This window comes from Schistocerca gregaria, chromosome X, assembly GCF_023897955.1.
Source record: "Schistocerca gregaria isolate iqSchGreg1 chromosome X, iqSchGreg1.2, whole genome shotgun sequence".
Lineage (NCBI taxonomy): Eukaryota > Metazoa > Arthropoda > Insecta > Orthoptera > Acrididae > Schistocerca > Schistocerca gregaria.
This window is the reverse complement of record NC_064931.1, coordinates 72924033-73212390: the sequence shown is the minus strand read 5'-3', so window position 1 is coordinate 73212390 and position 288358 is coordinate 72924033. Positions and strand designations below refer to the sequence as shown.

General features: G+C 44.2%; 1 protein-coding gene across 1 annotated transcript; it reads left to right on the top strand.

The window, feature by feature from the left end:
• Positions 1–72048: 72048 nt before the first annotated feature.
• Positions 72049–282508, top strand: LOC126298634 (uncharacterized). Its single transcript, XM_049990041.1, has 6 exons — positions 72049–72126; positions 118293–118485; positions 152768–152993; positions 170706–170798; positions 263605–263669; positions 278183–282508. Exons 4-6 carry the CDS (start codon positions 170714–170716, stop codon positions 278636–278638), a joined length of 606 nt encoding a protein of 201 aa, XP_049845998.1. The 5' UTR covers positions 72049–72126; positions 118293–118485; positions 152768–152993; positions 170706–170713; the 3' UTR covers positions 278639–282508.
• The last annotated feature ends 5850 nt before the right edge of the window (positions 282509–288358 follow it).

Sequence of the window (288358 nt, the reverse complement as noted above, 5' to 3'; positions counted from 1 at the left end):
TGCTTCGATATGTTGTGGTATGCTAACATCTTCTGTCACAAGCGATTGAACACTTTCTGTCCCCCGAAGAAAAGGCATATCGCTTTCGTCTCCCTGATTTCCTTATTGCACGACATCGTTGCTGCTAACACCGTTCAACAGCAGCGCCTCCCTACATTCAAACTGTGCCTCCACCGTTTCATTGAGCTCTTCCTCCAGGACGGACGCTTTATTTTCCCGCTCCCAGTCTACTTGTCTGGCCGTACTTCTTGTTATCATTCAAATTCTCTATCAACAACAAACTGTTGTAGCGCATAAAATATCAGATGATTGTCTTGCGAGTTAGATAATACGGTTGTGCTCGAAATATTTGCCAACATACGCAGTACAATACAATAACGTCAAAAAATTTAGCAAAGCAGTATGCAGTCCAAGACTAAGACAGTAGTACACGAGATTCAGAATCAAAACATTGAAATACAAAGCAAATACAACAGTAAACATCACAAAAATAATACAACGCCGTTAACAACGACGGAAAAACTGTCGAAAAATGAGTCACTGACACAAATGCACTATAAACAAAAAATATAAACAATATATAAACAAGCAGAGAATTAAAAAGAGAAAATGGTTCATTAGTATGTTGTAGATACTTGTTTTTTATTTCATCATAATGAGGATCTGTTTTTCAAGGACGCTAAATGGCATCGTCACAGAAGTGCCAAGGACCTAGATCCTGGCAGCGGTTCGCGAGTGGCAAACTTCCTACTTTATTTTGTAATAAAGACTTTAACATTACCTTTGCCATTTTTATTAATCAGAACAGAGGGAGATGTTGTGATCTAAATAACAATAGATTTATTCATTATTAACATCACAAGACAAAAAGAGGCTAAAGAAACGTCACACAAGCATTTTTATTTGACAAACGCTTTCACTAATATGGGGTCTTCAAATGGCTCTGAGCACTATGGGACTTAACATCTGAGGCCATCAGTCCCCTAGAACTAAGAACTACTTAAAACTAACTAACCTAAGGACATCACACACATCCACATGCAGGGTTCGAACTTTCGACTGTAGCAGTCGCGCAGTTGCAGACCTGAAGCGTCTAGAACCGCTCGGACACACTATTACACCATTATGGCGTCTATGGTGGACAAAGTGATCAGCTGTGGATCGACATGCGACACTGACCAGAACACTGATCACTTTATCTGACTTCATACACGTGAATCAGTAGAATACAGATGATAGAGTTATGGCACAAAAACTACGCCACAATCAATTCCAAAACGAAAAATATGGTTCTAAAGAACGGGGTGGTGAGAAGCATATATTGGAGCCCTATGCCGTAGCAGCGAATACTTCACTCTTCTGCTCCTCAGGGCGGTACACCACGATGCGTTCGGCGACTGAAATCATGGACGGCAGCAATCTGTTATTAATGACACGCGCCCGATATTGCAAGTGTGCGGTCTCGCGTTCGGTTAATTCGGAACGTAGGTACTTCACTATGAGCCTCTGAAATCCCAGTGGATTCCAGTGTACAGGTGGACCCGTCTGCTGGTCTGCCAAACCAATTTGATTCCGTCCCATGACTATGTGTGACGGAATATGTCAAATGTTTAAATGGCCGATTCAAGACAAATAAGTATACCCACGCATCACTCGTTGTGTGCGTAATGCTACAAGCAATATTTCTGATGGTTCAGAAGGTGACTGGCACAAGACACAAGTCTCACCGTTTAGGTAGAGACCTGCAGTTCTTTACAAGCGAAGTGCCAATGCAAGAGTGTCTTCTCTTTCTCTCCACTTTTCTCTACAGTTCGGTGGCAAGGCATATTTACATCTTACACTACTCCCTCTTTAGCTCAAGCGAATCACGAGGTGAAGCAACGCATTCGAAGATGGGAGACTGCCCCTTGTTCTGCATACATAGACTTGACCACTTAGCAAAACGCGCAGGAAAGAGGCCGCGAAGCTGAATCTTTTTTCCTTTTCTCCCAATTAACTTTAAAGTCTCTAACAACATGCCCTGGATGGAACCACAGCCATCCATAAAAAGATCGTTATCTCCCCTGTTCCATACATTTCGAACTTTCCGAAGAATGGCCACGAACTCTCTCAAAGTCTCGTGCCTTCACAAATATGTTTTGTAACAGAGTCCGGACGTCTGGTCGCCAGTGACCTGTCCCCACAGAAATTCACAGAAAGCTCACAGTCGTCTCGTCGGCTTCCTGCCTAACAAGGGCCCGTCCTCAGCTGTACTGCCGTTCTTCAATGTGCTGCCCATTGCAGTGGCGACTTCCAACGTGACTACACAATAAGGCTGCAGAACCCGGCAGCCCGCAAATGTTTTCACCGAGGTTTCTCAGAAGAAACGCTCCTGTCGGCCCTCAGTCACCGTACGCTTTTACTGCAGTCGTTTAAATCGGCACCTTATTCCTTTTAAGGCAGGTAAAGCTTATCGCTATTCATTCACTAGAGCACACAAGCAAGAGCGTTAACCACTGCCCACCATTTCATTATGATGTATGAAGTCAGATAGTATCAAGGTATAGCAACCAAGTAATAAAGAGCAACTTCGCTAAGAACATTATGCAGTATCACACCATATTAGAAGTGAGACTGCCCTGTAATCTCTCAACCTTATAGCTATCCTGGCATATTTCTACATTGAAATTTCATAAAAGTTTTATAAAACACACAATAAATTGGATGTCGTTAACACATTATATGTAAAAAAACACGAAATGAGTGGGAGTTTTGTAGGATAAGCCACTCAAATGTACATCTTTTACTCTATTCGTGACGTCATCGCAGTTTGTAATCTCCACCTGCCCGCACCTTCACTAAAATATCGTTCCTCTCCATACAGCGTCTTTTTGCCCTTTCGCTTGGCGATATCCTTTCAGCAGAAAAGCGAACGGACAATTAGGTTATCCCAGGAAAGAATAGATGGAAAGAAAGAAAGAACGGCATCTGGTGTCAACCTGGGAATTGTGCCACGAACTGTTAGCGTAGAAACATCTACTCTTCTCATTTGATTTCCAGTAACTAAGTGTTTCTCAGCGAAACTCTTAGCACAAAGTACAGGGTTCTTCCTCGGCATGAAATTTGCGTGATAAATTGCTTACAACTGCTTAGCCTGAATGTTTGCATCTTTTGGATACTAAAATGTTCAAATATTTCTTTACTTATTCGTCCTGCAATTTCCTGTACAACCTGGTACACAAGAATTACAACCCATTTCGAACACGTACAAGGAGTACCAGACTGATATATCCTTTTCAACAGCAACAAAATCATGCTACTCACGATTAAGCAAAAACTGTCTGTACTTACCTGGTATTTTCGTCAGTTTTCTGTCTGTTCCCTAATATGAAGACACGCAAGTCTTGAAGAAAGTTCAACAAACTAAAAGCTCATATGTAGGCGATGGATCTCACACTATCGCTAAAAGCTTACTGAAACGACGAACCCCGCACTAGAAGCGTTAGGGATTACCTCGCTGCTCAACATTCACTTCGTGACGTCACGCGGGCTTCCTGCCAGATGTCGCAGGCTGTGTCCAGTAGGCTACGGCCTGACCTGTGCCGACGTTAAGTAACTGTCTTCTCTACACACACACACACTGCGTTTCTCACTAGAAATCTGACACTATGTCTATGCCAGCACCACATGATTTCGAACACGGTCACAGATCTCCTGGAAGGCTTTTTGTCTAAAGTTACCCTACATCGTAGGTTGGCCGAAGGATGCAGTATATTTCGGATCTTTTATTATTTTGACCGACATGTACTATCGTTTTTCAGTAGGCTGGTTGAATGATTGATTGTCATGTACTTTGGTTTTTAAACAGTTTTACTATCATGTACAGTTGTTTAAATCAGCCGTTTGAAATCTGCATACTGAAAATTTCCATACGCACTGTATTCCTATGCTCGATTCCAGCAGCCTGAAGCGCTGCACCTACGGTCTTCCTGGAAGAAACTTGTAAGTGCAATTAGTGGCCATTTTTAGTGCAACTGTAACAACAGAGCTCTATGTTACAATCGTTACTTGCTACTAGAACATAAATTGGCAGCGGTTCCTTGTAATCATAATAAAAATATTCCAGTCCCTTCCTTACAAATATATCTGTAAAAATAAAGCTTAAAATGTGGAAGTCTGATTTTGCCAATTAATACTACGTTCAACGTTTTAGTTGAAACTGATGTACTGAAATATTTCGATCTGTATTATTTCCTGTATCCAAACTTTAGCAGCTTTGGAATGTAGCAACTACAACTTCGCTAGCATAATGCGATACCTTTATCAGATATATGTATACAGTTAAATTATATACGTCCTTTTTTAAATAAGCGTTGTCATATAAAATTGGTGCTTGCTTGCGTAGGAATTGCTGTCACTAACGTTATATGCACCCAAAATTGTTTACCTCGTACCATGAGAGACCGCATATGTCAGTTCTGGCACTAGAGGTTTTACTGAATGGAATAGAAAACTGACAATATACTTTGCGCAGCAACGTACCTGTCAAAATCAATGCAGGAAACTGCGTTGTTTCAATGTTTTAATATATTTTCTTGCATTTTTGTTTCATAGCTCATATCTAATTGTATTTCGGGAGAACCCCATGATTAGAGATGATCAGTAAAGAAACTATTTTGGCGACCAAAACAAGTGTATCATTATTCAGTAGAAGTTTCAATAATATTTCTCGCATATCTACTAATAAAGAAAAAATGGATTAATGGTATTTTCTTATTTCTTGTACACTTATCAACCTCTAATATTGTTCATAAAATAGAGAAATATATAAAAACAGACGGGCCGTAATTTGCCTTTAGCGACTTTGAAAAATCAGCAATGAAACTAAAGTTGAATGGGCTGATGGGGTTATTGAACCCTACTATCACGGACTACGAATTAGGTGCCTTAGTCATCGCGCCACCTTCTTCGGGAATATAAACTGGGGTCACTGTGCTACCTTGTCATGAAAATATAAAGATCTTTTCTTATAGCAATTAGGACGTTTCATATTATCTTGTTTATTACACTTTCTCATCGGTTACTTGAAACTTTCTTGCATATTGTGATATAATTTTACTTATCTGCTAACATTATTAAATAAATGGCCGACAGCGAGTATGAGGTCAATAAGCAACCGAACCCTGCTGAATGGGAAGTCTTTGACTCATTACCTTAAAGTACGTAATATTTCAGTTAAATTTCTATTGTACATAATATTCAGTTCTGACAACACCCAAACTATGTCCGAAATTTTCTGAGATCTCTGACACCCGACACATTAAACAGATTCACACTTACCGGTATCTGTGAGCAAATGCAACGGATGCGTCTAGTTCTCTGATATGCGTACAACAACATGTTTTGAATGACAGGCATATACATAGTTCATAGAGACGTAATACTCCTTGTGTGAGAACTAGTGTATTAAGTTTCATTATCCAAGCTTATATGGCTTATTTCATATAAGTTGAGAAGGAGCACTTGTTGTGGTGTCACCACCAGACACCACACTTGCTAGGTGGTAGCCTTTAAATCGGCCGCGGTCCAATAGCATACGTCGGACCCGCGTGTCGCCACTATCAGTGATTGCAGACCGAGCGCCGCCACACGGCAGGTCTAGAGAGACTTCCTAGCACTCGCCCCAGTTATACAACTGACTTTGCTAGCAATGGTTCACTGACTTCTACGCTCTCATTTGCCGAGACGATAGTTAGCATAGCCTTCAGCTACGTTATTTGCTACGACCTAGCAATGCGCCAGTATCCGTACTATTGATATTGTGAATCATGCACCACAAAGAGCGACGTTCTCCATGAATGGATTAAAGTTAAGGATTCCACCAGCTACGTCCGTTTTTCTGAATTCTAATTCCCTTGTCATGTTCCAGACCTCACGCCAGCCTGCGTGAGCTGAGACGCGTGCATTTCGGCCTCCTTTAGCAATACGGTTGGCTCTCCTGCCAACCACATCCTTTGTTGTATGTCAACTCTATCAAAAAATCTGATGCCATTAAAAAGTAATTTGTGATATAATAGAAGTGTTAAGTTTTGGTTAACAAAGCCACAGTGAAACATTAATTGCTTCGTCATAGGAATTATGCAGTGTCAGTAATAATCTTTATCCACATAAATCTACCAAAATAATACTTAATAGAATTAAGAATTTTGGTCTTTTGTGAAAGTATTTATTTGGAATGTAGCCTTGAACGGATGTGAAATGTGGGCGGTAAGCAGTTCAGACAAGAAGAGAATAGAATGTGTCCTATCAACCGATCCGTTCTTTTAGTCAACTTGTGCCACAAAGCTCTAGTTTTCCCATTTCTATTCGGTGCCTCCTCATTAGTTACACGATATGTGAATCTAATCATCAGCATTATTCTGTAGCACATTTCAAAAGATTCTGACACATCCATGGATCATCAACTTAGTATTGTAGGGATTGTGGGAGGTAAAAATTGTAAAGGGCGACCAAGAGGTAAATACTGTATAAAGATTAAAATGAATGTCAGTTGCAGTACTTACTCGGAGATAATGAAGACTGCGCAGGACAGAGTAATGTGCAGAGTTGCACCAAACCAATCGTCAAACAAAAGACCTCAACCACTACAACAGCAAGAATTTTGGGAGAAGGACTTATTTTTATCTTTAGCTGTCAACCATATTACTATTCTTAACCGAGCGAGGTGGCGCAGTGGCTAGCACACTGGACTCGCATTCGGGAGGACAACTGTTCAATCCCGCGTCCGGCCATCCTGATTTAGGTTTTCCGTGATTTCCCTAAATCGTTCCAGGCACTTGCCGGGATGGTTCCCTCGAAAGGGCACGGCCGACGTCCTTCCCCGTCCTTCCCTAATCTGATGAGACCGATGACCTCGCTGTCTGGTCTTCCCCAAAAACAACCCAACCCTACTCTTCTTATAAACTCGGCCAAAAACAACTATAAATAGCGATTCTTTAGAAAGAAAGCTGGAATACTACGACACACGGAATTTAAAACTGCATTGTATTTACAAATCCCTCACCCAACAATAAAATTACTTAGAATATCTTATGGCTTAGACGTTTTGGGGTAGTGTGAGTTAATTTTGAATAAGAACGGCTTCAGCTGGGCGATTACCAGAGTCTGAGCTCCTGTACGAGAAAGATATGCATCTGCACTTTCGTCTGCTGTAGGACTTGTTCAACTATTTTAGCTTGGCTACAGGTCAGGTATGTTGGTTGTGCTGGAATGTAAGTATTAGTGGATGTGTCTGTTTATCTATTAAATAAACACGTAGTATCTGACCCTTCTTTTAAATTTAGTTTATGAATTACCATTCATCAGTTCGAGCCAGCAGCTCCCAAACAATGAACCTGCACATTTTTAACCCTGGACTACATAACGAGTACAAAAAAAATTATTTACAACTATTGTGCAGATGGACATACCAGTCCTTTACCTATGATACTAATCTCAATTGAAAAACTTTTCCACGATCAAGAGACGATTACACGGAATGCTCAGTGCTTAAAAATGTCTTCTACATGGAACTTTGCAATTTCCGGAGCGTCGGCAGTCGACACAGCTTTGGTGACAGCGTAGTGGGTAAGATTGTCAGTGCACACTATTATCCATTGATCCCATTCGTCGAATTTGGGAACCTACCCAAGAGGCCGTTTTATTTCGGTGAAATTTCGCTGCTACAGGCGGGATTAGTACATGCCTTGGAGGTTACCGATCTCTGAGACCCTCTGTGGTGCACTGTAGAGACCTAAAAAATGATACCTGCATTTTATTCTGTCTAGATTCTTCACAAATCCCAGATGACCAGATGTTGGGTTGTAGTGGAAAAACTGCAGGATAGCTAGTCATAGAGGAGCTGGGATGATGAGCAACCATTTACATCTCATTCGATCATAATTCCTCTTATAACGTGTTCTGTTTATTAACTAGAATTCTCCTATTGTTGGTTCCTCTTTCTCCAAGGCTTCTATGGTTTTCAGCAGTGCTGGATATTCTCTCCGTTAATTAGCAATGCCATTTAATACAGTGGTGAATGATGTTTTGTTCACATCCTCTGTTCTACCAAAAGATTCCTCGAAATGAAGTCAGAATCCTTGTATTTCCATTTGCCTTTAAGTACCACTCTGATGTCGTACTCCTGAAGCCTCAGTACCCATCTCGCCAGTTGACCTAATGGATCATTCAGGCTAATCAACCAGCATAGAGAATGCTGGTCCATCACAATGTTGAATGGTTTGCCACATAAATGCAGCCAGAACTTTTTGATTGCCCAAACAACTACAAGGCACCCTTTTTCCGTTGCATTGTAGCTCCTCTGGGACTTGATGGCTTATGCTTCCAGAGCACTCCCCATCTTTTCAGAAATTTCCCAATTTGTACTAGAACTGCTCCTATCGCATAACCGATAGTGTCAATGTGAAGTTCTGTCTCGGCATTTTGGTCATACAATGATAGGACTAGAGAAGGCGTAAGCGCCTCCTTAAGGAAAAGGAAACGTCAAATTTTCCTCGAACGAGGTGCAAGAAAGACATCTGCCTACAATAGTTGTTGCAAGAGACGAGCCTTGGTACAGAAGTCCTTTACGAACTGCCGGTATTACGAAAATATTCTGAAACAGCTTCCCATACTATGGATGTACCAAGGAATCGTAAAATCTGTGACTGCTCTTATTTTCTCTAGGTCAGGACAGACTCCATCTCTGTTTATTAGGTAGCACAAGAGTTTTGTTTCTTTTATGATGAAGAGGCACTATTTAGGATTCATGCGGAGGTGTGCATATCAAAACGGTTTTCAGTCGGCTCAGATGTTCTTTGTATGTCTTCGACAAAACGACAGTATCGTCCAGATGGCAAGAACAGGTTATGCATTTATGGTCTCTGGAAAGTTTGTCAGCATACGTTGCAAAACTCAACATTTGTTTCAAATGGTTATGCTGACTCAGAAAATTACTTACGAGCTGGATGCACCTTTAAGATCCAAGCTGAATTACTGTGCTTATGACTATAACTGTGGATCCTAATGTAGAGAAATGTGTAATATTAAACTGAGATTAATTGAAGGTGTTAACAGAAATAGAATTTAAATGAATACATTCATTTATTCGATTAGAAACACAAACATGAGACAACACAAACATGAGACACGTCTGTCTATCTAATAATCTCAGTTGATATTACAAAGCTGCGCTCTATGGATTAAACCAAGTGAACCTGCAGGTTCTCAGAGTTACTTGATAGTCTCGAAAATTTACCCTTTAGACACAACTTAAATTCTAAAAACGACCCACACACTTCAGATTAAACGAAAACAGTGACTTGTTCAGGATTTAATCAGATCATTGCAGTTTTCTGTCTCAAGTTCAGAGCACTGCTTTGATAGATGCAAGCATTTCTCAGAGTTGTCCAAAGTGCCGGAGCTGCTAATAATGATCACCATGAATGATCATCATCAGACGTGCAGAGCGATACCATCGTAATTATCTCTTTGCTCTTCTCCGTCCCCACACAAACGCTAAATTTTCCAACTGAATCGTACAGCTTGCTCTTCCCTTCCTGCCAAACAAGACATGACATGACATGACTGTGTAACAACACTCACACCACCAATGGTGTGTTTGATTCTTCTACAAAAATCCCCGTCAGAAAAATGCGTCACGTTGAAACTCCAATGACTTGATCCACCTTTCTTTTCCAAAAAAACTTCTCCCTATGATCCATCTTCCTGACACCACAAGCGTTCTTACCAGTTGCATGTTTTCATCTCAGCAGCTATCCTCGCACCAACAGTTCTCAGAAAATAGAAAACCGCACCCGATGCTAGGTTCTCATTCCGCCGCCTACGCTGTTTCCATAGGGCAGTGCGAGATTGTTATCTGCTGAAGGCACCCTTCAGAACAACGTGCAAGTGTTACGGAGACGCTTCAGGAATTCAAACGGGAATCCCTCGAGGGAAGGACCACGAAGGTAATATACGAGAAATTATGGCTCGTATGGAGGAATATAGGCAGTCATTTTATTTCCTGTTCCACCCGCAAATAGAACTGCTGAAAAACGACTAGTAGTGGTACTGGGTACCCTCCGCCACGTGCCGTAAGGTGGATTGCAGAATATCGATACGGCGAAGCGCGGGTCTCCAAGTGATAAAAATTCCTCCCCTCAGCACGGTTCGGCCATTAGGCTGGAGACAACTCATAAACGCACAACAGCACTGGTCCCCTGGGGCTCCCCAGGTGACGCAACTTTCACTCAGATAACACCTCACGTAACCTGCCCTGTTTCCTGCAATTGCCAGAGTCCTTCTGGCTGCTTGGGTCCGCTTTTTAGTTGTTCCCCCGCACTTTCAGAAAGCAAAGAAATGTTATAGCCTAACTATACTTAACATGCTGCAGGTTTTCCATTAGTTAGAAATCAGTATGTACAATTACTCCCACGCACTTCGATTTTATAAGCCATTATTGTAATATTTCGCCTCCTAATTGTCCTCTAATTGTAATATTCATACCAAACGAAAAGGGACAGTTGAATGGCTTGACGCTTTTCAACATTCGTAGATGGCTGGATCATCACTTAGTCCAAATAACACAACTTTGCCTTCATAACCCCTGATGGTCTCTATGAGTTCAGTCTTTTCTCAGTCAGCCTCATCAACCACAGTTTGCCAGAGGCCTGTATGGATGCCCACAGTTGAGAAATTCTTTGCTCCTTTCAAGCAGTCTAGGGTGTTATCAATGAGTGACAAAGAGTAGACATATTTCTTCTTGAGTTTGTTCAGTTGTCAGTAGCCGACACAGAAATGTCATGTGTCGTCTTTCTTCTTCACAAGGACCACAGCAGAAGACTAAGGACGCTCTGAAGATTCAGTAACGTCATACTGCGGAATCTTCTTCAGTTCCTCCCATTATCCGTTGTTCAGCCGGCGACCCCCTATGCAACTGCTGGCTAGTTGGAGGATGATGCGCTGTTTTACCATGGCCTACTTGGCCTGACTTTTCTCCACTCTGGATTTAAAAACAAGCGAAAGTTGACACAGAATAGCTGACGTTCACCGACGTTCTCCCTCTGTCAGGTCTGAATCTATTGGCAGTGCAATAGCATTGTCTGTTGTGACAACCGAACAAAATCTTGAATATAGATGTCTAGTCTTTGTCACTCATTGATGACATCCCAGAGTACTTGAAAGGAGCAAAGAATTTCTCAACAGTGACCATCCATACAGCCTACTGGCAAACCGGGGCTGACGAGACTGAACTCATACAGGCCATCAGGGGTTGTGAAGGCGGTCTTTTCCCAGTCAAAGTTGTGTTGTTTGGACTAAGTAATGTTCCAGCCATCTACGAATGTTGAAAAGCGGCAAGCCATTTGACTGTCCTTCTCGTTTGGTATGAGAATTACAATTACTGGACAATTAGGATTCGGGATATTAGAATAATGGCTTATAAAATCGAATTGCATGGGAATGACTGTTCATACTGACTTCGACCTAACGTTACATCCTAACGTTACATCCTAACTTTTTTCGATGACACTAAGCTGCCCATCCTTGACTGACTTGGCTGCCCCTACGCAAAAACCGTTAGGGATGAGTTGTAACTGCTTATGTCAGTTGGTAATTCAAAATTCTCCTCGATCACCTCCAATGCTTGACGTCGTCTCACAGCCTTCTCTGCGGTTTCGTTCCAACCCGACATGCCAGCGCTTGATGTTACGCCGGAACAGCCGGCTTCTATCACATTCGCACTCACAATGCGGCGTAGAGTCAAAACATTCTGTACGAAAGACTGTCGTTTCCGCATGACGTTGGGCACTGGGAAAGGAAAAAGGAACTTGGCAAGAACAAGTAAAGCTCCTGCTGCAGTTGTACACTACAAAAACTATTCTAAATTACTAGGACATGGTATTTAAAAATCGAGGAAACTGCACATTGTGTCAGAAATCAGTAATCCCGACAAGTGACTTAAGGCTGCACGGAATATTGTAAAATGAGAAACAGGACAAAAATCCACAGAACAGGATACTATCACTATTAATTTAAATGTATGGTCTATAAATGATCAGTCGCAGGTAGTAGACACACTTAACAATCATTTCTTAAGTACAGGGTGATTCAGCTGCCCCATTGATGTCTTTTTATGGAACCCACAGTATTATATCTGGCCTTCTAAAACACGTGCGAGATTTTCATATTCTCCCGGCCGCTATGCAAAATCTATTAGTCCTACAGGAAAAAATGAACAGGATCTTTGTGTAGGAAATTTACTGTAGTTGGATTTTGTATTGAAAACCGTGGTTTCTGGCAGAAACGTATCCCAAGATATTAGAAATCTGGCCTGGTGAGGGATGAGTGTGGGGTTGGAGGTGCGTTTGAAGGTCACTTTTGCACTTTTTTTTAATATGTTGTTTGTGGCACTCCTTCCTACCACTGTACAAAACTTTCTGAATATACGAATTATTTCCGATATTCGAACTTTTTTGGTCTCTACTGGTTGGGCTATTATGCTAGCAGCACAGACTGCTATTTCGTTAACATTATTAATTTAAAAGTGCCTGTGAGGGTAATGAAAGAGAAACTTCTTTTGTAAACGTTACATCGGTTTATTCATCAGGCCTTCTGACTACGATACTGCTGTGCTTGTAACGGTTAAGTCTGGACCGAACTGTCACCGTACTGTACCTATTTTTAGCGTAATTGTTTATTTTATACTGCTAAAATCTAAAAAATTATTAGGTAAAATTTAGACAAATGTCAATTTTACAACTTACAAGGGGTCGACTAAGCCGGTGGCGTGATACGGCCCATCAATGAAGAAAGGTGGAATGCGGAAAATAATTCATGCAGTCGCAAATTTTTGAGTAGTGGTAACAGGGAGTGCCATGAAGAACATACTATAAATCATCACTGTTTGTGGCTGAATGTGGGAGTAGGGTGCGTTTGAAGGTCACCTTTGTCCTTTTTCCTTGAACAACTCGAGAACGACTGCTTCTATCGAAAACGTATCTCAGTACAACATTTAACTACACACATCAAAAAAAGTTTTGCATCACCCCCGGTTCCTAGAACTCCTGAAGACAGACGTTGACTGTGGATATTGTACCAAAGGCACAGTCGCTCTGACTGTTCAGAGATGTCACTAAACCCATTCAAGGATGTAAACAGCCATGCATGAGCAGCGCCTGTTAGGCGGAGGGGGTCCGACAGCCGATCTGTTCCAGTCATTCCACCAGGAAGAAGGTACACGGCTCGTGTTGTCGTATTTCAACTATGACTAGACAGTCAATACCTCGGTTCGATCGCGTCCGCATTGTTACTTTGTGCCCGGAAGGGTTCTCAACACGGGAAGTGTCCAGGCGTCTCGGAGTGAACCAAAGCGATGTTGTTCGGACATGGAAGAGATACAGAGAGATACGAACTGTCGATGACATGTCTCGTTCAGGCCACCCAAGATCTACTACTGCAGTAGATGATGGCTACCTACGGATTATGGCTTAGAGGAACCCTGGCAGCAAGGCCACTATGTTGAACAATGATTTTCGTGCAGCCACAGTACGTCGTGTTATGACTCAAACTGTGCTCGATAGGCTGCATGATCCGCAATTTCACTCCCGACGTCCATGGCGAGGTTCATATTTGAAACTACGACACCATGGAGCACGTTAGAAATGGGCCCAACAACATGCCGAATGGACCGCTCAGGATTGGCATCATGTTCTCTTTACTGATGAGTATCGCATATGCTGTCAACCAGAAAATCGCGGAGATGTGTTTGGAGGCAATCCGGTCAGGCTGGACGTTTTAGACACGCTGTCCAGCGCCTGCAGCAAGGTGGAGGTTCTCTGCTGTTTTGGGTAGCATTATGTGGGGCCTACGTACGCCGCTGGTGGTATGGAAGGCGCCGTAACGGGTGTACGATACGTGAATGCCATCCTCCAACCGATACGGCAACCATTCCGGCAGCATATTGGCGACGCATTCGTCTTCACGGACGACAATTCGTGCCCCATCGTGCACATCGTCATCGCTCGACTAGAGTACCAGATATGAACCAGATCGAACATGCCTGTGATATATTGAAAAGAGCTGTTTATGGACGACGTGACCCACCAATCACTCTGAGGGATCTACGCCGAATCGCCGTTGGGGAGTGGGACAATCTGGACCAACAGTGCCTTGATGAAGTTGTGGATAGTATGACACGACGAATACAGGCATGCATCAATGCAAGAGGACGTGTTCTGGGTATTAGAGGTAAAGCAGTATGGACCACCACTTCTGAAGGTCTCGCTGTATGGTGGTACAACAGGCAATGTGTGGTTTTCAAGAGCAATAAAAAGGGCAGAAATGATGTTTATGTTGATCTCTGTTCCAATTTTCTGCACAGGTTCTGGAATTCTCGGAACCGAGGTCATGCAAAAACTTTTTTTAATGTGTGTACGTCAAATGCCCTACACAAAGCTCAAGTTCATTTTTTTTCTGTAAAAACTTTTAGCTTAACGAGGGAGAGAAAATGAAGGCTAGAGATAGCATTGTGGGCTGCATAAAATGACATCGGTAGAGGCAGCTGAATCACCGTGTATACAGTCACAGAGAAAAATAAAAGAGTATGTTGAGCAAGTAACTCAGACAAAAATCAAACACATATATGTCTCACCCCACGTCTCCTTCTGAAATTATGAAAATTATATATCCTCTGAAAAATAAAAGCTCATCCGGATTTCATGAGGTTTCCAACGGAGTTCTAAAGACTAGTAAACATTTAATAAGCAGTGAATTTTCTGAAGTATGTAATGCGTCGCTAACTCACGGCATTGTTCAAGAGAGACTGAAATATCCCATTGTCAAAACCCCTTTATGAGAAAAATGGTAGGAGATATGGCAATAACTGCCGACCCGTTTCAGTACTGACATCAGGTTTTGTATTCTAGAATACAAACACCTAATACTTTAGACTACACAAACATTACAAACATAAGAAATTTCGAGAACCTTCAGGAACTGATGAATAGTATACAACAAAAAATCGGTGACCTGTTGAAATCCGACCACAACCAAACGCCAGCTAGTGCACTGATCGGTACACTGCAAATGATATTGCTGGGAGCTGTGCTGCATAAGATGTAGACGATGTTTAGGGTAGATATCCGGGTAAAATTTGAACGTCGTCTTGAAGCCTGTTTTCAGCTCTCTTTTAAACTGAAGTGCCAAAGAAACTAGTACACTTACCTAATATCGTGTAGGGCTCCCGCGAGCACGCAGAAATGGCGCAATACAACGTGGCATGGACTCGACTAATGTCTGAAGTAGTGTTGGAGGGAACTGACACCGTGAATCCTACAGGGATTTCCATAAATCCGTAAGAGACGAGGGGGTGGGGATCTCTTCTGAACAGCACATTGCAAGGCAGTCCACATATGTTCAATAATGTTCATGTCTGGGGAATTTGGTGGCCAGCGGAAGTGTTTAAACGCACAAAAGTGTTCCTGAGCAACTCTGTAGCAATTCTGGACGTGTGGCTTGTTTGTCCTGCTGGAATTGTTCAAGTCCGTCGGAATTCACAATGTACATGAATGGATGCAAGTAATCTGACAGGATGCTCACGTACGTGTCACCTGTCGGAGTCGTATCTAGACGTATCAGGTGTCCCATATCACTCCAAGTGCACACGCCCCACACTATTACAGAGCCTTCACCAGCTTGAACAGTCACCTGCTGATATGCAGGGTCCATGGTTTATGAGGTTGTCTCCATACCTGTACACGTCTATCCGCTCGATTCAATTTGAAACGTGACTCGTCCGACTAGGCTGTATGTTTCCAGTCTATTACAGTCCAATGTCGGTGTTGACGGGTCCGGGCGACGCGTAAAGCTTCGTGGCGTGCAGTCATCAAGGGTACACAAGTGGGCCTTCGGCTCCGAAAGCCCATATCGATGATGTTTCGTTGAATGGTTCGCACGCATGACGTACACGCATGGCCCAGCATTGACATATGCAGCAACTTGCGGAAGGGTTGCATTCTGTCACGTTGAACGATTCTCTTCAGTCGTCGTTGGTTCCGTTGTTGCAGAATCTTTATCCGGTCGGAGATTTGATATTTTACCATATTCCTGATGTTCACGGTACACTCGTGAAATGGTCGTCCGGGAAAATTCCCACTTCATCGTTACCTCTTAGATGGTGGGCCCCATCGCTTGTGTAACGACAATAACACCACGTTCAAACTCAGTTAAATCTTGATAAACCGCCATTGTACCAGCAGTAACCGATCTAACAACTGCACTAGACACTTCTTGTATAGAGGCGTTGCCGACGCAGCCCCGTACTCTGCCTGTTTTATGTATCTCTGTATTTGAACGACCAGGCATACCAGTTTCTTGGGCGCTTCAGTGTAAAACAGCCACAGGTTCGTCAATAAATATACGTGCATCGCACTCCAGTCGAAAACAGACACCTGTGTATCATTACACTTCTTGCACTAGATGTATGTAACCTGGAAAAAAATACACTTGGTGATGAAAATAAATCTAATTTCTACAATTCAGACTATCGGTTGAGTGTGAAGCTTCGTGCCAATGAAGGAATTTAAAAAGTAACATTTGCCCATCACTCACGATAATTAATAACTTACATTTTTGTGAAGTCCGAGCTTTCCTTGCAGTCGACCTCACTAATATAGTACATTTTCCTTTGAATTCGCCCTTCTTGCTTTGGTTCCAAAGCTCTCTTTTAATTTCCACTATGTAGACTTTTTTTGTAATTTACGAAAAAGTTGAGAAGCTATTTAGGCCTACTCAGGTCTACGTTGGAGTATTATAATAAGCACTTCTCTGGCTGGCTGTCGCTGGTGATATCACATGACAATACACCGATAAAGGCAAGACCGACTCAGACAGATGCAGAACTAATTCATTCAGATGAACAGATACGTAGCACAAATCATATTTTTAAAAACAGAAATCTGTAATTTCTCATGAATGAATCCGGAAATCTGATCCTCTATATTGTTGACTGCCGCTGCTTTTTCTTTTCCATGCTTTGTTTTCATGTTCTGTTTATTTTTTTCCAACATTCACTTGGCTCTCTTCATTTGAATGAGTGCTGGCAAATAAATGTGTTACGCTGTAAAGCGAGCGCCGTCACGCCAGTCGGAGACGACAAAGAAGAGAAGGCTGTGAGAACACGTGAGCCAATCGCACGCTGACTGACCTCCCTCCCAGGAAGACAACACGACAGCAGTGGCCCTGTGTGAAGACAACATAAGCGGCGCGTCCGGCTGGTGGAGCCGACTTGGATAGCAGTGTCAATGTTAGGCACTTCGATAAGAAGCTTTAATGGTAGTCACTTCGATAACAGTTCAGGACAGACTTTTGTTAGTTAGAGATAATCAGTCTTTGCAGTGACTGCTCATTTCGTATGGCGCCCTTTGGCAGTTACACGGATGTGTCGCAGCCAAAGTATTGTGATTGCATAAATGAGTTTCATTAAAACAAAACAAATTGTTTGATTGTTTGTCTAGCGAACCGAGTAGGCACGATTCCTAGACACAACAACATTGGCGACGAGGCGAAGCCAGAGCAACCACCTGCCACAGATTTTGTTTTTGTCCTGTTTTTGCAGGTGTGTGTTTTATAGTGTTTTTTGTAATCACTGTTAAAATATGTAGAGACAGTGTTTTCAGGTGGGCGTTGCAGAAATTTTTTTTGCTTGTGTGCTTATTTTCCCTGGTTTCATTGTCTATTTCTTGCATTTGCCTATTCCAAAATGAGCAAGCCATCTCTCCCACCTCCTTTTCAGGCTGCTAACACAAATGTTTCAGATTCAGAGGCAGCAGATTGCAACCCTTCTCAATACGGTACAGCAGTTACTTGCAAACGAAGCAACGAACACTGCGCAGCATGCAACAACTGCAGCTCCGAGTACCATTCCGCCTTTTCGGCAGTTTAACGAAGAAGAAAAGGAATTGTTCGATGGGTTAAAACACTATGAAGCCCACAGCACTCACAAAATACCAGGTACTGTCAAACTACATTACTTTTTGTCACCGGTAGGAAGTACTGTCTTTCGCCTCATTCGGAATTTGTTCCCTAACGCCACGCCGAGTCAACTTCCCTATGATCAGGTTGTAGATTTGATAGTGGCAACTATTTATTTACAGGTCGTACAAAACAGATACGTGTTTCAAAGTTTTACTGACCTTCAAAGAAGTCACCAGCATTGCATATAACCTGTTGCCAGCGATGTGGAAGTCGTAGGCTACTCTTAGCAGTGCCAGTTGTGTTGACAGTTCGAGCGGTACGGTCTATTGCCCGACGAATTTGCAGCATGCTATTCATTTTTGGAACACATCCAACGACCAGCTTAGAGACAGAAGTGATGACACTTTCTGCATGACCTGCCCATCATTTTGCAGGACAATGCTCAGATCAGTAACAGCTTGCACTGTACGGCTTGTTTGACTGATGGGGCTGCTAAGTGCTTACCACCAACTGCACTCCCCTGACTTAAGCCCTCGTGAGTTCAACATGATTTCTAAACTGAAGGAAACACTTCACGGCATTCGCTTCAAAAATGCTACAAAGTTTCTGTCATACAGCAGCAGATTCTTGCGTTTTAGTTTTGGAGCAATTTGATCATCACAACCTGTTTCACGCAGGATATATCGCAGAACTTCGGACGTGGCATTGAAATAGACTGCGTTACAAGTGCTAGAGAAATATCTAGCCACATACCACGTTCCTTAACAAAATCACTTTCAAAATTCGGTGATCGACAGTGCTGTTACACGTCGCCGACGGTGTAAACTCGTAATACAGTCTGTTAACACACACTGGCGGTCACCGTCTGTACTCAATGCAGAGGTATTTTTGTGGAAAAACCACTTCATTCGGAGATAATGCCACACCTCGATTTATAAGGCTTGTATAGGTTTTAACACGGATATCGTTAGCGATACTTGTGAGCACCTGTACTATGAAGATCACATGTAACAGTAACATGTCAAAAACTGGATCACAAGGGCCAACTGGCGGCCTGTCGGAAGATTACGCCCCTCTTCCTAAGACACAGTGCTACCATGCACATGGAAAAAACTTATGAGACATCCACCCATCGCTGATTTTTGCTCAGTATTGTTTCGTATCGCCAGCATTCAGTTATTGGTGAAGTATTATACTTAGTAGTAGTAGGGGATGCATGATAGATTCGCCTTGAGCAGGAGGCTTATAAAGTATGTTGGTGTTCAGGCACGTGCAAAGAAAATGACTATGTCCTGTCGTAAGGGAACGTACGGATTTGACGTGGGAAACTGCGGTAGCCGTAAGGGGAATGAAAGTTTTTTTTTTAGACTTCTTATGAAGGAACAATACTGGACCCCTCTCGTATGATTACTAGTTTGCTGGATGTGGTCTCCCTCCAGTACAGACGACAAAATTTTGTGCAGTTCTGCGCAAAGGGCTTTGAGCACTGGCCTCCAGCTCCAATGGAGCGACACAGTATATGCAATATACTCAATGACAACATGCACACATTAGTTGTTTTTCGATATATCGGTAGGGAGGGACGCGGTAAAGTCTTATAAGAGGTTCTATTACAAGGAGTGCAATAACTGGCTAAAGTTTGGAAGCAGATAGTTCTCTCAAAACTACACTAATTTTGCTCATAAAACTAATAGGAATCGGCTGTCCCTATTCTCGTGGACTCATGGCTACTTTTATAAAATTATTTTTATCGTCAGGATAGCGTGTTTAAAAATAAGTTATTTCATACTTTATAACCTCTAATTATAATGAAGATATCACTTGAATTATAGCTCGTTGTAGAATCTAGAAATGATTGTAGTTTTTGTTCCAACTTGTGAGCACATTGCGTGAAACAGGTTGTGATGATCAAATTGCTCACAAAACTAGAACGCAAGAATCTGCTGCTGTATGACAGACACTTTACAGACATGTCGGTAGAGGTGAGTTATGCACCAAAAATGTCAAATGCACGCATGCAGACGGTAACTGATTTTGATGTAACGGGAGAGACGCGAGGCAAAATCTTAATGAGTATCTATTACAAGACAGACTCTCATGATTTCTTTTGTAAACGCCTGTATGATATAGCATCGCAATGGTAAAACGAGACCTGCCATGGTGTGCAAAACAGCTGCATCCTCTTGAATTATAACTTCTTGTTGTCCAACATAAAATGATTTTTTTCCGACATGTGAGCTAATGGCGTGAAAGACTGTATTCTCTAATGTCATTTCAAGTATCTGAAATGTTTGTAATACACACATGGTCATCTGAGATCGGCAGTGGTGCAGTTTGCTGGATGTCACAAACTAATGAGGTGCGAATTGTATCCTACAGTCGAACATAAAAACTATACCGATTTTGCTCATAAAATTAAAAGAAAATGGACTGTTTCTGTTTTCGTGGAAAGAGAACATTTATTACTGTTGCGACTGTGTTTTCCTTTTTTAATTGTTGGTTTACTATTGGAGTCGCCTTGATGTTAATACAAATACCGCAGTCCAGTACTCGGTATGGCATGGCGGCAGAGTTCCCTAATAGTTCACGTCTGTCCCTTGAGACAAACAACCCTCGGACGGGATAGCCCTCATTTATCAAGGTTTTGTTCGGAAGGATGCCAGTGTCACGCTCTAGTGTTTGCGTAATTTTTGTCACAGTCCATATCGCGGACCACCAAGGAGCGTGCTCGCCGAAAGACATTGAACGTGGTGTGAGGCTGTGGTCGCTTTAGACAGAAGGCTTCCTGTTTATCAAGCAGCTGACTTTTAAACGCCATCTGGAGCATTCTCTGGATTTCGTTGTCGCTCCAGACAGGTTCAATCTTTCCAAATACACGTTTAACAGATTGCAAGAAGAGTTGTGTTGACGTTAAATACAATTGTTCTCCATTGCAGAACGGCGGACTTATGGGGTGTATGCCTACTGGGGGTGGTCACCGGACAGATGTGCGCTCTGACTGGGGGTGGGGTGGGGTGGTGCTGCTCAAGTGACCGCAGAAGGTAGCGTAGGGCCTGGTGAGGCCAGTGATCACAGAGGGGTGGCAGTGGGGCCACAGCAAAACGGCAAAGGTTCTTTGCGGAGCAGCTAGCCATTTGAAAAAGGGATCTGGAACGTTCTACAGAATTTTATTGCTGTTCGAAAGGGGCGAGTCTTTCTCAGGAAATATTTTAACATAGTGCAAGAAAGATTTAGTTTGACGTTAAACAAAAGTGTTCATCACAGTTCGACAGGCCTATTGGAAATGGTGGGAGCGTCCCTAGTCTGTGGGTGATCGCCCCCCTGACTGTTGGGTCTGCAGGTTGGGGCGGGACTGCGTTGCTATATCTTAGAAGATCAAGTTGCACTTGGGGTGGTCGTCCATTTATCTCCTATAGTTTAATTGACTAAACATGTTACTACGTTGGCGAAAGAGTGTCGCCTCAAGGGGGTTAGCGACCGCACAGAGCATGGCTGGGCAGCAGGCCATTTGAAAAAACCTGTGTACTTCCTGTCGGTGGATGGATGGACGGATGGAGAATGGGAGGGTGGGAGGGTGGGAGGGTGGGAGTTTGTTCATCGATAGGCGTCCACAAACTGCTCACTCTTTCAGCTATCGCACCCTCTGCAGTCTTGGGGATGATTTTCCCCAGTACGTGTGTTGCATTATGACCCTTTCATTACGAATGCTGTTTTTTTTTTCTTGACAAGTTTGAAGTGTAATTACAACTATGATACATTTTTTCCTATCAGTTGTGGTAGCGTGTATTGGCTTGAATTACCAGGGCTGGAGGGTCGTTTTTGAGCAGGCATGTGTAGTGAACTCTGATGTCAAAGAATGATACATACTGTACTTAGCATATGGTTACAAGCAATACACTTTTTAAACTCCTTCTTTTCCAACACCAGCATTTCGTCAGTTGAACATATGTCCAACCAAAGAGAATAAAGGTAGTACCTTACAACCCTGCCTTTTTCCCGCCAGCTTGAAGGTGGAGGGTAGAGTTTGAGTGTTTCACTAGTTCGCAGTGGTATTGAGAAATTTTTTCCCAGCGGGATAACACCAGTTGTATAGTAGCATCAGTTTTTGAGTTGTTTTGCGATTTTAGGACGTCCTTGTGCAGCGCTACACATATAGTTCTGTAATTAGGCCAGATCTTTATGATTGATTAAGTAATTAGGACCTACCTTTACTTCATTTTTCCCGACCAAAATAAGTAAAGTACACTAATCTAATCCTCTCCTGCATCTAGACAATGCCCATGTGTTGGGGGAGCACTTGGGCTTTACGTCCTGAAGGACCAGGATTCGACTCTCAGAAAGGGCACAACCATTTTTAATTTCCCGGCAATCTGAAACGGCTTTGTTGGCATAATTGTGTTAGAGGGTGTACTTTGGCTTTCTGTCCAGGAGGACCAGGGTTCGAGTCCCATAAAGGGTGCTGCAATCTGTGACGTTTTCCAGAATTTCTTTGTTGTTCCAGAGGGGTCAGTCTTTCTGAGGCATACATTTAACAGTTGCAAGAAAGAGTTGCATTGACATGAAATAAAAGTGCTCTCAAGACACAGAATGACAGGCCTATTGGAAGCATTGTGAGTGTGCCTAGTCAGTGAGTGCTCGCCCCCTGACTACGGTGGCTTCGTGGGGGGTGGAGGGATGGGAAGTGGCGTGGCTGTGTCGCTATATTTTAGATGAACTAATTCTACATCTACATCCACATGGATACTCTGCATATCACATTTAAGTGCCTGGCAGAGGGTTCATCGAACCACCTTCCCAATTCTCTACTATTCCAATGTCATACAGCGCGCGGAAAGAACGGACACCTATATCTTTCCGTATGAGCTCTGATTTCCCTTACTTTATCGTGGTGATCGTTCCTCCCTATGTAGGTCGGTGTCAACAAAATATTTTCGCATTCGGAGGAGAAAGTTGGTGATTGGAATTTCGTGAGAAGATTCCGCCGCAACGAAAAACGCCTTTCTTTTAATGATTGTCACAGAAATGATACAGAATTTGAGCTGAAACTCTCTCCCACATTTCGCGATAATGCAAAACGTGCTGTCTTTCTTTGAACTTTTTCGATGTAATCCGTCAGTCCTATCTCGTAAGGATCCCACATCGCACAACAGTACTCTAACGAGTTCCTTTTAGCATTCATGTGGGTGACCTCACACTTTTCGTTATTTAGGGTCAACTGCCACTTTTAGCACCATTCAGATATCTTTTCTACATCGCTTTGCAGTTTGTTTTGATCTTCTGACTACTTTATTTGTCGATAAACAACAGCGTCATCTGCAAACAACCGAAGACGGTTGCTCAGATTGTCTCCCAAATTCCTTATATAGATAAGGAACAGCAAAGGGCCTGTAACACTAACTTGGGGAACGCCAGAAATCACTTCTGTTTTACCTGATGACTTTTCGTCAATTACTACGAACTGTGAGCTCTCTGACAGGAAATCACAAATCCAGTCACATAAATGAGATGATATTCCATAAGCACGCAATTGCACTACGAGCCGCTTGTGTGGTACAGTGTCCGGAAATCCAGACATACGGAATCGATCTGAAATCCCTTGTCAATAGCACTCAACACTTTATGTGAATAAAGAGCTAGTTGTGTTACACAGGAAAGATGTTTTCTAAGCTCATGTTGACTGTGTGTCAATAGACCGAACATTACGAATTACCTCGAAGAAAACGAACACAATATACACTCCTGGAAATTGAAATAAGAACACTGTGTCAATAAAGTTTCCCCTTCCTGGGACAATGAATTCACGTTCCTGGGGTCAGATACATCACATGATCACACTGACAGAACCACAGGCACATAGACACAGGCAACAGAGCATGCACAATGTCGGCACTAGCAGCCTGCATTGCTGCGAAAGGTGGATATACACTGTACTATTCTCCCATGGAGACGATCGTAGAGATGCTGGATGTAGTCCTGTGGAACGGCTTGCCATGCCATTTCCACCTGGCGCCTCAGTTGGACCAGCGTTCGTGCTGGACGTGCAGACCGCATGAGACAACGCTTCATCCAGTCCCAAAAATGCTCAATGGGGGACAGATTCGGAGATCTTGCTGGCCAGGGTACTTGACTTACACCTTCTAGAGCACGTTGGGTGGCACGGGATACATGCGGACGTGCATTGTCCTGTTGGAACAGCAAGTTCCCTTGCCGGTCTAGGAATGGTAGAACGATGGGTTCGATGACGGTTTGGATGTACCGTGCACTATTCAGTGTCCCCTCGACGATCACCAGAGGTGTACGGCCAGTGTAGGAGATCGCTCCACACACCATGATGCCGGGTGTTGGCCCTGTGTGCCTCGGTCGTATGCAGTCCTGATTGTGGCGCTCACCTGCACGGCGCCAAACACGCATACGACCATCATTGGCACCAAGGCAGAAGCGACTCTCATCGCTGAAGACGACACGTCTCCATTCGTCCCTCCATTGACGCCTGTCGCGACACCACTGGAGGCGGGCTGCACGATGTTGGGGCGTGAGCGGAAGACGGCCTAACGGTGTGCGGGACCGTAACCCAGCTTCATGGAGACGGTTGCGAATGGCCCTCGCCGATACCCCAGGAGCAACAGTGTCCCTAATTTGCTGGGAAGTGGCGGTGCGGTCCCCTACGGCACTGCGTAGGATCCTACGGTCTTGGCGTGCATCCGTGCGTCGCTGCGGTCCGGTCCCAGGTCGACGGGCACGTGCACCTTCCGCCGACCACTGGCGACAACATCGATGTACTGTGGAGACCTCACGCCCCACGTGTTGAGCAATTCGGCGGTACGTCCACCTGGCCTCCCGCATGCCCACTATACGCCCTCGCTCAAAGTCCGTCATCTGCACATACGGTTCACGTCCACGCTGTCGCGGCATGCTACCAGTGTTAAAGACTGCGATGGAGCTCCGTATGCCACGGCAAACTGGCTGACACTGACGGCGGCGGTGCACAAATGCTGCGCAGCTAGCGCCATTCGACGGCCAACACTGCGGTTCCTGGTGTGTCCGCTGTGCCGTGCGTGATATCATTGCTTGTACAGCCCTCTCGCAGTGTCCGGAGCAAGTATGGTGGGTCTGACACACCGGTGTGAATGTGTTCTTTTTTCCATTTCCAGGAGTGTATACTTCAAAATCTTGCTGTATATCCACGTTACCGATATGGGCCTGTAATTTAGTGGATTACTCCTACCACCTTTCTTGAATATTGGTGTGACCTGTGCAACTTTCAAGTCTTTGGGTACGGATTTTTCGTCGAGCGGACAGTTGTACATGATTATTAAGTATGGAGCTAATGCATCAGCGTACTCCGAAAGGAACCTAATTGGTATACAATCTGGACCAGAAGACATGTTTTTATTAAGTGATTTAAGTTGCTTCACTACTCCGAGGATATTTACTTCTACGTTACTCATGTTGGCAGCTGTTCTCGATTCGAATCCTGGAATATTTACTTCGTCATCTTTTGTGAAGGGATTTCGGAAGGCTGTATTTAGTAACTCTGCTTTGGCCGCACTGTCTTCGATAGTATCTCCATTGCTATCGCGCAGAGAAGGCATTGCTTGTTTCTTGCGGTTAACATACTTCGCATACGACCAGAATCTCTTTGGATTGCACTTGCGGTCGCTGACTTTTAATCTGCTATTGTTTAGTTGACTATACATGCTACTGTGTTGGCGAAGGAGCGTTACCTCAAGGCAGTTAGAGACCAGCACAGCGGTGCAGCTGACCATTTGAAAAAGTCTGTGTCCTGGGAGGGAGAAAGGGGGAGGCATGAGGGACGAGGGCTCAATTTTGAGCAGTTTGTGGACGCCTATTGATGATGGTTCAAATGGCTCTGAGCACTATGGGACTCATCTGCTGTGGTCATTAGTCCCCTAGAACTTAGAACTACTTAAACCTAACTAACCTAAGGACATCACACACATCCATGCCCGAGGCAGGATTCGAACCTGCGGCCGTAGCGGTCGCCCGGTTCCAGACTGTAGCGCCTAGAACCGCGAGACCACCGCGGTCGGCGCCTATTGATGAGAACGCACGTTCAACTACCGCCCCCTCTGCAGTCATTTCCCAGTACATGTGTTGCATTAACACCCGTTCATTACTAGTGCTGGTTTTTCCATGAAAAGTTTGAAGTGTAATTAGAACTGTGAAGTCAATACACGCTACCCCAACTGATGGAAAAATGCTTCAGTTACCTGGGCTGGAGTGTGGTCTTTGAGCAGGCGTCTGCAGCGATCTCTGATGTCAAACAATGATAGATACTGTACTTAGCAGCATGCTCACTGGTAATACACATTTAAACTCCTCTTTGTCCAGCACCAGTAACTCGTCTGTTGAACATATTTCCAGCTAAAAAGAATAAAGATAGTACGTTACACCCCTGCCTTTTTCCTGCCACCTTGTAGGTGAATGGTAGAGGGTTGGGGGGTTGTTTGGGGGAAGAGACCAAACAGCGAGGTCATCGGTCTCATCGGATTAGGGAAGGAAGTCGGCCGTGCCCTTTCAGAGGAATCATCCCAGTATTTGCCTGGAGCGATTTAGGGAAATCACGGAAAACCTAATTAGGATGGCCGGACGCGGGATTGAACCGTCGTCCTCCCGAATGCGAGTCCAGTGTGCTAGTGAATGGTAGAGTTTGAGCGTGTCTGTCACTAGTTTGGAGTGCTATTGCAAATTTTTCTCCCGGCAGGATAACACCAGTTGTATGATATCGTCAGTTTCGAGCTGTTTTGCGATTTTAGGTCGTCCTTCTGTAGCCCTACGCATATAGTTGTGTAATTAGGCCCAATCTTTATGATTATGTTAGTGTATTTACTTTGGTCGGGAGAATGAAGTGAAGATGGGTGCAAATTACATAATTAATCTACCTCCACTGCATCTAGACAGTTTCCATATGTTGGAGGGGAGCACTTGAGCTTTCCATCCAGAAGGATCAGGGTTAGAGTCCCAGAAAGGGCACCACCATTTTTAGTTTCCCGCTATTTCGGGGGTGGGGGTGTGGGGTAGGATGCCAGCAGAGCTCTGGGACAAAGAAATTCCCCCCAAAATTCGAAATTTCTAATTTTCACCTATAGCATGGGTGGTGGTGGGGGAAGGGGGAGGATGGAGAGGGTGGAGGGGGGGCTGGGCCCTCATGCGGGCTGAGAAAAGCACATGACATTATCTGAAGGTTTTGGGTGGGCGGAGTTGGAGTTGGAGTGGGGATGGGGATGGTTAGGGATGATTAATTAATCAATTTAATTAATTTGCGTATCAATTTGACATGAAAATTGCGCTGATGCTGCCACTACCCTAAAACTGATGACACGAGTTAGAGGTAGAGGTAAAAGATAGTATTACATCACAACTGTTCTTATTTTCCGAGAAAATCTAGTATGAAATCGAATGTGTGCGCTAGAATTGTGCAATGGATATCATGTTTGCCAGGAAGAATCCTACTGATGACATGAGAAAGACAGATGTTAAAGAACTTCAGAAAAATGTCTGAATAATCAGATTCTACATTTAATCACTGGAAACCTTTGTCAACAAAGTTAAAATATGTCAACAAAGTTAAAATATGTCAATGTAAGAGTACTAGTAAACTTGATGCCTGTAAAAACAGAAAAATCATTCACAGATGCTGATTAATTATTTTCTTAAAGTATACGAAGACCTTACTCGAGATTTCAGAAGTAAAGCACAGATTTGAAATGAAATTCAAAACTTTCTGTTATCTGCCAAACGTTCTCAAATGTTACCAGCCAAAACGGATACCATATTCATGTAAATAATTACTGAATTCTGTTTATCATTCTCACCGTTTTCTCGGACATGTCCGAAAGAAGAGATACCATCTTCGTATAGTTAAGGCTAACCGGCCACTGACCTTCGTCTGTTCTGGTTGCACACGAATTGCCCCAACTCTCATGGGGCTCGGTAAGATTGTCTGCCGCGAGTAATGAGTGTAATGGGGAGGGGCACTACGAATGTAGTGTGTGGATATTAAGTGGGGAATGTGGGTCTCACGGGGAGCGTGCAAGGGATAAGTCCCTGCAGTTGCACTATCCTCTGTGCACTCGGTGGCTCAGATGGAGAGAGCGTCTGCCATGTACGCAGGAGATCCTAGGTTCGAGTCCCATTCGGGGCCACATTTTCAACTGTCCTCGTTGATGTATATCAACGCCTGTCGATAGCTTAGGGTCTTGATTTAATTATCATTTCATTCAGCAATTATTAATCGCTGTGGATGACCCATTTGATACCAGTCACACGGCTTCATGTGTTACGCACTTCATCTGAATGTCCCGGAGAAAACTTGTAAATGACAGTCGCCACCCAGTGGCTAGAATCCTCGTCGAGTGTGTATAATGAATGCCACTCTCGAATGAATGGGGTTAAAAAACGTAACACACTCAGTTAAAAAGTCTCTGTTGTGTGAAGGAGTTACAGGAAAAAAATGATAGTACTGACAATTAAAATTTGCCAAAACCATTGTAGTAAGGACTCTTCAAAAAGTTGTGACCGATTGGAGTGCGATAACTTCAGAGAGGTGCTACCTTATACATATTACCACATTCTAGTAGAACTGTTCATAATTTTAGTTACGTCAATTTCGAATTTCACAGCTAATTTTCGGACTATAAAGTAGCATGAAAAATGTGTCTCGGAAATGGCAATGAATTCTAGGAGTTACAAACTACATTCAACACAATTGCTTGAGTGAGGACCTGACCTACGGACTGACAAGTAATATTTCAGCCAGGTGAAAGCACACATTCATAGGCTGACCATTTCTGCTGTTAACAACAAATCAGACACGATTCGAGAGTGCACCTATAGAACCGGTAAACCACAAGAAGTTGATTAAGAGAAGACAGAAAGGGAAGAATATCCACCAAAAAATATATAAGTAACAGAAGGACTGACGTATATGCGAAAGACTAATTGTGGACAGAGGTCTGTAGACTATGGCTATGAGGGGAATGAATCAAACTGATGTGTGTGAAGTCACCAGTACCAAAATTTCACTTAAGTTTTATATCGCGTAAATTATGACTTTGTCGCCGGCCGTTGTGGCCGAGCGGTTCTAGACGCTTCAGTCTGGAACCGCGCGACCGCTACTGTCGCAGGTTCGAATCCTGCCTCGGGCATGGATGTGTGTGATGTCCTAAGGTTAGTTAGGTTTAAGTAGTTCTAAGTTCTAGGGGACTGATGACCTCAGAAGTTTAGTCCCATAGGGCTCAGAGCCATTTGAACCATTCAATATTATGAGCCTTTTCTGTCATAGTTCTTAAATCTACAGCATGACGCACGTACCTAGCAAATTCTCGGAAGAATGTAATTGGTTTTTTTTTTCTGGATTACAGTTTCATGTACATTATGGTAAAGTGATGTACCAGGCACTAATGTAAACAAATTATTATTATTATTATTATTATTATTATTATTATTATAGTAAAACATTCAATATATTTTGTTGTTATCGTTACTAAAATCATAGACATCTGTTATGCGCTGAAAGTACGATTGAAACAAATTATATTGTGCGATAAAAAGTTTAACCAGTGGAACAGAAACTATTTTTCTTCAAACGAAATATTTACAAAGTGTTCTCGTATGACAGAGACCTGAGATTATTGAGATTTTAGAAAATATGGTCATATCCAATAATTACGTTTGAAACTTGGTTATTCAGTTTTTATTTTTGATGTGCTTCGAATTCTCTCTTTTCCCTGTAGCAGATGGGGTATACTTTGTTGTGAGGTGGTTGCATACATTTCATCTTTTTCAGATCCTCTTGGAAAATAAGAGAGGTTGGAATGAAATGTGAGTTGCAGATAAACACGAAAGATTTTCTCTATTCAGTGTAAACGCGTCAGAGCAAATGTATTATTTTTCTCAATCTTTTCTTCATGGAAGTTTTGAAAGGTAACGTAACAGCCTACACCGACCATAAATAAGAACATAAACAGACGTCCTCAAAAAATTTTGTTGCACGTTGTTTAAACAGGCACTGAAGGAGTAAAATAGTCATTTGACGTTATTTCGTAGCTAGGGAAAAAAAAAGAAAAAAAAAACGCAATGTGTGACCTGCCTTCTAATACTTTTCAGTTTGAAAGCATACATTTTTTTCTTGTGCAAATAAATTAATGTTGATAATCTGATGAATTATATAGTTTGTACAACTCTTCTATTATTCTTTCAGTTCCCAGTAATGTATAGAATTCATCACATGAGCTTTTCCAAGAATCTCCGTTATGCATTTTGTTTTGGTCATTAATATTTGCAATTATCATTCCATTCCTATACTGATGAAACTTTAAGACGGATGGTCTTCCATTACTTTCACCATTCAGTACTTTCCATTGCGACGTAACATGGTGATGAAGTTTCGTCTAGTGTGAACCAGCAAACATTCGACGAGATGCTCAAAAAAAAAAAAAAAAAAAAAAAAAAAAAAATTTCAAATGTGTGTGAAATCTTAGGGACTTATGACCTTACCAGTTAAGTCCTATAAGTTTACACACTACTTAACCTAAACTATCCTAAGGACAGACACACACACACCCGTGCCCGAGGGAGGACTCGAACCTCCGCCGGGACCAGCGGCACAGTCCATGACTGCAGCGCCCTAGACCGCTTGGCTAATCCCGCGCGGCTTTACATTCCATCACGTTTCTTTAACGTCTACCGTGGATACACCTCTATTATTAATATTACTTCCCACAATATTGAATTTTCTTTATTCCTAAAAATGTATTCATAGATCTCAAATATTTTCTTAATTGTTCTGCCGCACAGGATTGTTTCGTCCTGTATACAAGTGTGCCTGATATAAATACAAGTACCTTATTGTAGTAAATGTCGGAGACCTTCGAGGGCTGGACAGGAAATACTGTAACCTACTACGGACAATACAAAAAATTATAACCTGTGATTGTGTTAGAGGGTTCAGTAAAGGAAAGAGGTGTCTTAGGGAACAAATATTCTTAAGGCTCCCACGTAAGGACTGTAAAGATAAATCAAAACTAACGACAAACAACTCGTACAAATACACCAGTGTAAATTGGCGACGTGTCTGTTTTGTTCAAATCTAAGTTACAAGTCGTTATTAAATAAAATATTATTGAGTGATAGAGATAATGTTTGCGTGAGAGGAACGATTAGGCACGATTGCTTTTGAGAAGCTTTTTCAGGGTGTTTCAAAAATGACCGGTATATTTGAAACGGCAATAAAAACTAAACGAGTAGCGATAGAAATACACCGTTTGTTGCAATATGCTTGGGACAACAGTACATTTTCAGGCGGACAAACTTTCGAAATTACAGTAGTTCTATATCTTTCACATCACTTGCAGCGCCATCTGTTGTTGAAAATTGTAAGACAACGCAGTCTGTGGGTGCGCCATTCTGTACGTCGTCTTTCTGCTGTAAGCGTCTGCTGTTCACAACGTGCAAGTGTGCTGTGGACAACAGGGTTTATTCCTTAGAACAGAGGATTTTTCTGGTTTTGGAATTCCACCGCCTAGAACACAGTGTTGTTGCAACAAGACGAAGTTTTCAACGGAGGTTTAATGTAACCAAAGGACCGAAAAGCGATACAATAAAGGATCTATTTGCAAAATTTCAACGGACTGGGAACGTGACGGATGAACGTGCTGGAAAGGTAGGGCGACCGCGTACGGAAACCACAGAGGGCAACGTGCAGCTAGTGCAGCAGGTGATCCAACAGCGGCCTCGGGTTTCCGTTCGCCGTGTTGCAGCTGAGGTCCAAATGACGCCAACGTCTACGTATCGTCTCATGCGCCAGAGTTTACACCTCTATCCATACAAAATTCAAACGCGGCAACCCCTCAGCGCCGCTACCATTGCTATACGAGAGACATTCGCTAACGATATAGTGCACAGGATTGATGACAGCGATATGCATGTGGGCAGCATTTGGTTTACTGACGAAGCTTATTTTTACCTGGACGGCTTCGTCAATAAACAGAACTGGCGCATATGGGGAACCGAAAAGCCCCATGTTGCAGTCCCATCGTCCCTGCATCCTCAAAAAGTACTGTTCTGGGCCGCCATTTCTTCCAAAGGAATCATTGGCCCATTTTTCAGATCCGAAACGATTACTGCATCACGCTATCTGGACATTTTTCGTGAATTTGTGGCGGTACAAACTGCCTTAGACGACACTGCGAACACCTCGTGGTTTCTGCAGCATGGTGCCCGGCCACATCGCACGGCCGACGTCTTTAATTTCCTGAATGAATATTTCGATGATCGTGTGATTGTTTCGGATAGCCCAAAGCATACAGGAGGCGGCGTGGATTGGCCTCCCTAATCGCCAGACATGAACCCCTGTGACTTCTTTCTGTGGGGACACTTGAAAGACCAGGTGTACCGCCAGAATCCAGAAACAATTGAACAGCTGAAGCAGTACATCTCATCTGTATGTGAAGCCATTCCGCCAGACACGTTGTCAAAGGTTTCGGGTAATTTCATTCAGAGACTACGCCATATTATTGCTACCCATGGTGGATATGTGGAAAATATCGTACTATAGAGTTTCCCAGACCGCAGCGCCATCTGTTGTTGACAATTGTAACTACTGTAATTTCGAAGGTTTGTCTGCCTGAAAATGTACTGTTGTCCCAAGCATATTGCAACAAACGGTGTATTTCTATCGCTGCTCGTTTAGTTTGTATTGTCGTTTCAAATATACCGGTCATTTTTGAAACACCCTGTACTTTATCGCCATTTCCGGCTTGTGGCCGCTCTACCGGCCTTCGGATGTAATACGATTCTGGAGGTTTATGGTAAGGTTCAAAGAAGAAAGACATGTGTTGCGGCGAAACTGAATTTACATACAGTTTTCGGCGGTCGCTGTCAGGCTGCTAGCCGCAACAGGAGGTTATGCTGGCGGCAGACCTCTTCGACCACGCTGCTCTGCTGCTCATGTATCGACAGCAGTGTTGCGGTACGAGCGCTGCTCTGCTCTGGTTGCTGCCGTTATTGTGGCTGCTCTGAGTTAACTAAGTAAACAGTTTATTCACTTAGGCAATACTCTGTATAGACTTTGACGTCACGGTGTGTGTCCGCATTTTTTCATGGCTTGCCAGGCCAAATAGTACAACAAGATTTGCCTAATGTAAAAAGGCTTCTTTCTTTATTGAGTTATATTCGGGTACTGTGGCTGGCCGTATGGTATGGTGTCTCTTCGGGCCATCAGTTTGTATTGGAACACGTCGGGACGCTGTTAGATCATGGTGTTCAGTTTTCATGTGCAAGTTGATGTCCCGCTCAGTACCTTACACTTAAAAAATTATATGAATGTGCTGTTAAAAGAAGACGCTGAAGTCAGAAACAACCATAGTAATAAGTGCTATACTGAAAGGTAAAATTTTCGAGTAGAGAACGGAAAGATTTCCTTCGCACCACAACACCATACGACTAAGTAAATCGTCTCCTTAATGTACAGCAGTCCTCTGAACATTAACGTTTTACTCGAAACTAACAAATGATTTGCATATGGCACCAATTTAGTGGTTGTGAGCTGTTTCACAAACTGTAATTTTCTTTGTCAACGTTAGGGATATCTAAATCATAGGAGAAATATTATAAATTAGGTAACAAATTGTCCAAATGTGTGTGAAATCTTATGGGACTTAACTGCTAAGGTCATCAGTCCCTAAGCTTACACATTACTTAACCTAAATTATACTAAGGACAAACACACACACCCATGCCCGAGGGAGAGCTCGAACCTCCGCCGGGACCAGCCGCACAGTCCACAACTGCAGCGCTTAGACCTCTCGGCTAATCCCACGCGGCGTTGTCAAATGTTTGATCGCAAGAAATCTATACTATCTTTGCTGACATCATTTTTACGCATAAACATATTTATGAATTCCTTATGGGCTGATCTGTAGACAACAACTGTCAGTTTAAAAGAGGAAAAAAGTACAGACTCAGCGTTCATTGTGATAATTAATAAGCGCAAAGGGCACAAAACTGCCTAGCTAATGGAGTTGCGTACCTGACAACCGCAATGATGAACTAAAATGCTAGATTTTCTCCTGAAGATAGGACAAACGTGTTTACGAACTTTCGGTCTATCAGCACTAATATGTAAAACAGTTTGTGACTCGTTACAGAATTTGTGTGTTATTTTAACACCTTTTACGAATCTCTGCTCCTTCAATCGCAAATTACTTGATTTTAAATTATATGGAATGACAATCCGGACACAATAAATCCATCTTCATGTGCTCTCCAGTTTCCACAGCATTTGCATGTGTCCTTTTATGCGAGTTCCTGTGTCTCCTATAAATAGATTCATTTACAACATGCTCGGGAATTAGATTTTTCTGTACTGACTGTAGGCCTAACACTGATCGAGCAACGTCAGTTTTTATAACTGCCCACCTCCGTCGAGAATTCGAAATCTGATATCTGATATAAAAGATAAATGTTAATGCGACACTAACAAATTTGTCTTACATGGGTTCATAGAAGGAAATTAGCGAGTGAAGTGCCGCCTTTTGTTTATTTATTTATTTATTGAGTTCTACTACTTGATCATGGAACTCGTCAGTACAAATATTATATAATGCACTCAGCTGTTGTGAGGCAAACGGAGGAGCTACTCGACTGAAAAGTAGCGGCTCCAGTCTCGTGAACTGACATACGGCCGGGAGAGCGGTGTGCTGTCCACATGCCCCTCCATATCCGTATCCATTGACGCCTGTGGGCTGAGGATGACACGGCGGCCGGTCAGTACCGTTGAGCCTTCATTGCTGTTCAGAAGGAGTTTAGTTTCATAAAATTTATAAATAATATTATTAATAAAACATGAAAAATGTTGCGACAGAGGACACAAAAATATAGTATTGTATGTTAACCGGGGACCTAGAAACGACGGAGAGGCTCCGTCCCCGCCGCAGCCGCAGTGGTCCACAACCCCACGATGACTACCGCAGTCCACTTCACCCCTCCGCGGCCCCACACCGAACCCAGGGTTATTGTGCGGTTCGGCCTACGGTGGACCCCCCAGAGAACGTCTCACACCAGGCGAGTGTAACCCCTATGTTTGCGTGGTAGAGTAATGATGGTGTACGCGTACGTGGAAAACTTGTTTACGCAGCAATCGCCGACGTAGTGTAACTGGGGCGGAATAAGGGGAACCAGCCCGCATTCTCCGAGGCAGGTGGAAAGCCGCCTAAAAATCATCCACAGACTGGCCGGCTCACCGGACCACGACACAAATCCGTCTGGCAGATTCGTGCCGGGGACCAGGCGCTTCCTTTCTGCCCGGAAGGCCGTGCGTTAGACCGCACGGCCAATCGGGCGGGCACAGAAATAAACTTTACAGAGGAAAAGTCAAGTACTGCGAGAAACTACTCTACAAAATAGCAGTGTGCCACAAGGAAGCCTTTCAAATTAGATTTGAAAACTTGGGGTTCAGAACTCAAATTTTTCAGTTCCTCTGAAAACCTATTAAAAATAAAACCTGCTAGTAGTGCTCATCTTTCTGCAGAGTGTTTACGGAAGCGTTATCCAAATGAAAATCGTTTTCCGCGTTTATATTTTCTTATAAATAGAGACTGGAAGGAGCGATCTGTATTTGCTTCGCGGAAACTTAATAGCCAAGATCACACTCAGTATTATTTATTCATGATTATCAGTTTCAACTGTTAAGACTGTCGTCTTCTGATCTTCGAAAACTTGATGTTACGTAATGGAACAGTACGTACAACATGTGTAATACCGTCATAATGGAGCAAGTCATATCACAAGTTTTTTGAAAATAAAAAGATGAGTCTTTACTGTCGAATCCGGTCATGAGGAATAAATAGTGCTAGTTGAGCAGAGTAAAGAATTTGCATTCTATCCTGATGAGTCACTGATATATAATATAGTAAAGGATAATTGAGTAAATGCAAGTTTTTGTTAATAAAAGCTACTATATTTTGAATAGTGTTAATAATGATTAGTCTCACTGTAAAAAATCGATATCATTATATACTATGTGTTTAACTGTAAAACACAAAATTAATCTGACAAAGATAATATTTGCTTTTTATATTTTTTTAAACTTCTTTATTTTAAAAACTTCTCCGAAAACAATGTTAGCTCTTATAATGTGATCATTGTTTACTTGTTGGCTGTATGTGTCTTTAGTACAAACATAAATATCACTGAAACAAAACTCGTGAAAAAGCCACGTGTTCGGGTAAATGCAATGCTGTCCTTCGAATCGTCTCAACTTGTGCTTATTAACAACCACAGAGAAGGCACCTTTAATTGGACATTGCTCTTTTATCGTTTTCGCCGAGTACACAACGCTTGCTCAAAGTAAGTAAACAACTCAACTCCTACTGCGCATAAAAGAAAAACTAGCTTGTCTAAATTATTTACATCGACCGGTATGACCGAAATCGAGTATAGAATATACAGAATTGCAACAGCTGTCGTTCACGTTAGTTACACAGATTGTGAATAGATGTCACCTTTATATTGTTTTTATAAAAATGTTTTCAAAATAAAGTTTTAACGAAAATAATAACTTGAAACTATTTCCGTATTTTTCGTTATTAGTTGAAAACAAGATCTTGAACATTATGTCTCAGTCATTAATTTTGATTCAGTAATATGGGAGAAACGGCGTACCGACAGAAAAACAACGTAATAACCAAGATCACATTCAATCACATATATTATTTCTCAACAAGTTTTTAGTTTTTGTGTATGAATGCTGAATGAATGTTGCAGTTTCTTCTGAATGAATCAATATTGTAACAACAATGACTGAATACTAAGTACGTGCACAGTGCTAGGTATCGCGAGGCACCTTAACAGCGGTCTACAGGAAGTTCACGAACTGGCGATGCAGTTCTGCTCACCGTCCTTTTTGGAGCTAAGTTGCCATAGTATACCGTAGGAGATAATAAAGAGAAAGTAAACTAGCCTTCACGTTTCGGTGGCTGAAACACTGGACTTCATTCTTATCGTGAATATAGCAACATGCAGTTTCAGCTCAATATCTTGAACGTGATGCTTCTAAGAAAGTAGATGTATCACGTATTTTACTAAAAAAAAAAGGTTGGAATTCTGATTTTAGACACCCGATTAAGATTTTTCATACTTCCCTTAAACCTCTGCACAGAAAGAACTCTAGGCAAGACTGCCGAAGCAGATTCCCTCCCCGTCCCTTAGAAGCGTTGAGCTAGGAAGATTTGCCCCGTTATCTTGCCCTATCAGCTCACCTGGAATTCAGTCAGATGAAAACAGACATTTTTTACCGACGGAAGAAGAATCTTATTGGCTGGGACTGCAAATTACGTGTACATTATTCTAAAATGAAAACTGTCTCGAATATTGCAGTAAGCTTTTAACTGATATTTCCATAAACTACAAGCTACTCTTTGACAAAATTTTGGGAAATGATATCTCTCTCTCTCTCTCTCTCTCTCTCTCTCTCTCTCTCTCCTCTCTCCTCTCTCTCTCTCTCTCTCTCTCTCTCTCTCTCTCTCTCTCTCACACACACACACACACACACACACACACACACACATACACACACACGTGTACTCAATCTTTTCTAGTCATACTCAAAACTCAAAAGTACATATGAGGCTATTAGGCTATTTGAAATATTTGAAACGGTTTTCATTTAAGGAATATTTAAATAACGTTTTGGTTCCCCAAAGACACTAGTTTATACGGAAATTATTATATATTATCGTAACGAATGACGGAAGTACTAGAATATGTTGTTAGCATTCTTTCTCCTTTTGCCTCTCCCTCTCAACTCCTCTCTGCCTCTTACGCACGAAAAAATGCACACTTATGCATATAGAGATATTGTGCTACAAGCCATTCATTCAAAATTCGCTTGATGTTAGATTCCTGTAGAAACCTGTTTATTTCCCGGACTCTGTTGTTACATTAACAGATTCATTATGACATGGAATCTGATTATTACTGATGGAGGTTCTCTCTCTAACGTGTCGTACGTAAATGCCACTTGAATGACCTGTCAGAATGTTTAACTCCCAAAAGTAAAGAACAATCAGTTAATGCTTTGTGCCAGGTATTGAATGCCACTGTCTGACAACCATTGTGATTCAAATATCCTATCTGAAAAGCGTGTATAAAACTGTAGCGTAAAATAACTTTTCTTTGCTGTAATTAACGTGTATAACAGGGGAGATGTGAAACGCACATTGCGGAACTCCAGCCTGTCGGATAAATACGGTCGATCTGATGTGTTTAACGCGGACAATTGTGCGTCTGTTATATGGGTTATTTGCAATAAGTTTTCAGTTTTGTTTTTTTAATCCCACTGCCTACAGTACGTGTGAGGTCTTTTATCACTGTTTCACCACCAAAAGTTCTCGCCAAATATTTGGTCTGAGTTTTCAGGAGTGGTGAGACTGGCATTACCTCCGACAAATGCAAACGCCTTTATTACTGACATTGGTTCTGGTTCTCATCCATTTGTCTTTAACCTTTTTCTTCCGTTGTCACGCTCCATACTCTCCATACCTAGCTTTCCACCACCAGCACGGCGCACGTGTAGAAGATTGCTATGTTTCTTGTGCCCACCCTTCCCCAAAGCTTAACATAAACGAACTGGTCTTCATGACAGGTGCTTGAGGAAATAGATTATCTCGGAACACGTTTCTAGACGGGAACGTACGAGGAACGATTGACATTATGCTCAGCTGGACCTTCAATTCCGGCCAAAAGACGAACTTCCAAGCAAAGTCGTGTGTCTTCGGCGTAGAGATCTTCAGCGGGACTACCCACCCATAGCTGCTGTCAGAGTTTCGGAGAGTAAATCAACCACATTTCTTATAATTTCAAACGGCGATGTCCACTTCTAGATGAGGAAACTGGGGAAGATGAATCTTCCATTCATAATCGGGAAATACTGCCAGCGGTTTTTCCGTGTTAATGAGGAATGTTCATTAGTGTACTTAAGGCTGTGGTGATAGATTCCAAATCATACACTTCATGAAACATAGCATTCCTCTACAGACGTGGAAATTGCTAGTCTTGCGTGGAGACTAGATTTTTTGCTTACATATTAGTCACCCCGTGGCCTTTCTGTGCACTCTGCGAAGGTGTTTACATCTACTCGCCTTGTTACCGTAAATAAATATGGATGACTTCGAAGAGATTTTTTGAACAGGCCACTTTAAGGGCGATAAATGTCTACTGCTATGTTGATGATCCACTGGTCGTGTAGTCAGGTGGCGGAGACACTTTAAATGAGCTTTGCATTACCTGCACTTGCTCTACGCAGGCGCACAGTTCACCATGGAGACGGGACAAAACAGAGCCTTTCTAGCACGGTGTGCTACTGAGATGAAGAATTGACAGCACATTGAGACACACTGTGTACACAAAACCAACACGTCGTGCTAACAGATTCTTCCGTTGCCTCCAGGTAGAACAACTTTAAAAGTGCAAAACAGTGAATGTTGTGCAATATTACTTTATTTCGTCAACCTGTTTTCCGCTTGCAAGGTCATTTATCAGACTTTAACTGGCTATTGTCGTCGTCAAAGAGAATACAGTACTTGTTAACAAAGTTGAAAAAGACGTTACACTTCGAAAGTGAAGTGCAAACACAGAGTAAATGTTAGCTTTGTTAGTAAGTGGTAAACCAATATAAAATGTTAACAATAAATAATTATAAAGGAAACAAACTTGCTTGATGACGGCGTTGTAAGTCGAAAATTGCTCAACGAAATAAGTTAATACTTTGGTACAGTCACAATTTTATACTATTGATTTATACCTACATACACCGATCTATTTCTACATTTTACTGTAGGAAATACTGCAACCAGCCACAAGTTTTTTTAAACATTTTATAGTACCATCGTTTCGGGTCTGAGCCCATCGTCAGATGATAGCGTTGACTTCTTTGCAAGTTTTACATTTGTGTCCGAAAACAATGTTTCTGTGCCAGAATGAGATTTTTCACTCTGCAGCGGAGTGTGCGCTGATATGAAACTTCCTGGCAGATTAAAACTGTGTGCCCGACCGAGACTCGAACTCGGGACCTTTGCCTTTCGCGGGCAAGTGCTCTACCATCTGAGCTACCGAAGTGCTAGTTCTGAAAGGTTCGCAGGAGAGCTTCTGTAAAGTTTGGAAGGTAGGAGACGGATACTGGCAGAAGTAAAGCTGTGAGTACCGGGCGTGAGTCGTGCTTCGGTAGCTCAGATGGTAGAGCACTTGCCCGCGAAAGGCAAAGGTCCCGAGTTCGAGTTTCGGCCGGGCACACAGTTTTAATCTGCCAGGAAGTTTCAATGTTTCTGTGATTGAATACTTTGCAAAATATTTTACATTTGTGGCTAGTTGCAGTATTTCATGGAATGTAAACAGATTAATAAATTTAGCTATAAATGGAAATTACAGATGTAAAACCTTTTGTAAACTATGCAATCCCAAACACTTTGTAAATGTTACATTTGTGTCCTAAAATATAACAAAGAACTCAACGCTACCATCTGAGTTCAGACCTGAAATTAGTAATGGTACAGTAAAATCCTTTCAAAAAAGCTTGCGGTTGGTTTCAGTATTTCCTACAGAGTAATTTACGAAAACACTTGCGGTTTTCTCTAAGCAAAATATATAATACCGTCTCTACATGCATTCAGCTGCCATCAAATGTCGAATCGTAAAATGTAAAAGCAGTCTCCGATGTACAGAGCTGATAGCAATGCTGAAACATTTGCAGTTAACGTTCAAAGAAACACATGGAGCCACCAGCAAATATGTCGCACGTCCGGAAGACAAAGATGACAACTGGGGGACCGTCCCGCCCCCCCCCCCCCCCGCCCCCAAATACAACAACGTACAATACGTCCCGTTAGTGGCCAGCAGACATGCTGTCCTAGGCTCCGGCAAACACCTCTTCTACATACTGGACAAAGCTTGGCAATTTGGAAGCTGTATAATAAAATTCGAACAACAAGAATGTACATTCGCATTTCATGTACATTGTAGTTTATTTTCAAAGAAGCCAATACGAATTCAGAGTGTGGCCAAACATTCGAGAAACATTCCCCACACATAGCCGAAGTAATGTTATTTGGACATGGGTACAGAAACACTTTATTTCCATTTTAGATCTCATTTTCTACTTCTATTCATATCCACGTTGTTCATGCCAACAAACAGGAAAACAACGTATATGCACAGTATGAAATATTTCGCTACATTAACTGTTCAAAATGCCCACCATTAGCAAGGAAACATGCATGAGTCCACCGTCGCATTGAATCCTTGTTTGCGTATTGTTTCACAGAGTTCTGCAATACATTGCACGGGGTTTCTGTACATCTTGTATTGAGATTTCGTACACAAAAGCTTCAAATGCCTACACAAATAAAGGTCTGGTCGGTTTAGGTTCGGACAGTGTGGTGGCAATGGAACTGGTCCACTTCTACCTATCCATTTGTTATTTAGAAGCCTACGAATACTAACATTGAAATGAGCAGGAGCTCCTTCCTGCATGAAGTACATGTATTTTCGCATTCGTAAATGTGAATATTCTAGTGGGGGGCAGTTAGATTATTCTCTAAGAAAGCGCAGTAAGTTTCTCCTTTGAACCTGGGTGAAAGAACGTGAGACCCTAACAGTAGGGTAGTGGGGGCATCAGGACACACTATATCAAATTGATATGCAAATTAACTAAATTGATCAATTAATTTCCCCACCACCACGTCCATCCCTCCTCCACAGACCACACCCACACCCACTCCAGATGACATGTGTTTTTCTCACCATGCACATGGGCCACAGCCCTCCTCCCCCCTCTCCCTCCCCACCTTCCACCTCCCCCCTCTCCCTCCCCACCTTCCACCTCCCCCCTCTCCCTCCCCACCTTCCACCTCCCCCTCTCCCTCCCCACCTTCCACCTCACCCCCTCACCCCTCCACATCCCCCAACCCTCTCCCACGTACCCTATTGGGCAGGAATTTCGAATTCTGGTGGTAATTCCTTTGTCCCAGAGCTGTGATGATGTCCCACCCCACCCCACCCCCCCTCCCAACCCAGGAATTGGCGAGAAATTAAAAATAGCAGTACCCATCCTGGGTCTCGAACCCTGGTCCTTCTGGATGGAAAGCCCAAGTGCATCCTCCTAACACAATTACACCAACAAAGGCGCTTGGAATTGAAGGGAAATTAAAAATGGCGGTGCCCTTTCAGAGAATGGAAAGCCCAAGTGTCCCCCCCCCCCCCCCCAACTCATGGAAACTGTCCAGATGCAGGAGAGGAGGGTTAGGTTAGTGTACTTTATTTATTTTGGTTGGAAAAATCAAGTAAAGAAAGGTCCTAATTATGTAATCAATCATAAAGATTGGGCCCAATTACATAAATATAGCCGCGCAGTTAGAGGCGCCATGTCACTGACTGTGTGGCCCCTCCCGCCGGAAGTTACACACTACTTACAGTCCTCCCATGGGCATGGGTGTGTGTTAAGTTAGTTTAAGTCTAGGGACCGATGAGCTCTGCAGTTTGGTCCCTTAAGAACTCACATACATTTGAACATTTCAACATAACTATATGCATAGCGTTACACAAAGATGGCCTAAAATCGTAATACAACTCAAAAATTGGCGATATGATACAGCTGGTGTTATCCTGCTGGGAAAAAATTACGCAACACCATTCCAAACTAGTGACAGACGCACTCAAACTCTACCCTCCACCTACAAGCTGGCGGGAAAAAGGCAGAGATGTAAGGTACTACCTTTATTCTTTATGGCTAGAAATATGGTCAAGATGCTGCTGTTGGACAGAGAGGAGTTTAAAAAATGTATTACCTTTAAGCATACCGTATCAATAGTTGTTAAAGTCAGAGTTCGCTAGAAACGCATTTTTCCCATCAGTTGTGGTAGCGTGTATTGGCTTTGGTTACCTGGGCTGCAGGGTTGTTTCTGAACAGGCATCACATTTGTCGTGAAAAAACCAGCACTCGTAATGAACGGGTTATTATGAAACACATTATGAAACACATTGTGAAAGCCTCTCGATGAGAATGTACATTCATCTACTGCCCCCTCTGCAATCTTTTGGGACAAACTGCCGAAAATCCAGATCCTCTTACCTCTTCTCATGTCTCCTCTTCCTCGCTCCCTCCATTCATCTGCCTACAGGAAGGGCACAGGATTTTTTTTTTTTTCAAATTGGCAGCTACACCGCCATTGTTTGCATGGGTGCTAACAGCCTTGAGGCGGTCTCCTTCGCCAACACAATAACATGTACAGTCAACAAAACAACAGGAGATAAAAGGACAGCCACCTCAGGTGCGAATTCTTCGTCTAAAATATAGCGACACAGCCCCCACACTCCGTGGCTGTGTCCGGCGACCACCCATTGTAGAAAAGAACCCCTCGTCCTCGGCAGCCTGCGATTCTGCTATGGAGAACAACTGTATTTATCATCACTGTAACTCTTTCTTGCAATCTGTTAGATGTACACTCCTGGAAATGGAAAAAAGAACACATTGACACCGGTGTGTCAGACCCACCATACTTGCTCCGGACACTGCGAGAGGGCTGTACAAGCAATGATCACACGCACGGCACAGCGGACACACCAGGAACCGCGCTGTTGGCCGTCGAATGGCCTAGCTGCGCAGCATTTGTGCACCGCCGCCGTCAGTGTCAGCCAGTTTGCCGTGGCATACGGAGCTCCATCGCAGTCTTTAACACTGGTAGCATGCCGCGACAGCGTGGACGTGAACCGTATGTGCAGTTGACGGACTTTGAGCGAGGGCGTATAGTGGGCATGCGGGAGGCCGGGTGGACGTACCGCCGAATTGCTCAACACGTGGGGCGTGAGGTCTCCACAGTACATCGATATTGTCGCCAGTGGTCGGCGGAAGGTGCACGTACCCGTCGACCTGGGACCGGACCGCAGCGACGCACGGATGCACGCCAAGACCGTAGGATCCTACGCAGTGCCGTAGGGGACCGCACCGCCACTTCCCAGCAAATTAGGGACACTGTTGCTCCTGGGGTTTCGACGAGGACCATTCGCAACCGTCTCCATGAAGCTGGGCTACGGTCCCGCACACCGTTAGGCCGTCTTCCGCTCACGCCCCAACATCGTACAGCCCGCCTCCAGTGGTGTCGCGGCAGGTGTGAATGGAGGGACGAATGGAGACGTGTCGTCTTCAGCGATGAGAGTCGCTTCTGCCTTGGTGCCAATGATGGTCGTATGCTTGTTTGGCGCCGTGCAGGTGAGCGCCACAATCAGGACTGCATACGACCGAGGCACACAGGGCCAACACCCGGCATCATGGTGTGGGGAGTGATCTCCTACACTGGCCGTACACCTCTGGTGATCGTCGAGGGGACACTGAATAGTGCACGGTACATCCAAACCGTCATCGAACCCATCGTTTTACCATTCCTAGACCGGCAAGGGAACTTGCTGTTCCAACAGGACAATGCACGTCCGCATGTATCCCGTGCCACCCAACGTGCTGTAGAAGGTATAAGTCAACTACCCTGGCCAGCAAGATCTACGGATCTGTCCCCCATTGAGCATGTTTGGGACTGGATGAAGCGTCGTCTCACGCGGTCTGCACGTCCAGCACGAACGCTGGTCCAACTGAGGCGCCAGGTGGATATGGCATGGCAAGCCGTTCCACAGGACTACATCCAGCATCTCTACGATCGTCTCCATGGGAGAATAGCAGCCTGCATTGCTGCGAAAGGTGGATATACACTGTACTAGTGCCGACATTGTGCATGCTCTGTTGCCTGTGTCTATGTGCCTGTGGTTCTGTCAGTGTGATCATGTGATGTATCTGACCCCAGGAATGTGTCAATAAAGTTTCCCCTTCCTGGAACAATGAATTCACGGTATTCTTATTTCAATTTCCAGGAGTGTATTTCTCAGGGAGATTAGACCCCCAACAAAGAAGTTCCTGAGAACGCTCGTTTTTCGAAATGGCTAGTTGCTCCACCGAGCACTTTTTCTGTGGCCCACTGCCACCTCTCTGTGGTCACTGGTTTCATCACGCCCTCCGCTACCCTCCGCAATCGCTTGCGGCACACACCCTGCCTTGAAGTGATGTCTGTTCGCCAACACAAAAGGGAATTTAGCAGCACCGCCACACCCCTAGTCGGAGTGCGGCTGTGCCTGGCGGCCACCCACAGTAGACTCGCCCCAGCGCCCGTCGTTCTGCGATGGAGAATTGTATTTAACATCAACGCATCTCTTATAATCGACCATCTATTAAAAAAGAACACAATCGCGACTATAATAAATGCCCACTTTCCACAAAAATAGGTGGAGTCCATATTATTTCAGTTGTATCAGCAAAATCCGTATAGTATTTTACATTCAACTGTAGAATACACTTTTCATCTCTTTATTTTGTGGTATCCAACAAAGTGCACCGCCTCCGATCACAAATGATCAGCAGAGACACGTTCACCCTGAGTAAAATCAGGAAAAAAATTCTACCATTTTGCTGCAAAAATTACTGATCACTATAGAGTTTCCTCAGTATCTCGAAACCGTCATCAGAGTAAAGAAAAAGGGAGACTTTAAACTCAAAAAAAAAAGATATTAAGCAATTTCTTTCAGCTCGATGGATAAATTACACAACCTGAGATAGTCTCTCACGTTCAGTGTCTGTAATGCACATGTGCATGACAGTTATTTACAAACATGTCAGACACGTGAAATATCGTTAAGGAATATAATCTTTCACCACAGTGGCTCACATGTCGGAAAAAAATTTTATTTTATGTTCGACAACAAGAAACTATAATTCAAGAGGACGTAGCTGTTTTGTACACTGTTACCAGTGTGATGCTATATCATACCAGCATTTACGACACAAATCGTGAGAGTTTGTCTCGCCCTGTGTAGGTAAGAGATGGAAATTTCGTTAAAAGATATCGCTGCAACGAAAAAAATGCCTCTCAAGAATCATTTTGTGGGCCGTAGCCATTTGCTCCTCCCATCAAGTGGCACGTCATTGATATCAGTTTGACTCTCATGATCAATTTAATTACTTATCAGTTTGCATTGCGAATAATTTTTCTTTCAGTATTCGGATTACACTCACCAGGTAGTTCAAATGGGAGTGCCTAGAGAGAAGACGAGGTTCTTTTCGAGGAAAGCTATTGAGAACCGACATTTGAAACTGACCACAGAGGGATTCTACAACCCACACCATACTTTTTGCATACGAATGTGGTATTAAAAACATGATCGTAGCGAGTATGTTACCCTACATAAAAAGCAGTCTTGAGTCTGCAGGCACACACGAGTCACTGATAGCATTTCTACCAGAAAGTGTAATGCTATCTGCAATTTGGAGTCAAGTCTATGCATTCTATCACATAGTTGCATTGGAATCTGTAGAGACGCCTTTTAATGATTACAGCCACTGCTAAATCATATTCGTGCGACTGTCATATCGAGAAATGAGTCACCGTTTTCGAACTTACCTGCCAAGGATCCCATACAGCAAAAAATCCCAGAGCTGTTTTTTAGACAGTCCGTGGCATCTTCAGTCTCTGCCCCCGCCCTCTCCGTAGCTACTTCTATGTGGTCGTCCCAATTTAAGTCGGACCTGAACAGAAGAATTAGAGTGCTATATCTAAGACCTTCTGCATCTCATGGAGAAACAGGACAGGCTGAGTTGATGTGGCAGGAGCCTGTTTTGAGCACTCCATGGAAATAGGAAGATGATGTCATAGCTCCGCTAACGGTGTACAATGTGTAAGGCCAGCACAAAAGAAAGCTTTGCCATGCAACATGAGGTAGTAGAAAAGATAGTATGAGCAGTTACAGTGGTGTTTCTTGTTGGGAAAATTAGGAAGACTCCATATCATACAGGGCATGGAGGAAGGACGTGAATTTTGCTACTGCAATGCAACACATCTCCAAACTACATACAACCACAGCTGTCTGAAGGAGATGTGCATCTCTCATGGTGCATTCATGTCTATCACCCAAACATTTTCTCCCACCTTGGTATTTTGCACCATCTAACAGTGAATACCTACGAACTGTAAAACCTCCGCTAACGTCATCCATCAGAGAACTAGATAAGATATTACCCCATCCCTGTCTTCTGATGTATCTGAAACAAATACAGTCTGCGTTCCGGCATTGACCATATGTGGCAATCGCATTAAATATACATGTACTGGTTCATGGGAGCAGGTGGCTCATGATCGAAGTCACTTCCACAGACCAGCGCAAAGTTTCATCACCTCTACCGTAGGACTATATCCAGCAGGGTGAACATGTCTCTGCTGGTCATTTGTGATCGGAGGTGGTGCACTTTGTTGGATGTCACAAAATAAAGAGATGAAAACTGTATCCAACAGTTGAACGTAAAAAAACTATAGCGATTTTGCTGATAACACTGAAATAAAATGGACCGCATCTATTCTCGTGGAAAGAGGATATTTATCATCGTTCCAATAGTGTTCTCCTTTTTTAATAGATGGTCGATTGTAAGAGATGCATTGATGTTAAATACAATTGTTCTATATCGCAGAATGGGAGGGGGTGGTAAGTCTATTGTGTGTGGTTGCCGGACATAGCAGCACCGCCACGCCTCTAGTCGGAGCGCGACTAAGTTTCCCTTTTGTGTTGTTGAACAGCTGTCGTCTCGAGGCACGCCGCTTACTGCTAGCGACCGCGGAGGGGCCGATGTCCTTTTATCTCCTATTGTTTAGTTGACTACACATATTACTGCATTGGCGAAGGAGCGCCGCCTCAAGGCGGTTAGTGACCACACAAAGCATGGCAGAGCTGCCGGCCATTTGGGAAGCCTGTGTCCTCCCCATAGGTGAATGGATGGAGGGAGAGAGGGAGGCACGAGGGGAGGTAAGAGTTCCTCGATTTCTGGCAGTTTGTGAGAGTGGATCGATGAGAACACACTTTCAACTACCGTCCCTTCTGCAGCCTATTAGGACGACGATTTTCATCAGTACATGTGTTGCATTATGACCCATTCATTACGAGTGCTGGTTTTTGCATAGCAGTCTCGAAAAGTAATTGTAACTGTGAAGTATTTTTCGATCCGTTATGGCAGTGTGAACTGGCTTCGGTCACCTGGGCTACACGGTGGTTTTTGAGCAGGTGTCTGTAGTGAACTCTGACGTCAAACAACTATAGATACTGTATGCTTGCAGGTAATACACTTTTTAAACTCCACTCTGTACAGCACCATCGTCTCATCACTTGTCACATTTCTAGCCAAAAAGAATAAAGATAGTACCTTACATACCTAATTTTTTGCTGCCAGGTTGCAGGTGAAGGATAGAGACTGAGTGTGTCTGTCACTAGTTTGGAGTGGTAATGCGAAATTTTTCCTAGCAGCATAACACGAGTTGTATTGTATCGTCAGTTTTTGAGTTGTGTTGTGATTTTAGGCCGTCCTTGTGTAGTGCTATGCATATAGTTGTGTAATTAGGCCTGACCTTTATGATTATTTCGTTTACCGACCAAAATTAATAAATTACATAATTAAAGTACACTATCCGAACCTTCCTCTCCTGCATCTGGACAGTTTTCTTGTATTTGGGGGGTTCATTTGGGCTTTCCATCCAGTGTTTGAGTCCCAGAAAAGGCCCACCATTTTTAATTTCCCATCAGTTTCAAGCGCCTTTGTTGGTATAATCGTGTTAGGGGAATGCACTAGGGCTTTCCATCCAGATGGTACTCTTTCCGCGACTGGAATCCTGGTACGACATTTTAATGTACCGTCAATTCCTGGGTGGATGGTGGGGTTGGGCGTCAGCATAGCCTTGCGACAAAGAAATTCCCACCAAAATTCAAGATTCCCTCTGAAATTTGAAATTCCATCCAGTAGGGTATGTGAGAGAGGGGAGGGGGAGGGCGATAGTGCGGAGAGGGTGAGGGGTGTGGGGATCACGTGCGGGCTGAGAAAAACACATAACATCACCTGGGGGTGGGGGTGGGCCTGGTCTGGGGTGAGGTGGGCGTGAGTTGGGGAAATTGATAAATTTAATCAATTTTCATATCAATTTGTATGTTAGGAGCAGTAGGGTAGTGGCGACAGCAGGACACTTTTTGTATCAGTCACCAACAATGTCTTACAAGACATTGACAGAAAATTTTCGTTAATGACGTGATTGCACAATTTCGTTAGGTTTCGTGGTAAAAACTTAAAATCTGACCACGTTGATACGAAGTCTAATCCATGAATAGCACATTTGCACTTAAGTGAAGGTTCACATATTGTTGAAAGATGCGTGTATCCTTGCCAATGGATGGCATTTTGAACATATAATTTAGGAAAGTGTTTCATTCCATGCTGATAAGTCCTTTTGTCATGCTTCAAATCCACGTCCGGCCATCCAGATTTAGGTTTTCCGTGATTTCCCTAAATTGCTCTAGACAAATGCCAGATGGTTCCTTTCAAAGGGCATGGCCAATTCCCTTCCCCATCCTTGACACAGTTCGAGCTTGTGCTCCATCTCTAATGACCTCGATGTCGACGAGACGTTAAATCCAGTCTTTTATCTTTCCTTCTTTTCTTCCTTTCCCGTGTGTTTCTTGTGATCAATGTGATTATAAAGGGGAGTAGAAAATGAGGTGTAACATAAAAACGAGGCTTTTTCCTGCCAGTGTCCATATTAAGTATTTTCTTCCGCTACATATAGGAATGTTTTGTTACACTCTGTATACACTAATGAGCCAAAATATTACGACCAGCTTCATAATAACATATTAGTCCACCTCTGGAACGCAGTATAGCGGCGAGACGGTGTCGTATGGTCTCGATGGTCCTGTCTCTAAGATCAGATCAGGCGTTGGGAGCCACGATATCAACGTGACTTCATTATCATGGTCATGCAAACACTGTCCATACCGTAAGGCCAGAATGGCGCTGCACTTATCCTGTAGGGAGATGCTACCGCCGTCCGAAAACACGAAGCGTTAAGGAATACAGGTTGTCCGCAATAATGTTTATGCAGTCCACAGCTATCATAGTACTTTCGATTATCCCATAGGTCCCACAGAGGTCCAGGTGAATGTCCTTCAAGTCATAATATTGCCCCCAAGGACAAAACCCCGACCCCGAGTTCTGTGATGAGCGCGGACATGCAACGCCTTGCCTACTCGTGGTTTCGCCGTCCTTCAGCCACTTCCAATGGATAGACAGCAGCTTGAGAAGAGCCAACCATCTACGCTGTTTCTGAGATGCTCATTCCCACACGCCGGCTCATAACTGTCAATGTTGCTTGTTTATAATCTCATTTGTGTTCCATATCGTCGCTAAAATGATTTCGTATTCATCTCTGCCTTTCTCATATACACTGGTGTGCAAAACTTATGAACTAAAGTAACTTTTGGGTGATGTGTCACTGCCAAGTAGCGCGATGAAACTTGGCCCATACATAGGCGGAGCCGCTACAGTATAGTACGGAATGTAACTGAAAGTAATTATACCAAGTGCCAACTACCTTGCTGCAGTGCTATTTCTGTCATTTTTGATCGTCTCATTGCCTAACACCGGTTCCCGTCAGATCATCGAAAAAATAGTTCAAATGGCTCTGAGCACTATGGGACTTAACATCTATGGTCATCAGTCCCGTAGAACTTAGAACTACCTAAACCTAACTAACGTAAGGACATCACACAACACCCAGCCATCACGAGGCAGAGAAAATCCCTGACCCCGCCAGGAATCGAACCCGGGAACCCGGGCGTGGGATGCGAGAATGCTACCGCATGACCACGAGATGGCGGCCAGATCACCGAAGTTAAGTGCTGTTGGGCTGGGCTAGCACATGGATTGGTGACCATCCCGTCTGCAAGGCGCTGTTGGCTAGCGGGGTGAACTCAGCTGTTGTGAGGCAAACGGAGGAGCTACTCGACTGAAAAGTAGCGGCTCCAGTCTCGTGAACTGACATACGGCCGGGAGAGCGGTGTGCTCACCACATGCCCCTCCATATCCGCATCCAGTGACGCCTGTGAGCTGAGGATGACACGGCGGCCTGTCGGTCGCGTCGCGCCTTCATAGCGTGTTCGGGCTGATTTAAGATTTTAATTACAAGAAGTCACCGCGATTTATAATAGTCCCCTGGACATTACAAAAGGTGGGGCACGGTTCTTAATGGGATGTGTAATCACCACGGACGACAGTGCACGGTCTGCAGCTGGCCACAGTGTTTGTAAGGAGTTCCTGTGGTAGGACGTTGCATTCCTCAACCAGCCCGACGTACAACTGCTGCATGGTCGTTGATGAAAATCAGTCAGTTCGCTGAAATTCCCTTTGTTTCAGGAGCTCTTCCATTTGCGTCGTTTGATGCGGTCGTGCATTGTCGTCGGTAAAAATGAAGCCAGGGTCGAACGCATCCCTGAAAAGACACACAAGGGAAAGGAGTACACAAGAACGCTGACCGGTGGGTGTACCTGGTTCAAAGATTTCGATGTCAGTTCACCCTTGCTTGCGCACACAAACGCCTCGACCACCAAAAGTATCATGTTAGACAGTGTTCCTAGATGTATTACATAACCTCTGATGGCGAGAGGTGGGAACACTTCATATTGACGATAAATTATCATGGCACCGCGCGGTAAATATATTATACAAAAACGCTTAATTGGCGCAAACATACCTCTGCTGGTTAAAGGTGGGAACACTAGATAAAGTCCGGCCGGAGTGGGCGAGCGGTTCTAGGCGCTGCGGTCGCAGGTTCGAATCCTGCCTCGAGCATGAAGGTGTGTGCTGTCCTTAGGTTAGTTAGGTTTAAGTAGTTCTAAGTTCTAGGGGACTGATGACCTCAGATGTTAAGTCCCATGGTGCTCAGAGCCAACTAGATAAGGTACACACAATAACTGGTTCAAATGGTTCAAATGGCTCTGAGCACTATGCAGCTGAACTTCTGAGGTCATCAGTCGCCTATAACTTAGAACTAATTAAACCTAACTAACCTAAGGACATCACACACAGCCATGCCCGAGGCAGGATTCGAGCCTGCGACCGTAGCGGTCGCCAATAACTGGTGTACCGATACAGACGACAGGTCACCATGCCGCCGCCGTTGGATAAGTAGCTGCAGCAGCAAGTCGTATACTCCTAGCTCATTCATTTGTTACATATTTTAATTCTTAATTTCTTTGCGTGTTTTTGGTACTTGCATTGTTTAATTCATAAATTTCGGGCGTATTATAGTATTTGAGAGTTGTAGCATCGCGTTTTAGTACCTGAATGGTGTAAAATCGCGTAGTCTCCTTCCGCCGCCGAGCAGTGTCAGCAGTGCACAAGTAGCAGCATTACTGCATTTACTAGGCAATCTTGTATTTTAATAACCGTTTAAATTTTGTGTTGATTTGTTTGCGCTCTCTGTAGATTAGCTCAGACGTTCCTTGCACAACAGTTTTAGCATGGATAGGGACTGCAACTGCTGTGTTTGGATGCAGGCTGAGTTGGCATCCCTTCGCTCCCAGCTTCAGGCAGTGTTGGCTTCGGTCACACAGCTTGAGGCTGTTGCCAATGGGCATCACTGTGGGGGTCCGGATGGGGGTTTGTCGGGGACGGCCAGCTCGTCCCACGCATCCCCCGATCGGACTAAGACTGTGGTTGCCCGGGATACTGCCCACATTGAGGCTGATCCCTCACCTGTGGTGGAGTGGGAGGTCGTCTCAAGGTGTGGCAGGGGGCGAAAGACATTCCGGAGGGCTGAACGGAAGGCCTCTCCAGTTAGCCTGAGACAGAGCCTGAAACCGGTTCGTCAGACAGATACTGATCTTCGGCCTGACATGGCTGCTTGTCCTACTCCAGAGGTTGCCCCTCAGTCTGCAAGATCCGGGCGGTCGCAGAGGGTGGGCTTACTGGTAGTTGGGAGCTCCAACGTCAGGCGCGTAATGGAGCCCCTTAGGGATATGGCAGCAAAAGAGGGGAAGAAAACCAATGTGCACTCCGTGTGCATACCGGGGGGAGTCATTCCAAATCTGTGTAGGGTCATTCCAGATGCCATGAAGGGTACAGGGTGTACCCATCTGCAAGTGGTCGCTCACAATGATGTGTGTCGCTATGGATCGGAGGAAATCCTCTCTGGCTTCCGGCGGCTATCTGATTTGGTGAAGACTGCCAGTCTCGCTAGCGGGATGAAAGCAGAGCTCACCATCTGCAGCATCGTCGACAGGACTGACTGCGGACCTTTGGTACAGAGCCGAGTGGAGGGTCTGAATCAGAGGCTGAGACGGTTCTGCGACCATGTGGGCTGCAGATTCCTCGACTTGCGCCATAGTGTGGTGGGGTTTCGGGTTCCGCTGGATAGGTCAGGAGTCCACTACACGCAACAAGTGGCTACACGGGTAGCAGGGGTTGCGTGGCGTGGGCTGGGCGGTTTTTTAGGTTAGATGGCCTCGGACAAGTACAGAAAGGGCAACAGCCTCAATGGGTGTGGGGCAAAGTCAGGACATGCGAGGACCAAGCAGCAGTCGGTGCTGTAATTGTAAACTGTCGAAGCCGCGTTGATAAAGTACCGGAACTTCAAGCGCTGATAGAAAGCACCGAAGCTGAAATCGTTATAGGTACAGAAAGCTGGCTGAAGCCAGAGATAAATTCTGTCGAAATTTTTACAAAGGTACACACGGTGTTTAGAAAGGATAGATTGCATGCAACCGGTGGTGGAGTGTTCGTCGCTGTTAGTAGTAGTTTATCCTGTAGTGAAGTAGAAGTGGATAGTTCCTGTGAATTATTATGGGTGGAGGTTACACTCAACAACCGAGCTAGGTTAATAATGGGCTCCTTTTACCGACCTCCCGACTCAGCAGCATTAGTGGCAGAACAACTAAGAGAAAATTTGGAATACATTTCATATAAATTTTCTCAGCATGTTATAGTCTTAGGTGGAAATTTCAATTTACCAGATATAGACTGGGACACTCAGATGTTTAGGACGGGTGGTAGGGACAGAGCATCTAGTGACATTATACTGAGTGCACTATCCGAAAATTACCTCGAGCAATTAAACAGAGAACCGACTCGTGGAGATAACATCTTGGACCTACTGATAACAAACAGACCCGAACTTTTCGACTCTGTATGTGCAGAACAGGGAATCAGTGATCATAAGGCCGTTGCAGCTTCCCTGAATATGGAAGTTAATAGGAATATAAAAAAAAGGGAGGAAGGTTTATCTGTTTAGCAAGAGTAATACAAAGCAGATTTCAGACTACCTAACATATCTAAAACTCAACATTGTCAGTGTCGGAACAGAAATTTTCTGTTTATGGAAAAAGTTCAAGGCAATCGTAAAATGCGTTTTAGACAGGTACGTACCGAGTAAAACTGTGAGGGACGGGAAAAACCCACCGTGGTGCAACAACGAAGTTAGGAAACTACTGCGAAAGCAAAGAGAGCTTCACTCCAACTTTAAACGCATCCAAAACCTCTCAGACAAACAGAAGCTAAGCGATGTCAAAGTTAGCGGAAGGATGGCTATGCGTGAAGCATTCAGTGAATTCGAAAGTAAAATTCTATGTACCGACTTGACAGAAAATCCTAGAAAGTTCTGGTCTTACGTTAAATCAGTAAGTGGCTCGAAACAGCATATCCAGACACTCCGGGATGATGATGGCATTGAAACAGAGGATGACACGCGTAAAGCTGAAATACTAAACTCCTTTTTCCAAAGCTGTTTCACAGAGGAAGACCGCACTGCAGTTCCTTCTCTAAATCCTCGCACAAACGAAAAAATGGCTGACATCGAAATAAGTGTCCAAGGAATAGAAAAGCAACTGGAATCACTCAACAGAGGAAAGTCCACTGGACCTGACGGGATACCAATTCGATTCTACACAGAGTACGCGAAAGAACTTGCCCCCCTTCTAACAGCCGTGTACCGCAAGTCTCTAGAAGAACAGAAGGTTCCAAATGATTGTAAAAGAGCACACTCTTCAAGAAGGGTCATCGAGCAGATGCGCAAAACTATAGACCTATATCTGTGACATCGATCTGTTGTAGAATTTTAGAACATGTTTTTTGATCGCGTATAATGTCATTAGTGGAAACCCAGAATCTACTCTGTAGGAATCAACATGGATTCCGGAAACAGCGATCGTGTGAGACCCAACTCGCTTTATTTGTCCACGAGACCCAGAAAATATTAGATACAGGCTCCCAGGTAGATGCAATTTGACTTCCGGAAGGCGTTCGATACAGTTCCGCACTATCGCCTGATAAACAAAGTAAGAGCCTACGGAATATCAGACCAGCTGTGTGGCTGGATTGAAGAGTTTTTAGCAAACAGAACACAGCATGTTGTTATCAATGGAGAGACGTCTACAGACGTTAAAGTAACCTCTGGTGTGCCACAGGGGAGTGTTATGGGACCATTGCTTTTCACAATATATATAAATGACCTAGTAGATAGTGTCGGAAGTTCCATGCGGCTTTTCGCGGATGATGCTATAGTATATAGAGAAGTTGCAGCATTAGAAAATTGTAGCGAAACGCAGGAAGATTTGCAGCGCATAGGCACTTGGAGCAGGGAGTGGCAACTGACCCTTAACATAGACAAATGTAATGTATTGCGAATACATAGAAAGAAGGATCCTTTATTGTATGATTATCTGATAGCGGAACAAACACTGGTAGCAGTTACTTCTGTAAAATATCTGGGAGTATGAGTGCGGAACGATTTGAAGTGGAATGATCATATAAAATTAATTGTTGGTAAGGCGGGTACCAGGTTGAGATTCATTGGGAGAGTTCTTAGAAAATGTAGTCCATCAACAAAGGAGGTGGCTTACAAAACACTCGTTCGACCTATACTTGAGTATTGCTCATCAGTGTGGGATCCGTACCAGATCGGGTTGACGGAGGAGATAGAGAAGATCCAAAGAAGAGCAGCGCGTTTCGTCACAGGGTTATTTGGTAACCGTGATTGCCACTTGAGTTTGTTAAACATCTCCGTAACGCTATCTCTGCAAGAGAGGCGCTCTGCATCGCGGTTTAGCTTGCTCGCCAGGTTTCGAAAGGGTGCGTTTCTGGATGAGGTATCGAATATATTGCTTCCCCCTACTTATACCTCCCGAGGAGATCACGAATGTAAAATTAGAGAGATTAGAGCGCGCACGGAGGCTTTCAGACAGTCGTTCTTCTCGCGAACCATACGAGACTGGAACAGGAAAGAGAGGTAATGACAGTGGCACGTAAAGTGCCCTCCACCACACACCGTTGGGTGGCTTGCGGAGTATAAATGTAGATTTAGATGTAGAAAGTTGGAGTTTGGATTCATAGCAAGGTGAGTGGGACGTAGACTGCACGGCTTCTTCCGTGATATAAGGCACGTCTGATAATGAAACATGTCAAACCCAACCGCGGTATGGTACCTTTTTTGACTGGGCACGGACCATATTCCACGCACGTAAACTACATGAGTCTGAGACACACACCTAAATGCACATGCGGGAAAGAATGTTCCCCAGAACACGCTGCGGGAAATACGCGAACAACTGACATGTTTAGTTGTGCCCATTATTCTTCGTCTCTCACTAATGTGTATATATGTAAGTCTGTTTCCGTGTAGTCTAAGTGTAGAACATAACAGTATTTGAGAAATAACACATGAAGAGTACCTGCGGACACGACATAACATACATGCCTATATGCAGCATAACAACAAGCTCCCGAGGGTGGACAGCGACACCGACACTGAGAGCGAAAACAGTGACACAGAAGAGGAGGAGGAAATTAGAGTTTAACGTCCCGTCGACAACGAGGTCATTAGAGACGGAGCGCAAGCTCGGGTAAGGGAAGGAAATCGGCCGTGTCCTTTCAAAGGAACCATCCCGGCATTTGCCTAGAGCGATTTAGGGAAATCACGGAAAACCTAAATCAGGATGGCCGGAGACGGGATTGAACCGTCGTCCTCCCGAATGCGAGTCCAGTGTGCTAACCACTGCGCCACCTCGCTCGGTTCACAGAAGAGGAAGAGGAGGAAGAAAACGAAATGTGACAGTACATAAGACACCTAGAATTATGAATCAGACGTTACATGCCAAAATGCACTGACAAATTGTACATATCAGTCAAATAATAGTTACGGATAGCGAATACTAGAGTAAATGTAGTATAAGGTACCGGCGATCTAGCTAAGAAAGCACCCAATGTTGTATACAAATGGTTCAAATGGCTCTGAGCACTATGGGACTCAACTGCCGTGGTCATTAGTCCCCTAGAACTTAGAACTACTTAAACCTAACTAACCTAAGGACATCACACACATCCATGCCCGAGGCAGGATTCGAACCTGCGACCGTAGCAGTCGCACGGTTCCGGACTGCGCGCCTAGAACCGCGAGACCACCGCGGCCGGCTGTTGTATACAGATGAGCATCTAATGTTAATGCATAGTAGTAAAGAAATAGTATTGCTAACCCTAACTTAACTATTTTGTTGTGACTAGTGCTCAATAGCTCAAAGAAACAATCTGAGCTAATCACAGCTAGTCACAGTCGGTGATGGCACTGACAAATCTCTCCTATACCCTATCATCTTTTTATATTCTTCTTAATACAACAATTTTTTCACATTTCAGCCTAAAATTATTTTTATTTTAAAAAAAGTGTCATTCTTTGTTAAATGTTGCAGATAAAAACAAAACAAAAACCTACAAAAACGGTGATAAACGAAAATAGTAATATGTACGACCTACTTTAAAACATCAGGTAACAGGTCTTTATTTATTTGTTTATTTATTTCAATTTAAATATACCTCCTGTACGGATAAGCAGTTTTTGAAGCGAAGATACAAGCACTGTTACTGTTTTATGCTGCAATACAATCAGACTATTATTGTTACAGGTGCCTAAGTTTCGTTTCAGCAATAAGCACTACCCTAGAGAGAAAACATAATTGCCAGTAGAAAGCCATAAGGATCTGATTAAGAACTGAAATAAAATACGATGAAACAAAGGTTGGGAAGGTGGGTTCTTGTGAGGGTATTACTCTACAGCAGGAATGTCCAAGCCTCTAGCTTACCTGCGGCACAAGACAAGAAGACTAGTAATGTCTTTGGGCTGCACAAATAAAACATTTTAACAATAACAGTTGAGAAAAAAGATGTTTGACATTAAAAATATTCAATTTATCATAACTTTACACAAATGGAATTTTATGTAATTTTTTTTACCGACTCTGTGATACTTGCTCACTTCTCGGGCCGCACTGATACTTGCTTACTTCCTTTCGGGCGCATGAAGCTCGCGGGCCGCGGGCCGCGGTTTGCACATTTATCCTCTGCAGAGATTTCTTCCGCCAGACTAGCATTACTCTTACCTTCCACCACATTAAAAGCTGCACCATTGCTACTTTCCTTTTAATCAGGAACTGTATTTATTATACACAATGTATCGTTTCCAAGTACGGCATTACTGTACTACGTGTACCCGTATTGTAAATAAGAAACAAATATCGCCTTCACTGTTCTGTTATCTTACAATGATCAGCCAGTGCATTGGAAAAGAGCACAGGTAGTCCCAGTCTTCAAGAAGAGTCGTCGAGCAGATGCGCAAAACTATAGACCTATATCTCTGACGTCGATCTGTTGTAGAATTTTAGAACATGTTTTTTTTTTTCTCGAGTATCATGTCGTTTTTGAAAACCCAGAATCTACTCTGTAGGAATCAACATGGATTCCGGAAACAGCGATCTTGTGAGACCCAACTCGCTTTATTTGTTCGTGAGACCCAGAAAATATTAGATACAGGCTCCCAGTGCATTATGATCACCTACATAATAGACGGTACGTCCAGATTTGGCGCGGATAGCAGCGGTGGTGCGTCGTGGCATGGAAGCAATGAGAACTTGGAAGGTCACTGGACGGAGTTAGCACCATATCTGCACACACAATTCACTTCATTCAAATTGCGGGGAGGGGGCAACGGACTCTGATGCCACTTTCAATCACATCCCAGATGTTTTCTGTCGGATTCAGATCTGGCAACTTGGGGGGGGGGGGTGACAGAACGTCAATTAAACTCACCACTGTGTTCCTCGAACCACTCCACCACATTCTGCATTGTCTTGTTGAAGAACGGCATTGCGCCGGAAAACATGTTCGTCATGCAGAGCTGTAGGTGGTCTGCTATCAGTGTACGATTCTCCTTGGCCGTCTTGGTGCCTAGCTCGTGCTCCACTGGACCCATGGATGACCACGTGAATGTTGCCCAGAGCATGATGGTTCAAATGGCTCTGAGCACTATGGGACTTAACATCTATGGTCATCAGTCCCCTAGAACTTAGAACTACTTAAACCTAACTAACCTAAGGACATTACACAACACCCAGTCATCACGAGGCAGAGCAAATCCCTGACCCCGCCGGGAATCGAACCCGGGAAGAGCATGATGGAGCCGCCACCAGCTTGTCTCCGTCCCACAGTACAGGTGTTAAGGAGCTGTTCCCCTGGAAAAGGACGGGTTCGCGCTCTCCCATAGGCATGATGAAGAAGGTATCGGGATTCGTCAGACCATGCGTGGGAAATAGTGCGGGCGCTGATGACGCGCAGTTGAGCGCCCCACAAACCAAACATCATCATGTAACGCTCTGCCACTGCGCCAACGTCTATTGCCGATGGTGACGTGACCATTTCAGTCGTAGTCGTACTTGGTTCGCCGGCTGGAGTCAGTCCGCCTTTAGCCGCGGAGCAGCTCGGACTTGTTTACGTCCCGGCTGCGAACGTTCGCGGAAGAAGCGGTGTTTACACCGTCGTCACTCGCGTGTGTTACTGTTTGAATCGAACGCCATGGCACATAATTTCCGAAAACCACGATACAGTTCACGTTCTGTAACGAGTATGCACGACCAAAGGCTTTCGAAATCGAACGTTTCTTGAGGGACGAAGTGCAACTTAATTACACGGAGATTATTGGAATTCATTTATCAATCGTGAGCAGCACTCTTTACGTAAAGATGATTGAATCTCTCCAGCCATATGGCAGTGACCAATGATTCTGGTACCTCGAAAGGCAGCTCGAAGACTCGAATCGTACGCACGCCCAGGCCCGAATGAGCGACTAAAACTTCGCCAATATGACCATCGGAGTGTCGGAACTGGAATCCTCGTTTGGCGTCGTCAGAGTTATCAGTCATACGGCCGAACGTTGGGCAAGTTTTAGCACGTATCCAGTGTTCAATGGTGTCCGACAGGTGCGAATTGCCCTTTCGAAACATGTGCCATGGTACATCAACATCGGCGGCTGTCGAGCTATTTTCATCTATGATGGACAGCCCCGGACATGCTCCGGGTGTGGTGGTGAAGGACATCTTCGATCTGCGTGTATACAAAGGAGACTCGTGCAACTCCCCAGCGGAGACCTCCAGAATCCGACTACACCAACGTCACTACCGATGACTTACGTGGCGGCGCTTCGCGGGGAGGTGACGCCGAGGTCGGAACGCACTATCGAACCGACGCCGCAGTTGATTGAGGCGCCTTCGGACCCCACTGACGAAGGAATGGCTCCGACCAACCTCCAATCCCAGACATTACAGGTGGTGCAAAAAGAGGTTGACAGCATCACAACAGGCATGGAAGCTGAAGTGGACCGGCCCCAGGGCGTTGTGGCGACGGCGAGACTGCAGGAGACACAAGATTCACCGACACCAGAGGCCGAGGTGAGGGCCCGCAAACAACGCTCGCCAAAGCGCCGCAAGAAGCGCCGACTAAACTCTGCGGAGACGCTATCTTCTCTTCTTGGAAGCCCAGAGGAGACTAACACTATGGACCTGTCTGACTTGGAACCACAAGCTTCGGATGTCGCAGATCATATGAATTCGGACAGTGAAAAGATTTCATGTCGCTGAGACGACGCATCCGCTCAGGGGCCTGCTACCCCTTTTGCGGTGGAGTCTAAAGCTGCGAAAGAACAACAGCTGTCACTCATCATTGTGGTGCTCAAAATTTTCCTGTGCAGCATTGATATCAGCTGGTATCAGCAGGACGAAGAAATCACCGATGCGGACCATTCTACTGGTGGGGACTCGCATCCGTCCGCATCTCAAGAAACCTAATACCGCAGGGACACGTCCGTCGGGCGGCCCTCTGCGGATGTGCAAAGGGACTGTCGATACGGTGAAACTTTGTCATTTTAACATCATGTGGAGATGACAGCTACTCGACTCCAGGCATACAGAATAGGGACAGTGAATGTAAGTACCATTAGATCGCCCGTGAAACAGCAGTTGTTTAGGGACATGATATACGCGTCGGATGTGGATATACTGATGGTGCAGGAAATCTACATTCCTGAGTTCCAGGAAGTCCATGGCTACATCTCCTACACCTCGCCGCACTCGAACAACGACAGTGGAACAGCGATATTGGTCTGGGACGGGATTCCGGTTTGCGATCTGGCTTATCTGCCTTCGGCACGAGGACTGGCGATAACTGTTAATGGAATTCGCATTCTCAATGTTTATGCCCCTTCCGGCACCGACAACAGACGGGCGCGTGCGAGATATTATTCGGAAGAGATTGTGCCCTAATTTACCGGCAGATTCGATCATTTCATTATAGGTGGTGACTTCAATTGTGTTTTAGCCCAAAAAGACCAGACTCCACATTACAATACCTCTCGTGAATTGCATGTGCTATGCCGGGATCTGGAGTTAAGCGACACCTGGGACATGATTCATAGGAACCGTGAGGGATATACTTTTTATACCAGCGAGCAGACTCGATCGAATATATGTTTCGGTTGGCCTACAGGATAAGGTGATCGACGCGGAACGATGGCCTGCGGCATTTACTGATCATCTGGCTTACATTTGTACCATATCACTCCCTAGGCAAAGTGTGTGGAGAAGCCGCGGGACATGGAAGCTCAATTCGTCACTTTTGGCAGACCCCGAATGTCGTCAGAGAGTCGAGGAGGTATGGGCCACATGTCAACACCGTCTACCAACATATACCTTCGTGCTTCAATGGTGGCTCGAGTGTACTAAGCCGGCACTAAGGAGAGCGCTCATACAGTATGGTCGGGATAAGACGAGACGGCAAAGAGACACTCTCGATTATTATTACACCATGCTTCGTGAGCTGTCCTTCCAGGTGCCGTCTCCAGAACATCAAGCGGAAGTTCGCCGTGTCAAGGCACAAATCCTATCGATCACGCGACGACGACTGGGTGGCATCCCAATACGGGCACGATGTCTCGACACCATCACTGGGGAACGTCCCTCGATGCACCATGTGTCGCGGGAACATAAACGTTACCGCCGGGCATTGGTAACAGTGCTCCACGGTTTAGATGGCCGTCAACTGACAACACAACAGGACATTGCAAATGAATTTTTAGAGCATTTCCGCCACCTCTATGCCGGTACACCGACGGACCGTCTCGTGGGGGAAGAAATACTGCAACATCTGCAAACGACACTGACAGAGATGGATAAGGCAGCGCTAATGGAGCCACTCACAGAAGATGATATAAAGGTAGCACTCACAAAAGGAGCGGCCCATAAATCACCAGGGCCAGATGGGATTACGCTAGAGTTTCACCGAGAATTCGTAGACATGATGATGCCACAGTTGGTGTCGATGTACAATGAGGCGATGCGTCCGGACATGCGCCTACCGTCGGATTTTGTGACGGGCTTTCTTCTTCCCATCCCGAAGATGGCGGGGAGTCGCAATGTTAATCAATATCGGCCTCTCACTATGCTAAACACCGATTATAAAATCTTTGCAAGACTACTAGCGTCTCGTCTCAAGCTGGCGATATCCAGGACAATATCCCCTGATCAGGCTTGCCTAGGGGTGCGAAGCAACATCTCCTCGGCGTTAAGTGAATACCGTGACGTTATCGCCCTTGCGGAAACGTGTAAAATGCGAGCAGCGATGATATCTGTGGACTTCGTCGTGCTTTCGATAGGATAAACCATGACTTCTTGGCGTCAGTCATGAGCCGAATGGCGATTCCACCTGTTTTCATCTCCATCGTTATGAGGCTAATACGAGGGTCTACATCGAAGGTGGTTGTAAACGGCCGGGAAGCGGGCTCGATTCCCATTAACAGCTCAGTCCGACAAGGGTGCCCACTCTCCATGATGCTGTTTGCGATAGCGCTTGAGCCGCTGATGTGTGTTATGAGGCGCTCACTTATTGGGATAACGCTTAATGAGAACTCTTTCGTTTGCCGCGCATATGCGGACGACATGATCCTCCTTGTCAGATCAGGACATGAAGTGCGTCAGGCTGTTGAACATCTAGACTCTTACGGGACGGCGGCAGGCAGTGTCGTTAACATGACGAAATCGAAAATTATGCACATTGGACGGGGTCTGGAAGACGTACCGGGACTGTTTCAGACGGTGGAGATGTCTGGGGATTACATTTACCCGTTCACTACGGCGGTCAGCGGCGGCGAGTTCTCGGCGGCTTCTGCAGAATGTTCGTCTGACGATACGCAACAACTCACTGAGAGCCTTTGACATGATCCAACGTGTAGCATACACCAACGTTCACATAGCGTCACGACTGCCCCATTTAGCGCAGATCCTACCAATACCGAAGGGTATTGTAGATCGCCTCATGGCTGCCTTTGGTTACTATGTTAGTACTGGGATGTTACTTAAGATCAAGTATGATACGTTAACGCTACAGTTCCGGAACGGTGGCCTCAACCTCACAAACGTGAGAAACAAAGCTCTGGCGCTTTACATGCGAGCGATGATACGAAATTGGCAACAAAGAAAGCATACCATAACGTCAGCTCTGATAGAAGTTCTTGTTCCGCCTTCGTACGAACCCCCTATTGCGATGGGCAATATTTCGCGTTCTCTTGCACACATTGCCTCATTTCTTGTTGATTACAGTTATGTTCGTCTGAAAGTACCTTCGACGAGAATACCCACGACTCGGGAGATGCGGCCATGGTGATCCATCAAGCAATATAATCGAATTCAAATACCCGTCGAGAACGTCGAACCTCATTTGGTGTGCAGTGCATACTCCATTACTGTCAACAGCGGCGAGATCGATGTGGTATATTCTTATAAACCGTAAACTTGTGACCAGGAGTCGATTACATACAATTCATATGGTCGATTCTCCTCTTTGCACCAACTGTGGACTGTTAGCAACGGAAGAACATGGTTTAGTGTGTGGCGCAGCGAGGGACGTCTGAATGCCGACGCGTCGAATACTGGCCCTCCTTCAGCGCACTAACTACACAGAAATCACATCGGATGTACTTTTTCTACCGCACAAGACCTTTTTTCCCAAACTAAAGACATATGCGGTCAATTGGATCGCAGGACATGCGACGAAATATTTGTATTCGTACGATATTAAGTCCGTGATGAATTATTGGATGTATTTACAAGAACAACACGAGCTCATACGGAGTCATACGAAATACAGGACCTACTTTTCCAATTTTTTAGGAAGTGTTTTTCACAATCCTCCCGATAGCTGGGGTGTCCGCCCGTGACTAGGATTGTCATTTACTTTATTGCTGTTACAAGAAAAAAAAAAGAGGGCGGTCTTTGTGTTGATTTTTTGGTTTCCAAATTGTTTTTGCTGTCTCGATACTTTTCTTATCCCTAGGACAGCACAATTGTATGAATAAAGATTGTTTGTTTACCCTGCCTATAAAAAAAAGAGTGGTCGTGCAGTTCTAGGCGCTACAGTCTGGAGCCGAGCGACCGCTACGGTGGCAGGTTCGAATCCTGCCTCGGGCATGGATGTGTGTGATGTCCTTAGGTTAGTTAGGTTTAATTAGTTTTAAGTTCTAGGCGACTGATGACCTCAGAAGTTAAGTCGCATAGTGCTCAGAGCCATTTGAACCATTTTCGTTCAAATGGCTCTGAGCACTATGCGACTTAACTTCTGAGGTCATCAGTCGCCTAGAATTTAGAACTACTTAAACCTAACTAACCTAAGGACATCACACACATCCATGCCCGAGGCAGGATTCGAACCTGCGACCGTAGCAGTCGCTCGGCTCCCGACTGTAGCGCCTAGAACGGCACGGGCACTCCGGCCGGCGTCGTCGTAGTTGCTGATATTGTAACGAGCGAGATGACGCAATGGTTAGCACACTGGACTCGCTTTAGGGAGGACGTCGGTTCAAACCTGCGTCCGGGCATCCTCATTTAGGTTTCTCGTGATTTCCCCAAATCGCTTCAGGCAAATGCCGGGATGGTTTCTTTGAAACGGTATAGCCGACTTCCTTCCCCATTCTTCCCTAATCCGATACGACCGATGACCTCATTCTTTGGTCCCTTCCCTCAAATCAAACAACCAGCCGATATTGTGGTGTTGACATTGGCACATCCATGGGTCGTAGGCTGCGGATGTCCATCGTTAGGAGTGTTCGGTGTACTGTGTGTTCAGACACAATTGTTCTCCGCTCAACATTAAAGTCTGATTTGGTTCCTCCACATTCCCTGCCTGTCCTGTTTCACCAATCTGCCCAGCCTGCAACGTCCGACATCTGCAATGAGGGGTGTCCGCCCAACCCCACGACGTCTGGTCGTGGTTTGACCTTGGTTTCGCCAGTGTTGAAGACAATGAGCACAGCACTCCTCGAACTCCCGACAAGTCGTATGCTCGTGCCGAGCTTCCGGGCCGTCAGAATCTGCACTCGGTGAAATTCAGATTGATCGCGAGGATTGTCCATTCTATACGCGGACATGTACCGTGCGTGTGTCTGACTAGCAGTCATTCCTCGCCAGGTGACGCTGCTGTCTCCTGGACTGGTTTATATCTTTATGTCGGTGGTCATAATGTTCTGTCTGATCAATGTACATTCTCCATATATGAGTAGCACATCTACCTTCTGGTCGTTGGTGTACATTGTACTCGCTCAAACCTTCAACTGAACACAGCTCACAAATGACCGGTGCGCATTTTACTTGTGTATCCATTTGCTTTTACTACCAACTCTCCCTGGTTTCGGGCGGCTAGCGGAAATCGTAAAGACTGCCAGTCTTGCTTGCTAGATGAAGGTGGAACTCACCATCTGCAGTGTGGTCGATACAACCGACTGTGGTCCTTTGATGCAGAGCCGAGTGGAGGGTCTGAATCAGAGGCTCAGGTGGTTCTGTGACCGTTTACGCTGCAGATTCCATGACTTGCACCATCGGATGGTGGGTTTCCGGGTTCCGCTTAATGGGTAAGGAGTCCACCACACACAGGAAACGGTTACACGGGTTGCGGGAGCTGTGTGGAAAGGACTGGGCGCTTTTTTTAGGTTAAAGGGTCTCAAGAAACCAAAGAAAGGGCGTCTGTCTAAAAGGGGGCAGGTAAAACACATTAAGGTACTTGTAGCAACAATCGGTATTGTAGTACTAAATTATCGTAGCTGCGTTGGGAAAGAACCAGAACTCCAAGCCCTAATAGAAAGCACTGAAGCACTGAAGCACAAATAGTTATAGGTACGGAAAGCTGGCTAAAGCCGGAAATAAGTTCAGTGGAAAATTTTTCAAACGACCTAACAGTGTTCAGAAAGGATAAATTAAATACAGTTGGTGGTGGAGTATTTATTGCTGTCAGATGTAGTTTACCTTGTAGTGAAATTGGAGTAGGTTGTTCCTGTGAAACAGTATGGATATAGGTTATACTTGACAATCGGACTAAACTATTAATTGGATCGTTTTACCGACCCCCTCCCCCCCCCCCTCTACTCAGAATATATAGTTGCCGAACAGTTCAAAGAAAACTTGAGTCTCATTTGAAATAGGTACCCCACTCATACAATTACAGTCGGTGGTGACTTCAATCTACCCTCGATATGCTGGAAAAATTGTACGTTTAAGGCCGGCACCAGGCATAAAACGTCATCCGAAATCAGACTGAATGCTTTCTCAGAAAATTAATTTGAACAATTAGTTCATGAGCTCACACCAAGCGTAAATGGTTGCAACAGCATACTTAACCTCTTAGCAACAAATAATCCTGGACAAATAGGGAGTGTCATGGTGGATACAGGGATTAGAGACCACTAGGCAGTTGCTGCTAGGATTAATACCATAACACTCACAACCATCAAAAAGAAACGCAAAGTACAGCTATTTAAACATAATGGTAAAAATGCTCTTAACGCCTTTTTAAGAGACAGTCTCCGCTCCTTCCGATCTGACCATGTAAGCGTAGAAAAGATGTGGAATGATTTTAAAGAGATAGTATCGGCGGCAGTTGAGAAATATATACCACATAAATTAATAATTGATGGTACTCATCCTCCAATGTACACAATACCGGTCAGATCGCTGTTGCAGAAGCAACGAAAAAAAACGCCAAATTTAAAAGAAATAATAACCCTTAAGTTTGACAAATTCTAATTATAGCTCGTGCTTCAATGTGAGATGCTTTTAATAATTTCCACAATGAAACTCTGTCTCAGAATCTGGCAGAAAACCTACAGAGATTCTGATCAGACATACAGCACACCAGTGGCAAGACGCATCCAGTACCTTCACTGCGCTGTAACAACGGTAAAGTCACTGATGATAGTGCCACTAAAGTAGTTATTAAACACGGTTTTCTGAAAATCCTTCACCAAAGAAGAACAAGTAAATATTCCTAATTCCAATCAAGAACAACTGTCAAGATGAGATACATAAAAGTAGATATCCTCGGTGTAGCAATGCAGCCAAAATCACTTAATAAAGGCAATACCTCCAGTCCAGATTGTATACCAGTCAGGTTCTTTTCAGAGTATGCTGAAACAATAGCTCCATATTTATCAATTATATATAACCGCCTGCTCATAGAAAGCTCCTTACCTAAAGACTTGAAAATTGCTCAAGTCACGCCAATACCCAAAAAGAGAAATAGTGATATGGGCCTCTAATTCATCGGATTAGTCCTAACATCGATTTGCTGTAGGGTTTTGGATCATATACTGTGTTCGAACATTATGAATTACCCCGAAGAAAACGATTTGTTGACAAATAGTCAGCACGGATTCAGAAAATATTGTTCTTGTGAAACACAACTAGCTCTTTACATTCATGAAGTAATGAATGCAATCGACAGGGGACGCCAAATTGATTCCATATTTTTAGATAGATAATGTTGTGGTTAGAGCAAACCAAAGACTGCGATTCATTGGCAGAACACTTAGACAGTGCAACAGGTGTACTAAAGAGACTGCTTACACCACGCTTGTCAGCCCTATCCTGGAGTATTGCTGTGGTGTGAGATCCACATCAAGTGGAACTGACAGATGACATCGAAAAAGTTAAAAGTAGGGCAGCTCATTTTGTAATATCGCGAAATAGGGGAGATAGTGCCACCGACACGATACGTAAATTGGAGTGGCAATCATTAAAACAAAGGCGTTTTTCATTGCGACGGGATCTTCTCATGAAATTTCAATCACCAGTTTTCTCCTCCGATTGCGAAAACATGCTGTTGGCGCACTCCTACATAGGGAGAACTGATAATCACGATAAAAAGAAATCGGTGCTCGCACAGAAAAAATTAAGTGCTCGTTTTCCCGCGCTCCATTCGAGAGTGGAACGGTAGAGAAAAAGCTTGAAGGAGGTTTATTGAACCCTCTGCCAAGCACTTTATTGTGAATAGCAGAGTAGTCACGTAGATGTGGATTTAGACGAGTTACATTACCCCGGGTTCTGCACTGTGTGCTAGTGCAGTATAGTCAGTCATAGTTTTGTGTTGTGTTTTTAATGTCATGTTTACATGAATGTTATATTGTGGTACGTTTCGGAACATGTTTTGGGCAGAGGAAGTGGATTAAGGAATAAAACATACAGTGCTCTATTTAAAAAGACGCTCTGCTGTTCTCGTCTTCGTAACGAACAAAGGTAATCATTCAGTTAATGTCCGCCAGATAACTAAAAACATTTGTTTCATACATTTCTTATTTTGCTTATGGACAGAAAGCTATGTCGGATGATCAATGTAAATGGGACATCCTGTGTAGTGGCGTTTCGAAGAACTCCAGTGGTATAGGTATAGCATAAGGTAAGGAATGAGGAGGTTCTACGCAGAATCTGAGAGGAAAGGAATATGTGGAAAACACTGATAAGGAGAAGGGACAGGATGATAGGACATCTCCTAAGACATGAGGGAATGACTTCCATGGTACTAGAGGGAGCTGTAGAGGGCAAAAACTGTAGAGGAAGACAGAGATTGGAATACGTCAAGCAAATAATTGACGACGTAGGTTGCAAGTGTTACGCTGAGATGAAGAGGTTAGCACACGAAAGGAATTCGTGGCGGGCAGCATCAAACCAGTCAGTAGACTGATGACAAAAATGTATAGCATACTTCTATAGTGTGATATGACGGGAAAGAAGCTTAGTATTCAGGCAGCAGCATCCATTTTTACAGCTTAACTCAGAGCAATCTTGGACGAACTCCTTTACCGAAAAGGACTGTAGGAGAAAACGATTATAATGCTATAATATCGCTGTTCATATGAAAGCACCATAGTAACAAAACACAAGAAGCTATCTTTTGTATGTATTTTAGAAGAAGTACAGGAACTTTCAAATTTAATAAGACGATCATCATAAATAGGTTGAGTCGTGGCTTAATTAAGGGCAATGAAGAAGTAGATGCTTTGGCTAAGGAAGCAAAGAAATACTAAAAACTATCACCGTACGATTTCATCTGTCATACGGATGTTAATCAGCTGTGGTCCAAAAACAACCAAAACATATTTGATACAGAAAAAAACAATTGCAGCAGAAACTTACAAGTGACAATCTTGCGCCTGAAATTCGCTGACGGGAGGTTTCCCAAGTGCTTAACAACACCTCAACCGTATTTTATTTAGCTGTCCACAAAAGCAGCGTAAGACCACGACATTACTGTGGGAAATGGTGCCGTTGGGGAAAGTGTTACCGACGAACGCGGAAAACTTACTAGCGATGTACGAAAAACCTTGTTTCTTAGTTGAGAACCAAACAAAGATACAAACAAAGTTCCAGCTACATACATCAGCAAGTTCTGTAAGTTTATAGTTAAACCTTCGCTACTCGAGAGGGCCCCGTGGAAAACAAGTGATCGTAGAACAATGAAACTTTTTGATTTCCAACCGAGAAACTGAACACGAATTTACAAAGATTTACATTAAAAATGCTTTCACAATGAAGTATTTTCATATAACGTTCACCCCGTGTTTCACACACTTTGGGTTTCAGTTTCCAAAAGCAGTGAAATAGGTTTCTTTTTTATTTCTAACGGATAAGTCAAATATAGATTTTCATAGATTTAGCTTCAAACGTTGCATAATGAAATGTTTCCATAAAAAAAATTCTTTCCCTATCTAATCCCCTTATGAATTTAGCTCATCAGCTAGAAAAAAAGCGTTTTACTGTTTTCGGAAATTCATCCCATATTTTCATAGATGTAGTTTTAAAAATGCTTTTATAATGAAATTTTTCGTAAAACATTTGATGCCACGACTCACCCCCTCAAGGACTTAATTTCCAAAAACATCGAAACAGATATTTTTTTTATTTGTAACCGAGAAGTCAAATACCAATTTTCATAGGTGTAACTTTAAAAATACTTTAGTAGTTGTTTAATAATTTATTTATTAAAGAATTCCACCAACTATTTCTCAACCATAGGGTCTAAATTTCCAAAAATACTGGAACACGTATTTATTTGTGTCTGACTAAGAAACCAAATACAAATTTTCATAGGTCTGGTTACAAAATCGCCTTAATAGCGACACATTTTCAAAAAACTTTTCATCGCCTATTTTACCCCCTTAAGGGTGGAATTCCGAAAAATCCCTTCTTAAACAACGGCTACCGTATAAGATCAACAGTGTCTCCAAATTTCAAGTTTCTGTTATCATTGATCAGCCCAAACCGCTAATAATTCACTGAGTAAGTGAATCAGTCAGTCAGTCGAAACACTGCGTCAGAGATTTTGTTGTTCTACCAGAACTACATCTTTTCCGTTCACGGTAAATTTGTGACAGTTAAACTTTAAAAAGAAATGGTTCAAATGGCTCTGAGCACTATGACACTTAACTTCTGAGGTCATCAGTCCTCTAGAACTTAGTACTTAAACCTAACTAACCTAAGGACATCACACTCATCCATGCCCGAGGCAGGATTCGAACCTGCGACCGTAGCGGTCGCGCGGTTCCAGACTGTAGCGCCTAGAACCGCCGGCAAACTTTTAAACCTGCCATTTATGAAGTACCTACAACTATAACAAATTTAGATTCACATATACCGTGATCTAGTTTTGCTCATGTTGTCCTCATCTTCTTCTTAACCATCCTCGTTAACAAACACACGCACACACACACACACACACACACACACACACACACACACACACACACAAACTGTTTTCTCGATTTTATCGATGTTTTCTACCATGTACCCTTATATTAATTTACTGTTCAGCTGAAATGTTTTCATTACATTACAATTGCACTGTCAGTGATGTTATTTACACTGTTTCTGCGCATCATTCTCCAAGTGTAATATCTTTTTGAAATTGTTCACCATTACGATAGTCAGTTAAAGTCTCTCTAGATACATTAATATGTAGAACATACACAAGTTTGTACCTTCATTAATAAATTATTTCTCACTGAATGTGCATTCGGAGAGAATTTTTATAGTGATCATTCTGGAGTTTTTGTTCGAATTATGACAGTAAAATTAACTGAAAATTCGATATAAAATCTTTTTTTTTCATTTCCTTTAGTGCATTGGCTTTCGGGCATAAATCGCAACTAACGACAACGCGTTTTATCAAAGTATGCATGTACTACAGCCGCGCTCTTCATTTAAGGGGTTTTATGCCGGACAATCGACAGCTGAGATACGTGTGGCCTACACAACAAGAGCTGATAGAGTGTGACTCGTCCACACACTGGTTTATCGGAGGGAGAGGACGTTGTAAATAGCAACTCCATCTCTGAAAATCCGCGTTGCAGACCGAACTGCCGGCTGGAAGGAGGAAGGTATTGGCCCGCCGCGCGGAGGGGAAAGTGAGTGGGGGAAGAGACGGCTTGACAAGCAGGGAGCACCGGCGGCAGTGTGCTGGCAGCCGCCGACCTCGTCGGAAGTAGCAGCTCCGCACACACGTCGCAGGTGGTCCTCGCTAGCCCTAGCGCACCAGTGAGTACACCTGTCGCCACCCAGAGCTCACTGTTTCTGCCCCCTCCGATTTCAAATAAACAGTTGTCCACAATGCCGTCTCCTATGTCCTGTGGGCGTCTTTTACACATCTGCTCTCATCCTGCACGTGTTCACTATGTGACGAAGGGTGTGTGACTTAACAATTTCGAAAGTGCTTTATTTTCATTTATCGCATATATTATAGTATCTTAATAGTATGCCATGTAATTTCACGAAATGGCATTTTAACTGTCATTTTCGTAATTGTTTCAAAACCCCAGTTGCAAAGATACGCTGTGTTTCTTTCCCATCTACGTCGTGCAATCTCTTAATTCCCATTTTTTACACTCTGGTCAAATCCAGATGTAGTGTTACGTGTACTTGCTAGTATTCTCCCGCCCAATTACCTGTGACGTTACGTTTGTTTCAGTACATAACTTCTCACTGATCTTCAGGCGTGCATGCATACAGATTATAAGTTATGCGGAAACAACAGTTTCTTAAAAAATCTACAGTTGTAAGAGCTCGGAACATAAGCTGCGATGAAGGTTTAGCCGATACGGTGGCAAAGAAAAGATCGCTGGTTGTCATGTGTTACCACTGCCAAGTACGCTGTCTCCTTCTCTGATGATTTGCACAACACAGCATTTCTGAGACGCACATTGATATTTGCATCAGTTACTACAATCAAGATTCGTGTAGTACATTCTCTGTATTGTAGCTATTGATATGTTTCACATGTAAACAGTTGTCTGTAAGCATACTGGCATGAAGATACGAGAAAGAAGTTCTAACGCGTAACCGCCATGCATTGAAATAAACATACTTATTATATGATCCGCAGCGCTAAAAAGCAAATACATCGCATTAGTCACATTCTTCATATTTAGCCAATACACGTACAGCAGAACTCCAGTTATCCGGATGACTCGGGACCGGACCCGCTCCGGATATCAAATATCCGGATAATTGGATAAATCGTGAAAACAGGTCCTTTCTTAAAAAAACAGCCACATTTCTGTATACGTACTAGTGTAATATTAATTTAATGCCTACTAAACAATATTGTTTAGATTTTGTACGGTACTGTACTTCCATATAGTGTCAGTTCTTGAACATATCGGTCAGCGTCAGTTGTTTTGTCATCTTTAATTGTTTTCGTGCAGCCAAGTCTCGCATCAGCTTGACGGTGAGCGTAATTACATGGTTGCACTCGTGCCACCGCTCCAAACATGTTAGCGCAAGTGCCAAGACACGCAAACGTCACACTAGCAGACGATCGCGCACCTAGTTCAGTAACAATGTCCTCCTCCTAACTATGCCGCCTCTTGGAGCTCTTTTTGGTTTCTGTTGTTTTCATCGCTTTTATCGACGAACTCTCGTCTTCATTCTCAGGGACAGACACAAAGTTTGAAATTGAGAACTTGTTTTCCGAAATTAATGTTCCCCGCGAAACATCTAGGCGAATTACTTACCACTCTCGCCTTTGTCTTTCTGTTCCAGGACTTTTGTTTTGCCTGCCAAAGATAAGGCAACACGTTTCCTGTTAGAGGGCATATGAAACTCCGTCCGAACAGTCCTCGGAAGGACCAACCGTGTCATCCTCAGCCGATATGTGTCACCGGATGCGGCTATGGAGAAGCATACCGATCTCCCGGCCGTTGTCAGTTTTCGTGACCGGAACCGCTACTTCTCTGTGAAGTAGCTCCTCAATTGGCCTCACAAGAGCTGAGGGTACCCCCTAGCCAACAGCGCTCAGCCGACCCGGACGGTCACCCATCCAAGTGCTAGTTGAGCCCGAAAGCGCTTAATTTCGGTGATCAGACGGAAAGCGGTGTTACCACTGCGGCAAGGTCATTGTCAGAAGATATATGCCGCACAGTAAATTAAAATACACGCACAAAACAAAACAAAAAACACGGAAGACGGGATGTATAACGACGAATCAGTGTATTCGTTACGGTCACGATACAGACTGATATAGGCCGCAATGAATGACGGGCACTACATATAAAATAGGCGCATTGCGCATACAAAAATGCGCGTACTGTATTCATTGTTCACTGGAAGATTTTGTCTTTCAATACATTTGGTGCGGATTGATTGTAGAACGATAGAGAAACATACAGTGTACTGTATACCGTAATAACTATAGAACACAACCAACAATTTTTTGTCCTACAGTAAAATTTGTTTTTTCTCAAAGCGATCCGTATAATCGGTGACTCGAATAGTTGGAGTTTGGGTAATCGGAATTGTACTGTATACTGATTGGCTTTTAAGCTGTTCCAAAGGCATGTCGTTGTCCTACCGAAATAATAGGCACCAAATGTCGATTTTCCTAAAGTTTGTTTGTTACGTGAAGCACAAGAAAAAATGAAATCGGGACTTATACGGTAGCTTCCAGTTTTTGGTCAAAGAATGCTGTATATTTACAGTGATAATAAACCTTTCACTCACTTAGAACAGCGTTTCTGGACATCTAGGGATCTACCTTTGAACGTTGCTAGGAGAGGCTTGTTGGAATGTAATTGGAAACCTACAAAAATGTTTTCCAGCGTATATTTATTAGGGCATAGCTCTCATAATTATTCAATCAAAAAATACACTGGAAAGGTAATAAATATTTGTCGCCTGTCAGAAACAGATGACAGCGACCGATCCGTTGTAGATGATATGTATGTCCTGGCTTCAGCTTTTTGAGTTTCCCCTGGAAATAAACAGTACATCATCAGAGACTTCCCACCACACTCATATAAACACAATTAATAGTGCACAGGCAGCCCTTTGCGTTTTATTTCTAATTCTTTGTCCACTGTGCAATAAATTAACAGTTCAGCATATGAAATTTGTTGTTTGTTCCTATTCAGGCAATGATAAGTTTACGGGCAAGATTCGAAGCGAAGTATGTAAATGTCACTCATACTATAGAACTTAATAAGATTTTTCTGTGAAACAGTACACGATGGGTCCTAGGATCCTAAGCCTGAAGCCCTTCGTTAATGACAACATGGGAGCATCACAACAGTTGCACATTATTAGATTAAGCTTCGAACAAATGTGTGTACGGTTGTGCGTCACGATGGAGCCTGACTGAATAAATAGACACGTAGACCTTGATTAATTAATCTCAATGTTCGTAATTGTGATTGGAAATGAAAATAATACCCCTGGAAGGGAAAAATAGAACTGACGTGCTATGAAACATTAACATCTGGATTCATATACCTGACAATGGTAGGACACTTTTAGCCCTTGTAATTTCCCGAGACGGCACTAATTGTGTATCCACCCCGAAACTATGATGCTGCCACATAGGCGATCACTTTGCTGAATGTAGCTTCCTTGCTAAAAAGAAAATGGCTCTGAGCACTATGGGACTTAACTTCTTAGGTCATCAGTCGCTTAGAATTTAGAAGTACTTAAACCTAACTAACCTAAGGAGATCACACACATCTATGCCCGAGGCAGGATCCGAACCTGCGACCGTAGCGGTCATGCGGTTCCAAACTGAAGCGCCTAGAACCGCACGGCCACCCCGGCCGGCTTCCTTGCTACCCCTGACGATTTCGCTGTATTGATTACCACATTTAGGTCAAGGCTGATCACTATATTCCTGGAAACTGACCGTTTTGGCTGCAGTATGCAATAAAAACGTCGCAGACACCCTTGTAAAGCGAGGAAGCCTCAATGCTGAACCGTGCTTAGCAACAATGGAATAATTTGCCGCCGCACTACAAGGACTGAAAGATCCATCAGGTATGACGTAACTTAAGAAAGATGGTGCCTAACCCAACCGTCCAGCGGCTCTCTTCAGCAGTCTTGTACGCATCCATACTCTGGAAACCACAGTGAAGTGCGTGGCAGAGGGTACTTCCCATTGGACCAGTTCGGGGTTTCTCCCGTCCCATTCACGTATGCAGCGCAGGAAGAATAATTGCTTAAATGCTTGTGTGCGCGCTGTAATTAGCCTAATGTTTTCTTCATAATACATAGGATTTTCAGTTTATTCCTAGATTCACCACTTACAGCTGATTCTTAAAACATCGTAAGTAGGCTTTCGTGAGATAGATTGGTCTATCTTTCCGCGACTGCCCTTTGAGTTTTTTGAGTCTGTCACGTTGTCCGTGGGTCAAACCTGTTAGTTATGTGTTCCATAGATCATTTGAACGTTTCTTTTACCGAAATGAGTTTATGTAAGAGTAGTTGCATTTCCACATCAAGTCTTTTTCTACGTTGAATAACTCCTGTTAGTCCTATTTGGTATGTGCCATGCACACTTGAGGCATATTCTAAGACAGGTCGTAGAGTGTTTTACAACTAGACTAATTGCATTTCCCTAATTTTCCACCGATGTCTGCTACCTGCTTTACTACCACTGAGTTTATGTGATCGCTTCGTGTCATATCACTATAAATTTTTATACCCAGTTATTTGTATGAGTTGACCAATTCCAACGGTGACTCGCTGATATTACAGTCATAGGATACTACGTTCGTTTTAGTTTTGTGAGGTGATCAATTTCACAGTTTTGAATATTTAAAACAAGTTTTTCAGACAGTACTTCATTGTAGGTTACTGTATCAACTGCGAATAGTTTGATGTTACTGTCAATATCGTGTGCAAGGTCAGTAACATGAAACAGGAACAGAAAGTATCCCAACACAGTTTCCTGGGGGCACACCAGTTGTTACTTTTAGATGTGTCGATGACTTTCTATCCAAGGTAACATGCTGCTTCCTCTCTATCAATAAATCATCAATCCAGTCACAAACTTCGCTCGTTACCTCAATACGATTGCACTTTCGATGTTAAGAATATGCGTGATACTTAGTCAAATTCCTTTCGAAAGTCTGGCGCAGTGGTTAGCACACTGGACTCACATTCGGGAGGACGACGGTTCAATCCCGCGTCCTGCCATCCTAATTTAGGTTTTCCGTGATTTCCCTAGATCACTCCAGGAAAATGCCGGGATGGTTCCTTTAAAAGGGCACGGCCGCCTTCCTTCCTCATCCTTCACTAATCCGAGCTTGTGCTCCGTCTCTAATGACCTCGTTGTTTACGGGACGTTAAACACCAATATCCTCCTCCTCTTTTCGAAAGTCAAGAAATACCGCATCTACCTGACTACGTCGATCCATAGCTATCAGGATCTCATGCGAAATAAGAGCGAGTTGGGTTCCACATGATCGATTTTTTTCGGAATCCATGTTGGCTGACATGGAGGATGTTATGGAACTCTCTACAGTGTGATAATTATTGGACTATAGGAAAAAATAAAACGTAAATTAGTTACAAACCACGGCATGCACAATTTATTCGACATGTAAACATCACTAAAGATATTCGGATTTAGGTTATGACGTGTTCGCTGTGCATGCCATCATTGCCGATGATATGGCTAGACGAATAGCGAAATTATGCATGACCTGCTTGTGTCGGAACATCCAACCGAGGCCAATGTCAGTGGACTCTTGGCACCCCAGAGCCAGAATGTGTTGCCGAAAGTGATCCTCCAGGACATCACTCCCCTGCTTCGATGGGGTAGAGCTCCGTCTTGCATTAACCACATCTTGTCGAAATCTGGGTCACTTTGGATAATGGGGCTGAAATCATCTTCCAAAATTTTCACATATCGTTCGGTACTCACCGTGCCATCAAGGAATATCGCACAGATTGTGTGACGTGCAATGTCCAGTCATGGAATAGTCACCCTTTGAGGGTGAAGGTACTTCTCGGTCCCGAAATGCGGATTCTCAGTCCCCCAAATACACAAATTTTGCTTACTGACGAACCTATCCAAATGAAAGTGGGCTAATTCCCTTGCTGCCCAGCGATCAATTGTGCAATTTGAACGTCCTAACGCAAACCGTTCAGAAGTTGCGACGATTTTATTTCATATAGTTCAGTAATTGTCACCTTGTACATTACTCTTGTAATGTAGTCAACCAGTTGGAATATTCCGCACTAATTGTAACAGGGATAGTGGAGGCCGCATACTCGCTGCTTCTTACCACTGCGACAAATTTTATGGGGCACATTAGAGAGTACAGCTTTCCGTGACAATTCAACAAGGGATAAGCTTCAGTTGATGACCAGCCAAGCACGTACGTCAGATTCCGTTGCCACACAAAAGCAGGTGACGGTCAGTTTGCGAAATTTTTGTGCTGCACATAGAGCACATTTTGAATCGCTTTTGATGTCAGTTTGACTGCAGCATAAGTACAGGGTGTTTCAAAAATGACCGGTATATTTGAAACGGCAATAAAAAATAAACGAGCAGCGATAGAAATACACCGTTTGTTGCAATATGCTTGGGACAACAGTACATTTTCAGGCAGACAAACTTTCGAAATTACAGTAGTTACAATTGTCAACAACAGATGGTGCTGCGGTCTGGGAAACTCTATAGTACGATATTTTCCACATATCCACCATGTGTAGCAATAATATGGCGTAGTCTCTGAATGAAATTACCCGAAACCTTTGACAACGTGTCTGGCGGAATGGCTTCACATGCAGATGAGATGTACTGCTTCAGCTGTTCAATTGTTTCTGGATTCTGGCGGTACACCTGGTCTTTCAAGTGTCCCCACAGAAAGAAGTCACAGGGGTTCATGTCTGGCGAATAGGGAGGCCAATCCACGCCGCCTCCTGTATGCTTCGGATAGCCCAAAGCAATCACACGATCATCGAAATATTCATTCAGGAAATTAAAGACGTCGGCCGCGCGATGTGGACGGGCACCATCTTGCATAAACCACGAGGTGTTCGCAGTGTCGTCTAAGGCAGTTTGTACCGCCACAAATTCACGAAAAATGTCCAGATAGCGTGATGCAGTAATCGTTTCGGATCTGAAAAATGGGCCAATGATTCCTTTGGAAGAAATGGCGGCCCAGAACAGTACTTTTTGAGGATGCAGGGACGATGGGACTGCAACATGGGGCTTTTCGGTTCCCCATATGCGCCAGTTCTGTTTATTGACGAAGCCGTCCAGGTAAAAATAAGCTTCGTCAGTAAACCAAATGCTGCCCACATGCATATCGCTGTCATCAATCCTGTGCACTATATCGTTAGCGAATGTCTCTCGTGCAGCAATGGTAGCAGCGCTGAGGGGTTGCCGCGTTTGAATTTTGTATGGATAGAGGTGAAAAATCTGGCGCATGAGACGATACGTGGACGTTGGCGTCATTTGGACCGCAGCTGCAACACGGCGAACGGAAACCCGAAGCCGCTGTTGGATCACCTGCTGCACTAGCTGCGCGTTGCCCTCTGTGGTTTCCATACGCGGTCGCCCTACCTTTCCAGCACGTTCATCCGTCACGTTCCCAGTCCATTGAAATTTTTCAAACACATTCTTTATTGTATCGCTTTCGGTCCTTTGGTTACATTAAACCTCCGTTGAAAACTTCGTCTTGTTGCAATAACTCTGTGTTTTAGGCAGTGGAATTCCAACACCAGAAAAATCCTCTGTTCTAAGGAATAAACCCTGTTGTCCACAGCACACTTGCACGTTGTGAACAGCACACGCTTACAGCAGAAAGATGACGTACAGAATGGCGCACCCACAGACTGCGTTGTCTTCTATATCTTTCACATCACTTGCAGCGCCATCTGTTGTTGAAAATTGTAACTACTGTAATTTCGAAAGTTTGTCCGCCTGAAAATGTACTGTTGTCCCAAGCATATTGCAACAAACGGTGTATTTCTATCGATGCTCGTTTAGTTTTTATTGCCTTTCAAATATACCGGTCATTTTTGAAACACCCTGTAGATACGGCGTACTAGGTGTTATGAAATCTTTCTCGGACTCATATCACCGTATGTCGGCGGCATTGTATCTAGTTCAGGACAGTTAATATTTTAAAAAATTTCGGGAATCCGATATACTGATATTTAAAAAATAACATCATCGATCTTCGATGTATAGAGAAAGCTTGTCGACATATTGACGAAATAAATATCGACGCATTGGCCTATAAAATTGTCAGCTGCACATTCTAAATACACTGCCGGTTTTAGAGCTGTCTATTTAAGTATCGATTAATCATTAGATGCTGGCCGGGTGGCCGAGCGGTTCTAGGTGCTACAGTCTGGAACCGGGCGACCGCTGCGACCGCAGGTTCGAATCCTGCCTCGGGCATGGATGTGTGTGATGTCCTTAGGTTAGTTTGGTTTAAGTAGTTCCAAGTTCTAGGGGACTGCTGACCTCAGGTTTAAGTAGTTCTAAGTTCTAGGGGACTGATGACCTCAGAAGTTAAGTCCCATAGTGCTCAGAGCCATTTGAAACATTTGCTAACTAACCTAAGGACATCACACACATCCATGCCCGAGGCAGGATTCGAGCCTGCGACCGTATCGGTCGCGCGGTTCCACACTGTAGCGCCTAGAACCGCTCGGCTACTCTGGCCGACTGACCTCAGCAGTTAAATCCCATAGTGCTCAGAGCCATTTGAACCAATTATTAGATATTCTGTCTATCAACAACTCAGCAGCCGCTTACCCACCTTAGCGCAAGAACTGAAAGGAAAACGATACACGTTCACACTTGGAGATAACGACTTTGCTAACAGTGGTAACTGTATGTACACAAGGTCGACACTCGGCGCGGTGGTTGATGTGAGCGACTGTAAATGGGAAATGCATTTATAGTTGCTGCCATCAGCCACTGCGCCGAGAGTCAACTTTATTTGCACGTATAGTAAGTGGCACAAGAAAAGGTGTCAGATCGGTCCGTCGTTCGATTTTGTCATATATCGGATTTGTCCGAAGCACTTCATGTCGACTTCTCTCTTCCTTCATTTCTGGAAAGGCTCCAATTACGTCAGCATTTAACCCCTCACGTACCCTTCCAACGCGAAGACCAGTCTTGTCATTTAGATTTTTGTTCGCCATTTTCAGCAAAATTTTTGAAGAATGCCGATGTGAAGAAATAGCACACTAGTTGCGGTAAAGTTGTTGTTGTTTTTTTTTTTTTTAAACGCAGCTGATGTGCTGTTTCTTCACACAGTCAAAGAGAAGACTGGACTTGATGGAAGCTCAAAAAGCAGTAAATTATCTTCACACAATGAAAGTAAAATTATGTCCTACTATAATTTCAAAAGAACAATTTCAAATATTTACCGAAAATAACGAAATAAATATGATATAAAATAAAAATATCGGCACTCGATCTTGCCATTTCGATATCGGTATTAGAGCGGAAAAGATGTCGCCGGTAAATATCGATATCTTTGGAAAAAAATCTATAAATTACAGACAGACCTTGTCTGATTATCAGTATAGATGCCAATTGTTACTATCACTTATCGTCATAGCTCCCGTGTTACGTCTCTTCAAAGTAGGAAATCTTTTGTGAAACACTCCGAACAAATGCATAGAAAAGCCCTCATTCAGAGATTAATGATATGTCTACGATCTTGTCATAGTCCTCGTATGCGACGATTATAGGAAAAGACAGTTCGTGGCAGATTAAAACTGTGTAGTGGACTGGAACTCGGACTAGGGACCTTTCGTGGGTAAGTGCTCTAGCGACTGAGCTATCGTAAAACAACTCACGATTTAACTTCGCAGCTTTACTTCCACCTGTATCTCATCTCCTCCTTCTGAATACAGAAAAATTTTGGTAGACAATGCTCATTCCTTTCTGCAACTTTAGCAGCTCGCTGGAGACCTGTATGATCAGCACGACAGTGCAAGAATCGTTCATGTGACACCTGAATGAGAGGAGCGTACTTCGCTGACTATGATGATCTTGGAGCTCAGTCACATTCGGCACATCTTATCACAGAAATTAGAACCTGATTTTTTTAAAAAAATTTTATACGATTAAAATCGGTTGCGTCCGAGAAAAAAGTCTGCGCTACCTAAAGTGTCTGATGCACCAGCTGTGGCTTCTCGAATGTTGGTGTTTAAGTTAAGGCACTCACTGTTGCTTCCGAAATAATCAGTCCGAGAAATTACGAGACTGTATTAATAAACAAGAGCAAGAAGTGAAGATGGTGGTTTTAATGTTTCAAGGGTTCTACATAGTCCTTCGTTTCCACTTGAGTACAACGCACAGAATGTCACACATACCGAACCTGCCAGAAAACTATTGACTTGAATGTCGCTTTTGCTGTCAAAATCGTTGACCCTGCTTCTGAATTTCTGCACTGGTCGTTTTGTGGTAGGTTCATGCTAATAATATCAACACTTATCACCCGAGACTAGTCCTTTCAGAAAAGAATTGTCCGCGTTTTGAATTCCAAACAAGTCGCAGCAGGTGTATACGTTTAGTTGTTTTTGTTCGGGAGTCAAGGTGTGCGGGACAAACTTTGCACACAATTTTCTGCTCTTCAGAATATTCTGGAAAATTGTCTCGAACGCTTGATGTAAAGATGTTGCTCCAGCGTGATTTGTGACACTACAGTGGTGGCACACTTCGGCCGCTCGTCCACTACCTCACTGCTTGCTCACTCCTCACTAGTCGATTGCATATGTGCTGTTTACAGTTAGTTCAAGCCGCTGTCGTAGTTACTGCGCTGACGTCGCTTTTACGCCTGGAATGAAACCAGTCTCGGAACTTTTTGGACGGACGACGTATCATGAGGCTGATGGCATTCTGGACTTGTCTGTGGAAGACACTGCGCCACCCTCCAGCTCCTTGTTTCAGAAACGCTGTTCGGGTAGCAGAGAAACGGTATTAAAATAATGAATATAACAGACACCAACTGTGAACTAGTAGCAACAGTGCCAAGTGCAACTGTAATCATGTAAGCCAATCTCTACCATTCTCGTTTAAGCCTAGAGTTATGTATAGTGCGTGACATTAAAAGTGTGTGAATTACATAAAATAGAATTTAGTTCTGAAATCCCCAAAAAAATGTCACAAACCTGGAAATTAGATCTTTCGGCTGCTTAACCTGTCGACAATACCCAGTAGGCTCAGAAAACGTGTTGCAGCTGGGAGATATTTATGCCTTTCCTAACGGCATGTTCTGCTCCAGTGGGCTGTCAGTAACAAGTAGAGAAAACGGAGTGTTGAATTTCCTACAGTATCTTTCTCTTTTTGCTAATAATTGATCTTCGTCCAGTGGTGATAGTTTTCTGACCGGGGTTGCTTGATTAGGCGATGGAAAACGCATACGACAGTGAAAAGTATCAAGGGTAGATGCTCGACGTTTATTTTTTTAGAAGGTATTCGCATCAAACAATGATGTTCTTTGTTTTCATTATATTCGCTAACCGCACATTAAAAAAAGGGATTTACCTTCAGTCTTCTGTGTATAAGGAAGTTTCATCCCAAAATCTGAGTCAAGCTGAATGTGGAGCTGCCCAAGAGTGGTTTGAATCATAGTTGTAAATTATTGTCGAAAATAATGAGGCTGTAAGTTTCAGTAGATTTGATATTTCATCGAAATATGTCAACTTAATGTATCTATTCCATTTCATTGTGCTTTTCAATCATTAATCATCTCAGACAGGTTGCATAATTTTGTGTTGCACAAAAATATCCAGGGAGGGAATACATAAATTTATGTAAAAGAAAAGGTAATACCGTCACAACAGGCCTTGAAAGCCCAACGGTACCGACCACCCGCCGTGTCATCCTCAATCGTAGGCGTAACCGGATGCGGATACGGAGGGGCGTCTCGTCAGCACACCGCTCTCCAGGTCGTTGTCACTTTTCGTGACCAGTGTTGCTACTTCTCAGTCAAGTAGTTCCTCATTCAGCTTCACGCGAACTGAGTACACCCCGCTTGCCAGCAGCTCTCGGCAGACCCGGATTGTGATCCATCCAAATGCTAGCACTTAACTTCGGTGATCCGACGAGAGCCGGTGTTACTACTGCGGCAAGTCTATCGGCACATAATTTTTAAGCATTATGAATATCGCAGTCTAATGATGTGTACATGATTTCAAATCTATAGATCTGTGTTAAAATGCCAGCAGATAATACAATTACATGTTGGCTACGATTTTATGTCGACAGTGACAGAAATGCCATGAATGCAGCAACATGTGTTACCAACATGGCCAGCTTTCACCCATGCTGTGGAAACGCATGAATGTAGTGTGCTAATGGCGATAGAAACAGGGCCAAGCTGTGTAGTTCGTAGGACAATACAATCAGACTACACCGAAGAGCCAGAGAAACTGGTACACCTGGCTAATATCGTGTAGGGCCCCTGCGAGCACGCAGAAGTGCCGCAACATGACGTGCCATTGACTCGACTAATGTCTGAAGTAATGCTGCAGGGAACTGACACCGTGAATCGTGGTGGGCCGTCCACAAATCAGTAAGTGTACGAGGTGGTGGAGATCTCTTCTGAACAGCACGTTGCGAGGTATCCCAGATATGCTCAATAATGTTCATGTCTGGGGAGTTAGGTGGCCAGCGGAAGATGTTAAACTCAGAAGAGTATTCCTGGAGCCACTCTGTAGCAATTCTGGACGTGTGGGATGCCATATTGTCCTGCTGGAATTGCCGAAGTCCGTCGGAATGCACAATGGATATGAATGGATGCAGGTGATCAGACAGGATGCTTATATACGTGTCATGTGTCAGAGTCCTATCTACGCGTATCAGGGGTTCCATATCATTCCAACTACACACGCCCCACACCATTACAGAGCCTACACCAGCTTGAAAAGTACTCTCCTGACATGCAAGGTCCATGGATTCATGAGATTGTCTCTGTTAAACGAAGCTCGCCCGAGAGGCAACATGTTTCCAGTCATCAACAGTCCTATGTCGGTGTTGACGAGCCAAGGCGACGCGTAAAGCTTTGTGTCGTGTAGTCATCAAGGGTACACGAGTAAGCCTTTGGCTCTGAAAGCCCATATAGATGATGTTTCGTTGAATGGTTCGCACACTGACACTTGTTGATGGCCCAGCACTGAAATCTGCAGCAATTTTTGGAAGGGTTGCACTTCTGTCACGATGAATGATTCTCTTCAGTCGTCGTTGTTCCCGTTCGTGCAGGATCTTTTTCCGTCCGCAGCGATGTTGGAGATTTGATGTCTTAGCGGATTCCTGATATTCATGGTACATTCTTGAAATGATCGTGCTGGAAAATCCCCCTTAATCTTTACCTCAGACGTACTGTGTCCCATCGCTCGTGCGCCGATGTTCTATCACGTTCAAACTCACTTAAATTTTGATAACCTGTCATTGTAGCAGCAGTAACCGATCTAACAACTGCGCCAGACACTTGTTGTCTTATATAGGCGTTGCCGTCCGCAGCGCCGTATTCTGCCTGTCTACATCTCTCTGTACTTGAATATGCATGCCTATACCAGTTTCTTTGGCGCTTCAGTGTAGTAGCACGACGGACACCACGAACTGTACGGCTGTAACTGTCCAATTTATTTGCAGTGGTAAATATAACTTCCTTTACAAGTATTCAGCATATGTATCAAATCCAGAAGAGATGTGAAAAGATTTAAAAATGTAACGAAGTCTGAGCGTCAAGTGAAGAGTTCAGAATAAAGAACTCTGAAATGCTAAATATTTTATTCACAACGTACTATAAAGAATAAGAATATATGCTGTAAGATTGCAGTTTGATTCCTTGTGGTTAGGAAAGCTTTACCTTTTCGCTTTCTCAGTCTGTTAAGATGTAGACGCGAAGTAAATATTGTTTTCAAGCATAATTCCAGGAAGTGACTCTTGGTAAACTATGTACAAAATCCAATATTCCTTTCCTCCTCAGTTTGTCTCTTTCAGAGTGTCCTTGGCTAAGACAAGCCATACCTCAGTGAAGAGAACAGAAACAAAGCGTTTAATAGCTAAACACGTCGTAATCATAATCTAGCTGATATTGCCAAATCGCTGTTAAAAACAGCAGTAACGCTCGTCACACCTTCTACTTTACAGTAGCACCCCAATAAATAATACCGTGTCTTATTCAGAATAGAGGAGCTGTTGTTCTACTTTTAGTGAAGGAAAATCCAATCCGTGCATTTAACAAACACTTCCCGTTGATTATAACCTCAGAGTTTATGACCTCAAAGTTGATTCTCAATTGACATCCTCTCAGTTCGGAACTAGGATAGAAACCAGTAAAACAGGTAGAAGAATTCTCGGTCAGATATATGGTTGAGATTGATATTAATGAAGCTGTTTTAGTTATGTTAGTACTTTTCGCAGTAACGCAAGTACAGTGTCACCTTGATTTCCGAAGCAGTTTCCTTTAAATCGAATTGTAAAGTTGTCGTGTTGTGTATATTTCGATGTAATGGATAAAGTGCCAAAACTTTTTTTTTTGTTTGGAACAGCTCATTACCATCGGAAATCCACTCAGAGCTGGTGAAGGTTTATAAGGAATCTATCGCATAGCTTTCTAAAGCTGAGAAATGAGTAGTTAAATTCATGAGGTGGTAAATCTTCTTGGGAATGATTCACGTAGAAAAACCCTCAAAACTACAACAACTAATTTAAAAAATGAGCAATACACAGTGTGGTAATAGAGTATCGGCCGTTAAAGGGGAATGAAAAGCCATATCAGAAGAAACAGTTTGATACGTTTGGCAGGGACTAATTAACAATCATAGAGCTTTTTGCATCATTATTTTCGAGCGTTTGCCTTTGTCAGCGTCCATCAAATGTATCACCAATGTTTGTGCTCTTTAGAAGGAATGCAACGGATTTTGTGCAGCGATTTACTCATTTAGGTGACACTTTGATCGTCCACTTAAAGCCAGAAACGATACATCAATAAAAGCAGTGTGTGGAACCCAATGTCTTTGTATCAGTGAGTAGGATAGCAGTACAAATTCCAAATACAGTGGATGTTGCAGCTAAGATAAGAAAATCCGGTGTCAGGTTACCCGCTTGGGGTCCTCGGTGCCCCCCACACCCCTCTCTCCCAGAGAACCACTGGGAGTTGATCAAGATGATCAAGGGGACTCGTCCAGGCAATTGTGCTACTTAACTGGTCACGTGACATGAAAATGGCGGGGAACCCCTCTTCCCCTCTCTTCCCCCTCCCCCCTGGACCAATGAGGATCATGCACCCCCTCCACACCCTCATCTTTTATAACTGGGACACTTGTGTGGGAGATGTTACTGTGGAGGTGGAAAGCACATCGAAAGGATGTGTCTATCTGTTAATAACAATATTACATGACCCCAGCAGGGGCCACACATCGACAGATATGTAAGTACTCTCATTATTCTATAGTTTACTTTCGGCTGCCTAGTATCGACTAATTTTCCAGATCACCCACCTAGCCATTGATTTACAAGCAGACTACCCTGCCAATACTCCATAAACAGTCTGCTACTTACGATAATCTGCATATGTCTTTCCAGTGATTGTCTTGCAAAGCAGCAGAAAAGGGGTAGCTGGGTGACCTGGAAAAGTAGTCGAAACTAGGTAGCCAAAAGAATAGTAACCCACTGATTTCGGCCAGTATTCCAACACCTGACCAATCTCCAGTGCTGTTTACTGTAAAATCAGGTATTTTATATTCGCCAGTCGTAGCCAGCAATATGTCAGTCTTGCTTGCACACCTGCAATATTTTTTTTTCCAACAGCAGTTTATATTTTTCGTTTATGGCAGTTATTTTCGCCATATACATGAATGGTTCAAATGGTTCTAAGCACAGTGGGACTTAACACCTGAGGTCATCAGTCCCCTAGACTTAGAACTACTTAAACCTAACCAACCTAAGGGCATCACACACATCCATGCCCAAGGCAGGATTCGAAACTGCTGCTGCGCGGTTTCGGACTAAAGCACCTAGAACCGCTCGGCCACAGCGGCCGGATGCCATATACTCCAGCTTTCGTTTTTTGACTTCGGTGTCCTGCATTTCCAGTTTCCTTTTGCGTGTGCATATCGAATAACATGCACTTAAAATGGTAATTTCTTTAATAGCGAATAGTTTGTCTGTTCGATCCACTAGTTCTTTTCTTAAGACTTGTAGTATAAAATTGATTGTGTCAACCAGTCCTAAATCTACAATGTCAATATCTATCAGTATTGTGGAAAACTATGTCATATGCTGATAAAAATAAGTTTCTTCTGCTTTAACATAAAAGTTCTCTATAACACTTACATCGTCTTTGTTGCAATCAGTGTTAAGAATCCCCACATAGTTCATAGGTAGATAATTAAAGCTGTATAACATAACTTATAAGATTATCTCGGTCTTGAGTATCTGGAAGATTTACTTATACACCAGCCAATTTTCGGGTATTCGTATTACCCCAGTACACAAACTGCAGAACGTTGTTAAATACCACACAGCAGTTTTTCTGTAGATTATCAGTTAATTGACACCACACGCCAGCAGTTGGCACAGGGTACAGTGGAGCAAATTGTAAATACTGCTTGTTTGTGTCTATCACACTTAAACACTCTTGCAGAGAGTCAAACACATGATCCATTCTGTAATTGTATATTGTAGCCTCCGGCCTGGTAATACTACGTTCTCTAGACGAGGAAGACGTAAGATTTTCTTGTAGTCTATAAGGTAATTACCAATAACTTTGCTCACTTCCATGCTTGTGATCCAGCATACGAATTTGTTATATATCTTTACGCTACAATTAGAGGTCATTTATGTTAAGCAGTTAATCCCAGTTGTCTTCTCGTTGTTCACAATCACGTTGCTGTATCTTGGGTAGTTTCTTCCACACAGAAGCCGTAGTTTGATATTAGGTAGTTACACATCCCCTTTCTGTTAAAAATCCCAGCAAAATCCAAAAGTTAATATTCGTGTACACGAAGCGGTTGCAATATTCCAGGCAGCTCTTCCCTGAGATCACTTATTTTGAGGTCGGCTAATTCCACTTTGTAACGTATAGCCACAGGATTTTTATCTTTATTCGAAGTGGTTCCAGTGCTTCCTTTCCCATTTTCGTCTTTCTGTAACGCTGTCGTTGCCGTGTAGGAGAAATGGCAGCTTTGGCTTGAAACAATGTCTCTCAGTGACGAACTTGGTCATTTAACGATTATCTATGTAGTACATTCTCCAACATCTCCGTTAACATTACAGACCGTCCTTTCTCTAATCGTTCTTGACAGTCCACTTGATCATAGATTTTAACTGTCGAAATGTTGTCGCAGAACGGTTCTGTGGTAGGCGTGAGCACATTTACATTCTTCTTGCTAAGGAGTATACCATTTTTGGTGTAATTAATGTAGTCGGTGTCAGTACCAAGATTGTCCAGGTTCTCTGGTAATAACCAAAATTCAAAGTGTTCGTCTGTTGGTCTTGTCTTCCTTCCGAATTGCCGAGGGATGTTTAGCACTTTTGAGGTATCCAGGTTGACACTTTCAACTACCACAGAAGGCTGCTCGATTGTGGCCATCAAGCCTCCTTTAATAGTCTACGGATCCGAGATGAACATTATCAGTCAAGCGATCTTCCGGTCACACCTTCTAAATTTGGTTGTACTTGCAATGCAGTTGTAAACTCCTAGCCCAGTTGAGCTATTTTGTGTGCAAGGTGTCCGTAGAAGGGAGGGAGACTGTCTGACAACGTCCTGCAGCATTAGCCGTTGTTTTTTTCAGATCCGGGATCGAAGTAAGTGTTATCCGAGAGCAAATAATCGTTCTGTATAGTGCTCCCTTAGTGAATGCTGCAGTTGTCTCTGAATGAGTGGCTGTTACTAAACATGAGAAACACGAGTACGCATACATACGAAGTTGGCAGTGTTAGAATTCGAAACGCTTGAACAAGAGTTTGCACTTCAGCGGCGCGTTTGGCGTGTAGTCGAGAGAAGTACCAATAAGACGAAGCAGCCTAATGTCGCATATGTACGCACCGCTGTCGAAGCTGCATGCACGAATGTGGACAGCGCTGTTTTAAAGAGTACGTGCGATCGCTTCAGTGCAAGATTGGAGGCGGTCGTTACGGCTGAAGTGGGTTACACCAGTAATGTTAGTCTTGAAAGATATCATTACTTATATGTAAAAGGATTTTCATTTACATTTGTATTTTGTTTTAATAAATTTGCTTTCAAAAAAAGTTTCATTTTTCCGGATTTAAGCGCCAACCATGTACTTCACAAAATGGGAAATCTGACAGGAGTTAAAGATTCACAAAGTCAGACCTCGGTTGTGCATGACGTGTCATCATCATCTGAGTGTTTGTGCATCTTATGCTCTGCTAGCTTCTTGACGCTTCACTTCGCCTTAATCTTCGTCTTCTAATTTGATGATACCGATGTAGGGTGAGAAAAAGGGTTTTTTCAACCATTTCCCTTGCAATGGAGTATCTACGTCAGGTGTTGAAGCGCAGCTTATCAGAGAAGTTGGTTTGGTGACAGCAGCAATTTCATACAAAATTTTGCTTCCACAGCTGCATTTACAAGAGAATTTATTTGTGTCAGACTCTATCGACGAAGTCTCGGGTGGAAGCACTAATTTTTTACCGTGAGTGCAACGGCAAAAAGTTGTAGAAGTGGAGAGCTGAAGAGATTCGTAAATCCTGTTTGCTTTAGTGTATGGTATGCTTTATCGTATTCAATTTCTCGGTTCTCTTTTCTTCCCTGACAAATATGTACTGTCTGCTCCACGCTGGATGTGGACGTGAGCAATTGATGCAGACGTCAGGGGAGGTACAGATAGTGTTTTCAGCATGGGCAACCACACGTTACTTTCCACACGCATCTTTATATACCGTAGTGCTGTGCCCAAATTTCTGGCATGTGAAACACCTTATTGTGTTGGGAACCTGTGGTCTGAATTTTAGAGTAAGAAACCCAGCTTTAATATAACCCAGCTTCCAAGCAGACAAGCAGTCGGCGAATACGACCTAACAGGTGGCAACTTCCATGTAGCCGTAGAAAGATGATGGTTAGCTACGTCACAATGTAGTGTGAGGCCTACGGAAGAGCTCAGAGCTAGCGCACACGGCAGCTTTGCAGTCCTGAAAATCACTAGACTACCCAGAGAGCCGACCTGAACCAAATGCAACAATATTGGGATGAGTTAGAGCGCCGCCTTAGCTTCAGGCCCCAGCATCCAACACAGAACCTTCTCTGGTTTCAGCTACTGAGGGAGAATGAGCTGCCATTCCTCCGCAGAAATTGACACCTCATTGAAAGCATACCCAGAAGATTTCAAGCAGATTGAATGTCCACTAATCGGCGTCCGGATGCTTTTGGTTCGATAGTGTATATACGGATGACAATATCGGACTACGTAATATTTGAAGGGTAGAGGGGGGGGGGGGGGAGGAGAGGCTGTGAACATTTCCAAACTGAATTTACCATAGAAGAAACGGCTGAAAACTCAAATCTGGATTACCAGACACAGATTCCAACCCAGCTCTGAGAGGAGGAGGAGGAGGAGGAGGAGGAGGAGGAGGAGGAGGAAGAAGAGGAAGCAGTTAGAATTTAATGTCCCGGCGAATCAAGATCATAGCAAGTGGAAAACCCACAGCCTTACTGAAGAAACGTTTTTAAACTTTAGCAGACGCGATTTTGGAAAACAATAAAACTCTAAGTCGGAATGATTATAGGGAAATTTCAATCCCGTGCTTCCAATATGTGAGTTCAGAGCCTTAAGCTAACATGCTCGATTATGTGATTGTTGTTGTTGTGGTCTTCGGTCCAGAAAATGGTTCAAATGGCTGTGAGCACTATGGGACTTAACTTCTGAGGTCATCAGTCCCCTAGGACCTAGAACTACTTAAACCTAACTATCCTAAGGACATCACACACATCCATGTCCGAGGCAGGATTCGAACCTGCGACCGTTGCGGTCGCGCGATTCCAGACTGTAGCGCCTAGAACCACTCGGCCACTCAGGCCGGCTCTTCGGTCCAGAGACTGGTTTGATGCAGCTCTCCATGCTACTCTATCCTGTGCAGGCTGCTTCATCTCCCAGTACCTACCGCAACCTACATCCTTCTGAAACTGTTTAGTGTATTCATCTCTTGATCTCCCTCTACGATTTTTACCCTCCACGCTGCCCTCCAATACTAAATTGGTGATCCCTTCATACCTCAGAATATGCCCTACCAACCGATCCCTTCTTCTAGTCAAGTTGTGCCACAAATTTCTCTTCTCCCCAATTCTATTCAATACTCCTCATTAGTTATGTGATCTACCCATCTAATCTTCAGCATTCTTCTGTAGCACCACATTTCGAAATCTTCTATTCTCTTCGTGACCAAACTAATTATCGTCCACGTTTCACTTCCCTCCATGGCTACTCTCAATACAAATACTTTCAGAAACGACTTCCTAACACTTAAATCTGTACTCGATGTTTACAAATTTCTCTTCTTCAGAAACGCTTTCCTTGCCATTGCCAGTCTACATTTTACATCCTCTCTGCTTCGACCACCATCAATTATTTTGCTCCCCAAACAGCAAAACTCATTTACTACTTTAAGCCTCTCATTTCCTAATCTAAGTCCCGGAGCATCACCCAGTTTAATTCGACTACATTCCATTATTCTCGTTTTGCTTCTGTTGATGTTCATCTTATATCCTCCTTTCAAGACATTGCTCATTCCGTTCAACTGCTCTTCCAGGTCCTTTTGCTGTCTCCGACAGAATTACAATGTCATCGGCGAACCTCAAAGTTTTTATTTCTTCTCCATGGACTTTAATACCCACTCCGAATTTTTCTTTTGTTTCCTTTACTGCTTGCTCAATATACAGATTGAATAACATCGGGGATAGGCTACAACCCTGTCTCACTCCCTTACCAACCACTGCTGACCTTTCATGCCCCTTGACTCTTGTAACTGCCATCTGGTTTCTGTACAAATTGTAAATAGCCTTTCGTTCCCTGTATTTTACCCCTGCCACTTTCAGAATTTCAAAGGGAGTATTCCAGTCAAAACTGTCAAAAGCTTTCTGCAAGTCTACAAATGCTAGAAACGTAGGTTTGCCTTTCCTTAACCTATTTTCTAAGATAAGTCGTAGCGTCAGTGTTGCCTCACGTGTTCCAACATTTCTACGGGATCCAAACTGATTATTCCCGAGGTCGGCATCTACCAGTTTTTCCATTCGTCTGTAAAGAATTCGTGTTAGTATTTAGCAGCTGTGGCTTATTAAACTGATTGTTCGGTAATTTTCACATGTGTCAACACCTGCTTTCTTCGGGATTGGAATTATTATATTCTTCTTGAAGTCTGAGGGTATTTCGCCTGTGTCATACATCTTGCTCACTAGATGGTTGAGTTTTGTTAGGCCTGGCTCTCCCAAGGCTGTCATTATTTCTAATGGGATGTTGTCTACTCCCGAGCCCTTGTTTCGACTTAAATCTTTCAGTGCTCTGTCAAACTCTTCACGCAGTATCATATCATCTATTTCATCTTCATCTACATTCTCTTCCATTTCTATAATAATGACTTCAAGTACATCGCCCTTGTATAGACCCTCTGTATACTCCTTCCACCCTTCTGCTTTCCCTTCTTTGCTTATTACTGGATTTCCATCTGAGCTCTTGATATTCATGCAAGTCGTTCTCCTTTCTCCAAAGATCTCTTTAATCTTCCTGTTGACAGTATCTAGCTTGACCCGAGTGATATGCGCCTCTACATCCTCACATCCCTGCTTAGCCATTTTGCACTTCCTGTCGATCTCATTTTTGAGACGTTTGTATTCTTTTTTGCCTGCTTCATTTACTGCATTTTTGTATTTTCTCCTGCCATCAATTAAATTCAATATCTCTTCTATTACCCAAGGATTTCTAATAGCCCTCGTCTTTTTACCTACATGATCCTATGCTACCTTCACTATTTCATCTCTCAAAGCTACCCATTCTTCATCTACTGTACCATTCTTGTCAATCGTTCCCTAATGCTCTCCCTGAAGCTCTCTACAACCTCTGGTTCTGTCAGTTTATCCTGGTCCCATCTCCTCAATTTACCACCTTTTTGCAGTTTCATCAGTTTTAATCTACAGTTCATAACCAATAGATTGTGGTCAGAGTCCAAATCTGCCCCTGTAAATATCTTACAATTTAAAACCTGGTTCCTGAATCTCTCTTACTATTATATAATCTATCTGATACCTTCCAGTATCTCCAGGGTTCTTCCATGTATGCAACCTTCTTTTATGATTCTTGAACCAAGTGTTAGCTATGATTAAGTTATGCTCTGTGCAAAATTCTACCAGGCCGCTTCATCTTTCATTCCTTACTCCCATTCCATATTCACCTACTACGTTTCCTTCTCTTCCTTTTCCTACTGTCGACTTCCAGTCACCCATGACTATTAATTACATTTTCGTCTCCCTTCACTATCTGAATAATTTCTTTTATCTCATCATACATTTCATCAATCTCTTCGTCATCTGCGGAGCTAGTTGGCATATAAACCTGTACTACTGTGGTAGGCGTGGGCTTCGTATCTATCTTGGCCACAATAATGCGTTCACTGTGCTGTTTGTAGTAGCTTACCCGCATTCCTATTTTTTTTATTCATTATTAAACCTACTCCTGCATTACCCCTATTAGATTTTGTATTTATAACCCTTGTTTCTCCTGCCAACGTACTTCACTATTTTCCACTATATCTAACTTTAACCTATCCATATCTCTTTTTAAATTTTCTAACCTACCTGCCCGGTTAAGGGATCTGACATTCCACGCTCCGATCCGTAGAATGCCAGTTTTCTTTCTCCTGATAATTATGTTATTAGAGACAGTTAACTCGGAGATACCCTTAAAAATAGAAAGGGAATGGCAGAGTCTTTACTTGAAATGAAGTGTCGCGTTTAGATTGGGATGATTTAGGAAGGTAATGCACAGATTTTGTCGGAATGAACATTTGAATATTTGAAAGCGGTTTTCTCAATTACCTATCTGTTTTGGCGAAAGTAAAAGCAATAACATTTAATTAAAAGCTGTAGCATATAATAATGGGTATGAACCATTTACAGCAGCCAAAGTTTCGAAAATAATAGAAGAAACAGATGTACTACCTAGGCGACTGTAGAAATGGGAAAGATGAAAATGAAAGGGCCATTTCAGTGGCTTTTACACGCAATATATCTTTGAAATATGGGCTGTGGGGAATAGAAGAGAATCGAATCATTTGGGATGTGGTGCTACAGACGAATGTTTAAAATGCAAATCGGATAGGAAAGGAATAAATGGAATGAAGTGACAAGAAGTGGGGGACATCCGTTAAGACGTCAGGGAATAACTTCCCTGGTACTAAACGGAGCCGTAGAGGGACAAAAACTGTAGATGAAGGCTGTGATTGGAATACATCCAGCAAATAATTGAGGACTTAGGTTGCAAGTTGTCCTCTGAGATGAAGAGGTTGGCAAGGAGAGGAATTCGTGGCGAGCCGCATCAAACTAACCAGTCAGAAGATCGATAACTGAAAAAAATTACTTAAGGGATTAGACCGTCGTTGGTTAAAAAATATATTTACGAGGTAGCAGTCTCCACTGACAACATCTTAAAGGAAAGCTTAATTAATAATATTTAAATCGCAAACTACCCTTACGCAACTCAAGTGTTAACAAAATGACATGCAATTGACGTCTAGTGTTTTATCCAGACAAACTATAAGGGCATTTACTATTAGATATAAAGAACGTCTTTTAGGTAAAAAAGGTAATAATGTGCATAATTCTACATCCGCAGAACACTTGCTAACGCCATGTCATAACTCAAAAAGAACCCAAGGATCTGAAATCGTGCGTAAAGAAAAGAAAGGATGGATATTATACGTACTAGAAGAATTGGAGATTTTTAGATACACGACAAGAAAAGATTGTCTTCTTTTAAATGAACACTTGCAATTGAGAAACAGAGGTTTCTTTAACGGTTTAAAACCATTATTATTTACCTACTTTATTACTGCACCTTGGAGTGACAGCGCTTCGTTTTATCGTGATATTTCAAGCGAACGTGCTGAACCACGTGATAGTATATTCACAACTGTCTTGAAATCATTCACAATGCTACGTGTTTTCCTTAGCCACCACTGTACTTGTTTACTTGTGTAACGTGACCGCGTTTTCAGATAATGGCCACGGGACGCGAAGTGTCGTCGGATAATACTTGCGACCGTGCAAATATTTTGCCGCGGTTCCTTGTTTGTCAACATCACTTCCCTCGTTTTCCTTATATATTTCCTTTCATAATATTTTTCCATTAGTTTCAATAGATGGCATTACTCTTTGACTGACTAGTCTACCAAGAGGGTACTGTTATGTGTTATTGTCTGTAACAACGTATTCAAAGCATTAATTTCCTCAATAATTTTTCACTGAAGAAGCATGTGATATATTTTCTCCTCTAATGCAGTCTTTAGACTTAAGTATTATGGAAAAGTGTAGTAGTTAGTCCATTTAATACTATTTGGTACCTTTCTTAATTTTCATTTTTATTTGCCTGTTGTTACGACATCGCTGTTGCGTTGCTTTATACTGGTGCGACATATATTGTCGGTTCAGAAAAAATATAAGAATTACATTAGAGCTTTTTATTACATGAGATCGCAGCATGTCGGTAGTTTACATGTGCACTGTGGGTAGACGCTACGCGTTTTACTTTGCTGTTAGCCATTGTTCAACATAGTTTTACAGAACTTCCGAGCAGTAAAATCCAGATGTTAAAATGGGTAAAAGTGATGAAGATATAGCTGAATGATAGCTCGTTAATCCACTGCAGTTGTAACTGTGCGAGTGTACAAGGACTTCAGTAAATACAGCTATTGTGGATTAACGAGCTTCCATTCAGCTATAAGTTGATCACTTTTACCCATTTTAACATCTGTATTTTACTGCTTGAAAGCTCTGTAAACTATAAACTAGTATTTTATCTACGGTTGCTCTTAGCGTAATATTATCTGCTTTGTTCAACAGCCATATGTATTTTACCTTGCAACTTTAAATGGGCATTTAATTTTAATTACTGCATTTGACTTCAACTGCTTAGCCCGTGATTCGTGTAACAAGTTTTAATCAATGTTACCAAGTAAGTAATGGTTTCAGTTTCCAACTATGGAATTTAATTATCTTAAATCATAACTGGTAACCACGAATTACTGTTTGGCTTTTCATAGTTTTTTAGGTAATATGATGTACTTCTGAAGATACTCAGAGTAGTATCGAAACCTAGGTCAGTTTTAAATAAATCAACTTCCGGTAGTTGATTGGTTGTTTAGATTACTAATCGATAAAATTTTAATTTTCAAACACAAAGCTTAAAAATTTCTTAATGACTTTGCAGTTTAGGCAAAACAGACAGCGGACTGAAATCGTGAAAGACATCAACTCTTCGTGTTGAGTATTGACCGACGAGGCGTAATAAACATACGTGAGCACGTCTCAAGGATGAGTAGTGATACCTGTACTAATGGTGCAGCTCCCAGTGATACTGCTAACTCAGTGTCCTCGGAAGTTCTGTTAGGATGGATTTGCAAGATTTTAAAACCCTACCACTCGGAAGAGATTTGTCGCAAGCAGACTTCGTATGCTCAAAAATGAAAATTCGACATCCAGAATCTTTCAGCGACTGTTGCAATTTCTGTTCGTTTCTGGCATAATGTGTTGGACTCAAATCTGTTCCCCTGTAAGAAATTAGTTCACAAAATCAGTTAAATTCATTTTTAAATTGTCCAAACATTGGTTTTAGTATTTTTTACATCATTCAAAAAAAGCGCCACACATCTTGTACTAGCCTTATCATATAAAGTGTATCATACCCTTTCTTCTGTCTACGGCATTAGCTATTTCATTTAGCTTTTCTCCGGTGCTGTATTATCAACTTCTACTCGTTTCCTTGGGTGGCTGCTGTTTAATTAGTTAGTTAGTTAGTTACTTTCATGACCCATTGATCATTAGCACGATAAATCGTAATGATGTGCAACATTCACATTGGAAATTAATTTGTAGATAAGGCTGCATACTGAATATTATCTTTTAGGTGTTCGTTTTTCCCGCGCGCTGTTAGGGAGTGGAATGGTAGAGAGATAGTATGATTGTGGTTCGATGAACCCTCTGCCAAGCACTTAAATGTGAATTGCAGAGTAGTCATGTAGATGTAGATGTACATATGTGAGTGATTCCTATCGAACACCTTTTTCTACCCGTTACATTAATAGTAAATCTTCTATGGAATAGTCGGAGTCGTCAAGGAGAAATTGTTGCAGTTTATTGTCAAATTTTACTTTACTTTGCTGTTTGTCAGATATGTATCATTCGGTAAGTTACCACAACTCTTATTTGCGGCATTTTGCATCCCTTTTTGTGCTAAAGGCAACATAAATGTGAAGCAAGTAATGTACATAATTACAATACCACAAGCAAAACTGACATCATTGTTCCTTTTGAACTGCAGTGGATTATTTAAACAAACTTCATGAGGGAATAAATACACTGTGAAGCGGTAGTCAGAATGCACAAATCCTTAAATCGATGTCTACAAGGTGAAAGTGGGTGAGCACCACGCATTATTCTTACATCAAGTAGTAAATACTTTATTTTTTAAATATGATTTACCCCAGAACATTATTCTGTATGATATTATTAAATGAAAATACTCGAAATATGTCAGATTACTGATTTCTCTCCCCAAGATCTGAAACAATTCTAGGTGCAAATGTGGCTGAACTAAGCTTTTCTGTAAGTTCCAAAATGTGCTTTATCCAGTTTAAGTTCTCATTAATACGGGAACCTAAGAATTTTGAATTTTCCACCCTATGTATTATTTCCTCGTCATATATTATACTTATCACTAGTGTCGTACCCCTAGATGTGCATAACTGGAAACTTCGTGTATTTTTAAAATTGAGGGTGGGGCCATTGGCAGAAAAACCGTCAATGATACTTCTAAGAAGTTTGTTTATCATTTATTCTGTTGCTGTATGTATGCTTTGATTGCAATACTAGTGCCATCTTCAAAAAGAACTAATTCTGCTTGTTGTGTATTAGACAGAAGATCGTTTACATACACAGGGAACAATAGCGGACCTAAGATTGAGCCTTGGGGAACCCCGTACGTGATTTCTCCCCAATCAGAATGTTCCCGGATTACATTCTGCATTCTTTTGTTTAAATATGACATTATGCATTTGCTGACTGGACCTCAGTTCCATAAAACTTCAGTTTCTCTAGAAAAAATACTGTGAGTCACACATTGAAATGCCTTAGTTATGTCGCATAAAATACGAACCCGCGATATTTTGTTTTTTAATGCTTATAAAATTGGTGAGTGAACATGTAAATATTCTCGGTAGAGCAACTCTTCTGAAAACCAGATTTCGATTTGCAGAGGATATTATTGTTGCTGAGATGAAACACACTTTTAGAATACATCACCTTCTCCAAACTTGTGGAATATATGACCAGTAAAAGAGACCGGTAGTTATTGATACCACTCCCTCCACCTTTGTTAAATAAGGGTTCGACGACGGCAAATTCAGTCTCTCAGGAAAAATGCCTTGAGTTAGCGAAGCATTACATATTTCAGATAGGACAGGGCTTATTATATGGGAAGAAACCTTTAGTACTATATTGGAAACATCATGACAACCAGATGAGCTTTTACTTTTGTGGGAATATGTAATTTTCTTAATTTCTGAAGGAGAGTTTGCCTTTGAAACAAACTGCTGCGATTTTGGACTTGCACTCTTTGTCCGTGTACTTTCTACTTTATTTCAGAAATGATTATTTGCTAGCTATGGCTCATTATTGGCAGCTCTTACATTCAGTTCAGTAGTGATATTATTCTATTCTGTGATTGGATGTCCTCTCTCTCAATTCACTACATTCTATGCACGCTTAAGTCTGTTGTCGGAATTAACTGATTTCTGGCGTTAAGTACATGTTTCTCGGTTTTTAGAAATGTCCTCCATGGGGATTACCTTCAGGAGACACTACAGAGTCTGAATTCAGCCGCCTGTGTCTTAACTATTAAAAATGGAGGCGCAGGCTCCTCCTAAGAACTTCACCAACTGTGGATTCCCTACGCTATAAACCATAGTATAACAATTTTCCATTAAATCAGAAGATCCCCCCCCTCCCCCCCAAAAAAAACGAATAAAGCAAACTGCTGTGTACATGAAGTCGAAATCTGACTTAATGTTGTTGCACAACATGTGCCAACACAACAAAAGCAAAATTTCATCGACATCGTCGCCATCTCTATGCCAGTGCAAGAATTTCTCTCGCTGCCTTCGTACACAAAAATATGCGCTAATCCGTCCACTAAACGAGGAAGCCGCGTAGAGTGTTTCCTTTTGTCTCTGCGACGCAAGAAGACGCGGTAGCGCTTGCCTGCTGCAGGAAGCACGGCAGCAGAGCGTCCTCGCTCATCAGGGGCTTCACTACCACGCGCCTGCGGCACGTGCGGCGGAAATTTCGCCCACCTAGCCACGCGCAACGTGCCCGGATAAGCTGAACGGTAGAAATGTGGCCGGGGCTTTCCGTTTATAGACTCGCTGAATGTTGCCGCACGTGCGAATGGCGCACTGTCGGACAAGCATTTTTCACCGTTTAGGCGGTTAACAATTTGTTGCATAGCACTATCTTTTTCGAAAAGCATAAGGTATTTGCTCAAACATTCGGGTAAACTCCCATTAGATTTTTGTTTGTTTGATAAAACACTTAAGATACTGTTTTTTGGGGGAACGGACTTACTTTGTAAAAGGAGCTCTGTGTATTAATCCTAATCGATGGAATATCACAAATCACTTTCTCCTGGCAAACACGGTTACTCTACAGACGCGGTGTGCGTCTCACTATATTTAAGTACCTTAAGGGTGGCTATTACAAATGAAAATGGAAGCGGAAATATTAGTTCAACTGTTCAACTGTGTGTGAATTCCTAAGGGACCAAACTTCTGAGGTCATCGGTCTCTAAAAATAATAGTCATTATATACTATAAATTATTAGTGTCGTCCTCTCCCCCCACAAGTGAGGTCGTGCGACAGCAAGGAGATGCAAGATAAGGCGCAAACAATTTGATACATGAGACATACAACAATCGTGATGATAAAACACACAACAGAACATTGGCCTGCCTTGTGGCGGTCAGATTAAAAGAGGTAGATAACGAAGAGCAAGTATTTGTGGGTAAGTGAGGAGGCTGGGGCCGAGAAAGGGGAAGCAAGCGTCGGTATGAGACGACAGAAGATAGATATGACCCTAGGTGATTACCTTTATGTAGTGTGATACTGATTAGCGTTTAAAAACCACCCGAAGCGAGGTAGATGACCCTGAGACAAATGAAAAATGGAAATGATAGTGTAACATAGCTGGTCGGGAAGTCCAATCCGGGGAAGTTCGGCTGCCGGGTTGCGAGTCTTATTTCAGGCGACGCCACATTGGACGACTTGCGTGTCGGCGATGGTGATATGATGACGAGGACAACACAACGCCCAGTCCTCGAGCGGAGAAATATCTAACCCAGCCGGGAATCTAACCCGGGCTCGCTGCATGGCGAGCAAACGCTTAGCAGGTGGACGCTAAGATAAGTTACTTATTGCAAGACACACGGACAACAAATTTCGGAAAATAACTCAAAAAGCGAATGATTAATGTTGAATATGTGACGTCACCTGATGATGTACCCAACCTCACATGCGCCTGTGGAGCCTATGGGTCTGTCGCAGCTGACCATCCCAACCCAAGTCAAGTATTCGGCGTGGCTCCTACCCTTCACGAGTGACTTCAGCGCGTGGCGCTCGGGGTTCGAGTCATCCGTCTGGCAAGCAGTACTTTTTTGCATTGCGTTGGATAATTATGTTTTTACACTGAGGTAGTATTCATTATTTTATTTACCGATCTCGCGGTCTCCACTGGTTAACTGCAAAGTACTGTACAACAAAAACCTACCACACTGCGTCACAAGTAAATAAGTACCGGGCAAATGCTTCGAACTGCGTCGCTACCAGTAAATTGTCTACGTGTCCTTTACTAAATAACTGTAAGCAAGAATGAGGTACGAAAGGAAAGTAACACAAAATAAGAACAGCTTCTGCTTGGTTACAGTGAGGACAACAGTTTTGTAACATCAGCATTTACAACTCATGAGGTTTAATTTTTTTTTAATTTGTGGTAAGGATCTATAGGACCAAAGTGCTGAGGTCTTCGGTCCCTAGGCTTACACACTACTACTTAATCTAATTTAAATTAACTTACCCTAAAGACAACACACACACTCATGCCCGAGAGAGGACTCGAGCCTCCGACTGGGGGAGCCGCGCGAACCGTGACAGGACCCCCTAGACCGCGCGGCCACATGATATTTACAAAAGCTGTTGGGAAACACAGTCGGCTAGCGGTGCGATGTGTAGCACTGCCCTAAGGGAGAGTGTACAGTCGACAACCCCAATCGCTGTAAGTACGGCGAGGTACGTCATTTGATGTCACGTGCTCAACATTTGTCGTCCACTTTTGGGGTGTTTCTCGACATTTGCGGCGCCGTGCGTCTCATAATAAATTCCTTGTCTCAGCGTCATCTATGCCGCTTCGGGGGTCTTCATTCGGTAGTAAGAATCACCCTTTATGGTGGTGAGCATCGGTTGCTGGATAACGTGTTCCTTGAAGAATGTGAAGGGACCGGCGGATCTAGAGAGTGAAATGACTGATCCTTAAATTTTAAGTATTACCCGAAGACTAACCTCTCCAGAACTTCGTAATAGTTTTTTGGGACACCTTAGGAGGGTAAGGAGAAACGTTATGTTGGATCTTATCCTTCCTTCTAGTTATAGGATTTCTGAAATGTTGCGAGTTGCAATAAGCGTAATTTCAACACTCCTATTAGTAGAGCGTAACCTCTACTCGCGAATCGAAACGAGGCTGACCATCGCGATGCAGAAAAAAAAAAATCGTAAGTGTAAGAATGAATGGAGATGATCCGTGTGCGCCTAATTATGTTTCTTTCGTCGATATAGTGTAAATACCTACCACACAAATCTCATCTAGAGCGAGATTTTAAAATTTATTAACGTGATGTTTCTGTCACATATCCGAAGCTCGTATCTGGCCGTCAACTTTTTGCTACAGGAGTTTCTCTTATTACGTTGGCAACCGAAACAACCATTTAAAAGTTGCAACGAATTAACTCTTTTTCCACAGCGACACAGCTACGTTTATTCGTTCCAAGAATGACCAGCAGATATCAGTATTTTTACTGTTGTTTTTATCCCAAATTTTTTATTCTGTTTTCCAATAGTTTCTTCTTATTTAGATACCTCTGTAACCGCAAAATGAAACCGTATGTCCTACTGCCGATTCTGCGTATTTCTTGTTTTTCTTACTCTTTGCAGGCAAGCTCTCTCGTCTTGTTGCTGTATGAACTCCATAGTGACAATCATCGTATAACATCCAGTCCACACTCACCGTACGACTAAGGCCGTATCTCTCTGGAAATAATCGCGCATATCGTGTTGAACGTTTCAGTAGGCTGCATCCAAACTAAAGCGGTACAAGAGTTATATAGAGCTGGTCGAAACATTTCTTAGACAGTTCGTCCGATACTAAACTGCTCAAAACAGTTACTCCACCTGTACCTCTAGGAAAGTGTGTGGGTTCAGATATAGGGGGAGCAAATAATGCAAAATAAGCTTTATGAAACCATAAAGTAGCGTCACAGTGAAAAAAGTAAATAAAACAATACCCAAAATAAATGTGGTCCGTTCGAAAATGTAATTCTTTGCGTATCCATGAAACCGAAATCATGTAGCTCCACTGTGTGCTTTGTAATATGCTTGGATCCATGTTAACATCATGTGCACAAGTTGCTGGTGTGACCACTCTTCTTAGGCAATCCCTAGGTCAACCAGTGTGTGTGGAGGGCGTATGCGAGTTTCAGCTTCTCCCAACCGTACTGTCACTTTCATGCCACCAGATACCGCAGATCATTGTCGCTGCCTCCTGGAGGAACATGTTGTCACGATCGTGTATTATAGTCTTAAAAAAAAAAACCCCATCGACTGTAGGGTTGGACAATAAGTTGGAGGATCCTGTCCCAGTACTGTGTGACCTTCAAATTACCGTGGATAGCGATGGTAGCAATACGACATCCGTAAACGATACTTACCCAAAAACATGGCCGACCCATCTCCCTGCATGTTAGTGGCGTGCATTGGTACCTGGCCGCCTCCACACTTTCCTGTGACGGTCAACAAACGCCACACAGATCGTGCACTGTTGCATTGTTCGGTGACGAGGAGCCAGCGCCACTGACCTAGTTTCCATTCCAGGAGTTCTCATGCGCACCTTCTTCAGGAAGCACAGTGAACGGGAGAGGGGGGGGGGGGGGGGGGGAGGTACTGTTGCTCGTAATGGACGCGCAGACGCCAGACTGACAGCACGGAGGCTATAGTGCACTCTCAGGGTCGTCAGAGCCCTGCCAGTTGTTGTGTCCAAGATGGCAATGTGTAAGTCTGTTGCATTCTTCTCGGGATTCCTACTGGCCCTAATTTCTAGGTATCGGTCATCAGTGGGTGACGTTGACGGCGAGCAACGAATACGAGGCAGGTCTTCAAAGCTTTTTGTCTCACTGTACTGGTCGAATAGCTGAAGGAGGTCGTTGTGTTACACACGACTTCGGTGGAAAACGTGCTGTGCTGAAGATGAAGCTTGCCCCTCAAGGAATGATGACAAACTAATATTGTACTCAATCCACATTGCCCCATTACAATTACAGACACAGTGCTCTCTGCTGAACTGCACTGAGGACGCCTGTTTACTTGTACCTCCATTACACAGATGGCTGTAGGTAGTAACTTCCTGTGGTCAGAAGAATACTGGAAAAGAGGTATATGATAGCAAAAAGACAAACTGTGCAAGAAATTTTTCTGAGTAGTAGATTCACTATCTAATCAAATATATCCACACACGTTTTAGTAGATATTAATGTGTGTCCACTCTTCGCCTTTATGACGGCTTGAACTCTCTTGGAGCCACCCCCAGTGATGTCTGTGTAGGAATGGAAGCCCCCTGTTCTCCAAGAGCCGAAAGCAGGAGAGGAGTTGAATTTGGACGCTGAGATCTGGAGCTCGACCTTTTAAATCATCCCGAAGATGTTCCGCTGCGTTCAGGCCCCAACTGAGGGCAGGGCAGACCATTTCAGCAACGTTTCTATGCCTGAAAGACGTTGCTTTATGACAGGATGCAATGTTACTCTGACGTAGTCATAGTCTCCGTACTGTTCCTCTGCTGTACGCAGTACAATGCTGTGAAATATGTACACATCATTCTGCATCTAGCCGTTTCTTAAGCGCAATAAGGCGAACACATCACAACCCTGATAAACACTCCCGTACCGTAACATCAGCTCCCCCATACTTCACTGATGGCAGGTAAAGTTCTCCGGGCGTTCGCCAAACCCAAACCCTTCCGTCCGATTGCCACACGTTGTAGAGCGTTTCTTCACTCCAACCTTGCCAGTGGCGTCGCTCTATGCACCAGCTCAACTGTTGCTTAGCACTGACTACAGAAATGTGTGGGTTATGAGCTGATGGTCGACCATTGGACATTGTTCTTTTTAATTCCCTACGCGGAGTCATTGTGATGGTTGTAAAAGACAGCGTGAAATTAGCAGAAAGGTTACTCGTGAATTCCAAAGTGCTACCAGCAATCCAGCTATCTTCCGCAGTGCTCGACGGTCCTGTATATCAATAGATGATGTCTGCCCGGTTGGTTTAGCTGTGGCTATACCTTCGCCCTTACACTTTCTGAAGCTGCCAAGGCGACTGTTTGTGATGTGATGTAAACTTTGAAATGTCCTTGATGTATTGGTTACTCAGGCGACATCCAATGACCAACCCACGTTTGAAATGACTAAGCCCTCCTGTTACACCTTCTTTATGGCCAACACAATACTCGCCACCTCCTTCTATTCTGGGCGTCCGCCTCTCGTGACTTCTAGTGGTCTATTTCGCATTACATGCGGGTGTCCAGATACTTTTGCTGAGGTGGTGTATGTTGTTCCGATGGACTCTTACTTGGATAAAGAAAAGTAATGAATCGAGAACAGAAACATGCGGATATTTACGTTTTCATCGGCCAACTCAGATCCATATTGACTGTTTGTTGAGGCGTGAACACCTTCTACTTCATTTAATGTATTCGCAATTGCGAATGATGACAACCATGAGTTACAGAAGGTAATGATGACAATTAAAATTTGTGTCGGACCGAGATTCGAACGCGGATTTCCCTCTTATCGCAAGCGGCCGCGTTACCATTTGGCTATCCGTGATCGACTCACAGCCAGAGCAGACTTCCATATGTCGTCAACCGTGCGTCTACGTCCTGGACTCGTACTCCATTATATATATTCCCGTACAGGTCACGCATGTCCGAAGGAACTTTGCGTCGTAATCAGAGTAACACAGGCACAGCGATATCGTATTTCTCTGCCGACAACGGGCAAGTGACTTTCAAAGTATAACGTTTGAACTGTACGGGATTATAAATAATGTATGTACGAGTCCAGGTCGTAAACGCATGGGTGATGACGTATGGAAGTTTGGGTATGGCCGTGAGTCGTGGACGGATAGCCAAATGGTAGTCTGCCCTCGGCGGCCGTGGCGTGCGGAAGAGAGTCGTGTTTACATCCACACTGCTAGCGGCCGTAACTTAATAGGCCGGAGCAGATTGGACTTCCAATGGCAGAACCTGTAAGGATAGGCACTTTCAAGTTTGTTTAACAATAACTATGCAAGACCTAAATCGTTTGAAGTTGAGGACATTCTGGAAAAAGTAGTTAACAGCTGAGGATATAACTGGAATTCATCTGTCGATCAGAAGTAGTACCGTCTATTTTAAGTTAAATAATCCCGAAAAATGTGACCAAATTGTAGAATTATATGGGAACAACTTAAAGTTCAAACATTCCGATGGCAATGTCGGTAATGTTAAGTTACTCACGCCGGACTTGGAATCAGAAGTATTACATTACTTTTGAATACATTGTGGGAGTGAACAGTGATCAATGTTGTTACAAATATTTACTATCAAAAACAGTCATGATCACAAATTATTTATTCGGTGACCGGTTTCGACCACAACTGTGGTCATCTTCAGACCAATGAGTAAGAACATCCTTCTGGTGGTAAATCACTTACTCATTGGTCTGAAGATTACCACAGTTGTGGTCGAAACCGGTCATCGGAATAAATAATTTGTGATCAAGACTGTTTTTCATAGTAAAGAAGAAGTATTAGAGTTTTCGAACTACCGTCTGACGTAACATCAGAGCAGATTAATGCAGTGTTGAAGCCTTGTGGCGCAATTCTAAGCAACACTGCTGAGAAGTGGTCCGGTGCACATAAATTCCTGGTCTTAAATGGTGTGCGACATATTAAAATTAACATAATAAAGCATATACCCTCATATACTAACGTCTGTGGATATACGGCTATTGTTATTTATGAGGGGTAGCCAGGAACGTGCGCTGAATGTGATTCCACAGGATACGTACGCGCTCAGTGTCTGCAGCGCCGAGTGACGAAACTACCTACGGGGGAGGACCTGTTCCACCCCCTATGTCTCAGCTTGTGGAACGCCAGCTACGATATCAGAGGTAGTTATTGAGAATACTACGGGCCACGTCGAAGAGGACGTACGAATGGGAACGACCAGCACAGAAGAAACTCTAGAAGATACAGCTACAGCTCATCCCTGTGACACTAAACGAGGCAGCGGGGCAGACATTGTACACAACAGCTTAAACAACGATGGCACGACCGTAGCTTCGAATAATGAGAAATAGTCTTCAAACGAGATTGAAGCCCAGATCACAAACGACGAAACACGAGCAAGCTCCGCCAACGAAAACGAAAATAGGAAACGCAGGAGTGCCGATCACGAAGCTGAAAAAATTGCGCCCACCTTGAGAGAAAAAGCGAAGCAGGTATGACAAACTACATGACATGCCATGGGACAGCCAGGAAGAACATCAACAAATCTTGAAGAAATTACTAACGGCAGTAGGGGCCTACTGTCAGATCGAGGAACAGCAAAATTAGAGGAATCTACAAACACCATAATGATTCAAAAAGGTGCAGCAAACACGAACAACCAACCAACGGACGCACCGAAGGGAAAAAAAGAACCACGGAAAGCCACCTATCTAAGGGCATAGGAGAGGGATAAGGAAGCCGGTATTCAAAAGCAAGCAATTTCAGCAACATCTGAAGACCAGGCACGAAGAATCGGAGGAGAGAGACTCAACACGAGGCCCCACATCGCAAGCAGCAGACGCCACATCTACCGTCTCCGGAGAAACGATTCATAGCAGACCGCAACGCCAGGAATCCGCGTTTTTTGGTACAGAACATAGCGATAGTCGTACTGACAATCTCGCTCCTCACAGTATGGACGTGCCTGTAACACCATACGACAACACCTTAGCATTGAAGAAATGCAATAGTGTAATCCGCCAGCAACACATAGTGGTGGTCGCGATACATTGAGGCTCGGTGAGATTGATGCAGACATAGAAGACACTTCTATTAACACACAGCTGTGAATCGAAGCCTGACAGAAATGTGTAGTAGCAGTGATTTACAGACGTATAGCACAACTACAGTTAACATTAAAAGAATCACTAGTTTGACTAAAAGTGGATGCCTGCGTGGTTTTATGTATGCTTTCGATATAGACATAGCCATGTTGCAAGAAGTGTGTACTGACAGAGTGGAACATATCGCAGGATACAATGCTAACCTCAGTAGAGGCCGTGAAAGCGGCACTGCCCCGTTATTCAATGACGGGATTATATCTAGAGCTGTTAAAAATTAACGAGTGGAAGAGGAATTTATGTCGAAACAGACACAGCTCACCTTATTAATACACTCCTGGAAATGGAAAAAAGAACACATTGACATCGGTGTGTCAGGCCCACCATACTTGCTCCGGACACTGCGAGAGGGCTGTACAAGCAATGATCACAAGCACGGCACAGCGGACACACCAGGAACCGCGGTGTTGGCCGTCGAATGGCGCTAGCTGCGCAGCATTTGTGCACCGCCGCCGTCAGTGTCAGCCAGTTTGCCGTGGCATACGGAGCTCCATCGCAGTCTTTAACACTGGTAGCATGCCGCGACAGCGTGGACGTGAACCGTATGTGCAGTTGACGGACTTTGAGCGAGGGCGTATAGTGGGCATGCGGGAGGCAGGGTGGGCGTACCGCCGAATTGCTCAACACGTGGGGGCGTGAGGTCTCCACAGTACATCGATGTTGTCGCCAGTGGTCGGCGGAAGGTGCACGTACCCGTCGACCTGGGACCGGACCGCAGCGACGCACGGATGCACCCCAAGACCGTAGGATCCTACGCAGTGCCGTAGGGGACCGCACCGCCACTTCCCAGCAAATTAGGGACACTGTTGCTCCTGGGGTATCGGCGAGGACCATTCGCAACCGTCTCCATGAAGCTGGGCTACGGTCCCGCACACCGTTAGGCCGTCTTCCGCCCACGCCCCAACATCGTGCAGCCCGCCTCCAGTGGTGTCGCGACAGGCGTGAATGAAGGGACGAATGGAGACGTGTCGTCTTCAGCGATGAGAGTCGCTTCTGCCTTGGTGCCAATGATGGTCGTATGCGTGTTTGGCGCCGTGCAGGTGAGCGCCACAATCAGGACTGCATACGACCGAGGCACACAGGGCCAACACCCGGCATCATGGTGTGGGGAGCGATGTCCTACACTGGCCGTACACCTCTGGTGATCGTCGAGGGGACACTGAATAGTTCACGGTACATCCAAACCGTCATCGAACCCATCGTTCTACCATTCCCAGACCGGCAAGGGAGCTTGCTGTTCCAACAGGACAATGCACGTCCGCATGTATCCCGTGCCACCCAACGTGCTCTAGAAGGTGTAAGTCAACTACCCTGGCCAGCAAGATCTCCGGATCTGTCCCCCATTGAGCATGTTTGGGACTGGATGAAGCGTCGTCTCACGCGGTCTGCGCGTCCAGCACGAACGCTGGTCCAACTGAGGCGCCAGGTGGAAATGGCATGGCAAGCCGTTCCACAGGACTACATCCAGCATCTCTACGATCGTCTCCATGAGAGAATAGCTTCCTGCATTGCTGCGAAAGCTGGATATACACTGTACTAGTGCCGACATTGTGCATGCTCTGTTGCCTGTGTCTATGTGCCTGTGGTTCTGTCAGTGTGATCATGTGATGTATCTGATCCCAGGAATGTGTCAATAAAGGTTCCCCTTCCTGGGACAATGAATTCACGGTGTTATTAATTCAATTTCCAGGAGTGTATTTACGCTCCGTCCAGTTCGCAAGCCAGACTGGATAGATTAACCTTCTTTCAGGAAAGTACAGTGAAGTTAACCAATTCGGCGAACGACAACACCATCCTTGCTGGTAATTTCAACTGCGTTCTTTTCGCCGCTGACCAAACGCCAAATTCCAAAATATGCATGGAACTGGGAAACTTAGTGAAAGGATTGCACCTCATCGACATTTGGCACAGCCAGCCAAGAGTGAACCGAGGGTTCACTTACATTACTAGCCATTCCATGAGTAGGATACACTGAATCTACACCTCTCGTTGCCTAAAAAGTAGTGTTCTGAGCATCGAAACTTATCTAGTCAGTTTTTTTAACCATTTGGCTGTTGTGGCTATGATTAACATGCCCAGGCAAAAGACATTTAGGGGTAGGGGTGTCTGGCAATTCTGTACCTCAAGCCTGATGGGCACTGGGCTTGAGCACGAGTTAAAGCGAGGTTGGGAAATTGTGTTTAAGGAATATACGGCGCTACAGAACTAAAAGGGAATGGTAGGTAACGCATGCAAAACCTAAAAAACGAGCTTTACTCAAACGCACCGCTTTTGAAAAGAAACAGTGGGAAAGACACAAAGTGAAATTCTACTTCCAGTGCCTAAGGGAACAAAGCGCTGATACCGCCAGTGTACCACGTCACACGATGAGAATAAAAAGGTTCAAGGCCAAAATAATCGCTCTGAAACGCCAGAAAATAAAGGGAGTTAAAATAAGATCGATAGACATTAGCGGCATTGAGGCTGAAAAAACCTACGCTTTTCCACCTTCTGGTCTAATTGAATAGAGGACGTCGACTGCCGCGCGGAGTGGCCCTGCGGTTTGAGGCGCCATGTCACGGACTGCGCGGCACCTCCCGCCGGAGATTCTGGTCCTCCCTCGGGCAGGGGTGTGTGTGTTGCTCTTAACATACGTTAGTTTAAGTAGTGTGTAAGTCTAGGGACCGATGACCTTAGCAGTTTGGTCCCTTAGGAATTCACACACAGTTGACAGTTGGACGCCGACTGCACATAATTTCTCTCCAAAATGATGATCAAAGCCAACTTATACACCAACATGACATCAAAAAGTTTGCTCATGATTATTTCATGAGACTGTAAGCTGAAGGGGACACTAAGGGCAACGACAATTGTGAAGCCTTTTTAAACTGCGTTGACCCGACTGTGACGGATGCAGAAACGCAGAATGGAAGCCCATATCACTACAGAAGAACTGTACAAAGCGTTGAAAGGAAGCCAGAGGAACAAATCCCCTGGACGCTATGGGTTATCAGAGTTTTACCTAAAGTACTGGAATTTAATCGATAGTACGTTGACTGCAGCGCTCAACGAAATACGTACGTCTGCCACTATTCCCTGTAAGTTTTTAGAAGGGCTTATAGTGTTGATTCCTAAAAGAGGATGTACTAATGATTTGAAAACCATGTTTCCTAAACGCTGACTACAAGACAGTTGCTAGGGTATTGCTTCGTCGATTGAACGTCATTGCTGGCCGCCTCATCGGTCAACATCAGACAAAAAAGCGCTGGAGGAATACTGGGATTGAACGGCTGTTGCCTCGGCGTCCACCTGCAGAGTGGCCATCATGTTGTTAGACATAGACAAAGCATTTGACAGGCTCTGTCACAACTACCTGCTACGTGTCATGTAGAAAATGGGAATTAAGTCATCCTTTTTTTCAATATCTTAAGGAGATTATACACTCATGCAACTTCAAGAATTCTTGTCAATGGAAAAGGCACAGCAAGTATTCCCATCTTAGCGTCTATACGACAGGGCTGCTCCCTCTCGATGCTGCTGTTCTCGTTATCAATCTAGCCTCTTCGACGATCATTACTTGTCAAGCTCCCTGGTATTGAAATTGGAGGCAACAAATATGTCTGTATATGTTACGCTGATGACCTAGCCGTCTACGTGACTGATCCGACTGATGTTATGAAGATACAGTTCGTGATTCAGACATATAGATCTTGTTTTGGAGCTAAAATCAATGTAAGTAAATCTAGCATTTTACAGTTAGGCAGATGGATTGGGTTTAGCAAATGTCCTGTCAAGACAGCGGTCTAGAATTGGGAAATGACGCTCAAATGTTTCCGAGTGGTATTACGAGAGAATTCCACCCGTTCTATAAATATGATACAAAAAATCACGCCGATAAATGTTGCTAAACTTCCTAAGGTGTACTACCTCGCAAGTATTTTCCCTTTGCCTTCACTAATAGGGAAACGAATTGAAACAGCTGTAGTGTGGTTCATATGGAGAGGTAGAATCCGTAGGGTTGATTATAAAACTATGACTCTACCTGAAACGAGAGATGGTTTAGGTCTCACCAACGTTAGAGACAAATGCAGAGCTCTGATATCGGGGACGGCAAAGGCTCTAGCAGCAGGTGATGGAAATCTCACACCTTAACGTTGTGAACGCAATGTCTCCTCCAGAGCCGGCCGCTGTGGCCGAGTGGTTCTAGTCGCTTCAGTCCGGAACCGCGCTGCTTCTATGGTCACAGACTCGAATCCTGCCTCGGGCACTGATGTGTGTGATGTCCTAAGGGTAGTTAGGTTTAAGTAGTTCTACATATAGTGAACTGATGACCTCAGAAGTCCCATAGTGCTTAGAGCCATTTGAACCATCTCCTCCAGGGTGCCAGTCATGGTCTACATATAAATAATTCTAGGTTGTCGCATATTAAAACATAAATTATTGAGAACAGCTACATCAGACAAAGGGGAACTACACAAGCAAGGAAGTTTTTAAAGTACTTACTAAAGGTAAGTGTGTAAGCAAATTAGCGAAGACATTCTCCACAATCACTTGGAGTAGAGTTTGGCCAAACATTCATGTTACAACCTTACCGTCACATGTAAGAGCTACGTGGTATTGCGCTTTATACAACAACATAAGCACAAATGAGCGTCTCTTCAAGATCGGCTTATTACACTACTGGCCATTAAAATTGCTACACCACGAAGATGACGTGCTACAGACGCGAAATGTAACCCACAGGAAGAAGATGCTGTGATATACAAATGATTAGCTGTTCAGAGCATTCACACAAGCCTGGCGCCGGTGGCGACACCTACAACGTACTGACATGAGGAAAGTTTCCAACCGACTTCTCATAAACAAACAGCAGTTGACCGGCGTTGCCTGGTGAAACGTTGTTGTGATGCCTCGTGTATGGGTACCATCACGTTTCCGACTTTGATAAAGGTCGGACTGTAGCCTATCGCGATTGCGGTTTATCGTATCGCGCCATTGTGCTCGCAATGGTCGAGATCCAATGACTGTTAGCGGAATATGGAATTGTTGAGTTCAGGAGGATAATACGGAACGCGGTGCTGGATCCCAACGGCCTCGTATCACTAGCAGCCGAGATGACAGGCATCTTATCCGTGTGGCTGTAACGGATAGCGCAGCCACGTCTCGATCCCTGAGTCAACAGATGGGAACGTTTGCAAGACAACAACCACCTGCACGAACAGTTCGACGACGTTTGCAGCAGCATGGACTATCAGCTCGGAGACCATGGCTGTGGTTACCCTTGACGCTGCATCACACACAGGAGCGCCTGCGATGGTGTACTCAACGACGAACCTGGGTGCACGAATGGCAAAACGTCGTATTTTCGGATGAATCCAGGTTCTGTTTACAGCATCATGACGGTCGCATTCGTGTTTGGCGACATCACGGTGAACGCACATTGGAAGCGTGTATTCGTCATCGCCATACTGACGTATCACCCATCCTGATGGTATGGGGTGCCATTGGTTACACGTCTTGGTCACCTCCTCTTGTTCGCATTGACGGCACTTTGAACAGTGGACGTTACATTGCAGATGTGTTATGACCCGTGGTTCTAACCTTCATTCGATCCTTGCGAAACCCTACATTTCAGGAGGATAATGCACGACCGCATGTTGCAGGTCCTGTACGGGCCTTTCTAGATACAGAAAATGTTCGTTTGCTGCCCTGGCCAGCACGTCCTTCAGATCTCTCACCAAGTGAAAGTGTCTGGTCAATGGTGGACGAGCAACTGGCTCGTCACAATACGCCAGGCACTACTCTTGATGAACTGTGGTATCGTGTTGAAGCTGCATGGGCAGCTGTACTTGTACACGCTATCCAAGATGTGTTTGACTCAATGCCCAGGCGTATCAAGGCCGTCATTACGACCAGAGGTGTTTGTTCTGGGTACTGAGTTCCCAGGATCTATGCACCCAAATTGCGTGAAAATGTAATCACATGTCAGTTCCAGTATAATATATTTGTCCAATGAATATCCGCTTATCATCTGCATTTCTTCTTGGTGTAGCAATTTTAATGGCCAGTAGTGTAAATACCGACTGTCAGTAGACTGATACTCTACTTCTTCCCTTTACTTGTGGCGCTGCTAACGAGGTATGGCCATAATGAACTGCACGATTGATAACAATATAGCTCTGGAACAACTGCACGCTTGCACAAGATGGCCTTATCCAAATCAGAAACAACGACTTTCATCCTACTGGTTAATGGGTAAGTTCGTACAGTTCTGCTTGGCTAGGAAGAGCAAACCTCTATTCGAATTTCAATACGATCTCATGCAAGAGTACACGATAATTTCCCAGGAAAAAAAAAAAAAAAAAACAAGGTAGCCAAGATGAGTGACTGTTTGCCGGCAGTTTTGAACACAGCACAGACCGCCGTCTACGTATGTAGTCGTGTCCTGCTGCTTTTTCGCACTACAGAGAGGAATTAAGATATGCATTCTTATCCTAAAAGGAAGAGATGTATCCTCAAGATTCCTTATATTGACATAAGATTTTTGTTTCAATTTTCTGAAAATTTATTTATGAGTGCACGGTTAGTGCTTTTAGAATATGTTTTGTGTTTTGGGGAAATGTAAAGGCACATTTAGCTATAAGCCAACAGCCATGCCCGAAACCACCATTTCTGTTTGAGTTGAATTCTTCAAAAAACAAAAGAGAAGTAGGACAGAACCATCGTCATTGTACTGTATGGAGCAACGACGATGCAACGTCAAGAGTGCGTCGGGCGAGTGGGGCGCTCCAAGTTACAAGAAATTGAAATAGTAAACTAAATCTGGTAAAGAACGCAGAGGACAACCAGGACACGATTGTGGACTCAGTGAGATCCAGTTCCTCGAGAAGACAAACTTGAAGCCGTCACTAGGCTGCAATTGTTTCCGTGTAGCGAAGGACATCTTACAAAAATAAAAGGAAAAAAGGTGCTTACTCCCCTCCCTGATCGTAGCGCAGAGAGGGAAAATAAAAAAGGCAGTGTGGCTGGCCCCGGAGGAGGTTAGAGTCCTCTCTTGGGCATGGTTTGTGTGTTTGTCCTTAGGATAATTTAGGTTAAGTAGAGTGTAAGGTTAGGGACTGATGACCTTGGCAGTTAAGTCCCATAAGATTTCACACACATTTGAACAATAAAAAAGGCTTTCGATAAATATTTTTGCGTACATCTACATCGATCCTCTGCAGATCACATTTAAATGCCTGACAGAGGGTTCATCGAACCACCTTCACGATCCTCTATTATTCCAAACTCATATAGCGCTGATTTCCCTTATTTTATTGTGGTGATCGTTTCTCCCTATGTAGGTCGGTGCCAACGAAATATTTTCGCATTCGGAGGAGAAAGTTGGTAATTGGAACTTCGTGAGAAGATTCCGTCGCAACGAAAAACTCGTTTCTTTTAATGATGTCCAGCCCAAATCCTGTATCATTTCTGCGACACTCTGTCCCATATTTCGCGATAATACAAAATGTGCTGCCCTTCTTTGAACTTTGTCGATGTACTCCGCCAGTCCTATCTGGTAAGGATCCCACACCGCACAGCCGTATTCTAAAAGAGGACGGACAAGCGTAGTGTAGACAGTCTCCTTACTTGATCTGTTACATTTCCAAGTGTACTGGCAACAAGACGCAGTCTTTGGTTAGCTTCCCCACAACATTTTCTATGTGTTGGCTTCCAATTTAAGCTGTTCGTAAGTGTAATACCTTAGTATATAGTTGAATTTACGGCTTTTAGATTAGACTGACTTATGGTGTAAATAAAAAAAGGGTAAGGCGACCTCTTGCGATAAGCGGAAAATCAGGGTTCCATTCCCAGTCCGGCACAAATTTTCATTGTCTTCGCTCCATTCTACAGCTGATGCTTGTCATTCGCAATTGCGAATACATTTAATGTACTTCTTCTTGCTAAGTTCCTATGGGTCCAAACTGCAGAGGTCATTGGTCCCGAGACTTACACACTACTTAATCTAACTTTAACTCTGCGCGAACCGTGTCAAGGCGCCTCACACCCAGCGTCGTTAACGTATTTCATAACGGCTGCAGTCGCCACAGTGCCGGTTTCTTTGGACATGCATACACGTCCAAAGGAACTTTGCATCGTAATCAGAATAACACAGGCATTGCAATATCGTATGCCTCTACTTTCTGTTCTCAGATTATGGTAAGTAATGGCCTAATGAGCTCTCTTGTGTTTGATTGTCATTTCCGTCTGGTCAAAATACGCTGCGATACGTCTAAGTAACTGTTTAAATTAGATACAGACACAGTAGGTAGGCAATTACTAGCATTTTCCCCTTATAAAACCTTGCACGTTCGAACTTAAAACAATTTCAGCTGATCGAAAGCCACAGGTCCAGGTATCGTTAACTTTTTTTTTTGGGGGGGGGGGGAGGAAATTACTGTTTTCCACAGTCTCTCTCCCTCCTCCTCCTCCTCCCCCACCAAAAGAATAATTTTCCCTCACTTCGCATATTTAACGTGCCACCGATGCCTAAGATTTTAGCACAATGATAACAATGAAATATAGAGAAACAGGATCCCGCCCCTGCGTCGCATGGATTGCATTAACTATCTGTCGGACGACTTCTCTGGTGTACCTGAGTGATGAATCAGTCTATGTGTTAGTAAAACCGTATAAAAATCCCTACAATAATTTGTGATATAGGGTATTTCGTAATTCGTGTTACTCACTTCTAGACGTTGTATAGGGAACCGAGTAGATCAGGGTTTACGTAGGCACCCATGTCAATGTTATAGATGCCGGCGCCTGTAAATGTATCTATATACAGGGTGATTCCGTGATGATGTTACAAATTTTGAAGGATGATGGATATGGATAATTGTAAAATTTGAGGTAAGGGTCCCTCGTGCGTAAATGAATGAGTCGAATGTTGCAAGTGAAAATCATTCTGATACCTCTGATAATGGAATAGAATACATGTACTGCTACTGCTGTTGTTAAGAATTTTGGTATGCAACTTTCAGAGGTGGCAGTATCGACGAAGACAAGAAATTATGTTCAGTAAACATGGGCACGAAAATGCATACCTGAGCAGGTCTGAGCTCTTCATCTTCGTTAGTGTGAGACACATCTGCTCTCATGAAGTAGTATTCATAGTTCCTCAGATATGCTTTTTAGAACTCATGTTTACTAGATATTTTTTTCTTTGTTTGGTCCACACTACCACATCTGAATGTTGCCTACCTACAGTCTTAGCAACAACGCCACTGGCTGTCAGAGATATCAGAACGGTTTTCGCTTATAATTTAGACTCGTTCGTTTCCGGTATAGGGATCCTTACCTCAGATTGACACATTTATCCTCCGCAATCATCCTCGAAAGTTCGTATCATCGTAATGGAATCACCCTGTACGTACATTTATTTACAGTCGTTAGCGCCTATAGCTTTGACGCTCAATAGCGTCGTTGGATGTCGTTTCCGGACATGGGTTCCTGTGTAAAATTTGGTCTACTAAGTCCCCTATTCAACCTCTGGAAGTGTGTAACATGAATTGTGAAACACGCTATAGAGTTTTTGTATAATCAGAAGAAGTTGTTTGCATCAGTGCTTAGCACAGAGCGCTTTTGATTTATTTGGGAGGGGATCGCAAATAAAAGTTTAATAATTTTGATAGAGTACCGTTGGTAGATTGCGGCTGTTGTGCACGTGGCCATCTCGCATGATTTGCAGGGAGCTCGTGAATGCCGTGTCGCAGCCGCCTCTCTGCCCTGAGGACGCCCGCAGCTGCTCGTCGGAGGCGGCTTCTAGCCAGCTCGCCACGTGCCTGCCACCACAATTAGCGCACGTTGGAGCTCCTGGCTCCCCTTTCGTCAACTGCTGGAGCTGTGCTCTCCGTCACATCGACACGAACAGCGGCGTTGCGGTAAGTCCGCGCTACGTGCTGCAGCTACTGCTGCCACTCTGAGCGCTGTGGCAACGCCACGGGGCTACTCTGCTAAATCTGTCCTCAAAACGCACTGTTCTCTTGGAGTGCCACCAAGCATAGAGACAAATCAGTATTGTCCATTCACAACGGTACTCTCCCATCAAGTACGGAGGAATATCTCTCTTCTTATGTGCTCTTACATCTTAAATTCGTGAATTTCGTCAAAAACCGCTTTCCGCGATCTTTTTGCATTATTTTTTTTTCAATTACCATGGGGCCATTCGATCCAAAGGTACTCGATCATGGAATAACTTATTACATAACTCTCTGACTGCCGACAAAAAACAAAAAATTGAAAAGTCGGCGGTATTTGTAAGTAACGCTTTACATCGAATGGCCCTGAAATGCAGAAACATTTAGTACCCAATAAAAGGAATGTTCAACAATAAACCTTTTTCAGTCTGGGATTTGTCAGTCACAGATTTTAGTTTTGTTGGTTGCCTATCAAAAACAGCACCTATAGAATAGTTCATACTTCTCTTTACGATGATTAGCAGAGTGTTGTCAAGCGCAATGTACTTCTTTTATATTGTTCACTAATGGATTGCTGCGGTTAGTTTTGAGTAAGTAGTTATCAGTAATCACTTAGGGGAGTACTTGTACTAGGATTGTTAGGTTGGAGTTCCGAAAACTTGTAAACAGGCATCACCGAAACCGCTCCACAATATAAACATTAGTGACGCGAGTGCATCAATACTGGCGAAGCCACTTTGATTCCCTAGTCCTTACAGAGACTGTTTTCAGCCCCTCGACTATTATTACCTGATATGCTAGAATAAAATCCTTCTAAATTGCTCATAAGTCTACTAAGCACTACAGTTTTCTTAAACACTGACGACTCCGTACTACCTGCCTAATGCTTCCTACATCTGTAAGCCTATGACTTCCTCATGCCTGCAATCTGTTAGCAGAATCTTCTTCTTAGACTTCGAACGTTGTCAAGGAGACCAGTTATAATTTTGTTGCACCTTTCCTGTTTCCACAAATTCTGAATTGTTATCGTAGCGTAGGCTTTAGAAACATTTAGTTTTGTCGATTTTATTGTCGAGTCCACGGGACTGACCTGCCTCTGGTAGCCCCCGAGTCATCTGACTTTTGTAGCTCCTTCATGAGCTCCTCTTCACACGTTCATTGGACTTCTCATCAGTTGGTGTCTATTTGCAAGTCAACGCAAACATAGTTTTTAAAAAATGTATTTCATCCGCGGTTTTGATTTTCTGACGGATGGCTACATTTTGTAGGCTTGCATTTAGACTCCTGCTCCCTAGAGACATCTACGCTTACACGATTACTCTGTAACTCCCACTTAAGTGTTCTGCAAGCCTTTTATAGAGGCACGATCAGACCATTTTTCCACCGTTCATTCTCGGAAAGAGCGTGTTAAAAATAAACACCTAATCTTTCCGTGCGAGCTCCGATTTCTCTCATTTTATTACGGTGGTCATTACTCCCTATGTAGAGGGAAGTGAACAACGTATTTTATTATTCGGTGGAGAAACTTGGTGACTGAAATTTCGTGAAAAGATATCTTCGCAACTAAATGCGCTCTTGTTTTTACGGTTGCCACCTGAACTCCTTTATCATATCCGTGTCACACTTTCCACTATTTCCCGATAGACCTAATACAAAACGGGCTGCCCTTCTCTGGACTTTTTTTTAATGTCCTCCGTATTTTCTATCTGTTAATAATCTTACACCGCGCCGTAGTACTCCAATCGAACACGTCAAACGTATCGTAGGCAATCTCTGTAGTACATTTGTTGCATCTTGTAACTGTTCTGCGAGTAAAACGTAGTGTTTGGTTCGCCTTCCCCGCAAAACTTACAGTACGGTGGTGCTGATTTAAGTTCTTCGTAATTGCAATCCCTACATATTTAGTTGAATCGACAACCTATAAATTTGTGTGATTTAGCATGTAAAAGAGATTTAACGGAATTTTTCGGTACTCGTGTGGAAGGCCTCGCAGTTTTTAACGTTTAGGGTCAATTGCCACTTTTTTCACCATGCAGATTTCTTGTCTAAATCACTTTCCAATTCGTTTTCATCTTGTGGTAACTGTACTAGACGATAAACGAGAGCATAAACTGCACAAATCTGAGAGCGTTGATCCAATTTTCTCCTAAATGAAGAACAGAAGAAGGTCTATAAGACTTCGTTGGGAAACCCCAAACATCACTTCGGTTTCACTAGATAACTTCCCGGCAATTACTACTAACTGTGGCCATTTTTATAGAAACTCGCCAATCCAGACGATACTCCATAGTCACGCAACTTCATTAGAAGCCACTTATGAGGAATGGCATCTGGAAATACGGAATCAGCTTGACATCCCATATCGATAGTACTCATTACTTTGTGTGAATGAAGATGCAGTTGCGTTTCATGATAACGATATTTTCTGAATCGGTCCTAGTTATGCATCTCTCTGAGACGAAAATTCCCAACTTAAGTGTGTGTTCCTGTCTGTAATGCGCTATGTCTCACGAAAAGCTTGATTATTATTACAAAGCTGTAGAGCCTCAGCTGTACCTGCACAGGTGAACCGGGGCGTGTGTGACACCAAATCTTTGTGGGTGGGCACGAATGTAGTGTCGACCGGAAAAGTATCGAAATTCGGTTCTTTGTACCTGAGCAGCAGCTGCCTATAGCGGGGTGTGAATGTGAGTCGCCAGCACAGATTTCGGGTTTAGGGCTCTCCGTTTGCCTTTGTCTTCGATTCAGGCCGTTAAAAGTTCAAAAGTTAGTTCTATTGTTTGTGTTGTGCTAGTTTTTATAGTGCAGTTAGTTGTGTTCTTTACTTTTGAGATAATGTATTCCTTTACTAGCACGGTAAGCCGTAAAATAACAACATAACTGAGGAATTCACTGAACATTGTTTATAGCAAGTTTAAATACAAGATGTACCGTAATTGACAGAAAATCGAGAATCAGTTTGCACAACATTGGCGGAAGAAATCGAAGCCGTGCTCCCACTTAAAGTTGGAAACCTGTCAGGTGAACCGTAGCATATGTGCGCCCCACATTTGTGTAGGTAAACCTTTGAGGGTACATCTGAGAAGTACACTGGAACGTGTGAGGTGTCCCCTAGTTGACACGAGACGTCCTGCCAGGTATGGATCCCAGGCGAAATGAGCTAAGTCCACGCCAGACAGCTTAGAAGCAACTTTCACTCTTCGTAAGCAATTCGATGATTATATCGGGTGGTTATAATTAAACTTTCCCTGTTTAACACGTTATAACACGGAAACTAATTGCCGTACGAGTACCAAACTTGGTAGCATTAATGTCAAGGGCATGGGGGAGAGAAACAATGCATTTCAGTCGAAATCGTTTAATGTGTTGCAACGGTACACCGTGTCATTACATATCGGTACCATTACTGCTACAAAAGGGGTTCAACATGGAGCCCATCAGTGTGCAGAAGAGTCTGAAAGCACAGCGTCGCATTCTGCACAGCATAACGAAGCATGTCCGCAAATATGCTGATTACCTTTCTCCGTATGCGGCGCTACAGATCACCACTTGTGTGAATGTTCCCCTGGTAAACTTCGTTCTTAAGGTAGCCCCACAACCAGAAATCAAAAGAAGTGAGATTAGATGATCGTGCCAGCCAAGCATTTGGAAACGATCAGCTGATAATTGGAGAATTTTCAAATGTGTTTCGGAGAAGCAAGTGAACTTTACGAGCGATGTGCGGTGGGGCTCATCTTTCATGAAAACTGTTGAGTTTAATGCGTCTCTGTCCTGTAGGGAGGGTATGGCATGCTGGAAAAGCATATCACAGTAACACTGGCCAGTCACACTTCACGTCTTGGTCCTTGAGCGACAACCTGCTCAGAAAACAATGGGAAACGATGAACGTAGCCATGAAGCTACACCATACGGTGACCAGTCACTGTGCATGAAGTTCCTCTGTGTAGTGAATGTGAGTCAAGGTCCCTACCTCGGCAGTTTTGTCCATAGGATGGTCCACGGCCAGCCCACGTCAACTTCAAGCAACTCGTCGTTGTGCGTCCTGGTGCAAGCTGCTGTACGATATGGATCTTTTACGGATACCATTTGAGAATGGTTCGAAGCACCTTCCGTACAGTGGACCACGGGATGTTCAAGTGTAGTGACACAGCACGCGCACTGCCTGACGAGCGGGGACTCTGCGCAGCGTTGTCTGCCATAGCAACAGCGATTTGATCCACTGGTTTGGAGCCGAGTGGAAGGCTTAAACCAGAGGCTCAGACGATTCTGCGGAGAGCTGGGGTGCAAATTTCTCGACCTCCGCTATCGGGTGGAGAAATGTAGGGTCCCCCTGAATAGGTCAGGCGTGCACTACACGCCGGAAGCGGCTACGAAGGTAGCGGAGTACGTGTGGAGTGCACATGGGGTTTTTTTAGGTTAGAGAATTCCCTCCCTAGGCCCGACAAGACGCCTCCTGAGACGCGGCAAGGCAGTAGGCAAAATGCAACAAGGAATAACAATATTAATGTGCTTATAGTAAACTGCAGGAGCGTCTATAGAAAGGTCCCAGAACTGCTCTCATTAATAAACGGTCACAACGCCCATATAGTACTAGGAACAGAAAGTTGGCTGAAACCAGACGTAAACAGTAATGAAATGCTAAACTCGGATTGGAATGTATACCGCAGAGATAGGCTGGACAGTGAAGGGGGAGGCGTGTTTATAGCGATAAGAAGTGCAATAGTATCGAAGGAAATTGACGGAGATTCGAATTGTGAAATGATTTGGGTGAAGGTCACAGTTAAAGCAGGCTCAGACATGGTAATTGGATGTCTCTATAGGCCCCCGGGCTCAGCAGCTGTTGTGGCTCAGCACCTGAAGAATAATTTGGAAAATATTTCGAGTAGATTTCCCCACCATGTTATAGTTCTGGGTGGAGATTTTAATTTGCCGGATATAGACTGGGAGACTCAGACGTTCATAACGGGTGGCAGGGACAAAGAATCTAGTGAAATATTTTTAAGTGCTTTATCTGAAAACTACCTTGAGCAGTTAAACAGAAAACCGACTCGTGGCGATAACATATTAGACCTTCTGGTGACAAACAGACCCGAACTATTTGAATCAGTTAATGCAGAACAGGGAATCAGCGATCATAAAGCGGTTACTGCATCGATGATTTCAGCCGTAAATAGAAATATTAAAAAAGGTAGGAAGATTTTTCTGTTTAGCAAAAGTGACAAAAACCAGATTACAGAGTACCTGACAGCTCAACACGAAAGTTTTGTCTCAAGTACAGACAGTGTTGAGGATCAGTGGACAAAGTTCAAAACCATGGTACAATATGCGTTAGATGAGTATGTGCCAAGCAGGATCGTAAGAGATGGGAAAGAGCCACCGTGGTACAACAACCGAGTTAGAAAACTGCTGCGGAAGCAAAGGGAACTTCACAGCAAATATAAACGTAGCCAAAGCCTTGCAGACAAACAAAAATTACGCGAAGCGAAATGTAGTGTGAGGAGGGCTATGCGAGAGGCTTTCAATGAATTCGAAAGTAAAGTTCTATGTACTGACTTGGCAGAAAATCCTAAGAAATTTTGGTCCTATGTCAAAGCGGTAGGTGGATCAAAACAAAATGTCCAGACACTCTGTGACCAAAATGGTACTGAAACAGAGGATGACAGACTAAAGGCCGAATTACTAAATGTCTTCTTCCAAAGCTGTTTCATAGAGGAAGACTGCACTGTAGTTCCTTCTCTAGATTGTCGCACAGTTGACAAAATGGTAGATATCGAAATAGACGACAGAGGGATAGAGAAACAATTAAAATCGCTCAAAAGAGGAAAGGCCGCTGGTCCTGATGGAATACCAGTTCGATTTTACACAGAGTACGCGAAGGAACTTGCCCCCCTTCTTGCAGCGGTGTACCGTAGGTCTCTAGAAGAGCGAAGCTTTCCAAAGGATTGGAAAAGGGCACAGGTCATCCCCGTTTTCAAGAAGGGACGTCAAACAGATGTGCAGAACCATAGACCTATATCTCTAACGTCGATCAGTTGTAGAATTTTGGAACACGTATTATGTTCGAGTATAATGTCTTTTCTGGAGACTAGAAATCTACTCTGTAGGAATCAGCATGGGTTTCGAAAAAGACGGTCGTGTGAAATCCAGCTCTCGCTATTCGTTCACAAGACTCAGAGGGCCTTAGACACGGGTTCACAGGTAGATGCCGTGTTTCTTGACTTCCGCAAGGCGTTTGACACAGTTCCCCACAGTCGTTTAATGAACAACGTAAGAGCATACGGACTATCAGATCAATTGTGTGATGGGATTGAGGAGTTCCTAGATAACAGAACGCAGCACGTCATTCTCAATGGAGAGAAGTCTTCCGAAGTAAGAGTGATTTCAGGTGTGCCGCAGGGGAGTGTCATAGGACCGTTGCTATTCACAATATACATAAATGACCTGGTGGATGACATCGGAAGTTCACTGAGGCTTTTTGCAGATGATGCTGTGGTGTATCGAGAGGTTGCAACAATGGAAAATTGTACTGAAATGCAGGAGGATCTGCAGCGAATTGACGCATGGTGCACGGAATGGCAATTGAATCTCAATGTAGACAAGTGTAATGTGATGCGAATACATAGAAAGATAGGTCCCTTATCATTTAGCTACAAAACAGCAGGTCAGCAACTGGAAGCAGTTAATTCCATAAATTATCTGGGAGTACTCATTAGGAGTGATTTAAAATGGAATGATCATATAAAGTTGATCGTCGGTAAAGCAGATGCCAGGCTGAGATTAATTGGAAGAATCTTAAGGAAATGCAATCCGACAACAAAGGAAGTAGGTTACAGTACGCTTGTTCGCCCAATGCTTGAATACTGCTCAGCAGTGTGGGATCCGCACCAGGTAGGGTTGATAGAAGAGATAGAGAAGATCCAACGGAGAGCAGCGCGCTTCGTTACAGGATCATTTAGTAATTGCGAAAGCGTTACGGAGATGATAGATAAACTCCAGTGGAAGACTCTGCAGGAGAGACGCTCAGTAGCTCGGTACGGGCTTTTGTTAAAGTTTCGAGAACATACCTTCACCGATGAGTCAAGCAGTATATTGCTCCCTCCTACGTATATCTCGCGAAGAGACCATGAGGATAAAATCAGAGAGATTAGAGCCCACACAGAAGCATACCGACAATCCTTCTTTCCACGTACAATACGAGACTGGAATAGAAGGGAGAACCGATAGAGGTACTCAGGGTACCCTCCGCCACACACCGTCAGGTGGCTTGCGGAGTATGGATGTAGATGTAGATGTAGATGTAGATGTAGAACACTGGCCAGTCACACTTCACGTCTTGGTCCTTGAGCGACAACCTGCTCAGAAAACAATGGGCAAACGATGAACGTAGCCATGAAGCTACACCATACGGTGACCAGTCACTGTGCATGAAGTTCCTCTGTGTAGTGAATGTGAGTCAAGGTCCCTACCTCGGCAGTTTTGTCCATAGGATGGTTCACGGCCAGCCCACGTCAACTTCAAGCAACTCGTCGTTGTGCGTCCTGGTGCAAGCTGCTGTACGATATGGATCTTTTACGGATACCATTTGAGAATGGTTCGAAGCACCTTCCGTACAGTGGACCACGGGATGTTCAAGTGTAGTGACACAGCACGCGCACTGCCTGACGAGCGGGGACTCCGCGCAGCGTTGTCTGCCATAGCAACAGCGATTTGATCAACCACCTGTGGTGCAACCGGTCGTCAGCCCCTTCCCGGAGCGACACCCAGTTCTCCAGTTGGTTCGAACTTCTTCACCACGCTCTGTAAATCAGGTGGAGGAAGAGGACCCTTCCGCAGTCCTTTGAGCCGGCGATATTCTCGAAGTGCAGCTGGAGCATTGCTGTTAACAGTGCTCACCAGTAATACCCTGCTCCTTTTGCCCAATCTCCTGTTGACAGGTCAACAAGTGCACTGAAATTGGTCAGGTGTGAGAGACTACGAATCACGATGACTGATCACGGCACTTGGTGACCATAGTTGGAACTGGATGGTGACGCATGGAAATCATGTACCACATACTCTGGACATTAATGCTACCAAGTTTGGTACTCGCACGGTAATTAGTTTCCGTTTTATAACGTGTAGAATAGAGATGTTTAATTTTAACGACCCCGTATGTTCCCAACCTGCTTCCCTGTTACACAAAGATCTATTAAGAGGGCCCCTGTATTTAGAACCCTTAATACCGTATAAGCGGGGTCTTTCATTAATTATTATCAGTTGTTTACATTGGAATCGCAACTCTCTTTTCACAACATGTAATCCACAGTTCTCGAAATATTGTGGTAATTTTTGGACGAATATGTTTCTCGTATATAGGGAGGTCCATTGATAGTGACCGAGCCAAATATCTCACAAAATAAGCCTCAAACGAAAAAACTACAAAGAACGAAACTCGTCTAGCCTGAAGAGGGTAACCAGATGACGCTATAGTTGGCCCGCTAGATGGCGCTGCCATAGGTCAAACGGATATTAACTGCGTTTTTTAAAAATAGGAACCCCCATTTTCATTACATATTCGTGTAGTTCGTAAAGAAATGTGAATGTTTTAGTTTGACCACTTTTTTTGCTTTGTGATAGATCGCGCTGTAATAGTCACAAACGTATAAGTACGTGGTATCACCTAACGTTCCGCCAATGCGGACGGTATTTGCTTCGTGATACATTACCCGTGTTAAAATGCACCGTTTACCAATTGCGGAAAAGGTCGATATCGTATTGATGTATGGCTATTGTGATCAAAATGCGCAAAGGGCGTGTGCTATGTATGCTGCTCGGTATCCTGGACGACATCATCCAAGTGTCCGGACCGTTCGCCGAATAGTTACGTTATTTAAGGAAACAGGAAGTGTTCAGCCACATGTGAAACGTCAGCCACGAGCTGCAACAAATGATGATGCCCTAGTAGGTGTATCAGCTGCTGTCGCGGCTAATCCGCACATCAGTAGCAGACAAATTGCGCGAGAATCCGGGATCTCAAAAACGTCGGTGTTGAGAATGCTACATCAAAATCGATTGCACACATACCATATTTATATGCACCAGGAATTGCATGGCGACGGCTTTGAACGTCGTGTACAGTTCTGACACTGGGCACAAGAGAAATTACGGGACGATGACAGATTTTTTGCACGCGTTCTATTTAGCGACGAAGCGTCATTCACCAACAGCGGTAACGTAAACCGGCATAACATGCACTATTGGGCAACGGAAAATCCACGATGGCTGCGACAAGTGGAACATCAGCGACCTTGGCGGGTTAATGTGTGGTGCGGCATTATGGCAGGAAGGATAATTGACCCCCATTTTATCGAAAAAAGTAGTCCAACTAAGACATTCATATTTATTTACGTTCTACACGAATATGTAATAAATAATGGGGGCTCGTATTTAAAAAAAAAAAAAAAACGCAGTTGATAGCTGTTTGACGTATGGCAGCGCCATCTAGCGGGCCAACCTTAGCGCCATCTGGTTTCCCCCTTCAAGCTAGACAAGTTTCGTTCTTTGTAATTTTTTCGTTTGAGGCGTATTTCGTGAGATATTTGCCCAGTCACGATCAATGGACCACTCTGTATAACATGAGTAACTGTAATAGCGCTAACTACTGGTCTAAGGATTTCACTACAATAAAATACACTGGGGTGACAGAGTCTTGGTATACCTCCTAATACTGTCAGCCCTCCTTTTGCCCGGCATCGTGCAGCATCTCCACGTGGCATGAACTCAACACGTCGTTGGAAGTGGCCTGCAGAAATATGGAGCCATGATGCCTCTACAGCTTCCGGTAATTGCGAAAACGTCACCAGTGCAAGATTTTGTGCACCAACTGACCTCACGATTATGTCCCATAAATGTTAGATTATATTCATGTCGGGCGATCTGGATACCCAAATCACAGGCTTAATTGTCCAGAACGTTCTTCAAACCAATCGCGTACAATTGTGGCCCGATGACGTCGTTGTTGGGAACATGAAGTCCGTGAATGGCTGCAAACGGTCTCAAAGTTGCCGAACATAAATATTTCCAGTTAGTGCTCGGTGCAGTTGGACCAGAGGACGCAGTCAATTCCATGGGAACACAGCCCATACCATTATGCAGCCACCAGCAGCTTACACAGTGTCTTGTTGACAACTTGATTCCGTGGCTTTGTGGGGTCTGCACCACACTCGAACAATACCATCAGCCCTTAACAAGTGAAGTCGGGACTCATCTGACCAGGCCACGGTTTTCCAGTCGTTGCTATTGGATACACAGAAATTGCGCATGTCATTCCAAATCCTAATCAATTCTTTCACTACTTGACACGACATTAAAGAAGAACCAAGGACAATTACATTCTAGAATTGTGACGTCATTTTCGTTCCCAAGATGCAATAAATGACATAGACTATCTGTTAGCTATCTGTGTAGCTTTCCTATCTTCAAAATCCATTACCAGGTGCTACGCGAAAAGAAAAGGAAGTTCCTTATCTTTTTAATCATACATATCGCATGGCTCCTGTTTCTTTCATATTTACGAACAACTCTATACAATCAAGTGCCTTACATTAGTTTTTTTTTATTTAAGAAAATAATTTGGTATATGATTCAGCAGCACGATGCCGTCTTTAATTTGCAATATTGTTTTAACACTTTAAGCTGTGTAATAAATTCTTGTGGACATGTGCCATGTCATCTCAAATTACATAGGTGTATTATCTTTGACTAAAGCAAAAAACAGTGAATAGCCTTATGAATTACGTAAGACAAATGCTGATATCAACAAGTTCCATTTTTAATACAGAAACTGAAGAGTTTTACTACTTTCGAAGGTCTTTAAATGAGTTTCGGCTCGTTTGCTCAATGAAGATTAACATTTCTGTTCAAATTCACACAGGTTACGTAAAAATAAGGTTGGAAGGAGCTCATCTACAGACAGAAATGCCAGCTGCGCAGCTCGACATAGAAATTCCACTAACTTCTCTTGACCCGTAGTACTGTTTAATATTTATTTCTGCAATCTACAGTTGTACAATTTTAACTATGGACCAATGTTTCCTTCAGCAAGGACTTCGTCAGAAGGCTACCTGAAACACTAGAAAGAACTACGTGAGATTGAGCTGAAATTTTATGACAGCTCAATATACATCTCACTTTTGTGTCCGTGGTAGCTTTCAATAAATATTTTTTGGAGAAGGACTATGCCTTGAGCAGATACAATTTCCTTCGTTTTACACCCATATATGTTACAGTAAAATTTCAGTCGTGAGTTTCCTATATTTTCTGTTAAAAAGTTGTGTGATAATACATATACTTTATGACTGTGGTCATTTTACACAGTGTGAAACTCGCATAAAGATTGCTGAATGCTTTTGAGCCGAAATGAATTGGAAAGACGTCAACGTCTTTCGGCTGCAAGTCCGTAATCTCATGGAATACTCATTACGCCGGGAAAACTTTAAGAATCATATAACACCTCCTTCACACGTAGCGCTTTGGCACCATAGTCGTATTAGGAACGGCAGATGGATCGTTTCTTCTCTGCAGCACAACCATAACTCTCATCTGGAACACAAGAGGCAGGTACATTGCAATACCGCGATAGGGATGAATTCGCAGAGCCTGCCAACATCTTGTTGCCAGTAAGTAGTAAAATCGGAGCAAATGTACAGTTAGCACGCTGGGCTCGCATTTGGATGGGCGACAGTTCAGATCCACGTGGAGCCATCCAAATTTACATTTTACGTGATTTTCCTAAATCGCTCTAGGCAAATGCCGGGAGGGTTCCTTTCAAAGGGCACGACCGATTTCCGGCCCTTTCTCAAACTTGTCCAAGCCTTTCTCCGTCTATAATAACCAAGATGTCGCAGGATGTTAATCTCCAACCTCCTTCCTTTCAGATGTTCAGCCATGAGAGCCAAAACTGGGATGCTCTAAAATACACTCATCGATTAAAACATCTCTAGCAACTCGTGTTGGCAAGGGTAGATAGTAGGAGCTCGCCTTACGAGTCTGCGCTCACACGTTGTCCAGGCAAACTATCGTTAGGATCAGCCTGGAACCGCGCGACCGCTACGGTCGCAGGTTCGAATCCTGCCTCGGGCATGGATGTGTGTGATGTCCTTAGGTTAGTTAGGTTTGAGTAGTTCTAAGTTCTAGGAGACTGATGACCACAGCAGTTAAGTCCCGTAGTGCTCAGAGCCATTTGAACCATTTATCGTTAGGAAGTTTGAAAGAAAACTCGTAAAGATAATAAAATGGTCAACTTTTGTTGTTTTCACAGATTAGTTTTAGGACACTTCGATTAATACTTTTAAAGAAGTTACAGTAAAAGAAGGGAAACGGAACTAGACAAACTCGTTTCCAAACGTCACCGCGAATGGTCAGACTGGTTCTTATAGAGAGCCAAAAAGGCGATCACTTGTTAGCTCGACGACATCAAAACGCCTTTGTGGAGAGAAAACATTTGAGTCATTCATTTTGAATAGAATGTCTCTAAACGATAATTTAAGGTAATAAAATGCAGAGAAGCCAAATGAAGCAGATAGTGCGATCGCAAATGGTCTGTTCGAAATTTATCAGGGTCGTCACTGTTGTCATTCTATGCATTCCCTTCAAAACAGAAATACGAAAGAAACTGAACAGGTCGAATTAATAGATTTGTATTGACCACAGTTTCCTTTAGCTAGTTTCAGAGCCTCCTACGTCGATTTTAGTAGACTTTCAAACAGGCAAACACAAGGAACGCGTTGAGCCCCAGTTGTAAAAACTACTCTTCCACTTACGAAATCACTTTGTCAGGACCACGGGCATGATGCTTCCCCCTACCCATCATAAGAAAGACACGGAAAAAATTGTAGGAGTATGGGTTTAAATGTAATCGTACAAGCAACTTGTTCCACATCGCAGTCCCTGTCTACAAAGTAACTTTGATATACATTTTTGTCTTAAAGAGGGGGTGTGGGTGCTAGTATATCTATGCCCTTCCTCCCCGCAGCTCCCCACCTGTTCCCTCCCCAGGAATCCCTTGCCCCAGCCACTGTTTTCAGTAGCTAGTTATCAGCTGTCAACAACGTGGACGTGAACGTTATCGGTATTGCAGTCATTACCATAGTTATCTTCAAATACTGGCAGAACTGCCTCCACATCAATGTCACCACACAACCAGCCGTTCACCACATCAACCTCACCATGCTCACTGTAAATCTTCACATCGTTATTTTAGGCTATTTCGATATTATTTTAAAAATCTTTTAATATGTACATTTCTATATAGCTGAAAATCGGGAGCATATTGATTTCTAATGGGTCTGATGTGGACCGATCGTTATCCACATCTCTTGCATGAAAAAGTGAAAGAAGTGAGAAACAATAAAAAGGACTGTAGCCAGTTGCCGTCCAACACGCAGCTCACTCTTATTCCCAAGGCATACACGAAAGTCTTGAGACTGAATTGTAGCATTGCGGTGACACGCTGATGTAGCCCACTGTTTTTCCCTTCTACAAGTAGTATAACTCCTCTGGAAGTTTTCTGAACCGCGAGTACATCTGTTTTGACATTTACTACCAGAATGTTTCACCTTATAGACTTAACTACGGGTATCCTCGAAGCGAAGGTTGGTTTGAGTGCCATAGCGCTTTACTTGGCATGGAGCTATTGGAGGTATTATGCCCTTGCCTTCGTTTGACGTTTGAACTGACTTAGTCATGGGGGGGACCTCCAGTTCAATATGAACTCCGTATCAAAGTGTCATTTGCAATTTTTGACAGATTTAAAAGGCCGAAAGGGAATAAATTCTCGATGCCCACTTATTAGTGAGTCTGTTTGTGAGGCCAGTTGCAAATCGTCTGCGCCTGTAAAAGGGCTACGCTATCCACTTCCGCCGCGTGGGATTAGCGGAGCGGTCTAGGCGCTGCAGTCATCTACTGTACGGCTGGTCCCGGCGGAGGTTAGAGTCCTTCCTCGGGCATGCGTGTGTGTGTATTTGTCCTTAGGATAATTTACGCTAAGTAGTGTTTAAGCTTAGGGACTGATGACCTTAGCAGTTAAGTCCCATAAGATTTCACACACACTATCCACTTCCGTGACAACTTACTAAGTACATAGAAAATCTGTCTACTAAACATAATAATGGCATAATTGCTATACTTGCCTAGGAGAGTGTTAAAGACGATTATGTCCCCTAATAAGAAGACGTACCACGTAAGAGACGGCTGGGCATTGCCTAAACAGATTAGGGTCACCGAAAAAGCACAACCAAAACGGTATATACAAAATATTAATGGTAGAGATGCAACTAACAATCTTCTAGTAAACCAGCAGAATGTAATGAAGAGACTTAGGAAGTGCCAATATCGTTGAACGCGAGCTATCAACCAATGAAAACATGGATGCGGTTCGACGAGTCAACGCTTACGCTGTTCCCTACCGCAGGTCGATTTGCGTGTCAAGAACAGCAGCATAGATGGAAAATCTAGACTGTCTTCTTCCTCCTGCGATGGCTTTAGAGGTTTAGTAATAGTTCAGGAGGTCGTAACGATATTGTCGGTGATCACAATGAGTTAAAAATAACTAGTACGGTCTTTGAAACCATTTAAAGCGATAAAGTTCATTCGGTGCTGATAATAATGTTCCCAAAGGAGTGACTGCTTTCTCTCTGTGATGATACATCCACTCACAAGACTTGTAAACCTCTAAGTTGGTTCGACGAAACCGGGACATAATAAAGTGTCTTCCCTGGCATATACAACCGCAGGACTCGAATATTATACAGCCTTGGGGGCCCGTATCGGAAAAACAAGGGCTCATTTCCCTGCAGCATCTCTCGAGGAAATGTAGCAGCTCCGGTGGGAGGAAAAGGTACAAAATCTTGTGTCCAAGACTAAAGATCGAGGTTCATCGCTACCCAAAAGAATTCGGGCTCATTTGGATGTCAAAGGCGGCGGTATGCTGTATTAGATTGGTGTTCACATTATTTTGTTTTCTGATAACTGAGCGACAGTGCGGGCAAAGTTTCTGTTGGTGTTAAGCAGGAGAAGATGTTGAGAAGACAGGCGGTGTAGCTGAGAGCGCGTCGGCGGCACGTGTCGCGGTCGTTCAACTTGCATTGTGCGCTGGCCGGGCACGCCGACAACGCCGCAGATTTTCGCGCTGCCGCTGCCGGCCCGCGTGTTTCGCGCTGTCGCCGACAGCTGCGCGCGGCCCACCTACCTGCGCTGTTACACAACTCGCTTCTGTCACGCGCCGTGTCTTGCAAACCCTTGCCGTCGCGTTGAGAAATTCGTCTTAGGCCGGTATTACGCTATCACATTCCTTTGTCGAAGATGATATGTCAAATATTTATGTCAAAGAAATTTGACTGTGTAGTAGGGAACTTTGTCAGATCTCGCCTTTCGTCCAAGAAACCTGGTCAAATCGAGAGCTTCGCCGTAGATTTCATCATAAAAGTCGTTCGTCTTCTGTTCGCTGCAATGTGAAATGTCGTTATAGCTATTTGACGTCCCTGTAGTGTGTAAATACGGCTTCATAACTGGCGTGTTTGTTCGACTCAATACCTTGCTTCGACGGGGGTGGGAGGTGAGCAAGAGGGTCAATGGTGCTATTAAAGAGTGCGAGTACGTTGTCATCGATGGTGAGTGTTCATCGGAGGTGATGGTATCATTTGGAGTGCCCCAGGGAAGTGTGGTAGGTCAGCTGTTGTTTTCTATCTACATAAATGTTCTTTTGGATAGGGTGGATAGCAATGTGCGGCTGTTTGCTGATGATGCTGTGGTGTATGGGAAGGTGTCGTCGTTGAGTGACTGTAGGAGGATACAAGATGAGTTGGACAGGATTTGTGATTGGTGTAAAGATTGGCAGCTAACTCTAAATATAGATAAATGTAAATTAATGCAAATGAATAGGAAAAAGAATCCCGTAATGTTTGAATACTCCATTAGTAGTGTAGCGCTTGACACAGTCACGTCGATTAAATATTTGGGCGTAACATTGCAGAGCGATATGAAGTGGGACAAGCATGTAATGGTAGTTGTGGGGAAGGCGGACAGTCGTCTTCGGTTCATTGGTAGAACTTTGGGAAGATGTGGTTCATCTGTAAAGGAGACCGCTTATAAAACACTAATATGACCTATTCTTGAGTTCTGTTCGGGCGTTTGGGATCCCTATCAGGTCGGAATGAGGGAGGACGTAGAAGCAATTCAGAGGCGGGCTGCTAGATTTGTTACTGGTACGTTTGATTATCACGCGAGTGTTACGGAAATGCTTGAGGAACTCGGGTGGGAGTCTCTAGAGGAAAGGAGCCGTTCTTTTCGTGAATCTCTGCTGAGGAAATTTAGAGAACCGGCATTTGAGGCTGACTGCAATACAATTTTACTGCCGCCAACTTAGATTTCGTGTAAAGACCACAAAGATAAGATAAGAGAGATTAGGACTCGTACAGAGGCATATAGGCAGTCATTTTTCCCTCGTTCTGTGTGGGAGTGGAACAGGGAGAGAAGATGCTAGTTGAGGTACGAGGTTCCCTCCGCCACGCACCGTGTGATGGATTGCGGAGTATGTATGTAGATGTAGATGTAGAGAGTGTTGATGAGCAGGTGGAATATGCTGCAGGCGACTCTATATCAACATTCACAGCTACAGATATCCACCCTTACATCTGGAAAATGGTTCAAATGGCTCTGAGCACTATGGGACTTAACTTCTGAGGTCATCAGCCCCCTAGAACTTAGAACTACTTAAACCTAACTAACCTAAGGACATTACACACATCCATGCCCGAGGCAGGATTTGAACCTGTAACCGTAGCAGCAGCGCGGTTCCGGACTGAAGCGCGTAGAACCGCTCGGCCACAGCGGCCGGCCCATAGAGTGTACTAAACATTTATTTACCTTCAAATGTACCCCCTTCAATGCTTTATAAACCACTTCGCACGTTTCTGGAATTGTTTTGGTTATGTGCAATGTGGTATTCGAGTTCTGTATTGTAAACTAGAGTAAATCTCTCCTGCATCAAGAAATCGCAGTGTCACAGCGAGTCTGTCTTTTGCACATATAGCAGTTCTCAAGTGAGTATTCTGTTTTGTAATATGAGAAGGCACTTTACTGAGCAAATACTGAAATGCACTCTCATCCGCTCGTAAGTAATTTATATAAGACTTGACGTCCACCTCTTGCAGCTCTCGAAACAAATTTTGCTGAATGCTTTTATTATCTCGACATAATGCCCATGGCTTCATCCAAGTATGTTTCCTTTTTTTCCGCCAATTTTCTTCCATATGCGCGCACAATGTAATTGTGGCACAAGCATCTGCATCGCATAATAGCAAGCTATTGTTGCCTGCCATCTTGCAATTTCGCGAAAAATATTACGACAGTGTAATATCCCTTTTTTGCGCCACGTCAAAGATCTTCGTCCAAGAAATTTGACGAATATTTGATCATGTTTCTTTGTCAAAAATACCGCTCTTACTGGTTTGGAAGCTCGTGTAGACGTCTTTTCCGTGTTTACGACTTCGATTTGGGGTTTTAAATTCTACCTTATACAAAGCGCAATATGTTTCTTTTTTCTGTTTACCCAAATATCTTCAGTCTCATCTCATCTTTGTCTCCATTGTACTTCTGTTGCCTTATAAAACACAGCAGGACCCAAAACGTTCCCTAGTACTCTCTTTAAAAGTAGTTCAAAATTAAAAGCTATTTAAGTAGTTTTTTCATATTATTTTGCACATTACATGCTGTCAAGCTAAGGAAAGGCATAAAAACAAGTAGACTTCTACAAATCTAATTTCACAATTGATGTAGCTTCAGGTGGGCAATCGAAACAAAACTGAAAAATGGCCAAAAACTACCATGAAATTTTGTATAATATTTTTACATATATAAATCGAGATCCACAGAAGATAACATATAGGTGTCGAAACATGTTTGGGTAAACAGAAGAAAAGGAATGTATTGTGTTGTACAGAAAGCGGACTTTAAAAACCCTAAAATCTTGCAAACATTATATGTAAGTGAAAAGGTGAATCGTCTTCTAAGATTTCGGGAAGACTTTCGATGTTATACCACATCGACTGTATAAGCAAGATACGATCTTAGTGCGTATCATCTCACATGTGTCACCGGATCAAACAATGTTTTGGTTGGTGGAACCCAGCACATTTAACTAGACGACGTTCAACAAAAAGAGAAAATAGCATCAGATATTCCCCAAGGAAGTGCGATAGGACCTCTGATCGACTCGACACGCTGAAATAGGAAATTATATTCATTGTATGGTTGTTAAGAAGTGCGTAATGATTTTAACATGATTTTCACTTGGTTTACACAACAAGCGAGGTGGCGCAGTGACTAGCACACTGGACTCGCATTCGGAAGGACGACGGTTCAATCCCGTCTGCAGCCATCCTGATTTAGGTTTTCTGTGATTTCCCTAAATCGTTTCAGGCAAATTCCTAGGTGGTTCCTTTGAAAGGGCACGGCCGATTTCCTTCCCAATGCTTCCCTAACCCGAGCTTGCGCTCCGTCTCTAATGACCTCGTTGTCGACGGGACGTTAAACACTAACCGCCTACCCACTACCCACCACTTGGTTTACAGAGTTGGAGCGCTCTAAAAATATTGATAGGTGCGAGGCAGTGTCCATAATGAAGACGAAAAACCTGATAGCAGCCGATTATAAAGTTAAATGTAAACATTATTCAGATGCGTGCCTGTAATTCTGCAAAGCGATGTGAAGCGTAATGACGACGCGAACACAGTAGTAGGGCAGGCGAATAGAAGACTTAGATTTGTTCGAAGGGTCTGGGAACCTGAATTGTATCTGTTGAGGGAATCGCATCAACACCCTATTGTGACCTATATTAGTGGACACTTCCAGGTTTACGGGCCGTTAGAAAACAAGCGTGACAACTTGCGTCAAACGATTTCACAGACACGCTGACTTGCTCGCCACAGTTCGTTGAATCGTATTCATAAATGTAAGAGAGATGCTTAGGAAACTTAAATGACAGTCTTTGGAAGGAAGGTGACCTTCTACTTGCGAAATCCTACAGGTTAAAATTAGAGATGCGATATTCGAGCATGATAGTGTAAGAAATCTATTCTCTTCAATATATATCTCAAGTGCCGATCTTGAGGATAAAACAAGTAAGGTCGGGGCTCGTACAGTGGTATTCGGTTAATAATTTCTTTCATGATTGATGCGCAATTGAAGTAGGTCAAAGGGTGGTTAATGTAGAACGTGTTCACTGCGCAGCGACATGCGGTGTGTTTGATATGCAGGGTGTCCCATTTATCTTGCTCACTCAAAATATTTTTTTCCGATGTGTTAAATGAAAAATTGTTTCAACCAATATTTTTTAGCATGATTGGCTAGTTCTTGCTGAGGGTGCACGTGTCATTTATCCCCACAGATGAAAGAGACACTATTTAAAATTTGCAGCGATGGAAACTTCACCTTTGCAACAAAAATACTTTTCGTAGAGGAACTAAGGAGAAAGCTGGGCTCTGTTAATTGAGCTCTGTTATTATCAGTTTACAAGTGCATTGATAAGAAACTCATATGTTTAATAAGGATGGTGAAGGACTACTTCATGCACTAAAACAATAGTGAGAGCTGTAACCACTGGCTGCATGGAGAAGCTATAACTGTGAGAACATATCGAAATGTCGAACCTGTGTGTGTCAACGTACAGCTGTGCCCTCCTCTCTCTGCAAATCATCTCGTGTCGGTATAAATGTCTGATAGAAATTAAATTCACATATTAAGTATTGATCTGAAGTTCACTGTTATGAATTTCAAGCAGTACAAAAGTCGAACAGGAAAAGGAAATTCATTTACTTTAAAGTAGTTGAAAATATTCATTGTTTATTTACCCTATTCTGATTACTGTTGAGGCAATTTATTACTCAGCCGTTTATATTAATAAGTTAACACTAGCAATGTTGCAAGAATTTGTCATCCTACAACCTCACCGTCGAAGACTGTGTTGCTGAACTTACCGTTTCAACATAATGGTGCCTAACCTCGACATAGTAAGGATACATTACAGATATTCGTTCCTAGCAACCTCGTCGTCGACGGATTGTTAAATCCTGATCTTCCGCCCTCCGTGACAAGTATTTTTCTCCCAGATCCCGTAAGTCACATCTTGGGTACATCAACTGGCCGCCTCGTTTCCCTGACCCTGTAGCCTTGAAGACGAGTTGAAAGGAGAAATTTTAGTCTGGTACAGTTGGTAGTGCTGAATATTTAAAATCACTCATTCGAGAATAAAATAAGTCAGTCGAGCAATCACGCCTGCCAGGAGTAACAGATGGCTCTTTCAAGCGACTGTAGCAGCGCTTTAGATAGCATGGTGATTATTTACAGGATTTATTTCCCATAAATAATAACCACAGCAAGCATAAATTAGTAGTGAAATCCTAGTTTTCCGAAAATAAATTCGCTAATTTGTCACAGAAAAAACTTTATTCTGTCTGCAGCAGGGAATGCCATGCTCTAGCACAATTCCTATTTAATTTATGAATGGATCGTGAGAAAAATCACATTCGCTGCATTGTTTTGCTCGAGAAAGGTTGTAACAGTAACGTTAAAACTGGATGTCAGCTGGCAGACACTCAAACAGTGCGAAGACCTACTTAGAAAATTGTATGGATAACTTTTTCATAGCAGAGTCTTGGTTGGTTTGTGGGATTAAAGGGACCAGGAGCAGAGACTATGCATAGCCTTCAGTCCCCTATTTTTCTCCCATAATGACCATGAAGATAAAGCTAGACTACAAACAGTTCATCCAGAGGCATATAAGCTAGCATTATTCCCACATCCGTTCTAAAATGGAAAGCGTGGGTCTCTTATGACGTGTACACTCATGAACAAATGAATTAGATACACCTATGATTTAGCATGTAGCAATCCATTTTGCTCTGATAAGGGCAACGATACATTGTATCACAAACTCTTGTAATCACCGTAAACTTTGGGGAACCATCCTAGTGCATGACACTTGATGTGGAGCTAACTGAAGGATGAATAGTACATCGGACTCTAGAACCTCACTGATTTATTGTTCAGACTGTAGGATTCAAGATTGCATGTTGTATACAATGACATTCCAGAGCACCACTTTTGATGTTAGTTGGCAATCTCTCTCAACAATGCAATCAATCAGATTTCTAACAACATTTCAGTGCCCAGCACGTATGAGCCCATCAGTGTAGGTCAGGATGAAGTGAGACACTACTCAAAACATCGCACTTCGCCACTCAGTATGCAAGTGTCAGCGTTGACGAGTCGAGTGAAGTGTGAGATGTGTGTGGTTTCTGGACAGGGGAAACCGACGTAATACCACTAGTCTAGCCCGCAGCAGACTGCATCGAGTCGTTAACATAGAGAGGTCCTTACCAACTGCAGTGCTTCAACTTCAAGGCAATCGTGTGACGAAGGTGTGTGGTCTGTTACCACTTTGCAGACAAAACGGCTCTCTTCTATCGTCAGAATTGACATTTGCAAATTCTGGTAGTAACATAGCCTACAGGAGCCGAAATGTCGTGGTATCACAAAAACGTATACCCGAGACAAGTTATCTAAGAGGTCTTTTATTTATAGCCTATCGGAGGTTGGAAAAAAAAAAACGGCCAAGTTGATTGAGACATTTATTGTATCTGAGGACAAGCTTTGCAATACCCTCTTCAAAAAATGTTACAGCCAATGATGTCGAATGAGAACTGCCGTTTTGAGAACCTTCGTTGGCTTGAAAATGCTGTCCTCCTAGCCACGTCTTCAGTTCACGGAGGAAGTGAAAGTCGCTGGGTGCCAGGTAATGACAGTACAGCAGATGATCGAAAATATCCCATTGAAATTGTTCAAGGAGCCTTAGGGTTGTGCCAGAAGCGTGTAGACGAGCATTGTCATGGATCAACACAATTCCTGAAGTCATGATTCCTCTTTCTTTGTTTTGAATGACTCGCCACAAGCGTTGTAAAGTTTCACAACAAGCAGCTGCATTGATAGTGGTTCCGGGCTGCATATAATGTACAAGCAACACACCTTTTTGCCCCCAAAACACGGTGGCCATAATCTTTCTGTTGTTGAATGTTAGTTTTAATTTTTTGATTTGTTTGGTGAATTTCGGTGCAACCATTGTTATGATTGTCGTTTTCTTTCCGGTGTCTCGTATTGTATCCCAGTGTACTCTCCAATAAAAATTGATTTCTAAAAGCTCTCTCCTTCATCATGATAACGGTCAAGGCAATTCAAAGATGATGTCATTCGGTGACTTTTGTGGGCGTCCGTCAACATTTTTGGAACCCAATGAGCACAAAGTTTTTTGTAGCCTAAATGTTCAGTAATGATAGAGTATACGAAAGATCTTGAAACTTCCGGAATTTCCATAGACAAAGCAGTTATGGTGAACCTACGATTTTCTCTAACCATTCTGTCAACTCGTTCAACACGGTCAGCTGTAACGACAGACTTGCGTTCTTGGCCCCCTTCATGATGCACGTCATTTCGTCCATCTTTGAAGTTTCGGCACCATTCACACAAACCATCATCCGTCATGAAGTTATCACCCTACACCCGGCTCACTCTCCGTTAAATTTCTGCTGCACTATTCCCTTCTGCTTTGAGAAACCGAATTACACTTCGTAATTCACATTTAGCAGGAGCAATAATGATCGCAGCGATGTTTACGTGGCTGTAGCACAACGCAGACTGATGCCTTGAGGTCGGCATTGGCCCATTATGTTGTACGATAGTTGCACAGTAGCCTACAGCGCATGTCGACTTTCTGACGCTTGCGTAGCTTCTACACTAAGCGATCGTATTATGTTCGGCCTCACTCACCTCTCCCCTCCCCCCCCCCCTTTTTCCATTGACATTGCACCCTTTTACGTCGATGAGGCGTAATCGAACTTGCTTCTGAAGTCCACTTCTTTTAATGGCTTTTTATTGACTGAGATTTTCGTAACACTGATCTATCCATTTAAATGAGAGAGCTTATAACAAATTGTTACTGACTGCTAAAAGCCAACGATGAGTCCTACTTCGATTAGCCATACTTAACCATACTGCCCGCAAAGCTAAGATGACACTCAGTGAGGTGGATGATGGGAGCAACCGTAAAGGTTTAGCCGGTAGACGACGTGTGATTTCAACCTCCGAAATTTCTGTTCTGTCGATAGCTACTCACCATTAGCAACATTCACGAACATCAATGGCCAGTAGTAGCCCAAAATTGAATCATAGTATACTATGCTAAATCTTCTGTTAGTTATAAATCGTTCTTTTCTTGCTTATTGGTGTGTCTCATCTTGTCAACATTGAGAACTAACTGTGAGAGTTAAGAATACGGGAAAGAAAAGGGAGTAGCCTTGCTGTATGATACATACCAGGATGTACCTGAAGTTTTCTAGGGCAACTATGGATATGCTTGTCAGGATTGGGATCTAAATATTAGCAATGACGATTACGAGCGGTTGTCTTGGCAACAGCACCACCTCGACTGGAAAATTTTCAAGGAACTTCAGGATAAAGTCTTCTACGAATGACGCTAGTTGACAATCAATATCACGTAACACAGAACTATGGAGGGACACATATGTAGCAGCGTTACCACCTAGGAATAGTTTGACGTTGCACTGAAAGGATGTTTAGAAGTCTGGCGACCCACATCCTATCAATTTTGTGGTCCACTTCTCTGCTCGAGCTTGGGTGTAGCACTCACCGAACGAGGTCGAAAATTGGTTGAGAGCTTGGACTCAAAGAACGGGTTCACATGAGGACTAGGGCAAGGAGAAAATTTCTTGGACTGGTCCAGAGATGTCTTGGTACCAATGAAGTTTGGGTTTCTACAGGGTGGGGCAAATAAAAGTGGCCCGGATGAGTGGATAACATTGGACATGAATGTATGCGTGTAACCACACACCCCGTGTACACCTGCCACGCGATCCACACCGCTTCAAGGCGTAGTGCGCACTGTGTCAGTATGAGGGGATGGTGGTAGTCACAGTGGAGCAGCGGGTGTTCGTTGTGGAAAGTCACGTAACAACAAAGTCGTGCAAACAGTGTGGTCAGTTAAAATATCCCAAAGGTGTTCTATAGGATAATACTACCGCCTCCGAATTTTACTGTTGGCACTACACACGCTGGCAGATGACGTTTACTGGGAATTCGTCATAACCACACACTGCCATCCGATCTCTACAGTGTGTACCGTGATTCGTCACTCCACACAACGTTTTTCCACTGTTCAATCGTCCAATGTTTACGCTCCTTACTCCAAGCGAAATATCGTTTGGCATTTACCGGCGTGGTGGGTGGCTTATTAGCAGCCGATGGACCATGAAATCATAGTTTTCTCACCTCCCACCTAACTCTCATAGTACTTGCAGTGGATCTTGATGCAGTTTGGAATTCCTGAGTGATGATCTGGATAGATATCTGCCTATTACACATTACGATCCTCTTCAACTGTCGGCGATTTCTGTCAGTCAACAGACGAGGTCGGATTGTTTGTTTTTGTGCTGTACGTGTCCCTTCACGTTTCCACTCCACTACTACATCGGAAACAGTGGACCTATGGATGTTTAGGAGTGTGGAAATCTCGCCCACAGACGTATGACACAAGTGACACCCACTGACCTGACCACATACGAAGTACGTGAGTTTGGCGGAGCACCCCATTCTGCTCTCTCACGATGCCAAATTACTACTGAGGTCTCTGATATGAAGCACCTGGCAGTAGGTGGCAGCACAATGCACGTAATATGAAAAACGTATGTTTTCGGGGGTGCCCGAATACTTTTGATCACATAGTGCGTGGTTGTTTCCCAAATGCATCCTGTGGTTCTTTTTTATTTGTATTTCTTTTTGTTTCAAAATTGGTAGGAATAAGAGCGTTACTACGTAAATCAGTAAGGAATAATAACAAGGTAGGCAAATAAACTTCTCAAACTACTTGGATTACTAAATAATTAAAAATTTAATCCTGATGGCTTAATAGTACTTTTTCACTCACTCTGCTACATGCCATCAGTTTCTTCAAACAACTAGATGGATGGTGCTTTTCACATAAACATTCAAACAAAATTCACTCACGGTACCAAGAACAACCAATGGAAGCAATATTTATACAACTACATCGTTCAATGCAAAGATTTAAAAATATTTTTTGGCGATTAATTTTGACGCTTACCATGCTTACGATAACATTACCTGGAAAATCGTTGCTAAAAATTGATGTTTAAATATCTTGTGAATCGTTATTACACCTGCGCAGTTGTGCAATATCCGCTGGATTTCCAGAAACAGACTGTAATTTTGAAGCATAGTAGACAAGCTTTTAACATGACGACAAAAATAAACATTACACGGATGGCACACAGGTGTGCCGTTCGGGAGTATTACTTATACCGTACAAGTCGGCTGGTCCTAGTCATCATTCTACAAACATGCTATCATACGTGACCGTGTTAGATTGTCCATCCCAGGAATCCAATATCAGAGAAAACTTGTTATCTGCAAGGTATGGTATTAAAATAATCTCAAAATTTGTTTTGCTAAGTGAATTTGTGAATTTCTCGGATTTGGAGCAAGTGACGTAAACATTTTTTAGCGAGTCGGTCAAAAGATTGACCTCTTCCGAGCCCTGTGGGCCAAATTAATCGTTAGTTTCTTCTAAGTATAGAAAAACGTATAGCAACAGTTTTGCAGGCGCTGTGATGGAGTATTGCGCCGTGTACGCAAACCTTATTTGATGTATACTGCTAACAGCAACGTGAACCCGTTTCTCCCCTAGTGAAAGAACGTGACTCGAATGCTCGTCTTCTCAGGAGTGTAACTCGGATTTGTTTTCATACAACGACGCTTAAAATTTTAATTATTTACTAATCCAAGTCGTTGGAGACATTGTCGTGCCTTGTCATTATTCTTTATCGATTTACTTACCTTATTAACCCTCCTACGGCAACGGCATTGCCGCAGTGGATACACCGGTTCCCGTGAGATCGCCGAAGTTAAGCGCTGTTGGGCGTGGCCGGCTCTTGGATGGGTGACCATTCCGCCGCCATGCACTGTTGCCATTGTTCGGAGTGCACTCAGCCTCGTGATGCTAATTGAGGAGCTACTCGACCGTACAGTAGCGACAGGGAGAGCGGTGTGCTGACCCCACGCCCCTCCTATCCGCATCCTCCTCTGAGGATGACACGGCGGTCGGATGGTCCTGGTAGGCCACTCGTGGCCTGAAGACGGAGTGCTTTTTTTATTATTATTAACCCTCGTACTCCTGTTTGTTTCGATGCAGTAGAAAATACAAATAAAAAAACAGCAGAACGTATCTGAGAATCTAACACAGGTTTCATGGCTACTACCCGAACACCTGGGTGGCCACCCCAGTGGCTCATTCGTTAACAGCGTATACATTGTGGATACATAGGTGGCAGTCGAGAAAGTTTCTTTCCCGTATTTCTAGGAAAATATGCTGTTGCGGACCCCATATACGATAATGAATTCAATTATTTATTGACTGTATATCCCTGAAATTTTGAGTTTGTGTTGAGTGATCGTGACAGACGGTCACTACAGTAAACTGTGATCAAAAATAAGAAGCTTTGAGTAAAAGTCAACGCAGAACTGAAAAACCCACTCTCGAACCCTGTCATTGCCAAAAAAAAAAAAAAAAAAAAAAAAAAAAAAAAACGCGAAGTGAGCTCGGGGAACTTGCAGGGCGAGCTGGAATGCCATCAGAGATGATAATGCCATTTATAGGAAAACGTTGTGCCGAAGCCATAAAACCTGGACTATGGAGCAGTGGAAGAAAAGCATTGGGTCGGATGAGCATTATTTCACACTGTTCCCGGCTTCTGGGCGAGTTTACGTCATAGGAGTAAAAAGTGGCAGGGGATCGATGATGATTTAGGCAGCCATATTGTGTCATTCGTGGGCCCTGTGGTTACAGTACAAGGCCGCATTACAGGCAAGTGGTATTGTGGCTGATCTGATCGATCCGATGGTACAACGTTTCTTTGCCAGTGCTGACGCTGTGTTCACACAGCTCGCATCGTCCAGGTGTGGTTTTGCGAGCAGGAGGATGAATTTGTCCCTACTCCCCTGGCCACCACGGTCACCAGATCACAATATTATTGCGCCTTTTGAAGAGAATGTCACGTGATTGCTGTCCTCCTCTATCGTCATTACCCCACCTTGCAACTACTTCGCAGGAAGAATGGCACGACATTCCCTTGAAAAACATACATAAAGGTGTTCTGCATGACAACGTCCGGGTCTCTTAAACTGTACTAGGTGTGGTAATATGTTGCGTTTTTGGCGTTCCCATCCTTTTATCCAACCGCCGTATATAAGGGGGCCATACCACCAAACTTCATCCATATGTAACGGATGAACACAGTAATTCTACTGTTGCCAAGACCGTATGCAGATCTCAGACGAACGATAAATTACAGAATCGCACTTTAAAATCTTGCGAGTTGTTCCCAGTTGCCTGTGCTACCGTTCTAAATACAAAACTGTACTATTTCTACCAGCATTGGCTCTTGTCGTACCGATTCAATTACTCGACGAATACATACACTATGTGATCAAAATATCCGGGCACCCAAAAAAACGTACGTTTTTCATATTAGGTGCATTGTGCCGCCACCTACTGCTATGTACTCCATATCAACGACCACAGTAGTCATTAGACATGGTGAGAGACCAGAATGGGAAGCTCTGCGGAACTCACGGATTTCGAACTTGGTCGGGTGATTGGGTGTCACTTGCGTCATACGTCTGTATGCGAGATTTCCACACTCCTAAACATCCCTAGGTCCACTGTTTCCGTTGTAACAGTGAATTGGAAACGTGAAGGCACACGTACAGCACGGTAGCGTACAGGCCGACCTCGTCTGTTAACTGACAAGGACCGCCGCCAATTGAAAAGGAACGTAATGTGTAATAGGTAGACATCTATCCAGACCATCACTGAGAAATTCCAAACTAAATCAGGATCCACTGCAAGTAGTTCTTGGTTCAAATGGCTCTGAGCACTATGGGACTTAACATCTGAAGTCATCAGTCCCCTAGATCTTAGAACTACTTAAACCTAACTAACCTAAGGACATCACACACATCCATGCCCGAGGCAGGATTCGAACCTGCGACCTTAGTGGTCGCGCGGTTCCAGACTGTAGCGCCTAGCCGACCGGTGTGGCCGTGCGGTTCTAGGCGCTTCAGTGTCCATTACAGGACCTGAATCATATAGAACACCTTATGAATGTTTTGGAACGCCGACTTCGTGCCAGGCCTCAGCGACCGACATCGATACCTCTTCTCAGTGCAGCACTCCGTGAATAAAGGCTGCCATTCGCCAAGAAACCTTCCAGCACCTGATTGAAGATATGCCTGCGAGACTGGAAGCTGTCATCAAGGCTAAGGGTCGGCCAACACCATATTGAATTCCAGCATTACCGATGGAGGGCGGCACGAACTTTTAAGTCATTTTCAGCCAGGTGTCCGGATATTTTTGATCACATAGTGTATTTCCAGATGCCTCAGAATGTTTGGAAGTGTATCAGACTTTTGCGAGCGTTATCTTTCGAGCTGGAGTGCAGCACTCCGGCTGTAAATTTTTAGGTAGAATTTGCGTTAGCGCTCAACGTAAACATCAAGTCTCCCTGAGAATTTTCCACGTGTTTTCAGGGAACAGCGTCTGTGTGTGTGTGTGTGTGTGTGTGTCTGTGTGTGTGTGTGTGCGCGCGCGCTTGTGTTTGGAGGGGCTGCCACGGCAGTTGGGTGCAAGGAGGGGAGGGAGAGGAACCTGAAGGACGAGGAGGGGAGCGGCACGTGGCGGCTACTAGCGCGCTGATTCATTCGCACACAAAGCGCCAGTCACGGGGAAAGCGCCTCCAAATCAGACTCGTTCGTCATTACCCGCCATTCACATTAATCGGCTGAGATTGTGGTGGAGTGCTGATGTTCCGACGCTCCCTAATTCACCCGTACCCTCTCACCTGCCCCCTCCCCCCTTCCCACTTCTCTCTTCATGGTTCTCTACCATGCGTAAACGTTTCCTTCTCGACTTACCTCTGCTAAGCATCTACGTTATATTTTCCTCTTCAAACCTCAAATGCTACAATTTCGGTGTCACTTTGCAACTGACTTGCATCGGTTGGTAATCTGGAGCAGCTATTTTTTAGAACGCCTAAAAATAGCTCTGAGCACTATGAGACTTAACGTCTGTGGTCATCAGTCCTCTAGAACTTAGAACTACTTAAACCTAACTAACCTAAGGACATCACACACATCCATGCCCGAGGCAGGATTCGAACCTGCGACCGTAGCGGTCACGCGGTTCCAGACTGAAGCGCCTAGAACCGCACAGCCATATCGGCCGGCTAGATCGCCTATTTGGAGAGATATTACGCTTCTCTCTGTGCCACACACCGTTTTACCTCATTCTTCCTAAAAGGATACAAGAAGCAGCAGACCGTCCCCTACAAGAAGTACAGGATGGCTTTCGAAGTGGGAAATCCTGCTCTCAAAAAAATATTTGTTCTGGAAAACACAACAGAAAAATTCGTAGAATTCAACTATTGACCCCTGCACAAAAACTTCGAAGATTTAATAAACAAAAGAAGCAGCTTCTGACAGTATCATCTTGAATCAGTGTAGAGTACTGTAAGCCTGTATGCAATTACTGATCATCTCATTGATGATTTCAGAAACCTGTACGTAGACTCGAACTGCTGTATACGAACAGAAAGCACATGGGAACAGCCATTTCTTTAGCATTCTTACAGGTATCAGATGAGGATGTGGTTTTTCACCTTTCTTTTTCATATACATCGCAATAGAGAAACCTATGGATAATTCGAACACGGCTTACCTTGGAATGATCAGCCTTGGTTTACGAATCTGGAGTTTGCTGATGATAACTACGCTGGCGTTAGCTGGTGCCAGCATACCATGCGACATAGAGGTTCCGCGAAGATCTTTAGATCTTTTTTTTTTCTTTCTTTCTTCATCAGTCTACTGACTGGTTTGATGCGGCCCGCCACGAATTCCTTTCCTGTGCTAACCTCTTCATCTCAGAGTAGCACTTGCAACCTACGTCCTCAATTATTTGCTTGACGTATTCCAATCTCTGTCTTCCTCTACAGTTTTTGCCCTCTACAGCTCCCTCTAGTACCATGGAAGTCATTCCCTCATGTCTTAGCAGATGTCCTATCATCCTGTCCCTTCTCCTTATCAGTGTTTTCCACATATTCCTTACCTCTCCGATTCTGCGTAGAACCTCCTCATTCCTTACCTTATCAGTCCACCTAATTTTCAACATTCGTCTATAGCACCACGTCTCAAATGCTTCGATTCTCTTCTGTTCCGGTTTTCCCACAATCCATGTTTCACTACCATACAATGCTGTACTCCAGACGTACATCCTCAGAAATTTCTTTCTCAAATTAATGCCGGTATTTGATATTAGTAGAATTCTCTTGGCCAGAAATGCCTTTTTTGCCATAGCGAGTCTGCTTTTGATGTCCTTGCTCCGTCCGTCATTGGTTATTTTACTGCCTAGGTAGCAGAATTCCTTAACTTCATTGACTTCGTGACCATCAATACTGATGTTAAGTTTCTCGCTGTTCTCATTTCTACTACTTCTCATTACCTTCGTCTTTCTCCGATTTACTCTTAAACCATACTGTGTACTCATTAGACTGTTCATTCCGTTCAGCAGATCATTTAATTCTTCTTCACTTTCACTCAGGATAGCAATGTCATCAGCAAATCGTATCATTGATATCCTTTCACCTTGTATTTTAATTCCACTCGTGAACCTTTCTTTTATTCCCATCATTGCTTCCTCGATGTACAGACTGAAGAGTAGGGGCGAAAGGCTACAGCCTTGTCTTACACCCTTCTTAATACGAGCACTTCGTTCTTGATCGTCCACTCTTATTATTCCCTCTTGGTTGTTGTACATATTGTATATGACCCGTCTCTCCCTATAGCTTACCCCTACTTTTTTCAGAATCTCGAACAGCTTGCACCATTTTATATTGTCGAACGCTTTTTCCAGGTCGACAAATCCTATGAACGTGTCTTGATTTTTCTTTAGCCTTGCTTCCATTATTAGCCGTAACATCAGAATTGCCTCTCTCGTGCCTTTACTTTTCCTAAAGCCAAACTGATCGTCACCTAGCGCATTATCAATTTTCTTTTCCATTCTTCTGTATATTATTCTTGTAAGCAGCTTCGATGCATGAGCTGTTAAGCTGATTGTGCGATAATTCTCGCACTTGTCAGCTCTTGCCGTCTTCGGAATTGTGTGGATGATGCTATTCAGAAAGGCAGATGGTATGTCGCCAGACTCATATATTCTACACAGCAACGTGAATAGTCGTTTTGTTGCCACTCCCCCTAATGATTTTAGAAATTCTGATGGAATGTTGTCTATCCCTTCTGCCTTATTTGACCGTAAGTCCTCCAAAGCTCTTTTAAATTCCGATTCTAATACTGGATCCCCTATCTCTTCTAAATCGACTCCTGTTTCTTCTTCTATCACATCAGACAAATCTTCATCCTCATAGAGGCTTTAAATGTATTCTTTCCACCTATCTGCTCTCTCCTCTGCATTTAACAGTGGAATTCCCGTTGCACTCTTAATGTTACCACCGTTGCTTTTAATGTCACCAAAGATTGTTTTGACTTGCCTGTATGCTGAGTCTGTCCTTCCGACAATCATATCTTTTTCGATGTCTTCACATTTTTCCTGCAGCCATTTCGTCTTAGCTTCCCTGCACTTCTTATTTATTTCATTCCTCAGCGACTTGTATTTCTGTATTCCTGATTTTCCCGGAACATGTTTGTACTTCCTCCTTTCATCAATCAACTGAAGTATTTCTTCTGTTACCAATCGTTTCTTCGCAGCTACCTTCTTTGTACCTATGTTTTCCTTCCCAACTTCTGTGATGGCCCTTTTTAGAGACGTCCATTCCTCTTCAACCGTGTTGCCTACTGCGCTATTCCTTATTGCTGTATCTATAGAGTTAGAGAACTTCAGACGTATCTCGTCATTCCTTAGAACTTCCGTATCCCACTTCTTTGCGTATTGATTCTTCGTGACTAATGTCTTGAACTTCAGCCTACTTTTCATCACTACCATATTGTGATCTGAGTCTATATCTGCTCCTGGGTACGCCTTACAATCCAGTATCTGATTTCGGAATCTCTGTCTGTCCATGATGTAATCTAATTGAAATCTTCCCGTATCTCCCGGCCTTTTCCAAGTATCCCTCTCCTCTTGTGATTCTTGAACAGAGTATTCGCTATTACCAGCTGAAACTTGTTACAGAACTCAATTAGTCTTTCTCCTCTTTCATTCCTTGTCCCAAGCCCATATTCTCTAACGTTTTCTTCTACTCCTTCTCCTACAACCGCATTCCAGTCGCCCATGACTATTAGATTTTCGTCCCCCTTTACATACTGCATTACCCTTTCAATATCCTCATACACTTTCTCTATCTGTTCATCTTCAGCTTGCGACGTCGGCATGTATACCAGAACTATCGTTGTCGGTCTTGGTCTGCTGTCGATTCTGATTAGAACTACCCGGTCACTGAACTGTTCACAGTAACACACCCTCTGCCCTACCTTCCTATTCATAACGAATCCTTCACCTGTTATACCATTTTCTGCCGCTGTTGATATTACCCGATACTCATCTGACCAGAAATCCTTGTCTTCCTTCCACTTCACTTCACTGACTCCTAATATATCTAGTTTGAGCCTTTGCATTTCTCTTTTCAGATTTTCTAGTTTCCCTACCACGTTCAAGCTTCTGACATTCCACGCCCCGACTCGTAGAACATTATCCTTTCGTTGATTATTCAATATTTTTCTCACGGTAACCTCCCCCTTGGCAGTCCCCTCCCGGAGATCCGGATGGGGGACTATTCAGGAATCTTTTGCCAATGGAGAGATCATCATGACACTTCTTCAACTACAGGCCACATGACCTGTGGATACACGTTACGTGTCTTTAATGCAGTGGTTTCCATTGCATTCTGCATCCTCATGTCGTTGATCATTGCTGATTCTTCCGCCTTCAGGGGCAATTTCCCACCCCTAGGACAAGAGAGTGCCCTGAACCTCTATCCGCTCCTCCGCCCTCTTTGACAAGGCCGTTGGCAGAATGAGGCTGACTTCTTATGCCGGAAGTCTTCGGCCGCCAATGCTGATTATTTATCAAAATTTAGGCAGTGGCGGGGATCGAACCCGGGACCGAAGACGTTTTGATTATGAATCAAAGACGCTACCCCTACACAAGCCAAAAGCAGACTCGTAGGAAATGCACCACCAACGCCACCGCGGACCGGAGGGTCAGTTAGTTCCAGTCTGTGCAGTCTGTCGCTCCAAGTAAGTTCCAGTGTCATCTCCCACGCCCGGGTTCCCGGGTTCGATTCCCGGCGGGGTCAGGGTTTTTCTCTACCTCGTGATGACTGGGTGTTGTGTAATGTCCTTAGGTTAGTTAAGTTTAAGTAGTTCTAAGTTCTAGGGGACTGATGACCATAGATTTTAAGTCCCATAGTGCTCAGAGTCATTTGAACCAGTGTCATCAGTCGCAGCCCATCGGGAATCGTAGTAGCAGTTAGCTCCGCCTCAAACTCAGAGACAGGTAGCACATAAAAAACGTAATAGTGAACGTAGTGAAGTTTGTACTTCACCAACAGTGAGGCTGACGCGGACTATACAGAAGAGCTTGTACCACAGCGTCTATATTGAGTTAAGTAAACTTTTCATTCTTATGAATAAAGAACCCAATTAATCTATTCGTGCAGGTTGTATTATAAAAAGACGATACCGGCCAATAATCGTCATCCTCTCTTTGCTCCCATGGTACAGCTCTACAGATACCATGCGAAGACATAAAAGATGGCGACTATAATCCTTTGGTGCCGAAGAATTTGCTTGCTTCACTTTTATTTCAGATTGTAGATGCGATCGCATTCAAGTGCTTACAAACTTTTTTTTGCGTGTACTCTAGGGAGGGGGGGGGGGAGGGGGGTGTGACACAGAACTAATCAGATTTCTCTTTTCAGAGGCTTTGCTTGTTTTTCTTTTTTGCTAAAACGTATTTGTGTAAACCATAGCTACCCCGCCCTTTCGACCCCCTGCACCAGCGCCACAGCCACTACCGGCCAATGTGATGGATCGAATACAAGCTTTTCAGTTTCAGAACCAACAACAAATTGATGCCTTACTAACGACGGTACAACAACTTCTGGCTGCACAAGGAGCGTTGGACCTACAAAAACAACAACAACAAAAGCCGACGGACCGACACACCCAACAAGTGCCACCTACCAGCAAACCGCCTTTCCGGCAATTTAACTTCACAGAAGAGGAATGGCTCGAGTATCTGACACAGTTCCAAGCCCCTTGTGCAGTTCATCGAGTTCAAGGTACTGTGAAGCTACATTACTTTCTTTCGATTGCGGGGTCCCCAATGTTCAGGTTAATATGAGTACAAAAACTATTCCCAGCGGGGTCTCCCGACGAACTCAGTTATGACGAAGCAATCACTGCACTAACTCAGTAGTATGATCAGCAAGACCAAGTATTTGCAGCCAGATATCAGTTTTTTCGTTTGCAGAAAAAGCCGAAACAGACGTACCGTCAGTGGTACACAGAATTAACGGACATAACTAGCAAGTGTAAATTTAAGTGTAGTTGTGACCACTTTTACAGCGACTTAATGATTAGAGATGCTATAACATTCAAAGTCCGAGATAGTAGAATACGGGAACAGATCCTAAAATACTCCTATCCATCACTTCCCAAAGTGTTAAAAACCTGAGAGCAATATGATTTGGATGCCATAGCGACCGATAAGTTTGACCAGGCCCCAATTTGTCTGGTCGAGTCGAGTCGCGCAGCCTCAACAGCGAGTGCGTACACAGCCTCGCGGACAGTCACGTAAACATCTAAACAGAGCTGTGAACTTAGTGAAGTCTTGCCCTAGATGTTTTTCTCGCCATAAAAAACAAGGCTGCCCATCACGTAACGTAAAGTGTTACACGTGTGGAAAAATGATCATGTCCAAGCAGTTCGTCTGCAACATTGCCCGCTCCCAGAAAACATAGGCTCATGCACATACATTGAACGCTGTACGCTGTATTTCCCAAACGTACAACAGCTTCCGACAAAAGTAAGGTTAAGGATGTGCCTCCTTAGGCCCCTAGTGCCGTGCAACGACTTCCTAACAAACTATTTGTCTAATTACGAATTTCTGGCCGTCGTGTGAACCTTCAGTTACATACAGATACATCAGCCACCACGCCTTTTTAAATCTAGCAAGCACCTCAATGCTCACAACGGACAGAAAATTCCAGTCCTTGGACAGTGTAGTTCGCCTGCCACTTACAAATCTCGCACCAGGACATCGAATTTTACTGTGTTGAAATCAAGAGATGGTGAGAACGTATTCGGTTTAGATGCCTTTGATTTGTTTGGCCTTAGCATCCACGACAATGTACTGTCTGTCTCTACATTTGTACCACAAGACGGTGTAGACAGTTTCCATAAAGATTTTTCTGAACTATTTTCAGGAGGAATGGGGAAAGCTAATAACTTTGTAAAGCATGTTACATTGAAAGATAATGCACAGCCTAAATTTTTCCGGGCCCGCCCAGTCCCAAATGCTTTGAGAGAAAATAACAGGTGAACCAAAAGAATTGCAAGATAGTGGTGTAATTGCTAGCATTCAAGCTAGTCGGTGGGAAAGTCCTCTCATTTTGTTGCGTAAGCCTTCTGGTCGCATTCGCATTAGTGTTGACTTTAAGTCTACAGTCAACCCACAGACAGTAGTTGACACTTATCCGTTCCTCGCCATGAGGAATTCATGGACAGGCTTGCTGCTGCAAGACGTTTGCGTCATGCCTACTTGCAAATTCCATTGGATGAAGAACAACAAAGTGTTTGTTGTAAACATACACTTGGGACTGTTCAAGTATTTGCATTTGCCCTCTGTAGTGCTTCCGCACCCGCCATTTTTCAACGTTACTTGGAACAGCTGACTGAAAAAGTGCCATTTTGTTCAAAGATCCTTGACGATATTGTGGTGCCTCGACACCAGAGGAACACATTGCCAATTTACGTACTCTTTTTCCAGTGTTTTCAGAAAAATGACTCAAGTGTCGTCTTGAAAAGTGTGACTTTTCTTCAAACTGAATTAGAGTACTTAGGTCACGTGATAAACAGTCAGGCTGTGCACCCACTCCAATCTCATTTTCTTGCAATCCGTGACCTGCCTGTTCCTCGGAATGTGTCTAAATTGGACCCAGTACTAGGCAAGATGACGTACTACATACATTCGGTTCAACCGAATGCCACTCAGATTGCAGCGTCTCAAAAATGTACCTTTCGTGTGGACTCAAGAGCGACAAAACGCATTTCAGAAATTCAAAAATGCCTTTCTCGGTGGCAGATGTTTAGTGCATTTATACCCTGCCAAGCCACTAGTTTTGCAAGTCGACGCTGCTTCTTGCGGAATCGACGCTATGCTTTCGCATAGAATTGGTGCACAACATAGACCTATTGCTTTTGCCTCGAAGTTGTTAATTCAAACTCAGAGCAATTGCTCTCGCTTTTGTGTATGGTGTGACTAAATTCCATCACTATTTGCATGTTCACAAGTTCTTTTTTAGTGACAGATCACAAGTCTTTGCAGTCCTTGTTTCATCAGTTAAAGGCAGTCCCTCCACGCATTGCTCAAATATAGCAACATTGGGCTTTGTTGCCTTCGCAATATTAGTCTGAAATTGTGTACAGGCCTACGACGAAGCATGGCAATGCAGACACCCTATCTCACCTTCCGATGGGCCCAGACTATGATTTTGATACATCTGCCACATCTTGCTGCCAAATTGATGCGCAGGAGTCTAAATTGCTGGGATCTTTTCGTTTGCACTACAGAAAAACAGCACAGGCCACAGAAGCAGACCCAGATCTCAATACTTCGTTGCATTATTTTCGCACGTCTTGGCCTTCTTCATTAAACAGTATCCAGAACTCAGTTGTGCGCCAATATTTTGCACGTCAGCATAACCTTTCAGTTCAACAGGGTGTGATTCTAGTTCAAAATGACAATGGACAATCCCGTGTGCTTATTCCAAAATTGTTGCAAAAGGAAGTGTTGTGGTTGCTCCATCAAGGACATTTGGGGATTGTTCGCACTAAACAGTTTAGCGCGCTGGCATTGTACTTGGCAGGGTATGGACACCCACATTGAACAGACGACATAACGGTGTCATACATTGGGGGAAAAACCAATCTGCTCCGCGACAGACATTCTCAGCATGGCCTAATACTCAATCGCTATGGGAACAAGTGCACACAGATTTCGCAGGACCGTTTTCGAACACTCGTTGGCTCGTAGTGTTAGACTCTCTTCGCAAGTTCCCATTTTGAGTGCCTATGGCTTCTCTCACATCTCGTAGCACCATTAAAGTTTTGGGCTCCATATCTTGCATAGGTTTGCCAGAAATACTTGTCAGACAACGGACCACAGTTCACTTCACGTGATTTTGAACAGTTTTGTGAACAAAATGGCATTCGTCGTTTCACCCCCAGTCCAAAGGAGAAGCAGAACGCTTCGTACGCACTTTTAAACAAGATATGGCCAAGCTTCGCACCACCCACACATAGGAACAGGTGCTGCAACTCTTTCTCGCCTCATATCGCTCCCACCCACCATACGGACTATCGTCGGCGGAACTTCTGCATGGCTGCCGCAGTCGGACGCTGCTACACCTACCGCAGTATCCGGCGCTGCCAACGGTCTGAAAGTATCGTATCGGTTTGCACCGCGAGATCTTGTTCTTTTCAGGGTTTATGGCAACCATGTGCACTGGGAAATAGGCGTGGATCCAGGAACGCATTGGCTCTTGTATGCAGTTGATTGCAGGTCTCGATGGTTTACAACACGACCACTAGAACCAAATTCGTGTATGTCATTTCCCCCGTGATTCGGCTGCTTTTCGTCCCCAAGATTCATGGCCTCGCGGCCTTCGCAGCCACCCGACGGTGCTACAGAGCACACCAGGAGGAGCGGATGGATTATGCGGCATCGCCTCTACCATCCGTGCTCGCCGATCTCATGGATCTGGACCCGCCATCGCCGTCCCCTGCACGTGTACCCTGGCAGCAGTTTTCTGGAGGATGTTCCTGTTGCTCCGCAAGTCAGATGACGTGGTGCGGTCGGGAGTCCGCTGTCCTCCAGTCACAGCTCCTGGCCCACCTCTACGTCCAGCGTCTTGCCTCCCTCCCCACTGTCGTTCGCAGCCTCACTAGACAACAACGATGCAGCATTTTTTTGTGGGGAGGGGGGGGGGGGGAGAATAGGAATGTGCTGGCGTAAGCTGGGGCCAGTAGACCATGCGGCATGGAAGTTGAGCGAGGATCGACAGAAGCCAAAAGCAGACTCACAGGAAGCGCGCCGGAAACGCCCTCTCGGACGCTAGTAGTTACATAACCGCCCCGGACCGGAGAGCCAGTTAGTTTGATTGTGTGCAGTCTGTCGCTCCGAGTAAGTTCCAGTGTCATTAGTCGCAGAACAGCGGGAATTGCAGTGGCAGTACTTCACCAGCAGTGAGGCTAACGTGGACTATACAGAAGAGCTCGAACTAAAACGTCCATTTTGAGTTAAGTAAACTTTCCATTCTTAGGCATAAAGAACCCTGTTATTCTATGCGTGCAGTTAGTGTTACAGAAGGAGAATACTAACCACCGAACATCATCTCCTCCTTTCTCCCGTGATACAGCTCTACAGAGACAACGAGACGACATAAAAATATTATTGTGACAGAGCCACGTCAAAGCTTACAATTAATGACTACGAAGCTGGATGGAACGACCATTTCTGTAGGCCTAAAAATATATGGTGCTAAGACAAACACAATGTGCATAAAAATTCGAAATGTATCTACACAAATTAGAGTACTAGAGAAGGGACTACGAGATGTTGACCTATTTCCTGACCTCGGCAGCCTTATGCGTAATAACAGGGACGTAAATGCAGAAATCAGCAGCAGCATTGGGGAAAGACTCTGCAGTCTTCCAATGAATGCGATCGGAACGGTAATTAGACTGTATAGGAATGTCCACGAAGTTTTGGACTCTATCATTCTACAAATGACCATACACCCATGTGAGATCTGGAAAATGTCAGTAAAATCACCACACAAGATCAATGATTTTCACCAACGATGCTTGAGGCGAATTTTGAAGATCAGTTATCGAGCGCTAAGAAGATGTGATCTACGCTGCCTGCTGGAAGAGGCCTAAAGCTAGAGGGGCGCGTTCTATTTGCAAAAGATGGAATGATCACCAAATCAGCACTGTTCTATAAACCAACACATGGGTAGGATTACAGAAGTAGAGCGAGGCCTCGTAACACATGGAAAGGAACTTTGGGAAAGGATCTTCGTTACGTGTACATGAACTGGGAGGAATCCGAAAACCTGGCAACTGATGGAGTGCATTCAGTGAAACTTGTTGCCCGATATGCTATTGAAAGTTGCAGGAACTCAGTCTACGTAATTAGTTTTCTGTTGTTTTTGTGACTAAATGAATAGCTATTATGCAGTTTCAACATTTTGTTGGTGTAGGATCAGCACTCTTTAATTTCATAAAAAGTCTATTAACAGATCTGTCACAGTTGCCGTATATATATTTTGGCGACTAGTTTCGAATCGACGTTTCATTCTCAAGCCTGACCTACTGAGGCTGCACTGAAATGGCGTGATCTTAATGACAACCCTCTAACATTGGCAAAACATGCGTCACGCAGTGACGGTATATAAATGTCACAATGTCATATGAATACGCTCACTATAAAAGTCAGAATCCAACTCGCACTGCAGTTGTGACGGATTTATTAATAAACGCTTCATAAAAGACTACCTTTTGACATGCTGCGTCACATGTGACGCAACATGTGAAGGTGCTGTGTGTGGACGGGTTACTCCAGTAGCCGAAATTGCAGATCTGAAGATGGTTCTAGAGGAATCGAAACCGGTCATGTAAATAAACATTTTTGCAATCAATACGGATTATAAGTAACATTGTATAACCAGTGATTGCGATATCCCATCAGACATGTCTGTTTTTGCAAAGCGACATTGCGATTCACTTGTTGCCCCGATTTCGCCCGTCTCGAGCCGCTCGATTGTCGAACGATTCCTGCGCGATGAAGCGAAGATGTCGCTCATAGAAATCTTAGGGATCCACCTTTCCATAGTCCGTAGTACTGTCTATGTGAAAATGATTGTGTACGTGGCATGTGACAAAATCGTACGAGAGGCCCACTCTGACAGCAACGTAGGACCCGCCACGGCTGACCATACTGGTCTCAGTGTCAGAACGATCAGAGTTTTCAAACTACCTATCGAACTCTCTGCGGCGTTGTGATCGAGGCCCTCTGACGCTACGGTGCGGTCATGTGATAGGTTGCCGAGAGGTGGGCACAGTTCAGGGCATATTCTGTCCTGAACGGTGTGTGGCAAGTTCGCATTGGACTTCGAAGCCGTGTACCCCGCTACCTCTGCATCGGAGGTTTCAGGGCCATAGTTTTGTCCGATTACTTCCTCTTACGGACGTGCCACCACCAACCACCGTGACAGTCCTGCCAGTGATGAATGCGGAGGCACTCACCACGACGACAACAACTTCAAGTTTGTCACATGGCCACCTCGACCAGTGCCACATGTCTCAGCACCATCACTTGGACGTTCTTGCCTTCGCTAACAATGGGGAAACCGTCTTACGGCCGTCGTCCGCGACCCGCACCGGGACGAATAACGCCACCCCACATCCTCTCGACACGTTTATCGTACTTACAGCGGCCGCCGAGTCGGGACGTCACACCTCTCTGCCGTCATCTGATACAGAATAACACGTGCATAAACAATGGCCGGGCTTGTGACTGACCGACAGCGACGTTTGCGTCGGCATGGTGATCACTTTCCCCTCCACGACGACGCTCCAACCCTTGGGGCAGGTGTGTCCCACTCGGAAATGTGACTTCCGGCCATTTCCGACCATTGCGTGTTCATGTGCACCTTACTCCTGCCACCACAACCCACCAGTTTGGTGGGGTCGAGGTATCTGGAAGCTGAATAACTCTCTTCTTCGCAACCCAAGTTGTCGACGATGTATCACTGCTACCCTGACATTCTGCGACAACGTCGACGATGCTGTCGTGGATGACCAGTGCGAAGCCGGCGATCAGGAGGGAGGTCATCCAATGCGGCAGAGATGCAGCGGCGTGGCACCCTGATACTACGGACCATTATTACACCGCGTTCCGCGATCTTCATGTCCCCCAATGTCACCGGACGTCCATCGCGAACGCCAATGCACCAAAACCAAACTTCTGTCCCTTCAACGTGGTGGGCCGGTCTCGCTGTCGACACACCGTTGATGAGGAGCCTCCATCCACGCTTCGTGCCACATCTGACCTCCGTCATCGACATCGACGACGTTCAGTCATCTCCACCCTTACCGTTCACACTGGAAGCTGTGTCAGCACTCACACAGCGGTCGTCTCAGCCTTCGCTGAACATTAACAACGTTTTTACGATGAAGAACAGGAGGTGGCGACGGGCGGCGGCCGCCGCTTCAGACTATGTTCTCACAACTCCTCGCCCACACTCTTAACAACATAGAGACGGCAGTCTTGGTGACACTGATCACAGCGGATGAAGTGGCGGATGCGATCGGCAAAGGCGCGCTGATCAAATACACGAGCCTACTTCTTGAATTTTATCAGACCTTCAGCTCACTGAAGTTCCCACATTGGACTGAGATGTCATGAAGTTGTTCAATACTTCCTTCCACGTACCACCAGACTTTTTCAACGGCATTCTCATACCGCTGCCCAAACCGAAAGATGGTTAACACACCACCAACTTTCGCCCCCCTCACTTACTCAATGCGGATTATAAAATCTGCATCTACATACATACTCCGCAGTCCACCATACGTTGCGTGGAGGAGGGTACCTCACCCCACAACTAGCTTCTTCTCTCCCTGTTCCACTCCCAAACACAACAAGGGAAAAATGACTGCCTATATGCCTCTGTACGAGCCCTAATCTCTCTTATCTTATCTTTGTGGTCTTTCCGCGAAGTGTAAGTTGGCGGCAGTAAAATTGTACTTCAGTCAGCCGCAAATGCTGGTTCTCTAAATTTTCTCAGTAGCGATTCACGAAAAGAACGCCTCCTTTCCTCTAGAGACTCCCAACCGTGTTCCTCAAGCATTTCCGCAACAGTCGCGTGATGATCAAACCTACCAGTAACAAATCTAGCAGCTCGTCTCTGAATTGCTTCTATATCCTCCCTCAATCCGACCTGATTCCAAACGCTCGAGCAGTACTCAAGAATAGGTCATATTAGTGTTTTATAAGCGGTCTCCTTTACAGATGAACCACATCTTCCTAAAATTAAACCAATGATCCGAAGACGACTATCCGCCTTCCCCACAACTGCCATTACATACTTGTCCCACTTCGTATCGCTCTGCAATGTTACGCCCAAATATTTAATCGACGTCACTGTGTCAAGCGCTACACTACTAATGGAGTATTCAATCATTACGGGATTCTTTTTCCTATTCATTTGCATTAATTTATATTTATCTATATTTAGAGTTAGCTGCCAATCTTGACACCAATCACAAATCCTGTCCAAGTTATCTTGTATCCTCCTACAGTCACTCAATGACGACACCTTCCCGTACACCACAGCATCATCAGCAAACAGCCGCACATTGCTATCCACCCTATCCAAAAGAACATTTATGTAGATAGAAAACAACGGCTGACCTATCAGACGTCCCTGGGGCACTCCAGATGATACCCTCACCTCCGATGAACACTCACCATCGAGGACAACGTACTGGGTTCTATGACTTAAGAAGTCTTCGAGCCACTCACATATTTGGGAACCAATCCCATATGCTCGTACCTTAGCTAGGAGTCTGCGGGGGGCACCGAGGCAAACGCTTTCCGAAAGTCAAGGAATATGGGATCCTTCTGATACCCTTCATCCATGGTTCGCAAGATATCATGTGAAAAAAGGGCGAGTTGCGTTTCGCAGGAGCGATGCTTTCTAAAGCCGTGCTGATGCGTGGACAGCAACTTCTCTGTCTCAAGGAAATTCATTATATTCGAGCTGAGAATATGTTCGAGAATCCTGCAACAAACCGATGTTAAGGATATTGGTCTGTAATTTTGAGGATCCGTCCCTCTACCCTTCTTATATACAGGCGTCACCTTCGCTTTTTTCCAGTCGCTCAGTACTGTACGTTTGGCAAGAGATTCGCGATAAATGCAAGCTAAGTAAGGAGCCAATGCAGTAGAGTACTCTCTGTAAAACCGAACTGGAATCCCATCATGACCTGGCGATTTATTTATTTTCAACCTATTCAGCTGCTTCACAACCCCAGGGATGTCTATCACTATGTCCCCCATACGGGAATCTGTACGAGACTCAAACGGCGGTATGTTTGTACGATCCTCCTGCGTGAAAGATTTCTCAAATGCTAAATTTAAAATTTCAGCTTTCGTTTTGCTGTCTTCCGTTGCCAGGCCAGACTAATCAGTGAGTGACTGGATGGAAGCCTTCGACCCGCTTATCGATTTTACGTAAGACCAGAATTCCCTTGGGTTTTCAGCAAGATCTTTTGCTAAGGTATGACGGTGGTAGTGGTTGAATGCTTCGCACATCTCTCTTTTTACAGCTGCACGAATCTCTACTAACTTTTGCCTGTCCTCATTCTCCCGATCTTTCTTGTACCACGAGTGCAACTGTCTTTGCTTCCTGAGCATTCTTGTCCAATGCGTGGTTTACAATGTGTTTAAAATTTGCCCATAATTCTTCCACGTCACGTATGCGCGTATCTAGGAGGTGCATATTACTTGCAGAACTTTCTTCAGAACAAACTCTCCAGAGGGCAACAGATGAAAGCTGGGACCTTTATGCGCTGGCCACCTCCTGCCGCCTCTGTGTAGCACTGGTGTCGACAAATTTCAGCAGCATCTTCGACTGGGTCCACCACCATCTCCTCTCAGTGACGGAACGCATGGGTCCCCATTCACAGACACCATTAGCCACTTACTGTCACGTCCACGGTCCAGGTGAACGGACGATTGGCTGGACTGATTTCCTTCCGGCGTTCGCTCAGGCGGCGATGCTCTGTGTCTAATGTTTTGTATACGATTGCTCTCGAGCCTCGCTTCAAAGACCTCCTACCCGGTGTAACATAAATTACATTGTGCAACCACACGTTCCGTTGGTTGGCCTATGCGGACGACCTCTTATTTCTTGCACGCTCGCCCACAGAAATGCACGATGCCATAGCACGGATCCAACATTATGGACAAACATCAGGTAGGCTCACCTCAGTGTTACCAAATCGAGGATCATGAACATCTGACGTGGACTCAAAGATGGGCAACTACTACCTTTGCCCACTGCCACAATGCTCCGTTATCTAGGTAGCGACTTCACCAGGTCCACCCAGCATACCGTAGTGAAAACATACCGTTGATTGCTGCAGTCCATCCGTTACTACGTTCGCCACAGTCTCTTGCGCGACCTGAATCCATTACTTATGTCAACACATACATGGCACCTAAATTGAGTCATGCCGCCCAAGTACTCTCTACAATTGAGCCTGGGATGTCAACTCCAATAGACCCTCCGGTACTTCGTTTCTGCTGGCATCATTTTAATAGTCGGATACGAGACCCCCACTCTTCTTTCTGCAAAAGGTGGTCTCAGTCTTGTCCACGCTGGGACCAGGGCCACTGCATTATACATAAACACTATGCTGAGATACCGACGGGGACCTTCGCCATCCCTTACGCAATTCATCTTGGAAATCTTTACACCGGACTCACCTGCTCCACCAATCAACGCAGTGCACACTGCTCCTTCGCTATCTCACATTTCCACCTAGTTCGTCGAACTTAGTTACATACACCACGCTCTTTCAACAACGCGCCCACCGCCGGCGAAGGATTTTTATAAGTTGTTGTCGATGCACAGCCCGTGCAATGCATTGGAGGCACAACACTGGAACGTCCAGTGGTCAGCGGTGTGGAAGACTACCCATGAACCTTTCCTTGCGTCTGACGTCAGAACGTTTTGGTACCACAAAGTCAATGACAAATTTCCCAATAACGAATACATCGAATCGGTCTGGCTGCATCGCCACTTTGCACAAGTTGTCTGCGTTTTGTAGTGCATGTAAGGTGGTGCTAGTCGGTGTCCTCGCATAATGTCTCGTTCCTAATCCAATATATATATTGAACTTACTTTCTTATGTTTTAATTATTTTTTCTTTTATTCCTGAATTCAAATTTTAGTTCCTGTGTTTGTCTGCCAGAGATATCGTGGGCCACTGTATCACTCTCTCCCTTGCAAGGAACGTCCTGATATGCTGAACCACTCTTGTGTCGTCGATATAAGCTAAAAAATACAAAAAAGATAAAATAAAAATAACAATAAAACAAAATTATATTACATTAAAAAACCTATTTTTGTCGTTACCTTGACCTACTTGCTTTCCCTTCACATTCGTTGTAGCGGGTGAGGGGTGGGGACGTGACGGCCAGACCTCGGGTTGCGACCGCTGCCCGCTTCGTCCTCCTGTCCTCCCTGTTACGACTCATTTTGCTGTTGTCAGGTAAAAAAGAAATGCTGGAGCACTTGCCCGCGAAAGGCAAAGGACCCAAGTTCGAATCTCGAAAAAAAACTTTTAGAAATTGGATAGAGCACCTGCCCGCGAAAGGCAAAAGTATAGAGTTTGAGTCTCGGTCCGGCACACAGTTTCAATCTGCCAAGAAGTTTAATAAACCACATACTAATACTCAAAAACGCCGCAGATACTGCCGTATGTGCAGTTTAGCTCATCTCATCTTATTTCTCTCGTCTGGTTGTGTTCCTCCTCCCTGTATATTCTCTTAACGAGTGGAGTTAGCCGAGTGGCAGATAACGCCAAATGCGGCCTCCCACCTGCGCAACCCAATCTCTGTCGTGCAAGTCTGCTCTCTTCACTTTGAGTCGAGCGGTTGGTGAGGTACGCCGTCTGAGAGGTAGGAAACGCCTATTGTCACGTCTACTTTGCGTAATTGGAAGTGGAACAGTTGTACGGCTGCCGGACGACACTTCCACCGTGGTCTTCGAAGGCACTTCAGCTCGGCTCTTGAGCTATACAAAAGGCGAATAGTCTCGGAATTCTACAAGTGGTATATATATATATATATATATATATATATATATATATATATATATATATATATATATATATATATATATAAGCGGATGCGTGATGCTTTGCGGGAAAAGCGAGATAGAGAATAACTTGCGGCGTCGTAAATGTGCTTTCTGTCTCTGTTCCATTCCACACGCTTCGACCATTGCCCATCCTAGCAGCTGCGTCATTGAGATCAGCTCCGGATTTAGCCTTTCCCTATGTAATTTTTTATGCTGTGAAAAACTATCGTCGTCGCTTCTTGGCATATTTGCTGTAGTGAAATACCGTTACCACACGTAAACTGACGCCAGGAGTTGTACACGTACGCTCTACAAGACGCAAGAGACGCGAGCTTCGGATAAATGCGCCATGATGACTCTGTTGGCTCGTATACTGCTGCTTCCCACTGCGCATCGCTCCGCCGCCGAAGCGCTATAGTGCTCATCACTTCAAGGGCGCCAGCCATGTAACTCAACATCTAAAAGCAGGGTGACTATTGTTGTCTTGTTTTATGTCATATTTATCCGCGCTCTAATTAACCCAGAAGATGTCCAGAAGGATTCGTACTCGGTTTTGAACTAGCTAATCCGAAAATTCACTTGATTTTCTTCTATTTGCAATGGTCCCTGCTTTTTTGCACTGGAGCGTTGTAGATACAGAATGGTTATCCTACGGGGATGCTAAAACAGCGCAGCGTGGCACTGCAGCCGTGGTATTCAGTCAGTGCATCTGACGATTACTACGAGGAAAAGAAACTCGGCGATAAGGGACTGAAGACCACGCGACGTTGGCCGGCCGCGGGTATATTTTCTACCGATAGCGGGCTGAGGAACATGTGGTCAACGCACCACTCTCCCAGCCGCTGTCAGCTTTCCGGGCACTAGAGCTGCTGCTTGCAATTGAACCGGGCCTTCCATGTGGCAACAGGTATGTTGCCCAAATGCGGACCAACATTAGTAAAGGCACCCAGTATTAATAACGGCTCACACAGTAGCCTAGTAGAGGTGCACATCTTTATCCGCGATGGGATGTTCAGATATTAAGCGTGAACACAGCGCGAAATTGCTAGGAATGGCGGCCTGGATCTTGTTCGTGAGAACCTGTTCCTGAATATTCTGGTTTTCAGTGGTCCCTAAGTAATAATACATATTTAACCTTCCGAAACTTCATAATTTTTGTCGACATGTATTCTAATTCATCGTATAATTCTTTCCCTACAGCTGGCTGTTTGCTTTCGACATAGCTGATGTGCAGATCAATCCCGATTGAACATAAAAAAGAATAGATATAAAGCTTTTTTTTTGCGAAAGGACACTGAATTCTTCAGCATAAAACAAGATTTTGTGGCAGTCATTAACGAACGGGAAACATTGCTTCTTATTCCTTTCTTCAACACAAGGTTACCTACCGAGCCTCAAAACGAATTACTTGACGCCTTTCTCCATTCTAACTAACCAAGACATCGGACAACGAAACAGATCAATATGTCACCACAACTATGGTTTCGTGTTCCCATTCGTTGGCTTCGCCCACTCGCAACGAAATTATCGGCGTCCGACCTAACCCATACCTCGGATTATGTTACAGATCAGTCTTGAAGAAAAGAAAAGACATCTTTAAACGTTTGACACTAAGGCTGCTAATTGCACTCTAAGACGCACCACAAAGAAATTATCCGAATGGAACGGAAATCAGTAGATGTTAAGCACGTGTACTGACAAACAAGTGATCATAATTTCAGAAAAAATTGGAGGATTTATTCAAGAGAGAGAGGTTCCCAAATTGAGCAAGTCAAGAACGTATTGAGCCACTTCTGGTCATTATGCAAGCAGTTATTCGGCTTGGCATTAAATTGCTGGATTCCCTCCTGGGAATGGGACTGGATCCTGAGAGTTGTCCACGAGGCGTGCATATACACAGTCAAACAGAAAGCAGAGCAAACACTCTCCGAATGTGGAGGAGACTGGATACAGTCAAATGCAGTGCTATATTACATGTCCCAATCAATGTATTTGAGCTAGGTGGTGGCACCTATGCTACATTTACAATCAATTTTAGAGCACAGAACGAGATGTTATGTTATGAACGCATATATAGATCTGACCTCAAACCGATAGGATTACGAAAAATGATAGGAATAGGTATAAATTGATAGAATATAGAGCGTAATACGGTGAAATTGATGAAGTACTTTGCTATCTTCTGGTTTGCGCCGGGCAATTTGTATATGGGACCAAGCATGCTGCAACAGGAGGAATCTGGGAAAACATGGACATCGAAACGAAGGGAATGAGGGAGGCAGTCAGTTTTTTCTCATCGAGGTAGCATTATACTGTATGTCTATTGAGGTACCATTGATTCCAGATGAATCGGTCACGTGACATAGCCTGCGTTCTACTCATATACAGCAACGTGTTCCTTATGTCTTTTAAAGCACTGTCTACTTGCTATCGTTAACGGTAAACCTATTGGTCATCAGAGGACTTCCATCTCATGTGTGAAGAAACTTGACACACTCCTCTAAAGGAGCTTTCAATTATGCGATCACCCCTGTCGCATCTTGGGTGTAAAATTGAGACTTCAGCGTCATAACTAACTTAGCGGTAAGAGCTTGTGATGCGTTGCAATCTCTGTGTACACATTTGCCCGACTGATGTGCTGTTTACGGAGTTAGTGACGGAATGACCTGTAATTTTCAGATGTCGGACGCTGCTGCTATGCGTTTATCTGTTTCCTTGTAGGATGCATCCCCAGCTACTAACTATCATTTTGTGTAGGCCTGATGCAGGCATCGTATAATTTCTGAACCGTGATCGGATGTTAACAGTGGACACTATTTGTCTCCGCAAAGCTATATTGTGCCCGTATCATGCAAAGCAAATGTTTTACGATTCGATAAGACAGTTGAGCGTAGAGAAACTGTGAAGGAGAATGTATGTCTGATAGGCTGGAAAGGTATTCGATTTAACATTATTGCCCGTTTTTAAGTGCAGAACGTTTTAGTTTTAGGAGTGTGTGTATTTATGTTCTCTATCTTACCAATACCTTACAGGTACAGATATTAGACTCTAGAACAATAATTGAGAGTTGATAGCTCCGTTGATTTAGGTAAAAATGTGTCCAACTCTATTCGTCTCGAACTCTATCGCATATAAAAATGTCTTTTCTTGTTCTTCTTAACTGTATGCTATTACATTACGGCACTTTGAAATCTGTTACTATACTACTATACATTCTAGGGGGGGGGGGGGGTGCTAGGTCATGAATGGACACCGCACTGATAGTGGGAAAATGTGGAACTTCTCATTCGATCATTGAATATTGAAATTGTAAATTGAATTATTGAATATGATTAAAATTGAAATGGAACTAAGGACTTAGGTAGTTTATAGGTTGGATGCGCGATGTGGGTGTTACTTCAGTTAGCATGTTTACAGAAGACTATGTCCGGCGCGTGTATGGAGGTGGCTGCCGAGGGTGTGTGACGTAAGCGGTCGGACGCCTGCGGGCCGGTGGCGCGGCGCGTGTCCGGTTTTAACGCACGCGCGAGAGAGAGCAGACGATCTTGTGTCATCACGCGACTTCACGGTAGCACCATCTGGTTGGCACGATATGAACTAAGTCAGTCAGGCTATGGAACTCGTGGTGAACACAGTCGGTGCCGTCATCTTGAATACTGGTACTTGTATCATATCTGATGTCACGGTGGTGCTCTCTGGTGGCGACGATATGAATTAAGCCAGTTGGAGTCCAGACCCAGTGGCAAACACACATGCTTGAAACTGGTTAAATAATACAGACAAGTCCTTTTTCTGGCCATTTTCCTAGGCGTGACGCATTATCATGTTGGAATTTGAACTTCCTGCCATTTTCTGGGGGAGAGGGGGGTTAGGTTTGTGGAGGTAGCCCAATTGACCTTATTCCCGCCAAAATCAGCCATCTTGATTGACATCACAGGGGGTGTGTCTGTGACATCAAGGCCGCCATCTTGGATAACGGTACCTTGGGTCAGTACCCCTGTTGTTCCAATTCTATCATGACAAATTATGTCCAGCTGGCATATTAGATCCCGAGCTGGTTGGAGGGCCGTGTCTATAATACTCCAAAAGTTCTCAGTTGGGGAGAGATCCGACGACGAGGTGTCCGGCGGCCTTGATGGCTGAGGGAGGGCTTTGCAAGCACAAAGACAAACGGGGGAAACTCTCACCGCTTTCGATCAGGCATTATCGTGCCGAAATGGAAGCCCATGATGGCTTGCCACGAATGATAACAAAACGGGGCATAGAATATCGGCAACGTACCGCTGTGGTGAAAGGGTGCTGTGGGCGACAGTCAGGATTGTATCCCACCACTGTCCGTGGCCTCTCAAGACACGTCTTCAGCCTGGAATCTCAATGACTGGAGTAGAATTGTCTTCAGTGATGAATCCTGCTTTGAATTAAGCCCCCATGAGCAGAGAAGGCATGTCTGTAGGTGCCCCGGATTGCGGTTGATTACCATCTTGACTCGCCCAATGTATGGCCGGACAACCAGGAGTGATGATCTGGGATGTCATTTCTTTTCATAGCAGGACCCCTTTGGTTGTCATCCGCGGCTCGTTACAGCACAGCGGTACGTCGACGATATTCTACGCCCCGTTTTGTTGTCAATCATGACAAACCATCCTGGGTTTACATTTCAGCAAGATAATGCCCTCACGCACACAGCAAGAGTTTCGACTGTTCGTCTTCGTGCTTACCAAACCATACCTTGGACAGCAAGGTCGTTGGATGTCTGCTCAGCCGAGGACGTTTGGAGCATTATGCGTAAGCCCCTCCAACTACTTCTGGATCTGTCTATCTAACGTGCTAGTTGGACAGAATTTGGTACAGTAGCCCTCAGGAGGACACCCAACAACCCTGTCAATCAATGCCAAGCCGAATAACTGCTTGCACTAGGGCCAGAGGTGGACCACCACGTTATTGACTTGCTCAGTTTCTCAAGGTCTTACTCTTGAATAAAGCATCCTATTTTTCTGGGCATTGTAATCATTTGTTTGTCAGTGCATGTACATCTACCGATTTCCGTCCCATTCGAATAATTCCTTCGTGTTGTGTCGTTTTTCTTTTTTTTGTCTTAGAGAATATTTATTGGCTGACTGGTTCCCGGAGTTTTCCAAGTCACGTATTTTGTATTTTGGATATGTTTGAGGTGGACAGTTGTGTTTATGTCATCACACTTAAATATAACTCAGATCTGTGTTTAAAGGATTTCACAGTGGTAATTACATCTTGCTGTAGTATGTTATGTTTGAGCATAAAGTATATTTTTCTTAATTGTGTGCCTTCATTATCCAGCATGATCAGATTATATAACGCTCGCTAATGAAGGTATCACAATTACGAATACATGTTATGCTCGAAAATGAACATACTACAGTAAGGTGTAGCTACAGCTTTAAACATAGATCTGAGCTACATTTAAGTGTGGTAACAAAGATAGAACTGTCCACATCGAACTTAGCCCAAATACAAAATACGTCGCTTTTGAAAAGGGAAAAAGTCCGAAACTAGTCGGCCAATAAATAATTAACAACTTTGGTGTTGGATATTTAAAAATATTTTTTCCTCTTTAATAGCTGCAAGACATGAAGGATTCAAAACCTTTACAGATAGACATGTCACCACAATCTACGTCCGAAAAAATAATACAGACGGAAAGAAATACATTTCCTGTAATCTGTTCCCTATCTGCTTCCACACGTATGAAGTCACCTGTCACGGCACCAGTACTTCACAGGGCAAAGCAGTCCCGGTAAACTACAGTAGTAAAGTTTCCGTGCTGCAAGTGACAAACGCGTGCTGTGTATGTTCCAGGCGACGGGATGGCGCCTACTTCAACTCTCTGGGAGCACGCCAGCGAGTCCGCTACACCTGTTGCACCTGCTCTTCGGAAGACTGTCAGCCGAGGTGAGTACAGGATTCGCTAAAATACCGCTACTGCCTTATATATTCTAAAAGGAAATAGCTAAGGCTTATAAAAGTAAATTTAACGTACTGCTTGTAGAGCGGTCTTCGGATGTCGTGTTAGGTCTTAACAGAAAACAGTTTCATTGAAACTGCTTTCACCTAGCACAAAATTGTTCCCTGTAAAATATGTTCTCGTGTGGCTACATTTCAGTTCCCGTTTTCACCCATTTATCTCCGAGGAAGTGGTGAAAAATAATGCCTCCAAATTTTTTATTGTGTTCTCAATATTGGTTGAGGTATTACATGTCATGCATATGTCGGCCGACGTTCGCTCTTCGCTGACAGAAGTTGCACCCTCTGTCGCTACAGCGCCCCACATTGTAGCTTGTAACATGGCTACGTCAGTGCATGAAAAACTGAAAGCACGAATTCGAAGAGTTCATCTACAAACGGGACACCGACTCCTTCACTATGATAATGCCAGACCACGCATGAGCATTGTGACATCCGCAACAAACCGACACCTTGTGTTCGCTGTCATCGATCGTCCTCCATAGAGTCCCGACTTGGCTCCATCCGATTTTCATCTGTTTCCTAAACTTAAAGAACACCGTCAAGGACTTTAATTTGATAGTCATGAAGCTGTGCAAGCAGAGGTGAGGATTTGACTCTGTCAGAAAATCCAACATCCTACAGTGACGGTATGAACAAACTGGTCTCTCTTTGAGAGAAATGTGTTTGTCGCCAGTGTGACTATATTGAGTAATAAACATCACGCCCTCGTATTTCTTTGTGGTGTCGTATTACCCTCTCCACCTCTGAGGCCTCGTGGTTCGAGGCGCCATTTTAGGATTGCGCGGTCTCTCCCGCTGGTGGTTCGACTCGTCCTTTGGGCATGGGTCTGTGTGTTGTTCTTAGTATAATGTGAGGACACACCCATCCAACCCCGTCCCTGTTCCCATTCCGGCGCTACACAGCTGTCATTCCACCACCACAACCTTTTCCACTACTCCCCCCCTCTACCCAACTCTCCCCTGCCCTCAGTCTAGCCTGCAGCACTTCACTCCCTGTCACCCCAACCCCCACTCTACTATCCCTCCCCCTCCCTGTTACAGCTTCCTTCTTACCCCCACCTAGTCGCCCATCATGCACTGGAGCTACTGCCAGCATCTCCGCTATATGGTGAGTAGTAACTTTCCTTTTCATAATATTGTTACATTCCATCCTGGATTTTCTGTTGTTTGAGATATAAATAAACCGTTTTATTCAGCAAAACACACACACACACACACACACACACACACACACACACACACACACACACACACACACACACACACATGTACGTATGTACATCCTATTTTCTGTGTGTGTTAGCATATTAGCGTTTCCCTGCAAAAACGTTAATACGCTAATGCACACAGAAAATAGGATTCTCAGTATGAGATTTTCACTCTGCAGCGGAGTGTGCGCTGATATGAAACTTCCTGGCAGATTAAAACTGTGTGCCCGACCGAAACGCGAACTCGGGACCTTTGCCTTTCGCGGGCAAGTGCTCTACCAACTGAGCTACCGAAGCACGACTCACGCCCGGTACTCACAGCTTTACTTCTGCCAGTACCTCGCCTCCTACCTTCCAAACTTTACAGAAGCTCTCCTGCGGACCTTGCAGAACTAGCACTCCTGAAAGAAAGGCAAAGGTCCCGAGTTCGGGTCTCGGTCGGGCACACAGTTTTAATCTGCCAGGAAGTTTGATATCAGCGCACACTCCGCTGCAGAGTGAAAATCTCATTCTGGAAACATCCCCCAGGCTGTGGCAAAGCCATGTCTGCGCAATATCGTTTCTTTCAGGAGTGCTAGTTCTGCAAGGATCGCAGAAGAGCTTCTGTAAAGTTTGGAAGGTAGGAGACGAGGTACTGGCAGAAGTAAAGCTGTGAGTACCGGGCGTGAGTCGTGCTTCGGTAGCTCAGATGGTAGAGCACTTGCCCGCAAAAGGCAAAGGTCCCGAGTTCGAGTCTCGGTCGGGCACACAGTTTTAATCTGCCAGGAAGTTTCATATCAGCGCACACTCCGCTGCAGAGTGAAAATCTCATTCTGGAAACAACCCCTAGGCTGTGGCTAAGCCATGTCTCCGCAATATCCTTTCTTTCAGGAGTGCTAGTTCTGCAAGGTCCGCAGGAGAGCTTCTGTAAAGTTTGGAAGGTAGGAGGCGAGGTACTGGCAGAAGTAAAGCTGTGAGTACCGGGCGTGAGTCGTGCTTCGGTAGCTCAGTTGGTAGAGCACTTGCCCGCGAAAGGCAAAGGTCCCGAGTTCGAGTCTCGCTCGGGCACACAGTTTTAATCTGCCAGGAAGTTTCAGGATTCTCAGTGTTAATATTTCTGAAACGTTTGTATTCCAATACATATCCTTGTTGATGCTCTGAAACACCTTCATAAACGCAAGGAAATAATGATCATAAAGTGATTTCATGCAAGTAATAATTTTCTACAGCCAGTAAATAAATCTTTAGGTTTAATGATAAACTACAAAGCAATTATTTTCGTCAGTAACAAAATAATTCCACATTTGACGCCCATGTCTCCTGCCTTGGAATTACAGCCAGGTTCCTGCATATTGAGGCATTCCTAGCATTAACAAATTCTGGTAGTTGGCGAACACTGTAATATCCAACTTCTTTAATTGAGCCCGCATCTCGTGGTTGTGCGGTAGCGTTCTCGCTTCCCACGCCCGGGTTCCCAGGTTCGATTCCCGGCGGGGTCAGGGGTTTTCTCTGCCTCGTGATGGCTGGGTGTTGTGTGATGTCCTTAGCTTAGTTAGGTTTAAGTTGTTCTAGGGGACTGATGACCATAGATGTTAAGTCCCATAGTGCTCGAAGCCATTTGAACCATTTTTTTTAAATTGATTGCAGCATAGCTCTTCTTGGCTTTTCTACTCACATTTTCTACATCATCCACATGTTTACTGTTAGAGGAATTCATTGTACAAGGACATCCTCTTCTGCTAACTACTGACAAGACAGCTTAACTTTGTTGTTGTTTACCAGTCAGTTTCATCAAGCTCAGTAGAACAATCTTCGGTAAAAAACGAGAATTCGTCATCGTCCCAGTCAGATAATTATATATTTCTGTCATTAAGAAGAGCTTCTAACTGCACTTCAGTTAATGTTTCATGCAGTGCTGTAGAGCGTAGAAGCAACGGTTATTTCAATATCTCATCATCGAAAACGAAATAGAAATTAGCAAAGATGCATTATGATTCGAGGTTCACATATGCAAATCTGAACTAATTCTCAACATCTAGAAAAGGTAGGAATCCTTAGGTAAAAAACACAGATTCTAAGTCTAACGTTAGGACATAATAATTACTTGCATAACTTTTAGATCCGTAGAAGTAACCATTTTCTGCTTACGATCAGCTACAAGCTAACACACGGATTGTTTCTAGCAAGATGCTGAACCCTGGTTTTAAAACTAAGAACTGGATGGTCCACACTCATGTATAATCTGTCTATAAGCAGAAAAATACGGCTATTTATGGAGAAAAAAGTAAGATCCACATGTGTGGACCGAGGAAACAAGAGTTTACGACAAGGAAAAAATTTTTCAGCCTGGGAGAAAGATGGCGTTGCTGTCAATAAAATGTTGTTGGTTATGTTGATACAGACTGAAATACACAGCAAATCGAGCGTCGACTTCATCTGAGTGGTAGTTGCGTTAAACGAGTCTTGAAGGTAGCCGCTCTGTACAGGGGGGTCAAAATAATGATGGTCCGGAAAATAATTGTAAGACTGACGCAGAATTGATCCTTCTTAATGAACAGGAGAACTGCTCATCACAGAAAATACTAGAAACCACGACTTGGTTGCGCCAGTCGGTTGCTATCACGTGTCCGCCAGGCCTCTTCTTCAGCGTTCCTTTTCCCGAATACTTCGCAGCATCATTGCGTTAGGGTGAGTGAAAGAAACAGGCGTGTTTGCCGACCAGTTGAGTGCAACACAAAACGTTAATCACATAGAAACATAGTGCGTTTATTGTCCAGTTTTAAGTGAAGCATAATTCGTCGTAAACGCTTTTGCACAAGAGCTTTTCGACAAAACCTGCAACAAAGTGTGCAACGCAAAACTTAGTGGCAAAATTGCGCGGAATGGACTTCGTTACTATCCGAAGAGAGGTCCAAGAGTTGTTGCAAATACATTCCGTCCCAGTTTTCTTTGGTGCATCCTGTACGTATTTGGTTCCATGCTTAAAAAATCAACAAAAATTATTGGTTTTTGACAGTGCGGCATACTCCTTTTTCAACAGCTAAGAAATGGGCGACTGAATTCAAACATGTTCGCACATTTCTTGGATGTCTCACAGGCTCCGTGGGCCATATCTTTTACACATTGCTGGCCATCCAAAATGCAACACCAATAAGGACCGGAGATGTCACAGCCAAGTTAATTTGCGAAGTAACACGTTGTACAGAGATCACACGATTGAAAGTACAGTGAGGAAGGTGAAGAAATCATTGTTGAGTATTGCCGCTATTGCTGGCCATAATCGCAGCTACACGCCTCGGCACTGAATCAAAGAGGCTTTGGATGTGTTGTTGGGTATAGCAGTCCACGCTACTTCAGCATATTGCCAACGTTGATCTGGTACAGCAACGGGTGGAGTATCCCAGACCAGTTGTTCCGCGATCATGGGCCTGATGTTTCCGATAAGCGAAAGATCGTCCGAACAGTGAGGCGAAGGCAGCAATACAGTCCGATGGGCGACGGAGTAATCTTGAACACTGCGTGCCACATGTGGTCGTGCATTATCCTGTCGCAATGTGGTCATAGGCAATCCGGAGGTCTGGAAGGACAAAGGCTCCAACATTTCAAAGTAGTAACGATGGCTGATTAGTGTACTGGCAATGCGTACTGGGGGGGGGGGGGGAGGGTGGAGGGGAGAAAGGGGGGGGAGTGGAATCCAGTACCACCCCAAACCATTCAAACCATAATACCGGATGCAGGACCGGTGTGACGATGCATAAGGCAACAGTTCAACAGTCCCTGATGACAGTGTCTCCAGACTCTAATCCCACCATGATGATGGTGCAGGCAGAATCGGGATTCGTCGCTAGAAACAGTATCGCTCCATTCGGTTGACCATGTCCGTCGCTCATCGCACCATTGCTGGCGCAAACGCCTGTGGCATTAACTAAGTACTCAACGCAGCGGCACCGGTCGGAGTGGCCGTGCGGTTCTAGGCGCTACAGTCTAGAGCCGCGTGACCGCTACGGTCGCAGGTTCGAATCCTGCATCGGGCATGGATGTGTGTGATGTCCTTAGGTTAGATAGGTTTAAGTAGTTCTCAGTTCTAGGGGACTGATGACCACAGCAGTTAAGTCCCGTAGTGCTCAGAGCCATTTGAACCCAGCGGACAGTCCAGCTGCAAACGACGTCAAATGGTACGCACGGACACTGCTTGTTATGCAACAGGCCGAATTGTTGTAATATGGTTTTTGTTATGACAGAGCGATCCATCACCACTGTGGACACAACATCACGTGTAGTGGTGCAACGAGATGGGTTCAATTCGCCCCGTAGGTTCGTCGTTCCCTCCTGCATCCGGCGATTACAGATCACAGTTGCTCGGTTCCGTCCGACATGATTTGTCTGAAGGATAATCTGCAATCCCTATAGGCAATTTTCTTTCTCGGTCGAACGCTGAAACGTGTTTGAAAGATGCTCGCTGTTTTCTACGAGGCATACCGAAGCTGCTTACGCAAAACAACCGCACGAATGAACAATTCCGTTACGTCCAAAGGGCCGTCTGCTCCCCCGCTAGCAGATGGCGCTACTTGCGCCCGTGATGCGCGCCTGCGCTGAAACGCTAATCGTGCGCATCTCTCGTCGCCGTAAACGCAAGCTGCCGATTTCACTTGATTTGGATGCTTACCTCTGGGTGTTGCATTTTGGGTGGCCAGCAATTGATACTGTGAGAATGCCGGAACCAAACCCAGGAACAGATATTACTTTGCACCTATTTTGGTGGTGTACACGGTGAGATCTATATATTTTTTTCACATGGTGACACGTGATACTGATTTTTAATTGTTTCTGTGTTATTTTGTTCTGTATTTGTGGGCACTGATGATGTACTACCTTGCTTTGTAATTATTTCTAGGGCATGTTTAGCTTTTGTAATCAGGGCCAATGACGATGTGCGTTAGCTTGCCCGCGGATTGTAAATAAAATAACTTGCTGTATACTGCAATCTATATCGGTATAAAATAGCATTCTTCAGATCCTTCTCGGGTGTAAACCTCATGAAGGACGTAGCGATACTGCCAATGTATATAAAACGGTCGAGAGGTTAATATTGTACGATTATCGATTTAAGGGAACATAAGCATATCACAAGGAAGATAAAGGGCATTTTACATGGATAATTAATTAGGACATTTCTAGAAAATCAGTTGGGCATTTGTGGAATGCTAACCAAAAGTAACGCATATTCATTGCCGCCCTCGTTCACAAAGGGGCTACTTGAGCGTTTTACTGACGCCCTTGCGCTGCCGAAACAAGCCATTCGCTTACAATTATATTTTCAATTTGTTATTTATAGAATTGCAGCCATTGTGACCTATAATAGCCAGTGCTCGAAACAGTTAAGATTTCCGGAGGTATGTTCAAATTTACTTATTCCGTACACTTTGCACTGTCAAAAGGTATACAAACGGACGAAGATGGGAAACGGACGAAGATGTGACGTGTACTGGCATCAAAATACCGCCATGCAGTTGTGTGATCCAGTCTGATAGTGATGAGAGGACTCCTACATGGCGGTAAATGTTGCTCAGCATACTAAGTGAATACAGAGGGTACTGCGTTGGCACGTTACTCAGCAAAATCAGTGCTTACAGCCGAACGACAGGTCAGTACGTGCTCAGGTCTTCGAACTGTGCAGTAGCCAGATACACTGAAGCGCCAAACAAACTGGTATAAGCATACGTATTCAAATACAGAGATATGTAGACAGGCAGAATACGGCGCTGCGGTCGGCAACGCCTATATAAGACGACAAGTGGCTTGCGCAGTTGTTAGATCGGTTATTGCTGCTCCAGTGGCAGGTTATCAACATTTAAGTGAGTTTGAACACACGAGCGATGGGGCACAGAGCTCCGAGGTGGCGATGAGGTGGGGATTTTCCCTTACGACCGTTTCGTGAGTGTACCGTGAATATCAGGAAACCGTTAAAACAACATATCTCCGACATCGCTGCGGCCGGAAAAAGATCCTGCAATCTTTCCACGCGACGGAAGTGCAACTCTTCCGCAAATTGCTGCAGATTTTGATGCTGGTCCATCAGCAAGTGTAAGCGTGCGAATCATTCAACGAAACATAATCGATCTGGGCTTTCGGAGCTGAAGGCCCAATCGTGTATCCTTGATGACTGCTCGACACAATGCTTTATGTCTCGCCACCGAGCGAGGTGGCGCAGTGGTTAGCATACTGGACTCGCATTCGGGAGGACAACGGTTGAATCCCGTCTCCGGCCATCCTGATTTAGGTTTTCCGTGATTTCCCTAAATCGTTTCAGGCAAATGCCGGGATGGTTCCTTTGAAAGGGCACGGCCGATTTCCTTCCCAATCCTTCCCTACACCGAGCTTGCGCTCCGTCTCTAATGACCTCGTTGTCGACGGGACGTTAAACACTAACCACCACCATATGTCTCGCCTGGGACCGTCAACAGCGACACCGGACTGTTGATACCTGAAAACATATTGCCTGGTCGGACGAGTCTCGTTTTAAATTGTATCTAGCGGATGGACGTGTGCGGGTATGGAGACAACCTCACGAATCCATGGACCCTGCATGCCAGCAGGGGACTGTTCAAGGTGACGGACGCTCTGTAATGGTGTGGGACGAGTACAGTTGGCGCTATATTAGACCCCTGATACGTCTAGATACGACTGTGACAGGTGACACGTTCGTAAGCATCCTGTCTGATCACCTGCATCCTTTCAAGTCCATTGTGCATTCCGACGGACTTGGACAATTCCAGTAGTACAGTGCGAAACCCCTCACATCCAGAATTGCCACAGAGTGGTTCCAGAAACACTCTTCTGAGTGTAAAAACTTCCACTGGCCACCCCGTCGTATTCTTCCGGATTTATGGACAGCCCTGCAGGATTCACGGTGTCAATTCCCTCCAGCACTACTTCAGACATTAGTCGAGTCCATGCCACGTCGTGCTGCTGCACATCTGTGTGCTCGTAGGTGCCCACACCCTATTAGGCAGGTATGCCAGATTCTTTGGCTCTTCGGTATGTATCACATACTTCAATATTACAGTGATCGTAGGTGCGCTGTGAGCCTGTCTGATTGCCACGAGAAACATTTGGGTTTGATCCCAGATACTACCGCTAACTTTTCCATAGCGGAGGACTGGAGTGCCGGCCGGTGTGGCCGTGCGGTTCTAGGCGCTTCAGTCTGGAACCGGTGACCGCTACGGTCGCAGGTTCGAATCCTGCCTCGGGCATAGATTTGTGTGATGTCCTTAGGTTAGTTAGGTTTAAGTAGTTCTAAGTTCTAGGGGACTGATGACCACAGATGTTAAGTCCCATAGTGCCCAGAGCCATTTTTTACAGGACTGGAGAAAGGTTCACCTAGCCTACTGATGATGTTGACGAGCTAACTGAGGGGAAAGTAGCGACTCTGGATCACGGCGTGCTTATAATATGCCCTTCCATACTGACACAATTAGCAAAGGAAGAGACAGCGGTCAGTCTGTCGGCTGTGTGGAGCATCAAACCTCGCGGCAGAGTTGCAGTATATTGTTGGCTCCAGTAAGCATATCTAGGCGTCAGTGATGCTTCGTTTACCAGGCCTGAAGAGGTTGATACTGTTTAGTGGTATCTCAATTAGGGGAGGGGAAAGTGTGTGGAACGTTGGCAAATTTAATTGGAAAAACTGATGTGGCTTTATGAGTTAAGTAGGTTGTCATCTGGTCTCAATTATCACCGCGAAAAAATAAAACTACGTAGTTATTTCTTTTTTTAGTTTGCAAGAACACACTAGCAGTGACGGTGCAGATTGAAGTACACGCGCCACAGTTACGTAGCATGCCTGTAAGGGAGGACAAACAAAATGGCGCACGCCGCTTACAAAGTGGAGTTCGACCGGTAATTCGTTTTCGGGAGCAGCGGAAATGATGCAGCTATGGTAGGTCAATCCGGATGACTTTTGCCATCTGGATTTTCCAGACACAACTGAACATTTCAACTGCACTTTCACCAGCTCAAAATGGATTGTCGCAGCGATGCTCCCCTTCAGGTGCACAAAACGAATTACTGCACGTTACTCCAGTTACACAGCCCGCCTCCACAGTGGAGTCGTGAGCGCGGCAGAGTGCATGCGAGGGACCTGAGTAAGATTCCCGGCAGGATTGGTAGAGGAGTATGAGATTATTACTTAATGTCCCGTCGACAACGAAGTCATCAGAGACGGAGAACAAGCTCGGATTAGGGATTGATGGAGAAGGAAAGCGGCCGTGACCTTTCGAAGGAACCATCTCGGCATTTCCTTAAGCGATTTATGGGAATCAAGGACAATCTAAATCAGGATGGCCGGACGGGAGTTCCAGCCGTCGGCCCCTCCAATGTGAGCCCAGTGTGCTAACCATTGAGCTACCCCACTCGTTGCCGGATCGGCGATTTTCTCCGCGCGGGGACTGGGTTTCTGTTACCTCAATCACCATTTCATCCTCATAGACAAGCAAGTAGCCAAAGTGGTGTCAACAGAAGACTTGAACCAGACGACCGGTGGTCCTGGCCACTGACACATTTCGACTTACATTAAGGGGGTGCGGCATTTTCTGTTTGCGCTTCTAGTGACTTACTTAGGTACTGTGACGTGACAATTTTGCTGTTTACCAGACATCTACCTGCAAACTAACAAAAGATAAATTGAGTAACTATATGTTATCCGGTAATAATTAAAACTGTGTGACTACATTCGTACCGTATTTGCTTCACAAAACAGACACAATTCGTAGTTACAAAAGTCCTCGGGATGTCGCCGTTGATAGATGACATCAGATGTCCTCTTCCAGGTCACGTAGTTGTCATTAATGACATTTAGACGGTGAGTACAAAACCGAAAATATCCGGAAATTTGTGCACCAAGCGTCAAATAGTATTTCACCGAAATGCCCCTCAAACCAATTGAGCTCATTTCTGGCCTAATGAAGTGAATAATTCATATTATGGAAGACGCCATGTGTACAGGAAAGACACCAGCATGGCGTGATGCAGCTTTTTTTTTTCTTTTCTGTTTTTGTTGTGGTTATCGACCAAAAGGATTGGTCCGATGCTGATCTGTACGCTAGTCTATCCTGCGCAAGTCTCTTCATCTTTTGCTGCTAGTGCAGCCGCGCGGTTAGAGGCCTTATGTCAGGGATTGCGCGGCCCCTCCTGCCGGAGGTTCGAGTCCTCCCTAGGGCACGGGTGTGTATGTGTTGTTCTTAGCATAAGTTAAAGTAGTGTGTAAATCTAGGGAGCGATGACCTCATCATTTTGGTCCCCTAGAAACTGACACACATTTGAACATTTTGAATAACTACTTACGCCTACATCCATTTGAACCTGCTTACTGCATTCGAGCTTAGCTCTTCCTTTCGAATTTGTACCTCCCACTCTTCCCTCGAGTACCAAGTTTACGATTACTTCATGCCTCAGGATGCGTTCTATCAACCTATGACTTCTTTTAATCAGGTTACGCGAAAAATTTCTTTTCTTTGTAATTCGGTTCAGTACCTCCTGATTAGTTATTCACTCTAGCCACCTAATCTTCAGCATTCTTCTGTACTAGCACATTTCATAAACTTTCATTCTCTTCTCGTCTGAACTGTTTGTTGTTCACGTTTCACTTCTGTACAAGGCTACATTCGAGACTAGTACCTTCATAAACGACTTCCTAACGTTTAAATTTATTTAACAATTTTCTCTTTTCAGAAAGTCTTTTCTTGTCTTTATAGCCTCTTTACTTAGACTAACACCAGTCGTTTTGCATACCACATAGCTAACATCATCTATTACTTTTAGTTTTTCGTTTCCTAATCTAATTCTCTCAGTAATTCCACTACATTGCCGTCCCCTTGTTTTACTATCGTCGATGTTCATTTTATAACCTCTTTTCAGGACGCTATCCATTCAGTTCAACTGTTCTTCAAAGTCCTAAGCCGTCTCTGAAGAACTACTATACTGACCATCAGTAATATATACGCAGTTCATGATTACTTGCGTAACAACCGCATGTCAGAGAGAGATCCATATTAAATCACTGTGTAGCACAGTACTCCTTCCACTTGCGAGTGAACGTCCGATGGCGCGTGTCTAGCAATATATCTCCACAGAGACGGTGTGTCCTAACATCGCCATCGGCGTGATGTAACAGGAAGCGTGTTTCAACTCTCGTGCAACTCCCTTTCATTGTTACGTCTTTGTCGAAGTTGTATAAGTCAGCAGCTTTCGCAATTCTATGTTCAATGGGCGATTCCTGTGTATCGTCAGGACGTGCTATATATCTTTTGTTTCGTGGCTCGTGCCCTTCACCTGACCGAGAGGCGCTCATTCCTATGGTGCAGACGTTCTCATTTTCCGGCTAATCGGTGTGTGTGTGCTTAAAGCTTCTTTACCGCTGCCTGATACCAACATATGCGTCGTTTACATATATCAGCATCAATACAAGTAGATATTAAGCAACTCAGTGGTTTGATTAGACAACGACGCTGACTAAATGATTCGCATTAGGTATTAATTTTTAATTAATTAGCCTAACTGAACACTGCAAATATTAGAAAGTGCCTCTCTCGAATTCAGTACACTGGTTTAGAAATTAGCGTGACTTCTGGAAGTCTTTTCCATACTGTAGAAAATAAATCTTTCAGATCATGAACCACTTAAACTTAAATGAACGGTGCCAAACCGTGTGATGCTATTCACGGTTATTTTTCGTAGACACACGTAAAAGCGAGTTTTTTTATAGATCGTAGTTTGATGAGTGATTCTGTTTCTGTATGGTATCTTCCAAATAACAAGATCTCTAAATTATACGTTGCAGCTGAATATACATAGGAAACGTACTATAAATGTAATAATATACCGGCATAGCAAAGTGCATTTAAATCGATTTCCGTTAGAAATATAAATGTGTTGCCGTCGTCACAGGTATTAGAGTATCTAATGATTTGTGTAACACTCGTCATTTACAGTCCTAGTGATAATAAAATAAAGCATATTAGGTCTTCTAAAGTGCCCAGTTTGTGCACGATGCTTCTATGTTTCATAGTGGAAAGTGAAGGCGGCCGAAAACTGGAATCTTTCCTTCGAAATCTTCTATCCCTCCTTCCCTGTGTTGGACTATCTTTGGTACGCAATACAGCAGCGCTTCTGTGGGTTATACATTCGAGGGAGGTATGTGGCACCAGATGTCCACGCACAGGTCACGCAGCTACGGGTGAATAGTTGGTGAGAGCGGTGATTGTGCCCGATAACGTCCGAGATAAGTTCCGTCGGACTCAGATCGGGTAGACCAGGCTACATGTTTCCTCTGATCCGTGGTCCAACCTCGATGATCCCGCGATCACTTCAATTGTAACTTGACGATGTCATTGTGTCAAAATTGAACCCATAAGAGTCGTCTGCTGCGAAGACGTATGTTCAACAACGTGCTATTTTTACCTTAAGCAGAATCGTACTCTGTCGTCACATCAGATACAGATCACCAAGCATCCTGCTTTACAGAGCGGGCAAGCCTCCGACCTGCCCGTTGTGTGACGAGGAGTGAGCAACTGACGCATTGTCGCCTACTCACACTTTCACAGACCTTCAACCGTTTTCCGTGGATGCCTACCACAGCGACAGGCGTACTAATGATCATCTTGGCCATTTCTAAAATGCACTTTCCCAGGATTGGGCCATTATAGCCTGGCCTTTGTACAAGTCGCTTATATTCGCGGATTTCTGTATTTGTAGGCTGTACTGCCTCTAAGATGATTCTATGCTCTGCTCAAATACTTTTTTTACCGCAACACATGCCTGCGACGCCGCCGGACTACATAAAATTTCGTTAGGATAAGGAATCATAATGCTTTAGCTCATCAGTGTATATGGTACATAAACACACTGCTAGGAGCTGTTTACTGGACTAGGTGGTGCAGTGATCAAGCTGCTGGCCTCGTGTAACGGGTTCAGATCCCCGCCTTCGCGTTAAGACTTAGGTTTGCTACGATTTCTCTAACCCGCTGAATGCCGATACCGGTACAATCCGTTTGAAAAAGACACGGACGTTCCTTTGTTCTCTATTTCTCCCAAACCAATCATGTGTTCAATCTCAAACGGGGTAGTCGGCCACGGGACCGTAATCCCTAATCTTTCTCCCTTCCTATTGCTTTCTTGTCGTTCACAGATTCGAGACAGTTCATTTAAGCTAAGTATCGTTACAAAACAGCCATCCAAAATGTGGGCCCCTCTTCCTCTAATAAAACAAATCAGAAACTATGCTACAGTAACTATTTTATCCCCGAAACTCTAGGTAAGTACTAGTGACAATCCACTACAGAATCTCTCGCAAGTGGAAGCACATACATACAAGGGTTCCATAAAAATACACTACGGGCCATTAAAATTGCTACACCAAGAAGAAATGCAGATGATAAACGGGTACTCATTGGACAAATATATTATACCAGAACTGACATGTGATTACATTTTCACGCAATTTAGGCGGATAGATCCTGAGAAATCAGTACCCAGAAGCCGGCCGCGCTGGCCGTGAGGTTCTAGGCCCTTCAGTCCGGAACCGCGGGACTGCAACGGTTGCAGATTCGAATCCTGCCTCGGGCATGGATGTGTGTGATGTCCTTAGGTTAGTTACGCTTCAGTAGTTCTAAGTTCTAGGGGATTGATGACCTAAGATGTTAAGTCCCTTAGTGCTCAGAGCCATTTGAACTTTTTTTTTCAGTACCCAGAACAACCACCTCTGGCCGTAATAACGGCCTTGATACGCCTGGGCATTGAGTTAAACAGAGCTTGGATGGCGTGTACAGGTACAGATACCCATGCAGCTTGAACACGATACCACAGTTCATCAAGAGTAGTGACTGGCGTATTGTGACGAGCCAGTTGCTCGGCCACCATTGACCAGACATTTTCAATTGGTGAGATATCTGGAGAATGTGCGGACAGGGCAGCAGTCGAACTTTTTCTGTATCCAGAAAGGCCCGTACAGGACCTGCAACATGCGGTCGTGCGTTATCCTGCTGAAATGTACGGTTTCGCAGGGATCGAATGAAGGGTAGAGCCACGGCTCGTAACTCATCTGAAATGTAACGTCCACTGTTCAAAGTGCCGTCAGTGCGAACAAGAGGTGACCGAGACGTGTAACCAATGGCACCCCATACCATCACGCCGGGTGATAAGCCAGTATGGCGATGACGAATACACGCTTCCAATATGCGTTCACCGCGATGTCGCCATACACGGATGCGACGATCATGATGCTGTAAACAGAACCTGGATTCATCCGAAAAAATAACGTTTTGCCATTTGTGCACCTAGGTTCGTCGTTGAGTACACCATCGCAGGCGCTCCTGCCTGTGATGCAGCGTCAAGGCTAACCGCAGCCATGGTCTCCGAGCTGGTAGTCCATGCTGGTGCAAACGTCGTCGAACGGTTCGTGCAGATGGTTGTTGTCTTGAAAACGTCCCTATCTGTTGACTCAGGGATCGAGACGTGGCTGCACGATCCGTTACAGCCATGCGGATAAGATGCCTGTCATCTCGGCTGCTAGTGATACGAGGCCGCTGGGATCCAGCATGGCGTTCGGTATTACCCTCCTGAACCTACCAATTCCATATTCTGCTAACAGTCATTGGATCTCGACCAACGCGAGCAGCAAAGTCGCGACAAGACAAACCGCAATTGCGATAGGCTACAACCCGACCTTTATCAAAGTTGGAAATGTGATGGTACGCATTTCTCCTACTTACACGAGGCATCACAACAACGTTTCACTAGGCAACGCCGATCAACTGCTGTTTGTGTATGAGAAATCGGTTGGAAACGTTTCTCATGTCAGCACGTTGTAGGTGTAGCCACCGGCGCCAACCTTGTGTGAATGCTCTGAAAAGCTAATTTCCATATCACATTATCTTCTTCCTGTCGGTTAAATTTCGGGTCTGTAGCACGTCATCTTCGTGGTATAGCAATTTAATTGCCAGTGTATTTAAAACACAGAGGGAAATGAGCGCTCGAATATAAATGCGGATTCTAGCCAACCCGTCCTGATATATTTCACGATTAGCGATAACTGTCCAAAGCCCTCAATAAGTAGCAAATGTCAGTCGTGGTCAGAACAGTGTTTTGTGTAGATGTGACTGCATTGTGTCGGAGCTGAGTGAATGCGAGCCTGGCAAATTTTTCCTATGGTGCGTGATTCCATAACCAAGGTAGGCAAAGTGTTTGGGGTTTCAGGAGGCACTATATAGAAGACTTTACCACATACAGGGAAAGAGGAAAAAAATAATCCACTGAATCACAAAGCGAACGAAAGTGAGTGTTGAGTAATCGTGACAGACAGTCATTCAAGAAGATTGTGATTAAAAATAAAGAGGACACCTGCAAAAGTCACTACAGAACTGAATGTAGCCCTCGGAAATCCTGGCACCAAAACAACAAGAAGAGAGATCCATAAACTGAGAAGTGCAGAGCGAGCTGGCGTTCCTATACATCTCAATGCTGAAAATGAACGTAACAGGAAAACGTGATGCGGAAGCCATAAAACCTGATATTTGGAACAATAGAAGAAAATAATTTTGTAGTGTGAGTCTTGTTTCACACGTCTCCAACTTCTGGCAGAAATACGGATGGCGCATGCAGTCTCGAGATTGCGATGCAGACTGCTTGCTGCCAAAGGTGCAAAATGGCGGGGGTTAGATGATGTTTTGGGCAGCCATATCGTGGTATTCCATGAGCTACATGGTGATTCTGCGAGGTCACATTACTGCCAAGGATTATGTGATCATTAGAGACCGGATTATATGCATTTGCATGTTGCATATTTGGCTCCTTTTCACCGGTTATTGCATATTTTAACTAAAATCTAGTGACGATGCATATTTTTGGTCTAGGTACACAATATTTTAAAAAATTAGACGGGTGGTCTCTATCTCGATTTAGTTTTGATGTCTCACTGATTGACCGCGGCCTAGCATTGCGTGCAATCGCTACCCGAAAGGCCACTGCCTAGAGAAATTATTACAGAAGAGGAACAGAAATAGACAGACAGAGTCGATGCTCCTGTGCGCGCGTGCCCGGGTAACCCCCTCCGCTGTCATACCGTACGCGTCGGCAACGATTAAATTAAAATACGCAAGATTTTAGGCGCACGTCCATTGTTCCAGTTTAGCTTTGTTTGCTTGTACGCAGTTGAACATGTTTATGACGTGTAGTGTGTAACGTGTTGTGCGCTACGTCGCCCGAAAAAAGAAACATCGTTTCGTCGATAGCTGACCATCCCGGAACATTTACATATGATGAAATTGTTTTATATTGTCGAGTTTGCGAGAAAAACTTTCGTGCAAAAAAATGTTTCAAATAGACCAGCATGTCAGAACATGTCTTCAAATCTCATGAATGCAGAAGAAATGACCACGACAACAACTTCTAACAACAGAAAGTTGCAATAGCAGGGATTTGTCCAAAGGTAACCAGAAAAGTCGGTTTAACATGGATCTACGTGAAGCGTTCATTGCAAGCAATATTCCTCTTCACAAACTTACAAATCCTATCCTCATATGCTTCCTGCGCAAATATTGCTTAAATCAAAATGTACCAGATGAATCAACATCGCGTAAAAATTACATACCGAGAATCTACCTAAATGTTCTGGAAGAAATACGCAGTGAACTGAAGGACAGCATTATCTGGATTTCAATTGACGAAACTACAGATACTTGTGGCCGTTACATTGCAAATTTAATTGTTGGTGTTTCTTCCTATTTAAATGCCTGCAAAGAACTTAAGAAGAAGTAAATCATTCTACTATTGCCCAGATTTGTGAATGAGGGTATTAGAAAAATATTTCCAGGATCTTCTGCACATGAAAGGGTGTTTGTGTTCATTTCAGATGCTGCTTCTTTTATGATCAAAGCAGGAAAATCCCTCCGAGTGACGTGCTTTGCTCATGGAGTACATCACCTTGCTGAAGAAGTACGTTACACGTTTCTGAATGTAAATAAACTGATTTCATCCATAAAGAAAGTGAGTGTTTCTAAAGGCTCCTGCTCGCATCAGGAACTAGAGAGAAAAACTACCAAATGTGCCTTTACCTCCCGAATCAATGGTAACTCGTTGGGGTACGTGGGTCGAAGCTGCGTTATTTTACAGTGAACATTTCGAGGCCATTAGAGGAGTAGTAAACGACATCTGTAGTGCAGATGCTTTGGCAGTTTGTCAGTGCAAGGAAGCTTTTAATGATTCCAGTATTAAAAAAAGACACTGCTGTGATTATCACTCATTTTTCCCACTTACCCGCAAGTATTAAAAAAGCTTGAAACTCAACGTTTGACGCTGAATGAATCTATTCAACTAATGAATAAAATTATTCTAGTGGACTCCTCATTGCCGGAGGTATTCCCAATAAAACTTAAGGAAAATTAGAAAACATTTTAAACAATAACACAGGCTTTGAACCATTGTTAGTTTTATTAATGAGACGGATAAAGAGTAAGTGCCAACATAGCACCCAAATTCAGATACTGCCCAGTTTATAAAAATGTTTTGCGAGATGAAAGACATAATCTTACTACCGAACATTTGGAACAGCACTTCCTCGTTTATGTTTACAATAGTAGAAAAATATAAAATTGTAAATGATGTTTTGGTCCAAAAGTATTAATTAAAAGTTAATGCTGTTCAAAAAATCTACGATTGTGTGTTGTTTTTAAATAAAATATTACGGAGCATTTGAGCTTGCTCCTCAGCGTGCGATATATCTCGAAGTTGGTCCTGTACATATTGATTGTTTCGCTGCAACTCACTCGCATCGCATCGGCTTGTAACCGACAACAAAAGCAAAGAAAGAACAAGTCTTGAAAGACGGTATGCGTCCCCATTTTGCAGATTCTTAGAAAATAATCCCAGAAAGACCCCCTTCGTAACCGCTACCAGAAAGTATTCAGAAAATTATATGTGCGTTCTAAATGCACCGATTGCTTCTTCGTAATTGATACACACAGGTTCGACTTTGACGTATAATGCACGCAGTAACTACCATGTTTTTTTTATTATTTGATGTTGCATATTTTAGCACTTTTCATTTTTAAGCATTTTTCGTGCATATTTGCAGGCATATTTTATGGTTTTATGATGCATATAATCCGGTCTCTAGTGATCAGGTCTATCCCATTGTTCAGTGTTTGTTCCTGCCAAGTTACAGGACGACAAGGTCCCTGCGGACGCAGCTCGCATCGTCCAATGCTGGTTTTGTGAGTGCAAGAGTGAACTGTCGTATCTTCGGTGGTCATCAGTCACCAGATTTCCATATTATTGAGCCTTTCTGGTCTGCTTTGGAGAGAAGGTTGTGAGATTGCTATCCAACTCCATCGTCGTTGCCTGAACTTGCCACTGTTGTCCAGGTAGAATGGTATAACCATACAGGACCTGTATTTATCCACTCCGAGACAACTGGAAGCTGTTTTTCCTACATTGTATTGACCTTGGTAATGTTTCCATATTTTTGTTCAGCTCTGAGCACATCTACATCTATACTCAGCAAGTGTGCCTTGTGTACCATTTTCACTTCCCACCTTCCCTGTTCTGGTTACGAATGGTCTACGGGATGGACGATTGTTGGTAAGCATCCGTGTGAACTCTGGTCTCTCTCTCATTTTAGCTCCGTGGTCTTTACGCGAGATATACATAGGAGGAAACAATATATCGGTTGACTCCCGTTTGTACGTACGCTCTCGGAATTTTAACGGTAAACCACACCTTGATACAGTACACCGCTCTTATAGCGTGTGCCACTGTAGTCGGATTATCATTTCTGTTACGAATTCGCTTAATAAATGAACCTGTGACGAATCGCGCTGCTCTTATTTGAATTTTCTCCAGTTCTATCAATAATATCGGCTACTGATCCCAGACTGACGATCAGTACTCAGATATTGGTCGAAAGAGGGATCTGAAAGCTGCCTGATTCGAGGATGCACTACACTTACTGTGGAATCTTCCAGTGAAACCCAGTCTGACGATTAGTTTTATGTGGTCGTTCCTCTTTAAATCGCTCCTTCAGCATAGCCTCAGATATTTAATGGACGTGACCACTTCCAATGAGAGTCCTGCAATCGGGTAATCACAGAGGAATGTCATTCTGCCTATTTATCCACAAAATGCTACACTCTTTTATGTCGGAAGTCAGCGGGTAGTCCCTGCACCAGGCGTCGATCCTCTGCATTGCTGTACAATGTTCTGACATTGCGACTTACGCGTATAAAGAGTTTTCGGAAATTCCAGTCACACACTTGTAGGACTTGTAGAGTAGCGCGAGTACATAACATTTTGAGTAGAAACCCATGTCCGGAAACGTAAAGTTTCCGTGCTACAGCCGTCTGAAAACATGTTAACTCTTTAGGTATGCAGCAAGCTAGTCATAGCCTGGGGAGGTTACGTCGGATCGGCTGATGTCATTTGACGTCAATCCTACATCTCTGGCCTGGTTCGAGTTTCATCCACGTGTCTGTGAGTGTTAGAGCAACAGGGCCGAGTACGCATTTACGGAATACACCAATATGATCCTACTGAATGGCGAAGATCACGGAAATGGAAGAATTGCTCGTCAGCCGTTCTCCACAACGTCCGACCCCATCGCGTACCCTTTTCGCCACAATTATGTAAAGGCTCTGAGAAATGATACCTTCACCGTCAGCTGGCGTCAAGGAAACGCCACGCACCCGAATTGGAAGAGGCCATACTGCATCACGTTGAAGAGAACCCACCAACGAGTACGGGAGCAATTTCAATGGCTATCAATGAGTGGAAATGTGAAAACAAACGATGTACTTGGCAACGCCTAATCAGTTACTTGTAAAAGTGGTCGCGCTACCAACATGTTCTCAAATGGTTGTAGCACGGAAACGGTACGTAAGTAATATCTACTCACTCCCCTCTATAAGTCCTAGAAGTTTGTAACGGGAATTTCCGAACACCCTGTATAACAGTATCATCCGCGAAAAGCCTCGTAGGACTTTTTACATTAGGCACTAGGTCGTTTATATATGTTGTGAAAAGTAATGATCCTATAACACTTCCCTGGGTTGTTACTAAAAATTACTCGAGGTAACTGTCAATTGAGACTGACGTGGTATGTTCTGTTTGATGAGTGCTCTTCAGTGCAGTCATAGAGCTCATAATTTATTGACCAAACTGTATCGAATGCCTTCTTTAATTCAAGGAGCACGGCATCTAGCTAGGCCCCCTATATCTAGTACCTTCAGTGTCTCGTCGACGAACATTCAAGAGCCCTATAATATATTGTCAAATCTATCGGTTTCGCTTTAGTTTTAACGATGTTTTAATGAACACAAGTCCGACTGAGGCGTATCCTTAGGAAAATGAGACAAAGCGTGCCCTCAGCCCTCGTATTCCCCCGTGAGAGGCCCCAGCAGCCACTGGAGGCCAGCTCTTACTGAGTCACATGATTAATTCTTTGGCTTTGGCATCTACTCCCTGGCAACCTGTAGCGTGCTTACCATTCCGGACTGCATTTCCTGTTAGCCCTGAGTTTCACGCTGTGCGGCCAAGCTTTCCATTTATCACGCCTCTCTCCGCGACGTGCGAAGTCAGAAGCTGTTAACACTTGCCTTCCGCTGACACGACGACAGCAGATCGTCATCAAATTACATATTGTGCAAGTGTTGTTACTTCACACATTCTGACAGATACGTGCTATTTCCCTTGCATACAAGTATAGTTATTACTCATAATGAGCCAGTGATTTTTTTTCTTAACAAAAAATGTTTTCACCAAATTATTTTTGATACTTTCAGTTTTAGAAACAATGGGCAGAACCTGTTATTGACATCCACACTCAGGTGAAAAAAAAGGTCATGGGAAAGCGATATGCACATTTATAGATCGCGTTAGTATCATGTACACAAAGTATAATCGGGCAGTGCATTGGCGGAGCTGTCATTTGTACTCAGGTACTTCGCGTAAAATGCTTTCCGACGTGGTTATGTTCACACTACGGTAGTTGACAGACTTTGACCGCGGAATGGTAGTTGGAGCTAGACGTGTGGGACATTCTATTTCAGAAATCGTAAAGGAATTAAATATTCCAAAATCCACAGTGTCAAGAGTGTGTCGAGAATATCAAATTTCAGGAATTACCTCTCACCACGGACAACGCTGTGGCTGACGGCCTTCACTTAGCGACCGAGAGCAACGGCATTTCAGTAGAGTTGTCAGTGCTAATAGACGAGCAACATTGCGGGACATAACCACATAAATTAATGTGGTACGTACGACGAATATATCAGTTGCGACAGTGTGGTGAAATTTGGAGTTAATGGGTTATGGCAACAGACGACCGACGCGGGTGCCTCTGCTAACATCACGACATCGCCTGCAGCACTTTTCCTGGGCCCCTGAATATCGGTTGGACCGAGGCCCACGAGAAAGACAGGCCATGGCGTGTACGTCACAGCACGTTAGGCTACAGGTCCTACGAGTGTCAGCATCTGTCTTCGGAGGGAAGCGAGTACCTGTTTCAGACACGTCTAATAATTCTTGACTGCGCGTTTAAATGCATGTATGCTCTTGACTGCACACGCGAAATTTAAGATCTTAAGTGGGTACCTTTGCAGTTACATATTAGTTTCCCGTGGGGCCCTGCACGGAGCCGAGCGTCCGCGAAGTGTGGCGGACAAGCCGATCAAGCCGACTAGTGTGACGTCACAAGTTCGTTGCAGGGCCCGTATTTCTGGTTTGCCCGGGTTGGGGCCTAGACGACTAGAAAACCGTGGCCTGACCAAATTAGTCCCATTTTCAGTTGCTGAGAGGTGGTAGCGTTAGTGTGGCACAGAACCCACGAATCAATGCACCAAGTTTGCCAACAAGGCACTGTGCAAGCTGGTGATGACTCCATAATGGTGTGGACTGTGTTTCTATCGAGTGGAATGGATCCTCAGTTACGTTCAGCTACTTGGAGACTATTTGCAACCATTCATGGACTTCATGTTCCCCAATAACGATGGAATTTTTACGGATGACAGAGCGCCATGTCACTGGGCCAAAGTTGTTTGTGATTGGAGTGAAGAACATTCTGGACAATTCTAGTGAATGATCTGGCCACCCAGATCGCCCGACATGAATCTCATCGAACATTTATGGGACATAACCGAGAGGTCAGTTCCTGAACAACATCCTTCACTGGCAACACTTTCGCAATCATGAACGGATGTAGAGGTAGCATGGCTCAGTGTTTCCTCAGGACTTTCAACAGCTTGTTTCACTTCTTTACATTTTAGTATTACTGAACAGTACGTATTTCACGAATAAATTGTTTCGCATAATTCGCAGAGCACCAGCTGGCGCGAACGCTGAGAGCGAGACGAAGAATTATATAATAAAAATAGAAAGTAATTGATCTGTTGTCTGTATCTACATAATATGCCTTTATCTGCTTGAACCACTTGACAACGGACAAGTTAGCACGAGAAATAGCTTCAGCATCAGTTTTCAGCCTGTTGTACTGGCAAATCGTAATGCCGAAATAGTGGCATGACACTCGATTATAACACGATTTTTAAGCATAGTTTCAAAAAATTACAATGAATAGGAGAGTACTCATGCTTTTTTGTAGTATTCAACCACTAATCACTTTTCGAGAAAAAAGAAAACTTACTCTGCACACTGTTCGATGCTTATTTTCTTATTTAATTTAATATTATATTCGATTTATCCTGAAAGTGAAAGAGTCAACATTATTCAATATTTGTGCGATTTCTACATTTATTACAGGAAATAATAGAAATATATCGAAAATCGGTTATTTTAGGAAACTGTCATTTGAGCGGTTTTAATAGTCAGGTTCAGACGACGTGGAAAAAATCAATATGACTGAAAAGCGGTTATTTCAGGGATAACCGCCGTTGCTAGTGCACGGTAAGCAGGGCACAAGGAAGTGGAGGTACGTAATTAAATGCGCTGCCGCGATTCGGAGCTGGCGACGCAGGCGGCCGCGGTGATGCAACGCCGGCACGTGTTGGCGGCAAGGTGAGGCCCGCGCACGTGCAGGGCAGGCCGCCTTGGGGCAGGTCAGCAGCGCCGCGCCACGTGTGGCGGCGCGCCACGTGCACGCCCGCGCTGCCCGTCTTCCTGGGGGCGCCGGTCGATGGCAGCTGACCTGCTTGCTGCCAACTCTGCATCTCCGAGCACGCACATTAACAGGAAACCACAGAAAGACTTCTCAAATGAATCCAAACTACGGATGTGCGATGTTGGAAAGTCATCGATACTCATTTCGATTTCGTCGACGATGTCTAGACACCGATGGCCGATAATAATCTACGCCCAAAAATCGAATTTTCTAATGGCGCAAACTGCGGCATACAGGCACATCGACACAGCCGAGTCACATTAATGTGACTACCTGCCAAAAGCCGGAATAACCACCTTCTGCAGCGCGGACCTGCAGGAAGAGAGTGAATGAGGTTCTGGAAGGTACTGACAGGAATGTGCAGAGTGCCGTGGCCAACTGCGCTAAGTTTCTCGGTTCAGCATCCGTGGCGCGAACAGCCTGATCGCACAAATTCTCGACTGAGTTTAAATGCGAGGAGTTTGGTGACCAGGGCCGTACGGTAAACTCTTCCTATTGCCCTCCCAACCGTGCACATACACTGTGACATATTGCATTGTTCTGCGGGTAGATGCCACTGTGCTGAGAAAAAAACCAACTGCATGTAGCGGTGGACACGGTACCCGAGGATAGCTGCATACCTGTTCCTTGCAGAATGGCGAGACCACGGAAACATTCCCCAGACCAGAACTCTTCCTCTTGCGGCCTGAACACTTTCGACGGTTGTTGCAGGGCCGTACACGCCAATGGAGCATAAAACGTGATTCACCTGAAAAGGCCACCTGTAGCCACTCTGTGGACATCCAATTGCCGTTCTGGTCTGCAAATTTCAGCCTTCGTCGCCGATACACAGCAGTCAGCGCGGGTGCACGAATCTGGAGCCAGCAGTGGAGCCCTAGGCGCTACAGCCTGGAACCGCGCGATCGCTACGGTCGCAGGTTCGAATCCTGCTTCGGGCATGGATGTGTGTGATGTCCTTAGGTTAGTTTGGTTTAAGTAGTTCCAAGTTCTAGGGGACTGCTGACCTCAGGTTTAAGTAGTTCTAAGTTCTAGGGGACTGATGACCTCAGATGTTAACTCCCATAGTGATCAGAGCCATTTGAACCAGCAGTGGAGATTAGTAGGGAGGAACGTGGTGCACAACAGCTGCCTATGTGCCGGTTTTGTATAGCGCCGTTTTGCCATGCACGGTTGCTTTAACCGCGGCAGCATGCTAGCAGTTTACAGACGCAGCTGTTTCAGAAGTGCTTCCACCCTTGGCCCGAAATCCAGTGATCATACCCTTTTGGGCATTTCTGCATTACGACGACGACTGCACTATTTTCCGCGTCCCCCGATACACTTTATATACTCTCCACTGCTACTTGCTGCCACCTCCCATCTGTGAGTTGCTACTGCAGGCTGACGTCGAACATAGGCGTGATCACATTAAAGGGACTGGACAGTCTAATGTATTCATTAATCAATAAATACAGCAACCTCACGAACGAGGCTGATCGAAACTGACTATAGGCCGATGACAATGGGAGCTAAAGCCGTAGGACATGTCCGAAAGAATAGACACCGCGCTTTCATATAAGCGATTCACTTCAAAGGGCAGTGAGTTCACAACTTTCTGTGTGGATGCACATTTACATTCTCTAGTGGGAATCTAAAATTAGCAGACACGGACGGGGAATACGAGTAGGTGGCGCTAGATGGGAAGTAACTCGGCTGGGGAGCGTCTGCGCATTTGCGAAGAATACTGTGTCTGGGTGGTGCAACTACCTAGTAAACACCAGATCCCAGATTCGAGCCCCAGTCCGGCTCACATTTTCACTCAGTACTTCTGATTCCGCAGAAAGTCCCAATGCAGCATTAGTGCCTTTCCTTCCCTTTCCTTTCTTTTCTTCCCCTTCAATTTATGTAACATACTATATATTTATATATGTTCCCCCCACGAACCATAGACCTTGCCGTTGGTGGGGAGGCTTGCGTGCCTCAGCGACACAGATAGCCGTACCGTAGGTGCAACCACAACGGAGGAGTATCTGTTGAGAGACCAGACAAACGTATGGTTCCTGAAGAGGGGCAGCAGCCTATTCAGTAGTTGCAGGGGCAACAGTCTGGATGATTGACTGATCTGGCCTTGTAACATTAACCAAAACGGCCTTGGTGTGCTGATACTGCGAACGGCTGAAAGCAATGGGAAACTACGGCCGTAATTTTTCCCGAGGGCATGCAGCTTTACTGTATGGATAAATGTTGATAGCGTCCTCTTGGGTAAAATATTCCTGAGGTAAAATAGTCCCCCATTCGGATCTCCGGGTGGGGACTACTCAGGAGGACGTCGTTATCAGGAGAAAGAAAACTGGCGTTCTACGGATCGGAGGGTGGAATGTCAGATCCCTTAATCGGGCAGGTAGATTAGAAAATTTAAAAAGGGAACTGGATAGGTTAAAGTTGGATATAGTGGGAAATAGTGAAGTTCGGTGGCAGGAGGAACAAGACTTTTGGTCAGGCAGGAGGCCAAGATAGACACGAAGCCCACGCCTACAACAGTAGTACGAGTCTATATACCAACTAGCTCTGCAGATGACGAAGAAATTGAAGAAATGAATGATGAGATAAAAGAAATTATTGAGCTAGTGAAGGGAGACGAAAATTTAATAGTCATGGGTGACCGGAATTCGGTAGTAGGAAAAGGGAGAGAAGGAAACGTAGTAGGCGAATATGGATTGGGGGCAAGAAATGAAAGATGAAGCTGCCTGGTAGAATTTTGCACGGAGCACAACTTAATCATAGCTAACACTTGGTTCAAGAATCATAAAAGGAGGTTGTATACATGGAAGAAGCCTGGAGATACTAAAAGGTATCAGATAGATTATATAATGGTAAGACAGAGATTTGGGAACCAGGTTTTAAATTGTAAGACATTTCCAGGGGCAGATGTGGACTCTGAACACAATCTATTGGTTATGAACTGTAGATTAAAACTGAAGAAACTGCAAAAAGGTGGGAATTTGAGGAGATGGGACGTGGATAAACTGAAAGAACCAGAGGCTGTACAGAGTTTCAGGGAGAGCATAAAGGAACAATTGACAAGAATGGGGGAAAGAAATACAGTAGAAGAAGAGTGGATAGCTTTGATGGATGAAGTAGTGAAGGCAGCAGAGGATCATGTAGGTAAAAAGACAAAGGCTTGTAGAAATCCTTGGGTGACGGAAGAAATACTTAATTTAATTGATGAAAGGAGAAAATATAAAAAATGCAGTAAATGAAGCAGGCAAAAAGGAAAACAAACGTCTCAAAAATGAGATCGACAGGAAGTGCAAAATGGCTAACCAGGGATGGCCAGAGAACAACTGTAAGGATGTAGAGGTTTACCTCACTAGGGGTAAGATAGATACTGCCTACAGGAAAATTAAAGAGACATTTGGAGAAAAGAGAACCACTTGTATGAATATCAAGGGCTCAGATGGAAACCCAGTTCTAAGCAAAGAAGGGAAAGCAGAAAGGTGGAAGGAGTATATAGAGGGTCTATACAAGGGCGATGTACTTGAGGACAATATTATGGAAATGGAAGAGGATGTAGGTGAAGATGAAATGGGAGATACGATACTGCGTAAAGAGTTTGACAGAGCACTGAAAGACCTGAGTCGAAACAAGGCCCCGGGAGTAGACAACATTCCATTAGAACTACTGACAGCCTTGGGAGAGCCACTCCTGAAAAAACTCTACCATCTGGTGAGCAAGATGTATGAGACAGGCGAAATACCCTCAGACTTCAAGAAGAATATAATAATTCCAATCCCAAAGAAAACAGGTGTTGACAGATGTGAAAATTACCGAACAATCAGTTTAATAAGTCACTGCTGCAAAATACTAACGCGAATTCTTTACAGACGAATGGAAAAACTAGTAGAAGCCGACCTTGGGGAAGATCAGTTTGGATTCCGCAGAAATGTTGGAACACGTGAGGCAATACTTCCCCTACGACTTATCTTAGAAGCTAGATTAAGAAAAGGCAAACCTACGTTTCTAGCATTTGTAGACTTAGAGAAAGCTTTTGACAGTGTTGACTGGAATACTCTTTTTCAAATTCTGAAGATGGCAGGGGTAAAATGCAGGGAGCGAAAGGCTATTTACAATTTGTATAGAAACCAGATGGCAGTTATAAGAGTCGAGGGACATGAAAGGGAAGCAGTGGTTGGGAAGGGACTGTGACAGGGTTGTAGCCTCTCCCCGATGTTACTCAATCTGTATATTGAGCAAGCAGTAAAGGAAACAAAAGAAAAATTCGGAGTAGGTATTAAAATCCATGAAGAAGAAATAAAAACTGTAAGGTTCGCCGATGACATTGTAATTCTGTCAGAGACAGCAAAGGACTTGGAAGAGCAGTTGAACGGAATGGACAGTGTGTTGAAGGGAGGATATAAGATGAACATCAACAAAAGCAAAACGAGGATAATGGAATGTAGTCAAACTAAGTCAAGCGATGCTGAGGGAATTAGATTAGGAAATGAGACACTTGAAGTAGTAAAGGAGTTTTGCTATTTGGGGAGCAAAATAACTGATGATGGTCGAAGTAGAGAGGATATAAAATGTAGACTGGCAATGGCAAGGAAAGCGTTTCTGAAGAAGAGAAATTTGTTAACATCGAGTATAGATTTAAATGTCAGGAAGTCGTTTAAGTCGTTTCTGAAAGTATTTGTATGGAGTGTAGCCATGTATGGAAGTGAAACATGGCGATAAATAGTTTGGACAAGAAGAGATTAGAAACCTTTGAAATGTGTTGCTACAGAAGAATTCTGATGATTAGATGGGTAGATCACATAACTAATGAGGAAATATTGGATAGGATTGGGGAGAAGAGGAGTTTGTGGCACAACTTGACAAAAAGAAGGGATCGGTTGGTAGGACATGTTCTGAGGCATCAAGGGATCACCAATTTAGTATTGGAGGGCAGCGTGGAGGGTAAAAATCGTAGAGGGAGACCAAGGGATGAATACACTAAACAGATTCAGAAGGATGTAGGCTGCAGTACGTATTGGGAGATGAAGAAGCTTGCACAGGATAGAGTAGCTTCTAGAGCTGCATCAAACCGGTCTCAGGACTGAAGACCACAACAACAACAATATATTTATGCATTGTAACAAAAAACTGTTCTTCCCACTCACCATGCAAATGCTCTATTTTCTCACAAACTATAACTTGTCGCGTGGACTCCTCGGTTCCGATCGGTAGCTCTCCGCAGCCGTCGGGAGACTTCACGCCGTACTGATTTTTAGGTGTTCGTTGCCAGCTGTACAGCATACTATTCGCCGAGCTCTGCTGTCACTGTGGTGTGTATTAGTGTCTCATTTTGATAGCGATTGTTTAAAAAAAAAGCGAAGTTGGCCATTCTCCTCCACCTCCGTGGTGGATTTGATACTGGGATGTAGAGAATTCACTTGCTGGAGGAACTCCTCGTGTGTTTCACTCCCAAGTGGGCCAACCATTTATTCGTAGCAGTCGCCATTGAAGAGAGAGAATGTCGGGTCGAATTTCTCGCCGATTAGCTCGAGGGAATCGGCAACTATCACTCTGGTGAAGAGGATACCACGTCAAACCTCACCGTAAGGTCCGGTTGTGGAGGCGTAGTTCTTGCAGCTGTCACATGAAACGTACAGAGTTTTCGATGTGGTGCCGACATTTACCGAATAGGAGCTTCATACTGACGTTAGATGTTCGGCCTGCCGGTACGTCGGTGTCCCTATGCCGCATACAATAGGACACGGATGAACGCAACGTTTGTGAACCTTCGGTAAGCCACAGAGCCTCGATGGTGCAGCAGCTCGTGGTCAAAGCTTCTTAACGATTTCCTTCGCCAGTGAGTGGCATAGAAGCTCGATAGTCTTCTTCTTCTTCACTCTGTCGTCTCCCTTCAATCTTCTGTATGCGGGATCCTCGAGTAGGTCATACATTTTGCGACTGTACTCTGACAGCGATAAAAGCACAGTGGCATTTCCTCTGTCTGCAGATAGAATGACTATTTAAGGGTAGTTTCGTAGTTCTCAAATGGCAGCTCTTTCCGCTTTCGTGATGTTCGTCCGTGGTGAGGCGGCGCTGGTGAGCGTGCGGCACCTTTCGCGACGTATTTCTTCCGCATCGTCGCTAGGGAGGGCGGAAATTACTTGCTCTGCACCACAGATGAAATCAGCAACAGGTATAGCAGTCGGTGTTCGTGCGAACTCGAGCCCATTTCCCAGAATGATTTTGCCTCCTCAGCCGAGAACGACTTCCGCGCCAGAGTTGGAGCCCAGTTTCCGGCGGAATCCCTCGCTCCCCTCCCCCCACCGCCCCCTTCGACTCGTCGCGGCGTGCGACCGGGAGCGGAGGAAGCGGTGGGGGGACGATAAGAGTATATAGGAGGCGGGGTGAAGCAAAGATACTCATTCTACAGGTATCGCGTGGAGGTGGCGACAAGGTACTCCTGTCGAAATATCGTGTTATGAAAACGTCTGCACCCAGCTGGACTCCCTACAACAATGCAAACAATTTATGATGACCTGATGAGTTTAAAAAATGAAAATAATTCCTGTTCAACGCTATTTATAACATCGCTATCAAAAAAATTACAAAACGTCGTGATTCATCTCCTTGCAAAATTCATATTTCAATTTCAAAAATAACACATTGTAACTATAAGAAAACATGGTAGTTACGCGAATGCAAGATAACAAAATGAATGTAATAACGAAGCAAATTTTACATATATATCGTTCAAAAACAATTTATTATCAACTAATCAAACTTAAAATGAGAGTTTCAGATAGTCTTATTGGCTAACTGTTTCGTGTCTACACTTCATACTAACGAACCAGTCTATAATACATTCTTAAAAATTACTCATGGTGGTCGCTTAGCCTTGCTATGGTAACCCAAATCAGTAAGCTATTTGTGAGATACTATAAAATGACATCTTGCACGTTTCCCACAATACCTCCATAAGGAATAAAGTTAACTGGAAATGACTTTCACCAGCTCCAAGTGATCAAGAATCCACGTCTGTGAACAGGAGGTAAAAAAAGAAAAAAACTGGCTTTCCGAAAAATCGCATTCACGCCAATTTCCGTTATACATTATTTTCAAAGTCTTTGCGACTTTGCCAAATGAAGTGTCACACGTTTGAGCAGGTGACACTGGGAACTCAGTACGAGCGTGTGCAGGGTTTGGGAGATGAATATTGACTAAATTCGTATCAGTTGTCGCCTGAAAAATTTAGCCAAATAACTAAATATGATCGTGTTATAAATTAAAGTACCAAGCTGCATTTTTCTGTCCGTTTGTGGAGCAAAATCTTGGGAACTGCTGTAGGGGCTTTCATATGGTTTGCCGGCCGCGGTGGTCTAGCGGTTCTAGGCGCTCAGTCCGGTACCGCGCGGCTGCTACGGTCGCAGGTTCGAATCCTGCCTCGGGCATGGGTGTGTGTGATGGCCTTAGGTTAGTTAGGTTTAAGTAGTTCTAAGTTCTAGGGGACTGATGACCACAGGTGTTAAGTCCCATAGTGCTCAGAGCCATTTGAACCATTTTTTTATATGGTTTTCACGAAGATATAAACTATTTCTCGAGGAAGGTTTGCGAATATAATGTACTACCGCTACACCAGGAAAGGTGCCCAGGCGTATATAATTAGTGTGAAGCCAGGTCGAGTATATAGCACAAAAAATTGCGTCTACGTCTTTTGCAGTTGGCAGAGACCCGTACCAGACTATTAAAACAAACATTTTATTTTATTTTAAATATTCTTGCGATTTAAGTCTCTAGACTCCAGTCTATATAGCAGTGGCGGCCGCTGAGGCATTCCATTGGTAGTGCCCCCCAAAAAAACTTAGTTTTGTAGCATCGAACGTATTAAGGTATTTTGTCGATAATTCCTGTAGAACATGATAGCAAGTGTTTGTATAAGAGAGAGAGAGAGAGAGAGAGAGAGAGAGAGAGAGAGAGAGAGAGGAGAGCACACACATCAACAGCACAATTCTTCACTTCTCACAGGGTATGTTCGGTCACATTAACGTGGCAGTCGTAAGCAGGGGGTGTTGGTTAAGATACCGGTGGAGATCGATCGTTAACTATCACGTAACGACACCACCAACCTCAGCTAACAATTGCGCTCTAGCCGTTACCAAATGATTTATGTGCTCCGCTTTGCTTTGAGTTGTCTTTGCTGGTTGTTTCCTTTTCTTATTTTGAAATGAATGCAGAGAGCAGTCTTGCTCTGTCACAAGGTTCAAATATGAGTCTCACAACACCAGATGGAATCAGCGATCCATACATTAGTACGTCTGTTCTGTCTTCCCAGGAGCACAGAACATGGACGTAGGCTGCCACCCCTGTGAGAGGGAGGCGTGGTTTGTCCCCCCACTCCGCTCTGCTCCCCTAGGCAGCCAAGACTCCTCTGTTTTACGTTCGCGGCCGGAGCTAGGAAAGGGTCCACTACAACATGAGTGCCAGTATGAGAAATAATAGAGCAAAAATGGTTCAAATGGCTCTGAGCACTATGGGACTTAACATCTCAGCAACCCGAAGAAGACTGGTTTGATACAGCTCCCCACGCTAATCTATCGTGTGCAACCATCATCATCATCATCATCTCCGAATAACTACTGCAACCCATTACTCACTGTACTCATCTCTTGGCCTCCGTCTGTAACTCTTACCCCCCTCCCCCTTTTCCTTCAGTACTAAATTTACGATTATTTGATGTCTCAGAATATAAAGCGATCCCTTCTTTTAATAAGTTATGTACAAATTTCTTTTCCTCCCAGTCCTATTCAGTACCTCCTCGTTAGTTACGCGATCTACCATCTAATCATCAGCATTCTGCTGCAGCACCACATTTCAAAATCTTCTTTTCCTTTTTTGTCTGAACTGCTTATTGTCCGCATTTCTCTTCCGTACAAGGCTACTGTGGGACAAATGCCTTCAGAAAAAACTTCCTTACACTTAAATTAATATTCGATATTAAGGAATTTCTCTTCTTCATAGACGCATTTCTTGCCATTCCAAGTTTACATTTTATATCCTCTTTATTTCGGTCATCATCAGTTATTCTGCAATGCAAATAGCAAAACTCATCTACTGCTTCTAGTGTCTCATTTTTTAACACAAAGGTCTTTACAGAAGACTTAAGAATCCAGTCCGAATATAAGCGGGAAACAGACATCCCTGCAAAAGCGTTCTGGCACCATCACTCAATTGGTAATAACCTGTAGAAGGATCTGCATTGTTAATTTGAACGGCAAGCTGTTATCGTGATACCGTAAAGATTAGCGGAATCTCTATGTCCCTCTTAAGACTATACTTTGTAAGTTCGGTCGGTATAAACAGACATGCAGAAGTTGTTTGCTGAGAGTCTGCTTTAAGATCCCTTGTCATCCAGCAGACAATTACAAAGTACGTCGTCCAGTTCGTTATCACCGTTACCTTTGATTGTTCTTTTTCCCCTGGCAGTACCATTTCTACATAAGTAATACTACAGTGTGTGCCAACTTATGTATGCAGAGTTGATCGTGGAACAGACGACGTGAAGTAATATAAGAACAGCACAATGACGCTATGAGGAAATTATCTGCAGTGGCGACATCGTTATCGCACCTTTAAGTGTGTTGCACCTTTAGGTATGCTCCTGCGACAAACCAGATGTTTTGCCATATTATGCACAATACTAGAAGTGCCAGATATGTGAGAACACCCGACACGAAGAAAAGTCGGGAAAGTTAGGGTTTACCATCTCGTTGATGACGATGCTGTTAGCGAAGGACCAAAAGCTCTTGCTGGGAATGGATGGGGAAAGAAACCGGTCGTGTCCATCTCAGAAGAACCATCCCAGCATTTAAGCTGAGCGCCACGGACAGCCATTACGTGGATGGGCGGACGGGGACCTGAACCGCCGTTCTCCAAAATGGAAGGCCATTTTTTAAGTATTGTGCCACTTCACTCGGCCTAGTCTTCAAGCGAACATGTTAAACACGGTTACTGACTATCACGTCGCTATTAATTGATGAGTTGCATGAGATCTGAACGGAATCCAAATGACTGTTTTGAGAAACATAAATTAGTACAATCTTATCCTCCGCAAAAGGTGGAGAGACGGCAGCAGTCTTACTTTCCACGTCGACTGGAGTTCTCAGATCTGTTCCTGCAGTAAAGTACATAAAGCTATTTTTTTTCATTTTTTGATTATTTCAAGCAGACAAGGCGACGTTTATAAGAGACAGCTATAGGGTTATTCATGTATCGGATAACGGAAGCCTACACGTTATCTGTATCCTATCGACATCAATTCTCTTTGAAAGCTTTGGTATTATCGAGTATGTTTTGACTGAAACATGCGTACTTCCCTATGGATTCAATGAAGTCGTCACCAGGCATTTGCTTGAACTTGTCCTTCAAAAGTCGCTGGAAGGAGTGCCTCTGAGAATTTGGCGGCTTGTGTGGTTTGCGTATGACGGTATGCTAAAATCGTTTCCATCCGATGGAAGATAAATTCTGGTTTAACATGTCGTCGACGAGGAGATCATTAGAGATGGAGTTGACGTTCGGCGTGGAGAAGGACGGCGAAGTAAAACTTACTACAAAGATGTTTCGTGTGGTGGATATTCTTCGACAGCCTACAGAATACATTCTTCCTGGTCGGAGTTAAGTTTAACAAAAGTAGCATTTCACTATCTAATTAGCTGCCAGCCCCGGCTACGCTCAAGTGTCTACAGGTACTAAGTGTCTACAGGGCCGGTCGGACATTTTCTCCGCTGGAGGTCTGCGTGTATTGTTATCACTATCTTCATATCGTTATAACTGACACGAACATCTCCTACTTGGCGTCATTTGACAAGTCTAAGCGTATGTAACTTCGTTCCAGGGTGCGGCTTTGCGCTAATGAATGTTCTGAATTGTCGAAGCACACTGTCGTATCGACTCTCCTGTGCTGAGTTGGCTGTATGGCCACGTACGGAAAGCTAAGAAATTAAGAAAAAAGTTCCTACGGCCAGACGATTTCTCTGGCATAGCTGTAATGAACACACCTTATAAAAATAGACGTATGTATACAGGGTGGTCCATTGATCGTGACCGGGCCAAATATCTCACGAAACAAGCCTCAAACGAAAAAACTACCAAGAACGAAACTTGTCTAGCTTGAAGGGGAAACCAGATGGCGCTGTGGTTGGCCCGCTAGATGGCACTGCCGTAGGCCAAACGGATATCAACTGCATTTTTTAAAAGTAGGAACCCCCATTTTTATTACATATTCGTGTAGTACGTAAAGAAATATGAATGTTTGTGACTATTACAGCGCCATCTATCACAAAGCGAAAAAAGTGGTCCAACTCAAACGTGTAAGTACGTGGTATCATGGAACATTCCGCCAGTGCGGCGGTGTTTTCTTCATGATACATTACCCGTGTATAAATGGACCATTTACCAACTGCGGAAAAGGTCGATATCGTGTTGATGTATGGCTATTGTGATCAAAATGCCCAACGGGCGTGTGCTATGTATGCTGCTCGGTATCCTGGACATCATCCAAGTGTCCGGACCGTTCGCCGTTCTTTGTAGGTTTTTCGTTTGATGCGTATTACGTGAGATATTTGTCCCAGTCACTATCAATGGACCACCCTATATATATATATATATATATATATATATATATATATATATATATATATATATATATTCCACATCTCCTCCTAACCATAGTAGTGATTTCAACCGAACTTGGTATACGTATCACTTACTGCCTGGGAATCATCGAAAAGGGGCAACAACGATCTATCTATCAAGGGGGTTGGGTTGTTGGTCAAAAAGCAATGTAGCTAACGGCGCGCGAATAGCCAAACTTTAGTCATCCTGTATTTGAGAATTAGAATGAGTGGCTTCAGCCAACCCTTGTGTTGTATATTGCATTGTATGTTAACTGGGGGCCTAGAAACGACGGAGAGGTTCCGTCCCCGCAGCAGCCCACAAGCCCACGACGACTACCGCAGTCCACTTCACCCCTCTGCCATCCCACGCCGAACCAATCTTTCAGGGTTATTGTGCGGTTCGGCCCCCGGTGGGGGTTTTCTGTCAGCATCAACAGAAGGAGAGAACTGAGTGTCTTCGAACTGGATACGACTCACAGGTCCCCTACTTCGGACGTTCCGTCAGAAAATTTCACTGGAGTAACATCTGCTCATGTCGAATATACGCGTTGTCATTTTAATATGTAACTGTCGGGCAAGCATCAAATGTTCAAATGTCTGTGAAATCGTATGGGACTTAACTGCTAAGGTCATCAGTCCCTAAGCTTACACACTACTTAACCTAAATTATCCTAAGGAAAACACACACACACACACCCATGCCCAAGGGAGGACTCGAACCTCCGCCGGGACGAGCTGCACAGTCCACGACTGCAGCGCCTGAGACCGCTCGACTAATCCCGCACGGCTCGGGCAAGCATCAAAATCATTCTTCTCTCCAATACATCTGAGGAATTATCTGACAGGAATCACTGAATTCTAAAATATTCTGAGTGAGTCACAACCGATTCGGCCGTTGTAGAGGTCTTCCGTTGCAACTCACGTACACAAAATGGCGACAGGAAAAAGGGTAGGGCAGCGGTTTGCAATGTCGTATAGCTACCCAGAGCATACCAATCACAAGAAAGAATGCGCGTCGTAGCTTAAAATAGAGCAAACAGTCCCGTCTCTGGTTTGTGTGAAGTGTTGTGTGACGGTACATGGTACGGCACTCAGGTGACACTGTGTAGACCTGGCAGATAAACATCGATCAGTACCTATCTGAATGTGTCGGAGCTACAGTGAAAATCTGGGGAGGTGGTCTAACTCTCTTCAATTTATCGCACATATTTGGTACGAAGTAAATCACTGATTGTGTACCACATACCTCGTAATCCCGATAACAACTCTGCAACATGCTTCAGGGAGAAAGGAAAGTCCGCCTCGGTAGCTGAGCTGTCAGCGCGCTGGATTGCTAACAGAAGTGGCACGGGTTCTATTCCTGACCAGGTCGGAGATTTTCTCCGCTCGGGGACTGTTGTGTTGTCCTTACATTAGTATTGTCATAAGTGAAGTTTTAGTATTGAGATGGCTTTATTGGTACGACACCGAAGCCAAAAAAAGAAAGGAAACAAATTAAGGCTGTAGTGCGTAAGAGCTTGGTGGAAAAGCCGAAATATGACATCTGTCTTTGTAACGAACAGTAACATGTGTTTAAAGATTTTTGGCCCCATTAGAGCATGCGTGTGTGTGTGTGTGTAATATATTAATCAGCAACAACATGTCACTGTGGTGTTTTGTGTGTCTGTAATCCTGAAGTCCTTCGCAAATAAGTCAGTGGGCACTGATTTTCTTTCACGTTTTGTTGAAAAATAAATTGTCGTGAAAAACTATTGTGCACACGTTGTATTTCAGTGTATTTCTCTTCTATTGACCAGATTGACGGTTCAATTCTAAAATTAATTAGCTACATCTGGAAACACATACAAATACGAGCGAGTACAGAGTTGTGCGATATAACATTGAGAGAGGATATACTTTCAGATCCGTAAAAATGGAAGGGAAGGGCTTCACTATACTGGTAGAGCTTGAAGGAACTGGATCAGGTCTACGAGGAAGCTGGCCTAGAAAACGCTCGTGTGATGTGTAGTGGAATATTTATCAAGCATAATACTTAGAAGGGAACTTCCCCATCGCAAGCCCATCAGATTTAGTGGTAAGATGATCCAGTGGATAGCCCGTCAAAAACTGAGCACAGATCAAGCATGAAACCAGGAAGAAAGTGTACTGAACAATGAAAAAAAAGCAAAATAGGAGCAATGAACGGTCCAATCTCAACAAGTGCAACATTAAGTAGAGCGGTCACGGCATTGGACTGCGAAGGGGGCGATCCGTGTTCCAAGCCCGCTCGTACCATTTACTTTACTTTATTTTATTTTTCACAACTTTATGAACTGTCCATCCGATTACTGAAATGTTTCTCTTCCTGTAACCTTGGCAGTTGTCATACTATACATTGGTTATAGAATATGTGCCGGCCGCGGTGGTCTAGCGGTTCTAGGCGCTCAGTCCGGAACCGCGCGACTGCTACGGTCGCAGGTTCGAATCCTGCCTCGGGCATGGATGTGTGTGATGTCCTTAGGTTAGTTGGGTTCTAAGTTCTAGGGGACTGATGACCACAGATGTTAAGTCCCATAGTGCTCAGAGCCATTTTTTTAATAGAATATGTCACATGGTAAGAATACTTTGCCGTCGCAAGTAAATGTGATGAATAGTGACAAGCAGGCCACATAGGCATCTCAAAGAAAAGAAACCAACAAGTAAATGGATGAGAACTATGTTACAACAAAGGAATTTAAGAGACAATACTTCCAGAACGGAACGCAACATTGAAAAAATATGTTTTGACGAAGCACAGAAACTCTGTGATCTTGATCGTGAATCTATTGCGTTCATTTGTTGCAACTTATGTGACAACCTATTATGTTTTCATAATTACCTTGGGAGTGATCACACTCACTTCCACGCGAACACTTAATCAGGCAAGGAGACATATCTCACTCACTCATCAGGCGTATAAATTAAGTCCTATCACATGACACACATACTGTCATTAATGCCGTGTATGACGCACCAGACGTGTTTTCCGGTGGAAGGTTCGGTTGACTTGTCGCCTTGTCATCAAACGTTTACGATTCCCATTTGATAGTCACTTACTTTCGGCTGCAAACAGAGTAGATGGGCCGAATCAAAAAAAAAAAAAAAAAAAAGAAAAAATGGTTCAAATGGCTCTGAGCACTATGGCTGTTAAAGCTGTGGTCATCAGTCCCCTAGAACTTAGAACTACTTAAACCTAACTAACCTAAGGACATCACACACATCCATGCCCGAGGCAGGATTCGAACGTGCGACCGTAGCAGTCACACGGTTCCGGACTGCGCGCCTAGAACCACGAGACCACCGCGACCGGCCGGTGCTTTACATTCCAATACCGTGACCACTTAACCGCGGCGCCGTCACTTCTTTTCTTTCCTCAGTATTGCTGTTGTTAAGCTTGGACCGTTCACCTCCTTCCTGTTTTCATGCTTGATCCGTCTTCAGTTTTTAACGAGCTATCCACCGGTCCCTCTTAACACTAAATCCCCTCCAGCATACATACATATGGCTGGCGTGGGTCTCCGGCAGAGTGGTGCGGAAAGCTACCACGGAAGGCACGCGCATAGCGTCTTATGAGCAGACCAGCTTCTTTGTCGGCGGGTCAGTCAGCTCTTGTGCTGAGATCGACCAGTACAGACCTGGCTTCCGCGTCGTCCCTTACTCCTGCTAGTTGTTTCGATCGCTCAGGTTTTGTACTCTCTCTTTATGCCGGTTTCTACGCGTTGTTCGGACTCTCTGCTGCCCGTTACTTGACCCTCGCGTCGAGTTTTTCCCTGTTTTGGAATTCAGCCCACCGTTTTCCCGATCGAGCACCCACCGTCGGCTGGAATAGTGAGTGTAGCGGCTTCATAACATCCATGCACATAAAAAGATATGAAACCTTTATCACACTGGCTCAAGGACTCAAATTTTTTTTTCCAAATTTTGAAACCTACGTAACCCACTTTCTGACACTTTTGAGTGGGCGTTTTAAAACTAACTTTCTCTGGTATCAGTGCTACAGAAGTGGTTTATACATGCATGCAAACAATCTGTTTATTCTGCTACTTTGCAAACTATATATGAAAAGTCGGCCTCTTAGCCTCTCTGGTATTTTGCCAGAGAGTTGCCCGTCGCTAGCCACGTGGAGGCGGGCCGCTACTACTAGAAGAAACCACTCCATTGTGCTACTCTTTTATTCCCCCCACCACCATACTGAACTAACTACAACTACTAGCTACTACAACTCATGACTTAAACAACGTAGTATTTACATATTTACTATTGCGCATTAGATCTGAAGCGCATTTACCCTCTCCGAAGGTAGGCTCGCTGGGCCTCCCTTGAGATTTTATTCACAAACTTTGCGAAATTTCTAAATAATTCGCCATTCGTTAGTATAACATTTATGTCTCTTGTCTGGAGAAGCTGTCTCCCAACTGAGACAACCTGTTCATACACTCCTGGAAATTGAAATAAGAACACCGTGAATTCATTGTCCCAGGAAGGGGAAACTTTATTGACACATTCCTGGGGTCAGATACATCACATGATCACACTGACAGAACCACAGGCACATAGACACAGGCAACAGAGCATGCACAATGTCGGCACTAGTACAGTGTATATCCACCTTTCGCAGCAATGCAGGCTGCTATTCTCCCATGGACACGATCGTAGAGATGCTGGATATAGTCCTGTGGAACGGCTTGCCATGCCATTTCCACCTGGCGCCTCAGTTGGACCAGCGTTCGTGCTGGACGTGCACACCGCGTGAGACGACGCTTCATCCAGTCCCAAACATGCTCAATGGGGGACAGATCCGGAGATCTTGCTGGCCAGGGTAGTTGACTTACACCTTCTAGAGCACGTTGGGTGGCATGGGATACATGCGGACGTGCATTGTCCTGTTGGAACAGCAAGTTCCCTTGCCGGTCTAGGAATGGTAGAACGATGGGTTCGATGACGGTTTGGATGTACCGTGCACTATTCAGTGTCCCCTCGACGATCACCAGAGGTGTACGGCCAGTGTAGGAGATCGCTCCCCACACCATGATGCCAGGTGTTGGCCCTGTGTGCCTCGGTCGTATGCAGTCCTGATTGTGGCGCTCACCTGCACGGCGCCAAACACGCACACGACCATCATTGGCACCAAGGCACAAGCGACTCTCATCGCTGAAGACGACACGTCTCCATTCGTCCCTCCATTCACGCCTGTCGCGACACCACTGGAGGTGGGCTGCACGATGTTGGGGCGTGAGCGGAAGACGGCCTAACTGTGTGCGGGACCGTAGCCCAGCTTCATGGAGACGGTTGCGAATGGTCTTCGCCGATACCCCAGGAGCAACAGTGTCCCTAATTTGCTGGGAAGTGGCGGTGCGGTCCCCTACGGCACTGCGTAGGATCCTACGGTCTTGGCGTGCATCCGTGCGTCGCTGCGGCCCGGTCCCAGGTCGACGGGCACCTGCACCTTCCGCCGACCACTGGCGACAACATCGATGTACTGTGGAGACCTCACGCCCCACGTGTTGAGCAATTGGGCGGTAGGCCTCCCGCATGCTCACAATACTCCCTCGCTCAAAGTCCGTCAACTGCACATACGGTTCACGTCCACGCTGTCGCGGCATGCTACCAGTGTTAAAGACTGCGATGGAGCTCCGTATGCCACGGCAAACTGGCTGACACTGACGGCGGCGGTGCACAAATGCTGCGCAGCTAGCGCCATTCGACGGCCAACACCGCGGTTCCTGGTGTGTCCGCTGTGCCGTGCGTGTGATCATTGCATGTACAGCCCTCTCGCAGTGTCCGGAGCAAGTATGGTGGGTCTGACACACCGGTGTCAATGTGTTCTTTTTTCCATTTCCAGGAGTGTATATTGGACACTCAAACACTGTGTGTTCTGGCGATCCTATGTGGGCACCACAGTCACATTCCGGTGTTGACCTTTTACCTATTTTATGCAGGTACGTGGGGTAGGGGCCGTGGCCTGTGAGGAAGTGGACTAGGCCCTGTGAGGGCTTCATTATCTTGTTCCTTAGTCTTTCCCTTACTGTGGGTAGAAACCCATGGACTCTACGGCCTGTACTGGACCCATCCCATTCGTCCTGCCAAATGTCGAGCATTTTATCTCGGATGCATTTAACGTTAGCCAGAGGAGTGCCCATTATATTTTCCACCACGTCAATATTTTGTTTGCGCAGCCAGTAGGAGTCTGCGTCCTGTCTTATTAACAGGTCTAGTGGACATAGACCCATAATTACCAACAGTGCATCTCTTGGACTTGTGTTGAATGCACCAATGCATCTCAACAGAACATTCCTCTGTATTCGCCTGACAGCAGCCGCAGGCTTCACCAGAGTTAGCCTGTGGGCCCACACACTGGATGCGTGCCCTACTACAGGTGCCAATACACTGTTATGGTAGAAGTTTATTGCCTTTGACGGCAGATGAAACCTTCTTTGTCCTATCGATATTATCTTGTTGAACAGGGCTAAGGACTTTGTCGCTATTTGTTCAATATGCGGAATGAAGCTCCAATTCTCATCTAGATATACCCCTAGGTAACGGGCATATCTCTGTCGCGACACCGCCTGGCCATTAATTCTGACTGTTGGGTCCCTATTTAACTTGCCTTTTAAGAGCATATATAGCGATTTTTGTGGTGCAATAGACATTTTAGTCTTCTCACACCAGTCAGCTAAAGTCTAACAGCCAGTCGTGATCTGTCTTCGATCACATTGCGAGTGTCACGTTCCACTAGAATTGCGAGATCGTCCGCATAAGCAACAACACCCAGAACTGCAGTGTCTCCCTGCAGAACGTTCAACAATGTTTCCATGGTGATATCCCAGAAAATGGGACCACACACCGATCCCTGGGGACAGCCACGGGATACTCTTTTTGATACGACGGCTACTGGGCATCTACTAGTCACTAGTGAAATAGACTTCCTGTGTTTCAGAAACCTCGGCCACTTACAATTGGCGCTAGGGAGGATGCGCCTGTAACAAGTAAATTAGAAAATCTAAAAAACTATTTGTCGTTGCTAAATACAGAATTATTCATCGACGTATTCTGATAAACAAATAACGGTGACATGACAACATAAATCACAACACAAACTGAGTCAAATCAATTGTCGTCATTAAAACACCCTCACACTCATAACACAGTGATTTGCTGGACAGAGACATTACTCTTGTTCTGTTGGCAGTGGTTTGTGTGCGTTCATGTATTTCAGAAGTGATGAATGGCCTCATACACATACATATAACGGGCTGAAGCCTGAAGAAAGTGTACGACATGCAGGAAAAAATGTTCAAATGTGTGTGAAATCTTATGGGACTTAGCTGCTAAGGTCATCAGTCCCTAAGCTTACACACTACTTAACCTAAATTATCCTAAGGACAAACACACACACACACACACACACACACACACACACACACACACACACACACACACCCATGCCCGAGGGAGGACTCGAACCTCCGCCGGGACCAGACATGCAGGAACTCAATCGCAAACTGTGGATTTATTACGAAACCTTTCTTCAAGGCAACTCTGGCAAATTGAATCAAAGCAAGGAGAGGCACTACAAGAAGAATGTTAGTGATTTACACACTAGATTCGTATTCAAAGTGGATCATTTTGATTCACATTATCGATAATTTCCTTAAATTATGCCGGGTGACAATTATCGAACTCTTTGAAAAAAAAAACTTAAATTATTTACAAAATAAGGCGTACACACACTTTATTCAACATGAAAACGTCACTACAGTTATTCGGCTTTAGGGTATGACGTGCTCGATATGCCTGCCATCATTGGCGACGATGTGCCGCAGACGAATAGCGAAATTCTGCATGACCCGCTGAAGTGTCGGAACATCGATGCTGTCGATGACCTCTAGAATGACTGTTTTCTGCTCGGCAATGGTTTACGGGTTATTGCTGCACAACTTGTCTTTAACATAGCCCCACAAAAAGGAGTCGCATGTGTTCAGATCCGGACAATATGGCGGCCAACCGAGGCCCATCCCAGTGGCCTCATTGTACCCCACAGTCAGAAATCGGTCCCCAAAGTGCTCCTGTAGGATATCAAACACTCTCCTGCTTCAGTGGTGTCGAGCTCCGTCTTGTACGAACCACATCTTCTCTAAATCAGGGTCACTTCTACATCTACATGTACATGACTACTCTGCAATTCACATTTAAGTGCTTGGCAGAGGGTTCACCGAACCATAATCATACTATCTCTTTACCATTCCACTCCCGAACAGTGCGCGGGAAAAACGAACACCTAAACCTTTCTGTTCGAGCTCTGATTTCTCTTATTTTATTTTGATAATCATTCTTACTTATGTAGGTTGGGCTCAACAAAATATTTTCGCATTCGGAAGAGAAAGTTGGTGACTGAAATTTCGTAAATAGATCTCGCCGCGACGAAAAACGTTTTTGCTTTAATGACTTCCATCCCAACTCACGTATCATATCTGCCACACTCTCTCCCCTATTACGTGATAATACAAAAAGAGCTGCCCTTTTTTGTACCCTTTCGATGTCCTCCGTCAATCCCACCTGGTAAGGATCCCACACTGCGCAGCAATATTATAACAGAGGACGAATGAGTGTAGTGTAAGCTGTCTCTTTAGTGGACGTGTTGCATCTTCTAAGTGTCCTGCCAATGAAACGCAACCTTTGGCTCGGCTTCCCCACAATATTATCTATGTGGTCTTTCCAACTGAAGTTGTTCGTAATTTTAACACCCAGGTACTTAGTTGAATTGACAGCCTTGAGAATTGTACTATTTATCGAGTAATCGAATTCCAACGAATTTCTTTTGGAACCCATGTGGATCACCATACAGCAATCTTTTCTAAATCGCTTTGCAACTGATACTGGTCTTCGGTTGACCTTACTAGACGGTAAATTACAGCATCATCTGCGAACAACCTAAGAGAACTGCCCAGATTGTCACCCAGGTCATGTATGTAGATCAGGAACAGCAGAGGTCCTAGGACGCTTCCCTGGGGAACACCTGATATCATTTCAGTTTTACTCGATGATTTGCCGTCTATTACTACGAACTGCGACCTTCCTGACAGGAAATCACGAATCCAGTCGCACAACTGAGACGATACCCCATAGGCCCGCAGCTTGATTAGAAGTCGCTTGTGAGGAACGGTGTCAAAAACTTTCCGGAAATCCAGAAATACGGAATCAACCTGAGATCCCCTGTCGATAGCGGCCATTACTTCGTGCGAATAGAGAGCTAGCTGCGTTGCACAAGAACGATGTTTTCTGAAACCCTGCTGATTACGTATCAATAGATCGTTCCCTTCGTGGTGATTCATAATGGGGATGAAATCATCTTCCAAAACCTTCACATACCGTTCGGTAGTTACCGCGTCATGAAGGAATATCGCACCGATTATTCCATGACTGGACATTGCACACCACTCGTTGAGGGTGAAGAGACTTCTCGGTCGCGAAATACGGATTCTCAATTCTCAGTACCAGAAATGCGCCAATTTTGCTTATTGAGGAACCCATCCAAATGAAATTGGGATTCGTCACTTAACCAAACCATATAATTCCCTTCATGCCCTGCGGCCAACCGTGCAATTTGAACGTTCCGACGCAAACCATTCAGAACTTATGACGATTTTATTTCATACAGTTCAATAATTGTCACCATGTATGAAATGAATGCAGGGGTGGTTGCTTCAGCAAATCCATCGTCTATTTATTCCTCGATCCCTACTCACCTACCATGATGCTCCATCTCTAATAACTTTGACATAGGCAGAACGTGTAAGAGTAACCTTCCTTCTTACACATCATAATTAGAAACGTTGCAGTTAATGTACGATAATGGAAAAAGTGACTAGTTAACGAGTTGTCATAAACTCACACGTGCTAGTCATTAAAAATAAATGAAAAGTAATAAGTAAGAAAATGAAGATGAAAGAGAACTGAGAGGAAAATGAAAAGTTGTCAGAGTTAATCGCTCAAAGAACTGAATTAATGCTGAGTATATAAGAATCTCAAATAAAAGCGACTACGGAGAGACAATTGATCAACTTATAAAGGGTCAAGTTTATATAATTCTCGTTAGAGTTACGCATCCACTAATAAAAAACTGTATCTCTACAAGTAACAAAATCCTTTACTGTCCTACGAGATAGTTATTACATCGTTGATAAATGCCTCTGAAGACGTTTAGAATATAATGTAGAACCTTGGTTCATTTTGTTGTTAGGAAATGTATGGTTATACTTTCCTCGCATCACCAGACAATATATAGGCATTAAAACCTGTTTCAAAGCCAAAATTTGAATAACCTAACTGCAATCGAACGCAGTATTCATTTTGTAGAGAATTTGTTCTTGAGAGAAGCAGTTGTTACAGTACTGTTGTACTGTTGTTTGAGGCTGTAACTGCTGGTATACGCCGACAAGCGTTAGTCGTTTTCCATTTAATGGATATCCACAATGTAATGCGTTTCCCAGAAACAAGAGTGCCGCAAGTTCCTAGTGATTACCGTTTCAGATAAAAAGCTATTGCCATAAAAATTAATGTCACTGGCCTTCTTTACGGAGCTGAATAGGTATTCTCACACTACCTTTATATCACTTGACTAATTCCTGCAATCAGTGCTGCCTATCGTAAAAGTATTTTTACTGTATTTCAGGCTTCCTACATGACATTGTAAACAAGGAATTCCGTATGTCAATTTTTAATCTCCGCTATCAATGTTGACTGCAAGGGGAACGTAACGTTGATTTGGAGGTCATTATAGACAGAATACAAGCCAGGACAGCACGAGGCTGTGAAAGGAAATCTGTCGCGCCTTAGTTTAAGAAATTATTCCGATTAGCGCATGTTGCGCCTTAGGGAAATTAAGAGAAACCAAAATCTGGTTGAACGGATGGAGATTTGAACCCTATCCCTCGGGAATATATGCCTAATATTTTAATAATTGCACCACTTTGCTCGGTATTGCAGAAGGAATGGTGAGGAACAGGAATAGAATGGTTCAAATGGCTCTGAGCACTATGGGACTTAACATAGGAGGGCATCAGTCCCCTAGACTTTGAATTACTTAAACCTAATTAACCTAAGGACATCACACACAACCATACCCGAGGCAGGATTCGAACCTGCCACCATAACAGCACTGAAGCGCCTAGAACCGCTCGACCACAGCGGCCCACAGAAATAGAATATTAATGCAATAACATAATCGTTATTGAGGATTACAGTCTATTTTTAGGACATGTGAGAAACGGACAGAATCCCCATGGGCTGGCAGTGGTATTAATGTGTCTGTTTGTCTACCGTGCGGCTGAGACATTTGATTCACATTTTGGAGGAGTGGGTCCAAGTTCCCGTTCGACCAACCATATTTAGATTTCCTGATTTCTGTAAGTCACGTCAGGCGATTGCTGGGATAGTTCTTCCTAAAAAGGTCACGCCTGTTTTCATGTCTCATCCTTGTCACTTCATACCATGTACTGCGCCTCTAATTACCTCATGTTAGAGGGATGTTACGCAGAAATTTTTCTTCTTCTGTTTAGTTTAATGGACAACACGATGTTGACGCTAGATAGTCCACTGAGGTAGTATGACAGTAACCGCCGCAGTTCGAAAGAGGGACTATTTAAGATAATTGACGACGTAAAGTGTGACATAGACAACCACTATATACTCCATTGACAACTGTCTTCAGCGGAACATTTGGAGTTTTCAGCTTTCACCGCGTACTTCAAAAATTGAGTCAAATAAACTTTTCACGTAACTCACTGAATGGGAAGCGAAAGCGTGTTACATTTGGCATTGGAACTTCGTCGAGGTGGGTACGAGGCTGTGCCACAAGACTGACTGAAGTCTATCACTGTGTGACGTATATTCATGATACCTCGTCCGTTATGTATCCCGTAAACACAGTATTTACTCCAGTGGCCTTCGGCTTTCTATTTGCAGCTTATTTATGCAAATTCTTTTCTTTTGAGAACTACTCATCCTTTTGGTGTTGTGGTCATTTGTGTGTTAATACCAATGACAAAAGTAATAATATTTGATTGTGTTCAGTGGTTGAGCCCAGTCACCGTTTACTTCCCAGCAAGGTACTTCCACCGGGCGTCTTTCACGTGTGTATAGGCAAGCCGTCGAACACCGCCAAAGGCTTCCTAAGTCGTAATGTGTGTTATCACAGTAAGCCTTTCTCGTAAGCGTCAAGATCGTAGCAACAAGACTGTCAACATGGTCTTAACACGTGTGCAAAATGAGTGCAGCGAACCAATAAACACTGCCAAAAATATCGTGCCGGGAGGTAACTGACCACTGGTTGCTATCCAGTACGCACAGAAAACTTTAATAATAATAATAATAACAGTAGTAGTAGTCTTTCATACGATTTAAATGCTATCGTATCTGCCATAATCTTAGTCACATTATCGTTTTTTTTTTATACCATGAGCACTATTAGTATAACAATTATGTGAAACATAGGATAATGCAGTGAAGGGTACTTAATGTTCAGTTAGTCATATATTGCAGAAACCTTGACTTTTTGCAATACTTTGTCGATGATTTTACAACTCTCCTTTTTTCGTTTTGTGAAGTCGTGGTTTCCGGGAAGCATCTTTGTAGCAGCAGTCCACCCCTTCCCTCCTCCCGTTCTCTCTCTCTCTCTCTCTCTCTCTCTCTCTCTCTCTCTCTCTCTCTCTTTGTGTGTACGCCGCTCGTGGCGTGGCACTGCCTCGTTATTTTGTGAGGCTACTTTTAAGAAGAGACGAGATTTTCCTCAGACCCCACTTTATTCCCCACTTTCTCGTCAAAAGTTCTCAGCCAGACCTGAGAAGAGTTCAGCTGTCAGAGTTCCGCCAGCAAACAGGCTGTACCAAACCTCCACATCTGCATCAATACTCTACAAGCCACCTGAATGTGTGGGGTGGAGCGTACTTTTGGCACCACTAACTGATCCCTCCTTCCCTGTTCCACTCGCGAATGGTACGTGGGAAGAACGATTGTCGATAAGGCTCCCTATTAGCTCAAATTTCTGGAATTTTTTCACCGTGGCCATTTCGCGAGATGTATGTGGGAGGAACTAATACTTTGCCCAAACTTTCCGGGATGTACTCTCTCGAAATGTCAGTAGTAAACCTCTCCGTGCACAACGCCGCTCTTGTATCGTCTGCCAATGGAGTTTGTTGACCATCTCTGTAACGCTCTCGTGCCAGTTAAACGAACCCGTGACGAAACGCGTCATTCTTCTTTGTATCTTCTGTATCTCTTCTATCAGTCCTACCAGGTAAAGGTCCCAGACTGATGAACAATATTAAAAAATCGATAGAACAAGCACCTTTCAAGCCGCTTTTTTTCGTGGATGAGTTACATTTCCTTAAGATTATTCCTATGAATCTCAGTATGGCGTCTGTTTTACCTACTATTTGTTTTATGTGGTCATTCCACTTACGGTCGTTTGGGATAGTTACTTTTAGATATTTTCCAGCAACTTGTCGTCAGAAGTGTAGTTGTACAGTAGTGGATTCCTTTTCCTGCGCATGCGAAGTGTGTTACATATGTTTACCTTTAGGGTCAACTGCCAGACTGCACAATTCATCAATTTCCTGTAGGTCATTTTGCAAATCGATACTGTATGATCATGCTACTTTCTTATAGACAAAGTCTTAAAGAGCATACGACGCTGTCTACTAGACCACTTATATACATTGTAAACAGTAACGGTCCAATCACACATCCTTAGGATACACGGGAAGTTATCCTTACATCAGTCGATCTTGTTCTGTTAAGAGCGGCGTGTTGAGTTCTTTATTGAGGGATGTACTGAATCCAGTTGCAAACATGGTCCGATACTCGGTAAGTTCGTTTTTTTTTTTTTTTTTCAGTAGACGGCATGCCGAGTTCAGTGTTTGTTTCAGGGAACTCTTAGAGATGCACAACATAAATCTACTTTGTCATTCTAAACCTAAGGAAAAACTGATATTTTTTCTTGGTTTTAAGAACAAATTTCATTTATTATTTTTGTATTGGCACCCATAAATGACAAACCAAACATCTCTCCACTAGCTAGATAAATAGAGAAGGAATAATAACCTAAAAGTCATCCTTTTCCCCAACAGAACAAAAGAAAGTTACATTAATTTCTAGAACTAATGCGTTCTTCGTGTGCTTTCTGACACTGTTCGCACCTCACTACGTATTTTCCTTCAATTTTGGAAGAATGGAATATGTTCTAAACAAGAATCTGGTTTGTAATAAGTGAATGCTATGTTTGCATTGAGTGCACGATTACACTTAGCGCACATAACGCAATTTGAACCCGACCTGTTAGGAAACTTGCTGTTACTCACCAAGAGTATAGATTTCCTAAAATATTCCGATGAGGTAGGAAGGGGATCTCTATCTTAGAACAGACAACAGCTATTCCCTGTAATTGTATTTTTTGGAATCACTATTGCACATGTTGGGTCATTACAATGCACAACAGCAATCTCAGGTATCACCTGTTCAGACAAGAGGATTCTGGTATTAAATTTCTCAAATGACAAAAAATATAAAAGATCAGTAATGTCACAAAGTTTAGGATGGTTAATTATTTTAACTGAGAGAAAGAGTCTCTGGTGGAAAACTATCCTAATGTCGATCTGATAATGTGACGGGCTCTAACAAATTTTATTCTGTCCCCACAATTGTTAACCAAACACGGCCATCAAGTACACGAAGAAAATACGTTAATTTCGAGGAATACTACAAGGAGGACAGGTCTTACTACTTTGTATCACTCAAGCAAAAAATAGCTTGTGCCACGACATTTACATTTATTGGCGTGCTGCATTCTTTACCTTGTGTTGCCCAGCGTCGTCGGCTTGGCTGCTACCGTGTGTCGTCGGATCTGTAAAAATATCAAAATCCTTTAAAGAACCTGTCTGACTCTACATCAGCAAACTTCCCATAAGTTTTCGTGAAGCGATAAACGTCAACTTCATCCTAGTCTGCTTTTAATGGCTAAGCACACGCGCAGGGCTGGCGCGCCGTGTGTTACTCTGCCCTCGCAGTTCTCACAAGAATTTAACTACACTCCTGGAAATGGAAAAAAGAACACATTGACACAGGTGTGTCAGACCCACCATACTTGCTCCGGACACTGCGAGAGGGCTGTACAAGCAATGGTCACACGCACGGCACAGCGGACACACCAGGAACCGCGGTGTTGGCCGTCGAATGGCGCTAGCTGCGCAGCATTTGTGCACCGCCGCCGTCAGTGTCAGCCAGTTTACCGTGGCATACGGAGCTCCATCGCAGTCTTTAACACTGGTAGCATGCCGCGACAGCGTGGACGTGAACCGTATGTGCAGTTGACGGACTTTGAGCGAGGGCGTATAGTGGGCATACGGGAGGCCGGGGGGACGTACCGCCGAATTGCTCAACACGTGGGGCGTGAGGTCTCCACAGTACATCGATGTTGTCGCCAGTGGTCGTAGGAAGGTGCACGTGCCCGTCGACCTGGGACCGGACCGCAGCGACGTACGGATGCACGCCAAGACCGTAGGATCCTACGCAGTGCCGTAGGGGACCGCACCGCCGCTTCCCAGCAAATTAGGGACACTGTTGCTCCTGGGGTATCGGCGAGGACCATTTGCAACCGTCTCCATGAAGCTGGGCTACGGTCCCGCACACCGTTAGGCCGTCTTCCGCTCACGCCCCAACATCGTGCAGCCCGCCTCCAGTGGTGTCGCGACAGGCGTGAATGGAGGGACGAATGGAGACGTGTCGTCTTCAGCGATGAGAGTCGCTTGTGCCTTGCTGCCAATGATGGTCGTATGCGTGTTTGGCGCCGTGCAGGTGAGCGCCACAATCAGGATTGCATACGACCGAGGCACACAGGGCCAACACCCGGCATCATGGTGTGGGGAGCGATCTCCTACACTGGCCGTACACCTCTGGTGATCGTCGAGGGGACACTGAATAGTGCACGGTACATCCAAACCGTCATCGAACCCATCGTTTTACCATACCTAGACCGGCAAGGGAACTTGCTGTTCCAACAGGACAATGCACGTCCGCATGTATCCCGTGCCACCCAACGTGCTCTAGAAGGTGTAAGTCAACTACCCTGTCCAGCAAGATCTCCGGATCTGTCCCCCATTGAGCATGTTTGGGACTGGATGAAGCGTCGTCTCACGCGGTCTGCACGTCCAGCACGAACGCTGGTCCAACTGAGGCGCCAGGTGGAAATTGCATGGCAAGCCGTTCCACAGGACTACATCCAGCATCTCTACGATCGTCTCCATGGGAGAATAGCATCCTGCATTGCTGCGAAAGGTGGATATACACTGTACTAGTGCCGACATTGTGCATGCTCTGTTGCCTGTGTCTATGTGCCCGTGGTTCTGTGAGTGTGATCATGTGATGTATCTGACCCCAGGAATGTGTCACTAAAGTTTCCCCATCCTGGGACAATGAATTCACGGTGTTCTTATTTCAATTTCCAGGAGTGTATATTGGCTCTCTTCCTTCTCCGCACAGGAGATTTGCGAAAAGAATTCAGCCAGATCTTTACGGAATTTTGGAGCCGGGTGAACAAAGTGTTCACACCCATATATCTCCTTTCCCTGTCGTTACGTCAGAAATGGATGCACTCCGACCACACTCGGCGACGTCTCAATGGAAAGTGCCTGCCGCGCTGGGCAGTTGCACGTCTCCTCAGCCTTCCTTCTACAGTGGGGTTGCACACTGGATGGAACAGCCAATGGCAGTTGCTCTTTCATTTCTATTAGCCATGGCTGCCCAATCAGCAAATGGCTTAATATGTACAGTGTCGTATAATTGGCCGGCTTTCAAATGAACAGCCAGGTCTGTTACCACCTTATTAACACTCCATCATCCAGAAGAGTGGGAAGTTACGTTCGTGCCGCTCACATGATGTACTTTTCTTCCCCTAGTTCTCTGCCGTGCCCGTCACCTGCGCTTCATCTTGAGTAGGCCGCGGCTCTGCAGCACATTGTGTGTGGGTAACTAAAACTGGCTTCCCCTTAAGTGATGCTTCCACCCCGTTTCCAAGCAACTTAAACATGCAAATTTACGTAAGGGAGTTATTCTCGTCACGCTCGATGATAAGTGTATTAAATCTCAAACAAGTGAAATATACACACAAAGAACCGTCCTATGTTGCAACACCAGTGTCTTGCACCACTACAAACAACACATAAAAGTGAGGCACCCGACTTGTAAGGTGTCCAAAATCCCGGAGCCTTACACTGTATTATCGTAATGCCGGCCGGGCTGGCCGAGCGGTTCTAGGCACTACAGCCTGCAACAGCGCGACCACTCCGATCGCAGGTTCGAATCCTGCCTCGGGCATGGATGTGTGTGTGATGTCCTTAGGTTAGTTAGGTTTAAGTAGTTCTAAGTTCTAGGGGACTGATGACCTCAGAAGTTAAGTCCCATAGTGCTCAGAGCCATTTGAACCATATTACCATAACGTTAATGTCACATTGAAATACATGAGCGCTAACTGTTCCACAGAACAAACATAGTCGACAGTAGAACATAATACCTTGGAATCTATAGATGCTGCTCTTTCGTCATTCTAGGTGCAGTTTGTGGAAATAGCTAACAATAGTTTCAACACAGGCAGGTCTGCCGCAACACGTCAATTACTCACAGATATTTTCAGGATCCTTACAAGTAGTAATCAAATCAGGTTAGACTAGACAAATAATAGGGCCAATAAACCAGAAAGCATCTGTGTCCTTGGCTTTGACAAGTGTCATGCCCGTTACAAGGCATTACAGTCATTGTGGAATAGCTCTGCACATGAGTCTCTCAAAGAAGGCGTTTCACTATTACCACAGATCTGACCTGAAGAGGCAACCATTTACTATGAACACCCAATTGTGTCGCTCAACTAAACTATATACACCGAATTAGAAGTCACACCACAACGTTAGTAGACGGTCAAAGCCGTTTTTCGCCCATTCTGATAGTGAGGGTTGTCTACATCAGGGGCAGGTATGCACTCAGGGGCCAACCTATTGTTCTCCTTTGATTGACAGGTCCCTAACCTGTTGTTCTCCTTTGATTGACAGGTCCTTAACCTATAGTTCCCCCCACCCCCAGGAAACTTCCAATCCACCCACTCCTCCTCGCTGCTTCAGGTACACTTTTGATAACAATTTGATTGACTAATTAATTAAATCAATCAATTAATTAAATTCACCCTCTGGGAAAACCCCCAGCCCCCCTCTCTCCTACCTCACTCAGAAATTGATGGGAAAAAGACTCAGTTGATCGGTCACTTGGAGGAAATTCGATTGCAGTGGGGTTCAAGGCAGTGTATGGAATATATGGAAATTGCTGGCTCTTTGGTGGAGAGAAAGGATCTCATAACAGGAAATTTAAGGGTATGTTGTTTATTTATAAATAATTCAGTTTGGGGGTTGGAATTCTCTTGCTCATCATTCTCTGCTGTTTGGAGAGATGTATGTCTAGTAAGAAGTAATTACATATGGCAAACATGTTGTATAGCCTAACATTCGGCACTGTACTCTGGGTGTGTTAACCCAATGTTCGGTTGCTTGTCAGCACTTAACCTATTATTCTGTTAAGTGGTTTTCCATATCACCCCCATTTCCTTAAACTATTGTACCACCTCTGATAACAAATTAAGTTATTATTTACGGCCTCTGACCATTTTCTGGTACACTTTTCGAATTTAACATGCTTTTGAACGCCATTTCTGGCGCACTCTTCTTTGTCACCCACAAAAAATTATGCAAAATAACATAGTGTTCTGCACTAAACATGCCGTTTTGCTCCATGTCGCCCACACACCCACACCCTCCCCTTAACTGTTATACTGCTAACACAATGTTGGTATAAAAAAATTTATGCAAATTAATTAATTCGATATCCTTCACATATATGGGGTAGTTTTTTAATTCCCAGCGTCCTATTGGTCAATGAAATCGATGGAATATAGTTTAAACAAAAGATCGGTAGTAAAAAAACACATTCTGCCACCGATGCCGCCGACTCCGGGCGCGAGCCACCACAGAGAGACGAACGCAGGGACGCGAACCATTGCTCTCTGGCCGCTGCCGCCTACAGCCAGCAAGTGAAAGTAACAATACGGACGCGATCGACCGCCTAGGCATCGTTGAACTACAGACAACACGAGCCGTGTACCTGCTTCCTGGTGAAATGATTGGAACTGATCGGCTGTCGGACCCCCTCTGTCTAATAGGCGCTTCTCATGCACGATTGTTTACATCTTTTGGCAGGTTTAGTGACATCTCCGACCACTCAAAGGGTCTGTGTTTGTGATACAATACCCACAGTCAACGTCTATCTTCAGCAGTTCAAGAGTTCTGAGAACCGGGGTGATGCAAAACTCTCTTTGATGTGTGTATATATTTTGCACAAAATAATGACATATGACGAAAAATAGATACACAATATCACTGCCACTCTACAAAACGACTAAATGATCGACGAGGAACGTTGAAATTGTTTATTCATTTAATAATGATGGACAGAAATGGTGGGAGAAATCAGTTTCAGTTCTGAGTAAGAGATCAAAAATCTACATGTGTAGAAGGTCCAGACAGATCTATTGCAAAAACCGTACAGAAGAGTAATTCAGAGATGGAGACCACTTAATAATTCCTCATTCGGCTAATTATTGTTTACTCTAATTCATTAGCATTGGTTCTTTTCCACGCTCAGTTAACGGAAAAGGTATTGAAGACTGAAAGATCGACTGCATGTTTCGTCACGAGTTTATTTAGTACGAGAGCATCACAGCAATGTTCAGTAAGTTCCAACGTATGATGCTACATCCAAGGCAGTGTACACAGCAAAGAGATTTGCTCTCTGAAGTCCTAGATCCCCTGTTTCAAAAAAATGTTCAAATGTGTGTGAAATTTTATGGGACTTAACTGCTAAGGTCATCAGTCCCTAAGCTTACACTCTAGTTAACCTAAATTATCCTAAGGAAACACACACACACACACACACACACACACACACACACACACACACACACACACACACACACACACACACACACACACACACACCCATGCCCGAGGAAGGACTCGAACCTCCGCCAGGACCAACCACACAGTCCATGACTGCAGCGTCTGAGACCGCTCGGCTAATCCCGTGCAGCTGATGCCCTGTTTATATATATATTACACGAGGATTCGAACTTTAATAGTGGCAACTATTTATCTACAGGTCGTACAAAACAGATACGTGTTCCACAGTTTTACTGGCCTTCAAAGTATTCACCATCCTTGTGTATAACCTGCTTTGTGATGCAGAAGTCGTAGGATACACTTAGCAGTGCCAGTTTTGTTGACAGTTCGAGAGATGCGGTCTATTGCTCAACGAATTTATAGCATGCTGTTCATTTTTGTAGCACAACATACGACCTGCTTAGAGACAGAAATGATGACACTTTCTGCAGGACCTGACCATCATTTTGCAGGACAATGTTCAAGCACGTACAATGCAAGCTGTTACTGATTTGTTTGACTGATGGGGCTGCTAAGTGCTATACCACATACTGCACTCCCCAACTTAAGCCCTCGTGAGTTCAACTCGATTTCTAAACTGAAGGAAGCACTTCACGGCATTCGCTTCAGAACTGCTACAGATTCGTCGGGCAATAGACCACGCCGTTTGAACTGTCAACACAACTGGCGCTGCTAAGAGTATGCTACGACTTCCACGTAGCTGGTAACGGGCTATACACAATGCTGGTGACTACTTTGAAGATCAGTAAAACTTTGAAACACGTATGCATTTTTTACGAGCTGTAAATAAATAGTTAGTACTATTAAAGTTCCTACTAGCGAACCCGGTAATGCTTCACAATTGCTAGGTATGTATGGAAATTGGATAAACGTAGTGATATCCTTCTGTCAATCTCCACTTCCCTTCCCTTTATCCATCGCCTCCTCCTTCCCCCTATTTCTATCTCCCCCTCCCTCTGTCCCTCACCCTGTCCCTGTCCCTCTCCCTGTCCCTCTCCCTCTCCATTTTGTCTGCCCCCACCCACACCCACCCACCCACAAACACACACACACACACACACACACTGTCCATCTCTTTTTCCACCTTTGTTTGACCTCGAACCATGTTTACTGTCACTGCAAATTCAGATTCCTCAGTAGTATTCCAGTCAGTCTAGTCATAGGCCGAGAAGCCATAAGCACAATGTTTCTCTGTTCTTTGAAACCCGACTGTGAGGAAGAAAACAGAACACAACATTTTCGTTGCACAGCACAGAGTTTTAGTTCCACAGTCAATTTTAACAGGAAACCTGTACATTGTTGTTTTAAAGTATGTAACCTTATATCCAACTGAATACTAGAGTATCGAGTAAAAATTTGCAGTAAATCGATATAACTACTTTTCGAGATTTTTGGTAACAATGTTAAACAACGACTTCCATTTATACAGGGTGTTACAAAAAGGTACAACCAAACTTTCAGGAAACCTTCCTCACACAAAAATATTGAAAAGATGTTATGTGGACATGTGTCCAGAAACGCTTAATTTCCATGTTAGAGCTCATTTTAGTTTCGTCAGTATGTACTGTACTTCATCGATTCACCGCCAGTTGGCCCAATTGAAGGAAGGTAATGTTGACTTCGGTGCTTGTGTTGACATTGACATTTCCTGTGAACGTTTGGGCAATCATTGTTGTTGATGTCTTGATTGGGCCCCATGTTCTTCCACCTAAGCTCAATGGAGCACGTTATCATGATTTCATACGGGATACTCTACCTGTGCTGCTAGAACATGTGCCTTTACAAGTATGACACATGTGGTTCATGCACGATGGAGCTCCTGCACATTTCAGTCGAAGTGTTCGTACGCTTCTCAACAACAGATTCGGTGACCGATGGATTGGTAGAGGCGGACCAATTCCATGGTTCCACGCTCTCCTGACCTCAACCCTCTTGACTTTCATTTATGGGGGCATTTGAAAGCTCTTGTCTACGCAACCCCGGTACCAAATGTAGAGACTCTTCGTGCTCGTATTGTGGACGGCTATGATACAATACGCCATTCTCCAGGGCTGCATCAGCGCATCAGGGATTCCATGCGACGGAGGGTGGATGCCTGTATCCTCGCTAACGGAGGACATTTTGAACATTTCCTGTAACAACGTGTTTGAAGTCACGCTGGTACGTTCTGTTGCTGTGTGTTTCCATTCCATGATTAATGTCATTTGAAGAGAAGTAATAAAATGAGCTCTAACATGGAAAGTAAGCGTTTCCGGACACATGTCCACATAACATATTTTCTTTCTTTGTGTGTGAGGAATGTTTCCTGAAAGTTCGGCCGTACCCTTTTGTAACACCCTGTATAGTAGCATAGGTTTCCTCCAACATACATCTCACGTAATGACTACAAAATTAAATCAAAGAAATTAATTTCTGTACGGAGAGGCAATTGACAAAAGTCCCTACTTGTGTCAGGTCCAAAAATGAAACAAAAAATGGCTCAAATGGCTCTGAGCACTATGGGACTTAACTTCTGAGGTCATCAGTCCCCTAGAACTTAGAACTACCTAAACCTAAGTAACCTAAGGACATCACACACATCCATGCCCCTAGGCAGGATTCGATCCTGCGACCGTAGCAGTCGCACGATTCCGGACTGAGGTGCCTAGAACCGCTCGGCCACCGCGGCCGGCAAAACGAAACAGACAGAGGCAAAGATGATTTTGTTACGCTGTGTACCCTCCCCTTCACAAGACACTGTAGCTTGCGAAGTGCAGATATACTCGTAATTTTATGACAACAACCTCGTTACAGCTTAAAACGACGGTTGATTTCGAGAGAGCTTTGGCCAGTGTGGTAGTTTTGTTTTACGTAAAGAAATACCGGTGTATGGATGATTTACTATTTGTTTCATCAATATATAAAATTTAACAAGTGTGGTTCACAGTTTAGTTCAAAAGAGGGTATCGTGGTGAACACCTTGTCATAATGCACTGAACAAAATTCGCCTTCAGTCACAAAACGGTCGCTAGAGACCTTGCTGTCCTGCGCCTGCAAAACCTATTCATCATTATCATCATCAGCGTCATCGTCAATCACAAAATGATTTTAATAGTGCGCGTTGTATTTCGAGCCTTATGGGTTGATCTTCAGCTAGTGATTACAGTAATAGTAAATATTCTTACAGTGCTCATTTTTTTCACCTCGTCTTGAAACGTATTTTAAAGATATTCTTATGTATGGTTGAATGTACACTTACTGCGAATAGTTGTAGCTGCATTTTTGCATATCTTATTCACGCAACGTTTACATTAACATTATTTTTACTTAAACGACTTAAACTCAAATAAAACATGTAACAGATGCACTAGAAAAAGCTGTCGCATAGATTTTCTGACACTTTCGGTTCAGAGATCATGTATTTATGTCAGTTTCTTACAAAGAGATTTAATTTGGTATAGTCATTATTGTTGTAAGGTATATGGGCTCTTTTTAATACGTTGTTACCGTAAAATTCAGTTTCTTTGTGCACGTCATAAGACGATTCTAGGAAGTGTAAGCAGATTTGGCAGTGTTCCAACAGATCAAAATAATTTCCCTTGGTTCCTGTGTGTAAAATTTGAAACGCGTCTGTAAGCCACTATCAGCCTTGCTAATGCAGTATACAAGAAAAATCTTGCAACATACTTTGTGTACGCCACTGTTTCCTTTTTCGCTTATATCTGAGATTAAGTTATGAGATACTAGGTACCCTTACTAGTTGTTTGCGCAAAATGAAATTCTAACACCAGTCTGCTCGAATAAATTGTTTATTCTTAAGGATCACTTCCTAACTGCGAACGTTTTTGTTGAGTTCCTGTGCGGTTTTCAGTTTGTTTCTAGTTTCGACGATGGATAAGATTGATTCATAATGTAACTTAATGCAAGCCACAGATGCAGACAGTAGTGTTTTGAGCAATGCTAAGCTTCTGGTAGAGCGTCTTCATGGTTTTCCACCCAGGAGCTGTTAAAGCGCCAGCAGCGAAAGAGCACGTGCTAGACAGGCGTTCCAGTAAACAACGAGCAAAGGCGCCGCAGTACCTTCTGCTTCGGTCCTTTATCCATGCGTTCTCTGGAACACGAAACTTTTCCTCCGAATCCATTGCAATTTATCTAAATTTTCTAAATCTGGCAGTACGTGCTTTAGTTCCGGTAACACATACGAAGGTTGTCTCTCATGACACTGATGGAAGATGGTAAGAAATTACGTATATCTCTGTATGTGAACTGTTATTTTATCTTAAAAGTATCTACGAGATCAGTACGCAGCGTCTTGAAGAATATCCATGGATTTCACATGAAAATTGGTTCTCAAATTTTTCTAGGTTTGTTTTTCCGTCATATAAATCATATTACAATGAGTGTATGATATTTGAGATTTTTCAGTATTTTGGCTACATCCTCTCTTGAAACGAAGAAAAACTTTTACCAATCACACTGTCATTTTTTATGCGCTCTCCACACCACATTTTAGTCAAATATAAAATGGATTCCATACATTTGACTAGTATGTTAGTACAAGCAGCAGAAGGGTTCTGTTACCGAACTCAGTATCCCAGTCGTTTACTTCAACTGGTCCCACCCAAGCAAGGTCGTGCAGTGGTTAGTACGTGGGACTCGCATTCGGTGGACTTCGGTTCAAATCCGCGTCCGACCATACAGATTTAGGTTTGGGGTGACTCCCCTAATCAGGTCATTGCTAATAGTGGGACTGTTCCTTTTGGGGGGCGATGCCGATTTCGTTAACCATTCTTAAATTCTGAGCTTGTGCGCCGTCGTTGATCACCTCGTTGTCGACGGGCGTTAAAAACTAATCTTCCTTTTTTAATCATTCCACTTTACGCTCCTACCTGTATTTTTTATATTCACTGATCAGCCAGAACATTGTGACCACCGACCTACTGTCGATATAAATCCACCAGGCTATAGCAGCGTCACTTGGCGAGGAATGACTGCTAGTAGCACACGCACAGCGCACATGGTATCATTTTAACTTGGATGGGGCCCTCCACGCCCACACCAACGTGCTGACCAAACCAAAAGTTCTACTGTCACCTCCGTAAACATGTTAGTTTTTTGCATCAGGCGTCACAGGATGCGGGCTGTGATGTTGTCCATGCGTCTGGGTAAGATTACTCATTAACATGGTACATCAGGAGATAGAAGTGGTCGAAAACGATTGAAGGGTAGCGGCAAGAGCCAAGGGAAAAAAACCTCTGCGACAGTAGGACGGGTAGTAAGGGCAGTAGCGGCTTGCTATCTGCGACAGTGCATGCAAGGTGTGGTTGTGTTAGTTCGAGGTATCCTGCATCGTTACCTTTGTCGTTGTTGAAGCTTGTTGCGGCGCTTGCTGCAGTTGCTGCGATCCCTGCAACAGTTCAAGGTCGTTGTAGATTAGTGGGCGATCGGTCATAGATCGCCTCACAGACGGTGTAGGGGGTGTGTGTGGCTGGTTTGCGTGCTGTGTACAGTACGGTTTCCCTGCGGTTGCCTGATTTTCGGCTAGTCGGACATCTGGGTTTCCAGTAATAATTGTGTTGTAGGGGCTCGCCAGTACTGTCGTGTTAGCGTTCTATGGACCATAGATGTTTAGTTACTAGCCAGTAATGTCTTTGGTCTGTTATGCTTCCATCTATGGTTGTGGTCGTAGTTACCCAGAGAAAGAATAAACGGGTTGCGCGAGTGTCTCGTGTTATTGTACAGTCGTGTGGAGAGTTTTTGGAATACCTGCAAGATGGTATCTAGCCGATATTCCCGATGAAGGTCCGCGATGCGTGTGTAGCGCGGAGCGTTGCTTATGATTTTGAGTACTTTGTTCTGTATGAGCTGCAGACGGCGCAGGCGAGTTGGCGCAGCGTATCCCCAGACAGGGGCTGCGTACGTCATCAGGGGTCTAATAAGTGTCATGTACATGGACCTAGACACCCTCCTGTTCAGTGTGCTATGCCTGTTAAGCATAGGGTAGAGTTGTTTGAGCCTCGCGTTAGCTTTGTTGGTCACGTGTTGGATGTGGTCCCCCCAGAGTAGTTTCCTGTCCAGCCAGACACCGAGGTATTTGACATTCTCGCGGAAACGTATTGGGCGTGTGTGTAGTGTTATTGGGTTGCAGTGCTGATGTTTGCGCAGTTGCTTCGGTCTTCTAGTGAACAGAACGGCCTCGCACTTGTCGACTTTTACTCTAACACGCCATTTCACCAGCCAAGGCTCCGCCGTTCTGAGTGCAGTCTGTAGTCGTGAGTTAATCTTGCGCGAGGATGGCAGTGTCATCCGCGTAGATTGCTACCGTCGTGTTATGTGTAGCTGGGAGGTCGTTAATGTAGAGGTTAAACAGTAAGGGCCCTAGGATACTTCCTTGGGGTACTCCTGCCTGTATACCATGTCGTGTCGATTGCTTGCCCTGCACGTCGGTGTTGAAACTCCTGCCCGTGAGATGTGAGTGTATGAGACGTAAGAGCCCGTCGGGGAACCCTGCGTCACTAAGTTTGCGTATTAGGCCGTTGTGCCATAGACGATCGAAAGCCTTTTCGATGTCCAGGAACACCGCTCCAGTTGCCTGGTTTGTGTTGTATCCGTGTGTTATGTATTCAACGACGCGGAGGAGTTGTTGTGTTGTTGAGTGGTGATTGCTGAAACCGAATTGCTCCGGCCTCAGGGTGACATTTGTGATGCAGTGCCTGGTGAGTCGTTTTATTATTACCTTCTCGACGATCTTGCTGAGCGCGCTCAGCAGACTGATGGGTCGGTAATTTTGTGGGAGGGAGTGGTCTTTCCCCGGCTTCCTGAATATCAGGACCTTGGCCGTCTTCCAAAAGGCGGGGAAGTGTTGGTGCTTGAGTATGGCATTCGTGATGTGTGTTAAGTAGTCTACAGCTTTGTCCGTGAACTCCTGGAGGACACGGTTTTGAATGCCATCGTGACCAGGGGCCTTCCTAGCGGTGGTATGCATGATGGCCCATTTGATTTCTGCTGTACTAGCTTGTCGGATGTTGTTGCGCGCTGGTTGGGCCAGGATGCGTGTGACGTCCTGGTCCGTAGCAAGTGTGAACGCTGGGTCTGAGGGATCCAGGTTCGGTGTGAATGACGCTGCGAGTGTGAGGGCCATCAGTTCCGCTTCTTCTTCCGCAGAATATGCTGGTCCGTCGGGCCCTTGTAGCGTGCGGGTGTACAGTTTCTCCCTGGTGAAGTGTCGGGCTAGCTGCCACACGCCAGGTCGCTTGGTGTCCAGCCCTTCGAGTTTCTGGTCCCACTGTTGTGTTTTGAATGTTTGTATTTTTTTCCAGATTATACCCTGGAGCCTATAATGTGCTGTTTGAAGTGCTGGCGCCTGGTACGCTGCCAATGTCTCCTGAGGCGGTTCCTCATTGAGATGAGGCCCAGGATTTCCTGGGGCAGGGCTGCACTGTGTTGTTGTGGCGTGCGGATTGGTATGGTGTCGGCTATTGCGTCCTGGACGGCGCCGGTGAGGGTTTCAACTGCCTCGTCAATTTGGGCTGTCTCGTTAATCGCGTGGGTGGGTGGGATGCGACTGTCAAGCGTTTCCTTGAACTGGGTCCAATTCGCGCGCCTGTAGTCTAACATCCTGCGTTGTTCCATGTGCTGCAGTGCTTCTTCAATGTACAGTACAATGGGTTGGTGATTTGAGGGCAGATCGTTTTCAACAGCAACGTTGAGTGTCGTCGTTATGCCCTTGATGAGGGCCATGTCTAACACGTCTGGCCTGTGTCCCCTCCAGTAGGGAAAGTGCATCGGTTCGGTCGGCGCTAGTGTGATGTAGTTTCGTCCTAGTGCGTGTTCGTATAGTTTCTTGCCGTTGGAGTTTCGTATTCGTGAGTTCCAGTCCGGGTGTTTTGCATTAAGATCTTCAGCGGCTATTACGCGCGGTGATATGTTGAGTATTGTGCTGATGTCGCGTGTTATAATGTTTTTAGGGCTGTTGTATACTGACACCACTGTAGTGTAGGCTCCGTTGAACTTGACCCTGACGGCGGTTGCCTCTAGTTTTTCAAGTTCAGGGAGCACTATGTTTGTGTGTTCTATGTCTTTGTGTATGATGATAGCTGCTCCGCCATGACCTGAGCCGTCCGGTCGGTCGGTGCGATAGACGCAGTAGCCGGTGAAGTTTAGTTGGTTGCGTGGTTTGAGCTTAGTTTCGCTCAATAGTTCGATAAGGATACCCTTACGCTCCATGAGCGCGGCAAATTCCGCCCTTTTGTTTTTGATCCCGTCTACATTCCAGAACAGGATCCGTGTTAGTGTTCGGTTGTTTGCGTTGGGGGCGGGGTGTGGCGTGTTATCCATGTATGGGTGTAAATAGTGTGGTGAACGCTGTTTTTATGGCGGCCCAGTGCTGCCCAGGTTGAGCAGACATGAGCTGTGTGAAGAGTGTGGCGACGTCCGCCATGATCTTGTTAAAGATCTGAGCGGTCGTGTGATGGGGGGAATATTGTTTCCAATAAACCCTCAAATGTTGTGTTGGTGTTGTGTGTGTCGGCCTGTGGCTCAGTTGTGGTGTTGGCGGCCGCTGGTGCGGGTGTTGGTGTTATGTGTTGCTGTTATGTGGAATATTTTGAGGTGCCTGTGTGTCAGACGTGGTGGGGGGTGGAGTAGTGTGTGTGCTGGTGTCGCTGGCTTGCTGACTGTGTGTCTGTGTGTCATTGTTTTGTTGTCGCTGGGTATTTTGTTGCGGTGCACGTGTGTTCCCGTTCCTGTTTCCGCGCGTACGCCAACGCCTTCTCTGGGTTTTAGGTTCTGGGGTTCCTTGTGTGTGTTTGTTTACCTGTGTGTCATGTGTAGGTTCGCAGACAGTGGCTTCAGGGGGCGGGGTTGTGTTGTTTTTGGGGGCTGGTGTTGGTACCGGTGTGGTTGCAGTGTCGTGTGTTGGCTGAGACGACTGTGTTGTCGCAGCGGTTATTTTAGGTGCGTGTGCTGGGCGCAGAAGTTCCGCGGCCTGCTCCGCTCCTCCAGGGCGTGTAGCTATGGCGAACGACACTCCGTTCCTGACAGGGTTAGGTGCGGGCCGTGGACGTGTTATGACGATGGGTGGCTTTGACTGTTTATTTTTACGCCTCTGAGCCTCTCTGTATACATTGCAGCCCCTGTAGTTGGCCGCATGGCCTCGTTCAAAGTCCGTCAACTGCACATACGGTTCACGTCCACGCTGTCGCGGCATGCTACCAGTGTTAAAGACTGCGATGGAGCTCCGTATGCCACGGCAAACTGGCTGACACTGACGGCGGCGGTGCACAAATGCTGCGCAGCTAGCGCCATTCGACGGCCAACACCGCGGTTCCTGGTGTGTCCGCTGTGCCGTGCGTGTGATCATTGCTTGTACAGCCCTCTCGCAGTGTCCGGAGCAAGTATGATGGGTCTGACACACCGGTGTCAATGTGTTCTTTTTTCCATTTCCAGGAGTGTATAAACAGTGAGGGGCCACAAGAGTGGAGCCACGTAACGTGTCACTACATCATCAAATCACGTACGCTTCCATGGGTGACACACATACGAAAGAACGAAGACATCCACGTTGCTACTAGCGGCGGACATTGGCGTCGTCGCCCTACAAGACGTATACGTGGAAGAATTTCCTGTGATGTAGGGGTACGAAGCCAAAGTATCACACACCTCCGAAACTAGCAGCGGCCTAGAAGTACTTCTTACAGAAGGCGTCACAGCAGAGGATGTACTGCGTGGGTATTAGAAGTGGCAGTACTTGATGTACGGTTTTTCAATACCTTTGCTTCGTCCTGTATAGAGGGGAAACGAGACTGTTCCGGTCTCTTCGCAGAGGAAATTGCCCCACTCTTCCATGGACGACACGACCATTTTATCCCATGCGTCGATTTGAATTGTGTACTTCCATCGAAAGATTAGTTTCCTCGATACATCCCTTGCCCGGAAGTACGAATATTGGCGCAGAAAATGCAATTGGTTGACACCTGTCGGCATGTTCGTCGCCTCCTTCCTAAGTACACTCGTGTGACGAGTTATTCCGCTAGTCGCTTCGATCGAGTACACGTAACCTTAACGCTGACGTCCTCGAAGCAGAACTGTGGACTATAGCCTACATTGATCATACGGCATTTGTATGTACGATTTTCCTCTGCCGCCAGCAGGTTTGGCGGAGCCGCGGTACTAGCAAATTGAACGTGGCCCACCTCAGAGACCCAGCTTGTCGAGATGCCATTGAAGATGCTCGGAGAACTCGCCAACGACGCCTTTGGGCATATCCCACGACCCTGCATTGGACTATGTCAAACCGGCGCTAAGTCGTGCACTAACAACATATGTTCGTGAGCAGGCAGTGTGGCGACATCAGGCGATGGACTTCTACAATGAAGCGCAAAAGAAACAGGTATAGGCATGTGTATTCAAATACAGAGATATGTAAACAGGCAGAATACGCCTCTGCAGTCGGCAACGCCTCTGTAAGACAAGTGTCTGGCGCAATTGTTAGATAGGTTACTGCTGCTGCAATGGCAGATTATCAAAATCTAATTGAGTTTGAACGTGGTGCTACAGTCGGTGCACGACCGATGGGACACAGCAACTCCGAGACAGCGATGAAGTGGAGATTTTCCGGTACGACCATTTCACGAGTGTACCGTCAATATCAGGATTCCGGTAAAACATCATTCAGTGTTGATGACTGGAAAAATGCTGTCTGATGGGACTAGTCTCGTTTTAGATTATATCGAGCGGATGGACGTGTACAGGTATGGAGACAACCTCATCAATCCATGGATTCAGAATGTCATTGGAGGACTGTTCAAGCAGGTGGAGGCTCTGTAATGATGTGAGGCGTGTGAAACTAGAGTGATACGGAACCCCTGATACGTCTAGATACGACTCTGACAGGTTACACGTACGTAAGCATCCTGTCCGATCACTTGCATCCATTCACGTCTATTGTGCGTCTCGACGGACTTGGGAAATTCCAGCAGGATAATGCGATACCCCACACGTCCAGGATTGCTACAGAGTGGCTCGAGGAACACTTTTCTGAGTCTAAACACTTCCGCTGGCCACCAAAGTCTCCAGACATGAACATTATCGACCATATCCGGGATGCCTTGCAACGTGCTGTTCAGAAGAGATCTCCACTCCCTCGTACTCTGACGTTGATATGGACAGCCCTGCAGCATTCATGGTGTCAGCTTCCCCCAGCACTACTTCAGACATTAGTCGAGTCCATGCCACTTCCTCTTGCGGCACTTCTGCGTGCTCGCGGGGGCCCTAGACGATATTAGGCAGGTGTACCAGTTTCTTTGGCTCTTCAGTGCATTTCACTGTGTTACGGGAATACGCTAATCGAATGCCTTCTCTGGAGCGCCGATCGATGTATCGTATCAGCAACGAAAGAAAAAGACGAGGAAGAGCCCTGGTACATACCGCGGGCACGGATGGTAGCAGACACCTAATGTTGCAATAAAAATAAGCAATGCGTTTATCGTACTTACACTCAACTTTACACTGCAGTTGATACCGATATGGCGGCCATTACTCTAGTTACACATACGATTTTGGGCACCACTAAGCCAGAAGCGGAAGGACAACTGATGGAGGAGATGACTGAGGAGGAAGTCATGGCGGCCATTGGTAGGGAAGCGGTGAATAAATCACCTGGCTCTCTTTCCTATTCCATAGGACCTTTAGCTTTATGATGGCACCTCGGTGGACTGCTACCTGCACGAATTGATGTCTCGCAACGTGCCGTTAGCGCCTGCAATTGTAAAGGAGCTAATTATCGCGATAAACCACGGGTGACACACGGATAGGGGTCTGACGCTCCTTCACTACGACTTTAAAATATTCACCTGGCTGTTAGCTGTTTACCTCCGAAGAGTATTGCGGCAAATGATACCACTGGATCAAATGTCTCTTGGAGGAGATAACATCCAGACGGCGCTTGGTCAATGTCCCGATTTGATCGCCCTAGAAAAGACGTGCCGCCTCCGTGGAGCACCAGCGTTGATGTATTTCGATCAAGCCTTCGATAGAGTAAGCCATATCTACCTTGCAGAAGTCCTGTTGCACATGTGGTTTCCACTGCCGTGATGCGGCTACTCCGCAGTGCCTCCTCCTAAGTGATCATCAGTGGACATGAGACGAAATCACTCATCGTATCGAAGTAGGTCAGACAAGAGCGTCACCTGTCTACGATACGACACTGACGAGCCAAAGAAACTGGTACACTTGTCTAATATCGTGTAGGGGGCCCGCGAGCACGCACAAGAGCCGCAACACGACGTGGCAAAGACTCCACTAACGTCTGAAGTGGTGCTGGAGGGAATTGACACCACGAATCCTACAGGGCTGTTTATAAATCCGTAGGAGTACGAGGGGTTGGAGACCTCTTCTGAAGAGCACGTTGCAAGGCTTCCCCGATATGCTCAATAACGTTCATGTCTGACGAGTTTGGTGGCCAATGGAAGTGTTTAAACACAGAAGAGTGTTCCTGGAGCCACTCTGTAGCAATTCTGGACGTGTGGTGTGTTCGCATTGTCCTGCTGGAAGTGGCCAAGTCCGTCGGAATGCACAGTAGACATAAATGATGTAGGTGATCAGACAGGGTGCTCACGTACGTGTCACCTGTCACAGTCCTATCTACGCGTATCAGGCGTCCCATATCACTCCAACTGCAGACACCCCACAGCATTACAGAGCCTCCACCATCTTGAAGAGTCTCCTACTGACATGCAGGGTGCATGGATTCATGAAGTTGTCTCCATACCCGTGCACATCCATCCGCGAGATTCAATTTGAAACGAGACACGTCCGACTAGGCAACATATCTCCAGTCATCAACAGTCCAAAGCCGATGTTGACGGGCCCAGGCGAGTCGTAAAGCTTTGTGTCGTGCAGTCATCAAGGGTGCACTAGTGGGCCTTCGGCTCCGAAAGCCCATATCGATGAAGTTTCTTTGCGATAGGGTTGCACTGCTGTCACGGTGAACGATTGTCTGCAGTCGTCGTTGGTCCCGTTCTTGCAGCATTTTTTTTGGGGCCGCAGCGTTGTCGGAGATTTGATGTTTTACCGGATTCCTGATATTCACGGTACACTCGTGAAGTGGTCGTATGAGAGAATCCCCCTTCATGGCTACCTCGGAGATGCTGTGTACTAACGTAAGTATTGATAATCTGCCATTGTAGCACAAGTAACTGATCTAACAATTGCTCCAGACAACTGTAGTCGTATATAGGTGTTCCCGACCGCTGCGCCGTATTCTGCCTGTTTACATATCTCTGTATTTGAATACGCAAGCCCCTCCTTAAATCTCCATTGCCCAAAACCCGCTATACTAGTAAACATCTACTTTACACACCAAGATATTATGTACATCTGCACAAACCTTCATTACTATTGCCAATCCTCATGTTTGTCAGTGTTATTTGATTTTTTTACTGTTATTATTATTGCTTTTATCATAATCTGTATGTATAGCACCTGTTGTAAAAATACTGCCGCATTTACTTTATTAGGTCTTAGTCACTACTCTTTATTCATATTGTCACTAGAGTAAGCTAATTTTCTCATTTAAACTATGGTCATGATGTAACTCTGATGTGTGAAATGCTGCATGTGTGGAACACTGGTCCGATGTAAGAGAGGGCCTAATGGCCCTAATCTGACCAGTTTCTTTGGCGCTTCAATGTATATGCATTAGCCCTTGACGCGATACTCTGCGATCTTCTTTGACAGGATTGACTTTGCGAGGATATACATTTAAGTGCAAAGAGTATGCGAATGATCCGGTGTTGGTGGTGCGCCCTGAAAACGACATACGTATGGCTTTGGACTTGATCCACAAATATGGAATGGCTACAGGCAGACGTACAAATGGGGGCAAGTCGGTGGCGACGAATATCTGTGTCGGGCTTTCGGAAGAATGTGTAGCGCATTTACGGCTCACGGATACCTAGGCAGCGTACGACTACAAGAGACTACTACAATCAGTTCTGACGGGCGTCAATAGGAACACCACGCGAGCCTCAGACTTGCACCGGCGCGTCACATGTGTAATCACCTACCAGGCGTTACGAATTCCGCACTTTTCCCAAGCTCTCCCGATTTCGTTGGTGATAGGACGATGCATGTTGGCGGCGTTCTGTTCCTTCACGACTTCAGGTCTACTTTCTGAAGTCTTTTTGAAGTCTTTGCCCTTCCTCTTGGTAGGGGCGAACTGGGCCCTGTGCTTTTTCACGGTCGGGCGGAGCGCTGTATTTCAGTACGAAGTTAAAACTGTGAAGACGACATCAGACATGTATGACAGGAATCTTCACAGAAGAACCAGCACCAGTTTCCCAAATGACGCGAGTGGCGATACAGCACATTTCTCAGTCACTTCACCATATATGCTCTCTTTGTTATGGAATACAGGTAAATTCAGATGGCTCTGCCGGTAACCACGCGTGCGACGGTGCGCGACATCTATCGGATACGTACGACCGGAGGCCAAGGAATCCTACTGAGAGGAGGCATTCACATGTCAGTCGGCATGTGGTATGGCGATCGATACATCATGTTTCCTTACACACAGAGACAAGTGCAGAGTGATAACTGATAATTAATCGTCAACGTATGACCCGATCCGGACTCCAAGTGATTCATAAGATGGATTCACCACGATGTCCTCAATACCGAACTCTGGATGACGTGGAATACTCGGCAAGAAGTGTGACGTTTAGTGACACAAATGATAGCTTTATTTCTTCATGTGGACCCCCCGCCCGTTGCCGCGCCTCTATCGCTGTATCCCTCCCTCTCTCCACCTCCACACCCTCCATCTCCTCCATCAGGGCAATTTCCAACACCTCCCCCTCCCGGATGACGAACTTCGCCGTGACATCTACCCTTCCTTCCAACTATAACCTGGCCTTGTTCCCCCCCCCCCTCCCCTCCCCAGGGCCCCCCATTTTCCTGATCTCTCTCACCAGCGGCGTTCGCAAGGTGATGGAACGTATGATTCATGCCCGGCTTCTATGGCGGCTCGAGTGACGCAATTACTGACGAATGCACAGTGTGGATTTCGAGTGCGGCGTTCTGCAGTTGACCATCTCGTTCCTTTTTCCACCCATGTCAAGTGTAGTTTTCTGTGGAAATACGAGTACCAGACTGTGACGTGTTTTTCGATTTGTAGAAAGCCTGCGACACCTGCAGGATAACTGGTGTCCTCCGTACCCTTTACACGTGGGGGCTTCCGTAGCCGCCTGCCCTGTTTCCTTCAGGCATTTATACAACATCGAGTTTTCAAGGTGCGTTTGGGCTCTGCCTTGTCGGACACCTTTATCCAGGAAAACGGTGTGCAACATGGATCCGTCCTGAGTGTCGTCCTCTTTGCTATCGCCATTACCACTATCAAGGCCTGTCTCCTGCTGGCTATCTCCGGCTCTCTGTTCGTTGACTATTTTGCCATCTACTGCACTTCTCCACGGACCTATCTCACTGATCGTAGACTTCAGCGATGTCTTGATCGTCTTTTCTCCTGGAGCATCGACAATCGCTTTCGCTTTTCCACTGACAAAGCCGTCTGTATGAATTTATGGCGACGCAACTTGTTTCTTCCACAATCATTACATCTTGGGTCTGTTGCCCTTCCGTTCGGTGAAACTAAGAAATTCCTGCGGTCCATGCTCGATAGGGAACTCTCTTGGTCCTCCCACATGTCTTACCTGGCAGCCCGCTGTACGCGGTCCCTCAATGTCTTATGTGTCCTCGATGGTTATTAATGGGGTGCCGATCGAACCATCCTCCTCCGTTTGTACCGGTCTCTTGTCCTTTCGAAACAACACTGTGGGTGCTTTGTTTAGGCGTCTGCACGTCCATCTCTCTTACGCCGTCTCAACATTATCAACCACCGTGGCATCCGTTTGGCCCCTGGCGCCTTTTACACTAGTCTGGTTGAGAATCTATATGCTCAAGCTGCGAAACTACCACTGTCCCACCACCGTGACTTCATCCTCAGCAGGTACGCATGCCGTTCGTCTGTCATATGTGGCCATCCATCCTATGCCTCCTTCTTCGATGATTCGTTTGATCACCAGTATGGGGCGCGTCCCACTTCTTTGTTACCTCCTGGAGTCCGCTCTCGGCGCTTATTACTGCTGCATAACTTCACACTACCTGCAAGTTTCCCAGTGGGTGTGAACCCTTCACTACCTTGGCTTCGTGAAGTGGCCCGTGTTAACCTTGGCCTTTATTCGCTTCCTAAGGACACTATTCCAGCCTCGCTATGTCGTCTTCAGTTTCACGACCTTCGCATGAAACTTCGCGATAGTACCTTTGTATACACTGATGGCTCTCAGACTGATCGTGATGTCGGGTGTGCCTTCATCATTGGCACCCCTGTCTTTCGATATCGGCTTCTGGCACACTGCTCAGTATTTACACACGAGCTCTTTGCCCTGTATCAGGCCACGGATTACATGCGGAGACACAGTCTTTTCAATTGTGTCCTCTGTACACTCACTTAGCGCCCTTCAAAGTCTTTGTGCGCTGTACACCCCCCATCCCTTAGTGCAGCGGGTCCAGGAAAACTGTCACTTGCTCATTTTTGTGGAGACAGTGTGATGTTTTTGTGGGTTCTAGGCCATGTTGGTCTGCCAGGAAACGAGGTTGCTGACGCTGCTGCCAGCCCGATAGTTCCTCTATTCGCTCCGATGATCTCTGTGTTGCCGTCTGTCAGGAGGTGGTGTCCCTTTGGCATCGCCAATGGTCCTCCCTTCATGGTAATAAGCTCTTGCTTGGACGACTCCTCTCGGCCCTCCCGCTGTAAGGAGGTCATTATAACTAGGCTGCGTATCGGGCACTGCCTTTTTAGTCATCGTCATTTGGTGAGTGGTGCTCCCCCATCACTTTGTACAGATTGCGCCCAAGTTTTAACTGTACGCCACTTCCTTACAGAATGGCCGTCTTTGAACCGTATACGTTCCCGTTTGGGTTTCCCGTCGGAGCTATCAGCTGTTTTAGAAAATGACACGCGGGCTGTCGACCGCGTTTTAAATTTTAGTTTTGGACCTCCGCTTCTGTATGGTGTCTTTTTTAGCCCTTTCTCCACGTGCCTGTTTTTAGGTCTCTTCTCTTATTTCAATTGGTATTGAAGTTTAGTCGTTTTTTAACTCCTCTATGTCTTCGTGTCCTATAATTTTGACTTGGGCGCATATGATCCCAGTTGTTTTTTGCGCCCTGAAGCAAAAGAAAACCAAACCAAACAGCAGTTACGTAGGTATGAAAAGACCTTCCGAAGGCAGAGTAGCATTAAGAAGTACATAACACTAGTCTTATGACTGAAGACCACAACACAACAACAATGTCAAATACATTGTTTTTCGTCATTAGCGCCCATCGGTAGACTATTCCAACTGGTGATAATAATGCTACATAGACAGATGTTCTGTCACGAGTTTCACCTATTGGTGGGCTTTAATTTATAGTGAGTGGTTAGGTCTGAATTCACTAACAGCCTGTACGAACTTGTATACGCCTAGTGAGAGTCATCGATCAAAGTGGACGCTACACAAAGGAGCTTAAAGACATACATTTCCTAGTAATTTGTTAAGTGTTTCAGCTAACCAGCCCTGGAGACACTTTCCAATTGTCGGACTTCGTATTCATTGTGCGAAGAAATTAGAACTATCGCCACTGCTAAAAATTTCCGCTTCCACAGAACCTGTCACTTGTTACACATAATAAGAAATAATAAGGAATGTTCTTCTCAATATAAAACTTCACCCTGGCAAGCACATTAATGATCGATGAAGTCCTCTTCCACTCACAAGTCGACAATTTCAATAAATCAGTAGCGATATATTTTATTTACTCTTCTACGGGTATCGTGCCATTATTCCCCATATATCGTTAATATTTCAATTCAAATTCCAATCAAGTAAATCTAATCTGGTGCTTACAGGCAATACAAGACATCTCTCTTCACAAAACAAATTTTCCCTCATGATAAGGCAACACAAAACTAGTTTTTAACAATATGTTCAGACTACCGAGGGAACAGTCGGGCCTTCCTCGGCCACGGCTGCCGTACAGCTCGCTGCCAATGATCAGTTAGTGTTATACCATTATTATCTGACATGTGCAAACGAAACAACTGTGATGTTTTAGTGTTACAAGAAACACACAGGGCACCAACTAGCCATAGACCAAAAATACAGGGCATGAAATTAGTTCTTGAGAGACCACACGAAAGGTACGGAAGTGCTATATTTGTGAAACCGAACTTAGACATATGCTCCTGTGCTCTGACCTGCGAAGAAAATATAGAAATTTTAACAATTGAGCTACATTCATGTACTGTAATATCCGTGTACAAACCACCCAGTGCGAGGTTCAAATTTACAGAGCCTGGAAATTTCCATTCAAAAAACATTAAAGTTATAGTAGGAGATTTTAACTGTCACGGTCTCGCATGGGGTTATAAAGAGACAAATGACGATGGTGAAATGCTGGAGATCTGGGCAGACCAGGCTAAACTGAAATTGATACATGACCCTAAGTTGCCTGCATCAATTAACAGCGGAAGATGGAAACGAGGATATAATCCAGATAACATCTTTGTCTCCGAAAAGGTATCCATGCAAACTGTAAAGCAAATCGAGGACCCAATTCCAAGATCGCAACACAGACCAATAACTTGCTGCATTACTGCAGTAATCAAATCAGATGTAATGCCCGAAAAGGTATCCATGCAAACTGTAAAGCAAATCGAGGACCCAATTCCAAGATCGCAACACAGACCAATAACTTGCTGCATTACTGCAGTAATCAAATCAGATGTAATGCCCTTCAAGAGACTCTTCAATTTCAAAAAAGCTCATTGGGAATTTTTCACAGAGGACCTTGATAAGGAGATCTTGGAAATTAAACCAGAGATACAATCATATGAAACTTTTATAGACCTTGTCAAGAAAATCTCTCGACGGCGCATACCTAGAGGGTGCCGCACCCAGTATATCGCTGGACTCAATGGTAGCAGCAAGGAAGCTCTGAAAAAGTATGAAGAACTGTACAACAAGGACACCTTCTCAGAGGAAACGATCCAGGCAGGTGAGGAACTGATGTCTGGTATATCCGAAGCGAGAAAGGAAAAGTGGTGTAACCTCCTACAAGAGACGGACATGAAGCACAGCAGTAGGAAGGCATGGAAACTGGTCAAAAGTCTCAGCAACGACCCAAGAGAGCCACAACCAAATTACAGTGAAGTTACACCTGATCAGATAGCCCACCAACTACTCATGAACGGAAAAACTAAAAGGAAGATCAGGAATGGCAAAATTAAAAGAAAACTGAACGAGGAGATTAGCTTCCTAGCTCGCCCGTTCTTCATTCAGGAGCTACAAGATGCCATCAACGATTTGAAAAACAATAAGGCCGCTGGCCTCGATGATCTGATACTTGAGCAACTTAAACATTTAGGACCGGGAGTACAAACATGGATCCTAGAGCTAATGAATCACTGTATTACAACAATGCAAATTCCTAAACTGTGGAGGAAAGCTCGGGTTATTGCGTTACTAAAACCAGGGAAAGACCCAGCTGAAGTTAAAAATTTTCGGCCTGTCTCACTGCTTTGTCATTTATTTAAAGTGCTGGAGCGAATGATCCTCAAACGCATAGCCGATCATGTGGACAAAGCCCTCATTAACGAACAAGCTGGATTTCGACCAGGAAAATCATGCTGTGGCCAAATCCTTAATCTCTCACAGTACATCGAAGACGGCTATCAGAGAGGAGAAGTAACTGGGGTCGCATTCCTGGATCTCATGGTTAACTGTGTCATATGCAGCGCTAAGTCGCTTACCCAGAAAGTGTATAATGTCACTAAGGACTACACCCTTTCTATGTCCGTGAAATGCATGCTACAGAACAGACGCTACTATGTAACCTTAAACTCTAAAAACAGCCGATGGAGGCCACAGAAAAATGGACTTGCACAGGGTAGTGTCTTGGCTCCAATATTATTTAACATCTATACCAATGATCTTCCCATCAGCCACCAGACACGAATGTTCATATATGCTGATGATGCAGCAGTGGCCACACAGGATAAAACATTTGAACAAGTGGAGGAGAATCTCACAAGAGCCTTAACAGAACTTGCTACCTATTACGACGGCAATAATATCAAACCAAACCCTAGTAAATCTCTAGTATCCGCCTTCCATCTTAGGAACAAACAAGCCAAATGAAACTCCGAGTCATGTGGCAAGGGGAAGAGCTGAAACATACAAACAGCCCAAAATACCTGGGAGTAACATTGGACAGAGCACTTACTTTTAAGCAGCACTGTCACAACACTAAAAAAAAGGTCTGTGCCAGGAACAACATACTGCGGAAGCTAACAGGCTCATCGTGGGGAGCTCAACCACATGTTTTGCGCACCACGGGTCTGGTGCTGAGTGTCTCAGCAGCGGAATTTGCGGCGCCAGTTTGGAGGAACTCTGCTCACACTAAGCAAGTCGACGTCGCCGTAAACGAAACTGTACGTATTGCCACAGGATGCCACAAACCAACTCCCACAGACATCATTTATCCCATCATAGGCAAAGCACCACCCACTATCCGCAGACAAGTAGCCGCCGAGATAGAAAGATCAAAACAAATGAATGATCCCCGACACCCATTGCATATGCACCGAAAACAACGTGTCCGGCTGAAATCCCGTAGGAGTTTCATTGAAACTACTGAAGAGCTCGCCACCAAGCCCGCCGCAAGGCGGCTATCTCTTTGGGAAGAAATGGTGCCACACTCCACAATGGAACTACTTGAGGAGGGATCTGCAGGATTTCAACTACCTTTTACAACTTGGAGGTCATTAAACCGGCTGCGTACTGGAGTAACTGGGTGCAAATCAAACCTATTTAAATGGGGTTACAGTGATAGCGATAGGTGTGAATGAGGAGCAATACAGGACTCGGACCACCTACTGATTTGCCCAGATATGTCTATAACATGCACTAAAGATGATATTTTGAAAGTCAATGACAAAGCAAACTACGTTGCTAATTACTGGGAAGGGAAGATATAATTGGTGCATCCGGATACGGAAGAAGAAGAAACCATCGGTCGCGTCAGTGTCCGCGTATACCAAACAATTACAATTTTCTGCAGCAACTGTAATACACAGAAAATTCCCAATGCCGGTAATTGGTCGGCCTGTCAGTAGTCGTTTCAAAAAAACATCTGGGAACTGGATTCCGTGTTCCAACATTAAAAATACGCTATGTGATCAAAAGTATCTGGACACCCACAAACACACACGTTTTTCATATTAGGTGCATTGTGCTCCCACCTACTGCCAGGTACTACATATCAGCGACCTCAGTAGTCGTTAGACATCGTGAGAGAGCAGAAGTAGGCGCTCCGCAGGACTCACGGATTTCGAACGTGGTTAGGTGATTGGATGTCACTTGTGTCATACCTCTGTACGCGAGATTTACACACTCCAAAACATCCCTAGGTCCACTGTTTCCGGTGTGATAGTGAAGCGGAAACGTGAAGGGACACGTTCAGCACAAAAGCGTACAGACCGACCTCGTTTGTTGAGTTGAGGAGGGTCGTAATGTATAATAGACAGACACACATCGAGACCATCACACAGAAATTCTAAACTGCATCAGGATCCGCTGCATGTACTATGACAGTTACGCAGGAGGTGAGAAAGCATGGATTTCATGGTCGAGAGGCTGCTGACTAGCCACACATCACGCCGGTAAATTCCAAACCACGTCTCGCTTGGTGTAAGGAGTGTAAACATTGGACGACTGAACTGTGAAAAACGTGGCGTGGAGTGACGAATCACGGTCCACAATGCGGCCATCCGATGGAGGGTGTGGGTATGGCGAATGCGAGGTGAACGTCATCTGCCAGCGTGTGTAGTGTAAACAGTAAAATACGGAGGCGGTGTTGTTATGGTGTGGTCGCGTTTCTCATGTAGGGGGCTTGCACGTCTTGTTGTTTTGCGTGGCACTATCACAGGACAGGCCTACATTGATTTTTTAAGCACCTTCTTGCTTCCCAATTGAAGAGCAATTCGGGGATGGCGACTGTATCTTTCAATACGATCGAGCACCTATTGATAATGCGCGGCCTGTGGTAAAGTGGTTACACGACAAGAACATCCCTGTAATGGACTCGCCTGCACAGAGTCCTCTCCGGAATCCTTTAGAGCACCTTTGGGATGTTTTGGAACGACGTCTTCGTGCCAGGCCTTACCAACCGACATCTATACCTCTCCTCAGTGAAGCACTCTGTGATGAATGGGCTGCCATTCTCCAAGAAAACTTCTGGCGCCTGGTTGAACGTATTAGGCTAAGGGTGGGCCAACACCATATTCAATTCCAGCAAGGCGACACGAACTTTTAAGTTATTTTCAACCAGCTGTCTGGATACTTTTGATCACATAGTGTAGGTCATGACGGCTGATATAAGCGAACGGTCAAATCTCTCCATATCCAAACGAAGTAAGACTGTTTTTCTGCTTAGCTGCCTCGAAAAACATCAGAAGTGGTCGATATCACTGATCTTTCCACCTATTCATTACATATACTAATATTACACTACTGGCCATTAAAATTGCTACACCAAGAAGAAATGCAGATGATAAACGGGTATTCATTGGACAAATATTTTATACTAGAACTGACATGTGATTAAATTTTCACGCAACTTGGCTGCATAGATCCTGAGAAATCTGTACCGAGAACAACCACCTCGGGCCGTAATAATGGCCTTGATACGCCTGGGCATTGAGTCAAACAGAGCTTGGATGGAGTGTACAGGTACAGATGCCCATGCAGCTTCAGCACGATACCACAGTTCATCAAGAGTAGTGACTGGCGTATTGTGACGAGCCAGTTGCTCGTCCACCATTGACCAGACATTTTCAGTTGGTGATAGATCTGGAAAATGAGCTGGCCAGTGCAGCAATCGAACATTTTCTGTATCCAGAAAGGCCCGTACAGGACCTGCAACATGCCGTCGTGCGTTATCATACTGAAAAGGAAATATATCGTAGGGATCGAAGGAAGGGTAGAGTCACAGATCGTAACACATCTGAAATGTAACATCCACTGTTCAAAGTGCTGTAATTGGGAACAAGAGGTGACCGAGACGTTTAACCAATGGCACGCCATACCATCATGCCGGGTGATACGCCAGTATGGCGATGACGAATACACGCTTCCAATGTGCGTTTACCACGATGTCGCCAAACACGGATGCGACCATCATGATGCTGCAAACAGAACCTGGATTCATTCTAAAAAATGACTTTTGCCATTCGTGCACCCAGGTTCGTCGTTGAGCACACTATCGCAGGCTCTCCTGCCTGTGATGCAGCGTCAAGGGTAACCGCAGCCATGATCTCCGAGCTGATAGTCTATGCTGCTGCAAACGTCATCGAACTGTTAGTGCAGATGGTTGTTGTCTTGCAAACGTCCCCATCTGTTGACTCAGGGATCGAGACGTGGCTGCACGATCCGTTACAGCCATGCGCATAAGATGCCTGTCATCTCGACTGCTAGTGATACGAGGCCGTCGGTATCCAGAACGGCGTTCCGTATTACCCTCCTGAACCCAACGATTTCATATTCTGCTAACAGTCATTCGATCTCGACCAACGCGAGCAGCAATGTTGCTATACGATAAACCGCAATCGCGATAGGATACAGTCCGACCTTTATCAAAGTCGGAAACCTGATGGTACGCATTTCTTCTCCTTACACGAGGCATCACAACAACGTTTCACCAGCCAACGCCGGTCAACTGCTGTTTCAGTATGAGATTGGACTGGATTGTTTGGGGGAAGAGACTAGACAGCGAGGTCATTGGTCTCATCGGATTAGGGAGAGACGGGGAAGGAAGTCGGCAGTGCCCTTTCAAAGGAACCATCCCGGCATTTGCCTGGAGCGATTTAGGGAAATCACGGAAAACCTAAATCAGGATGGTCGGACGCGGGATTGAACCGTCGTCCTCCCGAATGCGAGTCCAGTGCGCTAACCACTGCGCCACCTCGCTCGGTATGAGTATGAAAAATCGGTTGGAAACTTCCCTCATGTCAGCACGTTGTAGGTGTAGCCACCAGCGCCAACCTTGTGTGAATGCTCTGAAAAGCTAATCATTTGCATATCATATTATCTTCTTCCTGTCGGTTAAATTTCGCGTCTGTAGCACGTCGTCTTCGTGGTTTAGCAATTTTGATGGCCAGTTGTTGTTGTTGTGGTCTTCAGTCCTGAGACTGGTTTGATGCAGCTCTCCATGCTATTGTATCCTGTGCTAGCTTCTTCATCTCCCAGTACCTACTGCAACCTACATCCTTCTGAATCTGCTTAGTGTATTCATCTCTTGGTCTCCCTCTACGATTTTTACCCTCCAATGCAAAATTGGTGATCCCTTGATGCCTCACAGCATGTCCCACCAACCAATCCCTTCTTCTGGTCAAGTTGTGCCACAAACTTCTCTTCTCCCCAATCCTATTCAATACTTCCTCCTTAGTTATGTGATCTACCCATCTAATCTTCAGCATTATTCTGTAGCACCACACTTCGAAAGCTTCTATTCTCTTCTTGTCCAAACTATTTATTGTGCATGTTTCACTTCCATACATGGCTACACTCTATACAAATAGTTTCAGAAACGACTTACTGACACTTAAATCTATGCTCGATGTTAACAAATTTCTCTTCTTCAGAAACGCTTTCCTTGCCATTGCCAGTCTACATTTTATATCCTCTCTACTTCGACCATAATCAGTTATTTTGCTCCCCAAATAGCAAAACTCCTTTACTACTTTAAGTGTCTCATTTCCTAATCTATTTCCCTCAGCATCACTCGACTTAATTTGACTACATTCCATTATCCTCGTTTTGCTTTTGTTGATGTTCATCTTATACCCTCCTTTCAAGACACTGTCCATTCCGATCAACTGCTCTTCCAAGTCCTTTGCTGTCTAAATGTCATCGGCAAACCTCAAAGTTTTATTTCTTCTCCATGGATTTTAATAGCTACTCCGAATTTTTCTTTTGTTTCCTTTACTGATTGCTCAATATACAGATTGAATAACATCGGGGAGAGACTACAACCCTGTCCTACTCCCTTCCCAACAACTGCTCCCCTTTCATGTCCCTCGACTCTTCTAACTGCCATCTGGTTTCTGTACAAATTGTAAATAGCCTTTCGCTCCCTGTATTTTACGCCTGCCACCTTTAGAATTTGAAAGAGAGTATTCCAGTCAACATTGTCAACGCTTTCTCCAAGTCTACAAATGCTAGAAACGTAGGTTTTCCCTTCCTTAATCTAGCTTCTAAGATAAGTCGTGGGGTCAGTATTGCCTCACGTGTTCCAACATTTCTGCGGAATCCAAACTGATCTTCCCCAAGGTCGGCTTCTACTAGTTTTTCCATTCGTCTGTAAAGAATTCGCGTTAGTATTTTGCAGCAGTGACTTATTAAACTGATTGTTCGGTAATTTTCACATCTGTCAACACCTGTTTTCTTTGGGATTGGGGTTATTATATTCTTCTTGAAGTCTGGGGGTATTTCGCCTGCCTCATACATCTTGCTCACCAGATGGTAGAGTTTTGTCAGGACTGGCTCTCCCAAGGCTGTCAGTAGTTCCAATGGAATGTTGTCTACTCCCGGGGCCTTGTTTCGACTCAGGTCTTTCAGTGCTCTGTCAAACTCTTTACGCAGTATCGTATCTCCCATTTCATTTTCACCTACATCCTCTTCCATTTCCATAATATTGTCCTCAAGTACATCGCCCTTGTATAGACCCTCTATATACTCCTTCCACCTTTCTGCTTTTCCTTCTTTGCTTAGGACTGGGTTTCCATCTGAGCTCTTGCTGTTCATACAAGTGGTTCTCTTCTCTCCAAAGGTCTCTTTAATTTTCCTGTAGGCAGTATCTATCTTACCCCTAGTGAGATAAGCCTCTACATCCTTACATTTGTCCTCTAGCCATCGCTGCTTAGTCATTTTGCACTTCCTGTCGATCTCATTTTTGAGGCGTTTTTATTCCTTTTTGCCTGCTTCATTTACTGCATTTTTATATTTTTTTCCTTTCGTCAATTAATTCAATATTTGTTCTGTTACCCAAGGATTTCTATTAGCCCTCGTCTTTTTACCTACTTGATCCTCTGCTGCCTTCACTACTTCATCCCTCAGAGCTATCCATTCTTCTTCTACTGTATTTCTTTCCCCCATTCCTGTCAATGGTTCCCTTATGCTCTCCCTGAAACTCTGTACAACCTCTGGTTCTTTCAGTTTATCCAGGTCCCATGTCCTTAAATTCCCACCTTTTTGCAGTTTCTTCAGTTTTAATCTACAGGTCATAACCAATAGATTGTGGTCAGAGTCCACATCTGCCCCTGGAAATGTCTTACAATTTAAAACCTGTTTCCTAAATCTCTGTCTTACCATTATATAATCTATCAGATACCTTTTAGTATCTCCAGGCTTCTTCCATGTATACAGCCTTCTTTTATGATTTTTGAACCAAGTGTTAGCTATGATTAAGTTGTGCTCTGTGCAAAATTCTACCAGGCGGCTTCCTCTTTCATTTCTTTGCCCCAGTCCATATTCACCTACTACGTTTTCTTCTCTCCCTTTTCCTACTACCGAGTTCCATTCACCCATGACTATTACATTTTCGTCTCCCTTCACAATCTGAATAATTTCTTTTATTTGATCATACATTTCTTCAATTTCTTCGTCATCTGCAGAGCTAGTTGGCATATAAACTTGTGCTACTGTAGTAGGCGTGGGCTTCGTATCTATCTTGGCCACAATAATGCGTTCACTATGCTGTTTATAGTAGCTTACCCGCATTCCTATTTTCCTATTCATTATTAAACCTACTCCTGCATTACCCCTATTTGATTTTGTGTTTATAACCCTGTAGTCACCTGACCAAAAGTCTTGTTCCTCCTGCCACCGAACTTCACTAATTCCCACTATATCTAACTTTAACCTATCCATTTCCCTTTTTAAATTTTCTAACCTACCTGCCCGATTAAGGGATCTGACATTCCACGCTCCGATCCGTAAAATGCCAGTTTTCTTTCTCCTGATAACGACATCCTCCTGAGTATTCCCCGCCCGGAGATCCGAATGGGGGACTATTTTACCTCCGGAATATTTTACCCAAGAGGATGCCATCATCATTTAATCATACAGTAAAGCTGCATGCCCTCGGGAAAAATTACAGCTGTAGTTTCCCCTTGCTTTCAGCCGTTCGCAGTACCAGCACAGCAAGGCCGTTTTGGTTATTGTTACAAGGCCAGATCAGTCAATCATCCAGACTGTTGACCCTGCAACTACTGAAAAGGCTGCTGCCGCTCTTCAGGAACCACACGTTTCTCTGGCCTCTCAACAGATACCCCTCCGTTGTGGTTGCACCTACGGTGCAGCTATCTGTATCGCTGAGGCACGCAAGCCTTCCCACCGACGGCAAGGTCCATTGTTCATGGTCCATGGGGGGGAGGGGGGATATGGGGGTATGGGGGGGGGGGATGGCCAGTAGTGCATTATTTTATTTTGAATATTAGTTGTGCCGCGATCGTACCGGTGATACATTGTGCTATATTTGTTGATGATCTTTTCGTTAACTGAGTATCATAGTCCGAAAGTACTCTTGCTACTCTAAAGGTGGACGTGACCGTTCTTTGGTCATTGGTATTAGTAGTTCCTTTCATAATCATATAATAATAAACATACTACCAACTTCACATCTTCCTCTTCTCATGACCGAATGGATTCATTGTGATAGTGATATACGGTCCTGCAAGGCTTCATCTAGGTGCATATCTATGTTACTTATAGGCATATTCCCTTCAAGTCGTTACTCACAGAACAACCTTATCCTCGCAAGACTACTCCTTTTACTTAAAATACTAATAAAACATATGTTATTTCCCTTACTCTAACCGTTCAGAGGAATAAAATATAGAAAACATTTATCATTTACCTTTCGTACAACATACACACACAATATGGATATTTTATCTTTATTTCATCTCATTTACCCGGTAACACAGATATTAACCTATTCAAAACTTTGCTACTTACTTAACTGCTAATATCCATTTATACAACGTTCTACCTCCGTTGTAGAAAATATTTATTTATTAGGTAACATTATTACATCATATAAATTCATGAACTCCTACATGTTAACAAGATCCATAGCACTCTTTGTTATTCAGCAACCTCTATGTAGTCTACTTAAAATATTTTGAGTCATTTTCCGTTATCAATAAAGCTTCATTCAATATTACCGCATTTATTCTTATTAAATATTATTAGCTCATTAGAACACTCCTTTGACTGCTTTATTCCAGTTTTATTCATCTAACTGTTAAGGGAGAAGTGGCGAAAAATTCTTCGATTGGTAGTCAATTAAGCACTGTTTGCTCCTCTTTATATCAAACAGCTACTTATCCTCGCTGATGAGAACCATAATGTGAGAGTTGTTAAGGAAGCAACTCAAATCACCTGACAATCCAGGTAGAAGTTGGCAGAAAAATCACTAAGTGTAAGATTGTCAGATTACGCAAAAGGTGTCAATTTGAAGTCGAAGGATAAAGAACTGGAGGATATGTAGCTACCCCACCACACAGTATCCGCCCATCAGGAACAGGCCGGTGTATGATTCGTCACAACCCGAGATATCTGAGGAATGTTTCAATAAGTTCTGCGTGACCTAGGGCCGTACTGAGAGGCAGCCGGGACGCACTATCAGGCTTGCGAGAGCCAGACGCGGCGTGATAGTGAACCGGCACTTACGTCAACAGGAAACGTGAGTCCACTCACGTGTCTGCCTATTTGCCTGCAGTAATTACTGACAGCATCAAGACACATCTCAAAACCTTCAGATGTTGGAGCCCCCGCCCCACCCCCCCCCCCCCCCCAACCCCAAACACACACACACGTTCTAGGAATTTAAAATGGCCTTCACGAACTGTTTCGCCACTTTCGGATAATAAAGTTTTGGGTTTACAAGTGTTCCGTCTCAGAAGCTGTAAGCATTGTTTTTTATTGCAATTAAACGTTAATCTGTTATTTGAAAGTCACGTGCAGAGTTACTGCGCACCGTGTTAGCAACATCATTTACATTACGTTTCATGTCTTTCACAATGACAATTGTGTCATCTTCAAAGAGAACAATTTTTCAGTCAGCTGTCATGTTTAGCGGCAGATCAAGAAAAGAAATTGATCCAGAACGGAACTCTGTGGAACCCCCTCCCCCTTTACATGACCCCAGTCACATTCAAACTTTTGTGTTGGCGCTGTTTGTTGGCACTGAAGGACAACCTAATGCTTCCAACTTTCCAGAAATTAAGTGAACCGCTGTTGAGCTGTTTCTCTAGTTTGACAATGTTCCAACATACGCAAAACTATTTTATGGTCCACACAGTCAAATGTTATCCATACTGTGTACATTAGCTGTAGCCATCTCTAGAAGATTAACGAAATGTTGGTGTCGATGCATTCCTTAGACGGGGAACGGCCGTTTGCCCTTGTTAGAAGTATGGGAAATCTGATGATGACCACATGGTGAAGTATGGCAGATGAGAACTACCAGAAACGTTACAGGACAAGTGGAAAGCAGCACGAGCTCAGCCCGTTATAGGTAGTGTTGCCAGGACCAAAAACAGAACAGTCGGACACACCGTTGTATTAGCCACACATTTTCCTCTAAAAGCCGAACTACTTACTTTAAACAGAAGTAGTCAGTTGGATATCTTCAACCGTTTATTAATAATCAATTAGAATCAGTTTTTGCTAGACCAACCTTAAAAGTGCTTAAAAAAAAGATTGCTCAGTTAACAGCATCATAATTTGGTAATTGTGATAACAACTAAGTGCTTATCCTTCGTAATTGCTCACCTAAAATAATGGCATCTTAAAATAAAGTAAAAATGTCCACATTCAGTAACTGTTCCGTCGGTTTTTGGTAGTATATTTTATACGCTATGAATGGAAATACATGCAGCACTGATGTGATATTCTACAATATGTATTATTTATTTCACAAACCTGTTTTCGGCTGTTACGCTGTCATTAGGTACAAAGATAAATGTGTGGTGCAATGAAACGTTTTTGGATCAAAGATTTTAAACTAGTGCATCTAAGATATCACCATTTCCAGAGATGAAAAATGTTAATGTTAGATTTAGAAATCAAACTAAAGGGATTATTTCAGTGTAAATACGATGTAAGATTATTTAGCAAAGATAAAATATGTGACACATTAATTGATAGTCTATATACAAAATACAGCAGTTCCTGACCCATGCTATTCCTTAATGTTGTCATCACCCTGTTCATTGTACTAAATGAACTTTCCACACTGCAAGTCGAAACGAGAATGCAGAGTACACATTCAGCGAGTGACCGTAGTGCTTCGTAGCCGATGTCGGCTCTCAGAATGAAAGAAGCAACATTAGAAGACGTATCGTCTAATTTATTACTAACAACGTACCTAAAAGAATGCAAGCCTGCAATAACAGGGTCGACGTTTGTAAGTCCCAAAATCAAGCACAGTTCTTTACAATCATTATCACTAAACACTAGAAATTTTTTAAAACTTTCAAAATATGCGCTTAGTTCTATCACTTACATCGCCTTCTCATGAAACAGATGTTCAGTTTCATCAATCATACTTTTAGCAAATTTCCTTGCGCTTTTCATAGCTTAAATCTGCTCCTCTACGTTCGTGAATAGCACACCTTTAACTTCTGTTGCGTCCTCCTGCAGTTTTTTAATTTTATTAAGAGTTTCATTTTCTGCACTATTTCCATCGCAGTCACAAAGACAGTCGATGTGTCTTAAATGTTCCAGAAACAAGTAGAGGGATTTGCGAAATTAAGTGATTGTCTCTGCAAAACTTTACGTAAGTTTGACACGGCATTTAACTTATCGTCTAAAATCACTAAATCAATGAAATTGGAATTCATCATTTCTAACAAGATTCCTCCCGCTAAACTTGTTAAATCCGCGCTGTCCTTGTGTATGTGTTCACATGCCATTATAATTCTCTTGTAGGTTAGGAAAATAGCATGAACTGTGCGATAGGTACTTAACCATAGGATGTCAACAGCTTCGGGTATTTTTAAAACAGGTTGCTCTAAAGCACACTGAATTTCATACAAAACATTTTCTCGTTTGGAAGAACCATGAAAAAGTTTGTAAATGTCTTTAACAACATGTAATGTGCGTTGTATAATAGGGTGTTTATTCCTAGAGTTGGTGGCAGCAATTGACAAAACATGTGCTCTACAGTGAATGTATGGCAGCTTGTGGCCCTTCCTCTCTGAGACAGAACCACTAAAATTAGCACTGTCGAAAGAACAAGATAATAATCTGTCCTAAGAAAGTTTTCTTTTCTTTAGTTCAGTATCAGTAGCAAGACTCTTTCCGTATTTGACGATGTGTAGGCCACTTTTGCAGGGTTTAACTGTCAGTGCAATATGGTGATCTTTACAAAATAGTTTCGTTGCTGAAAGTTTCGTCTACAGAAAGAAAAAGGCGGACAGTGCTTCCACACCGGTGGCATCAGTGATTTGGCAGGTATCTTCAGTAAGAGCCAATCATACTGCTCCGTTCATTCACAAGCCATACTTTGTGCCGGGATGTAGGAGCCTCTACTTAGCGGTGAGAGCTTTTCCATTTCAGAGATGTCTGTTGAAAGCAGAGTTGTTTGCATGTCTGTTGCATTATTTGGGTAATTTACGAGTAGTTCGTGGGTCTGTATGCTGTGTGTAGTGACCACAAGAACGTCAGGGCGAGTGCTTTGTATCAGTGTAATGAATAAACTACGTGAAATCCATTCCTAAATAAACTGTTCCAAGACAAATAAAGTACCGTCATTGCTACCGAGCAGCCTGCAGCAGGCTGAGTCCTTTTCCCGCCATTTTCCGCAGACCGCCATGGGACAATAGTGACCTCTAGTTGCAGTACTGTGTACTAGATCAGTTGGACTCCAGACCTCATGGTGAACACACTGGATGGAGCTGCTGCCTCAGATTGTTTAAATAAAGACTGCCTGCTAAATAAAGGCTTACATCCATCCCATCCAGCACAGACTGAGGCCTTTTCCAGCCAATTCCAAGGAAGAAGTGGCGGTCGGACGACTCAGGATAGTGGAGGTAGCCCAACTGACCTTTTTTCACCAATATCTTGGATCCGCCATCTCGAATAAATTTGGCAACAATGCAGAGTGGTGTGGCACCACCCATGCCGCCTTCTGATATTACCATTGGCACACACGTGGGTCGTTGGTTGCAGAAGCACATCGTTGAGAGTTTTCGAAGCACTGTGTGTTCAATCATACTTTTACGTTGTCCAGCATTAAAGTGTGATGTTAGTTCTGCCACAGTTCGTGTTTATATCGATAATACGATGGTGGTCACAACGCTCTAGCTGACCAGTGTACAATGAGATGAGGAGTCATGGGATACCTCCTAATATCGTGTCGGACCTCCTTTTGCCTAGTGTACTGCAGCAACTCTACATGGCATGGACCCGACAAGTCGTTGGAAGTCCTCTGCAGAAATACAAAGCCATGCCGTCTCTATGGCCATCGATAACTGCGAATGAGTTGCTGGTGCAGGATTTTGTGTACGAAATGACATCTCGATTATGTTCCACAAATGTTCAAATGGATTCGTGTTGGGCGATGTGTGTGGCCAAATCGCTCGCTCGATTTGTCCAGAACGTTCTGCAGTTCAGTCGTGAACGTGGTCCAGCGTCAAGACGCGTTGTCACCCATAATAATTTCATCGTTTTATCGGAACATGAAGTCCACTAACATCTGCAAATGGTCTCCATGTAGCCGAACATAACCATTTCCAGTCATTGATTGGTTCAGTGTACAACTGAACCCACTCCCCACCATTATGGAGGGTTGCACAGTGTCTTATTGACAACTTGGATCCATGGTTTCATAGGGTCTGCGCCACTCTCGAATCCTACCATCAGCTCTTACCAACTGAAATCGGGACTCATCTGATAAGGCCACGGTTTTCCAATCGTCTAGGGTCTAACCGATATGGCTCAGGAGCCAAGGAGAGGTGCTGCAGGCGATGTCGTGCTGTTAGCAAAGGCACTCGCGTCGGTCGTCTGCTGCCACAGTCCATTAACACCAAATTTCGGCGCACTGTGCTAACGGATACTTTCATCGTACGACTCACATTGATTTCTACGGTATTTCATGGAGTGTTGCTTGTCTGTTAGCACTGACAATTCCACTCAAACGCCGCTGCTAACAGTCGTTAGGTGAAGGCTATCGACAACTACGTCGTCCGTGATGAGAGATAATGTCTGTGATTTGGTATTATCGTCACAGTCTTGACACTGTGGATCGCGCAATACTGAATTTCCTAAAAATTTTCGAAATGGAATGTCCTATGCGTCTACCATCGCTATACCGGAATTAACAGATTCTGAATGTGGAGATAATCACATCCGAAACCTTCTCAACACGAATCACCCGAGTACAAATGACAGCTCCACCAATATGTGCATATCGCTATCCCATGACTTTTGTCACCTAAGTGTAAAGTGAGTAAATTTTCAGGCAGTTAAATATAATCCGTATTCTCATAAAACTATATACTGGCTGTCCAAGAAATACTGTATCACCTCTTTTCTAGACAACTGAATGTCCAACTGCTTTCCAGTAGAGCACGTTATAGGCAAACTATTAAGAGCGAACTGAATAGTGAATCTCACTCACATTCTGTGTTATGTGCATGAAACTAGAGGAGACCTAGTAGGCGTAAGTATTTCAGTTGGGAAGTTGGTACGAAATTAGTGTCGTTGAATTTAGCCCTCCAAATTAACATTTTTTCTTTAAAGTTTTTTTTTTTTGTATGTTCGAATAGATTGTATCTTCGAAACAATTATCCTTGGTGCGACGGGTTGAAAAACTCTTAAGGATAGAAATACGACTTGTGTAGGTTTATGTGTGTCCTTAAAATTTCTTGTTGATGATACAGTGAGAAACAAAGACATTGTTCCATTTTAACAGTAAAAAGTTTATGCTTTTTAAACAGAAAATGGTGTTTTAGAAATTCTGAAGTTGATTACATTTCCTTCAGATTCCAGGTAATACGAAGTACACTACTTATTTCGTCCGCAATAATTTGTGTGAAGCTTGTTTTAACCGAAAGAAAGCATATGAACCGTTTGGTTAAGTTTAGAAACACCAACTAAAAGTAAAAATTATTTAGCTAAGTAACTGAAAAAAGCATGTCGTAAGTTTGCTCTGTATAAGCGACGAGATACTAAATATAATTTTTTTGTGGAATAGGTGTAACCCAGAAACAGCTTTGCTATCGGACAGCAATTTTTTGCCATTAATGTAATGGCTCTTCACTGGCGGAAGGGAAGAGAATGTTTTTACAATATCGTGTCCTCGGTACAAATAACTAAATATATCATCTGGATTGAAGGACGATTATGGCTTAACATCCCGTCGACGACGAGGGTATTACAAACGAATCACAAGTTCGGACTGACGAAAATCGGCAGTCTTTCATTTTCTAATAGCGTCTCGACATTTACGTTAAGCGATCCAGGAAAAACCACGGAAAACTTTAATCTGGATGGCGAGGCAAGGATTTTAACCACCGTGCTCCAGAATGCGAGTCAGTTGTGTTAATTGGGTATGAAGGAGACAGTATTATGAAACGAACAAGTATAATTTCTGTTGTGAGTCTATCGTATCTCGCCGTTAGTCATCAGACGCTTACCTTTCATAATTTGCTTATCTCCATGTTGGCTTGGGGCTTGGATGATAATTAAAAAAAGCAAGGTCTGTTACCAAACGTATTTAATAAATATCTCTTAAAGCTTTCTTAAAGCTCATATTCTTCGTTGAGTGCAGAAATTATTATTTCACGATTGCAGTTTCAGCCTTTGGACCAGTTTCAAGTGGTACTGCAAAAGACTGTGCGCCAGCACATGCCAGACTTAAAATTCTCCGACATGTAAGTATGTCTTCGTCAAAAATAAGCCGTTTTATTGCAGTAACATTAATCGACTACGATGTTATGTGCATCTTGAAATGATGTAAATTACGTGAAATGTCACCAACGTTAACATCTTTCAAACAAATCAATCTTCTAACGCACTTTAAATTCTTCATTTGTGTGGCCATAGTGTCCATAGTTGCTTTACAATTCTTGAGGGGATTTTTGTTCTGTCGTTGCAGCTTTTTTTCACCAGATGCGTTTCGCTTTATTGAGGTAAGTCATCATCAGTGGTCTGTAATTAAGTTATTTATATTTTGATTTGCTTTTAGATCGAGAAACACTTCGTTAAGAATAAGTTTTCTTTGTACTTACGGTTATTTTCAGTTGATTTCTCGCTTTCATCGGGAAATGCCGTGTACTAGCACATCGTTTTTTTTTTCTGCGTTAGACACTGATAATTTTGGTCTACTTTTTAGTAGTTCAGCAGCACTATGTATTTCTTATGTTTTTCACAACATTCTTTTATTCACACCACTGTATTCTTTTTGTTTTTGCACTTCTAAATAAGTGTTGTGGTTTGTGTTTTGTAGTGTTGCTAACATAACTTTGTCTTTGACCTACAACGTTTTTATATTAGATTATTGTGTGTGCGTAATTCTATTTAACTATGTTTCTGTCTATTTATGAACTGTGTAAGAGTAGGGAAGGAATAGCGATGGAGGGATTTTTTGTGTAGGGGAGGGCAAACCATGATGAGTGGAGATAAGTGTATGGCAGTGTGATGGAATGTGAGTTAGAGAAGGTGCAGAGCGAGAAGTGGAATGAAATTGTGAGTGGGAGGGTGGGTTGTGGGAGAGAGGGAAGCGGTGAAGGACGGAAAAGGCTCTTTTCGTTTTCAAGTAATTTCATCAATTATTTTATATAGAGTCTGGTTTCCAATGTTTATTTGGTCATTGAGCAATTTATTTTGTGTTAATCCTTTTTGTATGTGGAAATTTTTTTGGAAAGGGAGGAGGTGTCTGTCTTTACTGATTTTTATGATATTGATATGTTTTTCAACATTGCTTGGTCCATGGTGTTCTTGTTTTAGATGATCCGCGATTGTTGAATGATTTGTACCATATTTAAATGCTCTGATGTGTCGAATGTCCTGCCAGTCAATCCTATGTATATCTTCTCACAATCTCTGCAACTGAACTGATAGATTCCAGATTGTTAATATCTGGCTGGTTTTGATTTCAATTTTGGGATGTGCTATGGTATGGAATTGTTGGTTTTATAAGCAATGTTTATGCCTTGTTTTCTGAATATGTCAAATGTCTCTGAGCACTATGGGACTTAACATCTATGGTCATCAGTCCCCTAGAACTTAGAACTACTTAAACCTAAGTAACCTAAGGACATCACACAACACCCAGCCATCACGAGGCAGAGAAAATCCCTGACCCCGCCGGGAATCGAACCCGGGAACCCGGGCGTGGGAAGAGAGAACGTTACCGCACGACCACGAGATGCAGGCGTTTCTGAATATGTTAGCTATTTCATGTGTGAACTTGGTGTGGTAGGTCACTGTATGCCTTTTCTTGTTGTTGTTGTTGTTGTTGTCCAGGTTGTATGGATTTGTGTGGTCTGGTTAATTTTTTCATTATTTGTCTCTTTATTTTTTTGTTTAGTTTGTGTACCGTTGTTTCTTTGTGTCCATTTTTGATGGTATTTGTTTTATAATGGCTTACTCTTTCTGGTAATCAGAAGTGTTTAAGGGGATGTTGTTAAGCTGTTTAGCATGTATCTTTTTGCTATTTATTACGAGGGTGTGCTGAAAAGTAATGCCTCCGACTCTTAAAGATTTTTAAACAAAACAGACCTTATTAGCATTCTACATCTTTATTCTTCACGTGAAGACATTTATTCCTCAACATTGTCACCCTAGAAACGAACACATTTCTCCGAACGAGATCCGTGTGTTGATACCGTCACTGTAGAATGTGTGACATTTTTCACGGAGCCACAACGTAACTTCTGCTTGCACCACTTCACCATTATCAAAGTGAGGTCCTAGAAGGCGTTTCTTAGGTCTTGGAAACAGATGAAAATCGGATAAGGCCAAGAGAGTGATCGATGACAAAGAATCCAAGGCGTTGGGTGGTTGCAGATGGTGCAGCGCTCGTATGATCTTCATTGTCATGCTGAAGGAGAGCGTTCTCCATGTGTGGCACAACATTTCGAATTCAAAACCTGATTACAGCACTCTGGTTCTCACGCACCGAAATAGTTACATCACACACCACCATGTTACACGCTATAGTTCGTAGCTCTCTAGTGACCAAGGACTGCAAATATATCTAGACATAGAGAATAAAGATGTAGAATGTAGAATGTTTGTTTTACTTTGTTTGTTTGTTTTACTTGAAAGACTTTCAGAGTTTTCACACAAAAAATTCTGAGGCATTACTTTTCAGCACGCTCTCGTATTACTGTTATTACAATTCGTGTTATTATTATTATTATTATTATGTGACAAAATATGATAATTATCCAAATCTTTCGCGGATTCGTCTGTTAAGGAGCTTTAACATTGACATATCTTAATCTCACTGAAAAAAGCCGTGAGTTAGTGAGACATGAAATCTACTAATTTTCAGGACAAATAAAACAGAATAACAAATTGTTTTGTTGTAGGAGCTGATGGAGAGACACCCAGGAAGCGCAGGAGCGCCCGCATAGCCGCCATCAGGACACGAGCTGTGAGTTTGCTTCCTTTGACTTCGGAAACTCCTTTCCCCAATACTGGTACAGCCAGCGTTGCTGGTAACACAGCTTCACGTATATGTACACAATATAAATCCATCTCTGTTAAGGCATTTGCTATATCAAAACGACTATTTTTGATCAAGAATTGATGCGAAAATCACATTACCAGAGATTACTGTATATTGATTGGCCTCTACCAGAAAATGAGAATTAGAGTGCCATGTATTGTGCTCAGATAACCCGGCCTTAAAGCTTGTTCTTAAGTATGCGGTTGCGAAAACGTAAGTTATTCAATGTCTCGATTTGCTAACGAAATAGAAGGATTCAAATGTGTGCCAACGTTTGACATAAAGTTACTCTTATAATCGCTACTGTACATTCAGAACCACAAGGCAGAGAAAAATTACTTTCCCTGACTTTTTTAACCATGTTTCCGTCCTTAGCATTTGTCATTGAATGAACTAGAAAATGAATATGCAATTGCAAGTAATGTTATCCAGTCCTGGAGGTATTGCAGTACTTCTTACCACCGATACATTTAACATTTTCTTAATGACAGGAAATAATACTAATAATGCCTTTGCCAAAGATCATTACAATTTTTCTCGAATGAAGGATCAATTTCCACATCAAATCATTCCGCAAATTTCGTCACATGTCACAAATCTAAGCAACATGTGTAGCCTGAGACAAACGCACAAAACCATATAAGTAATGTATTGTTGACAGAACTCTTTAGCACCCATCTAGCCAGCTTCTTGACTTTTATAGGTTGTTATAAATGCGTAGAAATTGTGAGATACGTAGCACTCGATGCCACTGGTATTTTCCTTACCGTTTGAGCAGTAAGAAAACCCACCAGTACCAGCGGTTATTTATTACTGAGTGTCTAGTGGGTGATGGTAGAGATATATTGCCGCCCCTGAACTTTTTGTGTAATTGCTGTCTCAACAGTTTAGCTACTGTCACATCCAAATGCTCTTTTAGTTGCTCTATATGTCTCCACAGCGCTTTTGTAAATTTGGATATTATCTTTTTGTATGTATACTATCTCAAGAACGTTGAGCACTCATCTGTCCCCTTGTTTTCGCTCATGTGTGCATAGACGATACTTTTCGGTACAATATCGCCTAACGGCGCTTAGACGTGTTGAATTTACGTCGTTTGCATTTCATCTACAGTTACCTAATTAAGATGCACTTCATTACAACACTAGAATCCAAGGTGTTTGGAAAAGTTCGAAAATACTGGAAAAACAGCACACCACAAATCCAAAGCCGCGATTTAAGTTACGTCGTATGGTTTTGTACGTTGTAAGACTCTGAAGTGTAGTAGCAGCTGTACTAATTTACATTTTCCTTCATTCCTGCACACTGATACTTCTTCTCGCGAAACAAGTGTTATAGAATTAACTGTAAATATTTTTTATCGATGGCTGAGGTGAGTGCGTGTGGAGTGTTTTTGCTGTACGTGTTAAGGAGGAAAGGGAGATTGTGAAACACTATGCCGCTATACAACCATCTCCTCCCGAGTGGCTCCATAGCAACACCGAGCTTAACGTTCGCGAGTCACGGATCACCATCGATAGTCTCTCATGTTTTCACTCCATTAGAGGCTGCGGAGATACCTGGAATTCAGTCCCGGAGATTGATGAACAGTCGAGTGATCGAGAACTTGACGCAGCCTCCTTTCCTTCTCTTTCCCTTCCGGGCGTAGTCGGCTAGTATCCTGGTGGTGGAAGGAATGGTCGTCAGGTGTATTTGGCCTCAAGGGAAGGAACATTGATGTATTATAGTTCCTCTTCGCAAGTTTGTGTTCTGCGGTAATTTCAAGAACTCTTTACATTGTCGCATAGAATGAGGACATTTGCCTCTGTTGATTGTGATCGTGAGTATGATAGGGACGTCGAAGGAAAGAAGGATGTGGTAAGGGTGTCTGGTCCCACTAGTCTGGTATTAGGGAGGACAGTGCTTCAAATCCGAACCAGGTTTAGGAATTGCGTGATTTCCTTAAGTGGCCCAGAAATGTCGGGAATCTTCCTGCGAAATGGACACGGTCGACTTCCTTCGCCATCCGTCCCCAATTTGGGGTCGTGACCAGTTTCTACTGTTCTTGTCGTTAAAGGGATGTTAAACCCCAGTACTCCTTCCTTCACGACACCACACTGTATCCATATAATTACGAATGCAAGTCAGCAATTAAAAGTCACAGGAAGGGAATGATCCTTGTCATAAGAACGATGTAGAACTTACCCAAGAACAGTACAGAATGTCCCACAGGTTCATTGCGCTCAGTATTGAGTAGAGTGCTTCAATTAGCCCGTGAAACCTATTTGCAGAGATTACTTAATAATTGCAAAATTTTCAAATAATAATCGTCGCCACATTAAGGCATCTTCAGGTGTAATAAGCTCGAATAACCTGCGTCCATATTGTTGCTGATGTCGTCCAGTACCCAATGTGTCTATCGTCTACTCGGAAAACGTACAACGTTTGTTTGTCATTTGAAAGCTACCTACGCCCAGGTAGAGTTAGAAAAGATAAAGGTACGATGTAACCTTTATATATTGAGTACATCAGTAACAAGTGTTGTAATGTTCCCGCTTCTCTTCTACCCTGAAGTCGCAAAAGGACGTCCAGTGTCATCCAGGCGGTACAGTCGATGCGCTAAACACACGATTTCGATATTACAATACGTATTACAATACGTTTTCTGAAGGGAACATCAATCATCGTGGCTGGATAAACTCCCCTGCACTCCTAATGGAGGGTTAGCGGCAAAACAGATTGTCTGAAAACAACACTCCCATTTTCCACAATGTCAGTGCGCAGCTCTGTTGCTTTCTACTCTGGGAATTTGCAGGTAGTGGTCATCACTACGAGGCATATCAACATTTTTATCTCTGCTTGGAGCGTAGAGATATTATTGTTTTCCATTTAACCTCGCCAAGTACCCGCCCGAATAGCCGTCCGCGATAAAGCGCCACTTCTGGGACAGGGAGATGCGCCAACTATAGATCGACGAGGGTCAGTGTGCCTGCCAGCCTTGTGTGGTTTTTAGGCGGTTTTTCACATTCCACTAGGTGAATGTCCTGCTGATACTCGATGACCTCCTCCGTTACACGATTTAAAAAACTTTCACTCACATTCACAAGGACAGCACTACATGCAGATAGTTCGGGTACACACATTCTTTCCCAGGGGGTAATAGTGTCGCTATAAGAAGGACGTGCGGTATTCCCTTAAACTAACCATGCCACATCTATTAATGATCATACACACCCTACGCCTATGCGTTATATAGGCACAAGCACATGATGATCGATGATTAAACCTCGCCAAGCCCGTATCGTTCACTAAAACACCACCGTCCACCGAGGTACTGGTTCTGCAGTCTGACGCAGGACGTACGCGCTTCGTTTCAGAGGATCATTCTCAGCCTTCAACGTCCGGGCAGTCGCAGAGGGTGGGCTTACTGGTAGTTGGGAGCTCCAATGTTAGGCGCGTAATGGGGCCCCTTAGGGATACGGCGGCTAAGGAGGGGAAGAAATCCAGTGTGCACTCCGTGTGCATTCCGGGAAGAGTCATTCCTGATGTGGAAAGGGTCCTTCCGGATGCCATGAAGAGCACAGGGTGCAGCCAGCTGCAGGTGGTGGCACATGTCGGCACTAATGACGTGTGTCGCTTTGGATCTGAGGAAATTCTCTCTGGATTCCAGCGGCTATCTGATTTGGTGAAGGCTGCCGGTCTTGATTACGAGATGAAGGCAGAGCTCACCATCTGCAGCATCGTTGACAGAACCGACTGCGGACCTTTGGTGCAGAGCCGGGTGGAGGGTCTGAATCAGAGGCTCAGACGGTTTTGCGACCGTATTGGCTGCAGATTCCTTGACTTGCGCCATAGGGTGGTGGGGTTTCGGGTTCCGCTGAATAGGTCAGGAGTTCACTACACTCAGCTGGCGGCTACACGGGTAGCGGAGGCTGTGTGGCGTGGACTGGGCGGTTTTTTAGGTTAGAAGGCCTCGGGAAAGTGCGGGATGGGCTGCAATGTCAAAGGGTGCTTGGCAATTACAGGACGTGCTTGGATCAAGGAACAGTCGGAATTATAGTTGTAAATTGTTGTAGTTGAGCTGGAAAAGTCCCTGAGCTTCAAGCGCTAATAGAAAGCACAGAAGCTGATATCGTTATAGGTACAGAAAGCTGGCTAAAGCCTGAAATAAGTTCTGCAGAAATTTTTACGAAGTCTCAGACGGTGTTCAGGAAAGATAGATTAGGCAGAATTGGTGGTGGAGTGTTTGTGTCTGTCAGTAGTAGTTTATCTTGTAGTGAAGTCGAAGTAGATACTCCGTGCGAATTGGTGTGGGTGGAGGTTATACTTAACAGCCGAATTAAGTTAATAATTGGCTCCTTCTACCGACCCCCAGACTCCGATGATACAGTTGCGGAACAGTTTAGAGAAAGTTTAAGTCTCGTAACAAATAAATACCCCACTCATACGGTTATAGTTGGTGGGGACTTCAACCTACCCTCGGTATGTTGGCAAAAATACTTGTTCAAAACCGGTGGTAGGCAGAAAACATCTTCCGAGATTGTCCTAAATGCTTTCTCCGAAAATTATTTCGAGCAGTTAGTCCACGAACCCACGCGAATTGTAAATGGTTGCGAAAACACACTTGACTTCTTAGCCACAAACAATCCAGAGCTGATAGAGAGCATCGTGACTGATACAGGGATTAGTGATCACAACGTCATTGTAGCTAGGCTCAATACCATTTCTTCCAAATCCATCAGAAACAAACGCAAAATTATTTTATTTAAAAAAGCAGATAAAGTGCCACTAGAAGCCTTCCTAAAAGACAATTTCCGTTTCTTCCGAACTGACTATGCGAATGTAGACGAGATGTGGCCCAAATTCAAAGATATAGTAGCAAGAGCAATTGAGATATTCATACCTCATAAATTGGTAAGAGATGGAACGGATCCCCCGTGGTACACAAAAAAGGTCCGAACGCTGTTGCAGAGGCAACGGAAAAAGCATGCGAAGTTCAGAAGAACGCGAAATCCCGAAGATGGGCTAAAATTTACAGACGCGCGAAATTTGGCACGTACTTCGATGCGAGACGCCTTTAATAGGCTCCACAAGGGAACATTGTCTCGAAATTAGGTAGAAAATCCGAAGAAATTCTGGTCGTATGTAAAGTACACAAGCGGCAAGACGCAGTCAATACCTCCGCTGCGTAGTGCCGATGGTACTGTTATCGATGACTGTGCCGCTAAAGCGGAGTTATTGAACGCAGTTTTCCGAAATTCCTTCACCAGGGAAGACGAATGGAATATTCCAGAATTTGAAACACGAACATCTGCTAGCATGAGTTTCTCAGAAGTAGATTTCTTAGGGGTTGCGAAGCAACTCAAATCGCTTGATACGGGCAAGTCTTCAGGTCCAGATTGTATACCGATTAGGTTCCTTTCAGATTACGCTGATGCTATAGCTCGCTACTTAGCACTCATATACAACCGCTCGCTCACCGATAGATCTGTACCTACAGATTGGAAAATTCCGCAGGTCGCACCAGTATTCAAGAAGGGTAGTAGGAGTAATCCATTTAACTACAGACCTATATCATTGACGTCGGTTTGCAGTAGGGTTTTGGAGCATATACTGTATTCAAACATTATGAATCACCTCGAAGCGAACGATCTATTGACACGTAATCAGCATGGCTTCAGAAAACATCGCTCTTGTGCAACGCAGCTAGCTCTTTATTCGCACGAAGTAATGGCCGCTATCGACAGGGGATCTCAAGTTGATTCCGTATTTCTAGATTTCCGGAAAGCTTTTGACACCGTTCCTCACAAGCGACTTCTAATCAAGCTGCGGAGCTATGGGGTATCGTCCCAGTTTTGCGACTGGATTCGTGATTTCCTGTCAGGAAGGTCGCAGTTTGTAGTAATAGACGGCAAATCATCGAGTAAAACTGAAGTGATATCAGGTGTTCCCCAGGGAAGCGTCCTGGGACCTCTACTGTTCCTGATCTATATAAATGACCTGGGTGACAATCTGAGCAGTTCTATTAGACTGTTCGCAGATGATGCTGTAATTTACCGTCTAGTAAGGTCATCCGAAGACCAGTATCAGTTGCAAAGCGATTTAGAAAAGATTGCTGTATGGTGTGTCAGGTGGCAGTTGACGCTAAATAACGAAAAGTGTGAGATGATCCACATGAGTTCCAAAAGAAATCCGTTGGAATTCGATTACTCGATAAATATTACAATTCTCAAGGCTGTCAATTCAACTAAGTACCTGGGTGTTAAAATTACGAACAACTTCAGTTGGAAGGACCACATAGATAATATTGTCGGGAAGGCGAGCCAAAGGTTGCGTTTCATTGGCAGGACACTTAGAAGATGCAACAAGTCCACTAAAGAGACAGCTTACACTACACTCGTTCGTCCTCTGTTAGAATATTGCTGCGCGGTGTGGGATCCTTACCAGGTGGGATTGACGGAGGACATCGAAAGGGTGCAAAAAAGGGCAGCTCGTTTTGTATTATCACGTTATAGGGGAGAGAGTGTGGCAGATATGATACACGAGTTGGGATGGAAGTCATTACAGCATAGACGTTTTTCGTCGCGGCGAGACCTTCTTACGAAATTTCAGTCACCAACTTTCTCTTCCGAATGCGAAAATATTTTGTTGAGCCCAACCTACATAGGTAGGAATGATCATCAAAATAAAATAAGAGAAATCAGAGCTCGAACAGAAAGGTTTAGGTGTTCGTTTTTCCCGCTCGCTGTTCGGGAGTGGAATAGTAGAGAGATAGTATGATTGTGGTTCGATGAAACCTCTGCCAAGCACTTAAATGTGAATTGCAGAGTAGTCATGTAGATGTAGATGTAGATGTAGATGTAAAGGCTAGAATGCAAAAAAGTGTCTCAGCAGAATCCCACACTGGCTAGCGGGAACACACATTAGATTTCTGTTGTCTTTCCATATTGAAAACACAATTTAGTTGATCACTCAAGATCACCAACTCCGCCCCACAGAGCACACAACTCCACCTTCACCCGCGAGGGCCATCTCCCGACTCCTCGATTTCGCGAGCTCCCACAATGCTCCACGAAATTATTTGAGATTTACGCGTTCCCGCCAGTCAGAATCAGGAGCAAACTGCGGGCGTTTTCATTACCCATTTACCGTTCCAGCTAGCAGAGCTTCTCTAAGATGTTGATTCCTGGCAACACTTCATAAGTTTCCGTGCAACGGGTGTCGGAAAACACCGACCATCGCGGGAAATCACAAAACTGTAAGAGCACCCCGCAGGCTCCGGCAACAACCCAATTAGGAGGGTTAGGGAAAGGCTGGCCCACTACCATTTCCTTCCCTCCCCCTGTTACTGGCAGTGGCGGGCACTACAGCGTGACGTTACAACCGGAATCTATTGTTTGCATTGTTAAAATGTAGGCTCAACCACCTCTCAAAAAGTAAAAGCATAAAAGCGAGGAGGCCTTCGTCACCAGAATTATTCTACAAGCCTCTTATAAAAGCGGTAAACATAAAAATATAAATAAAAGTATTAAAAATCTACGGCCACTTCCTTTCTAACGTAAAATGTGCTTTAACACAGGTCATATAGTTAATAAAATAAACTAAGACTAATCCTCGTAAGCAGTCCGAGAATATAGGAAGTGTCAGAGGCAACAGTTGTTCGTGTGTAGTGTCTGCGTTCCTCCAGGAAAGACGTACCGGGTTACAAACAATCATGTAACACGAATGAGCACTTCGTGTGCATTATTAAAACATCAAAAACTCCCTCGCCAATGATCAGAGATAATGTACACCCCCGGGTCTGTCCCAGTGCCAGTATCACCTGTTGTGAGCCAGCTTGCCTCTCAGGAGGATACAACGGCTCTATGACACCCTTCCCAACGGAGGCCAGAGTAGGCGCAACGTCATACTGATGAGTAGGCTCATTCTTACATGTTCTTTGTAAATTTGACTCAGTTCTGTAATCGCTGAAATAACAGAAGATACCGTCAAGTCCCATTCCGCTTCCTCCTCCCCTTCCGAGTGCTTCATTTTTAGGGTTCTGCTCCTCAGTCGGTATAGACTCATTTCTGTGTTAGTCTGTCTTTGTGCCCATAGGCTAAAGCATCTTTCTCTCACGAACGGGCAGAGGTATCAAGTTGAAATTTATATCACAGACCACGGTCCCTTGGTGATGTTAAAAAAACTGAAGCTTGTAAATCAGTGCAATCAAGAAATACGGCCATTTATGTCACACATTTTGATACAAGAAACTCACTCATCAAAACCTATAGACTGGCTATCTGTATACATAATGAAGTTTGTACGGAACGCTCAGAGGGCGAGTCCTACGCGCACTTGTCCGGTTCACTTTTTAGCAGACAGTGCACTTAGATCAAAGAATTGTAATTCACCCTCACTGTTTGCAAGATATCGTGTATGTATAAAGGAACCTACACGGTCGGAAAAATAATCGCAGTACCAAAAAATAATTAACGTAGAATGATGAAATTTCGGGAATCCATTTGTTTAGTTGACATATTTAAGTGATTAACATTGCAAGATGACAGCCACGCGGGATTAGCCGAGCGGTGTAGGGCGCTGCAGTCGTGGACTGTGCGGTTGGCCCCGGCGGAGGCTCGAGTGCTCCCTCGGGCATGGGTGTGTGTGTTTGTCCTTAGGATAATTTAGATTAAGTAGTGTGTAAGCTTAGGGACTGATGAACTTAGCAGTTAAGTCCCATAAGATTTCACACACATTTGAACATTTGAACAAGATGACAGTATAATATGTGCACAAGGTAAGCCATTGCAAATGTGAAATTCTGCTACATTAATAATCAGTGTAACCGCCAGTATGTTGAATGCGAGCACGCAAACTTGCATGCATTGTGTTGTACAGGTGTCGGATGTCAGTTTGTGGGACGGAGTTCTATGCCTGTTGCACTTGGTCGGTCATTAGACGGACGGTTAATGCTATTTGTTGATGACGCTGGAGTTGTCGTCCGATGATGTTACATATGTGCTCGATTGGAGAGAGATTTGGTGATCGAGCAGACCGATCCTGTTGGAAAACACCCTGGAGAATGTTGTCCACGAATGGCATCACAACAGATCCAATCACCAGACTGACTTATAAATTTTCAGTCAGGATGCGTGGGATAGCCATGAGAGTGCTCGTGCTGTCATACGAAATCGCGACACATACCATAACTCCGGGTGTAGGTCCAGCGTGTCTAGCAAGCAGACTGGCCTTCATCTAAACAACGCACGGCCATCAGTGGCACCGAGGCAAAACCAGCTCACATCAGAAAAGACAAAAAACCTCCCTCCAGCCCTCTACTGAGCTCTTGCTCGACACCACTGAATTCGCAAATGGTGGTGGTTCCGGATAAGTGGAATGCACGCTACATGGCGTTTGATTCGGAGCTGTCCTTGAAGTAACTAATTTGTAACGGTTAATGATGTCGCTGTGGTATCAAATGCTGCTCAGATTGGTGCTGGAGATGCCGAACGGTGCACCATAGCGATACTGTGAAGACGGTGGTCTTCTCTTCGGTAGTGCCACGTGGCCGTTGGCAGCCCAGTCTTCTTGCGGCCGTACATTCTCGTGACCCTCGCTGCCAGTAATCATGTATAGTGGCTACATTCCTGCCAAGTCTTTCTCCAGTATCGCAGAAGGAATAGAGTTCCTTGTAGCCCTATTAAACGACCTCGTTCAAGCTGAGTGAGTCGTTAATAATGGCGTCTCTGTTGCCTTAAAGGCATTCTTGACTAACATTAACTCACCACGTCCAGTATCAAACGTAACTTATGCTCACCACGGTTACAGCGTGTGTTTACACATACCTGATTTGTATCCTCATAGTGGCGCTATTAACGCCACTCTTACACGAGTTGCGCGAAACCTGAATAGACATAATATTTCAGTAGTAGAAACACGCCTATCAACTTTCGGTTATGTCGCACGACTACTCCTCGGTCTTACGACTTCTTTCCCTCAGTGTGTATACAGGGTGAATATTAATAAAACCGGCAAACTACAGGGGCGCATTCCGGGCTGGAAATGGAGGAGGAAGCGTCGTACGAACATGTGGCAGGGATGCATCGCTGCCACGGCAAATTGCGCTGACGAGTGGATCCTTTGACCACGTGCCGTATGTTCCTTGTGTGTTGCGGGCTGTGATTGACGCAGCGTACTGTAAGTTGCAGAACTGTCCGGAGTTAGTGCGTGAGGTTCTAGGCGCTACAGTCTGGAACCGAGCGACCGCTCCGGCCGCAGGTTGAATCCTGCCTCGGGCACTGATGTGTGTGATGTCCTTAGGTTAGTTAGGTTTAATTAGTTCTAAATTCTAGGCGACTGATGACCTCAGAAGTTAAGTCGCATAGTGCTCAGAGCCATTTGAATCAAGTTAGTGTCGGGACCCCCCCCATGAACCATGGACCTTGCCGTTGGTGGGGAGGCTTGCGTGCCTCAGCGATACAGATGGCCGTACCGTAGGTGCAACCACAACGGAGGGGTATCTGTTGAGAGGCCAGACAAACGTGTGGTTCCTGAAGAGGGGCAGCAGCCTTTTCAGTAGTTGCAGGGGCAACAGTCTGGATGATTGACTGATCTGGCCTTGCAACATTAACCAAAACGGCGTTGCTGTGCTGGTACTGCGAACGGCTGAAAGCAAGGGGAAACTACAGCCGTAATTTTTCCCGAGGACATGCAGCTTTACTGTATGATTAAATGATGATGGCATCCTCTTGGGTAAAATATTCCGGAGGTAAAATAGTCCCCCATTCGGATCTCCGGGCGGGGACTACTCAGGAGGATGTCGTTATCAGGAGAAAGAAAACTGGCGTTCTACGGATCGGAGCGTGGAATGTCAGATCCCTTAATCGGGCAGGTAGGTTAGAAAATTTAAAAAGGGAAATGGATAGGTTAAAGTTAGATATAGTGGGAATTAGTGAAGTTCGGTGGCAGGAGGAACAAGACTTCTGGTCAGGTGATTACAGGGTTATAAACACAAAATCAAATAGGGGTAATGCAGGAGTAGGTTTAATAATGAATAGGAAAATAGGAATGCGGGTAAGCTACTACAAACAGCATAGTGACCGCATTATTGTGGCCAAGATAGATACGAAGCCCACACCTACTACAGTAGTACAAGTTTATATGCCAACTAGCTCTGCAGATGACGAAGAAATTGAAGAAATGTACGATGAAATAAAAGAAATTATTCAGATAGTGAAGGGAGACGAAAATTTAATAGTAATGGGTGACTGGAATTCGAGTGTAGGAAAAGGGAGAGAAGGAAACATAGTAGGTGAATATGGATTGGGGCTAAGAAATGAAAGAGGAAGCCGCCTAGTAGAATTTTGTACAGAGCACAACTTAGTCATAGGTAACACTTGGTTTAAGAATCATGAAAGAAGGTTGTATACGTGGAAGAACCCTGGAGATACTAAAAGGTATCAGATAGATTATATAATGGTAAGACAGAGATTTAGGAACCAGGTTTTAAGTTGTAAGACATTTCCAGGGGCAGATGTGGACTCTGACCACAATCTATTGGTTATGACCTGTAGATTAAAACTGAAGAAACTGCAAAAATGTGGGAAATTAAGGAGATGGGACCTGGATAAACTGAAAGAACCAGAGGTTGTACAGAGTTTCAGGGAGAGCATAAGGGAACAATTGACAGGAATAGGCGAAAGAAATACAGTAGAAGAAGAATGGGTAGCTCTGAGGGATGAAGTAGTGAAGGCAGCAGACGATAAAGTAGGTAAAAAGACGAGGGCTGCTAGAAATCCTTGGGTAACAGAAGAAATATTGAATTTAATTGATGAAAGGAGAAAATATAAAAATGCAGTAAATGAAGCAGGCAAAAAGGAATACAAACGTCTCAAAAATGAGATCGAGAGGAAGTGCAAAATGGCTAAACAGGGATGGCTAGAGGATAAATGTAAGGATGTAGAGGCTTATCTCACTAGGGGTAAGATAGATACTGCCTACAGGAAAATTAAAGAGACCTTTGGAGAGAAGAGAACCACGTGTATGAATATCAAGAGCTCAGATGGCAACCCAGTTCTAAGCAAAGAAGGGAAGGCAGAAAGGTGGAAGGAGTATATAGAAGGTTTATACAAGGGTGATGTACTTGAGGACAATATTATGGAAATGGAAGAGGATGTAGATGAAGACGAAATGGGTGATACGATATTGCGTGAAGAGTTTGACAGAGCACTGAAAGACCTGAGTCGGAACAAGTCCCCCGGAGTAGACAACATTCCATTAGAACTACTGACGGCCTTGGGAGAGCCAGTCATGACAAAACTCTACCAGCTGGTGAGCAAGATGTATGAGACAGGCCAAATACCCTCAGACTTCAAGAAGAATATAATAATTCCAATCCCAAAGAAAGCAGGTGCTGACAGATGTGAAAATTACCGAACTATCAGTTTAATAAGTCACAGCTGCAAAATACTAACGCGAATTCTTTACAGACGAATGGAAAAACTGATAGATGCGGACCTCGGGGAGGATCAGTTTGGATTCCGTCGAAATGTTGGAACACGTGAGGCAATACTGACCTTACGACTTATCTTAGAAGAAAGATTAAGAAAAGGCAAACCTACGTTTCTAGCATTTGTAGACTTAGAGAAAGCTTTTGACAATGTTGACTGGAATACTCTTTTTCAAATTCTAAAGGTGGCAGGGGTAAAATACAGGGAGCGAAAGGCTATTTACAATTTGTACAGAAACCAGATGGCAGTAATAAGAGTCGAGGGGCATGAAAGGGAAGCAGTGGTTGGGAAAGGAGTGAGACAGGGTTGTAGCCTCTCCCCGATGTTATTCAATCTGTATATTGAGCAAGCAGTAAAGGAAACAAAAGAAAAATTTGGAGTAGGTATTAAAATTCATGGAGACGAAGTAAAAACTTTGAGGTTCGCCGATGACATTGTAATTCTGTCAGAGACGGCAAAGGACTTGGAAGAGCAGTTGAACGGAATGGACAGTGTCTTGAAAGGAGGATATAAGATGAACATCAACAAAAGCAAAACGAGGATAATGGAATGTAGTCTAATTAAATCGGGTGATGCTGAGGGAATTAGATTAGGAAATGAGACACTTAAAGTAGTAAAGGAGTTTTGCTATTTAGGAAGTAAAATAACTGATGATGGTCGAAGTAGAGAGGATATAAAATGTAGACTGGCAATGGCAAGGAAAGCGTTTCTGAAGAAGAGAAATTTGTTAACATCGAATATAGATTTAAGTGTCAGGAAGTCATTTCTGAAAATATTTGTTTGGAGTGTAGCCATGTATGGAAGTGAAACATGGACGATAACTAGTTTGGACAAGAAGAGAATAGAAGCTTTCGAAATGTGGTGCTACAGAAGAATACTGAAGATAAGGTGGATAGATCACGTAACTAATGAGGAGGTATTGAATAGGATTGGGGAGAAGAAAAGTTTGTGGTACAACTTGACTAGAAGAAGGGATCGGTTGGTAGGACATGTTTTGAGGCATCAAGGGATCACAAATTTAGCATTGGAGGGCAGTGTGGAGGGTAAAAATCGTAGAGGGAGACCGAGAGATGAGTACACTAAGCAGATTCAGAAGGATGTAGGTTGCAGTAGGTACTGGGAGATGAAGAAGCTTGCACAGGATAGAGTAGCATGGAGAGCTGCATCAAACCAGTCTCAGGACTGAAGACCACAACAACAACAAGTGTCGGGAACAAGCCTAAATGGTGTTACTGTACGGCTAAGCAAATGGAAACAGTCGGGAGGCAGAATTAGTATACGCACGATGGTTTGGTTTAGCGACGAAGCCCGCATTCATTTCAGTGGATTCGCCAATAAGCAAAATTGGCGCATTCGGGAGGACTTAGAATCCGCATTTCGCGGACTACCAGACATGGTGTACTCACAGCTCGCCGCCCTCCTGCGCATTCGTCTGTCTGAAAGGACCCGCGATCAGACAAATTTCCTAATAAGGCTCGAAATATTGTGCGATGTGGTTGGTGTCTGTGAGGGTACTTGTTTTGGTATAGCTGTACTGCCTCTCGACCGTTCCCGTCTCCACGACCGCATACAAACACCGTCTCGTTTACGACACGAAATCCGCAGAAGTCTGATGCTTACAGTACGCTGCGTCAACACACAGCCTGCAACACACGTGGAACACACGGCACGTGGTCACAGGAACTTTCATTCGTCATCGCCGTCTATCGTTGCAACGATGCATTTCCGGACACACATTCGCAGGACTTTTTTCTTCCATTTCCCTTCAGGAATAGACCCGTGCAGTCTGTTTTTTAATGTTCACCCTGTACTTAATTACATTCGTACAGAATCCTCAGAGCGCGACTGCTCCTCGCGCTTGTCCGGTCTTTTCGTCAGGGAATGTATTTAGATCAAAGAATTGTAATTAACCATTTCTGTTCGCAAGGTGTCGTGTACGAATAAAAGAGACTTGTTTTTTTTTTTTAGGTTTTACGTTCGCAAGCACAAACTGCTTTAGAAGCGTACACAGTGCTGCGGGCGAGAAGTAAAGCTTGTGAGCAGCGCGAGGCGGGCAGCCACCGGCCACAGCCGGAGCCGCAGGGGACGGCCCGCACCACGCCGGCGCCGCCCACGCCGCCCCTGCAGCGCAGTCCGCAGATGGAGTCGGGGCGGCTGTCGCCCGCGCCGGCGGACACAGCCGCGTCGGCCGAGGCTGCGGCCGCTGAGTGCGCGCGGGCGCGCCACGCCAGTCTGGCGCACGTGCTGTGGCGCACGCTGGTCCTGATGCACAGCAACCGCCTGCTCGCGCTGCAGGTGGAGGCGCTGAAGCGCGAGACCTCGGCCTTCGTCTGCTCCGTGCTCAGCAACCCGCAGAACCACGCGCTGCTGCCGCCGGCGCCGTCGTCGCCCGCCAAGCAGCAGCAGCAGCCGGCTTCTCCGTGACGCCTCTGCTAGCGGTTCGTCCCTGTACCTGCACTGCTCGCCACAGGGAGCACCTCTGACGCTTCCGATGTACATCAGTATAACAGTGTATCAGAAACTAGTTGAGCGAGTCCGCCCTCAGTCGTCTGGGGATGGAAACAGCGAACACAGACTGAAATTGAAAGTGAGCGATAGCAGGCATTTCTCACCAGTCTTTTCCACTGGAACAGAAGACAAGGTTTGCCCGAGGAAACAGATGAAATACAATGGTCAGTCACACACAGTGTCTGACATTCATTCTTTACTTCTTACATCCTTTCGATAAATTGCGCCAACCCGCCTCGCTAGCCGAGGCTATCGACACACACACTAAAGCTGTACGCCCTCGATGGAGAGGCAGTGGGGGGGTTCTCAAATTTAGACTTCGTGAAACCTTATTTTAACGCTTTCTTGAGCATTTTAAAAGTGAAAATGCAAAATGTGTGTTGGCATATTTTTGATGTTATATACCGAGCCACAGATGATACCACTGCACTGTTCAGATCTCATTTCCACATTAATATTTATGATACACTTGTGACATGAGTAAGGAATTCAGCATTCCTCCTTGCCGCAAAGTGTAATGGGGTGATGTGGTTCCTGTGTTTTTCTGATTCGGCTGATAGAAGATGTATTTCAAAAGTCCAGCCAGTATGGCAATTCCTTATTTTTGCCGCCGATGCCATGGCGTTCACCTCATTTCATGGCAATGGAGCATATTGTACTAGAAGCAAAAGTGGAGACAGATAACGAACATCGTTCCCCCCCCCCCCCTCCCACACACACACACACACACACACACACACACACACACACACACACACTACTGACGCAGCCAGACAAACTGTTATTGTAAAGTCTGTCGAAAATCCTAACAAAAGAGATAGAAGATGGAACTTAATGGCAGATTAAAGCTGTGTGCCAGACTAACACTCGAGCTCGGGACCTTTGCCTTTCGCGGGCAGCTGCTCTACCGACCATTTTTATTTTATTTTTTCTATGTGTCATTTATTTGTATGTTTCGTAAACTTGATTGAAATGACAAAGAGAAAAAGAAAGGCGAACTAAATCCGACAGCTTAATCCGTTGGCAGCGCAAAGCCATATATTTTGTAACATACCCTAAAATAATATAACGCGAGTTGTGTACACCTAAATGTAGTCCCAATATTAAAGGTTACGTAGTTTTCCAGCAACGGTTGGAACGAACATCAGCGTATCTTCCTCCACCTGCCACAACCCTCGACCAACATGCGTGCAGCACGACTTATGGAGGTTGACGATGCTTTCCGCCACCGCCCTGTATCCATTTCCAAGCCAGCACCATAGGTACGTCGTGGACCGTCCGCACTAATAATACCACATCATCAGCATAAGCGCAGCATTGAAAGGTAAAGTGTCATATCGTCACTCCCAGCAGCCGTCTGCAGAGACCGCACGCCGTATAAAAACCACATGGTCACCGTAACAAAAGCACACGGGATTTCTAGTCTTTCCATTACTGCACTGAAGAACATGTGATCCACTCCATCAAATGCGTGGTGAAAATCGGCCGAGATTAACGCTCACCATAGTTGGCAGGCCGCTGTCAAGGCGATGACGTCCTGTCATCGCCCAGCCCCCTACGTATGCTACTCCTACCGCCGAGGCAAGTTTGATCCGTTAGCAGACCACCTGATACCAGTGACTTCACATGGGCATGTGAAGATCTTGTAGACGCAGTTCAAGAGGGTTTATGGCGTGTAGTCCTCTGGCCTCCATCCATTGCTTGGCTTTGGAGTGGCTATGATGGTACTGTCTGTAAATTCAGCTCGTATCTCGAACGCTGGCGACAGAAGTTCTATATACATCGCAATCCGTGTGCGGTCCGTGAGATAAGCAAAGATACGATAAAATTCTATTGATAAACCTTGCTCCCTGAACAATGGCCTCCATTAATTTGCCCTGCGTGATCGCTGTGAGGAAAGGTTCGACCTTCAGTGGCTGGCCTCTGTCCGGCAACTCGGAGAGTACTTCGTATACTATCTCATGGTCCACCATTTTGCTGCCATAAAACTCACGGAAGTGGTCTGTGAACTCTCACAGAATGAAGTACTGTGTCCCATAGTGCCAGCCATCTCGAGTGCCCACCTCTCTGATCACAGTCCTACGGAGCATTCGGCGTTCCCAAACAATACGATGCTTTGAGAGTGTTTCGGGAACGACGGCGTCTGTCATCCTTGCCCTCATCACATGCATTCTTCATCTCATTAAATGAAATCTCTGGGCTCGAAGTGTACTCATACTCGCCTGCTGTTCTGGCGATGGGAGGTGGACCGTCAGCTCTCGTGCCATAAAATAAAAGTCAACTGTCGTGCAATGCCAGTGCGACTTCTCTTGTCCGTAGTTTATTAAAATCCACCACAGCGCCACTTTCACACAATCGATCAACCATCTGTCATGTCCATCTCCGCACACTGGCCACCAGTTGGAAAATCCAGACCGTCATCTCTCTTCAGCTCGTTCATCATTGACTCTTTATCTGTAGTATCACGTGAATACGTATTGGGATCATCATTGTCGTCACCAGAAAGTAATCTATGCTGCTTCTGCCTCCTTAGCGCACGTTGCTTTCGTGCCTCGTCTCCACATACGCAGTTTGGCCATCGCTTCCTCTGCCTATTCCTAGTGCTGCCGCAACTGCCGAGGGCATGTCGGCCGTCACCGTCGACTGCTCTGGCGCGACCTGCGGCAGTAGCTCGCAGAGTTGGTCGAGAGGCTGCTGCTGACGACCTGGGTGGTGGAGGTCTTCCCCATTGATGTTCGTGGTCTCCACCGGTCGCTGCTGTCATCGCCCGTCTGCAATTTCTACCACACCATTCTGCAGTGCCTCCACATAAGTCGCTGATAGCAATGTCATATGTTGCATCAGGAGAGAGTCATCCTGTGGCAGTTGTACATGTCGTCACTGGATGCAGGCCGACCGTAGGTGTCCTCCTTGCTCACACACTGACCACATGTTTGGTTGCCCATCAAAATCTTCCTGTATAAAAAGTGGACGAAACGTACTTCCTGACTTCAAGCTGCAGTTGCCTCACCCCATTAAGAATGAGGTATGTATCAGAGCTCGCCAATTTTTCAGCTTCATGTGCCAGCACTGTCCCATAAGGACAAAGGGCATCTATCACTAGTACCGCCGGGAGCATAAATGGAAGCTCGAAAATACGCATTGGTATGTATCACCACTCCCACATGTTCGACTGTGACTATCCGAAAGTTCGTAGCATTATGGCAGAGTCAAAAACAAGCACGACTACGACCCGTCCTCATAGCTTTACTTCCTACAGTGTCTCATCTCCTACCTTCCCTTGCAAAACTTACCGGACTAGCAGAGACTGCGAAGACATTGTTAAGCCACATTCTCGGGAATGTTTCCAGAGAGAAATTTTCGCTCTTTATCCGAGTGTGTGCTGTTATGAAACTTACTGGTAGATTAAAACTGTGTGCCATGACGAGTTCCTACGTCCGGACCTTTTCCTTTCGTGGGGAAGTGCTCTACCGAGCTAGCCAAGCCCGACTTTTCTGTAGTACATTACGACGACTGACCTAGTCACGAGCCAAGCGCTTCGAATGATATCACTGTTGATGGGACGTTCAACCTTTTCATCGTGTACTGCGGGCGATAGTCCTAAATGGATGCTGTGACAGAATATCGTAAACCATATGTGTCACGTTTTCAGCCACGCCAGATGACATGGCAGACGAGTTCTTAATACACCGAATTCTGGGCCTACGCCTTGGTTAAACTAAATTCTTCTTTCCTGAGTGAAATTTTCACTCTGCAGCGAAGTGTGTTTTGGTATGAAACTTACGGGAAGATTATAACCGTGTGCCAGGAGAGATCCTACTTCGACAGCTGTCTCTTTCGTGGATAAGTGCTCCACCGACTGGGTCATCCGTGCAATACTCACGACCCGTCCTCAGAGGGGTATTTCCGCCATACCTCATCTTCTATCTTCCAAACTTCACAGAAGTTCTCTCGTAAAACCTGCAGGACTAGCTCTTCTGGAAGAAAGGATGCTGCGGAGACGTGGCTTAGCCAGTCTGTGGGTCGGTTCCAGAATGATATTTTGCTTCCGTTTCTTTTGTGAAATTTGGAAGATAGGAATGAGGCACTGGCGGTAGTAAAGATGTGAGGACGGGTCATGAGTCATGGTTGGGTAGCTCAGTCGGCAGAAAAATTGCCCGTGAAAGTCAAAGGTCCCAATTAGGCATCTCATTGTGGCAATCTTTTTTAATCTCCCAGTAACTGTGCACACAGCACTGCAAAGTGAAAATGAACATCCCACAGGCTGTGGCTAAGCAATTTCTCTGCAATATCCTAGCTTCTAGGAGAGCCAATTCTGTAAGTTTCGCAAGAGATCTTTGGTGAAACCTGATGTAAAGGTGGATGTAAAGGTGTGAGGAAAGTTCGTGAGTCGTGCTTGGGTAGCTCAATCGACAGGGCACTATAACACGAAAGGCAGAGTTCCCGAGTTGCAATCTCTGCCCAGCACACAGTTTTCATCTGCCAGTTTGTCTCATATCAGCGCACACTCGGCTTTAGTTTGAAACTTTTGTTGTGGACATATCTCCCAGGCTGTGGCTAAGCTACGTCTCCGCAATATCCTTTCTTTCGTGAGTGCTAGTCCTGCTAGTTTCGCAAGCTTAGAAGATGAGGTACTGGCCGAAATATCCCTTTTGAGGGCGGGTCTTGAGCCTTGCTAGGAAGACCCAGTCGGTGGAGCACTTGTCCACGAAAGAGACAGGTGTCGAAGTAGGATCTCTCCCGGCACACGGCTATAATCTTCCCGTAAGTTTCATACCAAAACACACTTCGCTGCAGAGTGAAAATTTCACTCGGGAAAGAAGATTTTAATTTAACCAAGGCGTAGACCCAGAATTCGGTGTATTAAGAACTCGTCTGCCATGTCATCTGGCGTGGCTGAAAACGTGACACATACGGTTTACGATATTCTGTCACAGCATCCATTTAGGACTATCGCCCGCAGTATATGATGAAAAGGTTGAACATCCCATCAACAGTGATGTCATTCGAAGCACTTGGCTCGTGACTAGGTCAGTCGTCGTAATGTACTACAGAAAAGTGAAATCAAATGTGCAGGCTGATTGACCTCTATTGAATAGAGCAATTATTTCAAAGCTGTCACTAACTGTCGTTTCTTGACGAAGTCCTCTGGTTACAGTTTCATAACCATTCACACCACATTTCTGGGGAAGACATTTAGCATACATGTAAAACACCTTGCATTCTTGCACCATGTGGATTGTACTCCACGTGAATCATAGAGCTTGCTCACGGCCAGAAACATTTCATATGCGACATGCACTTTCATCAATGTCTAAAAAGACACGAAAAGTGGAAAGATAATTCCAATGTACCTTCCTCGGCAGAGGAAGGCGAATGTATTTTCAACAGACGCTAATGTCGTATACATACAGCGACAAAAATACTAAATATGCATTTCTAGCGTCTACAAATCAAAACAATGCCAGTTGTAAATTTGATGAGTTGTATACCATAGGTCTGTATTATTTATGCTAGACGTAAGAATGAAATACAATGGTTCTTTGTTGATAATTTTAACGTCCTGTAAATTCAGAGTTCGGCCAAGTTGTTGTTGAAAGTTGTTTGATGTAACTTGTTCTATAGCTTGAGAAACACTAAAATATTGCAGTGCAAAACTCGTATACAGGTCTGGAAATTGTATATCACGAAATTGTAAAATATAGTTACTGAATGTAACATCGAAAATAAAAGTATATTAGAACTTCTTGTAATTCATGTTTGCCTGCTTATTAGTGCCTGCGCTGGATCCATAATGACTGCTTTGTTGTGACAGAGCATAAAGTGTGTTGACGTACGATGAGAAAATATCTATGAAAATGATGTATATAGAGAGAGTACATGTTGTTTATTGCGACATTTCTCCTTTCCTGGTTCTTCGCCATCGTTCAATATTCAGTTATCAATCTTCTGTTGTGCATACACAGACAGTAATGACATTCTTGTAGCTTCCTCCATGAAATTCCGTTGTATGTAATAATGATGTTGCACTATCATTTACAGCGGAACATAAGTGATCTAGAATATTTGTCATAATATCTATGCAGTTACATGTATGATGCATATTGGTATAAGTGATACAAACGGTATTATTAACTGGCAATATAAAATAAGTGTTTGATTATAACGTTAAAGTGTTATAAATAACTAAGCACAATTATGTTTAAAACACAAATGATACAAGATATATTCATTGCTGTTGATATATATAATGTGCTTGTAACATGTTCGTTGGCTTGATCGCAATAAAAAGCTGTGTTCTTAGCTGCTGTCTGTATTCATTACTACAACGTCTATGAAGCTTCAGTTAAAGGGCACATAAAATAAAGAGATAAAACACCTGATTTACACATACCAATCGCAGAATATATTGCTTATTTTCTCTTGAGGCACATGATCGTTGAATCTGTACTCAAGATTCAAGGTATATATTTATAAAGCTGTTAGGAAATTAAAATTTTATCAGGCACTCTGAGGTTTCTAGCCACATTGCCATTGTACATTCCAAAATAGCAGGAATAATATTTTGCGAAGTATGTTCTCTGAAGAGATGCTGAATATACATTTTTTTTCGGACAGGTGAAATAGGTTACACATGCAAAAAAATATTTATGAAGAACAAATAATGACGAACTCGTACAATCAATAACAATGCGTGAAATGCTGTAAGGAAGGAGTGTGAAGTGCCGGTTGAGCTGTTTAGCATACCCCTAACATGCAATAAATCAGGTATCTGGTAACCTACATAGAAAGTAAACTCACTGTAAGATCATGCAAATTTAAGAAAGAAAACTATGTCACGCAACAGAACCCTTTTATTGAAGGAAAATACATAGGACTGGCGCAATCGAGTAAGAAGATACTGGTACTATACCAGACATGGATATATTAATGGTTCAAAAATGGCTCTGAGCAAAAAAATGCTTCAAATGACCCTGAGCACTATGGGACTTAACATCTGAGGTCATCAGTCCCCTAGAATTTAGAGCTACTTAAACCTAACTAACCTGAGGACATCACACACATCCATGCCCGAGGCAGGATTCGAACCTGAGACAGTAACGGTCACGCGGTTCCAGACAGAAGCGCCTAGAACCTCACGGCCACACAAGCTGGCGATATATTATCTATCTACAACAGAAATAAGCAGTCACTGTAACAACAAATGTATTATGCAATGAGATACGTACGTGAACATTTAATAAATGCACAAGGTATTGCAATTATGAAATATAATCTTGGCACATGAGAGTGAAAACAATAAAAGCATAGTCATGAAATGAAGTCACAGATATGGTCAATGAATGTGAGAATAGTTAGAGATTAAAGAAAGAACTATTTTTTCACCTCCTCAATGTCTGATGTGTATCATGTCATGGCTGAAAAGCGTTAAGCTGGCGCCAAAGCAAACAAGAATAAAATACACTAGTACACTTAACGCACAGACCTCCTTACATTAAATATATAAATTGGTGGTGCAAGGGTAGATTAATTTAGGAAACGTATAATAAAAGGAGCAACAGCAGCTAGTACAAAATCACACACACATAATAATTATTCTGGCATTCTTCATGAATGAAGGCAATGCCTATTTAGTATCTTAAATACGTGGATGACTTGTTTTTCGTCAAGTACCACACTTTTTTGTGGTCTTCAATCTGAAGACTAGTTTAATGCAGTTCTCCATGCTGTTCTATCCTGTGCAAGCCTCATCATCTCAAAATAACTATTTCAATCTACATATTTCTGAATTTCCTTTCTGTATTCATCTCTTGGTCTTCCTATATGATTTTTTATCCCCCACCCTTCCCTCCAATATCTTGATGTCTCACAGTGTGTACTATCAAACGATAACTTGTTTTAGTCCAGTTGTACCACAAATTTCTTGACTCCCCAATTCTATTCAGTATACATGATCTAATCTTGAGCATTCTTCTGTAGCGCCCCATTTAAAAAGCCTCTATTCACGTCTTGTCTAAACTGTTCGTCATCCATGTTTCTGTGAAATATATGGCTAAACTCTAGATAGATACCTTTATAAAATACTTCCTAACACTTAAATCCATATGATATTTAAGTGCCTGTGCTATTCTGATAACGATGCAAAGTTGAATCCTAATCAGAATGACGTGCATTTATGTAAGCATGCCCATTGTCGTAATTCCACTGTACAGGTGATGGTTGCCCTAATTCTAAATTAAGAATTCAAACAAATTCATACTCGTAGTTCGAGGCACCATTTATGGATTGCAAGGCCTCTCCCACTGGTGGTTCGAGCCGTCCTTTGGGCATGGGTCTGTGTGTTGTTCTTAGTATAATGTGAGGACACACCCATCCAGCCCCTTCCCTGTTCACATTCCGTCAGTACACAGCTGTCATTCCACCACCATAACCTTTTCCACTACTCCCCCCCCCCCTCCCTCTACCCAACTCTCCCCTGCCCTCAGTCTCTAGCCTGCAGCACTTCACTCCCCACCACCCCCACCCCCACTCTACTATCCCCCCTCCCTGTTACAGCTTCCTTCTTACCCCAACCTATTCGTCCATCACGCACTAGAGCTGCTGCTGGCAGTGTGGTTTCAGTTGCCTGAGACTGCAAACGTGTGTGTGAGTTGTGTGTGTGTGTGTGTGTGTGTGTGTGTGTGTGTGTGTGTGTGTGTGTGGGTGTGGGTGCGTGCGCGAGCCTATGTCTGTTTTTTGTGGACGAAGGCTTTAACAGCTTAAAGATATAATTGTGAGAGCCCTTTTGTTGTGCCTATCTGCGACTCAGCATCTCCGCTATATGGTGAGTAGCAACTTTCCATTTCATAACATTGTTGCATTCCCTCCTGGATTTTCCATTCTTTGAGATATACAGGGTGTTACAAAAAGGTACTGCCAAACTTTCAGGAAACATTCCTCACCCACAAATAAAGAAAACATATTATGTGGACATGTGTCCGGACACGCTTGATTTCCATGTTAGAGCTCATTTCAATGCGGAGTTGGCAGATGCCCATTTGATGTATGGATTAGCACGGGGCAATAGCCGTGGCGCGGGACGTTTGTATCAAGGCAGATTTCCAGAACGAAGGTGTCACAACAGGAAGACGTCCGAAGCTATTGATCGGCGTCTTAGGGAGCACGTAACATTCCAGCCTATGACTCGCCACTGGGGAAGACCTAGAACGTCGAGGACAGCTGCAATTGACGAGGCAATTCATCGTGCAGTTGACGATAACCCTAATGTCAGCGTCAGAGAAGTTGCTGCCGTACAAGGTAACGTTGATCACGTCACTGTATGGAGAGTGCTACGGGAGAACCAGTTGTTTCCGTACCATGTACAGCGTGTGCAGGCACTACCAGCAGCTGATTGGCCTCCACGGGTACTCTTCTGCGAATGGTTCATCCAACAATGTGTCAATCCTAATTTCAGTGCAAATGTTCTCTTTACGGATGAGGCTTCATTCCAACGTGATCAAATTGTAAATTTTCACAATCAACATGTGTGAGCTGACGAGAATCCGCACGCAATTGTGCAATCACGTCATCAACACAGATTTTCTGTGAACGTTTGGGCAGGTATTGTTGGTGATGTCTTGATTGGGCCCCATGTTC

What these genes read in the sequence shown, in the direction of transcription:
- LOC126298634 (XM_049990041.1), top strand. Translation starts at nt 170,714, where the DNA reads ATGGCGCCTACTTCAACTCTCTGGGAGCACGCCAGCGAGTCCGCTACA. An exon ending in TCGGAAGACTGTCAGCCGAG is followed by an intron (nt 170,799 to 263,604) that starts GTGAGTACAGGA and finishes GTTTTGTTGTAG; the next exon opens with GAGCTGATGGAGAGACACCC. An exon ending in CCGCCATCAGGACACGAGCT is followed by an intron (nt 263,670 to 278,182) that starts GTGAGTTTGCTT and finishes TTTTTTTTTTAG; the next exon opens with GTTTTACGTTCGCAAGCACA.